At 37.5% G+C, this 287,793-nt stretch overlaps 3 protein-coding genes across 3 annotated transcripts in view; 1 reads left to right on the top strand and 2 right to left on the bottom strand.

The window, feature by feature from the left end:
- Positions 1-7,769: 7,769 nt before the first annotated feature.
- bmp3 (bone morphogenetic protein 3) lies at positions 7,770-34,530 on the bottom strand. The gene is made up of 3 exons (XM_002933998.5): positions 33,536-34,530; positions 15,192-16,090; positions 7,770-8,572 (listed from the first exon to the last, which is right to left on the bottom strand). The coding sequence occupies exons 1-3, from the start codon at positions 33,819-33,821 to the stop codon at positions 8,381-8,383; spliced, it is 1,377 nt and encodes a 458-aa protein (XP_002934044.1). The 5' UTR covers positions 33,822-34,530; the 3' UTR covers positions 7,770-8,380.
- A 63,901-nt stretch (positions 34,531-98,431) lies between these two features.
- Positions 98,432-285,518, bottom strand: cfap299 (cilia and flagella associated protein 299). The gene is made up of 7 exons (XM_002933999.5): positions 285,400-285,518; positions 283,211-283,338; positions 273,075-273,205; positions 223,160-223,250; positions 126,663-126,805; positions 104,080-104,209; positions 98,432-98,599 (listed from the first exon to the last, which is right to left on the bottom strand). Exons 2-7 carry the CDS (start codon positions 283,319-283,321, stop codon positions 98,504-98,506), a joined length of 702 nt encoding a protein of 233 aa, XP_002934045.1. The 5' UTR covers positions 283,322-283,338; positions 285,400-285,518; the 3' UTR covers positions 98,432-98,503.
- A 2,113-nt stretch (positions 285,519-287,631) lies between these two features.
- The window catches only part of LOC116412005, a 3,398-nt gene continuing 3,236 nt past the window's right edge, over positions 287,632-287,793 (top strand). Inside the window, exon 1 of the mRNA XM_031905023.1 lies at positions 287,632-287,793. This exon is cut by the window's right edge and continues 1,295 nt beyond it. Coding sequence (XP_031760883.1) covers positions 287,632-287,793 — 162 coding nt within the window.

Here is a 287,793-nt window from a genome sequence, read left to right as displayed (position 1 = left end):
TGGTTACACTTTCATCTGCACTATATTTTCGCCAGATTTGATCTGTCGAGTGCCATTGAGTCCTATGGAAGGCTTCCAAAGCCAGACATGAAATGCTTCAAGCCAGAACTGTTTTCATGGCGTTTACAAACTTTATGGTCCGAAAATAATGTCACTTTAGGAAAGCAATTGTGATATTTTCGTACGAACGATAAAAGCATTGTCGAGACATTTTAGAACTACAGAAATTATCGTGGTTACTTTGAAATTATACCATCTTGCATTTCAAGCCCAGAAAAAAAACGCATTTTAGTAAATGTGCCCCTAAGTGCCTTCTTTGGTGCACGCAAACTGAATTGCAGCTTCTGCCACACTGCATCACTTGACATTAGTGTGTGACTTAGTGGATGCAAATCAGGTTTGTATATGTGTGTATCTCTGAAATTACCACCAACAGCAAGAGTTAACTTCACAGTTCTCTTGCTTCCATTACACACTTTACTTTGCATTTATGGGCAGGCTGGTACCAGAGACGGCAATGGCAAATATTAATTTTTATACAAAATGATAACCAAGATTTTTGTCCTGTGATCATGTTTTTCTTTGCTATTTTGTTTTTTCCACTATTTCATTTTTTTCTATGATCAAGATGCTAATCAAGATTTTTCTTAAATATAAAATCACAGAAACAAAGTAATCAGGAAAAAACCTGGGATCACAGAAAACAACACAGTTTTTCCATGAAAACAAAAATATTTTTTTTTCCTGCAATCATACATTTTTGCAATCACATGTTTTTCTTTGAGAGCAATTAGATGTCACAAGAAGTAGAGATAATTTTGGTACTGATACCCAGTAAGTTAATATTTTTTCAAATGAATCAATATTTTCTTCAGTTTTTTATACATATACACAAATGTACATGTTTCTAAAAGAGAAACTGGCCAGTTGGATATATGTTATACTACTGATCCTAATCAACAAAACAAACAAACAAATACTGTACATGTTATTACATGTATAAATGTACAAAAAATAAATAAAATAAAGATGTGCAGTCACTGAAAGGGTGATTTTATTAAGGTCCAAAATCTTAAATAAATGGTTCAATGTACTGGGAGGAAACATTACAGGAGAAGTAAATAGTTTGAATGTGTCAAGTAAGTCATTAATACTAGCATTGTCATCCAGCAGCTACAGCAAAACAATATGAGTTCACTAAATGAATGAAATGATTTACGATAAATGAAAGTACAAATAAATTAAAAGCATTTTAATAGTTTCCATATACAAATATATTTTTGAAGCTCACTGTACAGGCGTATTGTTTCTAGCTAAAACATTTACATGAACATTTGTACAAACAGTATAAACCATGGGAAAAAAAACATGAACCTTATAGAATAAAAGCAGATTCATTTTGATTTAAATAATTTTTTTCCAGGGTATATCCTGCCCAGACAATCAGTGACTGAACAATGATTGCTTTCTTCCTCTTTTTAAACATTAAATTATTGAACATTATGAGTGTAAAAATCATTACAGAAATTCAGTCAGCAGGTAAGTAAATTACCTCAGCAGGTAAGTAAAATAAAACATATAAAATGAATGTTACATTTTTAGACTAACATATGGATTTTATTATATACAGATATTACACAACTAAATGCTTCAATATGAAATGACTACAAGAGTGTTTTATTTACAAGACTCTTCTCATCTCAAGGGAGTCATTACATTAAACATAATACTTACACTTAAATTGCAGATCATTTAACTTTTAGCCAGTACAGGCAGGCACCAGGCACACTGTTAACAAAGAAGTCTGTTGCGTGTAAATAGTCAGATAAATTGCAGGTACACAACCAATATTATGGCATTTAATTAAAGGAACAGATTTTGGTGCCAACGGGCATCCAAACCTCAGAAGCTAAGTTTGCAAATGTGTAAGACAAAGACTGTCTCCATTGATATATCAAAATGCAACTTATATATGCATAAAAACAGTATGTTAAAACATATGAGAATTCTTTTAATTCATGAAAACTGGCTGTATTCTACTAGGATTTTTATAACATAATCTAACAGTTTATAGGTTGTCACTTGATTTTTCCTTAAATTAAATGCTTATAATAGGAAATGTTTTGAAAAATTTATTTTGTCCACAACTTGCATTATTGTAAGGTTATCACCTACTTAAATACTTTCTAATACCATTAAGTGAGTGTAGTTTCACATGGCACATGAGATTTCCCAATAAACAAGGTCATTTTTCAATGAAGTACAAGCTAAGTGGTATATGTACATGGTTAGAACATTCAATTCCATCTTAATGTACATGGAACAGGGTTATTATCTTTGCTTTGTTGTAGTGTAGATTGGTCATGTTTCATAATATTCCCAGAGGACCCAACCTTTGGGCCACTTTATGTACTTCTCCTATAACCTTCATCTGTTAATGAACTCATATGGTAACTTTGCATACTAACCCTTATATATCAACCTTATATCAACCTACAGAAGGTGCACAGAGATATTTATTATTTTAATGTACTCTTCATTGACTGATTGTCTGAGTTTAACATACTAATTAGGTACACCTTGATAGAAATGTTGCGCCAAGCAGTTTTATTCGCTCAATTGAAATATTTGAAAGCACATGGTATTTTTTAGTTTTTAGTATTATAGCTATAGGATCTTGGGATAAGATCTCTCTTTTATTTAGTTCCTTAAATCTGCTAAAAATCATTTAACCATTAAATAAACCCAACTGGATTGTTTTGCCACCAATATGGATTCAGGAAGCTTACTAAGGATCAAGAATAGGGAACTGTTTTATTATTACAGAGAAAATGAAATTACTAAAAATTTGTATTATATGCTTAAAAAGGACTCTATGGAAGTTGGCCTTCCTTTAATTCTGAGCTGTTTAAATAACTGTTTTCTGGAAAAGCAATGCCATACCTATACTAGCCAATTTTAGATGTGCTGGATTTATACAAGAAAGAATCAAATAAAGTTTTAAGTTAAATAAAGATTTAAGTTAAATGTGAAAAACAGGACAAGAATAGTTTTGTACTGAGGGATCACAGAACTTCCAATTTGTATTAGGTTTGAAAAGATAAGTATAGTTGCATACAATTCATTAGTAATAAAACATGAAGCCTTTTTTATATGAACCATGTACAAAATTTCTATTGAGTAACATAAAATAAATTGAATACACACATATCAATATAGTTAATAGAAACAGTAAAAATATACATTAAAGGTATGAAAGCTTATGATAGATTACTGTGAATTACTTACATCTCTGTCTTGAGTTTTAAGCCAAGAGAAAATTAATTATGAATTTGCTCTAGAGCACAGAATAATTTCAGACTTTTTGGGTTCAGCCCCTTTTGTGGTCAAACCATGTTTTTAACTATCATTGTCCTATAATTTAATGGATATTAAGTATAACCTTCACTATCAAATTCCACCTTGAGTTCCACTGCTTTGGGCCCATCATGAGAGTGGCCATTTCTACACTGCTAAAAAAAAAACACTGCCCTAGAGGATAAACATTGCTTCTATCAGGGTTATAAGAGTTTGTATATAATTTGACCTAAAATCCCTAAATACTGCATTGATTTTGAAATTTGCCCTGATGAACTATCACATCTGAGAATTTTAATTCTGAGAAACTATAGAGTTATAAAACAGTACAAAATATACATATTACAAAGATAATTTTAATCCTTACTAAAAAGGAAGGTATCACACATAACCTGTCAGTGAAATGTAAATGTACTGTAAGGCCTGAACAAATGTTCTATAAATGAGTACAATATGGATTGTATATTTTTAAATATATTTGAAATGCAGGTATTAATTTGCCTGTTTAATGTCAGAACATGTTCAATTTTATTTGTATGCCTTATATTTCTGTATATACATATGGTTATACTATTCTATGGTGGATTTAGGAATAAAAATCATTTTCCACGCCAATACAAAACACATATAATACTTTGAGAGGATCCCAGGTCCAGCTGACATAACGAGTGAAAATCATTAAAAACAAATGTTAATGTGGTTTCTTTGCAATAGGGAACCTTCTAATGTAAAAATAGTCTAGAGAGGCATTCAATAAAATATTTTAGCCTTAATAAAAGCATTTATTAAAGGGTAATAACTGTATTTGGAAACTATATGGTTACTATTAAAAAGAGAGAAGCAGACTTTTTTGGCCTTTATCTATCTTTATCGGGACTTTCTAGCTTACTTTTAACCTAAATAAACAACTGTATGGAAAAACAATGGATCAAATCAAATCAGTCATTCTCAAAATGTATTTTATGGAAAACTCTTTCTTAGAGTCAGACATATAGCCTACACCTTACTGGGCCCTACTCACACAGAGCCTATTCATGTGTTTTTTTTAATACTGTTAGGAGACCTAAGGTGGGTCAGTGACCTGAGGAACCTTGCACTATTTCTAGAAAGGAGTCAGATCACAATTTATTTTAGAACTAAAGGTGGCCATACATGGGCAGATTTAAGCTGCCGATTGGGGTCCTTCAGACCTATTCAACAGCTTATCTGCCTGTGTATGGGGCCTGCTGACAGGCCTCCCCTACTGATATCTGGCCAAAAATTGGCCAGATGTTGATCGGACAGGCTTGATTTTTCTGTCGGATCAAGAACCACATCAGCTCATTGATGCAGCCCTCTCTACAACTTGTATCGCCTTGATTGCAATGCGATCTCTTGCTTTGAAAGGCGCATGTACAGATATGTATCCCTTTAACCGATAGTTGTTGTGCACTAAGGTCGTGACAATTGTAAGCTCTATGGGGCAGGGACCTCTGTGTGTCCTACTGTGTCTCATACCACATGGCACTTACTCCCTGGGTATTTATATATATATTTATTGTATTTATTTATTATAACACTTGTCCTCCCTGTGTGTAATTTTGTATTTTGTAAGATTGTACAGCGCTGCGTACCCTTGTGGCAATTTATAAATAAAGTTATACATACATACAATGTGTGTGGTGTCTGACATAACGTGTATATACGAGCATGATGTCCGGCACCGTGCGCATATGTGGGCAAAGTCCATCATGCCAATACGATCCTTTGCTTAAGTATATAAATGGATTATGTAACTTGAATATTTGTGCCCCTGATGAAGTCAGAATCAAGACGAAACACGTTGGGCTATCGGGCTATCTTGGACTGTATTATTTGAGATGCTGATTGTACTGCTGATATTTGTAAGGGCAATATATTTTAATTCATAAATATATATAATTGATTTTATACTATGGGAGTGCACCCCTCTTTTCTCTTTTGAATGCAATCTCTTGGTCCTAAACAAAGCAGACATGCTATAAACATATTGAATAGATGGATATTGAAAAAATAAGTGTACCAAGTGAACCTTTTTAATATTTTAAAGAAGAGTGACACCAAAAAAATGTTTTTAAGTGTTTAGAATATAATGCACTGTTGCCCTGCACTGGTACAATCTGTGAAAATGTACTATTACTATTGCTTTATTGCTATTACTTTGACACACTTTCATTTCTTTGGTGTTACTGTTCCTTTAGAATGAATACAGTCATCACATAATTTCCTTTTTTAATAATCCCATCCAATCTGTAGTTTCTTATCAAGCAACTTTCAAACTTCACCATAGTACCAAGGATTGTTTACAATACAAAGCAAATACACTTTCCACCTATATGTTGTTCAGTTAAGGCCTGTAAGTATTGTATGATTTAGAACTAAATCGATAGTCTTAGTGAAAGTAACACTAAATGGCTGCCTTTTAAAAGGGGAAATTAGATTTTATAAGCAAGTACAAAAAAACTAGATAAGCGTTGTTACATGTTAGTCAACTCCTTTTACAACCTTGTGATACCATTTCTTAAAATAGCTCAGTTTTTTAAGGCACATTACAAGGTTTAGTATTAGCAGTGTTAATTGTATGTGTATGAATTAAATGTATCAATAATTTCAGTGGGATACACATGTTTATATTTATCCTATTTGTATTTTCAGTCTGTAATAATTTCCATAAAAGTAAATATCTTTCAAAGAAACATACATATTAGGTGGACATAGCCATTTCATGCCAATTTGCACACTAACTCATAGGGGCACGTTCTATTCATTCCTATGGGATTTTTAGAAGCGTATTTATCAATAGGTGAAAGTTAGAACTCACCATTTGATAAATATGCTTCTAAAAATCCTATAGGAATGAATAGAATGTGGGTGTTTTTTTTATGTATTAAGCTCTAAACTCACATTTTAATTTATCTGTCCCTAAGTCTTGGACAACATTGCGAATAATAAAAAAAAAATCAATATTTTGGATCATAGTAGTGTGCACATGATATACAAATACCACACTTACCATGCCAGTATACTTACTTTTTAACAGGAATTCAATTAATAGATTTTGTCCTGAACATACTTTTTGCCTATTGTTTTAATCATGAAAAATTATGATTTTTGTAATCTATTAAGATAAAAAAGGGCAAACAGGGAGACAGGCGCTATCCCATGTTTTTTTTTATTCAAAGTAGATAATTAGATGACCAGTGCATAATGTAAAAACAAAAGGCAAGAAACACAAGAACTTAACTAACATATTTAAAAACTAAAGGTGTATTCATAGACACCCCCTAGTGATCAAAAGAGGGTAATACATGTACAAAATATAAACTCCTATACTTCTTAATATTAGTGCATAATGTACTCCTGTTAACAGTCATAACAGAGGTTTAAAAGGAAGGGGATTTGTATACTGTTAATTATCTACCTCGCATGGACAAAACATGGAGTATTTTCAATATATGTGCTTAACTCAAGAAATAACAAAATCCACCGATTTTCTTTTGTGATTAAAACAATAGGCAAAAAGTATTTTCAGCAGAAGCCCTATTTAATCAACTTATGTTGAACAAGGGGGTTTACTTTTCCTTTAAAAGCTCAAGTCAGTGGCAGTCCTGCATAAATTGTGCAATGTAAAGAAATATAGCTTCACTTTCAATCATTTATTAGTTAATTTTAAAGTACAGCACTTGATTTTAATTTAATCTACAAAGTGAGAATCCCATGGTGGGAAAACAGTGTATTGCTTTATAAACACTTCTATGAATAAATACATATACAACTTTATAGCCTACTTTTAACATAATTACAGATTTTGTCCAATTGAGTTAATTTACTTTGTGCTAAATATACAAAGGGGGGAGCAGTCCACATAAGGTGAATATCTCTTTGATATGTACACCTTTTGCAAAGTCTTGGTAGAGGTTTAAACCAAGCTCTTTTTCCCCAGTATGATGTTTTAACTGAAATGGCTCTTTTATAAGAAGATATTAATAATCAAAGTCTGGTCTTACCTCCCCAGGGAAAGCACAGATGCAGTGGAGAGTGAGAATCACACATAGGACAGAAAAATGTTACTGTGCATTTCCCAACTTTCTTCATTCATTAGCCCAAAGGGTAAGCACCTCATTTATTTTCTTAGGAAGGAGCAATTGTTAAAATATAATATTGGAAAAATGTTTTGCAACCTTTGCAAGAGGCAGACATCCCCCTTTAATGTATGTACTAGGTGAAACTAGTGTTTGATTCTAAACCAAAGATAATGATAACCATTTTATTGTCAATTATTTTCAGGAGTTCAGTAAGATAAAGACTGTATGACAATATGATATTGAAATAACCCATGTTTTTGAATTTATATTTCTGAAAACACTTACTGAAATACACAAGAGAAAAAAGTATTTAAAAAAAGCATTGACAATTCATCAGTTTATTTTACAGTTAATTTACACCTGAAATGTTGCATATTGTATTGATAAGAAACTTGTATATTTTCAGATTATATACATTTACTAAGATTTAAAAAAAATTCTTTGCATGCACAACTTGCAGTGTAAGCATGAAAATATTTATTTTCCTGTTCATTGTATAGAAACAGACATTGGTATTTGTGGAAAAAAAATACCAGCCGTTTAAATAAATGTTTGGCCATTTATATATGAAATTAGATTCACCAGCTAGAAACCAATAATTCTGAAGGCACAGAACAATAGCTACAGGTTAATTTTTCCTGGTACAAAAATAGGTGCATCTTTGGAGGTTTGAAAAATAAAAATCCAGTCATCTTGAAAAGAGAAATATCTGTTGTCTGTATGGCTTCTGGCATGTTTATATCACGGTTCCATATTTCCCTCCTTGTCTATAAGCAGAGGCCAAAAACCAGTGTTTTTTTTTTTGCTATATAATGTTTTGTCTGCCACTGACAATTCATTTTCATGTGATATACTAAAAGTGCAAAACTGAAGATTGCTTTTAACACCTTTTCCCTTTTTTCAGTAGGCATTTGAAGATATCATCTACAGGCACAAGACTCCACTGTCATGTTGGGATAAACTTTAAGGACAACATTTTTGTTTTCATCCAGGAACAGGATGCTTAATGAAGACATTTTTTCTGGCACACAGCACGGCTCAGGTATTCCAGGTACCACACCAACCGCTCTTACAATGCTCTGGATAGTAGCATGATTCGAAGGTTTTAAAGACTGGAAAAAAAGGTGAAAATTAATTGTATTTTAACGGTGGAATAGATATGTATGTGTACTTTACAATTCAATAATCTACAGCAGCTATCTTTATTCATGGGGCCTTGTCCCATCTTGTTAGTAAAAAATGCAACCTAATTATGACTATTTCAAGATTTGACTGCTCACACTATCAGTGTACATCATAGTCAAAGCACAAATCTCTCTACTTTTGGGCATTCGCAGTCATATCACCAGCGTGGTGGCTACTGCCAATGTCCAAGTGTAGTGCCTTTTTTATACACAGCGTGGAAAATAACCACTCAAAATTATTTCTGCACTATGTGGCAATATTTGTAATTACAATATATCATTACTTAATTTGTAGTATTGTCTAGCGTTATTTTTAATGTATTAATCATGTTCCATGTTAGAACAGGCCAGTCCAATTACCCATTAAGATTTTTTTAGAACAACAGTAGTCAGCTGCATTTGGGAACCATGAATAAAGATAATGAGATCTGAGATCAGACCCCAATGCTTACAAATAAATTTGATTTTCATGTTTTTCTCTAAACATCTTGAACTGAGATTAACCAAGTTACCTAGAATTGCCATCTCTAGCACAGCTGTGCTTTGGCTTTAAATTGTTAACTTGTTAGTAGGCCTTAGAGAATAAACTTGTTATACGTAGAAACAGGCCACCCTGCTGTTTTGGTTTAATTTTCTACCATGGGTCACTGATGCCAAGAACTTTGCCTGAAGATTTATAGACTAGAGTAAGAACAAATGTGGAAGCAAGTGTTACACCAACCCTACAGATTTAACTAGCAATGTAAGTGCAACACAGGACACAGCTGCTAATTGCCACACTGGTTGTAAATGTTTGCTGAAATTCAATATGGTCTAAAAAGGAAAGAGTAATCGGACTGTGTATGTAATATTATTGCAGGATTTAGAAATCTTGGCAAGGCCTAATTGTTTCCAGGTTTGTCAGTCCTTTGCAAATGTAGTTTCTCTGTATCATTTAAGGAAAGATCTTCAATAGAAAATAATTTCTTTTCGAAAAACATATGTATAGGATCATATTATTACCTATGGTGCGTGATCATTTCACATTTTTTAGCTCCCTGTTTGCTAATATATGCCATTTTTTCCAACTGCGAAATAAACTCTAGCAGCTTTAGTGCTAATTGATGCTTAATGTCTCAAAAGATCTTATGAAGCAAAGCCAAACACACCATTAGTCAAATATGGATGCTATCTAATGCATGAGTCAGACAGCTAAAAAAGTCACGTTTTAACAGACACAGTTTAATCAATATATAGGGAATTAAAAATTTTTAATACAAAGATTTAGAGCAGACTACAACACAATTGTAGTGTGTTTTTCTGTGTATGTATATATTTGAGATTCTGCCTTTTTCGACAGGATTCAGAACCGGCCGAATCCACGATCCTGGCCGAACCGAATCCTAAAAATCAAATGATTTTTTGTCACATATACATGGAAATTGGAAATTTTTCGCCGCGTGCCGACATTTAACCCTTTCATGACCTAATTAGCATATGCATATGCTAATTAGGATTTGGTTCAGTATTTGGACAAATCCTTTACAAAGGATTCGTACGAATCTGAAAAAGTGGATTCGGTGCATCCCTAGTTACTAGACTCGGAAAAAACTTTGCACCTGTTATTACAATACTCCAGTGATGTAATCTATCACTGACTGACAGCAAAAGTCAGCTGGCTGGACTGACCGCATAAGACATTTGGCAGCAAAATTAAGGAAGGGAATATTTTGTATATGAAGCATGATTCAGTTGGTTTTATAAGAGAAAAATGCTAAGCCGAGAGCCAAAATTAATAAAATAAATACTATTGGGCGAGATTTAGTTACATTATCACAAAATTACATGGTTAATTTTGTTTGAAAAAAAAAGCCACTTGGTAAGTTCAACCCTACTCTATGATCTGTCAGAAAATATATATACATGTATATATATATATATATATATATATATGCAAATACATAAACACAAATGCATAAATATAACAAATAAAGTTCTCTTTATGAATTTTACTGTGATGAGTTAATTTTACACACTGATAAATCTAATCTATAGTATTGTTATTTGAAATGTGATCCCTTATTACCCCCTCCAAATACCTTTCTACCACAGACATCAAACTAACAGGCCTGTCGGCTGAGAATGAGATTCCATTTTAAATACTGGTATCAAATCTATGCCAGACATCAAAGAATTCTGGAAGATTAAGTTAAGTGATGTGGCACCTACAGGACTACGCTTTTTATTACCCTGGGGTAAACACCATCAGGTACAAGACTTTTGCTACCTTCAACAGTTCCAGTATCTTTTGAACTTTCTCTACAAGTCACCTATACTTTAATTGAATTGGGTCTACTAAAAAAGGAGTCCTTCATTAAGTTTTTCCTTTGTCACCTGTAAATCTTTTTCTGTTTGTCATAACATAACACCTACTACATGCAGGTGCATTAGCCATGTGACAGATTTCCTTTTAACTATATGTAGAAATGTTAAATTCACCTTTAGCAGGAAGGTCTATCTTATAATTAGCACATAAATGATGAAGGCAATATATGACAATACAGCTGTTTTCATCCCTATCCTTTCTTTTCCATGGGCCAAAACAGCAAATTGAGGAAGAATGGAAACACCACTAAAAACATCCAGTTGTGTAAAAAAGACTGTAGACCTAACAAATCCCACAAAGAACTTACACCTATGGCTTTTCGATGAAGAGATGCTGAATGCAGGCAGTTCTGTGCAAAATGCAAAAATAATTTTTTGTACTTTGTTCCCTGCCCTGTGCTTTTTAAATAAGGCTCTGTTTCTTCACTGGTCTCCAAATATTTATCTTCTACAAGAGAACAAAATTCATATGAACTAGCCTATAAAGAAAATATTGCTTTACTGGAACTAATTAAAATAATATATAAAAAAAGAAAAGAATAAGACTAGCTCATCTAATATACTAAATGTTGTTTCTTGCTCCCCATGTTAACTGCCTTACCATTCCAAACTAAATGAGAAACTGATATGCTTTGGATGTGGACTGATCATAATTAACCTTTGGAAACAGAGCCCAATCTGCTAGAGGCCCAGGAATTTCAGGGTAGACAGGTGGACCAACTTGGTTGAGGTAATGGAAAATGAAACAATTGCATTCAGATTTTCCCTACTTGTAAATCTCGGAACTTGATATAGCTTTTTAAAAATATATGTGATATCCAATTCCATCCAACCCCATGTCACAAATGAGAGTGAACACCAGTTCATGCTTTCAATTCCACAGATAAAACAGGCATTTAACATGTAAAAACATTTAGACCATTAAAGCCCTCAACGTACTCCTAAATTATCAGGTAACAGTTAAAGTAATTTGCTCAGTTGAGAAAAAGGCAACTTAAAGTGAACATTTAGCCTTAAATTAAATTTTATTATGTTCTAGAGGTACCTATATTTCTCAGCAACTCTGCTTACAGCTACACCAGCAATATATCTTGGCTAATGTGGGCAACAAAATGCCTCTTGTTTCCTTCCCACTGGCTGTAAGTCAAAAGGGATTCTGGGAAAAAATTCCTTAAGGCTCTTAGAAAAATACCATTTACATGGGTTTATCCTATAGGCTTAAGCTTCTCACTGGCTAAAATGCAAATTGCCCATGGGAAAACATAAGTAGTGCAGCAATTTTCCAAAGTAGCCTGGATTCTCCTTGAGAGGCAACTTCTGGCTACTTTGCGAAGTAGTCACACTATGCATGTTTTCCCACAGGCATTTTGCATTGGGAAAGCATTTGATATAGATTAGTCACCTGTGGAAAAGGAGATTTATTGCAGGTGACATTGTTTGGAAGGACCTACTGGAGAATTAAGCATAGACAGTGTATCTATGTCCCTTTATGTAAATGTATTATCATTCCCTCTTAAGCTCCTCTTCTCTAGAATAAACAACACCAACTTTGCCAGTCTTTCTTCATAAATGAGACCTTCATTACCTTTTATCAGCCATTTATATGGCACCGTATCAAATGCTTTGCCAAAATTGAAACAGGTCACATCTACTGCCCTCTGTCACATAAGTTCATAGTTATTTTATATAAAAAGAAAGTACATTTGTTCAACCTATTTTCCTTAATAAAGCCATGCTGATTACTACTTATAATGCAGTTCTCTAAATTGGGGGTCCCCAACCTTTTTTACCGTGAACCACATTCCAATGTACTAAGAGTTGGCAGCAATACAAGCATGAAAAAAGTTCCTGGGGGTTCCCTAATAAGAGCTGTAATTGGATATTTGGTAGACCTATGCCGACTGGCAGACTTCCAAGCCAGAAATTAAAAAAAAAGCTTAAAGGCCAATAGGATCAACATCCAAAGGTTTCGTGAGCAATATGTTGCTCACAAGACACTGGTCAGGGATCACTGCTCTAAAACATAATCTTTAATGTAAACAACTGTTTAAATAACTTGCCTATTGCAGATATCATTACAACATTATATTAAAAAGTTATGAAGGTAAACTACCCATTTGACCTACCCATTAATCTGCAAGCTTAACTTTAAAGGAATATAATGCAGCTGGAATTAAAACGAAGTACAGTACACAGGAACATCTAAATGGTGATGGTGTGATTGTGGCAGATATGAATGAAAAGAAATGCAAATGTATAGTATGTGTATATAGCACAAACAATGCATGTTTGCCAGACTAATTTAGTTGCCTTTTATGAGGAGGTGAGCAGGAACTTTGATGCTGGAATGGCAGTTGATGTCATCTACTTAGATTTTGCTAAAGCATTCGATACTGTACCTCACAGAAGGTTAATGATCAAATTGAGGAATATTGGCCTAGAACATAATATTTGTAATTGGATAGAGAACTGGCTGAAGGATAGAGTACAAAGAGTGGTGGTAAATGGAACATTTTCTAATTGGGCCAGTGTGGTTAGTGGAGTACAGCAGGGGTCAGTCCTTGGTCCTTTGCTTTTTAACTTGTTTATTAATGACCTGGAGGTGGGCATAGAGAGTACTGTTTCTATTTTTGCTGATGACACTAAATTGTGCAAAACTATAAGTTCCATGCAGGATGCTGCCGCTTTGCAGAGCGATTTGACAAAATTGGAAAACTGGGCAGCAAACTGGAAAATGAGGTTCAATGTTGACAAGTGCAAAGTTGTGCACTTTGGTAGAAATAATATAAACTCGAACTATCTACTGAATGGTAGTGTGTTGGGGGCATCCTTAATGGAGAAGGATCTAGGGGTTTTTGTAGATAACAAGTTGTCTAATTCCAGGCAGTGTCATTCTGTGGCTACTACAGCAAATAAAGTGCTGTCTTGTATAAAAAAGGGCATTGACTCAAGGGATGAGAACATATTTTTGCCTCTTTATAGGTCCCTGGTAAGGCCTCACCTTGAGTATGCAGTGCAGTTTTGGGCTCCAGTCCTTAAGAAGGATATTAATGAGCTGGAGAGAGTGCAGAGACGTGCAACTAAACTGGTAAAGGGGATGGAAGATTTAAGCTATGAGGTTAGACTGTCGAGGTTGGGGTTGTTTTCTCTGGAAAAGAGGCGCTTGCGAGGGGACATGATTACTCTGTACAAGTACATTAGAGGGGATTATAGGCAGTTGGGGGATGTTCTTTTTTCCCATAAAAACAATCAGCGCACCAGAGGTCACCCCTATAGATTAGAGGAACAGAGCTTCCATTTGAAGCAGCGTAGGTGGTTTTTCATGGTGAGGGCAGTGAGGCTGTGGAATGCCCTTCCTAGTGATGTGGTAATGGCAGATTCTGTTAATGCCTTTAAGAGGGGCCTGGATGAGTTTTTGAACAAGCAGAATATCCAAGGCTATTGTGATACTAATATCTACAGTTAGTATTACTGGTTGTATATATAGTTTATGTATGTGAGTTTATAGATTGGTTAGTATAGGTTGTGTGCTGGGTTTACTCGGATGGGTTGAACTTGATGGACAATGGTCTTTTTTCAACCCTATGTAACTATGTAACTATGTACAATTTATTTAAAGTACTATTTCTGTAGCTGTGTATGTTAGCTATGTCAATTAAGCTTGATTTAATGGAATACTAAATTATAATGTACTCATTAAACACATTTGTCAGCTGTCCCTGTCCCCACTCCATCATAGTGGATGGTCACAGACGTTTTAAAATACCACCAAACTTTTTTTTATGCCATCAAAAACTGACTATTGTTATTAATGTGAATTTGTAAGCCCTTAGAAAAAAGACAAAAAAAAACAGAACATGAACTTCTAAAAGCGGACAAAAGTTCATGCAATCCTACCTTAAAAAAATATTAATGATTGGATGCAGTACAAGAAATTCCTGCACGTAAACCTCAGTTTTTAAATCTCACTATTTTAACAACTACACTTATAGAACAGACATAAAAATATTACTTATTTACGGCTTCAGAGGGCTCCCAAATAAAACAGCTGGAATATTTTATTGATTAAAAAAACCTGCACAGTTCATAAAAAGGAGATGGACTTTCCTGCCCAGCACTGCATGAAAATATATAGACACAGGTATAAAAGTCAGTGTAAAATACTATAAAAAATTTACAGTACCTTTGGCATTGGAAACTGGCATGCACCTGAGCAGTAATATGCATCAAAGGATTTGGGGGAAATAATCCATTCACTCCAGCCAATGTCTGCAAAGTCGACTTTTAGATAACGCCGTGCACAATTTCGTGGTTCGTTCCACTGCTTTCTTCTTGCTTTCTTCAAGGTCTGTTCATCGAACTGAAGTGTTTGGCTCTTCTGACGGTTGCTTTTCCTAAGCTTTTTCTTATTTTTATCCTTCTCATTCTGACGTCCCTGAAAAGTTTTGTAGGGTTTTCTTTCTTCCCAACCCTCTTCATCCACACTGTACTGGTATTCTGCACCAGGGAGCTCGTTGTTTTGTAAGGGTAAAAGAATGTCTGTAGATCGTTTTTTTCTTTGTTCAGCTTTTTCTATTTTCCGGTTTGGTTTGAGAGTTAGAGGAGTATGTGGCCCATGCAAACTGGAAACAACACTGTCAGGCTCTGAAATTGCAGAGTCATTAGCATAAACCAATATATAAGGTTTAAGTCCTAAAACCTCTACGCTTCTATGATTTGGAAGTTCTATTGTCAAATTGAATCCAAGGACAGCCTCACCATATTCTTTGGCCTTACGTACAGCTTGAGTTATATCCTTCCACTGCCAAAGTGGGAGGTCCCGATGAGATGCTGATACATTAATGAGAAAATGACCAATAATGTGAGCAGGATTTTGAAGAGCAGTGAAGCTCCACACTGTTAAAAATAATGTAAATTCAGTTTTTGCATGCCCATGTTGAGTGCAGAACTGGGAATGAGGACATCTGTGGCTGGAGTTTAGAAGATCCCCCAGATAATAATGCAATGTGGCTGAAAGAATGTTTTCAGAGGATGTTAGGGAAGTCAAGTTGAACATATGGTGGCATTTTTTATGTTCATCCCCTGGAAATTATTAAAAAAAAATAATTAGTATAAAATACATTATTTATGATATCAATAACATTGTAGTTGGTCTAAATTTACACCTTTAAAAAGCTGATATTAAAGTGGTTGCTCATCTTAAAATTAACTTTTATTTTTGATGTAAGCTGCATAAAAAAAGGCTTATAACAGGTCTATAACATACAAAATGTTAATGTTAAGTTTTTCTCCAGCATATTTAAAGGCTACTTCTGAGTCAAATACAATCATCAATGTTTTGTATAGCACCAAAATCAAGTCCCAGTCCCAGCTGCACAAACATGCTAGGGTCTATTTCCCAAGGACTCAATATTCTCAACAGTAAGTTCTAAACTGTAGGAGGAAACGTTTGAAGGACACAAAATCTTATGAACTCCATGCAGACAAGTGGTTCAGGTTTAATTAGACACTGGACCTCCCACTGCAATAAGTGAAAAGATAACCACTGTGCCACCATGCAAAACATGGTATTTTTTTCAGTAGTATACACAGAGAACATCTAAGTGATCTGACAGGATTTTGAAAGGGTTAGACTGCCCAAAACATTATCCTTCTGTTGCACTTTCTGTGGCCAAATAAAAACCGGGTAATACACCTTCTGTACAGCAAGGGGAGTCTAATTTGGTCAATAAAATTCCACTGCAAGTTTAAAGCACACAAAGTACCACACATTGTAAGAGTATGCAATATCAATACCATGTATTGCTGCCCTTACAAAACAAAGTATAAAAGCAGCTATAATTCCATATATAATACTACAAAGCAGGATTACTACTGTGCCAGTTTCATGTATAATGCCTAAGGGTGCCACCTGTTGACCCAAACAGTTCGGTTTTTCTAAGGTCTGTTCGGGTCTCAACTGTCTGTTCAGTTTTTAGCCTTGTGAAACCTGAACAATAATCTGGTAATAAATGAAATACAAATATTAAGATACTCACCTCAACAAGGCTTAGTTATCATCAAATACAGGTAATTTCTTATTACAAAAAAAAGCAAATCGATCAATTAGAATTTTTTTTAAATGTAGCATTGCTGTATTTCAAAGCTTTCTCAATAACTGATTTCTGTATAATAGATCCAATACTGTTAATTAAAGGATTGGATTTACTCATAAGGCAGAATATAGATACAGATACAGTTGCCATGTGGTTTTGTACTGGACATCCCAGTTTTTCAAATGGCTAAACTGGACAGAAATCCAGCCAATTGCATCAAATGATGCAATAACCCCACTTTGGCGTCATAATCCTGCTGACATCATTGTGCCTGCTTCTGATGTCAACATGCCCATGTCCAACATCACTGCCCACCCCCCTTTGTTCGGGTTTAGACTCCGGCAAAGGTGGCAACCCTAATAATGCCCCAAAACTATATGCAGTAAAAAGTTTAAATAGCATCCATAATGCCCCCATAACAAAAAAACTACCTGTCTCATGTATAATTACCAAAGAAAATCTGCCAAAATAAATTCTGAGCCAATTATATTGTACATGTGTGATGCAGAGGGAACACATGACAGGATAATAAAAGAACCAAATACATGTATATTGCCCCCAGAATATCGGCAAGATAAATGTAATGTCAATTACTTGCATTGGTCCCCCCCTAGGAGTGGAATAATGTAACCAATGGAATAATTTTCCATAAAGAGCAAAATATAAATGTGCATTAACTTGGCCATGCTACCTGCATGGGACTTAGACTCAAATGTGTCACACAAACATGCCCAGCATTAAACAGATAGGCATAAGCAGGCGACCCTCCACCCTCATGACACACAATCATCCAAATATCTCCCACACAATGAGATACATACCAATGGAGGTAGAGGAATGTGCAGGGGACTCTACTCTGCCATATAGAGCTTGCAGCTAGAAGGGTCAGGTGCCTGAGTATATCATTTATTAAAAAAAATATTAAGGGACCCTTTGCAGCCTTGATTTTAAACACTGCAAAGAACCATGGATACATTACCAATACAAGTAGAAAACATACTTTTTTATTGCATCTTGCTAAGCTCTCTTGATGAACTGTGACTGTGCCCACCCTGGCAAAACTGGCAGAAAAACAGACTGTCCCAATAGGAACCACTAGAGAGCTTTAAAGTTCAGCTGTGCAGTAAATTTTAATGAAGTACGGAATATGTACTATTACCTGGAAACAGACCAGAGAGTGCAAGAGCCAGGCTCTAAATGACCTTTTATAACCTTATGACATATATCAACAATTTGCCTCTCAATTACATAGTTTATTTTTCTTTTCAAATTACTTACATTTAAGTGCAAAGTTCTGGAAATTGCTATTCCTTATAACAATGCAAAATTAAAGAAAAGATATCCTAGCTGTAAGTGGATTTTATTTTTCATTTAAAAAGCTAATGTTTGGGTTTAAACTTCTTTGAAATGTACCTTTTTTTCATCCATAACTTTTTTTTTTATCTCATTAAACAAGCAGTAATGTGTAAATGAGTAAAATGAACACAGTACCTGTTTCACAGATTCACATATGATACAGAGTGAGTTTAATGTAAAACACAAAAACTGAAATAAGAAAAGATTCTTGTAGAAGATTCCATTACTCTAATGGATAATGTTAAATGTTAAATGAGACGTAAATGATAGTGACACCACTAGTTAATGAGAAAATAACTCTCAATTTCACCAAGAATTGCTCCTCATAAATATCAGTAGAGGCTGTCGGGGACTCTTATAAAACAAGGAACTTGTCTTAAAAGAAAAGGCAAACCTGATCATGAATGCTGGCCACAAGAAAGATGGATAAGTACTCTACAAACTCATACCAAGTATGTGCACTGTGCAGCCTTTCCCTGCAGCTCTAAACCAAACTGGTTGCTGTATAAGACTAGAAGGATGTCACTTTGTACTAAGTCATATAAAAATCAATGGACTTTTAATTAAGATTATATCCCATAAGACCTAAGGCTGATGCCACACGTGGCGTTTTTACGCTGCGTATTTTCTAATTCTCTCAGCGGCTGAAAAACGCACTATATCATCATCCATAGAAATAACTTGAAAAGACTCGAAGCAAACCACACAATGTGCAAATACGCTAGAAAACGCCTTACCACTGATTTTTCAAGCGTTCGCCGAAATACGCCAGTATTTGCACAGCAAGCTATTCCTATGTATACACAAAGGCAGCTGCCAGACATAGCGGAAATATGCTGCATTTTTTACTATTTCGCACTATTAGCACCATGGAAACAGGATTTGCTACGTCACCAGTACTAGGCTGAAAAACGCCATAGTCAGGGGCTGTGTGGCTTGTGCGGCGTTTTTAGGCTGAGAAAATATGCAGCGTAAAAACACCACGTGTGGCATCAGCCTAATGGGGAAATATAATAAAAGAAGCAAACTTTGCCCATGTGTAAGAGATCCATAGTAATCAATCAGCTGCTTATTTCAAACAGCCGACCAGTAAATGCTACCTTCTAAATTTGCCACCTTTTGGATGGCCCCTTATGACATGGGAGCAGGAACAGGACAGAGAAAGAGCAGCTCTATGATGCAAAGGGGGCAGGCCCATGGCATAAGTTGAGTGGGGCTGTAAAGTTGGCAGATGAAGCAGAGGGGGATTCTGGGAGGAGACAGGGTAAAAGAGGTAACTGCGGCATAAGGGGTAGCAGAGAGGCAGAATTGGTGTGGATTGGAGGCGGAAGGAGGCAGAAAATCTAGGGATTAGATTTAGAATACCAAAAAATGACTGTGATTGGCTGGTAGCCCCATGTGGACTGCTAACCTGCAGGAGGCTCTGTTTGGGGTAAAAGTGTGTCTCTATGCTTCTAAAACTTGCATCCAAGCCAGAGATTTAAAAATGGCCACCCACTTTGAGGCCACTGGGAGCAACATCAAAGGGGGTGGTGAGAAACATGTTGCTCAGGAGCCACTGGTTGGGGATCACTGATCTTGTTATAGAATACAATGAGAGAAGAACTACGCGTAAATCAGTTACTGACGGGAAAAACTGAAAGGCCAGACATTTTATGAGGAAGTATAAGAACAAAATCTGGTATGCATGATCCCTGTGTAACACTTTAAGTGATTATGCTAAATTTGATGGTGTGTGTAAAAAAAAAAAAGTATAAAAAACAAAAACAAGACAGCTCAGTAGATAGCTTTTACTTCTGATTGGTTGATCTGATGCTATGGGTTACCAGAGGTGGGCAAACTTAAGACCGTCTATTTTCTAAGTGCAAGAGGGTAGGAAATAAATTTCTAGCGCATTTCCTATTCTGCATGGCATCACAAGATTTACCCAATCTAGCCTTAGCTTAAAGTTTTGCTGTGTACATTGAACACTTATAGCAGCCATTACAGAAAATACAGGTAGTGCAGGGAGAGACCATACTTTTGTGGAGTAACTCTGTGGCCTTCCTCCCTAATTAGTGTTTGATACTAACAACATTTATCAATTAATTTAAAATAAATCATTTAAAATATACAGTCCTTTATCTTTACCTTCTACAGATATATAGAAATTGTATCAAAATCAAGTTTGTATCAAGAAAATCAAACTGTATACTAGAAACCAATACGAACAGGTGTAGTATCTTTCTTCTGCTAAGAAATCTAGTAAACGTTAAATAAACCCAACAGGATTGTTTGGCCACCAACATGGATTTATGCAGCTTAGTAAGGTACAAGGTACTGTCTTATTATTGCAGAGAAATGAAATGAAGGAAATCATTTTTAAAAACTAGAATTATTTACTTAAAACGGAATGGGTTTCTGTATAAAGGATCCTATACCTATAATTTTTAACATGCTTACATTATTTAAAGATAGGATACATGATTTATTTTTAACACAAATCTAATTAACTGAGCATTTGACCAAAGATTACGGCATAAATAAACATTTTTCTTTACTAAAAAAAAATAAATAGGATTCTAGGAATGACTGCTTTTGAAACAAATCAGCAATGCCAAACACATCAAGACGCTCTAGTAAAAAGAATACTGTCATTTTTCAAAACACATCAGTTAAGAGAGCTTCCCTAAAAGAATCATGCATTGAAATCCATTTTTCAAAAATGCAAACAGATTTTAATTTTGACATTTCTGCTAGCCATATTCTTCATTTCCCAGGGTGCTACAGCCATGTGACTTGTGCTCTGATAAACTTGTTGGAGTAATATCAATAACAATAGGTTATCAGTAGAGATGTAGCGAACTGTTCGCCGGCGAACTAATTCGCGCGAACAACGGGTGTTCGCAAGTTCGTGAACTCTTCTCGTATGTTCGCAATTTGGGTTCATGTGGCATTTTTCCGCTGCGTTTTTTCTCGGCCTAAAAATGCCGCACAAGCCACACATGGCGTTTTTCAGCAAATCCCGTTTCCATGGTGCTAATAGTGCGAAAAAAACGCCACGTATTTCCACTAGGTCTGCCAGCTGCCTTTGCGATTTTACGCAACGCTGTGTCAACAAAGTATTTTTCAGATAAATTTTTGCCCTTGATCCCCCTCCTGCATGCCACTGTCCAGGTCGTGGCACCCTTTAAACAACTTTAAAATCAGTTTTCTGGCCAGAAATGGCTTTTCTAGGTTTTAAGGTTCGCCTTCCCATTGAAGTCTATGGGGTTCGCAAAGTTCGCGAATATTCGCACTTTTTGGCGTAAGTTAGCGTTCGCGAACTTTTTTTTTTGAGGTTCGCTACATCCCTAGTTATCAGAAGACAGTTCTAATGTGTTTCGCTGGATCCTTCTGAAACTCAGGCACAATGCACTGAGATGGCTGCCCACACACCAATATAACAACTAAAATACATTTGTTGATTCAAGAATAAAATAATAAATGGTAGAGTGAATTGTTTGCTATGTAAACAGTGTAAATTAGAAATAAAAAGTACACCATAAAAACCATGACAGGATACCTTTAAAGTTTGTCTGGTAATTAATACATGCATACAATATTCCAACTCGAAAGGTGGCCTGCATATGACAGAAATATATGTAAATTATTTTATGACTCTGATTTAACATGTACAGTTTAGCTAAATTTATTTAAATCAGTTAAGGTATTCTTTTCTGACCACTTAGCAGTAAATAAATAAATTGGAGTAACTGAAATGATGCAACCCACCAGTAGGTGTCGCTGCATTATAAGTCACATTGTAGCTAATAAAACTTATGCAGCCTGTGAAGATACAGTATTAAATGTTTTTACCAAATTACAGTGTTTACAGACAGTAATATTACAGGTATAGGATTTATGCAGGGACTGGAGTTTTCCAGATAAGGGATAGGTTTATTGAAAGTGTTTTGCCACTATGGATTTATGCAATTTAGTTAAGCCACAGCTTTGTTCTTGATAATAACTACTTTTCGCCAGCCCCCCCCCCCCAAAAAAAAAAAATGTTAGATGTGTCTGGTGCAGAGTGGCAAACCCACTTGGACACATCCATGCTGGGTCTGCTTCCTTTATTAGTAAACCACTGGTACAAACTACTATTATTACTACTCCTTTATACTACTAAGAAAAAGGAAATCTTTACAAAATAAGAATTTATTGAAGTGTATGGTCTAGTATTTCATTTCACTACATGCAACTTTTGTTGCAGTTTTTGGGTGCAGCTTTGCAGGCACCTGTTGCTTGTCAGGCTGTTGGCTGGAAGAGTAAACTGTCACACTATGAAGTACATTTCAGGTGCATTTTACAGGCTTTTACACCCGGGTGTTCCAGCCCGTGTTCACAGGCAAGATGCACTGAGGCACAGTGTCCAACAAAGAATAACGTGGGCTGAAACTCCCATGAGTAAAAGCATTTAGTTTACTTAGAAAAAAACCCTGTTCAAAGAGCCCAATATTGTCCTGTGTGCTATTGCCTTGCAGGGGAAAAGAACACTTAGGCCAATGACAAACAAGGAAATTAGTCGTCCTGTGATTAAACTCTTCTAGTGGTGGCACCTAATATGCTCAAATGCTTTGTGTATCTTCGGCCTTCCAAAGTCAATCAGAGTTGCCTCATGAGGAAACTTTGAGGAATGCTCACCAGGAAAGTATTTGAGGACATTACTCACCACCACTAGAGGAGATTAATTGTGGGGAGACTAGTCTGTCATCTGCCTCATTTGCAACCCCAACTTTAGATTTTATTCGAGAACTATTAAAACCATTGGTGAGTATACAATTTACATCAGATCATCCATGCCAATTAATGGAATTCATTAAAAAATCATATTTTGCAGTAAACTATGCATAATGCTGTAATTGTATTTATGCTATGGGGAGATTTACTACTATGAACCAAGTTATATAACATTTATGAAACCAATTTAACCTTTCGCCTGGAAGTTATAAGGCCAGTATCAAACACTGCATGAGAAAATCTTATAGCTAAGACCACATATCATATTTTATTTAAACAAAATAACATGGCTGAAAATAAGTAATCTGAATTTCCCATGTACCCTTTCATGTAGGAAGGATCCTATTTTACCTATGCAACCTTCTGGATTTCAAGGGGCCTAAAAGTAGTTAGTGGGTATAGCCCGGGTAATTATAAGTACAGGTTAAAAAAATCTAAAATATATATGACCTTAGGCTAATGCCACATGGGTCTCAATATCAGCCAGTGGCAAAATGCAGCCCCTGTGCCTGTCAGCTTGTGTACAGGCACACAGAGTGTATTTTTGTTTCGAAAACGCACAAGTATGCATTCAGGGTTGGACTGGGCTTCTGGTGCTCCCTACACCCCTGATCACGTCAACAAAGCGAGGGGGGGTGGAGTTACTCTGCAGCCTGACGTGCGGAGAAGTGGAGGGTGTGGTGGGCACCAGACGTGGCAGTCCCAGATGGGACCTGCACACCTGACACTGTATGCACTAAAATCTGCTGCATGTGCCTGCACCCAGGCCATCAAAGTGGCAGAGAATGAGCCCCATCTGGTATTAGACTTAAAAGTGAAATGTGCTTATTTAAAGGGATACTGTCATGATTTTTATGGTATACTTCTTATTTCTAAATTACATAGTTTACATAGCAAACAATTCACTCTACCATTTAAAAATGTTTTTTTTTTTAACCAACAAATGTATTGATAAAATTGAGGAATATTGGCCTGGAATATAATATTTCTACTTGGATAGAAAACTGGCTGAAGGATAGATTACAAAAGGTGGTGGTAAATGGAGCATTTTCTAATTGGGCCAGTGTTGTTAGTGGAGTACCGCAGGGGCCTGTCCTTGGTCCTTTGCTTTATAACATGTTTATTATTGACAAAATTGGAAAACTATGCAGCAAAATGGAAAATTAGGTTGTTGAAATGTGCAAAGTTATGCACTTTGGTAGAAATAATATAAATATGAGTTACACACTAAATGGAAGTGTGTTGGGGGATCCTTAATTGAGAAGGATCTGTCTGAGTTGTCTAATTCCAGTCAATGTCATTAAGGGGCTACTAAAGCAAATAAAGAAATAAAGTGCTGTCTTGCATAAAAAAAAAGCATTGACTCAAGGGATGAAAACATCATTTTTGCCTCTTTATAGGTCTCTGGGGAGGCCTCACCTTGAGTATGCAGTGCAGTTTTAGCCTCCAGTCCTTAAAAAAGGATTTTAATGAGCTGGTAAAGAGAAAGGAAGATATAAACTAGGAGGTTAAACTGTCACGGTTGGCGTTGTTTTCTCTGGAAAAAAGGTGCACCAGAGGCCAACCCTTTAGGCTGATGGCAGCGGAAAAGCGCTTGCTGAAAATACCGCCCTACGCCTCCTACATGTGCCTGCACCTGAATGAATGAGACACGCTCGGGTGCAGGCACATGTAGCGAAATACACATAAAAATGCGAGACCATTCTCATGGTCATTCATTCGGGTGCAGGCACATGTAGGAGGCGTAGGGCGCTTTTCCGCTTGCCGAAAATATCCGCCCTATGCCTCGTCTGCCGGTACGGAACTTGCATTTGAAGCAGCTTTGGTGGTTTTTCACAGTGAAGGCTGTGAGGTTGTGGAATGCCCATCCTAGAGATTTTGTAATGGCAGATAAATGCCTTTAAGAGGGGCTTTGATGAGTTCTTAAACAGACATAATATCCAAGGCTATTGTGATACTAAAATCTATATATAGGCATTAAAGTTAAACTTGATGGATGTATGTCTTTTGTCAACCCAACTTACTATGTTACTATGTGAGTGTAAAGATAGATGCGTAATTATGAATTGTTGGGGGAAGATACTCATGATTTCAGCTGCCTATGGGCCAGATACAATTGAGTTGAGTTAAGTTTATATCCTATTTCAGTTCCATATTTTCCCAACGAGTTAGATTCAATTCACTGAGAAAAACTTAACTCACTGCTTATCACCTGAAAAGCCTATGGGAAAGAATGCATGCACAGAAATATGTAAAAATGCTTATGCGTAAGGAGTACACTAAGATCACTAAGATCTGAATGTTTTTTTTTTAAAAAGGATAGCTTGATTTTCAAGCTGGGCATTCAGAGAAATATCCACTCAGTTGTCCAGGTACAAGCAGACCTCTGCCCAATTTACCCCACCTTGAAATCTGGTCATATAATGGATCACATTAGGGGACTATGCAGACTATTCCCTGGGGTTCAGTTTATATGGTTTCTCCTGAGGCATCTGTCATTATGGGTAAATCTTGTCACTATGGCTAAATCTTCTTCCTCAGGCACCAAAAGATACCGTGCAAGAGCATATTTAATATCAAACACACATTTGAGGAGTTGGGGATGGATTGCTATTTCAGTAATCACCTAAGGCAATTTTGGAATATCTTGGGCCCACCTAAAACTAGTTAGCCATCAGAAGTCAAACACGGACATTTTTTTTCTAGATATCAGGCACAAGCTGTTATCATCGTATTGATACAGTGTATTGCTGAATTAAACCACAAGATGTACAGGGGACTAAGGCACCAAATAAAAATGTCCTCTATAATCTTATTACAGGGGAAGGGCCTGCTGCATTGTTTCCCTGGTATGCCAATCCTAGACTAATTCAGTGCTGTACAATAAATTATTATGAAAAATGGAAGAATAAATGCTTGGTTTTATCGAGCATAGTAACATATAACCAGTTTAGGTACATAGTAACATAAGCATGTCTTAATAATGCACATGCCTGTATGAAAAGTAAACTGGATTTGGATAACACTTTCATCAAATTGAAGTATTAGTCTCTACTTTGGAAATTAAAAAAAAGAAATTCACTAGCCATGTTTTCCCTTCAGTATTTTCGGTACAGGTATTTACATCACAGATGCCCAGTCTGCTGCCCTCTAGCTGTTACTGAACTGCAACTCCAGTAACCTCCCAAGAGCTACATTTCTGCCTGCTGTATTTTAAAAACAGCTGGAAGGCAGTAGGTTGGACTTTCCTGGTGTATGTAATTTCCCACCTCAGATGGGGGCCCAGTCCAATTCTCTAACTGAGACCCTGCAGATCAACTCTTCCTCATTTCATTGGATATTACAGATGAAGAACAAAATGTTTCTAAATACAACTTTTCTCCTAATTATAGGCTGGATGGCCTTTTTGCAGTTACTGTTAAGTACAGAATAATGACATCACTTTTTCTGTCAATCTGATCCCCACCATATGTTCAGAAGGTTTGTTAAAAAGGAACAGTTGAATTACATAAGGATGCAAGGATATAAAACAAGTTGGCAAAGTTTGCAACTTTAATTGCAGAGGCTGAGGGAACTAAACTAAAAACTTGTTACATCTATTTTTTCATCACTTTAGCTGATTGATATAATTAGGGTTTAAGAGTCCCTTGATAGCTGCACTAATTGCGCTTTTGAATCCAATAAAACGGCATGGGAGAAATAACGCAAAGTCAAATCTGAACACCTGCTGCCACCCACAGCCAAGAAGGAGCATGTAGAGTGAAAGTTATACGGAGAGGAACTTTCACTGAAGAAAATGAAGGACTGAGCTGGGGATAGAAATAACAAACAGTTTGCTTTGTCCCAGATATAAAATCTGGGTTGTGCTAAATCCCCCCTTTTGACAGCTTGGAATTTTTATATATTCATCCCTTACACTTCCAAGCATATGATGTAAAGCTGTAATGACAGCTTAAGGATTTTACTGTACTTTGTAAATTTTCTCCTTAAATATGATAAAAATAATGTTTCTTAGTTGCTAAGAGACCTAAACCTTGACCAATAGAAAATACCTAATGTTAAGAGATGCCAAAGTATAAGCAGAAAATGTTTTTCTGCAGTGCCAGAAAGTTAATAAATCCCTGAGTAAAATTTCTTTAAGCATACTTAACTGAACGGCATAGACTAATGCTTCAACTTCTTACACATCTCCCAGTAGGCAACCGGGTAAAAGTTGGAGTTAACCCTATGATAAATAAACCCTTGAAAAATCCTGTACTAGTGAATAGAGAACTTTTTCCTCTGGTGAACTGTGGTGAGCATTATTTTTACCCTTTAATAAATATGTCCCTTCTAGAGAATGAATGAACCTCTGCACTGAAGGAGCACCTGGCCCCTCCGTAGGTGGGTACTGATGCCTTATTGCTACATAACTGCGTTTACATACAACATTCCTTTGCAACTTTTCTATGTACATAGTTTATGAAAATGAAAAATTTAAGTAGCACCAGTATAGAAACTTCTTCTTTACCTGTAACTAGGAAAAACAATTAAGCAAACATTAAAAAGCCTTAATATAAAGAAGAACTTGCAGCAAAGCCAGTGTACACTGGCAGTAATTCTGTTTTATGTGTGTACTGTGGAACTTTCTAGGACTAAAGGTCAAATTAACAGATTTTTTTAAACTGATGTGCTTCTGTGCCAAGACATCTTGGCAAAAGCCAATTTAGATAATGCTTTGTTATCTTTGCAGCACATGTTCAAAATCCATACTAACCATTCAAAATATTTAAACAGGAATCAGTGTTTTAACACTGAAAATAAAATAAATTTGTATCAACTGGGTAAAAATATAGAGGGGGATGGTCAGGGCGGGAGATCAAAAAGTACTTTGGGGTCCATTAGCTTCTATTTTCATACCTGATATCTGACAATCTAGTATTTTCAAATAGTGAGAAATTTGTTGATAGTGAGATGTTAAATAATGAACAAGTTGCACAGGAAGCACTGTGGTGCAAGTTATACTAAACAGGCAGAATTGAGCTAACTACAAATGGATGATTTAAGAAAACTGTTAATTATACATTCAGTGAGTTCTGGTTTTGATTTATGGAGATCATTTTTATTATGGGTTCAACAGGCCATTAGATTTTGGACAGTATCCTTACTTTTGACTAAGGCATTGGCTTTTTACCGGTTTACAATAAGTCCTTAATAAAGCTTGGTCAGCAGCCAACAGGGTGTGAACTGGTAGTGCTTTTCCTTTGCCATATAAATATTAAACCCGGCACCCATGTATTCTGTGATAACCTCCATAGCTTTCACTTTGCATTGACCTCTACAAAATGGCATATGGTGTATTCACAAAAGACTGCAGACCTGTTTATCAAATTCAGCTGATCCTACTGTGCCCAACTGGACCCGCTCAGGACTCTACCACAAGGTACAGGGGTAGCCTCTATGTCTGCCTACAGCAGGGCTCCCTTGCTCCTGACAGGCTGTGCTCTGCTCCTGGTGTTACACTTGTACATTCTGCATAAATTGATCATAAAGGGCTCCATTTTGTTAGTCAAGCACTTGTGGGACTGTGAAATGCAGGAATGGTGGAAGATGGTTCTGTCAAGGAAGGAAGTTTTGGGTGTGGCATTTTGTGTGGACCACACTGAAGGCTTCTGAAAACTGGAACCAAGGGTAAACATTCTGGAGTGGAGAGGTCAGGGGATCTGACACCTGTGGGTAAATAAGTCCCGCTATGGTCAGTTTCATCAGGAGCCAGTAAACCTGCTTGTTTTTGGAGTGTGGAAGAAAACCTGAGTACTCACACAGACATGGAAACAAACTCTTTGCAGATAGTACCCAAGTGGGAATCTATCTTAGGACCCCAGAGCTGCAAGCCTGCAATTAGTGATTTCCACCATATTGTAGTACAGTGTCTACTAAGGATTTCAGAAAATATTGTTATAACACTTTTTAGCTCAAAGAGCATATGCTGGAAAAAATCCAGTTTTTCTCCAGGGTCAGAATAGCTTGGGAATTGTATTTCCAATAAAATACCTAAATAAACTTCTACCCCTCACACACACAGGTCCTGAGAGTGAAAGATCTGGAAAATGTATTTGGTATCAAGAGATAAGGGAGCTGAGATTCAAAGCAGGTGTTGCGTATGTAAAGGCTGAAATTTTATGTGCCTTAGCAAAGATTTGGAGACTAGTTTTAGGGAATGATGTTTGTAAAAAAAAAAAAAAAACAGCATATGCTTTTAATAATTAGACACCCAGAAGAAGGTTAAAAGGGTATATGTTAAACGTGGGGTAATGCACAAGATGCTCAGGAGATGGATGTGCTGTTCCATATGTTCTATTATCTAAAATAAAACATGCAGCATACACAATTGCCAGTGAAAATAAAATGTGTGTTTCTGCTATGTTTGAATATTAATAACAGCTCTATTCAGCTGGAATTTCTACATGCAGACATCGCCCTGTTTACTTTTCTGGAAATAGGTGTTTACTATGTGATACACTTTGTACACCTGCAATACTGACAATTAACTCTTGCAGCGTGATTCAGCATTTAGTACTGTTTCCCTACGTTAAAATGGTCAATGGTCCCTCAGACAAGAAGTGACTGGATTATATCACAGCGATAAGTATCTCTTTCAATTTCTTTCTCCTGAGCTTTTCAGTGGGTAAAACAGAACATTCTACAGAGTTCCTTGTTTTATTCCTTTGAGCCTGAGATTATAGGTATGAGATCTGGTATCCTGAAACCATCATCTAGAAAGCAAATATAGAAATACCATTTCCTAAACAATCATTTTTGCCTGATTGGCTTTTTCTCTGTAATAACAAGATAAGAAAGTGCCTTGTACCTGATGTTAACAAAGCTAGCATAGGTCGAAACACATCCTATTGGGCTTAACAAATGTTTTTAGTAGCCCTAAGGCAAATTGCTAAGTATTTTAGAAAGAAAAATATCCAATAGAACACAGGTCCAAACTATTCATGGATAACAGATTGCATACCTGTATTCTAAAGACAAAAAAGAAAAAAATACAAGCACAGTTACACTATGCACTTTGGTTACATATTGACTCTGAATAAGGAAAGGGAGTTTTAGGGTCTGCTTCCACTAGATTCAATGCCACCCCCAACCCAACAGCCCCCAATTGCACTCCCTCTGCTCTAGAAGAATTTGCCACTTTATGGAGTAATACAGCTTGTCTCTTAGCAGGCCCAATATGTTTTCCTTATTTTAATCATAATCAATGCCTTAATGCAATACAGGATTTGGCAGTAAGATGGGAATCAGGACTGTTTCTAATTCTAGGATGACACATTCCTATGACTGCAATGATTGTGCTTCTCATGTTAATTAAGTTCTATTATATAAAAACAATTGTACCAGCCTGCACTGCACTGATTAGGGTGCCATGTTTTGAAAACCGAACACCATTCATCACAAATATTTTTCTAATCTAACACTTTTCTTGACTTTCATTTAATAATCATTTTGTGTTTACAACACAATGCAACCATAGGTCACAGGACAAGAAACAGTAGTGTGTACACATTCTGTTCCTATAAAAGTAATGCAATCTTAGCCTTCAAATACAATGAAACTATAGAGAAACAACATTGTGGTGGTTTCCAATATTTGCTAGCTCCTATGCAATAGTATGTTTGCATCATCCCTGCAGTCCACATGGGGTTACTATAATGACAGCAATGTGCGTCAGCATTCAAATTCACTTTTATGTAAGCAAAGCTCTTCTGCTTTTCTAAGCAAGCACCACTCAAATACATACTGGTATGCACCTGCTCAGAGGGAAGTCCTTGAAACTGCATATGAAAAACCTATATTGCTAAATTTCCCAGTTGTTCAGGACTTAATTCAACACATCTACTTGACCTATTAGTGTTGCCTGTGGCATAGATACAGATCTTAAGAGGGTACACAGATTTTGCAAATCTTATATCATATTAACCAATAACCTTATTAGGTCACCCTTTCATTCTGCACACTAGCAGCATATGCTCTGTTGTCTCCAAAGGGCATCAAAATTGGGGTGGAAATATCAAGCTTGGTGTCAATCGAAAGTGTAAATTAAAAATATGGCATGTGTTCACATTATCATAAAAAACACATGCTGCCAAGCATTCCAATTATTCTGTGAATGTCAGCATAATAAGGGAAATAAACACACTTGTGACACTAAAACAACATACATTACTTTGACAGATTTAAAAGTAATGTAACCCTGTACAAACACTTACATCTGTAACCTCTTCACTGCTCCCTGAACCAATTAACTCTTTGGTGTTGTAACAGAACAGTGCAAGTCATTTATATCTGCAGAGACTTCCACCAAAGAGCAAAAACACACACACACCCCTACAAAACTTACTCGACCTACATTACAGGACTGAACCCGGAGTTAATTAGCAAGTTACTGACTTGACGTGACTACAGCAGCAGAGACTCTGTACAAAGGTGAAACTGACAAACCCAAGGGTTTTTTAATTCAGAAATTACTTTCCCTAATAAAACCCAAAGCTAATATCCAGCGACAATAGAATGCACGTTTTCAAGGAATCTAACAGTATCTAGGCAGTAGCCAAAAGGTTCTTGAGATGTATTATGCTAATTATATGACTCATGTTGTAAAGCAAGAGTCTAAAATAAATAAAGGATTATGGGAGAAACACGATACCAGGTATTACATTAGGAAACCATATGAAGTAAAAAACAATTTAAATATATTAAAATGTATTTCAAGATCTATCTTCCCCATTTGGAGGTGTCCTCTGTCCGTAGTGCAAATAAACCTGTCATAGTAACTCATTAAGTAACTGGTCTGGGTTTGAATGTATGTAAGTTTAAAGCCAAGTTCATGCTCCTATATAGCATAACTAAAATCTTGGCATGGTTCCAGACTCATGCTTAACCTATACTGCACTGGATTCATTTCCGTTAATAGATACTAATTAGGGATGCACTGAATCCACTATCTTCGGATTCGGCCGAACCCCAAGTCCTTCATGAAGGATTCGGCCGAATACTGAAACGAATCCTAATTTATATATGTAAATTAGGATATGGAAGGGTTAAAATGTTCAACCTCTGTGTTTAAGTAAAAAAAGTCACACAATATTAAGGATTCGGATTCAGTTCGGCCAGGAGCATGGATTCGGCCGAATCCGAATCCTGCTGAAAAGGCTGAATCTTGAACAGAATCCTGAATTTGATGCATCCCTAATACTAATTAAAAAGATTTTACAAAATCATTGATCTGAGGCTTCTCAAACCTCTTGTGATCCTATACTACACTGTATTACATATAACTAAAGCCACAAAGCATGACAGACTGTTGTTTTATGAAAAGGAAGTAGACACAGTAACATGGATACCAGGTAATACTGTTTACTATACAAGCAGAAAACAAGTGTATTTTTTAAGCTTAACTAATGTCACATTTTCCAACACCACTAAGCATTATGCATTGCTTGAGGTTAGATACTGTGCCCCTTTAATTTTGATGGCAGGGTCCCTTCATTAGCGTAGGCATACAGTACTTGTATCCACAGCATTTCAATAAATCAAGTGCAACTCCACATGGGAATTGGGTAATTGCTCTTGATTTTTTAATTTTGTAGCACTTGCTACAGGGAGATCCCTTAGCCCAGGGGTCCCCAACCTTTCTTACTCATGAGCCACAGTCAAATATAAAAAGACTTGGAGAGCAACACAAGCATCATAAAAGTTCATGGAGGTGCCAAATAAGGGCTAGGATTGGCTATTAGGTAGCCTCTATGCGCACTATCAGCTTACAGGAGGATTTATTTGGTAGCAAATCGTGTTTTTATTCAACCAAAACTTGCCACCAAGTTTTGGAATTCAAAAATAACTATCTGCTTTGGGGACAGTGAGAGCAACATTTGATGGGTTGGTGAGCAACATGTTGCTTATGAGCCACTGGTTGGGGATGACTGCCTTAGCCCATGATCACCCTGGTACAGGTGCATAAATATGCATTTTACAATATTATCACATAATATCACTATCACTTTTGGCGTTTGATGGCAAAGACTCTCTCAAAAATATATAAAGAGTGATTACTGTATAAAAAAGTGAACCTTTGCTACAGGTCTAATCACCTATAGCAACCAATCACCAAGTAGCATTTATTGAGCACCTGTAAAAATGACATATTCTATGGGTTAATAACCTTTAAAAGAAGGGACTTTTTGATTACATATAGGGGTAATTAGCGAGCAAATACGTAAATAGCAATTCAGCAAGTGTATAGTCAACGACTGACCCGCACACTGGCACTCACCATCCATTGCTCTGAAGCTCCTTACTGTATTGCCGTCCGGGAGAGGTTGCCGGTGCCTTAGTGACTCCCTAGCCCTAGCGCCGCCACTTCTGTATTTATCATATAGCCTCAGCATGTGCTCGGACACCGTATCCCTCAGGGGGAACGCAGCTTCTTCATGCCGGGCAGCATCACCTGTTCCCATGCCAACTCCAAGCAGCCCATCCTTCAGCAGTTCTCCGAGAGCCAGGCACAGGCAGCCGCAGCAGCCCACCCACAGCACAAGCCAGGGGCGACACTCTGCCATTCCGACACACCAAGTAGTTCGAAAAAAATATCTCCCTCAAACTGAGAGAAAGAAGTCACAGGTCCACTAAACAATACACCTTTTATGATAGGAAACTACAAAAGTCACTTCTGCATAGCAACTTACACGAAATCAATGAAAACGCTGTATTTATTTGTATAAATCTTTAGAGAAAAATCCAGAATGAAAAAAAATCTATTGGAACTGTATTCAGTAGGCAGAATAATAGTAATAAAAAAAGTCATAAAGCATTTAAGGTCAGGCTGGTGTTTTAATGGAATCCTCTCCGCACTGCACATATGTTGAATGAGGTTTCCCCAGCGCTTGGATGGTCAGTGCGGATCCTGCCCCTCCTCATCTGGGACTTGATCTTGTCTGGGAGTCGCGGCTCGGTCGTGGTTTTGTGCGAGTTCTCAGGGGTTCCGTCTGTTCAACAGGCAGCCAATGGCATTAGCCTGCTCTGACCAACCTGCCAAGCCCGAAGCCAACTGAAAGCCATGGCGTATCTGCAGCCGAATCGTGCCCCTGCCTGCTATTTGTGTGCGTGTGCTTGGAGCGGGTCCTCGGCATTCATTCTTCAACCACACCTCTCAACTCCACCCTTCGCTCAGAGGGTGTTTCCCTAATTCTCTTAGATCTTTTCACCTCTTGTCCCGAGCACCTCACTTGCCCAGTGCGTTACAAGACAGCTTGGAGTGCTTTCCATCTCTGTGGTGGTTACTCCCTAGATTAAGTGGGACTTCGTCTGAATTTCCTGTTTTAGAAAATGACACCCCTCCTATGGAAACTGACTACCCTGTAACCCTGTAAAACAACATACGACTACTGCATATAGTGCAATAGAATAAACAGCGAAGAGCAAGTTTAGAAAGCTAACTGGAAAAAAAAGACGTAAAATAAATGGTATATTTGTAAAGAGTGATTGCTGTCTGATCATGGAAACCATCCACTGTAATAAATCACTGCATTTATAGAAGTATTTATCTTTTTACTCAACATTCGTGCTGTAACCTAGCCTATTGCAGACACCATAATATGCCATGCATAGCCAACTGAAGCTAATGTGACAGGCAACTAATAACTTCTGGTGTAAACAGTTGTGTCACTCAACAACGTTTTATATTCAACAGTTTCTCAAGCTAACACTTCTTTTTGCACCACAAGTTTAGGCTCAGCTACACATATGTTTAAAGCAATTACACAGATAAATAGGTGGTATTTTCTACCTTGTAAAAGTGGTAAAGTTTGGTGCATATCAATGTATCACTTCTTTTCGCACAGCTTTGTAAATGTGAACTTAACAAGGGAAAACAACAAGAAGTTGGTTCATGAAACAGTGCTGAGTAATAGTAACAGGGATGAAAAAGGGTGTGTAATTATCTGCTTTAGTAAAAGTACAGACAGAATTCAGAGTCTAAAAACTAATAGACTTGATATCTTTTGTTTGAAAGTGTGGTGAATATATATACATTGTTTGATTTATTTTCTAAAATAAATAAATAAAAAAAAAAAAAAAAAAATATATATATATATATACACAATACAATATATCCACATCACGCCTCCCAGTTATCAGACTTTGGACCTTGCAGGTGGATATATTGTGAGATTTTGTGAATGGCTTTTGGCATTGCTTTTTTTGTTTCAGCTAATGATGGGGAGCAGCAAGTCCTCTAATTTTCCTGTCTGCTGACACCCCATTTACATTCTAAGAAGGCACAGTCACAGATGAACACTCCAGTTTGGACAAAGCAGTGGCAGTCCAACAGGATTTACAGGTAATATTTACAAAAATTCCTATATTCCGTATAATTCTAACTATGCAAAACATTTGAATCAGTTCAGGTTGTACTTTTATTGCAGTTAGATCTTGACAAATCCCAGAGGTGGGCAGCTAAGTGGCAGATGAAATCCAGTGTTAATAAATGTAAGGCAAATATTTGATGGAGAAGAACCTAGAAGTACAGATATTTGTGGGTAATAAACTAGTTGCAAGATATGCCAATCTGCATCAGGAAGGGCTAGTATAAGAACCTGATTACAAGAGCAAGTTCAGGAGTAACTGCGCTGAAATTATTTAGTATTAGGATGTTGTCATTTCTGGCACTCGACATCAAGGTGACCTGATTTTTTTAGTGTACTGCGTCTACTGATACAGGTCACTGTGGGAATCCTGGAGCCACAATCACAGGTGGCTGTAGCTCCAGGGTTTCGCTAGATCAATAGATGCACTTACACCCTATTATGCTTTGCCTACAGTGCAAAGTTGGCCAACCAAGCTTCACAACAGGTTTAGATGCCTCCCTTTGTTAAAGGTACAGTAACACCAAAAATATTTTAAAGTACTTAAAATATAATATTCTGTTGTCCTGCACTAGTAAAAGTTGTGGTTTTTGCTTCAGAAAGACCACTATAGATTATATAAACAAAGCTGCTGTACGGAGCTATGCAAGGAGAAAACACAGGTTACATAGCAGGTAACAGGTAAGTTTTGTAGAATACAATGGGAATCTATGTAGCTTATCTGTTATCTGCTTTGTAACCTGTACCCCCATGGCAGCAGCAGCTTTGTTTATATAAACTATAGTAGGGTTTCTGAAGCAAACACACAACTTTTACTAGTGCAGGGCAATAGTACATAACATATTAATAACACTGATGCACCCTATTTTTTTGTGTTACTGTTCCTTTAAGTACAGAGGACCTGCCTGCCTACAAGATTAGGATTGGCTGCTCATATTTCTTTCATAATAGGAAGTGCTGCCAGCACTCCTGCTTTATAGGAAAAAACAAGTTAGCGGAAGTAGAAATCAAGGTCGGTGCTGGTAAGAGTTTTGAGCAAATAAAATAGCAAATGAAGTGTAGATGTCATTTTTGTATGCACTTTAATCCTATATTAGGATGTGGAGATTGCAATAGTGCAAAGTTCTTTCTGACCCTATATGTCCCCTTTAATGCTACAGTTATATTTTTATTGTTAGTAATGTATCTATTACTTATTTTTATCTTCAGACCTTGTTCTATCCATCTTCTAGTTACGCAAACTACTGCCTGGCTGCTAAAGTAAGTAAGACCATAATAATTAGGTAGCAATTTACATTCTAAAGTGGATATTTGAAGAATAAAAAGTTGAATAATAAAAAATACAGCAAGAATAGACCTGTTGCCATTAGTCTTAGAACACCATTGGCTATATTACACTTTATATGTATCTACAACTCATTACTCTTTTTACATTTAAATGCTTCTCTGTTGCCTTGGCAGCCTGCTAAAAAGACTCTATAAAAATACCAAATATGTACAAATACATGTACAAATAATATGCATGCTACAATTTAGTTATCTAGCACATAACTAAAACATACTTTTGTTACAGTGTGTAAAGTGTTTTACCATGTTTGGGAAGCATACATTATGTATACATGTATCTATGACTGTTGCAGGCTCCTAAAATCTGTGGTGCAAAATCACAACCATAACACTACAATTACCTAACTCTTCCTGTTAGGCTCATGCACACTGGACTTTAGAACCTAACATCCGAGGTCCACCTTCACAAAAAAACAGGGCTAAATGTTCTAAGTTATGGGCCTACAGTAGAAACAAGGAAGGGATGATTACAATCATACTTGCAAACATGGCATGCTGTTGTCTGCCTCTAACACGATAAAGTTGGGTTCATTCAGAACAAATTTTTTGTTTGCATTGAAATTTATTGACTGTCGGATGTAGATGTATTAACAAAATGGACCAATTGACTTTATCTGATCTGACTTTTCATTACAGCCTATAGAGATCAGATTTTGAAGGATGCAGTTTAGCCCTTATGTGTTTCATGCACAAATGCACTAAATCATTATAATAATAAAGCATAGTTTTAATCCACAACGCCTGCTCATGGGATCTGTGAGCACATGATATTGCTTGGTTCAAATTGTCTCCTTAAAAGAACAGTAACACCAAAAAATAAAAGTGCATAAAAGTAACTAAAATATAATGCACTGTTGCCCTGCACTGGTAAAACTGGTGTGTTTGCTACAGTAACACTACTATAATTTATATAAATAAGCTGCTATGTAGCCGTGGAGGCAGCCATTCAAAGGAGAAAAGGCACAGGCACATAGCAGATAACAGATAAAACACTATTGTATTCTACAGAACTTATCTGTTATCTGCTATGTAACCTGTGCCTTTTCTCCTTTTTTTCCAGCTTGAATGGCTGCCCCCATGGCTACACAGCAGCTTATTATATAAATTATAGTAGTGTTACTGTAGCAAACACACCAGTTTTACCAGTGCAGGGCAACAGTGCATTATATTTTTATTACTTTAAAGCTCTTTCATTTTTTAGTGTTACTGTTCCTTTAAGCTGCAGGTCTGGGATATGTGCATCCAGACCCAGTGTTTCCACTGGTGAGCCTAAATACCCAGAATGATGATGATGAGCCACTTGTACTTTGGCACTGCAGTCTGATCCTGGTTGATTCTTTTGCCTTGTTCTTACCTCAGTGGCCTAAATGCTCTGTTATAAAGGTAGATTAAAACTGTTCCATAAGGCACAGCATAAATGCTGTTTTGTGACAGAGGAAGGAGAGTTAACTATTTTGTCCCTATGGTAGAAGAAAATTGAATATAACTTTTTCAAAGTTCAAATATTTTCCCAAAATGATTTAACTTTTGCTGTAGTTCTGTACTCTAAATCCATTGCAGCAACAGACATAAATTCATTCATTTCAGACATGCCAATTTATAATGATGCTAAAGCTGCACCTATCTCTGTCTGTGATCTGACAGCAGCAACAACAGGGTATGAAGTGAGCCTCTGGCTTCTCAAATTGCTGTCAGAATCCTCCCCCCCCCCCACCATCACCAATTAGCATCTGATACTTCCCAACCCCCCTCATTTTTTTGTGTTTATAGTATGCCATAAACTTTTAATATAGTGTTTGACTTATTATAACACATTGCATTGTGTACATATGTAGTGCTTACCTTATGGAATTTTCTGCCCTGATCCTTCCATAGAGAGTACAGGCCTGAAGAACAAGTAAAGCTGCAAAGCAGAACCTGAAGTGCCTGTAATCAACAACAGGTGGGCACCCTTGGGGCTTTTATCAAATTATAAAAATTGGCACAGCCATCTATATTTAGTGCAGAACTTTAATGTATGCTGGAAACATCACATATGTTACTCCATTTCTTTCTATAATTTACATGTTTGTGTTTGTAATGAATCACCAGCTTGATGCATACTAAAACCTATTAACTACCCAACACAACACACCATCAAATGGAATATGAAGCAATCCAATTCTATTTTTTAAAACACTCACTGCTCTACCAGCTTATTGTTTAAGTATCAAACTTAGTTTAGTTGTTTATTAAATCTGCAGCAATGTCTCAGGTCTGCAAAGTGTGAGTTGGATCTGTTGGTTTACATTTCAACTTGCATTTGAAAGGTAACAAGTTATTTTAGCGGAACCTTCCTGCATAAATCATGCTGACTTCTAAAAGTAATCTTGTCATCCGTGATGCTTATCTGCATTCATTATTATTCACGTAACTTCCCTTGTATTGATCATAAGCTTGCAGGTCTATTATGCCAGTCCTATTGTCTACTTTCAATTATTGGTGTCACAGATCCTTTCCACCCGTACGGTAGTAGAGAACCAGAGGAAATAAAATCTTTTGGGGATTTAAAATAATAGTTAGGTATTTACAGAACTAAGCTCAGTAAATCCCTTTGGTGTATAGGTTTAAAATATTGAGCTTTTGTCACTGCAAAGTTATCCGTGTCTAATATTAAGCAAAGGCAGGAGGTTGTAATTTTAGTTTGTAAACAAAAAAATACAATTTGCTTTATATCACAGCTTCTGACCTGCCCTACCAATCTTTATAAAATAAGAAAATATTTTATAAAATACATTTAGATAATATTTAATAAATGTATATAATATTTCTAATATATCTAGTTAAGTGATACAAAAATACAAAAAAATACTGAACTAGAGAACCATGCCACTGTAGGTATACAAGTTTAGTCTATTGCCATACGGGGCGTTTTCTCCAATCTGCTTTTAAGTGTGTCTGCACCCAAAGATTTACATGATTGCCGGTAGGAAAGCATTTTTGGGGGATTTGCTGCCTGCAGTAGCTCAGATTTATTGTGGGCGACAAATCCCCCCTAGTGCCTTAAGGGCAATGGTACATGTGAAGATTAGTTGGCCCGCAACAAATTTTCGGTGCCGTGGACGACTAATCTCCCTGCAATGCCATCCCACTGGCTAGAATGTAAATTGCCAGTGGGATGGCATATGCGTCGCCCGAAGTTTCCTCTCAAGGCAACTGCGGGACATCGCAGTGATGCGTATGCCATCCCACCGGCGATTTACATTCTAGCCTGTGGGATGGCATTTATCAATCAAAATTTTATTTTTGAACCAACAAATGTATTTTTAGTTGTAATGTTGGTGTGTAGGCAGCCATCTCAGTGCATTGTGTCTGATTCTGTGCTTTTAGAAGGAGCCAGTTCTACACATTAGAACTGCTTTCAGGTTCTCCTAATCCATGTAACTGGAGAAGTCCCAAGCCAGACTTGGATTTTTTACTAATGATGTTATTCTCATATCTACCACTTTTATCAATACAGGTGTCAGGTAGCTGCTGTCTTGCTACCTTCCCATTGTTCTGCTGATCAGCTGCTAGGGGGAAAAGGGAGGGGAGTGATATCACTCCAACTTGCAGCGCAGCACTAAAGTGTGACTGAAGTTTAGTCACATGGCTGTGGCACCCTGGGAAATAAAGAATATGACTAGCCCCATTTGATATTTCAAAATTTAAATATTAAAAATCTCTTTGCGCTTTAAAAAAAAAAAACATTTTAATGCAGGATTCTGCTGGAGAAGATCTATTAATGGATGAATTTTGAAAAAAACTAATTTTCCCATGACAGTATTTCTTTAAGTTATCTGGCATACAGGAGCAAGCACTGGCTGACTCTGGAAGAGAAGATGGATGTTTGCATGATTTCATGATACTAGTCGACATACCACACACTGCTACTAGGTTGAGGTCTTTTTAAATGGTACAGTTTCCGCTTCTGATCAAATTGGTTGGTTGGTATACCCATAGCCCTAAAGCTATTGCTACAATTATAGATAAGTTAGTTTTGTCAAGCATGTTGCATATAAAGATCAAGGGTAGTAAGTGTATATGTACTGAAAACTGATTGCATGTGAGCATGTACCTCCAGGAGTTATTCCATACAGGTTGTATAGGAAAGGGTCTTTTTAACACACTTTTTATTTTATTTAACCAGGGTATGGATTTAAAGTAGATTGCCTGCTATAAACCAATCACATCCTGCATATTAAGTTAGTCACATTACATTAGTATGTAAGTATACAGTGGCTAAATCTAATTGTGTCCTATCCATGTGAAACATTTAAATTCTAAGTGGTTTACAGGTTCAGTTAAGATTATCACAATTCCAGTAAAAACATTTAAAAGGGGGGTGGGATTGGGTGTTTGATCACTAGTCCAACAATCAGTCTGTGTTGTTAATAGATAAGAGAAGTCTAGACTACAAATGAAACAATGCAACTTTTTACTGTCTCTCGTTCAAGATTTCATCCCTCATGCTTCCAGTTTTCTATGTCTTTTCTGCAACATGAGTTTTAAAATACTTCAGTTAAATCTTTTGAAGGTTTGACTTGTGTGCCTAGCTATACTTTGTTATCAAAATCTTTTATTTTAACAGAAAGACTAAAGGGGCAGCTTTATCAAAGCTTGGAGAAAAATTCATTTAATTTCACATTTTATCACAAGTGAAGCTTTCAGAAAATGTGTCCATATTTGTTTTTCTTTCCTTGAATCTATTCCTGAGTGGAAGAAAAAAAAACATACTGAGTTGTAGGACCTACATTATGATAAATGCTTTGATAAATGAGTAAGCTTTACATTTGTTTCCATTCTGAAGAGTATTACATTTCAGAATGTTGTCATATACAGAAAAGTGTTGAGAATCTTGGGAAAATGTTTCATAAATGTGATATAAATTATATGTCATGACAAAATGAGAAAAAACAGTAACATTTAACAAGTTTTTTATTATTTTTTATTTTATTAAACAAGTATTTATTAATACAATACACAAAATTTACAACATGGATTTACCTTTTCTTACCATTTTTTTTACCATTTTTTTTTGTTGAAATTTAAAAGAAATATATCCTGTATTTTGTGGATAGACTATCCCTGGCCTATGCAGTTTCCTTATTGTTTCCCTCTACAGGGGAAAACTAGCGAATATATAATACAGTATGTGTAATGTTCTTTCTACCTGCAGCTTTACAAAATCAGAGACCAATTAATAAACAATCGCAGTCACAACAATTAGCAGTAAAAAAAAAATTGGACTAATTGCGATGACAACTTTTTCTGTGATTGCTGTTTTTATCCCCATGATTTCAGGTCATGGATAAAAAACTGAAAAACTCAAGTGGTTTAACTGCAATCATCTCAAGTTGAACGGTAAATCATGGGAACAATTACAAATTTAAATGTTCTGTTCCTTTTTAAGCAAGTAGATTGGTGCAAAATTACAAAAAAATAACCTGCAATTTTTAACTTGCCCGAATGCTGATACATTTCCCTGCCAACTCATCAAGTTTTAGGTGGCAAGCTGTTAATATTTTTAATTTCTTCCAGAATTACAATTATGTTAAGTTGTGATCATGATTTTTTGTCACTATTTTGCACAATTTGCAGCATGATCCCAACCATTGATATTAATAAATCACCCCCTTCAAATAAGGCTCAAAGAAAGAAGACAGGTATATCACAGGTACAGGTATATAGCAAATGTGAACATACCAACAAAGCGTTGTACATCATAAATTCTGAATAATGTTGAGTGCTAAAATTGAGTTTTAGCACAAAAAAATAAATTGTGAAAAAAATACTAATGTTAGTAATTGGCCCCAATAATGTAAAAATGAACACAAAGGGGCAGATTCATCAAAGTACGAGTTTGAATTCTGAAATGGGTAAAATTCGGATTAGATATGATTTCTGAATTTCTGAGGATCGAAAATGTCACGAAAATCCGCACGGTACGAAAACTTTTTTTTTGTTTTCGGATTTACTAGTACTTTAATGAATGTGCCGCCAAAAGTTCGAAAATAAATCAAAGAAATAAACAGTAATGCATCTGTTTCAATTACAGGTGTTTATGTGGCCAGTTCACATGAGTAAATGTAATGTTCTCAAAGGTGGCAGGTTGGATAGTTCTTGCCCTGGTGAAAATGTGATTAATTGCTTTCTGCTGCTTAATCTTCTCATCAGTTTAAAATACCATTGGTAAAAGGAAGTTGGGGGAGATTGTAACAAAAGTTGAAAAAGGAAAAAATTGCATTAATGTAACAAAAATGTGTATTTCACAATCTAATATTCTTTATTAGATACTAGACAGTTACTACATTGTGAATTTTAATGACACATAGTGCACTTTTAAGACCTGCTTAAAAGTACATACTCCTTTGGCCAAAAATAACAGTAAGAAGTTTTATTACATACACTGTGCACCAGTGCAACTATACATTTTTAGTCTTTCTTCCACTAGTGGATAAAGTTGCTAAATAGTATGTGGGTACGTAAATGAAAAATTCCTCATCATCATTTTAATATGACAGTCTTTGGAATTCACTCCTAAAAGGCAATGTTTGACCTTATAAAGGTACATCAGTGATGATTATTTCAAGCTAGGCTTGACAAAGATGGATTTTTTTAGGGCTGTTGATGGACTGATCCAAATAAATTAAATCAGGTGTATTTTCGTGATGCTCTTATACATCCTTATTCAGACTGCTCTGACAATTGACCTTAGACCATGCCAACCAACCCCAACTAAGTTCTACTTATTACAGGTATAAAGCATCTTAGCAAGGTTCTGGAGAATTATAAATGACCCTTTGAGTAATTTAATAGACATTCATAGTAACAGGCTTTCTGCTTGCCCTGCTGGAACGGATTATATTCCTAGCATATTACTGAAATGCAACCGCAAAATGCAAAAATTACTATATGAGAACATATGAACAACATATACAGGAATAAGAAGTATCTTAAGTTATCCGAAAATACTGCATTTCTATGTTCAAAGATGTTCACTAAACTGAGACATACTCCTGGGTATATGAAAGTTCAGATAATTAAAGCAGTTGGTCCTTATGTGAATGGTGGCGACAGGAATCCGCATTAAAATTGATTGGCCAAGATTTCCATACTAAAGAATCTAAAACCATGTAGAGACTGAATAACGACTTTGTTCAACATTTGTTCCTCTAAATATACAGATAAGTATCAGGTTGGTTTATGTAAAATATAACTTGGTTTCTGTATTTAGTTTTTTTTTTACTTTTTGCTTTTCTTTCCATTTTGATGTTTATGTTGGTTTTACAGCTTCCATCATTAAATGGTAAAATGTACCTTTGGCGTCTGTAGTTCACTGGATTCCCTTTGTGAGGGTTTCATATGCGTAGCCCCTTTTAAGTACTTCATAAGGATTCCTTTGTTTACTCGTTTCCATAGTAGCAGCGGAATCCCATTCTGTGTCATTAACATGGTGCCACACTGCAGAGTATGGATGTATTTACCTGGGTTTCCATAGTAATTTTAAAGGAGGATATAACTGTGAGCCTGTTTTTTCAGTGTTTGAAAAAGGACTTATATTTCTGAAACATCATACAAACCAGTGTTTTATGAAGTTTGAATATTTCCAAGTTATGTTGCTACAGTTGATAGGTTGTTCTGCAATATGTAGTGTGCGTGTAACACTATAGATACCCTCTCTGGCTCTATACTGCTCCTTCTGGCGCAACTGAGCACTGGTACTTACACCTATGGGTTGCACCACTGTACATATAATTAGATATTGTCTCCAAAATCTGCTTCAATTTACTTTTTTCAGCCTGCGCTTCTTAGAAACAGGCTTGGGTGTCATTAGCCTTACAATAAGCAAGCAAGTTACCCAAGATGATATCCAAATTAGTTGTAGAATCAGACTTACAGAATGGCTAGCACAGGGTTCCAAGTTAATAGGACTGGACAAGGGAAATACAACTGCAGGCCGGGTGCCTCTCTAGGAGCAATATTAACAAAGACACAGTAATGTAATAAAACTTTGTCTAGAATAAAAGATTTAACTCATACAGAACACAGTGGCTTTGTTTCTTTTGTGAAGCCTAACGTCAAATAATATTAAAGCAGTATCCAGACCATCACATACAATTTTTAAGCATCACAAGTAGAATAACATACATAGAATGTATAAATAGATCAAGTGAAGCAAAACACAATGGTCAGCTCTATACACAGTTAAAGAAAGTGCAAATTTAAATATAATTTAGGGCCTTTAGCTGCACCTTATTAGTGAGTATATAATATATATTATACTCAATAATGATTTAAGAATAGGTTTGTATTACCTTTTTTTAGAGGCATTGATGTATGTAAATGTACGTGGTTGGGGTTAGGTTTAAATCACAATTCTACCTGGAAATGCCTGGGAAAATAGCTAGTTTCTAAGTTCTATAAGTTTAAAGGAATACAGTCATAGGAGAATATGTTTTATTCCCAAAATGCATTAGTTAATAGAGCTTCTCCAGCAGAATCCTGCATTGAAATCCATTTTTCAAAAACACAAACAGATTTTTTTAAATTTAATTTTGAAATTTCACATGGGGCTAGCGATATTCTTCATTTCCCAGGGTGCTACAGCCATGTGACCTGTGTTCTGATAAACTTAATTCACACTTCACTGCTTTTCAGATTGTCCATTTGTGCCATTTACATATTAACAAAAAAGTGAAGCACTTTTATTTTCTCATTCCAACCTTTTGGAATTAAAGTTTTGCACTGATAAATCCCATATGCCTCTGTCTTGTTCAGCGTTTCCACCAAGATTCCTTTTATGACATATTTGTCAACACATTCAAGACCCATAATTTTGATTTTAATTGGATCACCACCATGATCCATAGAGAAATGTTTTAGGATACAATATTTACAGTACTTATTTAAAACTACTCTGTAGAGCTCTGCAAAGTGGTCTTTAAAGCTGAAGGCAGTACGGCCAATATATGTTATGCTACAGTCTATTGTTATATATATGACAAATTTTGCTTTACAGGTAAACACCTTCTGCCATTTAATATCAATATTGATAAATGTGAAAGTTAAAAGTATCAGTTTGTTAAAGAACACAAACTACTGGGAATGCCTCTGAATAAATATAAATATACAATGTTATTATCAGTGCTGCAATATTTGGTTGTAGATGACAAAACCGGAAGACCCATTCTGCTTATTTATCTTTACCTTTCTTTTTGTACTTCTTAGAAATAAATAAAAAATTACCGTCATCCTATTTTTTCTTTTTTTATGAACAACGAAGAGAGATTTTTACAAAATGTAAATAACATACTGGGAACGTAACTAGAATGTTGTAAATGTTGGAAATCAATTTTTCAGCTATAATCTTAATAAATGTGCTTAAAGGTGCACAGCAAGAATTCCTCTCTTGTTCTCTACCCACTTTTTAACAAAGTTTAAGACCTAGAGAAATTGTTACAGTGGATATGTCTACCTCCTAATACTCTTGCATTTCTACCATGCCATTTTTGTTTGTTCTGGTATAAATTTTGGATTACCTACATAACACTAATGTCATTAATGTGGTTTGCGCCCACATGTTACAAGTAAATCCTATTGTGTGTTGTAGGTATATGCGTTTCTTATTGTTTTATGACAACCCCACATTAAGGGTAAGGGTTGTAGCATTGAGCCATTAATAACAACCCATTTACTGGTTGAATTAGTCATGCTTCATTGTACAATCTGTCTTAAATCTGCTGCCTTTTTCCTACAACTGGAACAGTGAGACCTCATTGAGTTATTTTACGTAAAAGTATTTCTCTTGTTATTCTTAGTTTACTATGGGCTCATATGGTTTTATAGACTGAATACCATTCAATACTTTGTTTGTTTGAAATGCTCCCTATACCTGTACCTAATAAAGTAGATGTAGGAGAGCATTCATCTTTACTGTGTTTATCCTCCTAAACCATTTCAGTGGATATAGGTTCCATTAGGCTAAATCTGTTAAAATTGCCTTATCATAGCTAGGTAATTATGATCATATGCAAACTTATATGCTTTAGCCAAGCATATTTCTAGATATTAAATTGATTCCGTACACCAGTTATAGTGAAATATAGCTTAAGGGTTTTTAATGTGTGAAGGTACATGTAGCAGCAGTGCCTTTGTTTTGTGCTCCTAACTGTTATACCCTGACAAGTTTCTGTATTCTTGCAGAACCTCGTGTTGGTTTTGGAGTGATGCATATAGGTGTGCTGATTCCAAGTGCAAGTCAGCTTTTTTTATTCTCCATCTGACTTTATGAGAAATTGCATAATTTAAATGAGTACCCAAGGAACTAAAGTGTAAGGATGAAGGCAGTCTTGGAATTAAGTTTGTTGGGAATGTTCCTCCTACTTCAATAGAAAATTGAATTGAATTTCTTTAAGACTCATTGGATCAAGCCAATCTAGAACTACAGAAACATTGCTATATCCATTTTATTATTATTATTATTATTATTATTATTATTATTAACATTTATTTATAAAGCGCCAACATATTCAGCAGCGCTGTACAATAGGTGGATTACATACATCGGAGATTTAGAGTAACATATAAAGCAACCAATAACCGATGCAGGAGGTGAAGAGAGCCCTGCCCAAAAGAGCTTACAATCTACAAGGAGAAAGGGTTGAGACACAAGGTGTGGGAGTGGGCAAGACCACAGTTGTGAGAGGTGTGGCACAGGGTATTGCTAAACTAGATTAGGGTAAGCTTCTCTAAATAAATGTGTTTTTAGAGATCTCTTGAAGGCAAAGAGATTGGAAGAAAATGTGACAGTTTGTGGGAGCGAATTCCAGAGAAGGGGGGCAGCCCTTGCAAAGTCTTGAATATGAGCGTGTGAGGAGGGAATGAGAGAGGAGTTGAGGAGCAGGTCAGTAGAGGAGCGTAACAAGCAGGTCGGTTGGTATCTAGAGATAAGTTCAGAGATGTAGGGTGGGGCAGAATTATGAACTGCTTTGAATGTAAGAGTCATTAGTTTAAATTTTATCCTGGATTGTAGGGGAAGCCAGTGCAGAGATTGGCAGAGTAGCACAGCAGAGGAGGAGCGGTTGGAGAAGTGTATGAGCCTGGCAGCAGTATTCATTATGGATTGAAGAGGGGACAGTCTCTGAAGGGGAAAGCCAATTATCAGAGAGTTACAGTAGTCCAGGTGAGATATTATAAGAGAGTGAATAAGAATTTTGGCAGCATCTTGGGTGATAAATGATCGTATTTTGGAAATAATTCTTAAGTGAAAGTGACATGATTTGATAAGTGACTGGATATGAGGAGTGAAGGACAGGGCAGAATCAAGGATAACCCCAAGGCACTGGGCCTGGGAAGATGGGGTGATGGTAAAATTATTAACTGTTATAGATACCTCGGGAACAATGTGGGCGTTGGATGGGGGAAAGAGAACCAATTCAGTCTTAGAGAGGTTTAATTTAAGGTAACATTGGGGCATCCAAGTGGAGATAGCGGACAGGCAGGAAGAGACATAAATTAGAAACTCGGGGTTGAGATTAGGAGAGGAAAGATAGATCTGAGTATCATCATCATAGAGGTGTACTGAAAGTGAGTTGCCAAGTGAGGGTGTATAGAGGGAAAATTGTAAGGGGCCCAGGACAGAGCCTTGAGGAATCCCGACGGAAAAAGTCAGGGGAGAAGATGATGCTCCATTTCAGAGACACTGAAAGATCGATCTGAGAGATAAGACGAAAACCAGGATAAGGCAGTGTCACGAAAGCCAAGAGAGCGGAGAAACTGGAGGAGAAGAGGGTGATCCACAGTGTCAAAAGCAGCTGAGAGATCGAGAAGTATTAGTAGCGAGTAGTGGTTTTTGGATTTAGCCGATGAGAGGTCATTTGTTAGTCGGGTTAGAGCAGTTTCTGTAGAGTGCTGTTATCTAAAACCTGATTGTAGGGGATCCAGCAGGTTATTGTCAGAGAGGCATAGCGTCAGTCAGTTGTAAACTAGGTGCTCATGTAGTTTGGAGATGAATGGGAGCAGAGAGATAGGTTGGAGGTTACTAAGATTGGAGGGATCAAGGGAGGGTTTTTTCAGAATAGGGGTTACCAGTGCATGTTTCAGTTGGGAGGGAAAGATTCCAGTAGAGAGCTAGAGATTGAGGGGTTGGTATTGCATAGACGTTTGGAAGGAATGGGATCAAGTGGACAGGTAGTAAGGTGAGAGGAAGCCAAAAGTTTTGAAACTTCCTCTTCAGTCACTAAGGAGAAGGAACCAAGAAGAGAATGGGTAGCATGTAGGGAGGGAGGTGAATGGTTATGGGGATGAAGTTGTGCAATGTCACTTCTGATGGTGTCAATTTTATTTTTAAAGTGCTCTGCAATAACTTGAGCAGTGACTGAAGCACACGGAGGGGGAGGAGGAGGGGACAGCAGAGAGTTAAAGGTAGAGAAGGGTTGTACAGGTTTTTTAGAGAGGGAGTTAATGAGTGCAGTGAAGTAGGTTTGCTTAGCTTAGTGGTGCACGTGCAAGCTCATTGAGGGCAGTTGTGAGTGTGCTGTAGTAGACAGAGGTAGCCTGATTACGAAAAGAGACAATTAGGATGCTAGGAAGAAGGAAGAAGGGAAATGTGATGTGTTAAGGGATTGCAGGTCTCGGTATGTGCATGTTTGGGGGACAGAGGTGTGTAGAGGGAGTTAGCAAGATTTGAAATGTGAGCAGATTGTGATCAGGGAGGCAGAAAGGGAAGTTAGTAAAGTTTACAACATTTTGTAAATATAAGATCCAGGGAGTTTCCATTAGAGTGAAAGGGGGAATCATAGCACAGAGATAACACAAAGGAGGATGTTAGTGAAAGGAGTTTAGAGACAGCAGAGGAATTAGGATTGTTAACAGGTATGTTAAAGTCACCTAGTACAATGGATGGGGAATCAGAGGCAAGGAAATAAGAAAGCCAAGCAGAAAAGTTGTCAAAGAACTGTGAGGTCGGTCCAGGAGTCGGTATATGACAGCAATGCAAAGTGAACCAGGGGAGAAGAGCCAAATAGAGTGAACCTCAAATGAGGAAAATGAAAGAGAAGGAGGAGGTGGAAGGACTTTAAATGAACAAAGAGGGAGAGAAGGAGCCCTACCCCACCCCCTGCCCTGTTTCCAGGTCTGGGAGTGTGAGTAAGGTGTAGACCCCCAAAGGACAGAGCAGCAGGTGAGGCAGTGTCAGTAGAGGAAAGCCAGGTCTCAGTTATTACAAATAAATTAAGGTATTTAGCAATGAAAAGGTCATGGATGGAGGTAAGTTTTAGTCTAGTCTAATCTAGGGCTGACGAATATTTTTCAGTTTCAGTGTAAATAAAAAGTTAAAAATAAAAGTGCGAAAAGATGTCTTATGTTGGGATATACTTATGTAGGGAATGAGAGAACTGTTTCACTGTCTGTGACTTAATCCCGCCTGGCTACAGACTGGGGAGAAACCTGATTGGCTGGATGCCCCAGTGCACTGTTGGGAGAGAAAGGTGTGCCTAGGTTTGGAGCCAAAAATCAGGGGCGGGCCCAGCAGCTTATAAAGGGAGCCCCTGTTGTTTTGCCAGACTTGAGACAGAGACCATCCAGTAAGCAGTGACTGTGTGATGGCTGATTGGAATTCTGCTGAGTGCCAGCCAGTAAAGAGAGATCTGCGGTTACATGCTTTTACCCCTGTGGATCCCCGGTGAGTGATCCATCTGAGGAAAAGGTTTAGAGTCTCAGTGTGTGTCCCCTGTGTGAGGACAGGTGTTTTTCGCGGCCTGCTATGTGGGAGCAACTGCCTGTTCCAAAGGGAGAGGTACTTTGGGGGCAGGTAGCACTACTTGGGGAAACCAAAAGAGCACTGGGGAAGGGACTTTGCCAGGACTGAACTAGGGAAGGGTATTTCCTCCAGGAGTGGAGTGTGGAACTGTGTCCGGACTGAGCCAGTAGTGGCTAAAACCATCCAGGTTTCACAAAGCAGGGTTTATTACTGTTTGTATGTTATAATTATTTTACCTTTACACCCAGTTATATAAAGTTGATATTTGCTGCAAACTGTGTGTGATTATTTTCCTAGTGCAGACAGACTGACACAGGTTTTGCTCAAGAATATGCCTGTATTTAGCGCCATCCATCTTTTCCTTGACTCTGAGGAGTTTCCCAGTCTCTGCTGCTGAAAAACATCCCCACAGCATGATGCTGCCACCACCATGTTTCACTGTGGCAATGGTGTTCTTGGGGTGATGGGATGTGTTGGGTTTGCACCAGACATAGCATCTTCCTTGCTGGACAAAAAGTTAAATTTGAATCTCATCTGACCAGAGCACCTTCCTCCATAAATTTGGGGAGTCGCTGCCTTTTGGAAAACTCAAACTGCGCCTTCTTATTTTTAATGTTAAGTAATGACTTTTTTTCTGGCCACTCTTCCATAAAGCCCAGCTCTATGGAGTGTACGGCTTATTGTGGCCCTATGTACAGATACTCCAGTCTCTGCTGCGGAACTCTGCAACTCCTTCAGGGTTACCTTTGGTCTCCGTGCTGCCTCTCTGATTAATGCCCTCCTTGCCCGGTCTGTGAGTTTTGATGGGCGGCCCTCTCTTGGCAGGTTTGTTGTGGTACCATGTTCTTTCCATTTGAAGATGGTGGTGCTCTGGGGGATCCTCAAAGATTTGGATTTTTTTTATAGCCCAACCCTGACTTATAATTCTCAACAACTTTGGCCCTGACTTGGAGAGCTCCTTGGTCTTCATGGTGTAATGCCTTTTGCTTAGTGGTGTTGAAGCCTCTGGGACCTTTCAGAAAGGGTGTGTTTATACTGACAGATCATGTGACACTTACACACAGGTGGACTTCATTTCATTATGTGACTTTTGAAGGTAATTGGTTGCACCAGGACTTTTTAGGGGCTTCATCCATGGCAAAGGGGGCGAATACATATGTACATGCCAATTTCCAGTTTTTTTTTAAATTCTTTTTTAAATATATTTTTCTCATTTCACTTCACAACTTAGACTATTTTGTGCAGATACATCTCATTCCCTAAAGAGTAAATAAATGAATATTCATAGGGTAGATGTTGGCCACCTGGTGGCAGTAGAGAGGCTCTGGAAGCTATGAAAAATTGTGGCAAACGTTTGCAGGAGCTATTTCTAAAGTTCCAAGCTAGGGTGGACTTCTAACAACCAAACACAGGAATTACTATATCTTACTTAGTAATGGGTCAGTTTATGGGGCCTGATTTTGTGGTTCATTCTTCTTTATGCACTTATTTTTTTATACAGTGGCTTGCAAAAGTATTCGGCCCCCTTGAACTTTTTCACATTTTGTCACATTACAGCCACAAACATGAATCAATTTTATTGGAATTCCACGTGAAAGACCAATACAAAGTGGTGTACACGTGAGAAGTGTAAGGAAAATCATACCTGATTCTAAACATTTTTTACAAATAAATAACTGCAAAGTGGGGTGTGCATAATTATTCAGTCAATACTTTGTAGAACCACCTTTTGCTGCAATTACAGCTGCCAGTCTTTAAGGGTATGTCTCTACCAGCTTTGCACATCTAGAGACTGAAATCCTTGCCCATTCTTCTTTTCAAAACAGCTCCAGCTCAGTCAGATTAGATGGACAGCGTTTGTGAACAGCAGTTTTCAGATCTTGCCACAGATTCTCCATTGGATTTAGATCTGGACTTTGACTGGGCCATTCTAACACATGGATATGTTTTGTTTTAAACCATTCCATTGTTGCCCTGGCTTTATGTTTAGGGTCGTTGTCCTGCTGGAAGGTGAACCTCCGCCCCAGTCTCAAGTCTTTTGCAGACTCCAAGAGGTTTTCTTCCAAGATTGCCCTGTATTTGGCTCCATCCATCTTCCCATCAACTCTGACCAGCTTCCCTGTCCCTGCTGAAGAGAAGCACCCCCAGAGCATGATGCTGCCACCACCATATTTGACAGTGGGGATGGTGTGTTCAGAGTGATGTGCAGTGTTAGTTTTCCGCCACACATAGCGTTTTGCATTTTGGCCAAAAAGTTCCATTTTGGTCTCATCTGACCAGAGCACCTTCTTCCACATGTTTGCTGTGTCCCCCACACGGCTTGTGGGAAACTGCAAACGGAACTTCTTATGGTTTTCTGTTAACAATGGCTTTCTTCTTGTCACTCTTCCATAAAGGCCAACTTTGTGCAGTGCACAACTAATAGTTGTCCTATGGACAGATTCCCCCACCTGAGCTGTAGATCTCTGCAGCTCGTCCAGAGTCACCATGGGCCTCTTGGCTGCATTTCTGATCAGCGCTCCCCTTGTTCGGCCTGTGAGTTTAGGTGGACGGCCTTGTCTTGGTAGGTTTACAGTTGTGCCATACTCCTTTCATTTCTGAATGATCGCTTGAACAATGCTCCGTGGGATGTTCAAGGCTTTGGAAATCTTTTTGTAGCCTAAGCCTGCTTTAAATTTCTCAATAACTTTATCCCTGACCTGTCTGGTGTGTTCTTTGGACTTCATGGTGTTGTTGCTCCCAATATTCTCTTAGACAACCTCTGAGGCCGTCACAGAGCAGCTGTATTTGTACTGACATTAGATTACACACAGGTGCACTCTATTTAGTCATTAGCACTCATCAGGCAATGTCTATGGGCAACTGACTGCACTCAGACCAAAGGGGGCTGAATAATTACGCACACCCCACTTTGCAGTTATTTATTTGTAAAAAATGTTTGGAATCATGTATGATTTTTGTTCCACTTCTCACGTGTACACCACTTTGTATTGGTCTTTCATGTGGAATTCCAATAAAATTGATTCATGTTTGTGGCTGTAATGTGACAAAATGTGGAAAAGTTCAAGGGGGCCGAATACTTTTGCAAGCTACTGTATATAAATACCAGTACAACTGATGTCACAAGATTTAAATATGTACATCAGATCTTGAATCTGTTCATGAATCTGTCTTTCACAACTTACCTGTGTTCTAAAATGTAAAATAAAAAAATATTGTTGCCATCTTTTACTTAAAGATGATCCAATAGGAAATATTTAATGACATTTAGGGATTGGCTAAGCCTCCAGTCAATCAGGTAGTGGTTTGTCTGGTTTCAAAAGCCTGAGACCCCAGAAAGGCAGTTTTGAACTGAACAGTCCCTTTAAAAACCGAACTGGTGTAAGCCGTAACAGCCCTAATTCACTAAAAAAATGCACTGATTTTAAAATATAGGAAAACATGGATCACTGATAACTAGTACTGAATTTTACTACACTATATACTGTAGTTATTTGTTATTTGTGTTGTCCAGTACCCTTCTTAGTTAAAAAGTGCTTATTCATTTAACATTTTTTTGTATTTTGTTATATATACAGTATAACCCCGAATTTACGTCCCCAGATTATACGTTTTCCCGCCATTTCCGCCATTTTATTGTGGTCCCACCAATTTGTATTAATTCTTATGGGCTCTCTTCCCGGGATTTACGTTTATATTTCCCGCATTTTGCGCTTTTTTTCATGTTCCTCTTCCTAGCAAATCGCTCCTTTAATGGTTAAAAAGGGCACTTACTTTCTAAACTAAAGTTTCCCCAACGTTAGCAATCGCTGCCACCATCTTGGGAAGGTCAGCGTCATACACTTGCGGCTGGTAATGCTTACTGCGCATGCGCACCTATGGGAGCTTACAAAATCTCGCGAGAGTTACACACAAGCATAGGGGGAATTTATTAGAGCTTACAAGAAAGGTACAGATTTACCGATTCTCTTAAAAATGCAACAGATTTTTGTTTTAAAAGCAAGAAGGCAAAGCTTGTGTCAGTGGTGAACGCTCTTGGGGGGGAAGGGGTCCTCTGTGTCAGTGTCCTGTGGCAATGGGTTGGCACTGGTGAACGCTCTTGGGGTGGGGGGAAGGGGTCCTCGGTGGCAATGGGGTGTCAGTGGTGAACGCTCTTGGGAGGGAAGGGTTCCTCTGTGTCAGTGTCCTGTGGCAATGGGGTGTCAGTGGTGAACGCTCTTGGGGTGAGGGGGGGTAGGGTTCCTCTGTGTCAGTGTCCTGTGGCAATAGGGTGTCAGTGGTGAAGTACTTTGCAATACTGTACTACTATACAATGTACTGTATGTTTAAACTTGAAATAAATCAGTAAAGTAACTATGTTGCAAATAAAAAATGGTTCCTGTACTTATTTCCTTTAAAAAGCTTACATTTATGTGTCTTTAACACATTTCCCTGATTTTACATTTTCCCTGATTTTACATCTTTTTTCCATGGTCCCTTGAAAAACGTAAAATGGGGGTTCTACTGTATAGTCCAAACTTAAAAATAGGAGTTCCCTTCCTTGACATTAAGGGGCAGATTTATCAAAATGTGAGTTTAGAGCTTAATTAATAAAAACTCGCCCATTTTCTATTCATTCCTATGGGATTTTTAGAAGCTTATTTATCAAATGGTGAGTTCTAACTTTCAGCCATTAATAAATACGCTTCTAAAAATCCCATAGGAATAAACAGAAAATGGGTGAGTTTTTATTAATTAAGCTCTAAACTCACATTTTGATAAATCTGCCCATAAATGTTATAGTTTATAAAAAGATTCAGATTTCACTCTAGCCCTCCTCTCACTGTTATATGATGGAAAGTATTCTCCCTCTCTCCAGGAAACCATGTTAATAATTTACAATCTAAACTATTTAGTCTTTGCTAAAAATTTCCATTTGTATATTGTCCAGTTGACCTTTTCAAGTCATGTCAGCAATAATTTTACATTAAATTCCTTCAGCTGCTGTTAAATATTATTCAAGGTATATAAGCTATGTCTGTTTGTTATTCATGTTTGTTGCAGTACCTAATACTGCATTTTATGGGATACTGTTGTCAATAAAAATGGGCTATTTGTACCTGAAACAAATTTGTAATATTATGTAATTAGGTGTAGACAAAATATAAATAACTTGTATGGGGAAGTATTTTTCCTGGTAGTCACAAAACCGCTTTATTTTGTTTATATTTACGTTACTGCTTCATGGTAACTCTCATTCATCTATAAGAGTTTAACCCTTTCTTGGCACACTCACTTATCTTTGGGCTGTATACAGGAGATTTTTGTTCTCTTATAAAGATACTGGGAACTGGGATTTTAGCACAGTGCCTCCACCTAGTGGACACTGAGGAACACACCTCAAGGGGATTTCCACTAGGAATAATCACACACAGTTGCAGAAATATCAAACTTTATATAACTGTTGAAATAGAAGGTAAAACAGCTTTAGGGATAACTGAATTTCCTGCCCTGAGGAACTTGTGCAGTCTATCACTCCTGGCACAATCTCTGTAGGTGTCACAACCCTTAAATCAGTTTAGTCCCTTCCCCAAGAGCTCTTTAGTCCCCCCAGGTAGTGCTACTTGCCCCAGAGTACCTTCCCTTTTGGAAAGGTAGCAGGCAAACAAGCAATACCTGTTCTCACCAGGGGACACACACGGAGATTCCACAGAGGACTTTGTAATTACTGGCAGCCCAGCAGACCCTTCTTTTTTCAGACTGACCTCACAACAATTGGTACTGGCTGCTCACTCTGTATCTCTCTTCCAAAAGCTGGCAAACCAACAGGGGCTCCCTTTATCAACTGCTGGGCCCGTCCCTGGATTTTTGGCTCCAAACTTAAGCACACCTCCTCCCAGAAGTGCACTGGGACATCCAGCCAATTGGGTCCCTTCCCAGTCTGTAGCTAGGCTGGATGATGTCACAGACTGAGAAACAGGGGACAGGGTTCTCTGATCCCCTACAAGAGTGAAATAGGTAAATGTGTTAATTTACTAACACTAGGCAACACTGGCTGGATCAGTAAATTGCAGGAATAATAAATGTAACTGAATTACTGCTTGTTATGGGTTACTGCATTTGTGAAAATTCACCAGTGTATGTAAATGAGACCTAAGAATGGCTAGATTAGGCAGAGCAAAGCAAAACATTTTTAAGATACAGGTGTAGGACCTGTAATCCAGATTACAGAGTCTACTAAAATGTATCTAAACATAAAATAAACTTAATAGGATTGATTTGCCACTAACTTAGTTTGGATCAAGTACAAAGTACTGTGCTCCAATTCAGAAAAAAAGAAAATAATTTTTAAGAATTTGAATTATGTGTTGAAAATGGAGTCTATGGGAGATGGCTGTCCATAATCTGAAGCTTTCTGGATGACAGGTTTCCAGTTATGGTATTTCATACCATAACATACCATGGTATTTCATAACATTCTGTACATTATTTACTTTATTGTCTACTTTTGTCCATTTTGTCAGTAAATTGCATGAGCCACGTCCGTGAAGCCATTATTTTGACCCTGGTCAGATGGGTAGCCCACCTATAATTTTTGCAAATAAGATAAGTTACTGTTTAAAAAAATTGCCACTCCCCTGTCACCATCATTCACTCTGTTATCAGTGCTACTTGGTGTCCCCCAGCTGCAAACAGTAACACCAACAAAAAAGAGTGGATCCGCAACTTGGATCCCCCAATAAATATCAAAGATGTATTTGCTCTACATTAAAAAGTTACAAAACACCAAGGCCTAAGCCTCCAGTTACTGTTGCTTGTTCAATTGTGTTCCTTCAGTACACCTAAAGTACTTTTTGAACCCTAAAAATCTAACAAAGGGTAAATTGGAGATAAGCGATGAGCAAATTCTTTCGCCAGGCATGGATTCGCCTTGAATTTTCACATTTCGGCATTGGCAAATTGTTTTGCGAAACTTCTGTGAAAATTTGCAGTGGAAAAATTCGCTGCATGTCAAAAAAGGGCGCGGTCACGTCAAAATTGGGCAGGCAACAAAAAAGACGCAGGCGACAAAAAAAAAAATTCGCAACACATGCATTTCGTGAAGTGAATAAACTAACCTAAGGCTGAGGGCAACCAAGGGCATTGACATTTTCTTTGCAGGCTGAGAGAAGCGGATCCGCTCCATTTTACAAGTACAGCTTCCTCCTCTGCTCGGCTTCACTAAGCCTGAAAATGCTTCCTTTTATGTTTGCTAGGCCAAGGCAGATGCTGTACTTATCAGTGCAGTTTTACTGGTAATGTCCCACGACCATGGGTCTAAAAATCCTCTGCAAAAAATAAGACTAAGATATCAGTAGCCAATGTATATTTAATATATTACAGGACAAGAGTGCGCCTAAAGAATGATGATTTGTGTGTGTAGGTAAGGTCAGCAGACAGAGGGAGAGAACTATAAAATGTTATAAATCACTGATAAGATGAAACATAGGTGCTTTGCTAAAGTATTACTACTTTAAAACAAATCTTGTGTACAATGAATATATCATAAATGCATAAATCAGTCACCAGAGTCAGGCACGAATCAAAGTTACTTACAAAGTTTAACTGAAATAGTATAAATCAGCATTTTTTTTTACTTGGCCATTTGATATTTTTTTCTCTAAATTGGTGCTCTTATGTTCTAATACTACATGGAGAGATCAGTATGTGAGTTGGCAAGATATTATGGTACATTTTTTATTAGTAAGAAAGGTTGAAAAGACAATTTGTTGAATGCCTGGTATTTTATAGGTATTATGTTTATCTGAAAAAACATGAAGTATGCATTTTAGTACAACATGTTTGGTTCCTTAATATTTGTGACTAGGAAATCACAAGAAAATAACACAGGGTGATGGAGACCAACATTTTATAAGTAGAGGTATGGAAAAAATACATTGCAGATAAAGAGAAATGTCAACCTGGACACATAGCAGAGAAACAGTATAAAATACATGTATGGGATGTGTTATTCGGAAACCTGTTATCCAGAAGCTCAATTATAAAAAGGCCATCTTCCATTTTAATCAAATAATTCAAATTTTTAAAAATTATTTCCTTTTTCTCTTTTATAATAAAACAGTACCTTGTACCTGATCCCAGCTAAGATATAATAAATCCTTGCTGGTGGCAAATCATAACTATTGGGTTTATTTAATGTCTAATTTTTTAATAATGGAAAGACACCTCATCTTGATAGCCCTAAATCCTGAGATTTCTGGATAACAAGTCCCATACCTGTACTGCATTATTTATAGACTGGAAGTGCAATAATTTCCCTCTGTATTGCATTAATTAATATACCATGCAAGATTTTGTTGTTTGTTACATCTTATATAGGTAATGGCATCCACCACCCAATCATGCTTATGGTGAAGTTTAGTTGTAAACAACTGTCATTAACAATTGTTATAAATAGTTAATTAATAGTTATTTTTGTTAATTAAAAAGTTGTCTGTTTTATGCTATAAACAAATAAATGTAGTCAAATAAAAGCTTTTCTCCTGCAATGACTATGTCCCCTATAATGACTGTATTAGCAATTGTTGTTTACAAAATACAAAGGCCAGTAATGAACATCAAAGAAAGATATTTTTACCGCTAATTTTTTATTGGAGATTTATTCCCTTTATGCCAACTCTGTTAGCCTACAGCTGTTCAAATCACTCATTCCTTTATTTTTTCTAGACACCTTTGTTCTTAAGTTATCCAAAGTGTCTGTTTTCTTCTTTCTCATGTAACATCCATCCCTTTCCTCTTTATGCATTAAAACACCTGTGCTCCCTCCCTGTTAATTCTCTTTGAAGCTCCACTTAAAACAATTTTAGACATAAATATATTCATATACATGTAAAAAAAAAACCACAGAATGCATATAGCAAAATGAAACCATCAAACAAGTTTGTTTTTCTGTCTCATTTCAGTGCGATCTAAAAAAAAAATAGAAAAAAGCTCCACACGGTTAATGGGTGATTAAGAAATAAAAGTAAATATTTAGACTTGTGGCACATGGCCGTTTTGTCTTGAGTTTCCAAGAAAAAAATAGACAGAGAAAAAAATAACATGAATTGTTAGAGAAAAGTGCATAGCAATCACTGTAGTTATGGTAAACACAGAACTGTCCTTGGAGGGGGGGATAGGGGCAGCTGCCCGAGTACTGTGCTTTAAAAGGACAAAGGGGTCTGCTAAATTGATCATTGCTCAGACAGGCTTTGGTGAGTTTAGAGCTGTGGGCACATCTGCTGCTATTGTGATGTCCAAAATTCACTGTTCACTGTACAGAATGTACTGGAAACCTAGAGGAAAAGTGAATGAATAATAGGGCTCAGCAGAGGAAACAGTTGTGGCATAACAGTGGGGAAATTAACACGGATACATGGGCACTGCAGAAGAAAAATTATCAGTGGGCCACAGCAGAAGAGAGGTGATGCAGTGTGGTAACACAAATAGAGTTGGCACAGCAGAGGAACAGTGAACAGTCATGCACAATGGATGAAAAGTGAAACTGGGGGCACAACAGAGGAGCACTAGCTATGCCTGCGAGAATAGTTGGTATTATTTACAAATATGTGTAACCCTATCTTGGCCTTTGTCCAGCTAGGTTGAGATAGAGCATTGGTTACATTAGACCAGTGCTGTCCAACTTCTACGGTGCCGAGGGCCGGAATTTCTCTAGCATACATGGTTGAGGGCCGCTAATGGAAGCCAGTTTTGACCACTCCCCTTTTTGAAACCACACCCACTTCAAACCACACCTATTTTATCACAATGGTGGTAGCACAGCAAAATCCCAAATGCTTGGTCCTTACTGTGGGGATATCAACCATCATTCATATGTGAAAGAATTATGTCATATTAAGATATACCCTTAAATTCCATATGCCTCCTCCTCCCCTGTGGATAGCATAGCAACCCCCAGTACATAATTACACACCTTAGGGACCATTTAATGGCTATTTCCAACTGCTAACAAACTCCCACAACAAACCCCTGCCAGGTTCACCTCCCACAAGCAGCATAGGGCAACCAGAGTATGGCACACACAGGCAGCACTCTGCCTGTCCTATGCTGTCTGTGTGTGCCATACTCTGCCTTCTCTATGCTGCCTCTGTGTGCCATACTCTGCCTACCCTGCCTGTGTGAGCCATACTCTGCCTGCCCTACCCTGACTGTGTGTGCCATACTCTGCCTGCCCTACCCTTCCTGTGTGTGCCATACTCTGCCTGCCCTATGCTGCCTGTGTGTGCCATACTCTGCCTGCCCTACCCTTCCTGTGTGTGCCATACTCTGCCTGCCCTACCCTGCCTGTGTGTGCCATACCCTCCCTGACCTATGCTGCCTGTGTGTGCCATACTCTACCTGCCCTATGCTGGCTGTATGTGCCATACTCTGCCTACAGCCTATGTCTGAGGTGTGAAGAAGTGAACAATGGGAGTGATTACAGTCTGAGCCTGAGGTGTGAACACTGCAGGGGGTGAACAATGCAGGTATTAAAAGGTGTGAAAAGCACAGGGAATTACATTTTAAACAATACAGAGGGATTACAGCCTGAATCTGAGGTGAGAACCATGCAGGGGGGCAGTTAATCTCAGTACTGATACCATTTAATGCTTACTCAAAGGTAAGCCATCAAAGCAGCCAGACAGGTGGGGGGCCACACAGAGGGGGGTCGCGGGCCGCCAGTTGGACAGCTCTGCATTAGACCATACATGCCATATATGTCAAACACAAGGCCCGGGGGCCAAATCCGGCTCACCTGGCTGTTTTATGTGGCCCTTGGTGAGTGTGTCTGACAATCCAGCCTGATCAATTTCCATTTTCCTCACATAGCAACTAAGACTAAGGGGTATATTTATCACGCTGTGTAAAAAGTGGAGTGAAGCATTACCAGTAATGTTGCCCAAGGCATCCAATCAGTAATCAGATTTCAACAGTAGCATAGCATCTATTGGTTGCTATGAGCAACATCACCGGTAATGTCTTACTCAACTTTTTACACATTGTGATAAATATACCCCTTAGTATCTTACTAAGTATATTAATAAAAAATTTGGTCCGCGACTTAGCCTGTGTTTTAGATTTCGGCCCCCTTATGTGATTGAGTTTGACACCCCTGCATTAGACCCACACAAGGATGGCCCTTCACTATGTGGATGGATTGAAGGGGAGGTGTAATGCAACTACAGCTCACTTATGTGGTGCTCTAAAATAATAAATAAAGAACGCCAGAAGGTTCTTGCAGCAAACTCAAACATAACTGATTTGTTGTCCAAGACAATTCCAACAAGGATAGCATATACTTACAAATCCACAGAGGCAATATAGCAGCAGCAAAAGATGGTAAAATGTCAGTGAGATGGCACAGACATAATGTGACAACATGTGGAGAAGTTCATAGTTCACCTTCTAGGGTTTCAGTGCCTCACGTGGTCTGGATCTCATACAGCAGAAATGAATCAGAGAGAAGAATATGCCTGAATCCCTCGTCAGTACTGCAGTCCCTTCACGTAGACAAACAGAGCCAAGGGAAGAGATACTCCATGCTATCAATCCTTGTTGGAGCACAGGCTGTTTTTTCAAGCTAAATCTATGTGACTCACTTTCCTATAAAGTCCTATAACAATATTAACAATTAACAATATTGACTTTACTAAACGGGGTGACCCCCTTGGCAGAACACTTTCTAGGCCTTGTTGATCCCAGGCTCCCATAAAATGTGGCAGGAAATGGTCATAAGCCTAAGGGCCAATAATAGAAATATGGAAATAAGCAAAATGATAGATACATGGGCATCTACCCATCAACTAGAGAATAAGGAAGTGTAGAGATTTAAAGACATAGGGCTATTAACCCCTTGGTCCCTACATATGTCTGCAACATTAATGGGGATTATGTGTCAATGTGCCTTAAAATATACTAGGGATTTTGTACTTATGTACTTGCAGAAATATTGCAGATTATGTGTCAATAAATGCCTGCAGAGTTTTGGAATTATTTGTGTACTGTATATAAAAATGTCTTCAGCATTGCTGGGGATTATGTGCAAATGCAGTGCCTGTACACTGGGGATTATTGGATGGCTGGAGTGTCTGTATGATTGCAAAGCATTTTGTCTGTATTTGCTAGGAATCATGCTGGGGGTCACAATGTCGTTTGATACTGGTAAGCTTTGTGTTATGTGATGCTGGGAGTCACCATGCCATTTTTTGCATGTAGTCACTAGCTGAAAATTATAAAACAGCTACAAAAGTAAGCATGACCTAGGCAAAAATAGGATTGCACTTCAAAAGTATGTGTGACCTACTCAAAGTTTTGGAGGCACACTCAACACATTGCTAAGGTCAACTCATTGGGGCTCTGCACTAGATTATTTATCCTACCACTACTAATAACTTCCCTGGGTAAACATCTCCCTTAAGGTGGCCATACACGAGGCGATTTCGCTCGTTGTGCGATGAACGATTATATCGACAAACGATCGTATGGCGATCAAGTTCCCATACGATATGCCATCCACGGGCAACGAAAATTCGGGAAAGATTTCGTCGCATCATTATCGTAAAATACGTACGATCGTACATCTACGTACGATCGAATGTCTTTGTCTTCCGCTGCTGGCAATCGTGACATGCGCAGAGAACAATCGTTGAAAGACAAATGTCTGACACTCACACCAACTGGCAGATTTTATCGTTAAACGACCAAAATTTTTAAACCTGGCCGATCGATTTTGGGGACGATAATGTCGGCTCGTTTAGTGGGCCGACAATCGTTCGTACACCACCAACTATACGATAACTTAACGATTCCATCGGATCGTTCGGGAATCGGTCGTTTGTAGGTAAAAAATCGGTCCGTGTATGGCCACCTTTAGTCCCTCTAATTTTAGACATACAGGGTCAGATTTAGCAACATTTGAATTAGACTTTATAATTCAGTTTTTTATTTGAATTTCCAAAATGTTCATTTTTTGCTAAAAACTCAAAAACGAATATAAAAAATTGTCATATTAAAGCTGGCGAGTTCATGTATGAGTCAATTGAACTTGTATTAACGAAATCCAAGCTAATTTTTAATTAAGGTTTTAGAGATTAATTAAAAATTTGGTTCAAAAATTATGAGTAGAATGTTATTTTGCTGTGTTTGAGGTTTTTCCATGTTTTTCCAAGTTTTTATCAAGTTTAAAAGATTCAAGCTTTTTCGACTGAATAAAAATCTCGAACATGCAGAAATTCTATTTTTGACAAATTGACCTTTCCGCGTCTGCCTGTACTATAACCACAGTGATTCTCATATACTTTTATCAGCCAGTTCCTGTTTTTTGTTTTATTCTTGGGAAACAAGGGGGGAATTTACTATTGCCCAATTTTTTCAGTTTGGGTTTTTGTCTCAGAAAACCGATCTTGTCAGGAAAAGATTCTGTCACAATTTATTATGTAACAAAACAACAAAAATTCCAAATGAAAAAATACTCCAACCAGTGCCTGTCAAGATCATGGCAGATATCCCTGTTACAATTGCATCTTTCTTTGCTTTGTGGTTTTTGCAGTTTCTGGGTCTTTTTGGCACTGGCTTTTGTGCAACAAATCGCAAAAAATTTGGTTTTCATTCCTGCTTTTTCAATTTGAATTTTTTGATAAATAACTGACATTCATGGAAATGAGTTTAGTTGTGGTTTTAAAAGAATATCCAAATTTGAATAATTCCCCCTGCAAATGTCAAAATCCAGAAAATGCCCCATGTTCTATTAGCACGTGTTACCCAATTATTGGCTGCAACAACAAGCCAATATGGTGGATTGGTAACATCCTAATAGATCTTAAGCCATAACTTGCAGCCTTTTTTGGGCTTACCATATACAGGAAGTTATAATTCATTATAGTTTATAGTTCATTATAGTTTCATTAGTGAAACAAATATTAATTGAAGATTTAAAACCAGGGGGAACATTATTCAATTTTTTATACTCGCGCTGTAATGTAATTTTATACAACTTGATTTAACAGGGCTCTCTGATTAGCACCTGGTAATAATGAGTGCAGGCCTATGATACAATGTTGTTCTATAATTAAATAGGGTACACAGTGAGTGGTTCATTGTTTCTACATCAGTTGGTACAGCAAACTGGTACATTTTCTCAATTTTACTCTTAATTAACTGTATTTTCAACAATGTCTAAGTCTTTAACCACTTCTTTCACCCATATCAGATGCACTTTATTATCAGAACTACAAGTAATAGGACTTGTGTTCTGCAGAACCATAATAAGTGTACTACATATGTCTCTTCTGAAACCACAATTATGATGCAGTTTAAGAGCATGTGCCAGACTGTCAGTGTAAAACAGGAATCTATTGTACAGTGTGGGTTTATTTGTAAGGTGTAGTTGCGCAAATGTAAACAAGCTCAAACAGGAATCATTTGACATATTCCATTTAAAATGGCTGTTTACTGGTTAAGGAAAAATATCCACACCTTTGCCTCACACCTCTCGAATCTTTGGAAACAGCATTTAGAAGAAAAAATATCATGTATTTTCCCAAAGTGCTTACTTAAACAAATCTTCCCCCTGAAACGTGCTTGTTTTGTTTCCATGGGAATAACACTATGGAAACGGATGTTAGCTTGCAAGGAGTTGCAAAGCTTGGAAGAGAGAATTCCAGGAATGTGAGGACAGGTAGTTGAACTCTAAACCATGCCAAGCACAGTACTTGCCAATAACTTGGATCTTGTAGCTACAGCAGTAAAATTAGTTACTACTAAATGAAAATGAAAATATGTTTTACAACAAAATCTATTGTTATTAGAAAAGAACACAACCAAAAATCATTATGACCAATACGTTTAGCAGATATCCAGATCCAGATAAAGTTCTTAAAGACATTTTATGGCAAAGAAGGGGTTCTTTTGTATGTGATTAACAGAAAGTTATCTGCCACACATGTAAATGTTGTTTTAGTTGTAGAAATACTATATGGACATGGATAGAAAACTGAATGATCACGTGCTCAGAATAGTTTTAAATAGTTTATTCTCTAAATGGACTTGATTTATAATTCAGCAGAAAAGTAAGGTAAAGCATTAATTTGACATGATAAAGGAAATTTTAATATAATATACATTATTATGAAAACATAATGTCATAATGTGTTATTTTTTATATACTCAGTATGAAGGCCTTCAGCAATAGCATGTGTGTTTGTGGTAGCACAGCCACTAGTGATGATATCTATACACAACTAGCAGTAAATGTAGGATATATAATAAAACAACAGCGAATAAGCAACCATACTTATTAAATATTGACATATTATGAAGGCATCAGACCTAGGGGCACATTTACAAAGCAATTTTGAGAAAAAGTTGATTTTTTTTTACTTCTAGATAATTTATGAATGGGTTTTCACCAGTATTTGATTTTTATCATTTCTCAAAAAATTCTAGTCTTTTTTTAAAAATAACTCATAATTTGTAGTGTATTAACGTTTGTTAACTGTGTTTTGGCAAAAAAAATAAATTGTCAGGATTGACCTGTCGAGTACCATTGAGTCAATGGAGACTTAGTAGAGGAATAGTAGAGGAATAGGATAGTCAGTGACAGTCTGTCCTTGACACAATTTCAAGGTGAAGTTAACCACATTGTTTTCTATTTCACCCATTTTCAAGGGGAAAGTAATCCCATCATTGTCTTCATCCAGGTTCATGGAAAAGCCAATCTCATCACTGATCACAGCACTATCGTGACATTTTATAAATACAATGGTGATTGCGTTTAATTCAAATTCATACCATGTTGAGTTATACGACTTTGAAGGCCATAAAAAAATTAATTTTTGTAAATCAGCCCCCTAAAGTTGTTTGCAATTTTCATAATTATTTCATTTATGAACCCTTATAATGCATTGATTCTGATAATTAAAATATTGATAGTTTGTTTTGTGTTTTATTCAAGGTAAGTTCTTTAACATGTTCAACCCTCTGGCCAGAACTAAACTCTAAATCCACACACTCCCAGACAGCCTCCAGCTGTTATAGAATAACAGAAATATTATTTCGAAAACAGTTAGATCTTTCCGTGTGGGAATTCTGGTTTTAGATTTGGATATATTTTATCTGGGGATATCCTATCCCTTTTAATAAATGAGTGATGTCACTGTGAATTTGTCTTACAGAGGATACTGAAACTGAAGCCTAGAAGTAGCTAGAAGAATGTAGACTGGAAATTCCTGTCTTATATCCCAATATGTGTTTAGCTGAACATATATTATTCCTTGGAATATGGCAGTCGAGGCATAACTGTAACACAATATTGTTATAATCACTCTTCATTTAAAACAATATTGTTGTACAGTAAAACTAATGGGAAGAATATGAGTTTGAATTCTACAGAAAATATATGCAAAAGTAGCTGAACATTATGTTTTCTATTATTTTTTATTTTTCTAATTATTCCCAGATTTTGAACACAAAACCCACATATGGGCACATACAAGGGTTGTTCACCTTTAAATAAACGTTTAAGGCCACACCATGCGTATGGCGTATATTTTCGGCAAGCCAAAAAACGCTTGCCAAAAATATGCACCATACGTACCATATACTCCTACATGTGTCTGCACCCGAATGAATGGAATACGCTTGGGTGCAGGCACGTGTAGCCGAAATCGGCATAAAAACATGAGAGAATGTCTCATGTTCTTATGCGGATATCGGCTACATGTGCCTGCACCCGAGCGTATTCCATTCATTCGGGTGCAGAAACAGGTCGGAGCGTATGGCGCATATTTTCGTCAACTGTTTTTCAGCTTGCCGAAAACATACACCATACGCTAAGGGCTACATTCATGAAAACACGAGTTCAAATCCCGAATGGGATAAATTCGGATTGGATCCGATAATTTCTTAAGATAATAAATATCACGAATATGCTTACGAAAAAAAACTTATTAGTCATGATAATATCGTATTGGCGATCCGAAAGTCACAATATTTTTGTACTGAACAATCATAAAATGCAGGAAAACCTTTCTGACTTTGATCCTTCTGTGCATTATTTTGGAAGCCTCCCATAGGAATCAATGGCACTCTGCAGTTTCAACCTGGCCCAAGGAAAGTCACGATAACGAAGCTTGAATGAATCCGAAACTTTCGTACTCGGCGAAAAAGAGATTTTGTCGCAAAGTACAAAAAAGTTGTGCAAGCGACGAAAAAGTCGCCAAAAATACGCTTGGATCGTTCGAATAAACGCTCAGAGCGTTCATGGATTAGTAAATCTGCCCCCAAGTTTGGCATCAGGCTAAAGAGACAATCAGCATTTTTTCACTTAATCATTATTCATTATTATAGCTTTTAATTAGCAGCTTTCTAGTTGCTAGGGTCCAATTTGCCATAGCAACCAACCTGTGCTTTGACTGAAAGGTTGGAAGTTAAATAGGAGCAGACCTAAATAAAAAAAATAGAAAGATTGCCCCTCATGTTATTGTATGATACAATGGTTTACATGATCTCTTTTAATACATAGAAGGAGTCATTAATAACAGCAAGTGCAGTTGTGGTCCCACAAATTTCCCCACACTACGTTGTATGTAAAACCACCTTCATTAAAGGTACTTGCATCAAAATGTGCTCCTTGTTTTTTCTGTATAGTTGTCAGTGTCACTCAGTCCTTTCCGCCTTCTGATTTCCTGCTGCTCTTATTGATGCTGACCAGGCAATAGCTCCAGGGCTCCCTTCACACCCAGCTTCAATAGGTGCAGCACACTTGCACCTAAAATATCGGGTATAGACATCTTTTGTGGGCGAACACCAAAAATTATGCCAGACAGACTTTTGCAATAATGTATGATATGTGATAAGATGTGCTTGTAGTTTCATTAACTATTGTGACTCAGGTGCATTGCCCAACTGAGACTGCAATGACACTGGACTTTTGGGAAAAACCCCTGCATTGTGGGAAAAATGGTGGTGCTTGCACTCAAAATTGCATGTTGCTTTCTGCTCCAATGTCATCTACTATTCAGATACTCAAACATAAGGAAAAATAGGTCTTTCTGTACCACACACTAAACTTTAGTCAGTTAAGTACATGTATCATAACACAAATCCATCATCAACTAGAGTACAGAATTTGGGAGGGCTTTAAAAGAGAACAAAACCCAAGTTTTGAAAAGGCTTTTAAAACAATTGCCACGTGTCCCTCTGCACCATGCCGGAGTTATTTTCAGCCGCAGTGTTACTTTTGGCGGTGGCCATCTTTTTGTCAATCGCGTCACTTCCTTCTGGCTTCTAACATCAGCGCTGGCCTGGGGAAATCTTTAGAGCTATGTGAGCATGCGCTTGGCTTGGGGATTGAAAGTGCGTGTGCGTACGCCCTAATCTCACTTTCTTATGTGGCAAAAGGAAGCTGGAATCTTTTATAGAAGTAAACAGTATTTTTTACTTCGATTTATTATTGCTGGAATGGAAGAAGTGTAATCCAGGAAAGCTAATGGTAAGTAGCTCTTCACGTAAAGGGCAACAAGCTGAGCTTAATTTGTAAATAGGGTTTAGTTTTCCTTTAAGCACTATACACCCACAAATATTGGAATGTATGAACCTAACAAACTGTTTCCAATATATAGAGAAGTAAAGTATGAACAATACCACTGGCTTTGAAGTTCTTATGTATTTTAAAACTAAAACTATATTCTGTACTTTCTCTATTACAGGGCTGTCACCACTTACCTTTATGTCTCACCATTTTAAAATACAATCCTTAAATACTAAATGGTTTTGATGCAGTACATTTTTTTCCCGGCACTAAAAATTCTAGGCAGTCTTTTATTCTATTTGAAGACATGGCAGTGTTTCTATTTTGCCTACAGCGTGAATTAAAAACACAGGTGTGTATAACTTACACATTCATGTTTGCTTGCTCCTGTTCATTCAGCTGTGACAGACAAAGCCTTGAATGCCTGTGTATTTCCCACAGAATGGACAGGCTGGGAGTTTAGAAGCAAGCCAACAGTCCCAACCTCAGGGATAGCCAAATGTTAGTGCTTCTCTGACTTTAGATATCCTTTATTTAGTCATTTAGGTTTCTTACATCTGGCCCTTTCCCATAAGTATTGTGTTATTCAGGACCTTCATGTCTGATACCAATATTCAATTTAAAATCTTAACTGTATAGCTCATTTACTATGCCTATGAATGCAATAAAGAAGAAATTCTAAACCTATGCAACACAACCCAAAATTGGGTCCTCATGCTGTCTATTAATTTTCCCCATAAAATAGACATTAAAGTCACTACTAGGCTATTCAACTGGAAAATCTGTCCATTCACTTGGATGACCAAATTTTACTAATCAAACTAAGCAGCATGTGAATATGTAGGCTTTCTATTTCAAGGACAATGACTGACACTATACACACGGCAAGCAGGATCCCTGGTCAGAATGCTGTCTTATTTATTAAATGGTAAACTTGTTTGAATAAAAGAACTCAAATACACATTTGAGTAAAACTCAAAAACTTGAATTGAAAATATGGCTTGACTTTGCCTAGGACAACTCCCATTGACTTCTATAGAAACTCGCAAGATTTTAGATAGCAAAGTTTTACATTTGAGTTTTCAGGTGTTTTGCACTTAATAAATACCAGACATTCAAGTTTTTGAACCATAAAAGTACAACAAAAATTCGAATTCAAAGATAAAATCAAATCCAAGATGGATAAATCACCCCCCAAGATCTATAATAGTTCAGTCTGAATGCAAAATTGAAGACAATTGGTGTTCAGCCATCTTGAAATAGTGATTTTTCAAAAGCAACAAAAATGATCATGACCTACTGCAACTCACCTTTGAATAGTGATGCATCCATTACATCCCTAATGTAAAATGAATGTTTAATTTCAGCTGCAGAAAGGGATCTATTTTCTAAATTAAAATTGAATGAAAATGAAAGCTTATAGATATTAATATGCAATGTCCTCATTAGTTTGAATCAAATGCTAGCCAAATGCAAAGGATTAGGCTTTGTAGGAATGTTTATAGAATCACACATAACTATTTTACTGTGTCACTGGGATACTTTAAAGGAACAGTAACATCAAAAAATGATGTTTTTACTACAGAAAAGCTACTATATAAATAAGCTGCTGTGTAGCCATGGGGGCAGCCATTCAAGCTGGAAAAAAGGAGAAAAGGCACAGGTTAAATAGCAGATAACTAGTAGATAAGACCCATATAATGAGGGTTTGTCTGTTATCTGCTAAGTAACCTGTGCCTTTTCTCCTTTGAATGGCTGCCTCCATGGCTACACAGCAGCTTTGTTTATATAAACTATAGTAGTCTTTCTGAGGCAAACACACCAGTTGTAGTAATGCAGGGCAACAGTACATTATATTGTAATTACTTTTATACACTTTCATTTTTTGGTGTTACTGTTCCTTTAAGAGTCTGACTGAATTTGTATGTTATTGTAGAGAATGTCTAAAGCAATGTTTGAAGCAATATGGCAGCTCCCTTTCAATATGCAGAGAAGGTATGTTCTGTGACCTAAGGCAAACCTTTTAATACCCTAGTATTAGAGATCTGTTTAAGTGAAAATAAATGGACATTAAGTCTTAATTTATAGGAAACAATATCTTTCACCTATAGCTAGAAATATAATGCTGTGATATGCACTGAATGAGAGAACAGGGGTCTGAGAATGATATTAAAGGAATGTATCTAGTGTCTCTCTAAAAAAACATTTCTTATAAAACTGGAGGAAAAGACCACCATGGTAAAACAAACGGGACAAAAAGTTTCAGAGCAAAAGAGAGATCAACGAGCTGGGCCCTTTGCTTTTGCCAGCTGACAGCTTTTCATTTATCTGACTTTAAAGAGCTGAGGAAAACAGAGCCTGAAGATGTGTTTTTCTTTTTGTAAATACTGTATATGGTATAAAGAGCTGCACCTGCAGTGTTCAATAAATTCTGCACCTGTGCTTTTGTTTTCATTTCAGTGAGAACAGCTCCCTGGTCTGCATCACTTCTCCCCACCTCCCAGCTTCAGACACCCTGTAGACAGATACAACAATGAGCCTCATTCATCTTTTGCTGCTCCTCTGTATTCTTTAGGTTAGTGATTGCCCAAGATTCTCTTCCTGATACACTTTGTCTCACTATAAAACTGTCAAACAAAAGCACATCAGTAGTATTCTGGGGCAAACACACACATAAAAAAGTGTTTTTATAAAAGAGCCCACTCACAGTGAAGAAAACATGTTAAAAGCACGAAAATACTAAAACAAAACAAAGAAAATCGCACAACAGTATCCCAGTGTTAAATGAACGTAAAACGACACAATATGGGCTTAGACTGCTATCTGCCCTGGAGAGGAATTTGTAAGTGCTTATCGCTTCCAAAATTCTGTATTGCAGTTTTGAACAAAACATTTTCAGTTGTAGGACTCACAAAGCATTACAGCCAGATAAGACAGAAATATTTTTTGCTTCAATCCAAATTTGAAGATGTATAGAAAAAAACTCCATATAATAACTTATAATAAAATTATAATAATATTATTACAATAATAAGTTTTGTCACTATATTATTTGGGTAACCGGATTCATCTGGTTGGCAACCTCATTACAAAACACAAAATGTATAATGATATTGATGGGAAAAAATTATCATAATTTTGTTGCGCTCACAAAAGGCCAGACTGTGAGTAATCGAATGCATCTTCCCCTTAGTGTAGTGTATCAGAAAAGAAATTCAACATGCAATTGCACCTTGCACACAAGAACACATTTTGTGCCTGTAGAATGTTGTGCAAATAGTTTTGCCTTCATACTCATACTAACTAGTGGATATAATGGTTTACTACCATGGTTTACAGCACTTTCTGTCTACTACAGAGTGAGGGTGCATAGGCACGTGTAAATATGAGGGATGAGGAGGGTTTCAGCAGAATTGGCAGGCACTGTCAGAGGGCTACACTACTGAGTAGACCACTCCTTGCACACAGATGTAAACTAGCATGTTATGGTGCAACTTTTTCTTTGGGCTCTTACACAGGAGTTTTTTTATGCATTTAATGCAAGTTTAAAATGCAGGTTTAAGCGCAACTAAATGCATCAGCTAATTGATTCCATTATATTCTTCCTGGTTGTTTTCATGAGCATTCGGAATTGCATATCTTTACATTCACATTTTATTGCTATTTAGACACAGCTTGCTGCATTTTCTTGTACTTGACATGCATTCAAGATACTGTACAATAAAAGCTTGTATATGAAACTCACAAAAACGCACTTGCAAGTTGCGTTACAAAAATTGCATATAAACACTCACTACTAGTTCATGTAAAGGGACTGTAATTAAGACATGTCTTAATTGTACCTTAATAGAATTTAAGTTTTCATGGCAAAATGCTAGTGATGGTTTGCACACATACCCAACTCTCAATATCTTTTTTTCATGAGTCTTGTTTGTTTTACAGTCCTTTACAATGGGGCTTTCAAGATACAAAGTGGCTAGACACCTTTGGGCTTGTTCTTGTGGGGGAATCACTAAACTAGCTAGCATATGGAATACTGGACATCGGAATTCTATGACATTTGGGCTTGTTGCATGAATAGTTCTACAAGAAATGGTAGAGCTGTTCAATTTCCGGGAAATACCTTGCCCAGAAAAGTTTCTAATTTGTAGTGCCTTAAATGCATAAGGTCTGTGTTTCGGTAGCTGAAAAAGTTGTAGTGCAAGTATAAAAAATTGTCACATATCTCTGTCACTTATAGTATTTAGGATTTTGTTGTAGTACATATGCAAATGTTGCCTAAAATGAGATTTTCCACAGAAACAAGGGGTGTGGGAAAGAAAGTGCCTAATGCAGGTAAGTCCCACTTATCTGTAGTGCTTGAACTTTAAAGGAGACACTGGCTATCAAGGGTTAGTTGTGTGAGGATCCCACATTATATGTCAAATTTAGCTTTTGGAGCAACTAAAGGAGGGAGTAGTGTGACTTTATAAATCACCTGCAGGTGCAGGAAACACAATGGATATATGGCACCAAATCACCAAATATGTAGGACATAGAACTACTTTTTGAGTAGTACTCTGTCTATAAAAAACAAATACACTTTGTGATTCAAGTGATTCATTATCTGTGAATATATTCAAACAACTCATGAAACAATTTGTATATTAGTGATTATTTCTTTTTCAAAAAGAATCTAGCAATAGAACCAGTGTCTTTAAACAGATTAGATTGTTAACTTTGCCAATGACCTAAAACATATGTTCTTTCTTTAGAAATAATGCTCAGCAGGCTATAGTCATTTTTGTGTAGAATGGCTATTGACAAAGCTATTTAACTGCTTTTCTATGAAAGAACTAAGGCATTTAAAGACACTTGAAGAAACAAAGGTTTACATTTTAAGTGCCAAAGAAAGCAAATACCTAAGGTCACAAACTTTGTTTGTCTATTAAAGGATTAACAAAATATTGTGTAACAAAGGTGCAAATGTTTTCAGATTTAATCCAGCTTTAAACTGTCTGGGATCTGCTGGATGTTATATGATAAACTGACAGATTTTTCCATTTTTTTCACATAATAACCACATCTTTTGTTTAGTCAGGATCAAATAGTGACAGATTGCTCCCAGCAGTGGCTGTAATACCTTCTCATATAGTGCTAAAGTAGACGTAAAAACCCATTCTCATACAATAGGCATTACAGAGCTAACATCATAAGGAATGCTGAAAGAAATGGCAAATTGAATGTGTTAATTTTACCTGAGAAATAAAATGTTGAATTTCTTTACGTATTGTAGAAAACTCATTTTTCATAAAGTGGCTTTTATCAAGGTATAAAAAATTGTCTTTTTATTAATGTTTGATATGGAAAAACTAATATAGTTAAATAAAATAGTAAAAATAGATTAAAAAGCATACAAATCTAACACAAGTCATTAGGCAAAAGTCATTTTGTCCAGTGAGCTGGTAACTTGGAAAAAGTTTAAGGGTAGATATATTTCACTCCAATTTCTACTCCCTAATGTACTGTGGTCCTGAGAGGGTTAATTACCCTGGATGTACTCACCTGGGGGTTATTAGCAGCTAGCGATCTGCTAGGAGTCTGCTGAGTACAGAGAGAGTTTAGGCTAATGCCACACGTAGCGTATGGTGCATATTATCGGCAAGTCGAAAAATGCTTGCCGAAAATTCGGCATACACTATGGGGCACATTTACTAATCCACGAATGCTCCGAGCGTTTGATTGGCGTATTTTTCGTGACTTTTTTGTACTTTGCGACAAAATTTGTGCGACAAAATCGTATTGTCACGCCGAGTACGAAAGTCTTGTTATTCATTCAAGCTTCAGTATCGTGACTTTCCTTGGGCCAGGTTGGAGCTGCAGGATGCCATTGAGTGCCATGGGAGGCTTCCAAAATCATGCACAGAAGGATCAAAGTCGGAAAGGTTTTCCTGAATTTTACGATTGTTCGGAAACGAAAATTTTGTGACTTTTGGATCGCCAATACGATATTATCGTGACTAATGCGATTTTTTCGTAAGCATATTTGTGAGAATACCGTATCCAATCTGAATTTATCCCATTCTGGATTTGAACTCGCGTTTTCATGAATGTGCCCCAAAGTTTGGCATTAGCCTAACATCTGTGTGGAAAGAGAGCACCAGCTTAGAGTGCTGCTGGCTTCCAAAAGGACTCTGAAAAGGTACAGTGACTCTGTGAAATGTTGCTTTTGTGTGCAGCCGTAACTCCCTTTTAGGGACCTTTATTAGAGAAGGAAAATACTGTGTATTAGTTAAAGCCCAAGTGTGACAAGGGTTAGTTTTATTATGTCTATGCACCTGTTTGCTCACAGAGTCTGGAACTGTGTATAATAAATATTCTTGCAAGTGAACCTGGAAAGCCAGAGAATAAATAAAGTAATACATTAATGTTGTGCAATACAAATGTTGAAATGTAAAACCCTGCAGAGTGCTCTATCAAATTCTGCACAATTCACAATTATAAAGAAAGAAGTGGTACTCCTGCCATCAAGGAAAACATTATGGACATTTAACAGCTAAATAACAGCAAAATAACAAATACAAAGAGGGGTGTTCACATTTAAGGTACCAGAATACAAAGAATACATAAGAAATCTTAAAAAATGAGCACCAAGGTATCTTATATTGTTAAATGAGGGATAAACCAGAACAGCATTTACATACTAAAGAGACTTAAAAAATCAAATTATTATGGATAAAAGGAATACAGTGATAATAATGTTAACTCTGATATATATTATCAATTGCTTAGGCTATTAATCGCTTAAAGCCTCCTTTACCAATGATAGGCACAATTTGAAAGTACATAAGTACGGCCTCTTGAGAAAGCCATGTTGATGGTGAAACAATCGTTGAGGCTTTAATCAACGCCATAAGGAGAGGGGCCCCCCTCGACAAACCCCTATGGGTTTGAATCTTACAATTATCCAGATGATTTAGTCAGGTATAGGTGGGGACACTTGGAGGCGTGACAAGGCGGCCATTGGTCGTGCACAAGAAAACCTGGACAGGCAATTGCGCCCAATGGAGTCGGAGATAAGTATCAAGCACCTGCATATTTATTTATAACTTTATATTGGAATTGGAGATCCATATAACTTTTAACCTGTATTTCTATCCGGATATTCTTAAGACTATATTTACCATAGCACAACCTGGAGTTACAAAAAACAGCGTGACACGCTGTGATTCACAGGTTTAACTCTGCCGAAGTCGCATACATCTCAATATATAGAGAGATTAATATCCCAATATGCCTAATTATGGTTGTTCATCTGTATTGTACACATGCATAGGTTTGTGATAATCTTGCTTAAAGGAACAGTAACACCAAAAAATGAAAGTGTATTAAAGTAACTAAAATATAATGTGCTGCTGCCCTGCACTGGTAAAAGTTGTGTGTTTAATTCAGAAAGTCTACTATAATTTATATAAATGAGTTGCTATGTAGCTGTAGGGACCCATAGGGTTAAGCTCCCTATGGTGTTATCCCTTATTCTTATCTTACCTGTATTGTTATAGGGCAGAGCCCTCTGATATCAGGTTACTGTTATTAGGCTGCCCTCTATAGGTTTAGCCCAGGTTGACCACTCCCCTTGGCAGACTATATAATGTCTTGCACAAGGAAGTGGCTTCCTCTTTTGGCTGCATGCTGTGTTCTGGACAGATCCCAACTGAGCCTGGACCAGAACATAGGCCCAGAAGCCAATTGTACCCTAGGGGACCACCTACCCTAGTGCTAAGTCGGGGACAGGGCCCCGTGAACGAGGTAAAGCCAGCACAGACAGATTCATTTATAGCACCCTCTAGGAGAGATGATTGTAGTCAGATTATCTAGCAAGGGCAATAGCCCCAACCAGGAGTTGTAACAAAGGGTTTAGTCCACCCCGGCTCTGTAGTCGTTCTTTAGGGACCGGTTTTATTAGACGCCAGGTACCAGTGTTAGGAGCTCTCCCCTGGACCACAGTCGGCCGGAACACTCCCTTCTGAAAGGTCTATATCTCAGGTGTCAACTAATCCTCTGTGCATCCTCCAAGTGGGTTATTCTGTGCCTAAAGTGTCACATCTGCTGTACTATCTGTGTCTATCATCATACACTGCTGTGTCTGTGAGTATACCCTGCTGCACTATTAAGCTGTGCCTTTGTCCAATAAATTGTACTATAGTTCATGAGCAAGAACCTTTCTGGCGTCCATTATTCCATCTACACCACACACGCTCTACCTAGTTGTAGTTCAACTACACCCTCAGCTCCATCAATACCTCCCATATAGCGGAGGCCCACTCCTGTGCATTAAGGTCGCATGTAACACATGCTCTATATCTATCACTAGCCTGGGTTTTGCCATATCATAGCCAAACAAGTGTTACATTTGGCGCCCAACGTGCTTTTTGTATTGATATATTCAATTTATTTAACCCGGAGCCGTTGCCTTGAGGGACTGAGCTGCTGTGTGTGTGTCTTTAAAATTTTGCTGACAGGCACTGCTGATCGCTATAGACAAAGGCGCCTGCAGTCCTGATCGTAAACCCTGATATGTAATTGGCCGTGGGTTCGGGCTTGAAAGGTTCCCCCGAGTATTCCCATTGGCCAGCGCCCCTGTCAATCACCATTACTGGTTTTGGCGCTCTTTTACTCTGAAATCCCGCGTGAATCAAGTTGTTGACGAGATTTCACCGGGGAGGGGGCAGGAGCTGACGTCACGGCGGCCATCTTGTGACTCGCACTTGACTGAGTGAGACGCATGCCTCAGAGCTCCTGTACCTATTGCTGTGAAACGGTTAGCGGCTGCTACCGATTACACTTTCTGCTTATATAAAACATATTGTCTCATCGCTTACCCTACCTGGGGACCCAGAGGGAACGACCGAGCGACTGAGAGTGAGGCTCTGTGCATAATCATCCACGCGGCTGCGGGACGGACCAGCCAGAACCCTCACACTCTACCACTGCCCTACCTTGCTACCGTGCGGCTGCCGGAAGGTTGAGTGGCATACCGATTGACGCTAACAAAGTGTCGTTAGGACCAGCGGCTGCGGCCTAACTAACACTAAACAACAGTGAGTACCAACCGCGGCTGCGGACTACTCCTATAGTGACCGCTTACTTGAAACCCGAAGCGGGTAATTAGTACGGGACTTTAACTTACCAATTTCTCAGAGTCAGCGCATATTAATACCTAAGATGGCTGACGCAAGCGCTACCCCCCGCCAGCTTACTCTGGAAGCCCCAGAGAGTAATCCTGAGCTACAGCCCCCACACCGCTATGCGTGGTTGGGCACATTTGGGGAGAGGTATGAGGAAGATGGGTCAAAGTGGATAGAGGCATTCTGTGGCTGCTGCTACACTGAGATTTCCCAGGCCTGGAGAGACCTGGAGCCTAGATGCCCATTTTGCAAAACTAGATGCTGGGCTGAGCCACTAATCTGCCCACAGGGAGTGGCTGGGGAGCAGACAGGCAGTGCAACACCAAGCCAGTCGAGGCCCACCACCCCCATGCCAGAGAAGGCAGAGCAGGAGCCTATCCAACAGGGCCCTGCGGAATCATCAAGAGACTTACTGTTGTCTCCTTCAAAATCCTCCAGCAGTGAGGATCTGTGCACCGCTGCTGCTGCCATGACCATCCAACCGGTAGTGGCAGAAAAGATTGCTGATGTGGCCTCTACTGATGATGAAAATGTAGAGCTGCTGTTAAAAATGGCAAGAGGCAGAGGAAGGATCAAATCAGAGAGCCAAGGAGAGAAAAGCTCCACTTCATCCACAGGGAGTGGGATGCTACTAAAATCCGTTGCCCGGCGTAGGTACCCAAAACCTAACTGGGGCCTGATGGACCTGGGCCCTCTACCAAAATGCACGCTGCCTGAAGGGGAGCATCGATTTGAGCCGGTGGTACCTGTCACTCCACCTACAGACCCCACCTTCTGTTTCCCGCCAGAGTGGCCCTGCACTCCACCGCCACCACACGCGGTGAACAAGGACACTTTTTGCTGGGTGGCACCGGGGAGAGCTGACCCAGAGCGGTACCGTGCTGTATCTAGGGTTCAAAGGCTCATTAACACCCGGGTGTTTGAGAAATGGGGATTCTATATGCCCTATGCCCCTGAGTGGGTATTTGACGAGATTGCCAAACATGTGGATGAGTGGATCTACGGGGAACTTATCCGCAGAGAAAAGATAGGTACCGGAGGTGTCTTTAAGAAAGACCGGGAGAAGCGCCACAGAGATGTTGACTACCTGTACGATATTGCCCAAGAGTGGTGGTTCGGGAGGACCATCCTCAAGCACGGGGTGAAATCCTGTGGAAAACATCAGGAGGAGCGCACTTTTTCCCTCAGTTCAGACCTCCCCAGTGGAGGCCGGATTGATAAGCCTCACCCGGCCTATTATGTTTCGTATGAGGTGACCAAAGCCAAGTACGAGAGGAACATGCACTGAAAACCCCATGCCGGTTCAGGTAATCCCCTTTCACCAGATGGGATTTTCCCCCGGGTGGGAGGTGGGTAAGGTTATTCCCCTAAAAGTTAAGGGCAAAATACCCACCGTTTCATTGGGCACACTCCTAAGGACTGCCGGTACTGCTGCATATAGGGTGTGACCCCATTTTCAGTTTATCCACAGTGGTGGATTTGGTTATTTTAAGTTTGGAACTCTCCACATTCCTTCAGGAGAGACTGTAAAGTTTGTTAATAGTTGGGTGAACAAACAAAGACTGCTGCGCCCCATCCCACTACAACTTCTACTTCATTGCCTGATCCACACCACGAAGTGCATGTCGAGACATCCATGAACACTGGGTTGGGGGTGGAAGGCCTGGACTAAATAAAGTTTATGGGTGGGGATGTATTACAGTTTAAATTGTGCCCAATAACAATTTCTTTACAGCCAAGCATGTGCCTGGGGACCCCTGAGTGAAGGCAGGATCGTCCTCATGTGTAAGTGTATCTGTCATACCCCTGTGGCAGGTTACAGGTGGTATATCCAGGATACCTAAGTGTGTGCCTGAGCACCCCTGTTGGTAGTCAGGAAGGTGACTCAAGATTTATAAGTATTGGGCCTGTTATACCTCTGTTGCAGAGCCAGAAGGTATTTCATGGATCTTTATAAGTAAGTGCCTGAGTGATCCATAGTGACACTCATGTATTGTAAATGGTTTACAGAAACGTAACTAGTAACGAAACAGTTAAAATTTTCTGTGCCTTAAAATTTTCATTTTTACAGCTATCCAATGTACCAGATACTCCTCAGGAGAGGGTATCAGAAACGGATGTAAGGGTACTGTATTTTTGCACTAAATCAATGCACTACAGTTATTGCTTGAAATGTGTAATTAATGTTATTTACCATTGCCGGGTCGGAATGGATTTTTCCCCCGGGTGAATGTAGGGACCCATAGGGTTAAGCTCCCTATGGTGTTATCCCTTATTCTTATCTTACCTGTATTGTTATAGGGCAGAGCCCTCTGATATCAGGTTACTGTTATTAGGCTGCCCTCTATAGGTTTAGCCCAGGTTGACCACTCCCCTTGGCAGACTATATAATGTCTTGCACAAGGAAGTGGCTTCCTCTTTTGGCTGCATGCTGTGTTCTGGACAGATCCCAACTGAGCCTGGACCAGAACATAGGCCCAGAAGCCAATTGTACCCTAGGGGACCACCTACCCTAGTGCTAAGTCGGGGACAGGGCCCCGTGAACGAGGTAAAGCCAGCACAGACAGATTCATTTATAGCACCCTCTAGGAGAGGTGATTGTAGTCAGATTATCTAGCAAGGGCAGTCAATAGCCCCAACCAGGAGTTGTAACAAAGGGTTTAGTCCACCCCGGCTCTGTAGTCGTTCTTTAGGGACCGGTTTTATTAGACGCCAGGTACCAGTGTTAGGAGCTCTCCCCAGGACTACAGTCGGCCGGAACACTCCCTTCTGAAAGGTCTATATCTCAGGTGTCAACTAATCCTCTGTGCATCATCCAAGTGGGTTATTCTGTGCCTAAAGTGTCACATCTGCTGTACTATCTGTGACATCATACACTGCTGTGTCTGTGAGTATACCCTGCTGCACTATTAAGCTGTGCCTTTGTCCAATAAATTGTACTATAGTTCATGAGCAAGAACCTTTCTGGCGTCCATTATTCCATCTACACCACACACGCTCTACCCAGTTGTAGTTCAACTACACCCTCAGCTCCATCAATACCTCCCATATAGCGGAGGCCCACTCCTGTGCATTAAGGTCGCATGTAACACATGCTCTATACCTATCACTAGCCTGGGTTTTGCCATATCATAGCCAAACAAGTGTTACATAGCCATGGAGGCAGCCATTCAAAGGAGAAAAGGCACAGGCACATTGCAGATAACAGATAAACACTATTGTATTCTACAGAGCTTATCTGTTATCTGCTATGTAACCTGTGCCTTTTCTCCTTTTTTCCAGCTTGAATGGCTGCCCCCGTGGCTACACAGCAGCTTATTATATAAATGATAGTAGTGTTACTGTAGCAAACACACCAGTTTTACCAGTGCAGGGCAACAGTGCATTATATTTTTATTACTTTAAAGCGCTTTAATTTTTTAGTGTTACTGTTCCTTTAACTATAACTTAACCTGTGTGTGAATGGAGGGGCCCCTTTGCTGAATGGTAGTCGAGATTAATGCTTTTTATTATCACATGACTCCTATTTGTATAGGATTGTTTGTTTGTACAACTGGATCATACTGTACCTACAATGCCCGAAGCAAGGGTATTACAGCGAATGGAATATATTTAGTGCTTTGTGGACCCTATAATCATTTTATTTGTTGTAGCATTAGAAAATGAGATGAGTCCTTTTGAGATGAAAATGCTTCTGCTGTTTCTCACAGTGAGCTGTGTTTATGTCACAAACGGTGCATGGTTCATTCTCTGCTTGCCTTCATCTCTAGCATCTGAACAGTGCCAAATCCATCGCAGTTGGACTACGATTGCTTGACATTGGGGTGTCTCTTGCTATTGTTTTTAAATTTCTCTCCTGAAATGTAATCATTAAGGAAATTTATTTTCAAGTGTATTTTTAGAAATTCCCTTGCATGACTTTTTAATTCTGTTTACTATACTTCAACTGAAATGATGATACCAGAGGGCTTTGTTTATGTTTCAATGTTTGCGTGCCTGTCTTGACTTCTTCACTAGCTTTGCTGTGTGCCTATTTTAGAATGTTATCAGTCTGCAGCTCACCTTTGCACTGTATTTGCTAAGCACACTACAGTCAGTAACACCTTCATTATCAGTTAGAACTGGGACATTGCATTGGCAGTGACTGAGCGTGGTTGTATTACCCCCAATGTTCCCTGACAGAGAGGTCAGCGAAATATTTTATTGGAATGACTACAGGCTAGCTTGGGAAAGATAATGTAACTTGATATCAGTATTCCAAAGAAAGAAAAGCACAGAGGTCAGAGGAATCTCTTCAGTGAGAAAAGCTCTCTAATGCATTATATGCCTGTATTCTCTTTAAATAGTAAGATCTCTCTTGTAAGAGCCTTTTGTTGGAATTCCTTATCTCGAAACCTGTTATCCAGAAAGTTTAGAATTATGGGACAGCCATGACCCATAGACTCCATTTTACACAAATAATTTCCTTTTTCTGTAATGAAACAGTACCTTGTACTAGATGCTAACAAAGCTGCATGTTTCCACCCATATTGGTGGCAAAATAATCCTTTTGGTTTTATTAAATATAAAACCTATTGTTTAGCAGACTTATGGCAATCCAAATTACATAAAGACCCCTTATCCGGAAGCCCAAGTACCAAGCTAGAGGTATATTTTCACCCTTTTACATACTCTCAATTTGTTACTCAATTATTGTTTTGCTTCTGGCTTTAGGTTGCCAGAAAATGTCCATAAAAATATATTCATTTTATTTATTTATTTATTTATTTTTAGGCTAACTGTGGCATTTTCTTTTTAGCACTGAGAATTAGGAGCTTAATTATGTGTCACAGAGGCTAGACCCTTACCTGCTGCCAGCATTAAGGCAACATATTCATTTCCAGGTTCTTTATTTACAGGGCCAAGGGGACCCCACGTATTATTATTTTAAAAAGCCAAGAGAAGCAATTATGAGACCATTCCAATTATAATGAGGTAAAGGGAAGCAAAGTTACTGCAATTTTTAAACTGTTGCATGTTCCATTTGGATCACAGTCTTTCCATCAGACATATCACCTTTGACAAACTTTGCACTAGGATCAAATACTTCTTATTGACCAACCCCACATAATAGAGGAAAATATGCATAGAGAGAGAAAATATGCAATATAGCATTTCAAACGTATGGTAAAATAACTGTATTTTCTAGTTAATCATCAAGAAACACCATTCCAAGATCAAATTCATCATCCTCAAATCTTAGCTAAATTTTATTCTAGCACAGTATAAGTTCTCAAAGGTGCAGAAGCACTCTCACAATGGAGGCTTCTCAGCCTTCTGTTGCTGATAATTAAAGTTGTGGGCCTTTATTTTCATTTTGTGGGTACTAGGCTAGGTGCAAAAAATGTGTAAACGTATGCACATTAAAATGCAATACAGAAAGGCTTGCACCTGGTTCTTCTTACACCCATCATCAATACACTTCTTGTTTCTGTTAATTTGAATTAGACCTGAGGTAAAAGGGAAACCCTGTACTTTATACCTGCCATCGACCAGATGTTATGTCTAGGGTTTCCCACACCATGCCTTCATGCCTTATTTATCTGCACCAACTCAATCATTTGTAATTGGAGGGCTAGTCACAGAGTTCCCATGCCCATTTTGTGCGATGTTCATGGTGACATGGATGCAACCTGTGCAATTTTGATTTTCTGACTTTCTCAACAGCTGCACCAAGCATCGGGAACACATTTTTTATTGATTATTGCTCAACAATAGTTTTTGTTGTAACCTTCATTCATATTGCTATCTTTATATGTGAGTAAAGCCACAAGGTCTGGTACTCAATGCTTTTAGCTTTATATCAGTCAGTATATAAAATTTTGAAAAGTATCACCTATATAAAAATGGCAGGATAGGTGATATACAGCAAACATTAAGTGATTTTGACCAGTTATTTTATATTCCGTATGCTTACAAAATTACAGCAGAAATTAGGAATTCCCACCTGTACAAAAGTAAAGAGCAATTATGTTTTGCATTTTTCCTTCTTATCCCTCTTGACCTTGTCTTTCTCGTGTTTCACCTCCTCACTTTATTGAATCTTCATTCTCATTTCTTGTGTCCATCAATTGACTTTAGCTCTTTCTTTCCAGCAAATTGGGTGGCATTTAGCAGAACTAAACTTGTTATTGATGACATGACCAGACCTGCCTTTTGGATTTTGAAAGCAACTGTTGATGATTCTGCATTCTAACATGCAACTGAAAAAATTAGATTTCTAATGGGCGTTAACATGCAAATAATAATTTAATCAGTATTTTCTCTTTGCACTTTAATAAAAATGACAATATCTGCATCAATGCTATTATAAAGCAAACAATAGGATTAGTAGCATTATAATGGTGAATATTAATCAACAGTGAGCAAATATATATATATATATATAGCACCAGTTAAAATGTTGCCATAATTTGTCCCATTTTTTGAGCTTTACCGAATATAAAGTGGTATAAATAATTGTAGCATGTTAAGCATTAGATTGATGCTTGGAAACATTGACTGGCACATTTTTTGAGTGCACTTATGGGTCTATCAATGAGGAGTAATTCTGTGCATTTTGTTGGCCAACACTCTATGCAAATACATTTTTAAGCAATAAAATGCTTATTATCACACTGCTGTGCTAAAAATGTAGAAACAAGAACAAAATCACTATGTAGTGAAAGTTTATTTTAAATAGCACTTCCTGTTTAACTAAAAGTCCTTTGTACTAAATCTGCATAATTTGTAATTTTTTTTTTTTTTACAATGGGAACTGGCACGACCCAGTAGAGGCCCTTCCCAAAATGCATCAATGGATGTTTTTTCTTGCTTTTATTGTGGCAAATGCATTAATGCATTTTTCTTGCTTCTTTTGGGCCAAATGCTTAAAGTCAATGGCCATTTATTTCCTCAGGCCAAATGCACTGGAGTCCATGGATTTTTATTCTTTTCTAGGAAAACTAAATGCATGGGGAAATTCTAGCGTAGATTCGCAAGTATTTTTGGCACTTGTGAAATTGCAAATTATGCTGCAAATCTATATCAGTTCCTAATTAGGCTTATGCATTGCTTAGCAACACACAATTTCCAGAACTCAGAATCATAGAGTGATAGAGACAGCATCTAGAACTCTAGTTTCGGGGTGCCCACACCGTAGATTTTACCATACCTAGCAGTTATACAGTTAAAATATATATGACTATATTAGCAGACAACCCTATACTGTTCTTACCTTATTTCTGCATTGGCAATATTGCAGTTCCAGTTTCTGACTATACAACCGTTCAACCAGATTTTAGGAACAAGTGTGAGAAATTCTTATTTCTAAACAAAAGAAGATTGATGATTATGCATTTAAAGCCAAATCATTTGAGTACAATTGGGTAATGTTTGTGAAATGATGTAGTATTTTGGATAAAGCCCTGATATTTCATAAGGTTGGCATCTTAGTTTTAATAGGGTTACACATTTATGTGTGATGTTTGGTGCTTACAACCTGTGATATTTCATGTAACAAACAAATTTGGCTGCTAACTTTCCTTAAAATATCAATTCTATTGGGTTTCCAATACTTAGCAACAAACTGAATACTCATAATGACCCCAGAGAGATAGTTTGACTTGGCAAGAATTGTCAATCACAGAGAATGATTAGTTGGATAAGGTTTGCAGATCGTATTACACAAGAGTGGGGGAAAACAGCTTTCCTCATTGTTGCGTCCTCTGTGTTCTTCCTTGGTTGCTCTCCACTTCATGCGTTCCACCCAAAGATCATATAAAACCAAAGGGGATATTTATGACATAATAAAAAATAAAGTGAAAACAAGTATGTACAATTAATAATTCTGTTGTGGAAAATGAAGAGCCAAAATGTCTTTTGTGATCAGATTTTTTAATGTGTCTGTTTAAATTGTGTGGGAGGCTATTTAAAGGCATTAACATTAGTAAAATATCTTAAAAATGCCTCCTGCCTCTAGTGGTGAGATGGCACTACCCTTGACAGGGTGGCCCGCTCACCAACAGAAAATCAACCTGTTCAGTCAGATACTGGTCAGCTTGAATAAAATGTTGGTGCATTTGCCCATCTTTACTTTAAGGAGAGTCAGTTAGCTCTGTAAGCAAAAGGAATAACTAGAATTTTTTTTATACATGAATTCAACTGTGAGGGAGAATCTGATTAAATACGGTATATTTTCTTCCTCTCTGGCATGCCAAGGATGTGGCATTCAGTGCAAATTGAAATAGTTTTACTGTTGCACTTTTTTTGCTCTGTTTATTACAACAAAAAGCAAATACAAAACAAAAAAAATTTAAATATAACCCCAATATGTTATGCAGTAACCCATAACAACCAATATGATATTTTACAACATAGACAGGTGACTAGTAAATACAGACAGCTTATTAGTTGCTATAGGTGACTAGGTATGTACAATATGTATGTTTTAAGACTTTTTCTCTATGGATAGTTCATCATTAAAAAACTCAATACCTAAAGGGCTTGCATTCCCCTCCAAATGTTAATGTTAAGTCACGTCCTTCTTGAAACTTAAAAAAAGGACCCAAGCTAATTAATAATTAATTGCAGCATGTAAAGTGGGCTTTATACCCTCAAACTAAACACAAAGCAATGTATATAAAGATCTTGCAAAGCACTATAAAAAGAAAACACAGGCTCCTGTCCTTCTCTACTGATGCTGAGTAAGCATTTGATAGAGTAATGTGGCATTTTATGTTTAAATGTCTACAGTCTTTTGGTATTGGCACAACAGGATGCTGTCATTACCTTTAGGTGGGAAATGAGCAGTGCTGGATTTCAACCATAAATGGTATTTTGCACCAAAAAGTTAACTTTTGGTCTCATTACTCCAGAGAACTTTTTACCACCAGTGCTGTGCCAAACCGTAATTGTGCCCAAGGCAAGACACCAACCCCCTGCCACCTCTCCCTCCTGCTCCCCCCGCAAAATACATTTCCTAGATGTCCCCTGCTACCAACTGCACTGGAACCTGCAGTGGTGTAACACAGGGGCGGGCCAACTCCGACCACCTCCCCGCCCCCCCCCGAACGGTGCATGCGCGCCAAAGCACAGGAGGAGAGGCGGGGGGGCGGTGCGATTCGATCGGTCATTGCCTCCACCGCTAATGTTAAGCGGCGGAGGCAATGACAAAGTAGCACTAGGGGTAGGCAGGAGAGGCTCCTGCTTGGCGCCCCTCAATCGTTGCGCCCTAGGCAGCTGCCTCTTCTGCCTACCCCTAGTTCCGGCCCTGGTGTAACTAGATGTTACTGGGCCCACAGTAAATTCACAAATTTTCTTCTTGCCACTCATTCATAATGCCAGCTTTGTGAAACATCAATATGTCCCATGAACAGTTTCTTTAAGTTAAGTCATGCATCACTGTAGTTACTTTAGCCCTCCTCACCCTGTCACTGAGTTTTAGTAGAAGACCTTTTCTGGCAAAATTGCAGTAACTCCATGTTGGATGTATCAGTGCTCCAGTGGGGTGTTCAAGTTTTGGGATTACCTTTTTAACTACTTCTGTTTGGTGCTTCCGCAGAACTTTATCCTGGACTTGTTTTCACAGCTACTTACTCTTCATAATGCTGTTTGTTTAGATATGTTCTCTAACAAACTCTGGGGCTTTCTGGCCTTCCAGGTGTATTTATTTTTAGATCATATAACACAATAATTACACGGAGGTGGATTCCATTCTACTAATTATGTGACCTCTGAATGCAGTTGCTTGCAACAGAACATGTTAAAGGTTTTCGCAGGAAAACGGTAAAAATGTCATACAATCAAGACTTTACAAATGTTTATGGGCTATTTTGCTGAATTTTACCAATCGTTTTGTTTTGCAGAAAAAGGGAAAAAAATAAAAAAACACAGATGTAAGATCTGAATCCTCCCCAGCTTTGCCCATCTATTTAAGGAGCTGTCCAGGCAGTGTATTTGGAGGAAACTGGCAACACAGGAGCCATATTTTAGTATGTAGATCATTTGTAGCATAGTTGAAAAGGAGCTTCACAAGTTTGGGCAATATATATGCTATTGCAGAGCTAAAAACATTTCTCACCTTTCCATTAACTCTATTGCATTTGGTGAAAGTTCATTAAAATGTAACCACTTCTTACATTTCCAGCAGTTTTGCTTATCATATCCTTTAACAAATTGTTAAATTTACTGCATGACAAAAAAGTCAAGGGAAAACCGATGTGGGGTTTACTGATTTGTATGGTAACATCATAAAACCCCAGTTCCTTGGCTCATTGTACTGTGAATACATTTACAGAGAAAGAGTAAATCTGCTGAGGGTCAGTCATGTATAGGTGTAGCATTGAGTGATATCTATATAATGCAAGTTCAAATAACAATAAAAAAAAACAGTTACATTGGAACAGTAAGCATTAAATACAGCGGATGATATGACCACTGTATTTAGTGTTTTTCTGAAATTTAATAAATTGATCAAGCAATCAATCAATCAAAGGCAACTTCCCTCTCTGTTTAAACTGCAACCTCTGACACAAATGATAACTTAAAATAATGGAAGAGCAGCTGTGAATTTAATGGCCAAATCTGTGAAACACTGCTGATTACCTAGCCTTAGGCCTTAAAGCCTCTTAGTTTTGGTTGGCATTATATGTTTTGAGTTTAAGTTTTACTTTATATTACAGAAAAATGCAGTCTAATAGTTGTTTGAAATAATGCTTCTGGGTGTTAGTGATATGCACAGATGAATAGGTTATATGGAATGACACCCATTTTGTCAACACCTTTCTATTCTCTCTTAAGTGTTGGAAGTGTTGCATGCCCCACAGCAAAGGTTAAAGGGGTCAAGACTGCAGCCACTTGACCCATACTGTTTAAATAGGGTACCGAAGGATATGTTACCACCAGGAAAGATGATCTTGTAGTAACCCAATACAAGAGACATAATTGCTGCTGTAATACTGAAGCTATGGTCACTTTAGAGTCAAGCATCTGTCTGTCATTATAAGAAATATTGGTTTATTTACATATCTATTTGCACATGCTTATAAATGTATTGTTAGGCTAAAAATACTGAGCTTAGTATTTCTGGTAACAACTAGATTAAACTGTGGTCTATTAGTTTACTGGCCCCACCTCCATGTATGTTGCTTCTAAAAATATATCAGAATATATATCAGATTATGTTACTTCACTAACATACATACATACATAATAATACATACATACATGGATAATAATGTGTTTTAATGCCACAGGTTTCAAGTTATGTAAATCAAATGATTCCCAAATTATGATTTGGAATTTGCAGAGCACTAAGCTCTATGCGAAATTGTCCGAATTATTATAATTATAAAAATTATACAGAGAAATGCAGATTTTGTCAGAATGAAATCTGTTGCATTAAATATTTACTCAAGTTATTAAAAAAGCTTAAAAAAGTAATAAAACAAAATCAAATTAAAGTGATTTCTAGCAAAGACTGAGTGCCTGCTAGTAAATTTGTAAATAAAACTCAAAATAAGCTTCAGCCAGGTCTTGGGAAGTAAGGTTGGAACTTTGTAATGTAAACACAAAAATGAATTTGTGTAACAAATACAGTAACTATACTGAAAAAGTCAAGGCTATGTGCCATATGAGTGACACCCTCCTTACAATGAAGGATCTCATTGCTTTCTACAATAACGTCAGTGGGTGGGACACTCAATTTGAGTTTAAGTACACGTTGATTCTAATATTATTGGCTGCTTTGTTTCTTTTGGGAAAGAGATAGGGAAGATAAAAAGAAAGAAACTTCACACCAAAACACATTCTGAGAATAACTATACATAACATTCTGTATCCCCGGGTTCTATGAGCATTTGATAGCTAAATAATTATGAATAGTGCTTAGTGCTAGTCAGTTTATGGGGGTAGCAATAGATTACAGCAATGGGGTGAAAGTAAATATTCCCAGAATCAGAAAATTGTCCCAAAGAAAAAAAAAAACCCTTAAAGTAAATGAAAGTGCTGTTTGTGTTTTTCAATAATTTCATGCCTGCCATGCATGAACTGAAATGTTGTTATTAAAAACTGGACTGAAGAGTTATCTGAATCGTAAATTAAGAGTCCCTTATCTTGGATTCAGGCACATATTTTAGCTATTGCAAAGAAGGAAAACTTAAAGAACTGGTTACAGCAAGCCATAGTGTCATTTTTGACCTTATTGGTTCAATAGTTATCCCAATGCAACAATTTAATTGCATATGTTGGAACATCTGTGTTGCCGACAATTAAATAAGACCAGCATGCAAGTTCTCAAGTGATTTGCTTGTTCAGCCAACTTTTGTAGTAGTTTCTAAATATGGAAAAGTGTATACCAGATCTTATCTCTTTCTATATTATATATTACATATTCCTCACATCGTTCTTTTTATCACAAAAATTCACCAAAGTGAATTTCACAGGCTATATTTGCTCAGGGTGTGTTTTTATCCTTTAATTTCACAGGTTTCAACCTATGTAATGCTCGCAAATTGTTGAGCAGACAAAGTTTTTTAAGAACCCTGAAAAGACACTAACCGATTTAATGCATGGTTTCTAAAGGATATTTTGCCTGAACCAGATTGTTTATATATAAATGACTGAATTTAGAGTGTGAGTGAGACTTGTGTTTTTGTATTTAAGACCAATAAATAGATATAATGTTGTTTATTGAGCCCTAGTACTGGCTATATGTTTGGCTAATTAATAATAAAAGGGGAATATCAAGATCTAGCATGTAAGTTGTATACTAGTGTATCTTTTATGTCTGCGCAGAAGGGCTGGCAAAATTTGAAGGGAAGGGATACTTAATGATGCTTTTTACTAGAGATCAGCATATAGCTTTTCATCAGCAGTGTCATCTTTGTTGAGCAGCTTTGGAGGAGAACTTACTGGATTAGGCAACAATTCACAACAGGGCAAGACACTGATTGTTTATACAAAGGAGATACACAGGATGCACATGTGGCTCTGCGTCTTTAGAATTCAATGATAAATCCTAAACAGGAATGTTGAGTTAAAATTTAGGCACCAATCCATAAAAAATATATTTTTGAAGTGGAAACACTTTCACAGATAGGCAGCTAAACTAATAAAGAGAATAAAATATGCTAGTTATAAAAAAATAAAGTGCCAACGCAGAATTGTTTACATTGGAAGCAGAAAGGGGGGATATAATTACTTTATAAAAATATCTTAAAGGTCAATACAAAGAAAACACTTTTTGTGCAAAGGACTGCACAGAAGACACAAGAGCATTCATTTTGGTTTATGGAAAGAAGGACAGAAAAGCAAAGGAGAGGGTGTTTTTACTGTGCTGAGAATCTGTGGGTTTTGTTGGCTTCTAAGATCATTTGGGCAGATAGAGCATGTTTGTTCAGAAAGAAATGGGTATTGTGAGAAGAAAGGCATGCATTCTGTTAGTGGTGGTTCCAACACAGATGTACCCTCAGGTGGCTAATAAATGGATGGAATTCCTGATCTAAATTAAAGTGCAGTGGGTTTCCTATACATCCAGGGCTCAAGCAACTATTGGCATGTGTTTATATTTATAATGCCGTGTACAGTTTATATCATCACTTTTATTCCACTGCACACCTTACAACATGATGTCATTTTATAAGAGAGTGTTTAAAGAGATAGATGGTGTTTAAATATGGGTGTCACTTGTTACACAGCATTTTCTATTAGTTCTCACACCAAAAATTAATACTTTCCTTCTTTGAGTTTAAAAAAAGAAAATACACATATAAATATGCATTGTTTCTATGATTGTGATATATGGTATTCATTTAGGTGTAAAGCCTAGAGACAGTTTTAGATGCCATGTATTTTACACCAACTTTATTTTACATCTGTGAGTGAAAGCGTAGACTTCTTTGCATTCATTTAGGGGCATAGTAGTTCCTAGTGAGCAGGTGCATGATGCGCTACCTACATAATGTGGCAATATATGCAGTGAAAGAGTGTTTACCTATACTGAGAAAGTAGAGCACAAATTTGCTTTTAATACCCCAGTAATACTCTTAATGGTCAAACACAAGAATAAGGGCATGTTACATGGGAGTAAGCTCTACAGTAGATGTTATCATATCTAAAGCTTACCATTGGGTTTTAATTTGTCCTTCAGCAGAATACTCTACGTTATTGATCATTGATCTTAGCAGAAACATGCCCCCAAACCCAGACCAAAATCTTATTTAGTAGACTGGTGGTGGAGAAAAAGTGTAAAACATCAGTGCAATGGTCCGTGCTTTATTAACAGTGCACTGTTCTTACCTTGCATTAGACCATAACTGTGCTTGCCACAAAAATTGTTCACAATAGAATAAGCTCTGAGGCATCATCAGCTGGTTAAAGGAGAATAAAAACCCACCCTGCTATTCTCCAATGGCCCCTCTTCCTGTTCTCTTCCTGCACTACCTGTTAAATTTGTCCCATGTGTGTACCTGATATCAAAAATGCAGAGTTGTGCTGCTTCAGATGCACAGTTGATGGTGGATCGGCTTCAACTTCATGTGCTCCTGCAGGTTTCATGTCTGTGATCTGACTAGCTCCCAAAGTGGCGCAAAATGGCATCTGGAAAGTCCACTGCACATGTTTCAGCTGTTTGGGAGTGATGTTGCCACATTCAGCCAGTCAATTTGCTCCAGATTGTTGTGTGGATGATTATTGTGCAACTCAAATAGTGATCAACACAAATGAATAGAAATCAAGGCTTTGACTTAACTATTGTTGGACATGTATCTTTTTTTTCTTGAATAACTTCATTGGTAGTGATGAGCAAATTTTTTCGGCAGGCATGGATTCGCAGCGAATTTCCATGAAAATTTGCAGCAGAAAAATTTGTCGGACAGAATTCACTCATCACTATTCATTGGTACTTTAGCTTTGTAAGGAGGGGAGGGATAAATAAAAGAGTGTTTAAGGGTAGAGAGGTTGATTTTTTTATGTATGTCACTACTACTACACTTGATACAGGGTTATAAATCTATTTTATAAAAATAAACACAGCTCACTACTTACAGGCCTGTGGGCATAAAGATGTTACAGCACCTTACCTTCTCCTTTAAAACAAAGGTTTATATGGTTGTAATCTTTAGTCAAATAATTATTTATGAGCTGTGTGTGCCAAATAATATTGCCCCATTCTTAAAATTATTTAAAATCATGTTATTTATGAGTTACAGTAAAGAGCTGCTAAACTCCCCAAAGTTCAACAGCTCTGTTTCCATGAGGGGCAGATCATGGGTGGCACATAGGCAGTCTCTCTACTACACCAGAATTTCTCTAATTGTTCTAATGCTTTTGTCTGACCATTGGTAAATTAACCAGTATAGACTAGTGATGAGCGAATTTTTTCGCCAGGCATGGATTCGCAGCGAATTCCCGCATTTTGCCATTTGGCCATTTTTTTTGTCAAGCGTCAAATTGGGCACGGTCCCTGTGCCGATAAAAAATAGATGCAGGTGACAAAAAAATCTCGCAACAAATATGTTTTGCAAATTTTCTTGCCGTTTCGCGAATGTTATGGTGATGCAAAACAGATTCGCTCATCACTAGTGTAGATTTTTGGTAAATTTGAATCTGCTTGGCCAAAAAGTCTATTAACAAAAACATTTAATCCTACTTTGCTTTTCTCATCATTTGTGGCACTTGCATCTCTAAACTTTCCATTAGAACTCTCTACCAAGGCCTGTAGTGTCTTTTATGGCTGATTAAGTACAAGGCCCAAATGACAGGGCCAGTAATAATTTTCAGTCTCTCATACAGTGACAGGGGCTTAACACTCTTTATGTCCAATAATCTGGCAATATATTTATCTGTGTATCACTTAATAAAGAGATTTTTTGCTTCTTCTGACACCTAAAAATACATACATACATGTTTTCCTAAGCAATATGGCTAATTTAAGATGAATTTTATAGAATTCAGTTTCAATTGCTGCGTCAGTTTACATTTTTGCATGCACTACTTTTAAATATGGCTTCTTCCTTTGTCATGTACCTGCATGAACCCCATTTTGAGGGGAATGTCTACAGTTTTGTGTATCTTCTAAGCATTAGTTATATTTACTACACCTGTGCTTGTTTTCTGATAAATATTGGGGTCAATATCATCACCAGAATTATCACAAAAGGAATTTGCCTATTATTTGCATAGGAAAATCAATAATTCGTTTCAGTGCAAAGTCTCACTATGAAGTGTTACCTCATCAGCAAACAGGTAATGCAGCTGTTTAAAAATGTGTATAGGTATAAGATTATTATATATATTTTTAAAATGTTTTTACACAAATGATTAAATGGTAAATAAAAAGCAATAGGATGGATTCATTTTGATTTCTAATAATGTAATGTTGACTATCAAATGAATGAAAAGCAAGAAATCATTATACACACACATAATTCACACATAATTCTTATAAAGACAGTCAACCATCTATAAAGAAGCTGGAAACCAACCTCTCTCTCACTCTGATGCTGTCCTTTCTTAGATCAACTCACCAGCTTATAGCATAACACTTTTATTCTTTTATAAAATCCGCAGAACAATTCTCACATCAGTTAACTTTATTAAAGTTCTTCAGTCACTAGCTGCATATAGTATTCCTTCCTTACCAGTGTCAGAATGCTAAAATAATTTCTCAAAATGCTTGAACATGTTTAGTGGTACCTTTCCCAAATTAATATAGAAGTGATCCCATGCAGCCTTAGTGTATTTGCTGGCTTTCCCCTGGGTCTGCAGCCTCTTCTTTATTTCTTGACTCCTTTCTTTCTCCCCTTCAACTTCCAACATTTAGGGGCTGATTTACTAACCCACGAATCCGACCCGAATTGGAAAAGTTCCGACTTGAAAACGAACATTTTGCGACTTTTTCGTATGTTTTGCGATTTTTTCGGATTCTTTACGAATTTTTCGTTACCAATACGATTTTTGCGTAAAAACGCGAGTTTTTCGTATCCATTACGAAAGTTGCGTAAAATCTGGCGATTTTTTGTAGCGTTAAAACTTGCGCAAAAAGTTGCGCTTTTTACGCAACTTTCGTAATGGATACGAAAAACTCGCGTTTTTACGCAAAAATCGTATTGGTAACGAAAAATTCGTAAAGAATCCGAAAAAATCGCAAAAATACGAAAAAATCGCAAAATACCGATCATTACGAAAAAAACGCAATCGGACTCATTTCGACCCGTTCGTGGGTAAGTAAATCAGCCCCTTAGTATTTACTACTAGTATTTACTTACTAGTAGGTAACTTTCAGCTCTCTTCCCCTACCATCTAGTTACTGTAACCCATCTCTAAATCGATTCCTTATTAATTATATTAACACTGCTCCCCTGCTCATTATATTGAAACTTATTTAGCCTCATCCTTAATTCCTTTCTCAGCTCTTGCTCAGTTCTAACCCATTGCTCCTCACATCACTATTAATTACTAGTATACAACTACCCCCACTTCCCCCTATGTTGTGACTGTTTTGTTAGCAAGAGTTCATTATACAGGGGCTTTATCCATGTGCTGGTAATCTACCTTGCAAGCCCCAAATATGCAGTAGCTTTAGTTCCACTATTTGCCGTGTTTAACTTAAATTACAAAAAAACCTAAAACTATGTTGTGATCAGAACAACAGACAACACGTTTGTTCAGCAAAAGCCATATTTATTGAACTTTATGATCCTCTCAGTCCTAGAGGTCTACATGAGTTTAACTGAACTTTTTATTAATTGTGTTTGTTATGTTGTGCTTCTTAATGTAAGTAAAGGTATTTTTGCTAAATAAAGGTGTGATGCTTTGTAATGCAGACAGTGCAATGTCATTATTGTAAATATTACTTGCTTAGACATATACAACATTTTGTTTTTTGTTTTTTTATTCTGGCCCTTTCTTTGGACCCATAAGTTAACCCTGACCTGTTTATACTCCTTGTTACATAGTTACATAGGGTTGAAAAAAGACCAGAGTCCATCAAGTTCAACCCTTCCAAGTAAACCCAGTACACACAAACCTATACTTACCTATCTATACACTCACATACATAAATTATATATACAAACATTAATACTAACTGTAGATATTAGTATCACAGTAGCCTTGGATACTATGCTTGTTCAAGAACTCATCCAGGCCCCTCTTAAAGACATTAACAGAATCTGCCATTACAACATCACTAGGAAGGGCATTCCCCAACCTCACTGCCCTCACCATGAAAACCCACTTACGCTGCTGCAAATGAAAGTTCTGTTCCTCTAATCTAAAGGGGGGGCCTCTGATGCGCTGGTCATTTTTATGGGAAAAAGAACACCCCCTATCTGCCTATAATCCCCTCTAATGTATTTGTACAAAGTAATCATGTCCCCCCTTTTCCAAAGAATAAAACCCCAACCTTGACAGTCTAACCTCATAGCTTAAATCTTCGCTCTGCAAAGTGGCAGCACCCTTCATGGTACTTATAGTTTTGCACAGTTTAGAATCTTCAGAGTACCCCTGCAGTACTCCAATTAGAAAATGTTCCATTTACCACCACTCTTTGTAATTTATTGTACCTTATTAAAGTGTGCTGAAGCCCCTTTTATCAGTTGAGTAATACCAGACTTTTGTGCTTCATCTTTAGCTCTAGAACTAAAACAATTTCAAACAATTAGGTTACAGACTCTGAGCACACAAGCACTAAATTTGGCTAAAGGTTTTCAGTATCTCTTTACTACACTATGTGGAAATCGTTATATGGTAAGGTAAGTCAGTTTTGTTTGAATTAACTGTTTTCAGGCACAAAATGTGCATACCATATTGATCACATTATGTTTCTCATACTTATGTTTTTATTTGGTTAAGCACACTGCTCACAAAAAGATTAGGCCCAAACTGTGCATAAACTTGCATTCATATCCATAGCCCACCCTATCCATAGCACTTTGGCAATACTTTTGGCATACTTTTTACATGAAGCCTGACATACGAATCGATAGGGGCACATGACACCATGTTTTTTGGCTACTTATAAATGTGTTCCAGAAATGCCAGAAATGTGTTTTTTCCTTAAACTTTTACAAAAAAAAATTAATAATAATAATATACACTTCATCTTACTGAAAAGTGCACCAAATGATCATACGTCAGAAAAATGATCAGGCAGGTTTGAAAATTTTCGCCATTAACGATGGAATTTGCCCATTGTCCAATTGTTTGCAGAACCAAGCAGGTAGGTTTTTTAGCTTCAACTAGACATTTTCACTTGAAATGGCTGTTTTTGGTGATCGACAAATTGTATTTTTAAACAATTGTTTCAGGATAAGCTTGGTCCTACGATAATGAAAAGATCTTTTAAAAATAATTAACGTGTATGGCCAGTGCAGATATCTATTTGCCATGGGAAAGAATATGCAGGGTGCCACAAAAGAAACACCAAGTTAGAGGATATTTCCGTGGTAATGCTTGTCTGCAAGTTCATCATTTTTTTTATGTGCACAAAAGGTCTGATTATTACGTGACCTATCCATTAAAGCATTAGAACATGAAACAAATAAATACACTATTTTTATGGCATTAAAACATTCTGTACACCTGGGTTACAGTTCAAAACTACAAAAATTAGTAAATCTGCTCCCTAGTGTTTGTGATTCAGTGCGGACGCAGGGGGTGAAACTAGCCCAATCCAAGTTCAGAAAGAATAAGTAAGTTAGGTTTGAGAGACTAGACCATTTTTAAAATAGTGTTAAAGCTATATTGTCATGCCAAGTGGTACACAGACTCCTAATGAGAATCTTGTCAGAAAACAGACATGCCAGAAGACCCCAATGTTATAAAACAACCACCATATATATGAGTTTTCTATTATGCATACTTTCAGCATTGTCTTGGGCAGTTTGTGCCCACTTCAAAATCAGGACTTGCTTATGTGGTAAACAAGAAAACTATAAATGACAAAAGTTGTTGAAGTCCTTTATTCTGTTATTAATGTCTCAGGATTGCATAGCTGTTTATGTAGTTTGATTACAAGTTAGGCTTTACGCCTTGTTATGTGGTCGTAAATGACAGCTTGAATGTAAATATCTGTCTGTATAGGGGTCCGAGTCGAATTATCTCCTGGAGATGCCTACAAAAACATAAGATGTATGAAGTTAGTGGTCGGAACACAGAATAATACTACAAATTATAATAATCATTTTAATATTAATACCATAGTTTTTATAGCAAGCATGCAGAAAAGTAACTTGAAACTAAGAATATTTGTCCCAAAAGAAAATATATTTATAAGAAAATAATAATCAGGCTGATTAAAATGAAAAGTCTGCCATATTTAGGGGTTGATTTATTCTTATATCATTGCATATGAAAATGCTTGATGGCATCACAGCACTTAAGAGCTTTTCTAGGTAACTATTGCTGAAGGCAATCTGGCACAAGTGCTTGTCAGACACCTTCACTTACTGCACAGTAGGGGGCTGATTTACTAAGACACGAATTCGAATCCGAATTGGAAAAATTCCGATTGGAAAACGAACATTTTGCGACTTTTTCGTATTTTTTGCTATGTTTTCGGCGCCTTTACGACTTTTCGGAAATTCTCGCTATTTTTTCGTTACCAATACGCAAGTTTTTCGTAGCCATTACGATTCGCTCGTATCTTGTTGCGACTTTTTCGTATTGAGCGCTCGTAAGCTTTTCAGACTTAGCATGATTTTGGAAGCCTCCCATAGGACTCAATGGCACCCTGCAGCTCCAACCTGGCCCAAGAAAAGTCACCATACTGAAGCTTGAATGAATCCGAATGCTACGAAAAAATCGCAACATTTTGCTCAACTTTCGGAATGGCTACAAAAAAGGCGCGACTTTTCGCACAAGTTTTAACGCTACGAAAAAAATCGCCAGATTTTGCGCAACATCCGGAATGGCAACGAAAAAGTCGCGATAATTTTCCGAAAAATCGCCAAATACCGATCATTACGAAAAAACGCAATCGGACGCATTCGGCCCATTCGTGGGTAAGTAAATGTGCCCCTAAGTCTATGTGGGACATTTTAAAGTGATATGGTACTGTTGTTTTTTGCTATGCTCAAAGTGCCCCAACAGCCCAGTGCCCTTGTTATTATGAAAATAATTAGAGATATTTGCTTTTTTAAATTAAAAAAAGTCTAAGTTTCAAATGTTTTCAATACAAGGGATATTTGCTGGGTTTATGTTGCCATTTTAAGACCATAGGGCTGATGCACTAAAGGTCGATAAATTCTATTTCAAAGAATTGACAGTATTACCGCGTGCGTTAAGTCACACATCACATGCGTAACGCAACATGGTAATTAGTGTGTGAAAAGAATACTAGCGCATGATTCACAAAAGTACCTAAAGCGTAAAATGCGTTAATTAGTGCGCGAATGTGTGCGCATTTTAGCGCCTAATTGGGGGAGGCGTTGTGCAGAGCACATTTTTCATTTTTGAGTGTCCATAGGGGTCCATGAGAAGAAGCGGGCCATCCTCTGCAAGCTGAGGCGGAGAATGTGGATGAAATTCCGAGTAATCATGGACCTGCAAGATCTTCAGCAGCTGTGGTCGGATATAAAGCGCGGGAGGAGCGATTTAGTTGTGGAGATTGCGGAGGGTAATTATTGTACTTTATTAATGTTTTAAAGAATACGTTAATTAAAATAATTTGAAATTAATTTTACCTAAAAATGTAAGAAATGTATATTCTAGATATGTGTATATATGCATGTTTTTCAAAAACAACACAGAATAAATTTCACAATAAAGAGGTAATTTTAAATATGTTGTGCCAGTTTGAAAAAATAATACATATACACATATATATACATCTATTTCCCAAAACATATATACATACGTGTATATATACATATGCATAAATAAGTATATAAAGATCTATATGTATGTATATTTAGATGTATATATACGTATATGCATATGTGTATATATATATATATATATATATATATATATATATATATAGGAGACGCAGGGGTGGTGGAGGAAGCAGGAGGACGACGCGGGGAGGGGGGAACTGGAGGATGCTTGGGGGGCCCTGTGGCAAGCAAGAGTATGCAGGGGGGGGGGAGCGGGAGGAAGCAGTAAGGAAGCACCAGGGAGTGGCCCATAGTATGAGAACTTTGGGGAAGGACCACAAATGTTTTCGGGGGCCCTGGCTAACAATGTCTGTGTGTCCTTTGTATTGATGTGAGGGGTTACAGGGGGAGGGTGGCCCTCTGTATATGAATGTATATATATATATATATATATGTATAATATATTAAAACAACATCTTGCAATATTATCTCACAGAACTTAAACAGGATGATGCTCCAGAGGCCCCACAGCAGCCAGAGGCCCCAGACCAGCCAGAGGCCGACGACTGGGAGAACTGGATGGTGGATCCTCCTGAGGATACTGATGAGGGACCATCACATGAGACTGAAGATGTGGGGACCCAAACAACACCTGGGTGGACTGACCCCACACTTCGGTTGATGCAAGAGGATCTTGCCACCATAAAGGCCCAGTTGTCACAGCTGCAGCAGGACGTTGCTGCGATCAAGGCCAGCAAGGCCTAACTTGTTTATAGTTATTTTAGACATGTTTTTAGCTTTTATGGGCTAAATAAAAGTTTCTGTTTTTGTAGTTTTGAACTGGGTAATGTAAAATTACTTTCATGCCTGGTTTCATGTAGTTTCTCCTTCACTCTTACATTTATCAGTAACAGCATCAATATGCTATATGGGTTAAATTTTTGCAAATATTCTGCCAACAATTTTGTCTTTAGGCCATTTTGCTGAATAGTAAAGCTTGCGTTAATTATTACGTAGCATTTTTTCTGGCGAGTGTGATAACTGCCAATCAAATGTTTTGGCGCCAGAATAATTGCAATATTATATTCCCCGTTTACTAAACTGCCCATAACATATTTGGCGTTTATTCTGTGTATAAATTGTGCCACTAAATTTAACCCACTTTAGTAAATGGACCCCTAAGTATTTTTCAAAATATTTCTTAAATGCCCCCCCCCTATTTACTGCCCTAATTTGATGTTGTACTCCACAGCTTTGAGGACATCATTTGCGTACATAATAATAGGCGTGCCATACATACATTACATACAGATGAGGGGGGGGAAGCTCCTCGCTCTCCTCTTCGCTGGCTTCCTCTGGCCTATAATCCCTGTCTGTGCCCTCCACATCAGAATTATCAGGGCTAACCAGGCAGACAGGCCTCTCTGTATCACTGCCGGAGCTGGATGACACGGCAGCTGGAACACTCTTTTTGGCCACCTTTTTCCCTCCCACACTGATCTCCATAATTTGTTGGTGTTTCTCTCTCCCAGTGCAAATGCGCAAAATGGCACTAGTTTTATGTGCTACTGCGTGTGTATATTTGCGCGCGTGCGGTAATTAGCTTACTACACGTTGCATCTAATATCGCACAAATAGTCTTCGCGACTAAAATAATGCATGCAGCATCGCGCGTAAATTAACGCAAGTATGCTTTTAGTGAATCGTGCGTTGTCACGAAAATTTTGACGCGCTAAAAATTTTAACGCATGCTATAAATAGCGCACGTTTTAACGCACTTTAGTGAATCGGCCCTCATATTTAATACAGAAATGCAGAAGGAACTTTGCAGCAACTGTGTCCCCAGACTGACTGAGCCATGTGTTCATAAATATTTAAATATAGTCAGGAGGCCTTCTGCTGGAAAGTGAGAGCAAACATTCCTCCAGATGTATTGGAGATAATTAATGGGGTTGATCTTGTTAGCATTAGAAAAATCCTGTGCAATTATTTTAGCTTTACACAGGTCGTGCAGCTGGAAGAATTAGATAAACAAACCTGAAAGCCTTTTTTTATTTTACAGAACCTCTGTTGATTAAAAATGAAAAAGAAAATAAAACTTCACCCTCTTAATTAGATTTTAATGATAATTAAACAAAAAAGTATCCTTTTCTGTACTGTACATGGCAAAATGATGTTTAAATTTCATTCCCACAGCCAATCATGAATTTGATATCTTATAATAAGGAGAATCTTTAGCCTTCTTAAGCTTATAATGTTTGCACAAGTACAAAGCTTATACATGTAAATATTGACACTAGGTCTGTAAATACGACATTTAAATTTATCTCTCAGAAATGTTTAAATACATTTATGCATAGGAAGCAGCTGCAGTTGGGTAAACATTATTAATAACAAAAGTGGTGGAGCTTTGGGTTGTAAATGACTAAATTGTTCAGCTACAGCTACCACTAAAGCAATACTAAAATATAGCTGTATAATTAATAAAGAGATCATTTCATTAGTAAAATACATTGGACTGAACTTTATAAGAACTCTATTGTGCCTTTATTTTGAGATTGTGAGGTTGGAGGAATATTTAAAGAAATTCTGTTGTCCTCTTATAGGCGGGGTAAATCAATAGGACAGATGGTATCTTAAAAAGTATTGCAAAAGAAAAGGTGAAATGGTTTGTTGTCGCCATTAAAATTTCGCAAAATTGGATGTGGTGATTGCTCACATTGTAATGGTATAATCCAACCAGGGGTACTCCAGTTACAGTTAAAGGGGAAGGAAAGGCTAAGTCACTAGGGGGTGCCAAAATGTTAGGCACCCCCAAGTGACTTAGATCGCTTACCTTGTACCCTGGGCTGGTGCCCCTGTTAGGAGAAAAAAGCACCAGCCCAGGGTATCTGTAGGAAGCGCTTCCTCCTTCCTTTTTCTTCTGACGGCGAAATCCGTCGGCCGGCGCATGCGTGCGCAAGCGAAAAGGAAGGAGGAAGCGCTCGCTGCTACCCACGGGCTGGTGCTGTTCTCTCCGTACAGGGGCACCAGCCCGGGGTAGAAGGTAAGCGATCTAAGTCACTTGGGGGTGCCTAACATTTTGGCACCCCCAAGTGACTTAGCCTTTCCTTCTCCTTTAATGGACACTTTATGTAACAGTTCAGGGGTCATTTATCTAATATGATTTCATCATATTTCATCGTTATAGGATCTAAGCTAATGCAAAGCGTATGTTGCTATGTTCCTCATGCAAACTCAAAAGGCACTAGGAGCTTAGGGATCTTAATGCATGGCTAAAGCTTTGGTGTTAGAAAGAAGGTTTTGAGTTTCTAGGTGCAAAGGGTAGCAGGGATAGGTTGTAGTTGTGTTTGATTATTTTGAGCAATCACAGATAGGTATCTGCATTCATGAAATTACGTTAGGAAATAACATGGCTAATTTTGGCAAGTTTACAAAAATATGCTACAAGCCTTCCAGTAAAGGGCATGTGGCCAAGGTTCTACTACAAGTGGAAAAAGCTAAACAAACAGGTTGTTTTTATGCAATTACAGTAATGGGGCAACCAAATAAAAAAAGCTTGCAGTTGTGTAAAAATTCAATAATTTTACTCAAATAGTTCGGGATATGGGTACAAAAGATAATCATATTAATCTTATAAACACCAATAATTTGGAATTCATTTGGGTGAGCGTTTATGGACTAAAAAGTGAAAATCTAAATTAGCTACTTTTGGAATGAGCTAGACAATTTGAGAAGTAAATAAATATTGCTACATTGCTCAGAGAAAAATACTTACCTTAGGGTCCACATTTAGTATTTTTCTGTCTCTTTTATTTTTGAACAGTAATCCAGATGAAGATTCTGCAATCACTTGGTAATTTGGGCTTGAGTTTGATGTTGAGACATGGCTTTCCCAGTTATAAAAACTGAAAGTACAATAGCATACATAGACAGAATTAGAGACGTGTGTGTAAAAGACACAATATTTTATGTACTTATATTAGGTACATAGTGGTTTTATTGTGCCTTTTTTTGTCCCATAAATATGCAGTGAGAGAAAATGAGTGTCCTAGTTTATTATGAACAGAAAATTTTAGCTCAAAAGATGACAGAAGGCAATGGGCAAAATAAAGGAAACACATGATAACCCTTGCAGTGTCAAGTACATAGTATCTACATTCTTAACCAAAAGACTCTGTATGCCAAGTAACTTTACAAATGTGATATTTACAAAAAACTGAGTAGATAATGTGTTGCTTGTATTCAGGTATAATATTTCCTCATATGAAATAAAAGACACTGAGTTTGCCCAGGAGCAGTAACCCCAGCAACCAATTAACAGGTAGAATTTTCTGGTTGCCTGTTTAAAAGCCAACATCTTATTGGTTGCTATGGGTTGCTGTTCCATGGCAAACTTAATGCCCTTTATTACATAACCACCATTGTGAACTATATGAGGTTGTAGTAAAGGGAGATTGTTAATCTAAAAGGTGGATTAGTAAAATTGTTGGTGTTTATTCAGTTTTGCCCAGAAAAACATTTTTAGCCATTTTGAATTCTGCACACTACTTTACACATGTTCAGGTATGGGGTCTGTTATCTGGAAAACTGATATCCAGAAAGTTCTGAACGCTCTGACATCTGCCAAATGCAGGTAGCAATGTATTCATTAGGGTGGCTGCAGGGCTCTCCGCTTTAAAACAAAACCAATTAAAGCAGATATGGTGGATTGGCCATGTTTTGGTTATTTGCACACTGCCTTCCTGCTCATAAGTAACTCCACTGAACTTTGTATTCAAGATCTAGTAGGAGAAAAATGGTGTAAATTGCAACATTGGATTTTTAAAAAAGAAAAGAAAACATATGTTTGGCAGGTTCATGGTTTGCTAGTGTGTAGAAAGCCATATTTACCCATTTTGAATTCTGAATTACATCTTCACTAGGCAAAATGTAATTTTGGGTTTTTATCCCCTTTAAAAACATGCCATGCAATCTCCAGCAACAAATTAACAGTACAATGGTTTATAATTTTAACTCCATAATAAGATGTAGTCATCAGCAAATCTTTTAATCAGACTTCTAGAGTTCAACTGAAAGTGCTTAAAATAAGTAGCAGCAGCATCAGTAGCAGTTCATACAAAAAAACCATACAAACTCACAGACAGCTGACTGCCAGTTTCAAACTGTCCCTTGAAGTAACCACAGGACCCCAAAAAAACAAATAAATATACCATTTTAAAAAGGAAATAAAATAATGCATTTGATATATATATATGCTGTTATTATTTTAGGTCCAGCTGACCTAATTCTGTAGTGAGTGCAATCTAAATATAGTGGCCTCTTACAGATTTCCCATGTAAAATGGTACAATTTCAGTTTGTAGAATGCCCATGTTCAATGTTGTCTTATCAACAGGTCTCTGAGGTAACGTATAACAGTTTAACAACTGTCTCATATGATATTCATTTTGAATGAATTTAAAGATAGTATAGTTTTCAAGGGAATTTGAGTGTTATTTTAATGTGGAACATATGTACAAGTTGTAATATAATATGAAGGGATATTATGATAATTTAGTATGTTTGTCTATATGGCCCAAGTAATGTATTCCTAAGTATATTGCGTATAAGATATTGTTATGGCATTCCAAGTTCCACTATGGAACACATAAACATATTCTAGCATATGTAAGAGAATGTCAATTGCAGGAAGAAATACAGTTCTGTTTACCTAATAGTTTATGCTGTACTTATGATTATAAATAAAAGCTATCAACTTAGAGAATTTAAATTCAAAACAAATTAGCTACGCGTGGACTCCCTTTTTTTTTACATTTACATCTTAAAAAGCCTGATTAAGCAGCATTGATCTGTGAAATCCTGTATGTCTATGTAAAAAAAAGTTTATCTTGGTAGTTAAGTTATACACATTTTTTTAAAAGAACTCGACTGAATAAGCACTTCCCCTTAAGTGTGCAATGTACTCGGACAGGGTTCTGATTGCACACACTGGTTTACTGAAGCAAACTGCCCCACCTCTTCTCAGTATGCCTCAGTCACTGTGCATGCTCTGTACTTTTTTTTTGTATGTTTCTGTTAATACATACTTCTCTGAAAACATATCCCTTCCCCATTCCTGGGATTCATATTAGATATGGAAAAATATGGCACTAGGACTTTACCTTCAGGCTGTCCTCCATGATAAATACCCAACTGTGGATGTTCCATTGTAGCTTAACAGCTTAAAAACCAGCAGCAGTAGTCCCTGTATGTGCACTGGGATTTGTTTGGAGGGGTTGAACTTAATGGACTTTGGTCTTTTTGCAACCCAACTTAACTATGTAACTACTGTATATGCTGAACTACACTAGCACACCAGACATGACTAAAAAGATAAAAACAGGGTGCCCCAACAGCATAAATAAAAGCTTGTAAAAATGCTTTATCTATAATCAGTCACACTCACAAGACATAATATGAATCAGTGGCCAAATATGAAAGCTCCCACAGACCTACTGTAAATGCTTAGTATCTGCAAAGATTGGGGCATACTGAAAAGAGATGGGACAGATTGCTTAATTGAACCAGTATATGCATTTAAAAGCAAGCTGAAACTGCTTTTGTTATTTGCCCCCAGCCAAGAAAGTTTCTGGCCCCCCATATGGGACAGGCACCTCAGAAACCCTGCCCCCCCCCCCCCCCACACTACATGTGCATACCCTCAACTACTAGCACAGCAAAATCAAAGGGAATGTCAAGTCTAGAACATCCATTGCTCTGCTCTCACTGGCTGCAGACTAAGGCCCTTTTGATTGGTTGCCAATCAGAGCAAATGTAAATAAGGAAAGGTACATTAACATGTCAGTGCATAGGATTTTTCTGATAGATCACCACTGTGGATGCACAGGCTCAAAAATATAAATGGGTACCACATAACTTAGTCAATTTTCACTACCACATAAAAATGAATTTGATCTTTTTTTACAGTATGAGGTGTGGTCAGATATAAGCACATAAACTGATCAAAGAGAGGAAAAAAAAATTAAACCTAACATAAACCTGCAGTGTGAGGAATGAAACAAAGGAAATAGAAGGTTATGGGAAATGCCTCTGGATCGATGAACTGGTTGGGGAAAAAGAAAGAGCCAATTTAAACAAGTGTAATTGAAATCAAAGTGTTTAACTGGACTTTTTCCAAGGTTATTTCCACTGTGCTTATGGCGAGGGTGTCACAAAAAAAACATGAGGTCTGATTTTCACAATCTTATCTTTTATTACTGACCTTTCAAAATTATTACAAAAGATAAAAAGCAAAATATGCTTTTTGCATCTGACTGAGAAGATGTCATAATTTAGGTAAACTATAAAAGCAGTATTATTTACATTATAAGCTACTTTGTGCAAATGCATTGCAATGATAAAAGATATTTTGAAAGAAATGTAATGGCTTTTAACCTACCCATAGGGGCTGATTTACTAACCCACGAATCCGACCTGAATTGGAAAAGTTCCGACTTGAAAACGAATATTTTGCGACTTTTTCGTATGTTTTGCGATTTTTTCGGATTCTGTACGAATTTTTCGGATCCATTACGATTTTTGCGTAAAAACGCGAGTTTTTCGTATCCATTACGAAAGTTGCGTAAAAAGTTGCGCATTTTGCGTAGCGTTAAAACTTACGCGAAAAGTTGCGCATTTTTCGTAGCGTTAAGTTTTAACGCTACGAAAAATGCGCAACTTTTCGCGTAAGTTTTAACGCTACGCAAATTGCGCAACTTTTTACGCAACTTTCGTAATGGATAGGAAAACTCGCGTTTTTACGCAAAAATCGTATTGGATCCGAAAAATTCGTAAAGAATCCGAAAAAATCGCAAAACATACGAAAAAATCGCAAAGTACCGATCATTACGAAAAAAACGCAATCGGACTCCATTCGACCCGTTCGTGGGTAAGTAAATCAGCCCCATAGAGTGAGATAATATTTGATGCTAGTTATCCTTCCCTTCCTGAAAAAGCAATGTTTGGGGAAGTGTTTAAACCTGCCTTCATCAGGAGGGAAGCTATAATTATGGTGCTTCTAACAAGGAAATCCAGCACTAGTGTTATTTCAACTCTAGTGATGAGCGAAAAAAGCAAGTGATGTAAAAGTCGCGGTTGTCAAAAAAGCTGCAGTCACATAAAATGCCTAATTTGTCGTTGCTTAGAGAATTTTTCAGCAGTTCTGTGAATTTTACATTCATCGCATTCATTTAGTAAAACTAAAATTGTTAGTTTTGGCTAACAGTTTTTTTGGGGTTTTTTTTCTTCTTTCACATGCTTCCCATGAGGTCATTTTTTTCCTTCTATTCCATCTTGCTGCTTCTTCTTATAGCTTGTATTCATGGATTTAGTGCAAAGCAAAAGAAAGAAATTGAGTTCTTCTTCTTCTTCTGGTAAGTCCTGCTTTGGTCTGCTGCTGGGAGACCCCACTTCTGACAGGGGGTGTCTTCTGCCCTGGGAGTTTTGGTGTCCATGGAAGATAATGTGTAATTTTCTTCTTCAGGGGATGAGAGTTTTTTAGAAGGTCTGGTTTCTGATGTTTTTTCTGATGATGATGAGGAGGAAGACTCTGCAGCTTTCGACTTGTCTCTGGTTGACCCTTTAATTAAATCAGTGAAGTTAATTTTGGGGGTGCAAGAAACAACAGATTCTCAGAAAGCTAAAGTCTTCCTTCCTCTTCGAAGCCGAGGGAGTTTTTTCCTCTTTTCCCAGAAATCTCTGAGTTGATTTCAATGGAGTGGGGTACAGCAGCAAAGAAAATTTTGTTTACTTCTCTAGCAACAAGATTTTCTTAATTGTATCCATTTAAGGAGCAGGATAAAAAAAACTGGGATACACCTCCGGCAGTTGACTCTTCTTTTATTCATGTGATGATTCATCTGTGCTGAAGGATCCCATAGAAAGAAGGGTAGAGACAAAGTTACGTAAAGCCTACAAGGCAGTGGGAGCCTAATGTAGTTACATAAGGTTAAAAATAGACCAGAGTCCATCAAGTTCAACCCAGACCAGAGTCCATCAAGTTCAAGTTCAAGGCAGTGGTGAATTTCTACTCAGCTGGCATCTAGATCTATGGCAGTGTCGGTTCGGCCAGGAGAGCCCTTTGGCTTAGGGTGCAGACACAGCATCCATTAAGTCAATGTGCCTTGCTATAGTATGTAGGAGGAAGCCTTTTTTTGGCCCCAAGTTGGATGAGGTTATTGCTAAGGCCAAAGGGGGTAAAAGTACCTTTCTACCACTGGAGAGAAAAAAAAACAACAAAGGTACAGCCCTTTAAGAGAGCCAACTACAGACAGTCTTCTTGGAGAGGAAGTCAGTCCACAGCCCTCAGGGGAGGCAATATTAAATCACCCCCAACTTCTAAGAAGTCGTCCTGAAAATTAGTTCCCATGTCGGGGCCAGGCTTTCAAGATTTTACTTGGGAGAATTCTATTTCAAACCTATGGTTCCTTACAGTCTTGAGAAGGGGGTACAGCATAGAGTTTTCTTTAGTTCCCTCTCAAGATGTGTTTTTTTGTTTCCCCAATTCAGCGGAGAAGAAAGAAGCTTTCGAGAAATATGTTAATCATCGCTTGAATAAAGGGTTGCAATACAGAACATGAAAGTTCATGTGGAAGCACTACCTGCGATGATTGAGATTAGATGAGAAGAAGATCCGGTAGTAAAATGCTTCTTCTCAGCCATTTTTAAGATTTGCCCTCCTAGACGGCATTGTCTCCTGTCTGGGATCTCCCTCTGGTCCCAAAAATTCTGTGTGAGTCTCCCTTTAAGCCTTTGGAAGAGGCATCATTGTGGTTCGTTACCCTTAAAACATTGTTCTTGGTAGCAATTAGGATCAAGATCATCTTTTGGTCAGATAAGGTTATCCTAAAACCAGTTGATACATTTCTATCCAAGGTGGTTACTACCTTTCACCTTGCTCTGGAGATTGTTCTTCAGAGGATCCCTCTCGCTTAACTAAATTATTAGATAGGTTGGTAAGGTGGTTATGGGTCTTTTATGACCTTAGAGGGTAAGTTACAATGCTAAGCATGGTAGAGGGGTGGGGCGAATACTTATAGTATTGCTGACATGAAAAGTAGCCAGGTAAAAGAAAATTACAATAAGTATGATAGGAAATTTTCCTTTTTCTCTCCTCATATTAGAGAGGCTTTAGAAGTAGAGATGTAGCGAACTGTTTGCCGGCGAACTAATTCGCACGAAAATCGGGTGTTCGCAAGTTCGCAAGTTCGCGAACTTTTAGCGAAGTTCGCAATTTTGGGTTCGCCTTAGCTGGAGCCAAATTTTGACCTCTCACCCCAGAGCCAGCAGATACATGGCAGCCAATCAGGCAGCTCTCCCTCCTGGACCACCCCCGGACCACTCCCTTCCATATATAAACCGAAGCCCAGCAGCCATTTTACATTCTGCCTGTGTGTGTTTGATGAGTTAGCATAGGGAGAGAGCTGGGGAGGGGTTTGAGGGACAGTTTAGGTAGCTTTGCTGACTAGTAATCTACTTTCTACTGCTCTGTATGTAGCTGCTGGGGACAGCTGTCCTGCTGATCTCATCTGCTGCAACCCAATAGTCCTTGTAAGGACTGCTTTTATTTTCTGATTACTGTTACTCTTCTTTTCATTGTGTGCTGCAGCTCTGTCTGTGTGTTGGAGACAGGTGTGCTGCTCATAGTAGTGCACTAAGCACCAACCACACATTCACATCATTTTTTTTTTTATGTTTTTTTACTTTGCTACTGTAATTTATAGAGCCCAGTGCTATTAGTCTAGCTGTGTTGGGGACTGGTGTGCTGCTCCTAGTTCACCCCCAGCACCAACCAGAGATCACTTTTTTTTTTATTATTAATTTTTTTTTTTTTTAAATTTAAGTTACTTGTCTTTAACGTGTCCAGTGCTGTTTGCTGTTGTTCATAGTAGTGCACCATAGTACTATGTTACACATAGTAGTGACATTGCATTGCAATAAAATCCCCTGAGTGATGTTTTTCCACCAGCAATAATATATTTCGTATCCACTACTGCGGCGTTTTGTCTTTGCGTGTGAACCGGCTGTAACCTTTACACGACTTGATTGGCATGTAGACGCCGGACGTTTTAAAGCAGTTTATTACACAAGTTTAGAAATGTAGTGTGATTTCTGCCCTTTACAGCACAAAACGCAACGCTGTGTCAACAACGTATTTTTCAGAGAAATTTTTGCCCTTGATCGCCCTCCTGCATGCCACTGTCCAGGTCGTGGCACCCTTTAAACAACTTTAAAATCAGTTTTCTGGCCAGAAATGGCTTTTCTAGGTTTTAAAGTTCGCCTTCCCATTGAAGTCTATGGGGTTCGCAAAGTTCGCAAAAGTTTGCACTTTTTGGCGGAAGTTCGCAAACGGGTTTGCGAACTTTTTTTGTGAGGTTCGCTACATCTCTATTTAGAAGGTTTTTTTTTCGCCTTCCTCTGGATCCACAAGGAGTTAGGCAGGTTTCATATGATGTAAAATGCTGAATTCGATTTCTGCCTGTTGAGCTGCTGTCTTATACTTGTAGGATGAGTGCTGAAAAGCTTCTCTAAAATTTTGCTGGGAAATTATTTTAATTAGTTGGGGCTTAATGTGTAATTTCCTTAAAAATCGGTCTATTTGATCTGTGCTCTGTCTACCTTACTCATATTTCTTTACTGTAGTCACCTTTCTGGTTGATGTTGACCCCAAGCTCTCACTTGCTTAAGGTGTGTTCTGTGGAAATAAATGTTGTCCAGGAACCGCTAATGCCTCCAGTGTATCAAACAACTGCAGAAGTCCTACTTGTGATGATATAATGAGGATAATATTATCTGTATAGTGCAAGTTGTTCATGTTTCTACTGTTTATTTGGAATCAGGATAGTTTGGATCGATTCTGAAAGAGCATTCTTAATTATGATAGAGGATTGTTAGTTTACATAAATATGTCTAATGGCCTAAAATAGAGTTGATTAAGCCCATTTGACTTCTAACTTTCCAGACCTTATTTAAATTCACATGGTATGTCAAAGGCCAATATCAAAGGAAGGTTGAACATTTGATCTCTGGCCTCAATACCTGCGTGAAACCAATATGTTCTTCTGCCAGCTCCCAGCTGATTCACATAAATATCTTGCTGTCATGGCTGATCAGTGATATTTTTGATGTCTGATCATTCTGTTCCATTGTTTTTGGGATTGGTATGAAAACAGAACAAAGCCAATCTTTATGCCATTGTCCTGTTTGCAAGGTCTGATTGTAGATATTAATGGAAAAAATTTCTCTCCATCAGCCTTGATCAGCTCAGCTGCATTAGCATCTATACCTTTCTATTAGGAAACAGAAATACAGACTTCACTTTCTAGTATACTGAGTTCCACTTCATCTAAATAGTCAAAGGAGTCTTTATAATTATAATCAGTATTAAAGTCAAAATGTATTTTGATATCATCATTTGCACTTCTTGAGTTACTTCTGCACATTGTGGATCCAACCATGCTGCATCATCTCTCCTCACTTGTGTTTGCACAGCAGCGTCGACATCTCTTTGCACTCTCTGGTCACTGATATTTATCTACTTTCAATTTCTTTCTTCTCTCCATTATTTGTAAAGCCTTCCCCTTATGGTTTGTTGGTGCAAACTCTGCTCTTCCCAGCAATTTGGGTTACTCTTGAACTCTCTCTGATGTCCCATGACCCTTTTCTCCTTATCTTTCAAGAGCCTCTTTGCATAACACCCATTGTTTAACTGTCATTGCATTATCTAAAGCCAGACCTATCATATATGTTGTCAGCACCATTCAACCCTACTTTTAAATTAAAGTGTCCATTTATTATTAAAATATCTTGTGATGGTGTACCATTGATAACCATCTGAAGAATATACTTCCACCTGTATCTAATACTGCTTGTGTTGCCAATTTATATACTAATGGAAGAAGATATTTTAAATTGCACACTAATATATTTTAGAACCCACCCCCCTGTAAAGCTGGCCATACACGTGGCGATCTGACGATGTTTTGTGCGACCATCGGTCACACAAAACATCGTCAGATTCGCCACACACCATTCAGGGCTGAATCGGCAGGTAAGGAGGTAGAAACAATAGGATTTCTACCTCCTTCTGCCGATTCAGCGCTGAAGGGAGATTTTGGTCAGGCGCCTTCTATCAAAATTTTCAAACTGGTCCGATCGGCGAGTCGGCCGATATCAGCAGCTTCCTGCGATATCGACTCGCCGACATACCATACACGCACCGAATATCGTACGAAACGAGGTTTCGTACGATATTATCAGTGCGTGTATGGATTCCATTGTAACATTGCGCAACTATAATTGTTCAGCAATGAATGGACCCCTGCATAATGCAAGAATCAGCAGCCAATCCCTCATATTGCCCCCAAGCCCCAATCTGTACCTGTGTCAGCAGCCATCATATTGCCCCCAAGCCCACAATCTGAACCTGTGTCAGCAGCCATCATATTGCCCCCAAGCCCACAATCTGAACCTGTGTCAGCAGCCATCATATTGCCCCCAAGCCCCCAATCTGAACCTGTGCCAGAAGCGGACAATCCCTCTCATTGCCACCAAGTCCCCAATCTCTACCTGTGCCAGCAGCCAGCAACAAGGTTCACAACTTTTCACACTTTGCAACGCGCCAGCTCTCTCTGTTTGAATGACACTGTACGCGCTACCCCCTACTGTGCATGCGTGCCAGCACGATAATAGGGGAGCGCGTCAGGTTATTAAGGTACGTCCCGGCAAAGAGAGGATGGGGGTGCGCTCCTGGGTCCCAGTTAATGAGTACAGTGAACAACACACATGCCAGAGAGGGTTGGGGAGGGCAGTTTTGGAAGGCCAAGGCTACCAAGGAAACTAGTTTTAATAAATTAAAAAAATTCCTTTTAAAATGCGCCCCCCAGTGATTGCGCCCTAGGCAGGTGCCTACTCTGCCTACCCCTAGTTCCAGCCCTGCTTGATCTGACAGTCTGACACAATTAAGTGGCTTGAATTGAGGTCATTAAAACATTTCCAAAAAAGCCCTTTGCTGGTGAATTTTAGCAGCAGCTGTAGAGACAAAAAGATGGAAAGCCCTGATAAGTTGAACATTTCTTGAAGACAGGAAATCAGCTAAACTGGTATTTTTTTTATATTCTTTAAAAAAAAAAAAAAAAAAAAAAATACTGCAGAAATGTATACAGCATGTGCAGTAATGCTAGCTTTGAAAGGTCAAAGAAAGCAACTCTTCACTATAAATCCTACTTTAATGAAAAAAATTAAGGTTCTTTGAAGTGAATGATATTAATAACCTGTAACATAGTAGTATTGAAGTGCTCAAGTTTAAGCACTTCTTAAAAGCCATTACTAGTTGTTTTGATTAAATGCATTATCTTCTTGCCTTGGCAACTACTGTAGTTCCGAGTCATTGATCAAGGCTGATAATTCCAGGAATGATAAAACTTTTTTTCTAATTTGGAAATGTCTTTTATCTATTAAACGCCTTAGATTTTCAAGTTTATTAGAAAAAAAAAATTATAATTGCTCATATTTTCAAGGAAAAACAAACCCTAAAATAACAAGACAATTAAACAAAGGTCCTTATCAGTGGACAACCACAAATGACCAAATGACCCCCCACCGCAAAATAAAATTCCACACCGTTGTCAGGGCCGGATTTCTGTTTTGGGCGCCCCGAGGCCGCCCCTGTCGGTCGCCCCCTCCCCACCCATGCGCATGCGCGAAAGCGCCCCCAGTGCGCATGCGTTCCTTAAAACGCCCATACGGAGCAGTGGGGAGAGGTCCCGACTGCTCCATATGGGAGCCAAATTTAAATTTTTTTTTGCGGCGGGGCGGCATGCCGCCCCTAAACTTCTGCCGCCCTAGGCCCGGGCCTTTGTGGCCTCTCCACAAATCCGGGCCTGACCGTTGTGATATGGTTGCTATGGTTTACTGCCAAGGTGAAAATTTGCCCAGTGTTGACTAACTAGACCCAGTGTCTCTTTAATGGTATACTGCCACACCAAACAAATTCAGTGGTTGCTCTAAATTATATTTTATTTATATTTATAATGTTATCAATTGATATGTTTTGGTCAACCAAGATATTGCACACAGTTGCATGCAGTCTATGCAGTAAAATACTTTAAGCCAAATAAGCACCCTAGCAGATAAATAAATCATATCTGGGAATGAAATAAGCTGCATTTTTTACACATCATGTTTGTCACTAGGAACCATTTACTGACTGCAGGTGCATTGCCAAGACAAAGCAATGAAACCGTGCACTTTTGGCACACTGAAATTCCATCTTATTCTTTCATATCCAAAGCTTGTTACTAGATCAGACTGGAAAGTCATTTTAATTTTTTATTCACAAGAGTGTAAAGTTAGAATGTGAATTAAAGCCTTTGAGGACCAAAAACATTTAGAGAGAACTTGCTAATGCTGCTATATGAAAAAGTGCTATGAAGACATTCCAGAACTGAAGCACATTTGCATCAGGCCCAATTTTATTGTCTTTCTGGTGTTGATGGCAATATTATGCCATTTTACATTTTAAAAAAAAGGCAACCCTTCAAATCTCTTATTCCTGGAAAAAAGTCTGTGTGATTTGTTTCTATAGAATCATTCAAGTTTAGATTCCAATTTACTTGAAAAAAGTTACGTTAAAATGTATGACATATCTTTATACAATAACTGTGTTTTTTGTGTTGTGTTAATTTTTAACACAACATACAAGTACTTGCATTAACCATTTCCAACAAGATTCAGTTTAGTGAGAAAAAAGGTTTATCACGTGAAAACTCATGGACGAGATTCCACTTGAGATGCAAATTCAATTAAAAAAAACTTATCCCATGGTTTATAACATAAAAACTCTATTGAAGTCTGTGGCAAAAAACTGGAACTGAATTAAATCTCGTCCATGAGTTTTCACATGATAAACTGTGACTGAATTGAATCTGGTCCAATGTCAGAACTGCCAACACACTTTGACAAATAAAGCTTACCAATAGTATGTCACTTCAATTTGCTATTAATGTGAAAAAGTTGAAATATACAAATATGTTGCAGAAGGTCAAAGACAGAAAGGCATTGGAGCAAACAGAACATTACCAAAAAAGTACACTAACAAAGACCGGCAGCAGTCTCAAACACTGAACTGCTGATTCGATTCTAAAATCAGAGCACTAAAATCAGCTATATCTACTGTATCTCTGTCTCTGACTTACATAGAAACAAACTGATGAACTATGAAAAATCAAGGATTTGGTCCTGCAATAGAAAGTTCCATTAATTTAGGGCTGGGTACCTGAGGCAAACTGCCCCTTTTTGCACAAATTCACCCCCCCCCCCCCGGCGTGTGAGCATCTTACAATTCTGAAAGACCCTGAACAAGGGGTAGGTGGACAGTAGAGGTATGTGCCTTGTGACAATAACCCCCCGCTGTTGCTGTTGCTTTTTTTGCACTTTTCACACAGCATACTGAATCATAAGAAGAATATTCCACTGTACATTCACCATTTTGGAGTGCTGCTGGAGTATTCTTTTTATGAGTGTTCACTCTGTGCAGATGGGTTTACACCTTGGATCTGACCCGCCAAAGGGAACAAGCATGTAAATTTAGCACAGACACCTTTTATAATAAAATTGCCATCAAGTAAAATACTGCCATATAGGAACCCTAATTAGGTCCAATGGGGTCCACGGTGGCACCCACAGTGGCATACCTCCCAGCACCTGTTACCTTTCTCTGCAGTGCTCATGATGAGTCTATGAAGTTACTTCTCACATTATATAAATTGCAGCAACTTGGAGACAGTGGGTCTGAGTGACTGCTGATGATAGTCTGCACAGGGTTTAGTGGTCACTGTTTCTGTCATGAAATGCATGGAAGCCACACTGTACCATAAAATGCAAGGGGGCCATCAGAACAAAGGAGAGAGGCAAACAGGGTTATAACAGCTGTCAGGATGGAGGGGGAAAGAAAGGCTCCCTTTGCTCACTCAGCCAGTGTAAGTGTAAAGTGAACATTTGCTATAAAAATGATCATATATTTAAACAGATAGTTTGTAAAATAATGCTAATGTTTCCCTTTGACATGGCATCTTTTCTGCGTGTATGTAGATTTTCTGCATGTATATAGATTTACATGTAGATTTATAAAAGTACATATGGCAGAACTATCCCAAAAATTATGCAAACAATCTTTTATAAAGTATAAAAAGCCACTGAAGTGAATAGTATCAAAGCCACATAAATCCCTTGCAACACCTAAATTAGTGGTTAGTGCAGGGGGCTCAAACTCAATTTACCTGGGGGCCGCAGGAGGCAAAGTCAGGATGAGGCTGGGCCGCATAAGGGATTTCACAAAAAAAGTCCATGAAGGCTTGCATTATCGGATAATGCAAGGCACGGCGGGCGGGAGCTGCTGATTGCGGAAATTACGTTATGCCATCATAACAGTTATTATGGGAAGACGTTCTGTGTGCACAATTAGCTGCTAACTAGTTCCCCTGTAACATCTATTTACAGTCTTTAAATTCTCTTATAATCAAAAGGTATCCCTTTCTCAGCCTAAAAATGATAGGCTTGATAGTTTGACATTAGATTTATGAAAAGTTGTTGGAGGGTTAATAAGGGATAAGATACTGAAAAATATTTAAAATCACAATAGTTGTGTCGAAATGGTTGTCAAATGGTTGTGTTCAACACAGAATATTATTGATTAAATTTAGAAATAATGGCCTTAAAAACTAATGTGAAAACTTTTTCACCAGTTTTGGCCCAAAGTTTGAAGTTTCGCCCACGGCAAAAGATTTTGCAAATCCACACTATAAATTCAACAGAAAAAACAAAAACAAAAGAAAAACAACAGCAGACATAATTATTTGCCCCATGCCTTCCCACCAATGGGATCAGAGACCTTCCCAGCCCACCCCTTCTCTATCTAAGGTGCTGTCTTCATACCATGTTTGGAAGATACTGACAACACAGGTAGCTTTTTTTTAAATGAAGAACAGCTGATGTAATGCAATTTATATGCTATTGCAGAGCTAAAAATAGATTAACAGCAATGTAATTTCACCCAACTCGAGTGCCATGCATCAAAATTTTTCACAAAATTTTTAAGCAGAACATGTCATTTTTACTCATCGCTACCCTTGCACATAATGTTTATGCATGAAGGATAGATTACAGTGATTAAGTGGAACATTTTCTAAAACCAGTGTTATTAGTGGGTTACCATAGCTGTCTGTCCTTGGTCCTTTTAAAATTGTGCATAAATGATGGTTGGCAATGCAAGTATACTCTTTTTGCAGCTGACACTGTGCATATGATCCATGCAGAGAGATATTATTAAACTGGAGAACTGGGAAGAAAATTGGCAAATAAGGTTGCGTTGAAAAATTAGATTTTTGTGCTTGAGTAAAATAACAAATGCTAGTTGTAAACTAAGTAAAAATGAATTGAAGGCTGCCTCAATTTAGATTTGGGAGGTTTGTATGAGCATTGTAGCCCTGCTATGTAGTCTTTGTCTTGTATCCAGTTCTTTTGATACCTTTTCTGTTCTGTCTATTTTAGCATGTTATGTGGGGTTCCAGTTATGTTCTTTACCCACTATGGCTTGTTCCAGTCTGTCACTTACTCTAACCCTTAGGTTTAAAGATTCTTTTTCCTGTCCCCGAGGTCTTGCTTGACAGATCGTTGTCATTCAATCAATTTTGGTACAGACAATGTGTTCACTTAACTCCTCCTACACTAATCCAATCACAATGGCACATTGTAACTCTTCGGAGAGGTACATTGTAAAGGTGGCCATACACGGACCGATTTTTTACTTACAAACGACCGATTCCCGAACGATCCGATGCTATCGTTAAGTTATCGTATAGTTGGTGGTGTACGAACGATCGTCGGCCCACTAAACGAGCCGACATTATCGTCCCCAAAATCGATCGGCCAGGTTTAAAAATTTTGGTCGTTTAACGATAAAATCTGCCAGTTGGTGTGAGTGTCAGACATTTGTCTTTCAACGATTGTTCTCTGCGCATGTCACGATTGCCAGCAGCAGAAGTCAACGACATCGATCGTACGTAGATGTACGATCGTAGGTATTTTACGATAATGATGCGACAAAATCTTTCCCGAATTATCGTTGCCCGTGGATGGCATATCGTATGGGAACTCGATCGCCATACGATCGTTTGTCGATATAATCGTTCATCGCACAACGAGCGAAATCGCCTCGTGTATGGCCACCTTTACTCTCTGAAGAGTTACAATGTTCCATTGTGATTGGTTTAGTGGAGGAGTTTATATGCCAAGGACTTCCAATACCAGTAAGTTGAACTGAAAAAGCTGCTCGGATGAGTGAGGAAATGTCTTCGATGATTACGCAACCTGATTACCATGACCTGGACGAATGAAAATCTTCATAGTGTTCCAGTGGTTCCCATATTGGCATTGCAGTCTAAAGGTCAGATGATCATATTAAGGCTAAAGCAAATTTACTGCCTCAGATATCGTTGTATAGGAGTGCAACCACTGTGACCATGTTAAAAAAAACACACACACATTTACCAAATACGTAATTTTCGTATGAGTTAAAGTGGGGCTGGAACAAATGTTGAAACAAAAAAGAGCCAGAACCAGCAAAATTCCATATTTCTCTGACCTAATGTATAGGCACTGCCTGGTTCATCTGTTAATGACTTAGTGTGCAGGAGTCCAATTTTGATAACAAACTAAAATGTAAATTAAAAAAGAAGATGAAATTGAAAGAAGTAATATTTACAGCATCTAACAGAAGCCAGATGTGGAAGTAAATTTCTCCAAGCTAAACATTTACTGAGTTGGCAAGAGTGCTCTTCTTTCCTACTTCATCCAAATATGTGAAGTTTAAATGGACTGTAATTTCTCCTTATTCCGTTAACCTCCCTGGCAGCATTTTGTTGCCTTATTTACTGAGTAGTGGCTTTTCGAAACTCTTGCCCCTCCTCCTACTCTGCAGCTGCTCTGCAGCTTTGCATAACAAGCCATTTAAAATCTCAAGCGATATTTTTTGTTAAGCTGCTAGCATTTGTAGAATATGAAAGTTATCATCATTGTGTCAGGCTATATTTGTCATAATTTTGCTCGCAGTTTATGCTGGAATATTTAATTTTACCAGTTGCTTTCCAAAATTTTTGAGGTGTACTTGTAATAGCAAAAATGCTTTTTACGCAGCTTATCATCCTTTTCTTTAAAACATTATGAAGATTTATATATTCATAAAATATCGTTTCCTTGCTTTCACATTCAGAAATCCACCATTTAATGTTAAAAATTTATTTTCTGTGGCTTGGCTTTGTTTCTTTAAATATAAAAGTCTGTCTTGAATTCAATTACTTATACAAAGCATCTAATGAATTATGTCTCAAAAAGCTCCACTTTACCGCACTCATCACATCAGTGATTTTTGTTTGTTTTTATTTTGCTGTTCAATGGTTACCAGCCACAAAAATTCTAAAATCACATTTATTGATACAATATAAAAACTGTGCAACATTTTGTGTCCAGTATATTTTCCCAAGCAGACAAGAAGACAGTAGGAGTAAATTGTCAAGACTGGGCAAATTTGCCTGTGGGCAGTAACCAATGGCAACCAATTCAATTGTTACATTCATTGTTATGCTTGCAGCTGGCTAAAAAAAAAAAAACCAATCACTGATTGGTTGCTATATGTTACTGCCCACAGGCAAATTTGCCTAGTCTTGATAAATTAACCTGAGTGTGTCTAGGGGCAATGACAATAAACATCCTTTTGAAACTTGCCCCACTAGCTACTTATCTTTTTGATCTTGGACCTCTCCTTGGTGTGTGCAACATCTCTCATACTGTGTGCAGTCTGGCCTGCTGTACAGAAGTCGTACTTAGGGTGCAAATTAAAACATCATTCTTACAAGAAACTAAGAATATGTATTTCAAAGATGGTGAAAAGATGATTCATGATCAATACCAGTTTCTGTGTGGCATGCAATACACATCTGAACTACCGTATATACTCGAGTATAAGCCGATCCGAATATAAGCCGAGGTACCTAATTTTACCTAAGAAAACTGGAAAAACGTATTGACTCGAGTATAAGCCTAGGGTGGGAAATGCAGCAGCTACTGCTAAGTTTCAATAATCAAATAATTAATAAAGGACACTCAGCGTGACCCCCTGTGAACTCTTAATAAACATATAATGTTGGAAGCTGCAGATTAGGGAAAGGTGGATGGAGCCTAAAATAATTTTACTCACCCCCATCTGGAAGGCTGTGCCCAATGCCTAGAACTTCTGATAAGGAGCAAAGCACTGAATCTGCCACCAAGAGCAGTGTTCTCAACTGCTGCTTGTCAGAAGTTCTAGGTAAAGATCCTTTAGAGTAACAGGCTTCTGGATGGGGGTGAGAAAAGTTTGCCTCATAGTTTTCATTGTTTTAGCTTTTATTTTTTTTAACTGTCAGGCAAGTCAGGCAAACATTTATTTAATGTTTAGATTTGTTTTAGCAAATTATGAGTATAGTAATCAGAGGGGCTTGGCCAACTGGCGATGTGAACAGATGTGATTTGACCTAGCTTCACTGGATTACCACAATATTCTTTAAATCTTGACTTCTACAGCCTATTAACCTTTGCTAAACCAGACCTGTGTCCTGAGAAACTTTAATGGGCAAGAAAATATAAGCTGCAGATGAAACTTCAGATATTCTCACCTGTGTGGCAGACCCCCACAAAACTGAACTGCCTAAGGAGCAACCCATCAGACACCTGCATACTCACACCCCTCCTCAGAAAGACTCTATATATATATATATATATATATATATATATATATATATATATATATATATATATATATATATAAGAATCATATAAGCTACCCTCCTACAACTACATAAATAAAGATCCCACCTACAGAGCTGGAGTTATTAAAAAGATTGATAGAGCTGATGTCGTTATGCAGGCCATTCATGCAATGGGAACACTGTCCTACATGTGTCTGTGTGTTTGCCATTAATGCACAGATATGTAATATGTTTGTATTTGTATCAAATGCACACATGCACACACATGCGCACAGTCACGCAAGCCGCACAATCATCCCCCCCGTGTAGGCGGACGTTCGTGTGTGCACTCGCGGGCGCACACGGTCGCACACACGAACGGCCAACTACATGGGGGGGGGGGGGTTGTGCGGCTTGCGCGATGAATGCCAGCGCAGCGTATCACTTATACTCGAGTATAAGCTGAGCCTGAATTTTTAAGCACATTTTTTGTGCTGAAAAACTCGGCTTATACTCGAGTATATACGGTAATAATAACTTTACCTAGCTGTATGCAGATTTTATAAGATTTCAAATTAAACTAGCAGAATTATATTCACATATGCATGTAGAGGGACAGGCTCATTATTATATTCCCTCTCTTAACTCTAGGTTTAGAAAGGAACAACCCAAAGTGCCCCACAATGTGAGTTGAAATTTTGAGCAGAGAATAGACATGGACACCAAAATTCACCCTTTATACACCAGTCAAACTTCTGTAGCCTATATCATGCACCATAAATCCACAGAGCTCTGTACGTTTTCAGGCCAGTCATGTTTTCCAAGAACAGTGTCACTAAGTAAAAGCAAAATGTTTTTAAAATGATGCTAAAAGATGAAGTTAGCCAGGCCCAGTTTAACAATGTATGGTATCAGCTATCACCTTTCATATTTTTCCTTATTCTGTTTAAAAAGTGACTCATTGCTCCAAGAGTACAGATCCAGAACAAGTATTTACAGAACCACAATCAAAAGAATATTCTTCATGGAAATTACTTTTTTCCTGGTGACTTATTCAAATTCCAATAGAAATCTTGAAAAAGTGAACTTTTGCTTGGAAAAGTTATGCAAACTGTTGTTTAAAATAAACAGAACATGTGGAATTGTATATACATTTATATTTCTGACAAGTGATGTTGTATATTAAAACTACACTAATGTATTATGGCAATGCACCATTCCAAAAATATCTCTGAAGAATATTTTTTTCACCTGTTTCTCATTTCTCAGTTTTACATTTCAGCTTCTATTTTATTTAACATAAAATGGTTAAAGCAACTAACTAAATAATGAAACTTTTTTTTTTATATACGCTCTTAGACTTTTATGTCTATGAGACATTCAAAAGACAAAAGAATAAACTGTAGGTAGCCTACGCAGGATTGATGCATCCAAATGTACTTGTCCATTAAACCGTAAGTGTGATTATATATTGTTACTATAGTGATAAATGCATACTACATTATGAAAGGGCACCTCTTCTATGCCTATTTATTTTGCTTTTTTATTTATTAAATATTACCAGTCAATTACAGAAATGAAATTGGTTGCTACTTAGTCTCAAAGTTTAGAAAGAACCCCACTTCTCTCAAATATGTTTTTTATCAATTGGGCGGTTAAAGCAGTTAAGCCTGATTTCACCCTTTAGAAAGGTAGGTAATAGCCTAGGTCATAGTAGCAGGTGATATGGTTAGTCTGCTGATATGCACAAAGGGACAGGGAGCCACAGTCCTCTTTACCATGGTTCCCCAGGGGCCAGAAGTATTGTTTGGACTCCTTCTCCCTTGATTATTTATGGAAAAAAAGCAAATTAGGTACTTTAAACAATTGAAATGAAGACTTTTAAGACTTCTCTGTTAATGCTATTTCAGCTAAAGGGAGCCCTTTGTCTGATAAAGATCCTTGACTCCAAAGTTGTCCCAGATGACTCTAGTGGGAAGTGTATTTGAGTGTTCCAAGTAAGTACTTATTGTGGTTTAAAGGCTACTTAGCTTATGCAGTTCTCCCGGTGTTAAACAAAAAAGAAGGGGATGCTCTAAGCGTAAAATATAAAATAAAATAGTTTGTTTAAGTTTTATTTAAGCCAAACTCTATTGTCCATTTCAAAAATTTATAAAACAGCACACCATACTGTGGGTTACATAACTGAGGTTGAGAAGTTTTAGGCAATACTGTAATTGAATCCCTTTAACCAAAGCCACAATTAAAGACAACCTTCATTCTGGGCAGTGTTTGGTCATTACATATCTTGGCAGTGTAAATAAGTAAGAGTTTGTGAAACTACAAAGGATTCTGTCTGCAGCAGTATAGCATAAACAAAACTAGTCAGTGATGTAGATATGAAGCTTAAAATGTTCAAAACTAAAATAAGAGGATACTTTACCAAAAGTGAAAGCCTCTCAGAATTACAGAAACTGCCTCAACAAATGCAAATATAGCAAATGTCAAAAAATATCCCCATCACATATAAATAAATACACACACACATATGCAGGCCTTCCTACTTTTGCTGGTTGCTCGTCCTGTACAAGGTTGGATACTGCTTGCTTTTCTGTTTATTAGGGATGAGCACATTTTCACAGCGGAAACAGATCAGCTAGAGTTTCACCATGCACTTGCATGCAGGAAAATGTCCCTTCCATTCCCTCCAATGCATTTGGTGTGAGAAATAAATACAGTGAAAAAATGGCAATTGACTTTTTCTGTGGTTTTGCAAATTGTTCAGTGAAGCAAAACAGGGCAGCTTCACTAGAGATGTAGCGAACTGTTTGCCGGAGAACTAATTCGCACGAAAATCGGGTGTTCGCAAGTTCGCAAGTTCGCAAGTTCGCGAACTTTTAACGATGTTCCCAATTTTAGGTTCGCCTTAGCTGGAGCCAAATTTTGACCTCTCACCCCAGAGCCAGCAGATACATGGCAGCCAATCAGGCAGCTCTCCCTCCTGGACCACCCCTGGACCACTCCCTTCCATATATAAACCGAAGCCCAGCAGCCATTTTACATTCTGCCTGTGTGTGCTTGATGAGTTAGCATAGGGAGAGAGCTGTGCAGGGGTTTGAGGGACAGTTTAGGTAGCTTTGCTGACTAGTGATCTACTTTCTACTGCTCTGTATGTAGCTGCTGGGGACAGCTGTCCTTCTGATCATCTGCTGTAATCCAATAGTCCTTGTAAGGACTGCTTTTATTTTCTGATTACTGATTACAACAACGTATTTTTCAGAGAAATTTTTGCCCTTGATCCCCCTCCTGCATGTCCAGGTCGTGGCACCCTTTAAACCACTTTAAAATCAGTTTTCTGGCCATAAATGGCTTTTCTAGGTTTCAAAGTTCGCCTTCTCATTGAAGTCTATGGGGTTCGCAAAGTTCGCAAAAGTTCGCACTTTTTAGCAGAAGTTCGCAAACGGGTTCGCAAACTTTTTTGTGAGGTTCGCTACATCCCTAAGCTTCACTTATCACTACTCTTTATGGCATCTACATTAATATGACTTTTATGATGTTTACAGTTCTGCTTCTCTCTGTATCATATGGATATAGAATTTTCAGATTGTCCAACTGAGTATGGTAGATATTCAGTTGGTTTGGGGTTGTAAAATTGTTGTCCAAATTCTCTGTCAAATTGAGAATCGGCAATGCCTGTGGCTGAGCTGTGGACTTTCAAAGAAAACCACAGTAAACAGGAAATTTGCACAACTGGACACTTGGATGAAAACATAAATTCAGTTAAGATTCTGGAAACACCAAATTGGGCAGTTGCTTTTATTTTGATGGAAGCTTCTAATAATATTTACCTATTGTTGAGCTCTGCTTTTATTTTTATTTTCACATTCCAATAGGTCTATCCCCAGTCTGCTAGAATAGAATAGCACTGATTTTCTCAAAACTTACTGAATACGCTCATTTTATTCTATTAATAAAGTCTAAAATGTCTACAATTATATAGGTACTGCATTAATAGAAGATCAAAAAAGAACTGATTTTTGCCACCAGCACAGTAGAAAGTAAAATAATTATTAATGCAGATATTGAAAAAGTATTATGTTAGGAAGAGGCCACAATGCTGCATCTAACAAATACAACAAAAACTGGGACTTGGTAAAACAAGATGAAAGTCCTAAATCTTCAAATGTACTGATGTATTTATAAAGTACATTATTCAGACAATGGCATTTTTGAAGCATGGCATTCTGGATAAACCAAGTATGATAGTTAAAACGTAGAAATAAACTTGATTATAATAAGATAATAATGTTGATGTTTCCTCTCCTAAAAACTGAAGTTCTGGGTATATATAGCAGAATATTATAAAATATATAAATATACACACATACAAAAGTTACCACTGATGCTTTATATCCCCAGGTGGACATACCCTTTTAAGCCCTATAATGCATGTCCAAGAAGTCATCCAAGCCCCTTTTAAAGGAATTGATAGAATCTGCTATCAAAACATTGTTATAAATCAATATTGTTACAAAACAATAAACAGTTATAAAACAAACAAAAACCTTAAGTCTGTTGGCCTTGGGAGAAGTTTTTTCTTGGCACTGAAATAAACGTCAAAATCCTCAGTCTTCAACCGATGTGCAAAATCAATATATCCAGACACTTCCTGACCATGTGCGTTCTTATCCCGAATAAAGATGACAGACTATAAAGAAATAAATAATAAATTATTTCTTACTGGGTAATTGATTAATGCAGATAACAGACCAAAAACATGCAGAAGTCAATTAGTGACATAAGCTCATGTTCAATTAATAGACCCGAAATGTAAGTAGTGCTCTGTAAAGCCACTTTACAACATTGATCTGAGTTGGTAAAATGCTTCATATGGCAAGGACCCAAATATAGTGCAGAATCACTTCTGTGATATTAATGTGTTTATTCTTGGGAACTATATGGCATAGCTTCAAACAGAATAAATCAAGAAACCCTAATTAGGGTGATATGGGAAGTCTATATACAATCTAGAATCTAGATAGATAAATAAAAATACCAGACAAAAGAAAACTAACAAATCAAGTAAAATATATTTACACTTAAAAATATAAAATAATATTTACAAAATAGTTCTCAAGATGTAATGCATGAAGGTGCACAAGTACACTTTTTTTTGCTTTAACAGGTAAATATGACTGTATTATTTTTTTGTATAACTATTTAATTATCTTAACTAATCCTAGCTCATAGATTCCATTAAATAAAATCCTGTCAAGTTTCCTACTGGGATTCAGAATGTTTTCTCTTTGACAACATGCCATTTCTCTCTCCTGTTGAGGGCCAATTTAGGAGGTACTATTTATCTAGTCTCAGTAAAGCATTAGAACAAAAGAATGATCAACATTACTTAGCATTCCCTTTCTCTCTCTCCCACCTGTGATGGATGCCTGAAAGGATTCCAAAGTATTTTGCTCATCAGTTGAATTGAACTCTTAAAACAATACAGCACAACTGTGTTATTTTTTCCATAGCAGAAGTTGTTTATCCATGGTTATTTTAATATACTGCAATCTTGGAATAATTTTTGATAGAATTTAAAAACAAAACAAGGGAGTGCTTATGTGTGTCACTGAATATGTGTGTGTGGGCGTGGGTGTGCGGAGTTTAAATGTGGGAGTGTAGAAGCAGGAATGTGCCAGTCAGTAAAAGAGAATGAATGAGATAGAGTCAGATTCTAAGTTTGTTTCTAAAGGTGCACCCGCCTTACATACTAATATGGCAAATGCATGTTTCTGTGCCTTGACTGTTATGGAAGGTGGCAGCCCCCGCCTTCTGTATATAAAAAAAATGTTTTCCTGATTGTTTTCCAATCCATTGCAATATCTTATGCATAAACATCCTAGCAGCCCCTCTAGTACAACAAACAAATACATAGAAAGTCCAGAAAAAAAATGATTTGTGTATTATTTTCATAAAGGTTTTGTTTATACAGTATTTATATCATAAATAACTTTTAGTATGATGTAGAGAGTGATATCTAAGACAGTTTGCAATTAGTAGTCACATTTTATTATTATGGCAGTTCTCCAGAGTCTGGAATTCAAGCAGCTATTTGGTTGCTAGGGTCCAAATTACATTAGATGCAAGGCAATGGTTTGAATAAGAGACTGCAATTTAAATAGTAGAAGACCCACATAGAAAGATAAGTAATAAAAACTAACAATAAAATGGTAGCCTCGTTGAGCAATAGTTTTTTGGCTGATGGGGGTCAGTGACCACCCCATTTGAAAGCTATAAAGTAAGTAAAGTAAGTAAGTTACAAGAAGGCACCAAATAATTCCAAACCAACTGAAGAAGCTGCTCGGATGAGTAGTGAAGCGTCTTCAATGATTACTTAACAAGTCCAGTTGCTTTAGATATATTTATACTAGATATACCATGACCTGGATGAATGAAAATCTTCATAGTCAATTCCAAACCAATAGCAAAGCTGGATAGAATTGGCCATTGTATAACATACTTAGGGGCTGATTTATCAAAGTACCACAGGTCCGAAATACAAAAAAATTGTATTTTTTTGTACTGTGCGTCTTTTCTGCAACTTTTTTGTATATTTGCACGTCTTTTTCGTACTTTGCGACAAAATTTGTGCAACAAAATCGTATTGTTGCGCCGAGTACACTTCAGTATCGTGACTTTCCTTGGGCCAGGTTGGAGCTGCAGAGTGCTATTGAGTCCTATGGGAGGCTTCCAAAATCATGCACAGAAGGATCAAAGTCAGAAAGGTTTTCCAGCCATTTACAATCCTTTGGATACGAAAATTTTGTGACTTTTGTATCGCCAATACGATATTATCATGACTAATACTATTTTTTCGTAAGCATTTTCGTGATAGTTGCGATCATCAGAGATTATCGTATCTAATCCGAATTTTACCCATTTCGGGATTCAAACTCGTACTGTTTTCCAACCCACTGTAGCACCTCAGATATATATTCTAGCAACCCTAACCCCATATCCTCCCCCCCAAAAAACAATACATAGGGGCTCATTCGAATTGTTCTAAGTACGATTGGAAAAAATTCGTACTAACCACAATAATTTCTGATGTTCGAAATTTCCTTAGACAAACGAAAAATTGTGGTAGCAATCCGAAAGTAAAGAAATTTTTGTATCCAAATGATTGTAAGCGGCACGAAAACCTTTCTGACTTTGAAACTTCAATGAATGATTTTGGAAGCTTTCCATAGGACTCAATGGCACTCTGCTGCTCCAACCTGGCCAAAAGATAGTCTTAATACCAAAGCTTGAATGAATTCCGAGACTTTCATTATCGTTGTGCAAAGTATGAAAAGTACGACTTTATCGTGGAATAACTAATGTATCATGAAAAAGGTGTACTTTTTTTAACAATATTATCGTTAACAGTACGAACAGTTCTAAAGTTTAGAAAAAATTGAATTTTTTTGTAATCGTGCCCATCGTACTTTAATAAATGGGCCCCATAGTGTCTTTTTTTATATCCCATTTGTATTTTGTCATTATGAGGTGAAAAGATATATTCCTTTACACTATAATATAAGCTTTTTTTTAAAGCTTAGGGGATCAATGAAAGTACATCCTCCAACTGATAAGTGTAAACCTGGGGAATGGGCAGTAAAAATAAAAGCTGCCCTATCCCTTAAGCTAACCCCTCACCAACTATAAAAAAAATGTATGCACCATACTAATTTGTGTGGCTGTACACGGACCAACATTAGCTACCGATTGAAGTGGTCCATTTATAGGGCTAAGGCAACAACGATACATGTTTACCAAACCCAAATTTTTCAGCGTATGTTGTGAGGTGCAATTGCTTGTAAATTTTTAATCAGTTGTTTTACTGTATATTAGACATATGCCATGATTCAAGTTTATTTACGGGGCAGTGCCAGATGTAATCTCTGTTAATAATGATTTCTTTACATTTGATGGTGATTTATAGTACCAAGAATGCATGTTGTATAATAGTGTGTACCCAAATGTCTACATGAAGAGCCTCTATATACCAAAAAAACTTCTAGCCTGAGGCCTGATAAAGGGATTCCCAACGGTTGTGTCAAAATGGGTGTGGGTGCATCAAATTGGACGTGGTCTCGTCAAAATATTTTTCACTGTTTCACAAATTTTTCTGTAGTTTAAGTAAGCCCCAATAAACCAAGAAGGTTATTAATAAAGAAATGCACAGGCACCTAGAATAAGGAGCACTTTGGACCAAAAACAACAGACTGACATGAGCTCTTGATGCTAGAAAGCTTGAAACCATAAAGGCTTTATACAGTGTTATATTTAATGATATGTTGGACCATATCTTCTAGAGATAATCACTGTTACTCCATACCACTCCGCCATACACTGGAAGCCAATTACCAACTTTCTTCCAAAGTCTGTTGCAGACCACCCAGTTCAAATTTTTGCCACAATAATTCCTACTCAGTTTTTGGTTGCTTTGAATCTTTCTGTCTTTTAATTTTCTGGAAAGCCCTTGTTTAACAAATAATTTAGGATTTAAAGATTCAAAAACAAAAAGCAAAGTATTATTATTATTTTATTACAGTCGTCTAATAAAAGCTTTAATAATTTCTGTTTCTCTAGCCCTGGTGCATAAGTTGAATGTATGAATCTCTTTCTAGTATGTACATGTCCCTGTGAGTAAGAAACAGCTAAAAAAAGAAACACTAAAGCATGCCAAATTACAAAAGATTTATACAAAAACAAAAGCCAGGAAATTCAGCCAACTTGCTCCTCCAGAGGCTCTGAAAATGCTGACAATAAAACAAATGCTCCCTGTAGGTGCTTCTGTGGCTTTTTGTAGGGACAGGCTTAGACTATATAATAAAAAAAATATATAATGATGATAGTAAATTTTTATTTATATAGTGCTACTTGTATATAATTACTCTTGTTGAGTAAGTTTTACAAGCCATGTGGTTAATTTGTTATTTTAGCTTGTGATGCTGTTCTTTTTTTGTAAAACAACAACAACAGGCATCTCTGCATAAAGCGTGTTAAGCAAGTTTTATATTGATTTTAGGGGGCCTTGTTGTCTGGTATAAAAGTTGGGCATATAAAGCAGCCACCTAAAAAAAAAAATCTTTCTAGTATATTGTGGTCCCTGTTGCCTTTTTTTTTTAGCTATTTTTTATACTGCCTGTTTTCTTGCTTCCTGAACTTTTCAGATTTGAATGGTTTATTCTTTGTTTGAGGTGACAGAAATAATGCTGTAAACTTCTATTGGCATAAAGTGACATACACACCTTTATAAATTGCGGCCTGTCCTTTTTGTGATTTCCGGAATTTTAAGGGAACAATACATGGCTAATTATACCATTTATCTTACACTATTTTTCCAGCATACAACATTTTAAACAGATTGATAAGCAGGATAAAAAGTGTAAAAAATTTATCCTGTTCTTTCTGTAATTTGGATCACAATATCATAAGTCTGCTAAAAACATTAAATAACATTAAATAAACCCAGTAGAATTGTTTTGCCACCAATATGGGTTCATGCAGCTTAGTGCTAACAAGTACAAGGTACCGTTTTAAAAATTATAATAAATCCTTATTGGACGCAAAAAAATCCTATTGGGTTTATCCAAGTTGCTGATAGACCCCTTATCTGGAAAACCCCAGATTGTGAGCATTCTGGGTAATAGGTTCCATACCTGCACTTAGTAGTACAGCAAATTGTCATGGAAAATGTCAAAGAGCATTAGCTTTACAATGCAAATGCTTTCATTTCATTAATTATATTAATAACTTATGTTGTATTATTGATGCATATTAAGTCCCTATGATAACATTTTATTTTTTAAATTAATAGTTGCATTTGTTTCTAGATTCAAATTAAACCTTGATTTTAAAGATGTTAATTTGGCAAATATATTTTAAAAATATAAACCCTTGTATGAACATAACTGCCTTTTATAGTCAGAGCCACCATTCATTACAACATGTGTGATAACCACACAGACTGTTCATACTTCACCTTTCAAAATCAAGGCCCCACCTGCTCATATGGTGAGCACCTGCAGTTTGCTGGCACGAGATACAAGAAATGTACAAAGCACAAAGCCAAGTAACCCTCTAGTGACTCAGGAGACAATATATTTCAAGAGTTCATGTTCCATATTACATTCCATTATGGAAACACTATCACACCTCACAGGTGAAAGGGTGAGCTCCATGGCCACAGCATGCTGCTCAGATGTCTCAGGTATCAAAAACACCTGTACTCAGCCATTTGCTGCTAACCCACCATAAAAATAAAAATCCCCACATATTTTCATTGTAATGCCTCTGGGCAGACAGCCTAGTGATTAATCATAGCCTGCAGAATTAAAGCTATTCCCAGTAGATGTAATGGTTCACGGACTGAGCATATTTTGTAACAAACTCTGAAGAAGTTCACGTGTAGGTTTGACTTTAACATTTTGCATTTAAAAAGAAATGTTTGTAGCACAGAACAAAATAACAGAGCTGATACATTCAGAAATGCAAGATTGCCTTTCTGAGTATGGTTGTTTTAACAGCAAAATATTTCCATGCTATTATGATGCATACTGAATAACACTGCAAGAAATACCAGTATGTTTTTTTCTCTATAGTGGATTCACTGGCAAATCATGTTTAAATAAAAGGTTAAATATCATGGATCACTGACTGTTCTGTGTTCTAAGTACCTTCTGAATCTGCCGATGTCCCTCCGTGACTAAATGTGTGCCTGTATGGCGTAAGATTTTAGCTCTGCTGGCAGGCTATGGCCCTCACCTTTGAAGAATGGAGTGGTAAGATGTATGTGAAATTAATTAAAAGGGGTAAATGAGATACAATGTGTTTCTGATAGCCCACACAATTTGTAAAGGGCAATTAAAATGAAGCACAGTTAAATAGGGTCACAATTAAATGTAACTTACTTTTAGCTTTCTCTGTTAAAAGCCAAGTCTGGATTTTAGTGGATGATGTTAAAATGTATTCCCTTTAAAAATAACCATTAATGTTAGTTGATTCACAGCAGAGGTCAACATATATTCTTGATGTTATGTAAGTTCATGTAATAAACAATAATATGATCTTGTGCAGAGGTATTGCTTAAACTTAAAAATAGCTGTAACACATGTTGAAAAGCATTTCATGTTGTGCCTGTCTCTTCCCAGCTGGGCTGTGACCCCCAGCAGGGTCTAATTGGAAAGGGATTTAGAGGAACCTCTCTAAGCTAAAGTATGTTGCAGGTCAAAACACAGCTGACATGTTGCAGCAATAAAACAGGTCCAAAAAAACAAACAGCAAAATCAAATACATTTTGTTTTGGTAAAAGTTTTATATACATCCATGAGAGAAACTAAAGCTTTCCAGATGGGAAATCCTTGAATCCATGGGATGATCCAAAAAATGTAGACAACAGCAAGAAAAGAAGATCTCCCACGCTGTAACTGGGCTCAGTTGCTAACAAGTTACAGGTGCACCCAAAACCAGCAGATGAAGAACATTAAAATGCAATCACTAGAAAGTGATGACATGTGTGTCCATAATACCATCATCACAAAGTGCATTCAGACACCTGTTTAAGATATATATATGTAACCCATTTTTGGCTATAATACAGACAAGACCAGCTAGATAGGCTATAGAGCATGGGGTACACTGGACTGTAACACAGAGGTTGGACTTTTACCGCGTGTAAAGATCAAGAGGGAGGTAGTGTAACTAAAACTCACTTGGCTGTGTGCAAAGTAAATGAATAAATGGATGTCAGAAGGTTCAGCAAAACAGAACTGAACTTTGTCCAAAACAGTGATCCACAGTACAAATGTTATGGATTAGGCAGGTTCAAAGCAGAGCAAAGGATAAAGGTATAGCATACATCGGTTTATCCCAACTCAGTAGAGTATGGGCAGGGTCAAGATAAACAGCACAGCATCACTGTGGAGAGTTGTCTGGATAGTAATTCTTTTATCCTTAGGGTTTCTACCTTAAAGGGGACCTGTCACCCTAAGAAATAATTCCAAATTGTTTTCTATTGTGTTTGTCAAGCAAAATAACCTTCATCTAAACTGTAGAAATTATTTTAATCTTATTTTCTTCAGCATTGTAATTCACAATTGCAGCAAGCAGGCAGGTGCCATTTTGTGGACACTGTTATTAAGGCAAGTTTTGAATTCTGCCAAAATCTTGTTTCTGTGCTAATATGGGGGGACCCGATACCCCTGTCCATGCACTGGTTGCAAAATTAGATGGTGAGAAGGGAGGGGGAATGTGAGGGGCACAGCAACATCTAATAAGTTCTAAATTTAAAGTGAAAGTAACTGTCTGCCCCACCAGGCAGGCAATATATGATTGACAGCTGGGATTTTTAAATGCTTTTATAATGGGCATGGATGTGTTGATAAAAAATGGCTTTTGGTTTCATATTTAATTTGAAAAGCGCTTTTATTATACAGCTTTTTATGCCTGGGTGACAGGTCCACTTTAATGGTCCAGGTCCACTACAGCAGACATGGATCAGGGAGAAGATTATGCCTGATACCCTTGTCAGTACTGCGGTCCCTTCATGTAGGCAGCAGAGCGTGTAAAGGAGAATACTCCCAGCTAATCTTTCCTGGTTGGAGCCAGAAATCTGCTCTTTCTATCTAAAGCTGACTATCTCACTTTCCTAGAAAGCGCTTACTAATCCTCATTCACAGGGTACCTGCTCCCCAACTTCTTCAGAGATAAAGATCCCTCTGGGGTACATGGCTTTACTGAGACCCTGTTGATCCCAGGCTCAGTGGAACTTCCACCTGAGCCTGTCAGGTCAAAGAGGGAGATCCAGCCCTTTGCTAAACACTATATTAGAGTGTGAACGGGAGTGGTCTACCTATAAGCCAATAATATAGAACATGCTAATAGCAATATAGATACATGGATCTTTACCCAGTAACAAGAATTTATCTCAAAAACACTGGTCCCTATTGTAGGGATCTACCCCAAAAAAGTACTTTTGAATTTTCTAAAAAGTGTGTGACCTAACTGCTCTTTAGCTTTTCTGAAGTTAAAAGCAATATGGGGTTAATTTATCAAACTTCAATTGGGGGAACCAGCAGGTTTTTCCAAACATTCATAACATGATGAAATTGAGCCAGCTGGTTCAAATTGATTTGTATTATGTTTTGAACCTTCAGAATTAATTATCAAAAATCAGCCAGAAAATGACTGAAAAATGGATTCAACCAATATTGATACCAATCAAATGCAAAATAATCTAAAAGAATGAACATTTCCAAGGTGATCCATTAATTATAATCAATAACTGGGGTAATATATTCCAATGAGTCTTAGGAATTGATTAGAATCGATTATTACACAATAATTAATAGTAAATCTATCCCTTAATGTGATGCAAATTCAGTGCTGCACACACCTCTGAAAAACACCATATCTACAGTAAAGTATGGTGGTGGTAGCATCTTACTGTGGGGTTTCTGTTCATTAGCATGAACTGGGCATCCTAGGGCTCAATACTGCCCTAAGATGGCCAAGTTGATGCCACCCCCCCCCTCGCATCAAGGGTGGGGGGCATTTCTAATGAAGAGCGCTCTCTGATTTTAAAATTCCAGCTCTTTAAGTAACCAGGAGTGGCTTTTGCTACATCCAATAACTTGCAGGGCACTTAACTTGTATCATGACAGCAGTGCTCTTGAGGCACCCTAATAAAGTAGAACAATCTATGGATGGTGCAAAACACAGGGAAACACAGAAAATAACCTCTTTCAGTCTTCAAAAAAGTAAAGTTTGGACACATGTTAATCATCCAGTAGGACAATTGTCTTAAACACAAGTTTAAAGTCACATTCAAATGGGTCAACGAAGAAACACGCTGAATGTAGTACTTCCCAATCAAAGCTCATTCAGCCACCATTCAGTCCTCCTAAAAAGACTAAAAGCTATTATTGTTGCAAAATATGTCTATTAAATACAAAATTTCACCTGCATGTTGGTTAAATACTTTATCAATTATCACAGAAAATGATGTAGGATTTGTTAATTAAGAGAACTGGTCAAATGTTTCACATCATTGTGCAAAGCACTGTAGTGCTCAAAAGGTAATACCTTTGAGAAAAGGCCTATAAAAGTAAATTAGTGTAACAATGCTTTTTGAGAATTTTGTGCTGAATTGGTCTCATCTCCATAAATGGGCTATGAAAAAGTCCAGTGTGCTGTAACAATTTATTGAATTTAAATTGTGTTAAAAAGTATATAGACTTCTAAATGTTACAAATAACTAAGCTAGTCTTTTTTTAGAGTAAAAACAGCCCAGGTGGAATGTTTCTTGTGTAGCAAGACTATCAAAGAATACAGATGATGTTATCAGCCCTATACTGTGGCTCCAAGCAGAGGTACCTCCAATGCAATGTGTAGGGTTAATAAAAAACTGCAAGATTATTAATCCCACATAAACCCTAGAAGTCTAGTGCTTAGTGATTTAATTAATACATCCTGACTGTGCAAATACTTCATATCCTTTTTTTAAACATGGGCCTTGTGTTAGAAAATATTTGTTCAGACAGCGAATTAATCAATTTCTTTCCTGAATTCTGTCACTTTGTTTGCACACAGTAAAATTAATGTATCTCGGTAGCTAATCTTCATACATAATGGTGCATCTTTTTAGAACAATATTGTTCTTTGTATTTAACCAGTCTACAATTACCTAATTGATAGGCACTAAAAATATTATAGGCTGTCTAAATGTTAAAATGTTAAACTACAAATACTGGACCCCCTTGTTCCCCTTTTTAGTACCCATAGTATATTAATAGAGTTAGTATATTAAAGAGTTAGAGAGAGAATGAAAAGGTAACTGACTGCACACAGCATTATTTTTCTTATAATCTTTTCCCGCCCCTTATAATTTACTTGCTCCCCTATCTCTCTATACTAAAAGCAAATTACCACTTTAATTATTTATCCAGGAATAATGCCCCAAAATTAAAAGAATAAATAAAAATTGTGTGCAAAAAGACTTGTTAAGTCCATTAAATTAACTTTATGATTTTATTTATCAATTTTGAAAACTTCAAAATAAATGTTATTACTGTTTGGACAGCAGCATTCTAAAACAATTTGCAAAACATTTTTTTGTAGTTTTTGAATTATGTTTTTTACTCTCAAGTGCATACATAACCCCCACAATATACATGAGAATAAAGGGGTTTGATATAGTTTTATCTCCCTTTTTAATCAGTGAAGTCAGCCACGGCTTTATCAACTAAAACAACCTTAACACATTGTTGCTATACATTTTGGCTGTAGGTAAAATACATTTCCAAAAATAACCACTAGTGGCAGCCATAAGCAGGTGATAAGCATACAATGCACAAACACTCATACATTTAAACCCATGACAAGGACACAGCCTAGTGCCTAACAACTGTGATAATGCTCTTATACACCAACCATAAATGCAACCATTCCAATCCATTTAAATGTTAGACCCCAAACCACTTTGTATAGATTAGCATAAACAATCGCATTTAGAAGCATAATGGTTTCCTTGGAAGAAATAACATTAACCCATTATCTGTTAGTCATTGATCTTGACACTGAAGGCATAGAGCAAAGAGCTAACAGGAAATGTAAAATCAGCAGAGCTGGCAAAAAAGGTCTTTGAAAGTGAGTCCTGCAGATTTTATGAACTTTATTACAATTCAAACCACCATATGTAAAAAAGGCACTAAGTTTAACCAGTAGCAGTAACCCATAGCAATATGTGATCTGTAAATATATAGGCTTGTTAGTTTGAGTACTGCTCAGAAGGTAACTGATTAACCCAGAATCACTTGGTCTGAGTGCCAGACGTTTTTTTAACATTTTGTGCTCTCTTACTTTAGGGACATTTCCTGGGGGGATTTTTAGTATACCTAGTAAAACTTTACATAGTTTTTTTTTTCAGGAGAACCTGAGCTTTCTATATCTGCCTGAGTTTTTGTTTATTTCCACTTCACAAGATTTAGAGCTCTAAATACCAAAAAATGCTATATTTCATGGTATAGGGATTTATGCCAGAAAAATATTTTATTGTATGCACAAAACTTTAACTGTATGAATAAAATATATAGAAATGTATATATATAAAATGTATAGTTTTATTGAGATTTTTGGCTTTTATAGATTAAAAACTCCCAGCAGTAAATTATTGAATTTTCAAAGCACTAGAGTGGAATATGGCATACTTTAGATTCCAAAGCAAAAAATCCTGGAACATTAGTTTTACCCAAGGAAACAATACTATTTAAAGGAACAGTAACACCAAAAAATCAAAGAGTATAAAAGGAACTACAGTATAATGTACTGTTGCCCTGCACTGGTGCGACTGGTGTATTTGCTTTAGAAACATTACTATAGTTTAGTAAATTAAGCTGCTGTGTAGCCATGGGGGCAGCCATTTAAAAGAGAAAAGGCACAGGTTACATAGCAGATAACAGATAAGTTCTGTACAATACAATGGTGTTTTATCTGTTATCTGCTATGTAACCTGTGCCTTTTCTCCTTTTTCCAGCTTGAATGGCTGCCCCCATGACTACACAGCAGTTTTTTATATAAACTATAGAAGTGTTTCTAAAGCAAATGTGCAAATTTTACCAGTGCAGGGCAACAGTGCATTGTATTATGATTACTTAAATTTTAAATTTTTAAATTTTATTTTTTGGTATTACTGTGCCTTTAAGAAAAGTACATTCTGCCAAATCCAAAAAGGGTAACTATGTCTTTCTACTCCTAGGTACCAAACAGCAATGCTTTTCTGAACTTAGCATTTTTTTAAAAATATATCCTAAATATGAAAGCCAGGGGTCTACTGAACAGTTTAATGCATAGGATCACTAAAATATCTGGCATTTAGAGGCCGCAAAAGGAAGTTAGTGCATACAAATTGCCACAGAGATCACTTCTGCTACTGAAAATGTAACACGTCTACTGTATTGGAAAATATATGGTTTGCTAGGGTCTCAGTACTGTTAGGGGGTCTTATAGCACACAATACATATACTTGGTGCTTATATTGCAGCAGTCTAAGGGGCAGATTTATCAAAATGTGAGTTTGCAGCTTAGTACATAAACACTCACCCACATTCTATTCATTTCTATGGGACTTTTAGAAGAGTATTTATCAATGGGTGAAAGTTAGAACTTACCATTTGATAAATACGCCATAGGAATGAATAGAATGCATGTGTGTGCACATGCAAGTATGTGTGAGTGCTGTCAATGTGTAAAAGCACCCCCAAAAATGTATGTATGTGTAATAAGTTTGTGTGTGTTACACTAAGCAGGGCTAGCAGGCTGCAAGATCCGTCTTAAGGAGGAAAGGAGGAGAAAGGTCCCAAGGGCTCACTCTTTTCCCTCTTCTGCTCCTTGCTCAATATCTATAGTTGATTATAGGTTTGTGTATATATAGTTTATGTAGGTTTCCATATATAGTCTATATAGGTTTATATACTGCAGTATCCATAGGTCTCTGTAGATATGTCTATATATGCATTGGTGATCATCTGGTACAGTTGATTTGATGGATTGTCTTTTTTTTAACCCAAGTGTAACTATGTAACTATGTAATTAGAAATAAAAAAAATATTTTCATTATTGTTTTACTTCTAATTATTAATGCATGGAACCATTCACCTTACCCTTTTTAACTCACATATGTATTTATTTAAACTACAAATTAATTGTGCAATAGACAAATGTACTTCTTTCATCTAAAGCCAAGAACAGTAGATAATTGGCCTTGTGTCTGAACCTGTTGGTCTACTCACAGGTTCACATGCTTTTCATTTGGTAGATTTTATGCCATTTAACCATAATGCCCTCTACTGTATTTTTTCAAAAATTATCATGTCTCCTTGCAAGTGGTTTTTCTTCATAGTTCTATACTAAATTGGTCTATTTCTTTTATCAGGTTAGCTGTATGTATAATTTATGTCTCAGCACTTTTTCCAGTTTGCTAATAATGCACTGCATAAAGGAAATGATATTTAACAGGGAATCTCTATGCAAGCAACTGAACACTGAATGACTTAGGGGCTGATTCATTAAAGTGCCAATTACGAGTACGATTTGCGACAATTTGCATTAAATACGAAAATTTCTGATGTGCATTAATTTTGCGAAAAGTTGTGTTGTGCTTGTACTAAAATATCAAAAAGTTATGAAATTTTCGTATCCGAACGATTGTAAACGGAGTGAAAATTTCCTAACTTTTGGATCGTACCACAATATTTTCATACAATCATGACGCGACTTTTCACAAAAATAGCGCACACCAGAAATTTTCGTATTTAATGCGAATTGTCGCAAATTGTACTCATAATTCGCACTGAATCAGCCCCGTAGTGTTACAATTACAAAGCCTGTTATTCACAATATAATTAATTTTGTTTTTACCCTGCATTTATTAATGCTAAACTTAATTTGTCACTTTGCTACCCAGTTATTGAAATCACTTATTAAAGTCTAAACATATAGCATAGAATTTATTGTTTGTCACAATTTTGTATTATGAACAGAGAGAAAGCACTTGATACACTTTGTTAGAGGATTTTCATACTCATTCATTAGATTTTTGGACTTTTGTCTTCTTTTAAGATTTTGTGTAATGGAAAACAATATTGTTGTGTCTGGGTGTACAGATGTGCACAACAGCATATACTTTGCCCGCAATGCACTGCAGCTGCCAATCAATTTCACCATGTGTTATTTATATGTCTTCTTTTTAACAATTCCTACTAAGAAAACTTACAACTACCCTGTCTGAACTGAGCCAGGTACTCAAGTGGGTCCTTGGCACACCAACAAACCTGGCAAAGGACTCAGAGGATCATCATTGTTCCTGGCCCCCGTGGTGGAACTGAACAATGGCTATTATAGCAGTGGCTTGATTTTACATAATGCCCCTGTGAGAATCATCTCAACATCATCTTTACCATCTCAAATTATCTGTATATTACTAAATTAGAGGGACATATGTATCAGCGTACATGTGATTTGGTATACAAATGTTAGCAGTTAAAGTTAAGTTCTACTTCTCATCAACTCTCAAACCCCTAATCTGGCATTTATTTTACTGTACTTCTTCTATTTAAAGATTAGTATTTGCTATCTGTGTGATACACATACTGGAATTGCCCTCTAAATCTTACCTTGCCTATTGATATAGCTATAGCCATATTTCTGGATCATTACACACAATCCAGTCATTGAAAAATTCCATAAATTATATAGGGGTATAGAAATAACCATCATTATAAAACATGATTTAATTTTTCTCCTTAATAGTAAAACAGTAACTTGTACTTGATCCCAGTCAAGATATAATTAGTCCTTACTGGAGGCAATACAAATCTATTGGGTTTATTTAATGTTTAAATTTTTTTTTAGTAGACTTAAATGGTGATGTGATTCAAATTACAGAAAGATTCATGATCTAGAAAACCTAACAGTCTTCATAACAGATCCTATATATGTGCCTATTTTATACACTAATGTATATATTACTATTTATAACACTGATTTCAGTTCATTATTTCATGCTACATGGTCAGGTACTTTTTATTTAGATGCATCCTTTGGGTATTATATATGAAGTGCTGCTGTTGGTAGTTAGGTGATTTACATAATAGGGGTCAAACTGCATATGTCCAACTGCCTATAGCAATCAATAAGACCATTGCTTTTATTTTATGACTGGTAGCAGATTGGTCAAGAACAAATTGCTTATTGATCGCTATGGGCAACTCAATACCTATTGATAGTAAATGTGGCTTTCTCAAGCATTTTATATCAGGTACCACCTATGACTTGTCTTGCTATACTAAACAACTAAAAAAACATTTGCATGGGGTAGACTAATTTGAAATAAAATAATTTATAAAAATTATTGATAATTTATAACAAAAGAATTTATACAAGAGTTTGAAACATACAGTTGGAGGTGGCAAAGGAATAAAGTATAATAACGATTACTTATAAAGCCACTTGCATTGAGCAGGCAGCTGGAGATTTTTTTTAACAGTATCCTTATGTGTGTGCTTGTATCAAACCAGAGGGAGACTGCCCATCAAGTCTCATTTAAGCTGCTTCCTCCAAGATGAACAATCATGCACTTGTAAATTTTGCTGCAGGTGTCTAGGGGTGTCAGCTGGCCTCTGTTTATTATTGGTGTGCTGTGTACAGGGAGGCTGGCCAGGCCATCAGTAACAACTCTATGCAAACGGGTTAGGGAAATGAAAATAAAGCCTGCACTGGGGAAACTTTAGGGTCTGAGGTTTTTCTGGCAAGTTTTACAGTGGTTCCTCTTTAGGTGCTACTTAAAAATTGCTACTTGTTTGACTTGGAAGAGACTTCACATAACAAGGCCTATGTGAGATATGTGTAGCAAGGAAACCAGATGTGCGCAGGTGTGCTGCTTTTATATTTAAAGTTCTACCGGAGAAACACTTCCTTTGCATTTCAGAGGGGTTTCTCTTTTTCAGAAGTCTGTTTATACAATTTGTTTTTGAGGGGAAAATGTGCTGTAAAAATAGCCAATGCTTCATTTACATGATTTTGAACTTTATTTCAAATACTCATTTTAATTAAATGAAATAAATATGCAAGCACCTGTCTAAATTCTAAGGCAGTTTTTTTTTTACTATTTATTCCCAGCCTGAAGAAATCTGAACTTCTGGTTGAGATTAACCTTTCAAACTGAAACACCATTATTTATTAGAGAAAATAACATTGCACAACCCATGATACAACTGAACAGTACATTCACACAAAAAGATTGGTTATTTATGATTGTAAAAACCATGTTCAATACTTTCTGTCTTAAATTAAGTGGGAGACAGGAGATAGGCAGCCTTAGGAGTCAGCAGATAGGCCATCCTCAGGAATCAGTGCAGGAGTGTGGGGGGCAGGTGGAAGGGACAGGTGGTAAAGACTAGGGTTAATGATGGTAGCTGGGGGCTAGGTATAGCTATAGTACCAGAGCCAGTAATGAGAGGGGGCAGGTAGACAGAGTCAAGGTAGGATTGCTAATCCAGTACCACTTGTCGTCTGTCCCAAAAACAGATAATAAACCGGACAGTTAGCCCAAAGGCAACATCGGGAGGCTTATAAAAAACAAACCAACGCATATGTTTTCCCACTGGTGATTTACATTATTGCCAGTGGGAAAGCATTTTCAGGATATTAGTCGCCTGCAGTAGAGCAGATTTATCATGGGTGACTAATCTCCACATGTGCCATCACCTTTAGGATGCATGGTTTCTGGTCAGCTGGTACATTAGACACCCCTCTTGTTTGGTATTATTCTGGTTGTCTACCTATGGAACACAGCATTCCTACATTTCTATTATATTATTTAGTACTTATCATTCCCATGCCCCCCCTCCAACACACTAGGTATTTAAAGAAGGAAAGGCTAAGTCACTTGGGGGTGCCAAAATGTTAGGCACCCCAAATGACTTAAATCACTTTCCTCGTAAGCCGGGCTGGTGCCCCTGTTAGGAGAAAACAGCACCAGCCCGGGGTACCTGCAGCGAGCTCTTCCTCTTTCTTCTGCCGGTGAAATCCCTGGGCCAGCGCAGCAGAAGAGTAAAAAAAGCCGACTTTCTTGTTTAAGTTCGGCTTTTCACTCTAATGCACAAAACAGGAAGAAGGAAGCTCTCGCAGCTACCCTGGACTGGTGCTGTTCTCTCCTAACAGGGGCACCAGCCCAGGGTATAAGGTAAGTGATTTAAGTCACTTGGGGGTGTCTAACATTTTGGCACCCCCAAGTGACTTAGCCTTTCCTTCTCCTTTAAGAATGTTAAGACAAAAAACTGCAAGATGAAGTGCTAACCCTGTGTCTCTTATAGAAGACAGAATATCTGAGATAATGCATATCTTTTCATATTCAATCATTCAAAATAGAACTAAAACATTTTGTACATCTTAGTTTTACAATTCAGGGAGTTACCCTAATAAATAGAGTGAATTGGCCAGTATGAGAACAGTGCTGGCACAGTTGCAAATCTGCTGAATTCTCCTGACACAAGAAGAGCGATTTCATTGTCAAAAGTATTTAGAGTTATAGGCAGATTTTTGCTCTTGCTGTATTTCATAAATAAGATGACATCTAAAAAAAGTACATTGCACATTAGTTTGGGATTCAAACATTTAAAAACGTGTCATGTACATGCATTTGAAGCTACATATTTTCTTTATAACAGCCATAATAGATTCACTAGTCTCTACTGTATAATTCTACAGAGGCTTAAGTAATTTATTTAGTTATAAAGGATACAATATTTCAAACAAGAGGTTTGTTCCTATTATCTATATATGCTAATATAGGGGCAGATTTATCAAAGTACGATTGGCAAAAATTTGTATTAATAACGATAGTTTCTAATGTTCAAAAATGTTCCAAAAATTATTTTTGTGCTTGTATGAAAAATTGTGGCAGCGATCTGAAAGTTACGAAATTTTCCTATCCGACCGATCGTAAATGGCGCAAAAACCTTTCTGACTTCAATACATGATTTTGTAAGCTTTTCATAGGTCTCAATGGAAATCTGCAGCTCCAACCTGCCCAAACGATAGTCACGATACCCAAGCTTAAATAACTTCCGAAACTTTCATTATTGGTGCACAAAACAAAAAGTACAACTTTTTCATGGAATAACAAACGTATCATAAAAAAGTTGTACTTTTTTAACGATAATATCATTAACAGTACAAACTGTTCTAAAGTTTAGAAAAAATACAAATTTTTAGTAATCATGGTCTTCATGCTTTGATAAATCTGCCCCATAGTGTTGTAAAATATATACTAAGCACTGGACACACATAATTATCTGTCACGTTTCATGCACTAGAGAGCCTATAATCTAAGTTGTTTTGTATGAAATATATGGAGGGCTGAAGTTACATAGTTAATTTGGGTTGAAAAAAACCCCCAAAACTAATTTGCCAGTTAGCTGCCCAGTTCTGCAGATTAGTCAAATTTTGCGGTATTCCATGAACTACAATGGTCCAACTGGAAAATGTTCCACTTTTCACCATTCTTTGTAATCTATCCTTCAGCCAGTTCTCAGCGCAAGTCCAAATATTATGCTCCAGGCCAGTAGTTCTTAATTTAATCATTACCTTCTGTGCAGTAGTGTATCAAAAGCTAAGTAGATCACATCCACTGCCACCCAAATATCTAGGTTTTTGCTCACCTTCTCAGGGGAGAAATCTGCCTGCAAGATATACTGTATTAAGAGTAAAGCCAGGCTGGCACAAACTCATAGAATTGTGATATATAAATAAAGAAAGAAGGTAAAGGGTAAGTATAATTACATAAAGAGACAGGGGACATATAAACAACATAAAATGACTGTATTCAAATTTTAACAATATCATAGTATGACTAATACTTTAGATAGGATTCAGAGACAAATTTCAGTGATATGCATAAGTTTACTTAAAATTAAATATTCAAGATGTTCTTTATACATAGTTTGAATTTCTTTCTACATTTAACTATAGCATCGACTAGAGCCTAAATGATTTTAAATACATTTAGTCAGATATTAAGGTCTGTCCCACAATTTATAATTTTGACAAAAGCAAAATGACTGCTGTGAGATTTGCTCTCTACAAATTCAATTATAGAACCCTTATGGACAGTTTGATTTGTCACTTAAAAACAGATAGGCATTAAATGAATGTATAAGTACCTCCCATGCAAAACATTGTATCATGCTGCACTATCAACAAAAAATATGGGTTTACTCTTCAAGCTCTCCACCTATGTAGCAACACGTCTCTTAAAGGACAAGGAAAGGCAAAGTCACTTGGGGGTGCCAAAATGTTAGGCACTCTCAAGTGACTTTAATCGCTTACCTTGTACCCTGGGCTGGTGCCCCTGTTAGGAGAAAACAGCACCAGCCCAGGGTACATGTAGCGGAGCGCTTCCTTCTTCCGGCTTCCTTTTCTAAGGACTAAACGAGGCGCGCATGCGCAGTAGAGTGAAAAGCCGACTTCTCTGTTCGGCTTTTTCACTCTACTGCGCATGCGCGCGCACCCGAACCAGGAAGAAGGAAGCGCTGCAGTTACCCCGGGCTGGTGCTGTTCTCTCTGTACAGGGGCACCAGCCCGGGGTAAAAGGTAGGCGATTAAAGTCACTTGGGGGGTGCCTAACATTTTGGCACCCCCAAGTGACTTTGCATTTCCTTCTCCTTTAAGGCTCCCATACATGTTGAGATCCACTCGCTTGGCGAGATCGCCAAGCGAGCGGATCTTCACCTGATATCCCCACCTACGGGTGGCCAATATTGGGGAGCGTGTAGGTAAAAAAAAAATTATTCGATCGTTTGGCCCTGGGGCCAAACGATCAAATTATATTGGCGTCAATGGGGCAGTCGGTTTGGGGACCACATCAACGAGCCGATGCGGCCCCCGATCCGACTGAATTTTCTAACCTGGCCAATCGATATCTCGCCAATTTTAGGCCAGATATTGGTCGGGCAGGCCCCTCGTTTCTGCCCCTACACGGGCCGATAAGCTGCCGAATCGGTCCAAGGGACCGATATCGGCAGCTAATATCGGCCCATGTATGGGGACCTTTACTGTAATACCATTGCTTCTGAAATACAACTAGCATAACAATGCCAGCACAGCTTCAAAAAGCTGGTTCTGATTTGAATATGATTATGCTAATCAACCAGAGCAATTCTCCAGCAAAGAAATAGTCTTTCTAAAGCTACAAATCTGCATACAGTTGCTGCCTTCTGTTTAAAATTAACTGATTGGCAACTTGTCAGCTTTACAAATGAACATTGGTTTATACTTGTATGTCACTCATAATGAATGTTATGTACAGTATACTTGTATACCACTTAGGTTAGAAGAAAAAATGTAACATGCTAAATGTCTTGCTAGTGTTAGCAATAAGAAACACCTAACTTAAAGCCATGGCTGTGTCAACACAAAATAAACTGCAAACATTTGTAACACTATGAAAATGAAGATAACATGGCATGAGCTCATATGTTTTTTTATTTCTGTCAAGGAGCCAGAAATCTGAAATTAACAAATTCAAATGAAGTTCAATATTCTGGAAAAGTGCCATTAAAATTGCATCCTGAAAAGTGCTTAAGCTTAATAAATCAATTTATAAAAAAACAAAACCATTTAAAGACAAACAAAAAATTATGATGCAGACAATATGTCTAGGTCATGCGTAATGTTACACTAGTATTACAGTGCAAATAAATCTACTCTGTGTACATTTACTCCCAAAATAACAATCCAAGTACTGTGCTTACGCTGAACGAAGTGTAGCAGTGTGTTTGGGATAGAGGTTACGTTTTAGTAATTAAATTCTGATTTGCTTCGTGTTCAAATCTTAGAGAAAGCATTCACTGTATCAGCAATGAAAAAAAGGAAAAGGATAAACATCAACATATAGGAAATAAAAAAGTGGGGAAAATTCTAAATCTATGCTTTTTTTTTGAATATGGTAGAACATCATTACCTACAATGATCTACAAAACTCCAGAATGTATTTAGTGCCTACTGCAGCAACTGGGGGCGGCCTTGGGACTGTTTATGGCTTATTTATAATGCTGTGTAAAACAACAGTAAAAAAATACACTGCACATCACCAGGCATCATTGTGTAAAAAAAGTGTAATGATTTTTAGCAAATGCGTGCCTTTGTGTACAAATCTGTTACAAATAGAAACAGCAGTTTTGGAATGCTATGGGAAAATATGATAGTTATCCATCTTGTTTTTTACCACATTGTTTCACGTTTTTTTCCCACACAGCATTTACAAGCAGCTTAAACTTTTCCTTTGATTTTAATGAATTACACCAGATCTGCAGCGGTGTAAAATAATGGCATCAAATCTGCTGTTCGGACAATGTAAAAAGAGAACACACACCTTGATAAATTTGCGTTAGTTGTTTTACACAGTATGATAAATAGGACCCTAAATGTACTTGTGTCCAAAGAAGCTGCTTGCACTACCCCTATAGCTGTGCTCAGCAACAGCATGTCTATCCTGCCTACTGTTCTGAGTACCATGTAAGATACACATATTAATGAAAGGGGACCCTGGCACAACCACCACCGCCTAAAGCATCACATGTAATCTCAAGATTGTGACAAGTCTTAATGATCAAACTACACATACATAACTATGTGTATTTTAAAGCAAATGCGGCATAGCGATGAGTGAATCTGTTCCGTTTCAGGGAAAAAATTGTGAAACCGCTGAAAAATTCACAAAACGGCAAAAAAATTAGCAAAATGCGGCTTCCACATGACTTCTTCTTAACTCACATTTTTTTTATGCGACTGTGACTTATTTGGCGCAAGCACAAATTTTTCCATAGCAGCGAATTTTCATAACAGTTTTGATAAATGACTCACCAATGAAAAATGTGGAGTTTCGCAGAAAATATATGCCTGACATAAAAACTCGCTTATCACTAATGCTCCACTATTGATTGCATCAGATGAAACTCCCCTCGGAACTGCAATTGCACTGGGATTAGAAATCCCAGTTGGGTATAAAATACTATGAACCGATATTGCACTATTACTGACATAATTCTGATGATTTTATGTGCCACAATGGATGGGCTTTTTTGGCAGTTTTATTGCATGGTATTTCATCGAGGTGAAAAAACCCTGTGTGTCATTGTCCTTAGATCGTATGCTCTACTTAGCAGATCAGTCTTTACCTCTTGTAAAAATATTCAGTATCTGTATGTTATTTGTATATTATGTTTATACTGTAGTCCCTTCTGTTTTATAGCACTGTGGAATATGTTGATGCTTCCTAATTATGAATTAATAAAAATGGTAAAAATGTAAAAGCAAAAGTTATTTCACTGTAATAAAAAAGGTTCCTGTAAAATATAAAATTTTGTAGAAATTAATTAAAAAAGGTACATAATGTGTTAGCTATCTAAATGCATGCAACAATACAATATAAGTAATGGCGAGCAATGTAAACATTTGTACATAGGAGCAAATTGCCATGCCCTTGTCCAAGGTACTGAAATATAAAAATAAACTTGTAAGTCTTATATTTACTTTATTTTAATGGTACTAGACAGTTCAGAGTTAAAATAATTTTAACTTCTCAAGTGTCATACCCCATCATAAATATACATACACCATAAATCAATTGAACACACCTTCCCCCTTAAAAAACTGGCAACTTAGTATTAATGGTAGGGCTCCTCCCTTTGCATGACAAATACTGCAGATCAGTAATAGGAAACCATTTCCACTTACAGATCCTAACAAAAATAATTCCAATTTCAGATTATTAGTGGCAAAAACAAGAACTGTCCTGGGACAGGCATACAGTATATACACATATACATACATATCCTAAATGGTATCAGACTGTACAGCCCAAGCCACCATGCACTGATCAAAATGATGAGTCGGCATATCAAATTTTCAAGTCTACATGGCAAATGAATGGACCCATATCTATGGTAAATACTAAAAAATACTTCAGCCAGCATACATATCTCAAAAACTGTATGAAACAAAAGAATTGTATAATTTGGATGGCACAGTAGTCTAATTTAATGTACTCAAGTTAATAAATTAGCTGTGGAAGGCTTAAGAAAGTTAAAAGTCACTGGAAACCCAACACTTCAGATATAAGTAAAATGAAACCCAAAAAGTATCATATAGTGAGGTAGTGATATACAATCCCTGTTAATAGAAGTAGGACTTTAATATATAAACTTTACGGTTTGTTAGGGGTGAAAATTAGGTACAGGTATAGGACCTGTTACCCAGAATGCTCGGGACCAAGGGTATTCTGGATAAGGGGTCTTTCCGTAATTTGGATCTGCATACCTTAAGTCTACTAAAAAATCAATAAAACATTAATCAAACCCAATAGGATTGTTTTGCATCCAATAAGGATTAATTAAATCTTAGTTGGGATCAAGTACAAGGTACTGTTTTATTATTACAGAGAAAAAGGAAATCAGTTTTAAAATTCTGAATAATTTGATTAAAATGGAGTCTATGGGAGACAGGCTTTCCAAAATTCGTAGCTTTATGGATAACGGGTTTCTGGATAAGGGATCCCTTACCTGTACTAAAATGTATTTCTATTCGGTTATGATCCTTATTGCTAAAAGCATATTCCTACATTTACTACTGCAATATAACATAGTACTGTTAGTCGAACCATAATTTTACAGCAGTCAGTGCTAAAAAATAAACAAAAACACACAGATAATTATGAAATTACAATTTAGATACTCAAAAAATTAGAAATTAAATGCTATTATTTTATTCATGGGTGTTTAACAAGCAACAGAGTGAAACAGGTCTGCAGGAAGCAGTTAATGGCAGGAATGCCAAAACTAAAGATGAAGATAGGTCAAGAAACAGGTTGAATGTCAAAAGCAGGCAGTGTTCAGGCAGTCAACAAGTCAAACATAGGTCAGGTGTAGTGTAATGAACAATTTCATGTTTTCTGCTCTGATATAAAAAAAACTGCAAAGTAGGCTTTTCGCATGTTTAGGCCCAGACTGAATAAAAATATTCCACTATACCAATAGAACACAGTAGCTTACAGGTTCTACCAAGGTTTTAAAAAGATACTCCAATTTACCCTCTCTGACCCATAAATCAAGATGTTCTTCATCTTAACATATAATAGGAGTTGGAGGATAAGAGGAGCAGCCAGGGTATTTTGAACAAGTCTTTTCAGTAACCCTGCATAAAAAACAGGTTGGCAACTCAAAACAAATTGGACTACTGACTTTTTTAATCTTGAAAGGCACCCTAAATTTAGGAATAAACTTTTTACAAAAGTATACCAATACCAATATCAAGAACTGAAGGAAGTGAAGTTTTCAGATAATTTCCAGGAAACATTTGGGCATGAAATGTCTCCAGGAAATTCATCTGAAAGTCCTAAAGGGACACAAGAGAGCATGCATCACCCTCATCCCTCAGTCAGCGATGTATTCATGGGTGAAGAAGCAAGCCTCTACCTTCAAAAGGGAGTGCAGAGACAGGTAGTGTGCAAGGTGCAATAAAATGGTTGATTGCACAGTGAATTGTGTTATGCATATTATCCCTAACTTCTTCTGAAAAACCATGGAGCTCAACATTTTAATGTATACAAATGTCTGGAAAGTAGAAGTTGACTACAACAAAAATATATTATGTTTTTGTGATGAAATAAGTGCAACAGTAGCATCTATAGACACATCATTACAAGGCATTCCAGGTGGGAAAGAGATTGAAGAAGGCCCAGAGGTTTTACGTTAATGCCTGAGGATTTATACCTTGAATAGACCACCACCAAAAGAGGCATTAGATAAGATCCTGCATTTTCCAGATACCTTAAGATGAGAATAAACCAGTTCCAAAGGCTCAATTACAAGACATTTAGAAACTACAATTTTGTTTGTAAAAAGAGGATCCAGTTTCTAAATTCAACTGTAAATAATTCCATGATTTTTTGGAGTCACAGGGTCCCTTTTGAGATACTCTTAAAAGGCAGTTTGAGGGAGCAAGGCCTTTGCTGGCTGTAATATAATGCCTTCCATTTTATTACTCCTCAATAAATAATCATAAGAATGCTAAGGTCCAAAAAATACAGATTCCCAAGGCACAGGCCAAGGCAAGCAGCAGATAATCAAATACAGTACAGCAATCCCATCACTTTACACCTACTGCCTTCAATAAATAAAGGCCTAAAGATCACCTTATTTAGGAGATGCCTAGATAGCCAAAGGTGTGACATCTGGAGTTCACTGGAAGATGAAAAAACTGGTGGCATACTGTTGTGTATGCTTCTACACTATGGGGCAGATTTACAAATCTCTAATATTTCTCATTTTTTTATTTTTAGAAATTAGAATTTCCACAAATGTCTGACATTTACTTAAAAGTCTGAACTGAAAAATCGGTGTGGGAAAAGATTGCAGAAAATTTGCGAAAATCCACATTTTTTGAATTTTTCAAACTGTCACATAAAAAACAGCATAAAAAATACGCGACCTCTAAAGTTTTGAAGCAAAAGAAGGATCCTTTTTTCCAAATCAGAAAAGAAATCCAAATGTTTGTAAATGGCCCCTTAATGATGTCACTTTTATTAAAATCCTGAAAGAATAAATCATAGAAACCTATGTATATATAAGATATAAACAGTCAAATTTGTTTTAATTCGGATTTTTTAGAGCTAAAAGTCGCAGACAAAAGCCACACATTTTTCGAGATTTACTTAAAAATCCAAATTCACCAGCTAACACCTGGCAAGATTATGTAGAAGTCAATGGAATGTCCCTTCTCTGGGGATCCTTCTTTTGCTTCAAAACTTTACAGGTTTTGGATTTTTGACACCGGTATTTTGTGCAATAATTCAAAAAAGTAGAGGTTTTGGTGCGACAACTTGAAAAATTCAACATTTTGTGACTTTTCTGCAACTTTTTCCTGCACAGGCTTTTCAGTTCAGACATTTGTCAGACATTTGTGGAAATAAGTTTATTATAATTTTTAAAAATAAAAAATGAGTAATGTTAGTGTTTTAGTAAATGTGCCCCATAGTGTATCTAAAGTATGAGGATTTAACCATATGCTTTACATGGTTAAAGATCTCTTCTAACATACTGACACTGTAATTTGCAATAAAGGGGTTCATTGTTCCACATATAATTACTTAGCTTTACAATGCAAAGAATTCAGCTATAAATAGGAGTCAGTCTGTGTTCCCACAGATAGTTTGATCACTAAAGCATGAAGGAGCAGAGGTGCATTATACCAACCAAAAAGAACTCAGTTGACCAGGAGTTCTTTTCTGTATTTTTTGTATACAAATTGATAATACAGCATCCAATGAGTAATTGCAGTAGAGAGCAGACTTTATGTAAGATGCACCTAGAAAATGGATACATGATAACCAAATACAGCTAATAAAATTACAAATGTATTAAAGCCATCTCCATTGCACTGTACACATAGATCAACAACATACATTTATATAAGCTTACTTAAGATCAAATACAAGACTTTTTATTGGATAAAGAGCAAATGTGTCAAAAATAGAGCAGCATTGTTGTATTTTGATTCCTGGATATCAGGTTTCTAGGTAACAGATCCTATACCTTTATATATGTGTTTAGTTTTTTTAACTTTTAAAAGTTATGAGAATTATCTTTTATTTTTTTAATCTATTTGAACTAATGAAATATGACATAAATGAGTTTCATATATCAAAAGGATAGAGTGTGAAAAAGACTAGTACTGAAATTACAGTACAGGTATGGGATCCAGAAAGTTCCGATTTATGGAAAGGCCGTCTCCCATAGACTCCATTATAAGCAAATAATTCTAATTTTTGAAAATGATTTCCTTTTTCTCTGTAATTACAAAACAGTACATTGTACTTGATCCCAACTATGATATAATCAATCCTTATTTGTGGCAAATCCATCCTATTGGGTTTATTCAATATTTAAATGATTTTTAATAGACTTAAGGTATGGAGATCCAAATTACAGAAAGATCCCTTATCTGGAAAACCCTAAAGGTGGCCATACACGGACCGATTTTTTACTTACAAACGACCGATTCCCGAACGATCCGATGCTATCGTTAAGTTATCGTATAGTTGGTGGTGTACGAACGATCGTCGGCCCACTAAACGAGCCGACATTATTGTCCCCAAAATCGATCGGCCAGGTTTAAAAATTTTGGTCGTTTAACGATAAAATCTGCCAGTTGGTGTGAGTGTCAGACATTTGTCTTTCAACGATTGTTCTCTGCGCATGTCACGATTGCCAGCAGCGGAAGTCAACGACATCGATCGTACGTAGATGTACGATCGTAGGTATTTTACGATAATGATGCGACAAAATCTTTCCCGAATTATCGTTGCCCGTGGATGGCATATCGTATGGGAACTCGATCGCCATACGATCGTTTGTCGATATAATCGTTCATCGCACAACGAGCGAAATCGCCTCGTGTATGGCCACCTTAAGTCCCAAGCATTCTTGATAATAGGTCCCATACCAGTACTGAAATTACTGGCAAGTCAATTTAAACAAATATTGTTTTCATTTTGTTTTTGTGTAACTGGTCCTTTAATTTGGGGTAATATACTAATCAAACATTGCACCCAACTATAAAGAATTATGCAATTTTTGATTGACTTATTTCACGCAATATTTAAAAGCCTCCCTTTTGTAACCTGCAGCTTTAACTTCTGTGTTTGTGTCTTATGGATAAGGCAAAGGCTAGAAAATGCAGACCACACTTTCTATAAACACCCCCAGGGGCTGCCTCCCACCTTGTAGTAGAATTGACTGTGGAGCCTGGATCTGCCAAGAAACTTAGCTGCATTCTAGACGAAAAATTGTGCTTTGATCTAAAAACTGGTTTCCAGTACTCTGTGGCCCCTGTGGTATGGTAGGGCATTAAGATTCATTTTTTAAAAAGTTTTGGTTACAGAAGATTTGGATTTATAAATGTATATGTATACTGAAACTTAGGCCAACAGCAACACAGAAACCGCAAACAACTAATTTTTCATACAAAAGCATGATAGGTTCATAAATTCTAAAACAATGTTTTTCTGATTGGCTTCCAGGAAAAGCATCTGTCTAAATATATAATAAAAAATAGACATTGCCTCTGTCATTACATCGTTTTACCTTTTGTAATTTTGGTTTTTAAAATTTCATATTGGAAACCATTTTGATATGATCTGTAGTTAAGGTTTGGATCTCCTACATATACTTAACAGTAGCTTTTTTTATTTTCAGAGCGAGTGAACAAAATGGTAACCTGTGGCATGTAATTTCCTCAATTAAATTCTCTGCAAAAATGTATGCACAATATTAACCCTGTAAGTGCCAGTGTTGTAGAACATATTTTAGTTTACAAAAGGTAATTTTTACTGCCTTTGGTGATTCTGAAAGGTTAATATTAATATGCATATTTATATTCCGGCCCTCTCCTGATCATCTTTCTGTCTATCATTAAAATCTTTGTCTGCTTGGTAGAGTAAATTGAACCCTAGTAAATAGCTGTTACAAATGTTTTCACAATACCACTACATATATCATTTGAAGGTGAACTTTTAATACTTTAACTGCCAGAAATGTCCAGCCAGCAATAACTTTTTTTATTTACTTATTGTTCAAAAAATGTGTAAAAAGGCAGATTATTTTTTCTGTTTACATCTGATGTAATCTGTCAGAAATTGGGCAAAAGAGCAGTATAGCTTTACAAAATCTACCATACCAAATTTTTTTTTTACCATATATACTCGAGTATAAGCTGATTTGAATATAAGCCGAGGTACCTAATTTTACCTAAGAAAACTGTTAAAACTTATTGACTCAAGTATAAGCCTAGGCATCCATTTCTTTTAACACACCTGCACAAAACCCTATCATCATGGAAGATAGAGAAAACATTGCAGATGAAAAAATAATAATATATTAATAAGGTATGCAACAAAATATGCTAAGTTTACTAAGTTAAACGCTATCTTCTGATTGGTAAGTATGTGTTTGCAGACCCGGTGCAACCACTTTCCTCCCTGAACACACACAAGGAAAGCCCAGTGGACAGCTAAAGTAAGGGCGCGCACCGGGCATCCGGTGCTAAACACTGCAAAATATGTTTACTTTATATGATGCTAAACGTAAAAGAAACCGGTTGATCCTGAAGTTGCATTGAGCTGACCACACACTGACCAATCAGTTCATAGTAGATAAATTGGGCATTTTCTCCACCTGTGTATTTCGGCCAGCTGAGAAGCATCCAGAACCACCCTTGAGTTTGGCAAAATAACATACTGTATATCCAGTCTCTCAAAATGACCGGCCATAAGAAAACTGGCTTGTGTTAAGCCACCTTAGTTTGTGCAACATTATTGTATTTAATTAGCCCTGGTAATGCAAAGACTTTAGAGCAGCTGCTTTTTAGGTATATCAGGGAAGAAAATGTTCAGTGTCTGTTTTTAGCACTTGAAAAAGGGGGCAGCGCCGTATTACCTCTCTCTCTGATCCTGTGTATTATTCCACAAAGCATAACCTATTTAGTTGCTTTATCCTTTGTTGCTAAATAAACCATCCTGGTGTTAATGAGCTCCATTTCCCAACTGTTTAATGCCTTCATAGATGAAAAAAAAAATCATACACATGGTATTGCCTGATTGTTTTTGGAGTCAAAATCGCTAAAATTCTATTATTAAAGGATAATTGCATTAAGAAAATTACCATGAAACTTATTCTGTTCTGTGCTGGGGAGAATAGATTCAGATTATTCTCCCATTAATTCATATTATATATACAAACAGCAACAGGCACAGTACATTTAACTTTTTTACTACCAGATGATAAGTGTATGAGAGATGCATATTGCACCTATAAAACAGTTAATATATATATATATATATATATATATAACAGACGACAATGAACATATAATAATAGATTGTTTTTCATTTGTATTTTGCTAGATGAATTGCATTTCTATATTTTTAATTTATTTTGATTACAAGTTACAGCAGTGAGACCAAGTCACACCACTGGGATACTTTCTGCCTGGGTCTGCTTGCTCAACCAAGAGAGACCCCCCCCAGGCACTCAGGAAGCAACCTTCCGCCGTATTACCTCTCCAGCCATCGGGCGCGCACCGGGCATCCATCGCGCATGCACGTCACGTCGCATGCAACCCCCCGTGCGTGCGCAACAGATGTCTGGTGGCTGGAGAGGTAATACGGCGCTGCCTTTGCTACTTGCCTGGAGTATAAGCCGAGGGTTCCTTTGTTAGCACATTTTAAGTGCTGGAAAACTTGGCTTATAATTGAGTATATACGGTAATTTATTTTTTACTTTATCACTTGTATTTTTTTCAATGCATATTTAAAGATTCAAGATTAGCCAATATTTTACTGGCTAAGTTTTAAAAAATGAAACTTGATGCCAATGTTATTAATAGGGCAGAACGATACAATTTTATGAAGGCTGGTATTTCCTACCAGAAGAGGTGGCAACCCTAGCTGTGCCTTCTTTTTAAAACAGACTTGGCCTTCATTTGAGAAAATCCAAAAGACAAGAAGAAAATATCTATAGGATAAGATAACACACATGTATAAAATAATGTTTTGGGGATTATACCCACAACAAATGGGACAGGTCCCTCCCTGAACATCCGTCAAACCTGCTGGAGGAGGTGCAGTACTCAACCTTGCCTCATATTTTTTGCCCAGTCTAGTATTCCACTGGCATTCCTTCTATGGATGTTGCAATTTTATTTATGTGTTATAACTGCCTATTCTGCTGAACTAGAAATGACAAGTAATATTTTATTTGGATTAAAAAAGATTTCCACCCCCCAAATTTTTTTTTGCATTAATTGTAATTGTAATTCTAAGCAACTTAGAATATACATTAATTAAAAATAGTGGCTTAAAAATCATGTGTAAATGTAATAGCAATTGAAAGCAGTATTTATTCTTTTCTGTTCTTTGGCTCTGACTCTTGTGGCTGAAGTCAGTTGTTCTGCATGTTTTATTAGTAATTTATTCTGTGCAAGTGCATAAATCTTCAATAACGTTTTTTTTTTTGTAACAAGTCTATGATCATAAAATTGCCAAGCCACCAAACAAATCATTCATTTTGAATACGTTTAAGTGGTAGTGCTAAAATTCCTCATTCACCAGATGCTTTTTAATGTCTGTGGGCTAAAAGCATGAACATGATGAGAGCAACGTAGTACAGTGAAAATGAGAGAAGTCAGAGTGAATCCATTTAAAGTTACAAAAGCTGGCAAGCAACCTGAATGAAAACAGAAATTGTGCCTCTGTGGCTATCACTATGATAAAACCCACTACCTTCTCAGTTTATTCAAGGCTTGATTCTAATCTGACTGTCACTATGCTAAATTGGTCAGCCATCGAGGAACAAACTTGGGGAGGGAAGCGGGAGGATTGGGTGAATTACGAGCAAACAAACTTTTCGGAGGGGGGTGTGGAAGAACTGGTTGGAAGTCACCACCACTGAATACTGCTGCACTGGCTGCAACCTCTACCCACACCAACCCCCTCCCCAGCACAATATAAGTTTGTTTCTTTTCCTCCCACTCCACCAGGCAAGTTACTTAGCTCATTTTCTACCAAGATACATACAGTCTGTGTTGGTTATTCCAACCGCAAAATTCTTTGATTTTATTTTACTTTTCAAATCCTCAGCTTCAATGAAAAATACAGTACTAAGAATCATTTGCCACTAATTACACTAAAAAACAAAAGTAATATATAAAACAATACAAAATCCCGGTGCTCTAGTGTTCAGAGGAAAGTGGCCCAGAGACATATAGTAGGCAGCCCAGCAGCTGGGCCACCTGGTGTTACCTTTAACTTACTAAAAGGCTGTTTGTGAACTCTTGCTTACAAGTTGACTAATAAGAGATTAATCACTTTATTTGGTAATCTCTCAGTTATGCTCATACCCCATAAGTAAATTAAAAGAGTGTTACTGGGAAGTTACAAATAGGTAAACAGCAAATATCATGACTGAACTTGTTCTTGTTGCCTTTGCCCACTGATGTCTCTTGTTCACATTTTTAAAGAATTGCTTCATATTTAAATTGCAGCATGGAGTTTATCCTGATCAGCATTATACATCTTACCCCATACAATAATTTCAAATTACTGAGAAAATGCTATTCTATATGTGGAGTGGAATGCAGTCTCACATAAATATCATGAGAGATGACAATTGGTCATGAGGATCAAAGGAAATTGAAGTGAACAAATGACTTCCTGTTTTGTTTGGAAAGGTTTAATGGTTATGGTTGGTGGGTTGTTTGTGTGAGAGATGAATCAAAAATAATGTAGACTTAATGAATCTTCTAATGTTTTCTTTTCTTTGTCTTTCTTTGAGAGAGACATTTGAAGTAGTAGTCTCCTCCTTTTATAGCTGGCAGATTTGTCATACTGTACATTACCATGACAATTATTTGCTTTCAAGAAGTTTTGCTTTTGCATGAATACAGGATTCCTTTAAAAGAGAAGGAAAGGCTAAGCTACTGGGGGTGCCAAAGTGTTAGGCACCCCCCAGTGACTTTAATCGTTTACCTTTTACCCCAAGCTGGTGCTCCTGTGAGCACCAGGCCGGGGTAGCTGCAGCGAGCGTCTCCTCTTCCTGCTTCTGTCTTCTCGCGCTTGCACATGCGCAGTAGAGTGAAAAGCCGAACTTTAACAAAAAATCAGCTTTTTCTTTCTACTGCGCATGCGCTGGCCCCAAGATTCAGAAGACAGAAGGAAGAGGAAACACTTACTGCAGGTACCCCGGGCTGGTGAGGTTTTCTCCTAACAGTAGCACCAGCCTGGGGTAAAAGGTAAGCGATTACAATCACTGAATGGTGCCTAAAATTTGGCACCCCCCAGTGAATTTTACATTTCCTTCTCCTATAAAACAAGAAAAACTGCACAACAGCAGGGGAAAAATATTTTTCTTTGCCACTGCCATCATTGCAGACAAAAGTGTGAGTACATAATACAATGACATTCTTGATAATTCAGTGTTTCCTACTTGTGACAACAGGTTGGGGAACACTATTTCCTGTTTCAGTGGGATATTAACCCACTGTACAGTGTAAGGTCCATACAGAATAGGTTTGCTCAGATGGGAGTGGAACAACTTGACAGGCCTGTACAGCTTTATGACCTTAAACCAAATGAAAACCCGTGGAATGAATTGAAACAGCAGCTGTATGCCAAGCCTGATCACCTTACATCAATGCCCATTCTTACGAATGCTCTAATAGTTGAATGGTAAAGTAAATCCCACCAACAATATTTCAAAATCTAGTGGAAATTATTCCCAGAACAGGAGAAACCAAGAGGGCAAACATGATATTAATATCCTTGGTCTGGAAGTAAGATGTTGGAAAGGCAGATGTTTGCGTACCTTTGGGGATGTAGTGTATATTTATTGCTCATATGGACAAAAGGACAGTAAAGAAATGCATTCCTCTTTCTATCCGATTTGCATTTCTTGCTTTTTCCAATTATTTTAACTCATTAATAACAACAAACATATGTGCATACAAAAGTTATTCACCATTTGTTAAGTTATTTACAAATATGTCTGGCTTCTTGCAAGACCTATAAACCTATAAGCAGAATATCCCTGTCCAAATTGGTGTTACATAAAGCGGTCAGATAAGCATGTCATAAAATCTGGCACATGCCACATTTATTAATCAATGTGTAAATAACAGAAAAAAACTGAGAATAGTATTTTAAATATGTGTGATTTTATGATTAGTGGAAAAAAAGATAGGAAACATGATCAGTGGCTACATTCCCAGCATTAACATTGTTTTGCTAAGAGTTAGGAAAGGACATGCTGATCATGTGCAAATCCTCCTGGCTGAAAGTTCAGTGGCAAAATAGAATCAACAGACAAAGAGGAACATGATAACGGATAAAATTGTTGGATGATATTTAGTGACATTACAAATCAGATTTTCTGCAGATTCCTGATTATCAGTAAACACTGATCTTTTTGCTTTAGAAGAACCAAGCATTTTATGCAGCTTAATTTATTCTTTCCCAGAGGCATAGGTTTTGCTTTTGAATTTTTGCATCTTTTCTGGTATACCGTGGTGTGTTTTAATAAATGTTTTCAAATAGCAACTATTCTGTTATAAAAACGGATATAGCTTTTTTTTATAGTTTATAGTTTATTTTTACATTTTAAAACCACAGGCTACCTCCCCTTAAATTTCATATCAGATCACATGCATAGTTCTTCTAGAGATTGATTTATCAATCAATTTTACATCAAGGATTATACAATGCAATGTATAATGAAAGAAATAATGTGCTAAATAAAATATTGTGTCATGTCAATTCATCTGAATAATTTTCACTGTATGGGTTTGCTCTTCTAAATGCATCAGTCTGACTTCCTGTATTACCAAAAAATAAATCTAGAGCCCCCTATCCAAAGAAAATTGGGAAAATTCCTGTTTCTTTGTATTATTGATACTGTTCTGGAGATATGCATTAAGAACAAAAAGCACATGTGATATTAGGCTAAATAAAATTAATACTTTACAATATTCTTTTATCTGATCCATTCTCTACAGCATTTTATAAGGCCAAGGGCATATAAAGAATAATTTGTGGCTATGACTGTTGCAAAGTTCTCCACTGATAATCAAGCTACACGGATTTACAAAAACTCTAACATTTCTCTTTTATTTAAAAAAAACCAAACAAACTTGTTTCTACAAATGTCTTTGCTGTGTGGGAAAAGTCGCAGAAAAGTCACAAATATTCTGAATTTTTCGACTTGTCACATAAAAGCTGAGACTTTTTTTGAATTGTCTCAAAAATAAAACCCAGCATCAAAAATCCAAAACCTCTAACATTTTGAAGCAAAAGAAGGACCCTCCAGGGAAGAGAAAGGACATCTACATCTTTGGTAAGTAAATGGCCCACTGTAAGTGATAGAATCTCCTAGTTAAGTATGATTGTGGGGGTATAGGTTAACTTTAATAGACATTGCTCAGGTGTAGTGGAATCTTTAGTAGCTTGCCCACACGCACCTATGCATTTAATTTGCATTCTACTTTTAAGAATGCATAGAGCATTTAAAAATGCTCACACAAACAAATAAACCTACAAACCCAGTACAGTTGTACTAACAGTTATCATCAAGAAAAATGTATTATCTTATTATAACAGGGAGAAAAAAAGGTTAAAATTGAATACATGGGAATGAGTTTGCCAGTTTTCTTAGAACTTAGAATAACAGGTTTCTGGATAAAAATTTGTATTTAAAACCACTAAAACTAGGCATTTGCATCCTTGTGATCTTCTCTAACATACAGTACTCATTTAAAGAAGAAGCTTCAGAAGTATAAATAACCCATTGTTAAGGAAAAGAACAGTTGCTAGATCCAACTTGTTTTTTTTCCATAGCTGGTATCATACACAAATCACACACAAACTAGACCACAGTGCTTAAAAACACTACGCAGCAGTAAATAAGAAAAAAGCAGCATGCATTTAATTTTATGGCAGACTCAACTGCGGTTTTCATGAATGAATCTAATTACATTACAAAGAAGTTATGCATTTTTGAAAGACATAACAATTCTTTCCAAGCATGCCACTAACACCATTTGAAAGTCACAATAATATACTAAGGGTATGACTAAAAGTTAAAAATATATAAGCTACTGCAATGTTACTACAAATAAACTTGCAAATGTGAAGGGTGACTTTTAGGGACTGCCACTTGGAATATGTGATTTTTGAAGCGACCCTGACTTTGACGCAACTGCAACTTTTTCCTCACTTGCCGAATATTTGTTGCAGCGAATTTCTGCTGCAGTTTTGCAAAACGATTCGCCAATGGCAAAATGCGGAATTTCCCAGCAAATCCATGCCTGGCAAAAAATTCACTAGGTGCAACCCCAATTAAACAAAAACATTTCTTACATTTACCATTAGACCATCAACTATTGGCTATACAGCTTCTACCCACAGCCCGAAGCACTATACCTTAAGCTAAGTTAAAGCTCCCCATTTCAGACAAAATGACCTACTATATTCCTATTGCACAGCCTTTTTCCTCCTATCCTTTTACAGCAAACCACATACACAGTGTATAGATGCTAATGCACTATAAGTCCCCTTAGACCCAGGTGTAGTTCTGCTTTGTTTGAGCACTGCAGGTAAAGCTGAGTTTAGGAGAAAAAAATTGAAGCAGACAGCTAGAGCTGAGTTTCTGTGGGAACCAGCAATGCCATCTCTTTACTGGCTGCTAGACTGGGGGGCGTGTTTAGTAATCTGAGCTTAGAACAACTAAGCATGTCTGGCAAGCCAGGATTCAAAGCAAATCCCCGAGGGAGGGGGCTGAGTGGGTTACAGGAGGAGGGAATCTAAGTGATTAAGGAGATGTTGCAGCCTTACTATTACCCTCTAGATGACCAGTGTGGCAGGTATTGAAAGATTTCAGAGGCTTCAAGAGGATTTGAGAGGCTGTTCACTGATTAAATTTTTGTGTGTGGGGTTAACATGTCCTTTAAAAAGCCAGTTATGTTATGGCAGTCAGCTTACTGTTTTTCATATACAGGTATAGACCAGTTATCCTGAAACCCGTTTTCCAGAAAGCTCAGAGATAGAGCAAGTCCATCTCCTATAGACTCCATTATAATCAATTCAAATTTTTAAAAACGTTCAAATGATTTTTTAGTAGACTTAAGGTTAAGGTATGGTGAAGTAAATTACAGAAAATTCAATTTTAAAAAATAACTTCCTTGAACTTGATCTTAACAAAGATACAGTATATAATTCATTCTTATTTGAAGCAGAACAATCCTATTGGGGTTATTTAATGTTCAAATGATTCTTTAGTAATATCAACCCAACTAAACTTTTAATGAGGGGCATCTGATCAGAAACTCGTCCACGATAGCAGAGATCTGTCGCAGGCGAGTAACTCACTTCGTGGGTTTTTACCCTATAACTGTACCAATTTATTGCACTCTTACTGCATGTGGCTATAGTAAAATGGGCAACAGTGGGAGACAAAGCCATTTTAAAGAGATACAAAAAACTTAATCAAAGGGAACTTAAATAGCAACATTAGTCACCAAATTTAATTGAATAATTAAAGGGCCCCATGGGGTGTAAAATACAGATATAGGAATTATTTATCCTATTTTTAAGTTATGTAAAAGTGATGAATGCTGGAAAAAGTATTTATTAAGCAGAATAAAAAAAATGCCTTAATTAGCTGTATATTAAAAAAACCTTGAGGTGGTATTGATAAAGGAGCGTAATTTATGACATTATTTTACACCTCCTCAGATATAACCATTAGTGTGGAAGTGAGGAAGTTTAAAATACTTCATAAGAAGTGGTGATGCAGATGCTTTTTTTTTTTTAAATAGCATTTTCAGTGCCACTATAGCATTTAGGGGGTACGACACAATGAAATGGTTACTTAGGCTGAAAACAGACATGTTTAACCTTTTATGTACAGTATATATAAAACCTACCTAACTCCTTGTTGATCCAGAGAAAGTCAACTGATGCCCCTCTAATTTGTTGTATTCCCCAATCGCATTCACAGGGGAAGAGGCCCCATATTTTTTTTTCTGGGAGATTTCTACATTAAAAAATGCTAATAAATAAAACCTATGGCAATATTTTTTTATATTTACATATATGTTAACCTAGGAAAACTGCCATAAGATCCGCTTAGAAGAAGAACTGATGAACTGTGTAAGCCTCATCATATAAATGCAGACAAACATATCAGTGGTAATGGCATCAGCATTACTGCAAATGCGGCAACTCAGAAGGTGCTATTATTGCGGTAACCTTATATTTTTTGAATGTTATCATATAGGGTAAGGGGTGCCTAATTAAATAAATTGAGTTTAATTAAGATAAAAATATCAGTAAGCATTGCACTCCCTCATAAAGATATAAATGCTACATTATCTCTTGTTAACTTTAGTTTGAGAATTATAGCCATGTCTTTTTGGTCGGCATAAGTTCTGCCAAGCTAGCAACCGTGTTCCAGCTCCTAACAAGAAAGATTCCAATTCAGTCAAGCAGTCATCTATTCTGTGACACACATTTTCTTTCATTGCATGCCAATACCCTCAAATGGTAGAAATTGCTAACTTTATTTTGTTGACTCAGTAGGTTTCTTACTTCTTGCTTTTTAAATCACTTACTGGAATATCTAAGTAGAAATTAATGTAGGTTGAGAAGACTCGTGCAGTGTGTGAACTAAATTTTGTTGCAATATCAGAAAAAAGCAGCCTTTGCTTAAGAATTAGACTATTAAAGCATATAGTTGCTAACTGTTTAATAAATATAAACATTAAGTTGAATATTAGTATTAAGATTTAATGCTGACATTAAAATTGACTGGCCAGCCTACCTTAATCAATAAAATCTAAAACCACAATTCATAAAATTATGTATAAACACAATTCATCCCTCTAGTTGTCCCACCATAGCATAACCCCTGTCTAGCAGAGTTTGTGGCAGATGAAGGTAGACTAATGGGTAGGGTGATTGTTACTGGTCCTTTAAGTGTAACATCTAGTTTAAGGCATGCTATGTTCCCAGGACTAGTAATATCAGTGCTGATTTTGATTTTATCTTGTTTGCAGTGGGAGCTGATATGTTAGATAGCACTAGGGGCAGAAGAAGTGGCAACCCATGTACTGGTCATCTTTGCATGTTGGCTATACAGTACTAAAACATGTAGTACAAAGTGTTGCTTTGGCCCCAGGATTGTAGGAGGCATATATGAATATCTGGAAGGAATGGCATAGGTTGTTTCATGGATGCCAGTTGCATTTGGTTATACAAGTAGAAGCTAGAGGGTGTTTTTCTTCCATTCTGTAACATAACTGCCTCATAAGTGGCAGATTAATCTTAGCTTTAGGGCTCTGGCACACGGTGAGATTAGTCGCCCATGACAAATCTCCCTGTTCTCAGGCGACTAATCTACCCATGTGCCAGAGCCCTTAGAGAAAGTGGTAGCATATCATTTGTGTTTAATTATAAGAGGAAGCTATTTAATTCTGAGAGAGGCATTGTGTGATAAAAGGGTCCCTGATAAAACACTTCCCCAATCCTTTTTAAATGTCGCCTCTGTTTTATTATAATATTCTTCCAAATATCTCCACTGTACATAGAACAACATGTAAAAAGGTGATATTGCAGTAAGACCACTAATGAATACCAATGTAAGTTATATATTATATTAAGGGCATCAAAGAACTTGGGTATAATGGCAGTGACTTTGATACACAGAATTGGTGTCGATCCCCAGGGCTTGGCCTGGGAGAGAAGGTTGTCAAACATGTTGGCATATGAAAAATCTGCTTGCATGTGTAGGTAAATTTTACAAGGGCTACTTCATACAGTAGTTAGAGTTGCAGGTGATTATGAGCATCATACAGAATATCTTTTCTGGTTTATTTATGTCTACTTTGTTGCTTACTTTGTATTTGGACAGAAGGAACCTGAATTGGAGAGTTTACATGAGGATATTTTTACAATGTTACTTACATATATTGTTGCAGGTACCAGGGAGGAGGCTGGACTTTCTTAATAAGTACCCTTGCCTCTGAAAATTACACCATTGCCTCTCTTTGTGAAGATACTAAAAGACAAGTAGTCTAATGGTACTTATGATGTAAAGCCCTTGGCATAAAAATGTAATTTTATGGCACAGACTAGCTACTAGTGAGATTAGAAATGTTGGTCTCAGCTCTAATATGACCTAGACATTGCTGCCGAGAGGTAGTAGGGTTTCAGTCTGGAAAATAAAATACCAAATCATTAGCATGAGTCGTTAGTGCTAATTTATTAAATATCATCACTTGACACAGCCCAATATTCACTCACCTTACATAACTAACCTAAAAATAAAATATGTTGTCATATTTTGCATGATAAAGCCACAGCTTATATTGGTTAATACAGAACTTATATAATCTAACAAATTGGCATAAATTACAAAGTACATTACAAAAATTGTGAGCCTCTCTATCAGTCTGGCCTTCCAGATACCAGAAATAATCGCTAATCGCTCGCACTTTGCTCAGCAGATATGCATGAAATGGCCCTTTATTAACTACTGATTTTAAGCAGTTAATTTACAATGGACCAAGCCTGTGGAAAAGCCCTTGTCCCAACTACAAATGATCACAATGTTTTCACACCATATGGGTTACCATATAAGGAATATAATGTTATATAGATTGGTGCATTTGGTCCGTATTAGTATTTATCATACTATAGGATATCAAAAGTCAATATTTGACAGTATTTACATTACATTACATTAACATTTATTTATAAAGCGCCAACATATTCCGCAGCACTGTACAATAAGTGGGTTACATACATTGGACATACCATATACCAAATGAAAGATAACATCAAGTTTGCTGCAATAAAACATGAAGAAAACACAAACAAACACTTCTCAAGGCTTTGGAAAAGCAGTAATATCCTATTTTATGCAGTGTGTCTGCACAGCAATTTTTACACATGAAAGCCACGAGAATAGCTGCCAATGGAAGATTTTTTAAAAAAAAAAAAGTAATTTGGTTGGTTTTACTCTTTCCGAATAGCCACGCTTGTTATATTTACTCTAAAGAACAGCTAAATAAGTAATTCATTTTGTGAACACAAGGGTCCTGGCAGTTAATTTTCTACAGTACTTTAAAAACTTATGTATGTACGGGTGGCATTTAGCCTCACATAGGAATCACCACTGCTGCTTAGTTTAACTGACTTGGCTTTGTTCCATCACTGGATGGAGAACATTCACCAGCTGTGTAAAGCTTCACATTTCTAGTTTCCATTCCTGCTGAAGAGCTGGCAAGTTCTGACTTGTCTTTTCTGGTCTGCAAGCCTGTACCAGACAAATTTCAGTGTTTTCTGTATTAGCACTCAAACCCACTAAACTAAGTTTAGTTGTTGCATTAGTAATAAATATGATTAAAAATGTTTATTTTTTATCCTAATATAAATCTGTGTCTCATTAGAACATGCCTTTGTTTGTCACTTGTCATTAGTGTTTTTGAGCACCAGTCGACTGGTCAATCATTTGTAGATAGTACATGGCGCAAAAAAAGGAAAATGAAAAAATGTTTAATTAACAATGTAAGAAATGTCTGCATTAAAAGAACTATACATGTCATTGCAAGAAAATAAAAGTTTTTAAGAGGGGGAGTGAGTTCTTAGCATTCTTGAGGGGGAGCAGGAGAGGGGAGAGAGCAGAGAGCTGTGTGTCTCTGGCAGAGGAAAACAGACACAACAAATCTTTTGACAGGGAACTCAATGCAGCATTTCTGTGAGTGCTTATGGCTGTATAGCTTACTTAGTTTTTACCTTTTTCTCTCCTTTAAAAATGTAAAGTTCAGGATAGGTAATCTGCAAATTCTACTTACATTTTAGGTTGTCACTCTGGCATTGTACACATGCTGAAAGCATTGTACTGAGACTACCTGCACTATCCTCTCATTAGACCTTGTCAGCAGAGGATAATCAACAGGAAACTCAGAAGTGGGAAATCATCAGAGAAAATTTGTGTTTAAGTCAGGGATCACCAACTGTAACTATACCTGGTGGTCTAGGGGGCCGGCGGGATGCCCGCCGTTCTGCTACACGAGTGTCCATTGCCTTTTGGACATGTGCGCGCGTCTGCTCATGCACCTTCTCAATTGTGCTGCACGCGCATGCGCACTTGCCTTCTTTTGTGTTGGCTGTGTATGACGGCACTGTGCCGCGAAATTTGAATATTTAAAGCCGATCTTACAGCATAATCATTGCCTAACGTAGGTCTACCTCCTGTTAGTTCCTGGGTGCTTTCTTTGTATGATTCTGATCTGTTTTGACCCTTGCCTGTTCTTGACCTATCCTGTACTGCTGCCTGAACTGACCTTTGCCTGTTATTGACTACTCTTCTGGATTCTGTTTGATACCGCACTGTCTGATCGTTGTTGACCCCGGCCTGACCTATGACTACTCTTTTGGATTCTGTTTTGGTACCGCGCTGTCCGAACGTTGTTGACCCCGGCCTGAACTCTGACTACGCTGACTCGTTCCCCTTCTTCCTGCCACACGGTTCTGGTTCCCTTGCCTGCTCAGAACTCTCTTCTTGGGTCTCTCACTATAAGACCTGGCGGCATCCCAGTAGCGAAAGGCTCCTCCCGACGTGAAAGGCAGAAGCATGAGCCGTGACTGGACCCTTGGCGCCTGTTCTGAGTTTTGGGATACCAGCTGTGACACCAACCTTCCTAACTCATGAGCCAAAGTCAAATGTAAAAAGACTTTGAGAGCAACACAAGCATCATAAAAGTTCATGGAGGTGCCAATAAGTGCTAAGATTAGCTATTAGGTTAGCCTCTATGCTCACTATCAGCTTACAGGAGGCTTTATTTGGTAGTAAATCTTGTTTTTATTCAACCAAAAATAACTACCTGGTTTGGGGGCACTGAGAGCAACATCCAAAGGGTTGGTGAGCAACATGTTGCTCACGAACCACTGGTTGGGGATCACTGGTTTAAGTGAAGCAAGCACATGGATGAGAAGTTAGCCAGGTTTTTTAGCTGCAAGGCGTTACAGAAGGATGAGTAGAGATATTGCTGTTTAATGGTGATTGAACCAGATTGAACTATTAGACAGAATTTTTCAAGAGGTTGTTGTTTTATACGCCAGTCTTCACAGTAACACAAAATCTTCTCAGCACCTTATAGCTAAGCTGAATTTGATAAGGCAATGCTTGGTGTCTAGATGGCACAAGTTTAGCTTAATAAATAAGGAAACGTAATATAGTTCACTAAAAACACTGAACCATCCAACTGTACAACAATACTGGGCATGTTTAAATGAGAGTTTCTGACATGTGAGTGAAGTAAACAAGAAGCAGACTAGAAGGGATGACAAGCTGAACTTTCTAGCCTCTACCCTCTTGGTAGAGAAAGTTTGTTCTGAAACTGGAATAGGCTGCCATAAATATTATTTGTTAAATGGGAGTCTGTGAGCATGCAATTTCCATCAAGATGGATACGCTCCTAAGACTGGTAGCCTTCATTAAGCAAACAAAGGTAGCAGCAGCATAACTACTCTGCACCAAGCCCACCTGCTAAAAAATATTCGGAGGTGCTCGGCCATATGGTCTTTTGAACAACTATTTGTAGGCATATTATTAAAGTGGTAGTTCACCTTAAAAAGTAACTTTTAGTATGATGCACATATCAAAATTCTAAAATAATTTTGTAAGTAGTATTGTAACATTTTTTGTTCTGCGCCTCTTCGGCTTATCATGTCAACTACTGTCTGGTTGATAGGACTGGACCTAAAAACTAGGCAGCAGTTTAGAAGTCAGAATGAAAAAGTAACTGGAAAAAAACAGAAAAAAAGATATATAATTAAAATTATAATAAATGGAACTCATACTGCATTTCTTTTTGGTTGCAGGGGTCACTTGATAAAAGGCAGAATAGGAACTAAGGCATAGTACATCGATAACATATTAAAATTTAATATACTGTAAAGGTGAACATCCCCTTAAAATATTCTGCAATGTGTACAAGCAGAACATGACATTTTCCCCCATGGAGTATTGCACAGAGAATTTTAGAGCAGACCAGATTAATCAGCAGGCTGGCCACCCAGGAATCAAATGCTATGCTCCATGAGTATAGAAGACTACTGCCTAGAAGAATATTAAATTGCACACATGTTCTTGTTTATTATTTTCCAATAAGTGAAATATATTTTGTTCCTTTTTAAATGGATGCTGATGTCACTCTCAACTTTCAATACATCTGGGCACAGAAATATATTAAAAATGAAATACAGAAATCAGATGACAAATAACTGGAGGAAATGAGTAGTCTGTTTTGAACAAGCATTGCTTGTGACCACACCAAGGAGGATTTTGTCTGATTCCATGTAACATATTTACCCTCATCTTGTTATAATTAATCACTTGCTCCATGTGCCACTGGTACTGTAGAGCAATAATATTTACCAGGAAGCATGTATATTTTAACCTGATATATTTTGAAAAAGCAAAAGCTATACCTAGCCACTAAACTAGAATAATGAAGTCTTAAGTACACTGCTGTTATAGATTACAGTAAATTATGAATAAAAATAATAAACGTTCCCACCCTAAAAAGCTTTATCAATATATATCCTTTACCCACCATGACAATTAATGGTGCTGGCACTTAATATTGTACTTAGTGGGAAGCCACCCATGTAGGATAATTGATCTTTTGATAACCCCTATGAATTCAGCATTCCAGAGCCTTACACTTCCTGTAACAAATGGATTTGTAGGAGATTATTATGGGATTAATATGGGAGATTGAATTGGAGGTACTAAACATGTAGCAGATAAATAAGGTCCAGACAGTTTTACAGCTGAGGGAATATTTTCTAGTTTTAGTTCATGTTTGCCCCGTGTGACATTGCCTTTGTAGGGGTGGCACAGCTGAATCTTGAGAAAGCTTTATGTGCCAGACTGAAATATGCATTAATGGAAAGAGAAGCAGGTTTACTAAAGCTATGTAGCCATAAAGTGTTTTAGAGAGCTTCCTGCGCTGTTTAGCATAGATGGAACCGGAACTGGAAAAAATAGAGATGCCACAAAAGGAAGGCTCCAGGGAAATGTGGAGCAGATAAACAGTTGTGTTAAGACTGATCTTTTGTTTAAAAACAGTTGCCATTTTTTCCAGTTTTATTACTTATCCTCCACAAGTGCACGGCTTTAAAGTTGGAAAATATGGTTGTGAGAATGCCCTTCACAAATATCTACATACAACTGCAATACAAGTTTGGGGGCCCACCACTGAATTCTTACTAGCGACTGGTGGTAATCACCCAGATGTTTCCTTTATTGTTTTACCTGCAGCTAGCTGCTATGATAGCAGCCAATCAGCTATGATACTGATTGGCTGCTATGTGTTCCTGCCCAAGTGCTTATTTGCCCTGTGTTTATAAATGAGCCCCCTGTACAAGGATTGGGCAGAGCACTATGAATATGCAGCATCTATAAATATTTGACATTGTATAAAGCATACCCCAAGGATATGGTAAAGATGGACCTGCACATTTAATTGGTGCCATGTTATTCACCCTACTACAGTATTGGGGTGTCAGACTACCATGGGGCCCATGTGAAAACTTTTATGAGAGCTTAGACTTTTCAATATTAAAGTAGAAATTATTTTGCTGCCTGCTATTGCACATTTCTATAATTCACTGTATATGGGTATGCGATGTGTCAGATTTAATAAAGGTTTGAGAAACATCTTGGGGCACATTTATCAAAGTACGAATGAGAAAAATTCATATTTTTTCTAACTTTTAGAACTTCACGTTCAGAAAGGTTGTTGAGGCGTTTACGATCGTTCGGATATGAAAATTTCGTAACTTCGAAACGTTATTTTAATCTGAATTTTTGCCAATCGTACTTAAACATAAACATCCAAAATTCGGACTTTGATAAATCTGCCCCTTTGTGTATTTATAGTCCAAGTGCTGTTTTGATAATGTATCTTTTTTTCTTTATTTTAAATGCTAGTTTTATGTTAACCACAGATCATCTTCAACCTCAGTGGAACTGCATTTGTTCAGATAATTGTGAAAGTGACTTCAATAAACACAAACACAATCTACTTCTACTATTTACAAAAAAGGGCATTGACTAGAGGGATAGAAGCATAATTTCAGTCAAGCAAAAAAAAAAAAAACAGTACAGATTTGTGCATATAACTGATAAAGGTAATTGGACAATTGAAATGTTTTGCTTATTGACACCAGTAATTAGTAAAGGGAATGCTATAATTAAAATGTTGAACTTAATGACACCAACTAATTACTAACTAATTTCTTGGTGGATTTACTGGAAGATTCATTGTCATCAGGGTCGGACTGGGGGGTACAGGGCCCACCAGGGCTCCCGCCCCAGGGGCCCTGCAGGTGCCCCAGCCGCGTCCCCTACCCCCCCCAGGGGCCCCCCCTAACCCCCCCGCAGGGCCAACGCCTGACGTCCTCCCCGAGCGCGTATAAATTGAACGCGTCAGGGGAGGAACAGTCAGTAGGGGGAGCGCCGGCAAAGGTCGGACTGGCCCGTTGGGGCCCACTAGGGCCGAGGCCCACCGGGATTTTTCTCGGTGTCCCGGCGGCCCAGTCCGACCCTGATTGTCATGTTACAAGGTCTATTTTTGGTTGAGCTTCAGTCTTTAGACAGACACTTTTACACTCTACTCAAGCACCCTCTGTTACATTTATAGTTGAGTGAAACTGCCCCATTTTACTTATCAGAAAAAATCAAGAAACCATGGGAAAATCTGTGATTGGTTTGGAGTCAATAGCTTGAGTTTCTAACTTTTCTAACGCTACGTGTATTGCATTTTTTTCTCTCACCAAATGCATTGGTATCAATGGGTGTTTTTTCTCAGAGTAAGTAATTGGTGATGCATATACATGTAAATAAATGTGGTGTTCACTGCAGGGGTCCCAAGATCCCCAAATAGTTTCAGAATATTGTAAGTGCATTAATGACAGGCATGAGTGACAGTGGTATAGTAGTAACAGAGGCATGTGACATCACTTCTGCCTACTCGTACTGAGGAACGCACGTCTGGGATTTCTACAGTTGAACCACATCACAGGTATTTACATTTTAAATGATGTACGTGTACTTGCCTGCCTTTTTTCTGTGTCCCTGAGAAAGACTTCCCAGTTCAGTGTGGTCAAAACACTTTGGGTTTCTTTATGTAAATAAAATTTTTTTGTAAAATATTGTGTCCTGCTGTTCTAACATTATTACGTTTTTTTCTCACTTCAAATGCATTAAAATAAATTAGCTTTTTTCTAGTGCACAAAAAATGTTGCCAGTCATGAAAACACAAATTTCGGTGCTAATCTATACCAGCCAAAAATGCCATGTGCCTGATGCAGCAAAACACTGCTACCATGATTTACAGTTTACATATCAAGTCTCTTCTAATAAAATTCTGTCTTTGGTTACTATAGCTAAATATATTTAGATTTGCCTTGTCTGTCCGAAACATTTTTTTCAGAAGAACTGGTCACTTTGCACACCTACTGGTTAGATCTAATATGAGCAGTCTCTTTCTAATGATAGGTGCCTTTTTTGTTAATAGTGGGGAGAACTACCTGCAGTTCCTGTGATGAAATCGTAGTTATTTGAGATGTCTTTCATAATCTTGGGCTGAATTTGCTGGGACAGCAGCCTGGCGGGGTAAGCTGGCAGTTGTTTGAAATCTTATCTACTTGTAGATCATCTTTTGGACAGTGGAATGATTGATGTTCAAGTGTTTGTTGATCTTTTTAAACCCCTTCCAAGACCTATAGGCATCTGTAACCCTCTTTCTAAAGGCCTCAGAGAGCATTTTTTAATAATGGCATGGTGATACCACACAGTTCAAAAATAAAGAGTAAAATCTAAACTAAACTGTCTGAGGTTTAAATAAGACAGGTTTCTTACAGATACTCACAAATAGAAATGGTGCAGGATGTTTGTTATATCGCATTTATCTACCAATATTTTTTAATTGATGGTCAAATATCTGTATTCTGAAAAAGTTAAAAATTGCAATGGGATGCACTTCATTTTTAACACACCTCTACTTACAAATCAAACATCCAAAATCTGATCATGACTTATATAGATCAACATTAAAAACACAAACTCTATCAAATGCAAAGCTGGAACAAATCAGATGTCATATATGGGACCTGTTATCCATAATGCTGGGGACCTGATTCAGGGAGAGAATTCCACAACTTCAAAGCCTTTCCAAATATTTGTATCTGCTGGAAGAATCCATTGATAAATAGGCATTAGAAAGATTAGGGATCTTTCCATTATTTGGATCACCATTTAATAATCTTTCTAATACTTTTTCCCCTCTGCGGCAAATTAGAGAGGCTTCAGATGGGGTTTTTTGCCTTCCTCTGGATGAACAAGCAGTTAGGCAGGTTATATATAGGTATTAAGGTTGAACTTGATGGACGTATGTCTTTTTTCAATTTACTATGTTACTATGATATAATGAACAGTGGAATTGGATTAATTCTTCAAAATTAAACGTTAAACTATTTACTCCATAATCTGCAAAACCATATTTCCCAACAATTAAACAAAACCCCTTATTTGTAGATATAAAGCATGGAAGAATGTGAAACACATTTGACTTTTCCCCAAATATTTCCTTCTATTTACCATGGATATGATGTGACAGAATCTTCCCAAGGGGTGTGAGTACCCCTATATTATGCACTGGAGGAACCAGGGTCTACACAATATGAGACTTTAAAGCAGTACATCAAAAAAGTCACATAACAAAGTGACAGCAATTCCCCTAAATTTACTTCTAAAGATCCCTTAGGAATGAATAGAACGTGCTTAAGTTTTTATGTATTCTCACATTTTGATAAATCTGCACCTGTATGCAAATATTTTCTTTCTGGAGCTGAAATTGCAAGCAGAAACCATCAAGCTCGGTACTGTTAAAAAAAAAAAAAACAGATGCAAAAAAAAAAATGACTGCACTTCTCTTCCCTGCTAAATAATGAATACATGGTCAATATCTATGGCACATTGCTTGCTCTAACCCAATAATCTGACCCAACAACACAGAAGAAAAACTACTATCTATTAATGTGTAAAAAATAGCTCAATGCTTGGCTTTAATAAACAAAAGTTTTTGAAAATGCCAATTCATTGGCATAAAGTCCCTTTAAAGTTAAAAGTTTATATCTTGTTGAAATAAAATATAATTCATGGGTAAAAAAATATTACTACAATGTCTTTATGCTAACAGTAAATAATGCTTGATTTCTATTTCAAAAGATTATTACAAGAAATGTGCTCAGCAGCTGCTTATCTTTCTTTTCTCTAGAGCAGAGGCTTCCAAACTGTTAAGCTGCCCTTCTCTGCCAAGCAATATAAAGTACTGGATGGGGGGCTTAAATTTGGGTGGACTGTTTATTTTCTGTAGCAGATACTCCTGGAACCATGAAAGGGTGACTGTTAATGACAGTGTTTTCTATAACAGTGTTTTTATAAAAATCCATTTTGTTTTTAATTTATCAATAGACATCCCAGAGGGGGTGATATATCACATCTACTGATGTAGAAAGAAACTAAATGGAATTTTTGATCCATGGATAGGACCCGCCAGGGGTATGAATTCACAAACTGACGCAATGTGTTTCTATTGATCAATCATTTACTAAACATTTATTTAATGGACTGACTAATATGTCTTAATAATTAAATAGATCTATTCCAATATCTGTATGTTTATATGCTAGATTTTCCATGAACAGACAAATTAATAATATTAATTCACAAAGTATTCACCCATATTTATCCCTTTGTTGCTTTATGCAGATGCATCTGTAATTTAGATTTGAATTTGCAACTTGTTTTAGTTTCCCTCTGCTTTTTTCACTGACTGAAAGAAGTCACTGTTGTGTTTCTATAAAGTTTTTTTTTGTGTTCCTGTTGGTTGTTGTGCCTTTAAATTTTAATTCTTTTCATTGTTTCTGAAGCCTATGATTAAAGTAGCCTATAATTAGCTTACATATGAGTAAAGTTTTTTAAGGACATGTAAACTAAATCAACATACTTTGCCTTTTAAAATGATGGCCTGCTATTTTGGAATTCTTTGGAGTGCACTTTGTTATATCTCTGCAAAAGATGCTTAAATTCAAATAATCTGAAATCCTCTGTTCAGATTACATTTCTATTGCATCCACCAGTAATTGGGTGGTGGTGTGAAAATTCTGTACAGAAACAACTACGTTAGATATTTATCACATTATAAACCATGTGTTATAGAATTGTATTCATATATCATGGACCAAAGAAATAACTTTGTAATCTTCCTAATAGCAGTTCAAGTTGCAGAAGCATTCCCCAGTAATCACTTACATAATACCCCAGGCTGATGTTGCTCTTAGCTAAAAACGACACTGGCCTGGAGTACTTTTCAGCAAGCACTTCTGAGTGATTTTCCTCCTACTTTCACACAGGTGCACATGTGCGGTAGGACAAAAAGTCATCTTTTTAACTCTATTACACATATGTTGGATAGCAGGAACTGAAGAAACAAGAAGCAGCAGCAGAAGAAGAGGACCACTTTGTGGTGCTCACTGAAAAGTATCCCAAGCCAATGCAGCTTTCTGCTATCAAGAGCAATGGCCTAGGCTAGGATAACAGGTAAGTGATTACAATCACTAGGGGGTACCTAACATTTGGCACCCAACAGTGATTAAGACTGTCCATCTCTTTAAATCATAAACATATACTGAGAATACTGTTAATTTAAACCAATAGGAAAATGTCATAAAAGTGTACAGTATGTAAAATGCATATATGCTAATGCCAGCAAAGAAGTGCATCATTTACACATTCCAATGTAAAGTTCTATAAGAAGTTAGCAAAAATGAGTCACTTCCTCACTATTTCCTCACTATGTCAGCAAACAGCAATATTTCATTTGGCATAGTGGGAAATTAATAGTTAACATAGAATATTAATAATGGAAAGATGAGATGGAATTTACATAAGACTTTTAAGCCTAGACAATTTACATTTATTGGTTTAGAAGTGTAAAAATATTTGGTGGTAAAATTAACCCAGCGGATGTTTTTGCTGGCACTAGCTTGCTAATGGCAACTGTACTGCTTATTGTGAAAGGATAACAGCTGAGCATTTGAGTGTTTGACTTTATTTAACAGTGACAAAGAGCCTGCCAGTACACTGCGCTTAATTGGATTATGTTGGCTTTCCACTTCCCACCCAGATCAATTGGCACTTTAGTTATTCACTTATCACCCTAGAGGGTAACAGGATGTCAGTAGCATGTTAATAATAATAACAGTAAAAAAAAAATCTATGGACTGTATTTTTCTTTTATCCTTTGACTTTTTCTCCCTTCCTGCATGTAGTGCCATTGAGTGTGCCTTAATTCGCTTCAGTTTTAGCATTAGAAACAAGTGGTTCACAGGGCCCTGTCTGTTAAGGTTAATCATCTATGAATCCTACACTGACATGGAAAATTAGATGTGTTGTTTGGAAAAGGAAGAGCTATTTTCTTGAACAAAGTGTGAATAGTTTCCATAAATGAGGTCCAATTAAATTCTAAAAATACCATGGTCTACTGATACACTGCAATATCCTCTTCATGTGGTAAATCTAAATTCCTCCTGGATTAGTGCTAAAATTTCAGTATTTTACATAGTTGCATTGGGTTGAAAAAAGACCAGAGTCCATTAAGTTCAACCCTTCCAAGTGAACCCAGCACACACAAACCTATACTGTCGAATCTATACACTCAAATACATAAACCACATATACCAATATCAATACTATCGATTTTATTTTAATAGCCTTGAATATTATACTTGTTCAGGAAATCATCCAAGTCCCTCTTGAGGGATTTTATGGTGTACTTTTAAATTACACTGTTTACATAGCAAATAATTCACTCATCATTTCAAATTTTATTCTTGAACCAGCAAATTTATTTTTTTTTTAGTTATAATATTGGTGGGTAGGCAGCTATCAGGCATTTTGCCTGAGTCTGAGCTTTTAGAAAGACACATTACACACATTAGAACTGCTTTCAGATAACCTATTGTTTCTCCTACTCCCATGTAACTGGAGTCGCAAGCTGGACTTGGATTTCTTATTATTGAGTGCTATTCTTACTGGGAGCTGCTATCTTGCTACCTTCCCATTGTTCTGCTGATTGGCTGCTGGGAGGGGGGTGATATCACTCCAACTGAAGTGACTGAAGTTTATGAGAGCACAGGTCACATGGCTGTGGCACCCTGGGAAATGAAGAATTTGGCTAGCCCCATGTGAAATTTCAAAATTAAATATAAGAAAATCTGTTTGTGTTTTTGAAAAACGAATTTCAATGCAGGATTTTGCTGGAGAAGTTCTATTAACTGATCTGTTTTGAAAAAAAACGTGTTTTCCTATAAAATTTATATTATTTCTACCAAAGCGCATTATGTTGCACTTTTAAACATTGAACCTCATTTTCCATTTTTCTGCCTAGTTTTCCAATTTTATCAAAACAGTACTTTCTACGGCCAAATCCAGTTAATTAATAAACAAGTAAAAAAGCAAAGGACAAAGGACTGACCCCTGCGGTATTCAACTAACAAAACTGGCCAAATAGAAAACGTTCCATTTACCACCACTCTTTGTAATCTATCCTTCAGCCAGTTCTCTATCCAAGTACTAATATTATGTTTCAGGCCAATATTCCTCAAATTTGTCATTAACTTTTTGTTAGGTACTGTATGAAATGTTTTTGCAAGGTCCAATTAGATGACATCCACTGTCATTCCATTTTGCAATGTATAGCTCTCTGTGAGTAATCCTTGGCTCTTGGACAACTCTTCTGATTATTGGTTTGATTCCTCTGTCAGAAATCTTGTGAGGAGCACCTCATCATGGCTGGTATAGGGTGAAATTATGTTCTTTCCACTTCCAGATTATGGCCACAATGGTGCTTACTGGAACATTCAGAAGCTTAGAAATATGTCTGTAACCAATGCCATCATTATGTTTTACAACAATAATGTTGCAAAGGTCTTGAGAGAGCTTTTTGCTTTTACCCATAATGAGATGCTCCTTGTGTAATACTTTGGTAATGAGAAATCTTTTTATAGGCCATCAGTTAGGACTAAGCCAGCTGATATTAATTTGCAGTGATAGGGGGCAGGATTGCTTTCTAAATACTGATAGATTTCAGCAGGTTTCTTGGCTTTCCATGCGTTTTTGCACCTCCTTTTCTTTATGTGTACAATAATTATTCCCCATGTCATTCCACTTTATTAAACAACTTAATTTAAAGACTTGTTTGTTTCGATTTCATTGTATGTGTTGATTACTTGGGTTGGCACTGACATCTGGTGTAAATTTTATGTCAATAGCCCCATTAGAAATATATTTACAGAGAAAAACATTGATGTGTTCAATACTTATTTTCCCTGCTGTAGATCCAAATTAGCCTGGCTTACTTAGAATACAAGCCAGGGCTAATAACTTTATTTGGAGGAACAAACACCCCTGGATAATCAATGAATTGTATAACGCAGATGGGGTACTGTCAGCACCAAACATTACAAAATACTACAGGGTAGCTAGGATAGCTCAAATAGCACTAATTTATGCAGGACCCCATGCTCTATTTTGCGCACAGATAGAAAATGATGAGCTATACCCATACACAACTCAATAACTACACTGGCTGACCAAGATACCCTTTGTGTCATTAGAGAACGCTTCCACCATCACACTAGAGATGTCTTTTGGTCATTACTGCAAAATAAATATCAATTTATCTCATCTCCATCACCCCTTAGCCCCTTACTATACAATCCGGACTTCCCCCCCAGGATTCTCCAAATGTTACATAGTTACATAGGGTTGAAAAAAGACCAGTGTCCATCAAGTTCAACCCATCCAAGTAAACCCAGCACACTTAACCCACACCTACCAATCTATACACTCACATACATAAACTATAAATACAACCACTAGTACTAACTGTAGATATTAGTATCACAATAGCCTTGGATATTCTGATTGATCAAGAACTCATCCAGGCCCCTCTTAAAGGCATTAACAGAATCTGCCATTACCACATCACTAGGAAGGGCATTCCATAACCTCACTGCCCTCACCGTGAAGAACCACCTACGCTGCTTCAAATGGAAGCTCCTTTCCTCTAATCTAAAGGGGTGACCTCTGGTGCGTTGATTGTTTTTATGGGAAAAAAGAACATCCCCCATCTGCCTATAATCCCCTCTAATGTACTTGTACAGAGTAATCATGTCCCCTCGCAAGCGCCTCTTTTCCAGAGAAAACAACCCCAACCTCGACAGTCTAACCTCATAGTTTAAATCTTCCATCCCCTTAACCAGTTTAGTTGCACGTCTCTGCACTTTCTCCAGCTCATTAATATCCTTCTTAAGGACTGGAGCCCAAAACTGCACTGCATACTCAAGGTGAGGCCTTACCAGGGACCTATAAAGGGGCAAAATTATGTTCTCATCCCTTGAGTCAACGCCCTTTTTTATACAAGACAGCACTTTATTTGCTTTAGTAGCCACAGAATGACACTGCCTGGAATTAGACAACTTGTTATCAACAAAAACCCCTAGATCCTTCTCCATTAAGGATACCCCCAACACACTACCATTCAGTAGATAGTTTGCGTTTATATTATTTCTACCAAAGTGCATAACTTTGCACTTATCAACATTGAACCTCATTTTCCAGTTTGCTGCCCAGTTATCTAATTTTGTCAAATCGCTCTGCAAAGCGGCAGCATCCTGCATGGAACTTATAGTTTTGCACAATTTTGTGTCATCAGCAAAAATAGAAACAGTACTGTCTATGCCCACCTCCAGGTCATTAATAAACAAGTTAAAAAGCAAAGGCCCAAGGACTGACCCCTGCGGTACTCCACTAACCACACTGGTCCAATTAGAAAATGTTCCATTTACAACCACTCTTTGTACTCTATCCTTCAGCCAGTTCTCTATCCAATTACAAATATTATGTTCTAGGCCAATATTCCTTAATTTGATCATTAACCTTCTGTGAGGTACTGTATCAAACGCTTTAGCAAAGTCCAAGTAGATGACATCAACTGCCATTCCAGCATCAAGGTTCCTGCTCACCTCCTCATAAAAGGCGACTAAATTAGTCTGGCAAGATCTGTTACGCATAAAACCATGCTGGCACAAACTAATAGTATTGTGAACTGCAATGTATTCAAGTACCCTATCCCTTATTACCCCTTCCAAAAGTTTTCCTACTACTGATGTCAGACTAACAGGCCTATAGTTTTCAGGCTGAGAACGGGATCCCTTTTTAAATAACGGCACCACATTAGCAATCCGCCAGTCTCTTGGCACCATGCCAGACCTCAATGAATCCTGAAAAATTAAGTGAAGAGGTTTGGCAATCACAGCGCTCAGCTCATTTAATACCCTGGGATGAATCCCATCCGGCCCTGGACCTTTGTTTACCTTTACATGTTCAAGTCTCTTTTGAATTTCCTCCCGAGTGACCCATGCGCCAGTAGCTAAATTACTAGAACTGGGCATATTACAAGGGAAGCCTTCATTATCTGGCTCCTCAGATGTATAGACAGATGAAAAATAAGAGTTCAAAATTTCAGCTTTTTCCCCGTTCACATCAACCAACTTACCCCCCCGTGATAATAAAGTTCCCACCCTTTCTTGGTTCATTTTTTTACTATTCACATAATTAAAAAATAATTTAGGATTCTTTTTACTCCTAGCAGCAATATCCCTTTCCATTTCTATTTTAGCTTGCTTGATAGCTTTTTTGCATGCTTTATTTGCTTCCTTGTACCTGATGAAAGTTTCTGCTGTCCCAGCTAACTTGAATGCCCTAAAAGCACGTTTTTTCTTACCAACCTCGACAATAACAATAAAGGTTTTGCTTTGCGATGCCTCTCCTTGCTTACAAGGGGGATATACTGTTGTATATACCTACAAAGCAATGTTTTAAAGATGTTCCATTTTCCTTCTGTGTCTAACCCCATGAAAAGCCTTTCCCAGTTGACACATTGCAGAGATGCCCTTATACTGGCAAAGTCTGCACGTCTAAAATTGAGCATTTTAGTTACTCCCTTATAGCGCTGTCTCTGCAGCATTATCTCAAAGGAGACCATGTTGTGATCACTGTTCCCCAAATGCTCACCCACACAAATGTTAGAGATGAGTTCATTATTATTAGAAATCACCAGGTCCAAAATAGCGTCATTCCTAGTGGGTTCTTGAACTGCCTGAAATAAAAAGTTGTCATTTAGCATATTTACAAACCTACTAGCTTTTTCTGACTTAGCCACCCCATTACTCCAGTCAATGTCCGGATAATTAAAGTCCCCCATAACAACAACTTGACCCAGTTTTGAAGCCTCCTCCATTTGCAACAATAGCTGTGCCTCATCCCCCTCATCTATACGGGGTGGTTTATAGCATACACCAATGATCATTTTCTTTGTGACCTTCAGCCCTACTGAAATTTCTACCCAAAGAGATTCGACGTTTTCATTGGTAATGTCTTTATTACATGGCTTTAAGTCTGACTTTACGTAAAGACAAACCCCTTCACCCTTTTTAATCTCTCTGTCCCTCCTAAAAAGTGTATAACCATTTAAATTCGCAGCCCAGTCGCATTTATCATCCCACCAGGTCTCAGTGATACCTATTAAATCATAATTTTCAATACATGCAATAGCTTGCAGCTCCCCTAATTTACCCGACAAGCTACGCGCATTAGCCAGCATGCAGCGGAGATGATTACTTCTCCCTCTGATGTTTACATTAGCTAAGGGAGAATTAGAGCTAAGGCAATTATGAGACTGCTTTCCTTGTAACGGAAGCTCCTTATCTGATAAACTATATGCCCCCCTCACTCCTCCCCCACAACCCTTTGCTAGTCCCCCTACCCCGTCTACACTAATTTTCCCATGGAATTCTAGCTCACCCACCCCCCCCTTGTCTAGTTTAAACACTCCTCCAACCTCTTAACCATTCTCTCCCCTAGCACAGCAGACCCCCTTCCATTGAGGTGCAATCCGTCAGGGCTGTATAGATTGTACCCCAAGGAAAAGTCAGCCCAGTGCTCTAGGAACCCAAACCCTTCCTTCCTACACCAAGACTTTAGCCACGCATTTAGCTCCCTAAGCTCCCGCTGTCTCCCTAAACTTGCACGCGGCACCGGCAAAATTTCCGAAAAAATGACATTGGAGGACCTTTGCCTAATCTTAGAGCCTAGATCCCTGAACTCACTCTTTAAAGTCCCCCACCTACCGTTCATTTTGTCATTAGTACCGATATGTACCAAGACAGCCGGGTCATGCCCAGCCCCTCCCAATAATGTGTCAACCTGATCAACCACATGCCGAACCCTGGCACCAGGAAGACAGCAAACTGTCCGGTTGAAGCGATCCGCTTGACAGATTACCCTGTCCACTTTCCTAATGATCGAATCCCCTATAACCACCATCTGTTTAGGCCTAGCTCTGCTCTCCTCCCCACCACTACTAGTGAAACTGGTCTCCCGGCTGTTAGAGAGATCAGCCTCACCTAGAACCGCCAATCCAGAGTTCACACTCCCATCTTCTTCACACAATCTGGCAAATCTGTTGGGATGCGCAAACCCTGGAGCAGCCTCCCTTTTCCTTTTCCCCACACTAGATTTTCTAACTGTCACCCAGCTTACTGCCCTATCATCCTTTTGCTGCTCCCCTCCCCCCATACTATCTGGCCCCACTAGTTCTTGTTCAGTTAACAAGAGACCCCTCTCAAGATTGTTGATTGAACGCAGTGTTGCAACGTGTTCCTCTAGGACTCTAACGCGAGCCTCTAAAGTGGCAATTCGCTCACATCCACAACAGAGGTATGCACTTTGGAACTGTTGTTCCACAACTGCATACATGCGGCAGGCTGTGCACTGTGTCAGACCTTCAATGTTGCTACAACTCATACTCCCAGTTACAAGAACAGTTAAACAAAAAAGGTGTAAGGACTTGTAGTAAATACCTTGTTTTACCTTGTTTATAACTCCCTTAGTGTTTAATTCCCTGAGTTTATAACTCCACTTACAGAGCCCCCACTTCAAGAGCAATCACTTACAGAGCACCTACCACCAGAGCAAGCTCCACTGGAGTGCCTGTGGTTCTATTTATGCAGTCTGTAAAGGTGAACTAATCAAACCCCACCCTCCTCAAGCTGAGGGTAATTACAAGGGAATGTAACCTGCTGTAAGCCTATGGATCCCACAAACTTTGTAAATTAGCTCCAAAAACAACAATTACTTATGAAAAAAATAAATAAAACCCAACAGTTAAAAAAACACAATGGTTTTGATAAAGTTAGTAAAGAATACTTATCCCTTTTTAGTTGAAATGAAAGCAAGTTGATTCAACCAGCCACCAGCCTGTTAGTAAGTTCAATCAAACCTTTACATAGAACTTACTTAGATCCAGACAGATTACACAAAATATACCCAAAATGGAACCTAAAGTTTTTCAGGGGCTGTGCAGAGGATTGGACTATACTATATGTGTGGTGGAATGCAGAGTTGTAGTTACCTTTCGGGATGTACCTCCTATATAAAATACTACATAAAAGCTTCCCCTTCATGCCTAGCACACAGATTAAGCCAACATATATTAATGGCAGCCAGATTACTCATAGCCAGCAACTGAAAAAAACTCACAGCTGAAGACTAAAATAATTAAAATAGCCACCAATGAAAAGCTCACTTATCTACAACGAAATGACATAGAAGCATATGATAAGATAAGGTTACAATGAAAAGCATACAAAAAAGACCCCCAACTTTTCCTAGCACTACATGTGTAATGTCAGCATGGCAGTACCGAAACACAAATTCCCCTCCTGTCAGATGATCTGAACTGTTAAGCCAATACCATATCCCAGTCACTGCATCCTAGTTTATATATATATATATATATATATATATATACATACAGTATATATACAGTACCTCAATAGAAGTAATAGAAGGAACTTTTTCTATTATGAAGTAATGTTTTGGCTTTGTCCGCAGCCTTTCTAAAAGTTAAGAAAGGGCGTGGACACAGCCAATAACATTAATTTCACTTCATAATTAAAAGTTGAGAAAGGCTGCAGTAACAGCCGAAACATTAATTTCACTTCATGATAAAAAAGTTCCTTCACTAAGTCCTGTGAGAGTGGTACGTCTATTGTGGATTATACCACTTTTCCATACTGCATCCAGGTCGATCTATCACCATTATAGACGTGAGTGCCTGGTTCTGTTTACACACATATATATTTATAATACATATACATACATACATAATATATATTTACCTTGTTAAATTACTATACTTTGTTTTCAGTTGTAATGTTCAGTCACCCACTAATCATTTTACTTTAGCACTCAGATACAGTACAATTGAAAAATACAATAAAACTTTAGTTTAAAAAAAAAAGGAACGTTTACTTTTGCAAGCAATAGCTCCGGGCTCATGCTAGCCATAGCCAGGCCATGTAACTGAAGTCAGCTGCACTGTCTTTGTTACTTCAGAGTCCCCAATTTAAAGCCTAAGGTGGTTAATTAATGTTTACTAGCTTTCTCTATCTCTGAACAGGTGCGACACTATAACTACAGATAAATTCCAAAGCACAAAGCCACAGGTAGAAGTTAATGAATCCAAGGTTTATAGACCTCAGTGAAGAGTCAGTGTGTAGATTATCTGAACATTGACAAGGCTAGTAATTATTTGGGGGTGGTTATTGCCTTAAGTAAAATGCATTGAAGGCACAACTTAAAAATGAAAAGCTATTTTGTTGTTTCACTCTTCTCTTTATTTAATTTTCTCCTGCAGGGCCTCTTCCCCTACTTCTTCCTGTCTCGTATTACAAGATCTCATTCATAGCTCCCAGCATTTTTGTTTTCTTTTCCACATGTAAACTAAGTTTGTTAGTGGAAGGTGCTGATCCCGTCTTGACTCAAAAGCCGTCCTCTGCTTACCACCTGACTTCAGTGGAATTATGGCTTGAAACAGCACTTTCTTAAAACTGTCTTATCATCAACAAAGGTACACTATTACCTGTACAAGGTAAATATACTGTTTCTTGCTATCTCAACACCAGATTTATAGCATGGTGCTTCTGATCCAAAAGCAACACTCAAATTAATTTATTTTCCCTGTAGCTAAAAACATTTTGAATGTTGAACTGATTCCTTATCCTTTATTACATTTAAAAAATTACATCAATAATATTATTGTATAAAATACGATCAATGAGTAATGTAAAAAAAAGACACAGTGCAATCAAACCCCACAATACTTAAAATAAATTTATACTGCTTTCTAGTCTTTAGGGGGCATTTACTAACATTGATAATTTTCCCCTGTGATTTGTGTTTTTTTTTTTTTGTTCACCTTTCATTATGCGTCAAAACCCCAAAAAACGCAAAATTCGGCACCTAAAAGTCGCCTACTTTGTCAATGGAAGTTGTCCTAGGCAAATAGTAACAATCTTTATTTGATTTATGGTTTTAGGTTTTAAGGGTTTTTTACATTATAATATTTTTTTTCCTCCTCCAAACATTTTTTAAGCAATTGGTAACAAATGGTGTGCATTACTTTTTAATGGTTGCTTGGCTGTTTGAGCACCAGTTAAGTCTAAATTATGACTCCGTAGCATGTATAGGAGTAACCCATATCATATCTATCATATTCTGTCTGAATTATATGATTTGGGGTGTGTACAATAAAGCTCACAGCACAAAGAGGTCAATGGAAATCGTTTACAGCCCTAATCCCAGGCTTCTATGTGCACGTGCAGCTGCACTGTACATTTTAGACAGGCACATTAAGCAGTCTAAGAACACACCTCTGTAAGTACATTTAAATGTTTTTCCCCCTCCACTGTTTCCCAAAGTATGAAAATTCACATACCAAAATCACCTTTTGCATATAGAAATGCTAGGAGAGTAAACAGGGTAGTGGTGTTATACAGTATTTGCTGCAGTAACTTTTCAACCCTAACTTTTTTGAGTACATCTGCACTTGTGCATAAACTCTATGAATTTCTGAATTTCCCTTCCAAAATTAGGTGCAATATTGCAAAGCAGCATCTCATCATCATCATCAATACAGAAGATATTTATATATAAACCACTTCCTGGTTTACTCTCAGATATAGTGATGATAAAAATTTTCAGCAGTTATGGATTCGCAGCGAATGTATGCATTTCGCCATTGGCGACTTGTTATGCAAAACTAAAAAAGTGCTGCAAATTTTACTGTTGTTTCACGAAAATCCAGGATAATATTAGATGTTAAATGTGTGTGCCAACCAGTTTGATCTGCAGAGAAAAGATAAGCTATTGCACATGTGCAGGTGCGCTAAATGCCGAAAATGTTGTGCTTTCTCCCATCTGTCAATCTCTGCATCTTTGCTGATCTTAACTTGGTAAGCGATGTATTTTAATTCTTTAAAAACAACTTTCTTTAATTCACTGTAATGGGTAAAGTTCTTCTTTTGCAAAGTCCTACCACTGTGGTAGGACTTTGCAAAAGGTGAGCAACCTTTTTAAATGATTAGTTTCAGATCCAGGGTGGAAGCTTTCTGGATAATAGACCCTATACCTGTCCGTATAGTCTTGCAGCAGGTCGGATACCTGCTGGTTACCTGCAAAACTAGGAGGTACCCTGCAGATCGCGTGTAGGATTTTTGGGTGTGGGTATGCATGTGGGTCTGTACGTCATAAGTCTTTATTATCTATATTTCCTATCTTTAGATTACCTATACTTTACTCCTTTAAACATTTTTAAATGTTATTCCTACCCACGCCAACTCCTGATGATGTCACTTCTGGTTTGCAGCAACAACACTTCCTGTTTAAAGCTGGTTAGTGGGTCGCGAATTGGGTTGTGGATAAGGCAGTTGCAGGTCAGGTAGTGGGGTCCAAGCAGATTAAAATGCGAGCTGTGGGTCTGGGTTGGGTCCAGGTTTCAAAAATTTGTTCCCCACAGGACTCTTTAGGACCCTATCTTGCTGTAAAATAATCTCCAGTAGAGAAATTTTTCAGAAAATGTTTTATTTTTAAACATATATGTGGAAACATTGAATTAAACACCTTTTTTTTTTTTGCTTCATACAAGTCCTGTGATTGCGTTTGTTTGTGCTTACTGATTATGTTATGTTTACCATGCACCCAGGCAGGAACTGGAGTTCTCTGTGTACACCATTCCTGGACTTATTAAAAAAAAAAAAATATATATATATATATATTTTTTTTTTTTTAATTTAACTAATATGTATATATATATATATATATATATATTTATTTAACTAATATATATGAAAACTAACATTTCCAATTAGGACTGACAACCAGCAAAGTAAGTTGTTAACAGGATTTCATAAAGCAATAAAGCTACCATAAATTAGTTTAGTAAATTGTGAAATGTAAAGCAAAACTACATTCCCATTAGACCATAGAAAAACTATAGAAAAAGTAGGATAGAGGAAACTGTGCAATCACCACAGCTGCAGTGTTGAAAGCAACCTCTGTATGCATGGATAACTTTATTTATAAACCTCTCTGTAGCTTTAATTTGCCAGTGTGTTTTGTAACTTTTCAGAGCGCATGAGACTTTAGATCTGAAGTATTCAGAAGTCATTAGAAGTTCAAGTGAAACAGAAGGTAAGAAAGCATGTCTTTAAAAACACTCTAACTCCCCAGAAATGATAGACTGCCGGTCCAGAGAAGTGACGTAACTGCTGTAGGGCAGGGGGTGCAACTGAACCCATAGGGCCTGCAGGAGATACAATCTTTTAGGTAAGTCAGCCAAAATGAAAACTCTTGAAAAATGAAAACCCTTGTTCTCTCATGCCTTTAATTAAAATAAGGGCATCCAGGAACCCACAACTAATGGAGCTACAGTCTGGTTTAGTGATTCAGTTAGCTGGAAAGTTGGCAGTCTGTAATAGGCAGTTCAATTATCTATCCCAAGCCAATTTAAATTTTTCTACAGTTTTTCAATTTGTTGATACTTTTCAAAAATGTAGCTTTCAAACATAAACTGCAGTGCATTTAATGTAAGAACTGTTTAGCATGGGATAACCCAAACCACATGGCAATGGCAAGATTTCTCATTCAATATGTGTCATTGAAGTAACTGAACACAGACTGGTCGAGATTTTCATTATTTTCACCACTCAATGAAAATAAGAGTTCATTAACACACACTAATATTCTATTTCACATTTCAGGCAATATACAAAATGCCAACTAATATATTCTGATATAGTCTGATTACAATCTAATCATAAGCTGACAGCAATTTTAAAACAAACAACAAAGGAACATTAAAACAATTCTTAATTGAATCTAATAAATGGATTCACACACCCAATTTTTGTTCCTTCAAACTATGTGAACAAGAGCTCCAACCAAAGGGCTTAGCATTTATTAGTTAAGCTATTAATACTTCAAATAAGAAAGAAACCAACTAATGTGTAATACAAAAATGTGATAATGCTGACACTTAATAATGGTTAATGGTCATGGTGGAATTTCAAGGTCTTATATGGTGTTATTTTTGTTAATGACCTTAGACATTAGTCTTCAAAACTAATTATCCAGTACAAGGCAGCAAAGTTTTTTCTTCACATGTTTAAAGATTATCACTTGTGACCTCAGATTTATCACTATAATGGATGCCTTTGTTTTAAATGAAAAAAAAAAACAGCTTTATCACAACAGTCATAAATTAATAAGACAAGGTATAAGACACACAGAGTTATCAACGGCAGTACATTATAAGAGACAAGAACATTATCACAAAGGCTAAATTATACTGTTCCTTCCTGACTTTGAAAAAAAACTAGTACCAATAGTTTAATCTGTAATTGTAAATTAAACAGAACGACAAAAACATAAAACTCTGAAATTATCATAGTCTGAATTTTAGTTAAAGGTATAGGATCCGTTATCCAGAAATCATTATCCAGAAAGCTCTGAATTATGAAAGCCCATTTCCCATAGACTCCATTATAATCAAATAATTGGAATTTTGAAATATGATTTCCTTTTTCTCTTTAATAATAAAACAGAAACTTGTACTAAGCCAGCTAATATATAATTAATCCTTATTGGGTGCAAACCCATCATATTCAGTTTATTTAATGTTACAATGATTTTTAGTAGCATTATAGTATAGAGATGCAAATTACGAGCATTCTGGATAACCGGTCCATATACCTGTACAGGTATGGGATCCCTTATCCGGAAACCCATTATCCAGAAAGCTGCGAATTAGGGAAAGCCTGTCTCCAATAGACTTCATTTTAATAAAATACATATATAAAAACTAATGTTGCCAGCTTTTCCACCACATACATGCCCTCTTCACATTTGCCCTCTCCTGGCCAAACAGAAGATTAAAATTTGGAAGGATGGACTTGTAGCTTGTAGTCTGTCCCCTTCAGACTTAACTTGCAGCTTGTAGTTCAGTCTTCCAAAATGTTGCTTAACAAGGTTGCTGGGTATTATGTCTTCATTTCCTGTTGTAAATGTGATGGCTGTGTCACTATGCACCCCCTCACTATTTGCCTTCTATCAAATTACCCCATTATGCCCTTTCATAATAACAAGTAAGCTCCTCCCTGTACCTGCAACTATGCTGTTATTACCCTCTGTGCTTATAGGGAGGCAGGAACCCAAGAAAAGGCAGGAACCCAAGGGCTGCAGTCTCAAACTTTACCTTACCTAAAATTAATTGTAGAGCTAGATAATGTATAAAACTGCAAACTCGAAGACCCTGAAAAGTAAGTAAATAAAAGAGTTAAAAATCACATAAAAAACAACAGTGATTTAGTTTCTGCCTTTGCAAGGTTTCCTCTATCTACAGTAATCTATAAAGATATGTGACATTAAGCACTATAAGCAGAGGTCCAGCTGATCCATCATTTATATTCATATTTTCCATCCCTTTGTTCATTTGTGTTAGTAAGTACTGCAGCCTAAAAGGACAATGCAGATGTAAGTGTTGTTGCGTACCAAATCCTTAAATGATTACATTTCTCTCTGCCTCAGAGTTTAAACTGAGGTTTGATAGCATGTGGCAACAAAATGTTTTAGACTTTGCTTTTACTGATTATCCTCCCTGCAAATATATCCGGCCAAGTATCAGGGATTTCTTTTTATTATAGCAATGTTTGAAATGCATATTTCTTAATGCTTTTTGATCAGCAGATCTTCAAAACATCTGCAAAAATTGGTGAGTTGCCCAGGATTTATACACATATATATATTTATATACATGAATGTTTTCATCTTCTACATTGGAATTTAGAACGTCAGGTTAATACTTGAGAAATAACAGAGAGACAAGGATTTGGCTATTTTGTTACTTCTCGCCTTACATATCACATTTTAGGACGCAAACAATATTTGCTGATTTACAAAGATGATGACCTCATGAAGATTACATAATACAGCATGTAATAAATGTTATATGGAAAGTTCAAAATTACAAAAATGTATTTGTAATAACGCTATGCTTACTTTTTTTACACAAATTCCTGTGTAAAGGTAGTAAAACTAAGTAAGAATTTGAGTATTTTATGTACTACTAGTTGCCAGGTTTCTTCACACTGTACTAGACTTGTGGTAATTACTACTATTTATGTTTTGTTTTATTATGTTAATTTCTTGTGACAAAAACTGCCACCACACTTAAAAAATCAATTTAAACGGCATAGCTGCAAACATATTTGTCAGTCTTGTTGTAGGTTACTAAGCCCAGCCTTTCAGGAAATCTATACTAATGTTAATAATTTCAGTTAAAAAAAGATAAGGATTTTTAAGTGCATTCTTGTAAAGGAAGACCACAATAAATGAAACAAAATATAATTCTAGCTTCAAATGAAAGTTTACATTTTTTAATTCATTTTTAAATATATTGTAGTACGCAGATTGCTCAATAACAATGTTTCGTTAAAGAGAGATTTAAACTGGCATATTCAGTACTGGTATGCAATCTATTATCTTGAATGCTTGTGAGCTGAGGTCTTTTTGAGGGTCTTCCAAAACCTAAGAACGCTTGATAAAGGGAAACTTTGTACCGCAATATCCTGGTCAGCTTACATCCATTTCTAAGTAGTAATTCAGAACATCATTCATGCCTTAAGGATACTAAAAAAATAGAATATCACAGCTCCATACCGGTAGTATTTTGCACAAACTGTCTTTTTGTAGTGTAGTTTTTAGTAATGGTCAGTGTAGAGGATACTGTTGTCATGGTTGCAAAAGTTCATTAATCAATTGCAAAATGTATAGTTAGTGTTATTTAATATTTAACAGTACATATGCCATGAAGATTGATAAGTGGATTTTACTTACTTAAATATACTTATATAAATATTATGGGAAGGCCATCTCCTATAGAGTCCATTTTAAGCAAATAATTTTAATTGATTTCCTTTTCCTCTGAAATAATAATAAGAGTTCCCTGTACTTGATGGTAACTTTTAGGTTTATTTAATGTGTACATGTTTTTTTAGGAGACTATGGGGCCCATTTATCAAAGTACGATTGGGTATGATTACAAAAAAATCATTTTTTTCATATTTTTTCAAAGTTTTAGAACTGTGCGTATTTTCTATGATATTTTCGTTAATTTGTGCGACTTTTTCCTACTTTGCGCTACAACTTGTGTGACAAAATCGTATTTGTCGCAACGAGTATGAAAGTTCCGGAATTCATTCAAGCTTCATTATCGTGACTTTCTGCCATTTACGATCGATGTGATATGATTTGCCATTTGCAAACGATCGTTTCAATACAAAAAGTACAAAATTTTCGTATTCAACGAAAAGGAGTTTTCGTGACATTTGTGATCATCAGAAATGATCAGATTTTGTGATTCAGATTCATACATTAGTGAATCGGCCCCTTAAAGTATGGAGTTCTAAATTATGGAAAGATCACTTATCTGCAGGTCTCAAGCATTTCTTTATTAAGCACACAGCACAAAAAAATCAGACATTTTGGTCCTTATTTAGACCTTTCTCAAGGATGAGAACCCTATTACAGAACCCTTTGTGACAGTTTTTTTGATTGGTAACAGCCTAGTTATGGGCAACTTAAGGAAATGGTTAGACATGTTATTTTAAAAATTGCCTATGTCTATACAAATGAAACAATAACTCATACAGCTGAGTAAGGCATCAGAGGTAGAACCTTGACTTCTTTAAAGGGAAACTATAACCATTTTTATAAAAAATAAACTATTCTAGTAGATTGGGTAATCCTAAATTTAAAAAAAGGCCATTTTAAGTACTACGGGCAACCCCCTAGGGTCATACAATTCACGGTGCACACAAAAAAAACCCCAGGCCCCACATACGTGTTAGGTCACATGGTCTTTTACTCATACGCTACTTTCTGTTACAGTTAGAGCTGCATTACTTCTCATAAGGTGATCTCTGAGGAGGGAGTGCATAGTTAATAGTTGCTTGAGCTAAAGATGTAAAGGGCAATATTTACTAATACATACCTATTTTCTTTACATATTAATAAGGTTTCTAACATTTTATCAACTTAAGCCCTTTATAAATGCTGAACTAAAACTAAAATAAGACACAGGCTCCTCTTTTTCTGCACTAAAGTATCAACTGAAGAAGACCTAGATCCAGCTCCCTGCTTATAAGTGCAATTAGATGACCATGGCATTTCCACTCTTTAGGACTGCATTTCTATTTAATGTCAGTCAGTCTCTGGGGTGGTGTTCCACAATGAAACCCTAAATAAAAATGTGTTTTTAAGTGTATAAGAGCTACAAGTAAAGTACCTTTCCTGTCAGTGTCGGACTGGCCCTTCTGCTCACCCAACCATTTGCCTTGTATGCCCATTAATCAATTCTATATGAGAAGAAACAGAAGAAATGGAGGAAAGTATAGATAATAGTATGTAAAAAGAAGTAATTAAGAGACTAAAGAAAGTGATTGAACAGAGAAGGGGAGAGTGGGCCTAAGGTTTTCTGGTGGGCCCCTGGCACCCCAGTCTGACACTGTTTTCTGTAGTTAAAACCTGTATCAACTTAAGAGCAACCCATTCACTTAGGGGCAGTGTGTCAGTGATGCATGGATATAAAAATGTTCCAAATCTCCAGTACAGTATGCATTTAACAGTTTTTAGAGTACCAAGTGCTATCAGATAGGATTTTATGAAGTCTACCTAATTATGTAACTTACGCAAGCAGAGAAATGAATAGACGATGAAAAGAAAAAGCAGTTGTTAATTTTATAGTCTATCTATCAATCTATCGATCTATCTGTCTGTCTATTAATAGTTCATTGGTACCACACTCTAAAATGACATACTCCTCTCAAAATGACATGTTTATTTAACATGTCAATGTGTCAATGTCTGGGTTGTAGAACGTTGATTTTGCAAATCAACATTTTGGTCCTAGATCCAGACTAGCGCTTGCGCTTTACTATGAATATGTATATATATAAAAGTTGATTTCCTTTTCCTCTGAAATAATAATAAGAGTTCCCTGTACTTGATGGTAACTTTTAGGTTTATTTAATGTGTACATGTTTTTTTAGGAGACTATGGGGCCCATTTATCAAAGTACGATTGGGTATGATTACAAAAAAATCATTTTTTTCATATTTTTTCAAAGTTTTAGAACTGTGCGTATTTTCTATGATATTTTCGTTAATTTGTGCGACTTTTTCCTACTTTGCGCTACAACTTGTGTGACAAAATCGTATTTGTCGCAACGAGTATGAAAGTTCCGGAATTCATTCAAGCTTCATTATCGTGACTTTCTGCCATTTACGATCGATGTGATATGATTTGCCATTTGCAAACGATCGTTTCAATACAAAAAGTACAAAATTTTCGTATTCAACGAAAAGGAGTTTTCGTGACATTTGTGATCATCAGAAATGATCAGATTTTGTGATTCAGATTCATACATTAGTGAATCGGCCCCTTAAAGTATGGAGTTCTAAATTATGGAAAGATCACTTATCTGCAGGTCTCAAGCATTTCTTTATTAAGCACACAGCACAAAAAAATCAGACATTTTGGTCCTTATTTAGACCTTTCTCAAGGATGAGAACCCTATTACAGAACCCTTTGTGACAGTTTTTTTGATTGGTAACAGCCTAGTTATGGGCAACTTAAGGAAATGGTTAGACATGTTATTTTAAAAATTGCCTATGTCTATACAAATGAAACAATAACTCATACAGCTGAGTAAGGCATCAGAGGTAGAACCTTGACTTCTTTAAAGGGAAACTATAACCATTTTTATAAAAAATAAACTATTCTAGTAGATTGGGTAATCCTAAATTTAAAAAAAGGCCATTTTAAGTACTACGGGCAACCCCCTAGGGTCATACAATTCACGGTGCACACAAAAAAAACCCCAGGCCCCACATACGTGTTAGGTCACATGGTCTTTTACTCATACGCTACTTTCTGTTACAGTTAGAGCTGCATTACTTCTCATAAGGTGATCTCTGAGGAGGGAGTGCATAGTTAATAGTTGCTTGAGCTAAAGATGTAAAGGGCAATATTTACTAATACATACCTATTTTCTTTACATATTAATAAGGTTTCTAACATTTTATCAACTTAAGCCCTTTATAAATGCTGAACTAAAACTAAAATAAGACACAGGCTCCTCTTTTTCTGCACTAAAGTATCAACTGAAGAAGACCTAGATCCAGCTCCCTGCTTATAAGTGCAATTAGATGACCATGGCATTTCCACTCTTTAGGACTGCATTTCTATTTAATGTCAGTCAGTCTCTGGGGTGGTGTTCCACAATGAAACCCTAAATAAAAATGTGTTTTTAAGTGTATAAGAGCTACAAGTAAAGTACCTTTCCTGTCAGTGTCGGACTGGCCCTTCTGCTCACCCAACCATTTGCCTTGTATGCCCATTAATCAATTCTATATGAGAAGAAACAGAAGAAATGGAGGAAAGTATAGATAATAGTATGTAAAAAGAAGTAATTAAGAGACTAAAGAAAGTGATTGAACAGAGAAGGGGAGAGTGGGCCTAAGGTTTTCTGGTGGGCCCCTGGCACCCCAGTCTGACACTGTTTTCTGTAGTTAAAACCTGTATCAACTTAAGAGCAACCCATTCACTTAGGGGCAGTGTGTCAGTGATGCATGGATATAAAAATGTTCCAAATCTCCAGTACAGTATGCATTTAACAGTTTTTAGAGTACCAAGTGCTATCAGATAGGATTTTATGAAGTCTACCTAATTATGTAACTTACGCAAGCAGAGAAATGAATAGACGATGAAAAGAAAAAGCAGTTGTTAATTTTATAGTCTATCTATCAATCTATCGATCTATCTGTCTGTCTATTAATAGTTCATTGGTACCACACTCTAAAATGACATACTCCTCTCAAAATGACATGTTTATTTAACATGTCAATGTGTCAATGTCTGGGTTGTAGAACGTTGATTTTGCAAATCAACATTTTGGTCCTAGATCCAGACTAGCGCTTGCGCTTTACTATGAATATGTATATATAAGTAAAATATTACATATTAGGTCAAACATCATATTTCAAGTACATGGCAAGGGTGGCCTTTTTTATTTGTGGTGGGTTTGTGTTAAGCATAAATTATACACAGTGTACAAACGCTTGTAAAGAAAAAAACATATCTAAGTCAAATGGACCTTATAGAGTAAGAATAATTTCAAACACGATAATTGTCAACGCAACTTACGAATGTATTCTTTTAACTTATAGGTTTGCTTTCTGTTTTAGTAAATAATGATTCATATTAAATTGAGTCTTGAAAACCTGGCAATAGTACTGTACACCTGCTATTCTGCATTACAATGAAATTAAAATATGTCAAGAATTTGGCACATCTACCCTTTTAAACTATGCTGGTAGCTGTAGCTGTGACCTGGAAGACTGTGATTCCTGTTTGCAACAAAAATATTGATGTATCTGAAACTAGTACAACAGCTGGGCCTTAAAGATAAATATGAAAAACATTCACTAAGTGATATGTGTGTAGATAGCAGTAGAGCAGATTGTCTTATTTAAAATGCTAAAGAAACTCATTATTTTCCCCCACTTTCTAAACATATAGCATGACCTCAGCAGAAACACTATTTATTCAGGTGGAGTAATACGATTATGGTATGTTTTTTAAAGATAACACATATACCATTCCAAATAAAAGGCTTTATCAACTACCCATCTTTCAGGGAATGCAAATAATATTTTATTTCACTATTGTTTCATTATTCAAATTAGTAAAATTAAGTTTATTAGTGGTATCGGAAATGAAAGTCTGTGGGATATGGGGAGCATTTTTCTCTGGTGTTTTGCAGAATATAGCCACTTCTCCACTGGCTGAAAAAAAACAGTGGAGAAAATGCCCTCTGTATCATAGGCCTAAGACAGTGTGGTAGCAACTATAATTGATAACATCAAGTTCTATATATAGCATGACTATCAGCTGACTTAAAGGACTTATTTAGTGGGGGGGTGGCTTCCAAAATTTTACGCACCTCTAGTAAATTCAAGTTTTCTTTCCTGGGTCGGTGTTCCTTTTAAAAAAATAGGCTCTAGTCTGGGGATCTTTCTAGAAGTGCCGCACAGTAGTGATGTGAGGGCCAGCCTGATACCTGTGGGTTCGGGTTGACCTTTGCACAACATTTTCGCTGGCGGGTACCGGTCAAGCTCTTCTGCATGCTCTCCCCGCCCGTGACCTTACACTTCCAGCTCTTTTATTTATAGGCACGTGCCTGCCCCGCCCCTTTTGTGACGCCATCGGTGGGCAGGTCATGCACAGGTCTATAAATAGAGGTGACTAGCCGGAACAGGTAGGGTTTGGGCTGGGAGCTGGTGGGTTAGGGTTGGGTGCAGTTCAAGATTTACTGCATATCACTACCGTACAGCTTGCATGTCCCTTCTGTCTTCTATGTTTCTTTTCATGCGCAATAAAGTAGAATTCTCCAATGTTACATTTGGTGCATTTTTTTTCTAAAAAGATGGGGAAAGAAATTTAGCAATTTAATTCTCATTCCCCCCCCCAGTGAATTAGCCTTTTCTTGTCCTTTAATGGTTTTCTACTTGTATTTAAAAACTATTTATAAATCTGTTTTGTCCTTGTAAAAATCTGTAAATCTGTTTTGTCCTTATAAAAAGTTTTGTCCTTGTGGATGAATTAATATCATGAATCATGAAATAATCTTTTACATAATAATAATAATAATAATGTTTATTTCTAAATTTTTTGAGCCAGACTTACACGAAACATTATACCACTATTTTTTACCACCTCAAACCTGGTGTAACTCATCAGGGCAAGTACAGAAATGCTGTAAGAAGTAAAAAAATTTTACACCCAGCTTTAAAACTACACATGATTTGACATGGCGCACTCGAAAAATTGATAAATTAAATAGCTATTTGTTTTTACATTTTCTTTTATGCCCAACTGCCTTATTAATGATATTATTTTACACATTTTTATAGTCTAACCAGTGGCTCACAAGCAATATTGTGTTGTTATTGATAGTTTCTTTACATTGTCACAGCTGTGGGTGGGTATTTTTGAATTTGGTCCTTTCCCTTTCATATATGTTATAATAGATTGTACTTTACATGCCCACCGTGGTTGTGCTGGCATCTGGGCGCATCCTATCTTGGTTATAATGGGTCAAGGATGTTGGTTAACATCATTCAATAAAGCTGTGGCCAACCTCCACCCACTTAAAGGAAACTGAGTCTCAGAGTTTTCATTTAATCTATTTAGTTTGTTCACTTATATAAGCGACTACCTCCCCACAATCCCAACTCTTTTTACATTTGAGTTCAGGTTAAAAACGGTTGGTGATCCCTGTGCTAACCCATTCAAGTGGTGATATTCACTGTTTAAAAAACAATATTAAAAGTGATGGCTAGTCACCATTTTTTGCAAAGCATTTTCAAGCGGTCACTGCTTTTTTATGCCAGAATGTATGCATACTAATTTTACATTAAAAATGAAAACACAGGTTGCGGAATATCAACCAGTACTGTGACCACACAAAGATACAATGCCACAATAAGGTTAATTATTTTTTTAATAAAACACAAGTGTCTGAATCACCTTAAGACTACGAAGTGTGGGTGCATTGTATCGCCTTGTCCGCCCCCCTTATTCTTCTACAATTGATCCAAGTCTAGCAGAACAACATAGGGGTAGTACTTCTGTCACATCCAATACAGCAGCCCACTCCTTCAGCTGTTAGTTTTGTTTTGATGATGAATATTTATTTCAAAAAATGATAACTATTGTTCTTTAAGCTGTTATTTCTTATTGTTGCAGTTTTTGTTGTTGTTGCGTAAAATGTTTGGACATCATTGCCATTATTTTCTATGACTATTTAAGTAATAAAAATTCAATAGCAAGGGTTGTATTTTATTGTCAACAATAAAGCTGTGGCCGACTCTCACCCAAGCAAGAATATTGCCTGTGTTTTATTGGTGGAGTTTAGTTATAGTAGTCCCAGCAAGAAGGGGTGGGGAGAATTTGATCTCTACAGTCTTACTGGAACAAAACATGAGGTAATTCCAGCACTTAGAATATATAATATTTTTAACCCTACTTCCTCCCTTTCTTTGCAGGTTTTGTCAGGTGTCATATAATTGGCATGGCAATTGCACTTTCAGACCTGTCCTCCCACTGGAAGTATAGAAAATCATTAAACTTGGCATAAGATCATATTTTAGTGACTTTTACCATTAAAATGACTTACAGAATTAAAGAAAGTCAATGTTGTTTTTTTAACTCCATGTGGGTGCTTTTACCTCTGGTTTCTATTTCCCTACAATGTGTATTATCTTTTAAAGACCTTGGGGACAGCACACAATGAAGTTGTATATTAACTTGCAAGTTAATAATTCTGTAAGGCTACAAACAGGCCACACAGTCTTACTGTAGCTTTTTTATACTTTAAATAAATATGTCACATTCAGGATCAATTGTCATGCTGGTCATAAGTTGGTGAAAAAACTATTAGGCCAAACGATCATGAAACTATGAGATATATAAATATATTATTTATATTTATACACACATTGCATTGCCTATACTGTGGATTATAGGGCTATTTAAAAATGAATGTTAAAGCGTATGTGTAAAGTGACCTTCATAGATTTTTTTTATTATGGGTGTGTTTTAAAGTTTAATGTTTTGCAAAACGTAATAATTATGGATGACACCACTGGGGCATTAGACTTTTCGGTAATATCAAATCATAACCAACACTGAATTCTCTGGCTGTATCCCATAAATGTTTCTTATTTGAATGCTACATAATATTTATAATATAAGTTAAAAAAGACTGACTAGTACCAGTGAAAATGGCTGCTGCAGGCAGATCTGTATCTGTATCTGCATGAGGTCAGGGTGGTGAGTAATCTACTTCACACTGTTATAATGGGACATGGCTTTTTTAAATTCTGGTAACTGTAGCAAAATCTGGGGATGAAAACCACTGACCTGAGGGGGATGTTATTTTATATGTTTTAATTGATGTGCACAGTGATGAGGAAAATGATATAATGTATGACTTTCAAACTGATAGCTTGTCACAGACTTAAGTTCTGAATCAAAAATGTGTTGCTATTGAGGATCCCAGTTTAAAGGCCCAGATTTCCTCTGGGGGGTGGAGGATTTCTCCCTATTACAAGTCATAACTTGGGAGGATAATAAGGAAGCTTTATCCCACTTTGCCAGAAAGCAGGATCTTGTAATAATTGGTGTTTCTCATAAACCTGATAAATAGTGGCCTCCCTCTGCAGTCAATGATCAGCAAGGTCCGTGAGGAGGACATTGAACAACTGTTGGTTCCCTGGTCATACAGGTGGGTGGTACTTAGTGATAAGCAAATCTGTCCTGTTTCACTGAAAAATCTGCAAAACTGACAAAAACTTGTGAAACATATTGAAGTCAATAGGTGACAAATTTTACGCTCGCCAATTTGTTTTTACTCCAAATGCATTCAAATCAATGGCCGTTTTTCAAATCAGCAACATTTCTGTCTTGGCAACTTTTTTTGTCTCGCCAACATTTTTGTCTCAGCGACAATTTTGCAAAAATAATCTCAGATGAATTTCACATTCTGAATTTTACTGTGAATCCATGCCTGTCAAAAAAATTTGCTTATCACTAGTATTGCTCAATCCGGCCCATAATGATGCTGTTGGTGGACACCTAAGGGCAGAGATTTTAGGACTGGAAACTGATTTTTATCCATTTTAAGCAAATAATTGTAATTTTTAAAAATTATTTCCAGTTTCTATGTAATAAAACAGTACCTTGTATCTGCATAAATCCATATTAGTGACAAGACAATCCTATTGGTTTAATTGAAAGTTAAAATGTTTTTAGTAGGCTTAAGGTATGTCCCAAGCTCTTTGGATAATAAACCCACACAAGTAATAGCCAACATAAATGAATGACTTAAAGTGTCATAACCACAACTGCTGTGTGTAAAGTTGCATTTAACATTTCCAGGGCAAAGGAGGCATCACGTTGTTTGTTATACTGGTTGTGAGGAGCCAATGTGATACAAACTGCATTGAGCAAAAGGTATAACAATGAAAAATTGAACCACAGGGACCTTAGCAGAAAATGCATATAATAAACTGGCAGGAAACAAGTCCAGTTTCAGGCACAGGGTCAGCGCAGGCAACATGTAAACAGAGTTCATGAAGTATCACAAGGTCAGGCAGCCGATAGCCAAATCAGGGAAGTCAGAAAGGGTAGGAAAGGGTTTGGCAATCACAGAGCTAAGGTTGTTGAGTACCCTGAGATGAATACCATCCAATCCTGGACCTTGCTTTACCTTTACATATTCTAGTCTCTTTAAATTTATTTGAGTCACACGTGTATCAATAGTTATATTATTAGAATTGCACTGAAATTACATATTTAAAAAATAATTTTGGATTAATTTCTCTCCTTACTGTAATACCCTTTTTCATCTCTGTTTTAGCGTGTGTAACATGCTTTATGAGCCTCCTTGTACCTGATAAAAGTTTTGGCTGTCCCAGCTAACTTTAATGCCTTTAAAGCACTTCTACACTTCTATCAAACCATGAAAGTTTTGCTTTGTTAGGACGTTCCTTGCTTACAGGGGAGTATATTGAAATATATATTTATTAAGCAGGATTTTAAAGATATTCCATTTCTTCTGTGTTTAACCCTGTGAAAAGCATTTCCAGTTAATATGTTGCAGAGATGTCCATATACTGCCAAAGTTTGCATGTCTTATATTTAGTGTTTTAGTTACCAAAATGCCAAAGCATTTGATACCGTTCCCCACAAATGACTGCTTTCTAAACTAAGTTCTTTTGGTCTTAGTGAAATCATTTGCACATGCATAGAAAAGTGGCTACAGGATCGGGTACAGAGGGTGGTTGTTAATGGTACATTCTCTACTTGGAATAAGGTTCTCAGTGGGGTCCCTCAGGGTTCTGTATTGGGTCCAATTTAACTTGTTCCTGACTCCTTCCTATACAGATAGAAGGCTAGGTTTGATCAACTGATCGTCGCATAGTGGATGCTGCTCCTTCCTTCGCCGTATTGCCGTAGTTCAATTGACAGGAAGCCAAGTTTTAGCAGGTATTTTTTATTAAAGCATTTAAAATACTAAGTGGTTTGCAGGATAGGGCAGTTATTGGTGCAGGGTAGAATAGCTTTTTTACTTAAAAAATGTTAGTGTTACTTTTCCTTTAATGTGGAAAAATGTAAGGTCAAGGACCTTGGAGTCCTTGTAGATAACAAACTTGGCTATAGCAAGCAATGCCAGGCAGCAGCTGCAAGGGCAAACAAGGTTCTGAGCTGTATTAAAATGGAAGGAGGGGGTTATTCTTCCCCTTTACAGAGCGCTGGTAAGGCCCCATCTAGAATATGCTGTTCAGTTCTGGTCTCCAGTGCTCAAACGGGACATTAGAGAGGGACCAGACATGGGCAACTAAGCTGGTAAAGGGTATGGAAAGTCTCAGTTAGGAAGAAAGACTGGACAAGTTGGGTCTGTTTACACTGAAGAAGAGGCGCTTAAGAGGTGACATGATAACTATGCATAAATCTATAAATATATAATAACCTCTCTAATGCTTTATTTACCAGTAGGTCCTTCCAGCTGACACGAGGGCACCCACTCCATCTTGGAGTCAGGAAGGAATTTTTTCCCCCTCTGAGGCAAATTAGAGAGGCTTCAGATGGAGTCAACTAGCAGTTAGGCAGGTTATATATAGGCATTATGGTTGAATTTGATGGACGTATGTCTTTTTTTCAACTTAACTTACTGTGTTACTATGTTATGTTACTATTAAGTACCCTTGGGACACAAAACATGTAGGGCAAATAAAAAGGCTGACAATTTTAATGTAACTTCCAATAGAGTTTTTTTACTTTTGTGGCCCTAGTAGATTCATTGAGTGCCTAGACAGCCCATTTTGCTGTTGGTTTGTAGCACACCAATTATAATTTTCTTTGTAAACCTTACCCCAGACAAAATCCATGCCGAAAGAGATTCAACACCCACCCCAGTGCTATGCATGGTAATCTCTTTTGTGACCCCTTTTTAATCCCTTTTTACACCCTAAAAGGGTGTAACCATCTAAATTCACAGGACGTAGGAAATGTGTCCATAATAAATAGCACCCATTTGGATGTGCAAGTCCATGTTTTAATGCAATTACCTTACTGAACTACATTAATTATGGTTGTAAGTGCACTCATAAATTACCCCTTTTGCCTTTTTTCATAGAAAATGTGCTTAGAAAACTACCTAATAAAACAGAAAGCAGCAAACCTATAAAGAAAATACAGATGCTTTCTAAGTTACATGTACATTCTGGATAACAGATCCTATATCTTTAATACACATTTCATGGAAATTTTAAGGAAATTCCAGCTAGTATGTTTTATTCATGCACAATAGCAACACAAACATTATTTAACTGGTTCATTTGCACTATCTACACAGTAGAATCAATTAACTGATCTGAACTGTACATTAAAATAATATTTCATATATACTCATTGTCAGTAATTGGATGCATGTGGTCAGAACTACTTTTTTTCACATGCAAGACATGATGGGAGCATCTCGGTTGCCTAAAAAACACATCTGCATAAGGCATGTATGGCCCTATTCATTTTTTTCCTCATTTTGTATTTATAACAAATATTGCATGAGATGATGGAATGTCAAGATTGAATGTGCCAATACAGATGTAGAACATATGCATTTATATTAGCTAAAGGCAAAATTACAGCCCCTGGAAATCATTGTGCTGGTATGGCAACCTTGTTCTTCAATTTCAATTAAGTCTGAGGCCAAAAAACATATTAGAACACTTTTATCGCATGCTGGGGAAAAGTAGATATTTCGCATTGTTAAATTATTGAAAATGGTATAATACTATCTGTCTACCGCCATAACATAATAAAAATGACAAGATATACTGTAGATCTAGGGCCCTTATTTACAAATTGTGGGCAAAGTGGTAATTGTAAAATATATAGAATTTGAATTATTACCCATAATTTAGTCTGTCCTGTTCCTAAACCTTATGTTTGTGCCATGTATGTTATGTTATTCTGACTGCTATCAGAAGACACATTAGCTTCCTGTTAACCTTCTTTCTTGCCTACCCCAGTCAAAAGTTTTGTTGTCCTCTTCCTGTTCTTGTTAGGTACTATTCCCTTTCCAAGTCTTCTTTCTTGCTTGTCATATTTTTCTTTGTTTCCATTCCAGTACTGTGCACAACTTCTGTTTCAGTAGTCTTTCAGTTAGGCATCCAATACATTGCATTTCAAAGCTTTGTGAGACATTTGCATCAAAGTTATTTAACTGAGTGGCACTGTCAAAGGGTTGCTCTTGTTGAAAAGTATGTCAGTTACAGTCTTCAACATATTTCCAAATTCTGTGTTTTAGTCACTAGCAAACAAGTTAATGGGAACTCATTGTTTTTATAATATTGCTTTTTTTCTACAATTACATAAGTGGTACACAGATTAAAAGGATGCATACACCTTTCGAAAAAGAGATACAGTACTTGAAATCAGCCAACACACAAAATACATTATTACAACAGAAATGATGTGTTCATATGGACAAAATGTAAAATCTAACTTTTGACAAAACAAAAAACTGCAACACATTTTGTCTTATTAAAAGAAGAACAAACCCCTTACATGAAAGGTAGTGTCCCTGTAGCCTCCATCCCAAACCACACTAGCCTGCCCTGCCAATAATGCCCCATCCACCTTACATGTTAAGAAGGAGAATAGTGCAGTAAGGTTGACAAGTGACATCTTGCACTAGTAAATCTGCTGTGACTGACACTTTAACTGACACTGAGCATTCACAGCTGAAACAGATCCAGACCTGACTTCAATTGTGCAAGCTCAGTTTCTGCAACCACTTGTAAACTGTTCTGTTTCGCAAGGTATCAAAGTGGGACAGTTGGGTATGCTTTATTATATTCTCTAGAAACTATCTATATCTTATATAAATTTGGTGCACAGTGTAGCACACACTAAATTTTGAATATACTATTCTATATAATATAAGAAGAATAAAAGTATAACACCCCATCATATTCACCCCATACATTTTCCTTAAGCAGGACTCATTTTGCTTAACAGGACTCAGGAGGGCTGTGCATATAGTATATATCATCTTGTTTTGTGCATTATTGCCCCTTTAATATTACTTAATTAAAGATCATATCATTAACAGTATATTCTTTGCAAGTTTTAGCTGTGGTACGCAATGTAATTTTAACAATTTTAAAAATAAAATTGTTTTAATTATATTTAAAATAAAATACAGTTTTATAAATATCATAACCAGCTCTTCACGGAACATCTCTTTTATCACTGAGGGCTGTGAGCTCCTCCTGCAGGCAACCAAAAACACACATAAACTATGTGCCAGAATGTGGGCTATAAGCAAGACAAAATGGAATTTAGCTATAAAACTTTAAGTTTAATATTAAAAAGTTATAATTTATTGTTCATAAATAATCAGGTTGTTGTTTTTTCTTTTGTTATTATAGGAAATAAAATAATTCTGGTTTTGTCAGCCTTAATTTACTGAAGTTCTGTATGTCAGAGAGAGAGAGAATTTTAGCCTAATCAAAGAAATGTGGTCAGGTTATGGTAGGAATAATGATTTCTTGACCAAATCTGGGCATGCGAGACATTAACAAAAGCTGAACTAATTATCTTTCCACCTAAGCCTGGTACTTACTCAGCTCATTAACCCTGTCAACTCAGCACTTTGCCCGGAGGAAATCTTTGACTCCTCTCTCTCCTTATTTTACTATATTAACACCACTGTCAAAAATTGTCACTTTTTCTTACTCAATATTGCTAAAATCCATCCCTTTCTTTCACCCTTGCCTTTCTTTGAGGTCTGGCATGGTGCCAAGAAACGGGCAACTTGCTAATGTGGTGCCAGTATTTAAAAAGGGATGCCATTCTAAGCCTAAAAACAATAGGACTGTTAGTCTGACATCAGTGGTAGGAAAGCTTTTGGAAGGGATAAGAATACATTGCAAATCACAATACAATTTGTGCTAGCATAGTTTTATGTGTAACAGCTCTTTTTCAGACAAATTTAATTGCCTTTTATGAGGAGGTGAGCAGGAACCTCAGTGCTGGAATGGCAGTGGATGTCATCTACTTAGACTATGCTAAAACATTTAATACAGTAACGCACACAAAAATAATTATAACACTGAGAAATATTGGCCTAGAACATATTTGTAATTGGATAGAAAACTGGCTCAAGGATAGATTACAAAGAGTGGTGGTAAATTGAATATTGTCTAATTGGGCCAGTGTTGTTAGTGGAGTACCGCAAGGGTCAGTCCTTAGTCCTTTGCTTTTTAACTTCTTTATTAATGACCTGGAGGTGGGCATACAAAGTAGGGATGTAGCGAACCTCAAAAAAAAAGTTTGCGACCAGTTCGCGAACTTACGCTAAAAAGTGCGAATATTCGCGAACTTTGCGAACCCCATAGACTTCAATGGGAAGGCGAAATTTAAAACCTAGAAAAGCCATTTCTGGCCAGAAAACTGATTTTAAAGTTGTTTAAAGGGTGCCACGACCTGGACAGTGGCATGCAGGAGGGGGATCAAGGGCAAAAATTTATCTGAAAAATACTTTGTTGACACAGCGTTGCGTAAAACCGCAAAGGCAGCTGGCAGACCTAGCGGAAATACGCAGCGTTTTTTGCTATCTCGCAGTATTAGCACCATGGAAACGGGATTTGCTGAAAAACGCCATGTGTTGCTTGTGCTGCGTTTTTAGGCCGAGAAAAAACACAGCGGAAAAACGCCACGCGAACCCGAATTTCGAACATACGCGAAAAGTTCGCGAATTTGCGAACACCCAATGTTCGCGCGAATTAGTTCGCCGGCGAACAGTTCGCTACATCTCTAATACAAAGTACGGTTTCTATTTTTTGCTGACAATACTAAATTGTGCAAAACTATAGGTTCGATGCAAGGTGCTGCCACTTTGCAGAGCAAAAACTGGGCAGCAAAATGGAAAATGAGGTTCAATTTTGAAAAGTGCAAGGTTTTGCACTTTGATAGAAATAATATAAACACGAGTTATATGATAAATGGTAGTGGGTCGGGGGATATTCTTAATTTAGGAGGATCTGGGGATTTTTGTTCATAAAAAGTTGTCTAATTCCCGGCAATGTTATTCAGTGGGTACTAAAGCAAATAAAGTGTTGTCTTGCATAAAAAAGGGCATTTACTGAAAACATAATATTGCCTCTTTATAGGTCTCTGGTAAGGACTCACCTTGAGTATGCAGTGCAGTTTTGGGCTCCAATCCTTAAGAAGGATATTAATGAGCTGGAAAGTGCAGAGACATGCAGGGATGGAAGATTTAAACGTTAGACTATAAAGGTTGGAGTTGTTTTCTCTGGAAAAATGGTGCTTGCAACTGGACATTATTACTCTGTTCAAGTACATTAGAGGGGAAAATAGGCAGATAGGGGGTGGTCTTTATTCCCATAAAAATGAGCAGTGTACCAGAGGCCATCCCTTTAGATTAGAGAACTGTCATTTGAAGCAACCTAGGTGTTTTTTGTTGTGCTGGGTTCACTTGGAAGGGTTGAACTTGATGAACTCTGGTCTTTTTGTCAACCCTATGTAACTATGTAACCAGCAAGAGCTAAAATGCTCTCATGTATGCTCTCATCCTATCTCGACGAGACTACTGCAACCTGCTACAAACTGGGCTCCCTTACTCCCATCTCTCCCCCACCTACAGTATGTATTAAATACTGGTGCCAGATTTCATCCACGAGTGTACAGATCAATTCTCTGCTGAAATCCTTATTACGGTTTTTCATAAAAGAAAGAAACACTTACAAACTCCTTCTTATAACCTTATAACCTTCTTTATTACTCACCTGAACTGGGATCTGTACTCTGTGAATCAGCCATAGGCCCTTTAAAATGGGGGACACAATACACTATTTTTCAAAATTTGCAGCTTGACATATAGGAGTTTTATCCATCTCCCACAGGTGCAAAGCTTTGCATTTACAAAATGGAGGGGTTGCTGCTGTTAATGTATGCATGCTTTCAGCCCCTGCCAGTACTACATACTACAGGAGCAGCACAAGGGGAACATTGTAGGAAGCATTACGGAGAAGCCTCCTCTATGCAATTCTTCACAAAGTCCAATAATATACATATTGATGAAAGAGGAAAGTGCAAGGCATGCAGCCACAACATATTAAAAACATTCTATTGTATGTTATATTTAGAAATGTGTGAAAAACAAGAACCTCCAGTGAAAGCAACATTTTCAGAAAATAATTATTTGTTAACATGTTCTAACACAGGGGTCCCCAACCGCCGGGCCGCGGACCAGTTCCGGGCCGCGGACGGCATGGCAGTGGGCCGCAGCACCCCCTCCCCCCCCAGAGCGTTGCATGTATTACGCGCCGCACCCCGCCCCCCTCGGTCCGTGTAAAAGATTTTGTGCCTCCTACCGGGCCGCGGGGCTAAAGAGGTTGGAAACCCCTGTTCTAACATATTGCCTATAGCCCAGAAATTAACCCAAACCGCTGTTCAGAGTTTCAGACTGTGATGTCCACTGTAAGGAATTCATTGGTTGTCCTAATAAGTAAGTTGTCACTGAACTAAACTGCTAAACTAAATTGTTGGCCCCACAGAAATTAGTGGGGCCAATGGTCGCACGAAAGATCGCAAATTGCCAAGTGTGTGGCCACCTTAATCCCTGTGCAGTGGTGCCAGTGCTGGATACTATAGGAATAGCACATGGGAACATTGTGGGAGGCCTCCTTTGTGCATTTGCCAGATTTTTGTTCAAGACCATGGGGGCTATTCAGGGGTTTTTTTGGGACTTGTGTTTTTTTTAGCTAAAACTCGATTTCTTAGTGTTAAAAAATGTAGAATTTATATATTAGAAAAACACAAATGTAAAAATATGCAATCTGAAAGCTATTGAAGTCCTGTAGAAGTCAATTTAATTGTGGTCCACAAAATTTTTTATGTAATCATAAAACCCTCTAAAATTTGAGCTTTTCATGTTATTTTTGTTTCATTCTGCATTTAAATTCTTTTGTGCTTTTTCAATTAGGATAAATAAATGACTAGACGTTCATGGTTTTAGTGGAAATGAGTTTATTTGTGGTTTCAAAAACCTCTAAAACCACGAAATTTAGAATGTCCTTGAGAACAGCTTTCGCCGTGCACCATGTTGACAAATTACATGCATGCTCATTAAAGAGGAAAGTGCAAGACATGCAGATAAAACATATGAAAAACACTCTATTGTATTATAGTATGTTATACTGAGATTTAGCTTTTCACCTCCAGTGAAAGCTAAACCTGTATCCTGCAAAAAGGTTCAGACAAGTTTGAAGCAGAGAATAAACAGAAGCGAGGCATAATTCAATTCCATGGACCCAGCACAAAACAGGTAGGAGGAAAAGCAAGCACAGACTGATAGCAGGAGCACAAGGACCATGGAGCTAGGGACAACAAACAGAAATGGAACTAGAAACCTAGAACATGAACCTGGAATAAGGTAGGGCAAGGGAAAAACTATACTAGCACAAGACCTCCTGTCCAAGGTTGCACTTGCCTTGCCAGAACAGTTTGTTTTTTTCTACCAAAAATGACCCATACATACAGTAGGGGGCCTATTCATTAGTCCAAATGAGTATGAATCTGGGTTTTTTTCAAGTTTTTGTAATACTTTGCGACAAATTGTGCGATAACATCATATTTGTTGCAATGAGTATGAAAGTTATGTTATTCATTCAAGCTTTGGTATAGTGACTTTCCTTTGGCCAAGTTGGAGCTGCAGAGTGCCATTGAGACCTATGGGAGGCTTCCAAAAACATGCACTGAAGGTTCAAAGTCAGAAAGCTTTTTGCGCCGTTTACGATTGTTTGGATACGAAAATTCCAGAACTTTTGGATCGTACCACGATATTTTTGCGCAATTAACACACATCAGAAATTTTCATATTAATTACGAATTTTTGCCAATCGTACTATTAAAAGTCCGAAATTCGGACTTTGATAAATCAGCCCCTAGGTGTCATGTGCCTTTAGGCAAGTGGGAGGTAAAAGGGAGACACAGAGTCAAGTAAACGTGATTTACATAGTTAATTACTTCAAGTTAACTGTTTTTCCTTTAACCATACCCTGTGTTTTTTAGTAATCACTATGGAATACAACTGAGTGTCTGGCATGAGTCCTTAATCTAATAACTGAAACAGCTGCCTAGCTTTTACAACATTGGCTTCTCACACCAGTCTAAGATCCTTCTTTTGGCTTCCCATCAAACAGTCTACTATAATATGCTCAGTTCTACTGTCTAATTGTAAAATTCATTAGTGGTTCTGAAGCTCCTTTCATTGCAAATAGTGACAGTATTTCTAGATCCCAAGCTACAGACTTTATTTGTAGTCTGCATAAAAAACTTTATATAACTTTTAAAAACAGTACATTGTTGCACTTTCTATTTCATCACTAATTATTTGGAAATTGTCCTTTTCATATGCAAAACATAAAAAAGAAAATATTATTTGTTTTGCTTATGAATTATTTACAAATCACAGTTAAGAAATAATACATTTGTTATATTCAGTGTAACCCTAATAAAAAGTGACCTAGATAACACATTCTGTCCTTGTTGTTTCTTTTAACTCCCTCTATTACTCTACCTAATTATTTTTTATAAGTCAGCTTTGTCTTCCCTTTTAAGGTGCCTGTAACAAAGATAAACCAGTGGACAGTAAATGTCTTTACATAAAGTGAAATGCAATAGTGCTGGGAATTCTTCTTTAATTTTAACTTTAAACTTGATCTTTGGCTGCATGACTGACCAGCTTATTACCTGTTCTGAACATGGTTCTATCAATACTGAACGTCCCAGGTCCACAGACCAAAAACAAACCCTGCTATTGTATAGAACAGTGCCCCATGTCAAGTTAATATAGAGAGATTTGACAGCCATTATTCTCTAGTGTAAGGTATTACACTAGAAATATAATAATTATAAATTAATATTTCAACTATGTTTCACCATACTTACTCAATTGGTGAATTAATATTTGATGAAATGTCCTGCCAAAGCTAATTAAACTGAATGCAGTATTTGTAGAGCCAGTAATAACTACAGTTATCTCTTCAATGGATCTTCTGATACAGAAAAAAAATGAGCGATAGTGTAGGGCATGAACTACAGCAGCAAGCCATCAGTCCAAGTCCTTTATCTAACTCTATCTACAAACATGAAAAATGATATCATGTTCTACAGTAGCAGCAGGATTCTGTTCTGTGTCCAGTTCCAAACAAGTGATCTGTAGAGCAGTAGATCAGAATGTTAGACCTTTTGGAATGCATTCTGCTTCCACTGCAGGGATATAGAAACAAAAGAACAAAAGGGGCTTATTGTTTATCATGTCAGATCCTGCTGATACAAAGTAGTTTCTGTTACAGGACTGAAATATGTAATGAAATAATGCATTCATATCATGTTTAATATCTTCATTGTTGTGCAAAGAGTGTGTATTTACTGGTGATAGCATTTGGGATTCAGGCCCTATTTACATTCTGTCTACCTCTTTTATTAAACTAATGGCAAACACTAGACTACAGAAAAAAAGAAAGGGTATAGCACAGTCCAAATAAATCTTAATGTGTGCACTGACTCGTGTCTAATGCACAGAAGGTTCACTATCCCCCAAACTCGCATCTCCTAGTGAAAATATATACTTCTCCAGTTTCCTACTGTTCTAGTTTTTGATGAATGCACTAGATTACATGAACCCATGTTTGATCTAATCAGCTTGCCTAGTTTTAAATGCCAAAGATTTTTGAAATATAAACTAATATCAAATGAATGTTCTCATGTTCATGCAGGTGCACTACAGTTGCTATCAATCTTTGGCATAGGTGTATCAAGCTGTGAGAAAATTCTTGGGTCAGATAATGTTTTCCACTTTCACTGATATCTATGCAATCTAGAGGTTCTTCTAGCTGAAAGGCAAGTAACACATTCTGACATGGTGTTGGTTAAGTCCATGTGCACTTGGCATAGCATGATAGAAAATTCAGACAACGTAGGCAGCATGGTTTCAGCAGAATAAACCCTATCCAATGGTTAGCATTTTGTATTGTAAGTAGAATCTTATATCCGCATTAAGCAACCATGCCCAAGGCTTCACAGAAAACCATTGTCAATCAAACTATGTGTTATCTTTCTTTGTAAGATTCCTTACTAAAGATATGAGTTTAGCAAAGCTTTTATTTTTGTTGGAATATAATGAATAATTTTAGAATAAGACTCAGAGCAAGACTCAGAACTGGATAATTTATTCTTTATGTGAATGAATAAGTATTGCAGTAAGGCTTTATTGTAAGTAAAACAATAATGCTATAATAATCATCTTTTCCCATTGCCACAAGAATAGTACAAGTACAGGACCACTTATCCAGAAACCCATTATCCAGAAAACTCTGCATTACAGGAATGCCATCTCTCATAGACCTGATTATAATCAAATGATTCAAATTTTCAAAAATTACTTCCCTTTTCTCTGTAAAAATAAAACAGTACCTCGTACTTGATCCCAACTAAGGTGCAATTACTCCTTATTGGAGCCAAAACTATCCTATTGGGTTTATTTAAATTTGAAATTATTTTTTAGGAAAATTATGGTGATATAAACTACAGAAAACCCCCTTATCCAGAAAACCCCAGGTCCCCAGCATTCTGGATAACAGGTCCCACACCTGTGCTTGAATTTTAAATTAGCATTCCTACATAAATGGCATTTCAGATGACTTATAACATTAAGATTTACTAACAGCTGGATGTTTTTTCTTTTTGATTCAGATTTTTTAGAGCTAAAAGTTGCAGAAAAAAAGTTTATTTTTTCTGAGATTTACAGTTCAACAGTGGCCCATGTTAAACTTGTCTAAGTCAAGTAGAAGTCAATAGCTGATGGCTTTCCCTTAAGGATCCTTTTTTTCTTTGATAGTTTAGATGTTTTTGACGCTGTTTTTTTGTGAGACAATTTTAAAACGTTAGAGGTATCAATGCAACAATTCAAAAAAGTTGCATTTTCACAATTTTTCTGCAACTTTTCCCACAGGTACTTTTCCAGTTCAGATTTTTTAGTAAATTTCAGACATTCATGGAAATAATTTTATTTGAATCTTAAAAAATAAAAAAATGACAAAAGTTAGAGTTTTAGTAAATCTGCCCTATGTGGCAAATATATAAAAATGTGAGATTAGAGCTCACTACAGAAATCACTTTCTATTGATTCCTATGGGATTTTTAGAACGTGTTTATCAACTAGTGAACTCTAACTTTCACCCACTGATAAACAGGCTTTTAAAAATCCCATAGGAATAAATAGAAAGTGGGTGAAGTTTTCACTCACAATAAATAGTCAGCTGCCTGGGTGCAAAAAAAACAAGATAATATATCAAAAAATATAGCACACAACTTTGTAAAAAAAACATATTTAACAAATTCAATATATTTCCTCAAAGCTGCATTTTGCTGTAAGAATTATTTCATGTTGAAATGGCAAACAGCAAATTTGTATCTATAAAAATATATAGTAAACAAAAAAAAGCAGTAAATTGTATAACTGATGATCTTATGAAACATATATGAATGTAAGTACAAAGAGAACATTTGATTCATATAGACTTATATATAACTGAAAAACATTCTGATAAAATCAGTAAAAGCCATGTTAAGATTGAAGCATTACCTCAGCACTGAGTAGATCTTGGCAGCAAATGGACAGTTATAGGGAAAGCACCGTGTGCAGAATCTGTTTGTAATCAGATTATGAATAATGTTTTGCAATTTGAGATTTGAATGATTGCATTTACACCTTTCTGTTCACTGATGCATTAGTCATTTTGTCCAACCAAGAAAGGAAACGATGCTATATTTTTGTAATAACTAGAAGCGTAAGATATCTTACCATCTGTGGGGCACCAGATTATACAGATCGATTAAAACCCAACAAGAGGAAATTAACATTTGTAAATGAACATTTTTTTGTTGTGCAAGAGACAATGCAGGTACCAAAAAATATCTTAAACATTAATCTTGTACAAGTATAAGGGCTCTGGTACACGGGGAGATTTGTCGCCCGCGGCAAAACTCCCTGCTCGCGGGCGACTAATCTCCCCGAGTTGCCTTCCCCCTGCCATCCCACCGGCGAACATGTAAGTCGCCGGCGGGATGGCAGACGCGGCGGCGCGATTTCGCGCAAATCGACGAAAAAGACTCGCAAGGCTTTTTCTGCGATTTCCTGAAATCGCCCCGCCGCGTCTGCCATCATTCCACATTCAAGGTTGTAGAGTTTTTCGGGGGATTTTTTTTCACTTGTAATCGCACAAATATTCTTAAATAAATTAAGATTGTGAGGTATTTGTTTAATTGTAATATTCATTCCACGAATTTTTTAATTCATGTTTATTATAATTAATATATATAGTCATAAAAACACAGTAACTCCACAAATGCAGATTGTAATAAATCAGCTCCCCCCCCCTTTAATATAAATATTATGAGAAAAACTAATGTGAAAGCTGGTTTGGGAATGCTTATTCCTTGACTTAACATTTTACCAGCTGTTGATTATGGGCCTTGTTTGCAAGGCCCACCTCCAAAGGGGCGCAGGTGACCAGTGGGCAAATAGTAAGTATTATGATGCCCTATGATTACTGATGGTGGCTCTTACTAATGTTCTCCAGATTCCACTTTATATAGAACAGAAAATTATATGGCAAATACACTGTTAAAGGAGTAGTGTAGAGCCTAGTGTTCTGAAGAGACATGCAGCATAGCAGGTTTAACAGGTGATGTAGTCAAGCTTTCAGCACCATTTTTAGTTGGCTAGATAAAGTATAAGAGAGAAAGAGGGACCTAGTATTTTAATATTTTCATGTGTGGGAAAGGACACATTTTTTTAATAGTTTAAATAAAGTTTAGTTTAATTACATATCACTTTATAGGCCTATAACCTATGTTCTATTGAAAAAAAATGACTAAATTACATGATATGATATATTTTCTGTGATTTTATACAAAGCTTTATCAAGGCAGCAATCAGTATCACAATGATCAAAGAAATCACAGTCTTTTATCTGTTATTTTCTGTCAATAATATGGTAAAGGTAAAGGACCCATTATCCAGAATGCTCGGGACCAAGGGTATTCCGGATAAGGGATTTTCCATAATTTGTTTCTTCATACCTTAAGTCTACTAAAAAATCAATAAAACATTAATTAAACCCAATAGGATTGTTTTGCATCCAATAAGGATTAATTATATCTTAGTTGGGATCAATTACAAGGTACTGTTTTATTACTACAGAGAAAAAGGAAATCAGTTTTAAAATTCTGAATTATTTGATTTGGAGCTTTCTGGATAACGGGTTTCCGGATAAGGGATCCCATACCTAGTCCTTAGTATAGCAAATTTTTAATAAAGAGACCTATAACTTATATTAACTAATTGTCTGATTTTTTTTTTCCAATTCAGATTTTTAGCACTAAAATTTGCAGAAAATGAGTTGCGACTTTTCCGAAATTTAATATGCGTCAAAACAGCTAAAAAGCTGAACCTGTCAATTCACCAGCTAATACTTGTTGAGATCATGTAGAAGTCAATGGCAGATGTCCCTTCCCCTGGAGAATGCTTATTTTTCTTTAAAACTTTAGAGGCTTTGGGTTTTTTACGCTGTTTTTTTTTTATTTTTAAAAAAGTTGCAGCTTTCATTCAACAAAATTCAGAATTTCCGCAACTCTTCTGCGACTTTTCCCATGCTGACTCTTTCAGTTCAGACTTTTAAGCAAATGTAAGACATTAATGGAAATTAGCTTATTTGAATTTTAAAATAAAACAGTTAAATGTCATCCACAAATGAAAGTTAATAATCATACAAGGTATGTTAGGACAGTCACAGGGTTTCTTAGATAATGTATATCCATACTGAAAATTTAATTTCATACTGTTCCAATTTTTTAGTATGTACTATATCAATTCATGGCTTCATTATTTCATTTTGACTACATATATATTCATGTTATATTCCCTAAATGAATTCATGTTAGGCTTGATAACTTGAACATGATTACCTTTTATAAACATTCTTTACCTATAAAATATTGTGATTTAAAAAAAGCTTTTTCTACAAAAAGTGCACAGACGTCATGGGGTTTTATATGCCCACAGTAAATCTATATGCTGAGCGGCACTAGTTTCAAGGAAGTAACATTTGTGGTGGGCTAAATTTTCCAGTGTAGGCTGAAAGGTAATTGCTTTCAAAGGATCTTTTATACAAAATTGTGTTACGTTTCACCTTTAAGATGTTCTCATTCAAAATTATGAAAGGTCATTTTCATGTTCTAAAAATCCATTAACTCTCTGCTTAGATCAGATTCCATCTAAAATTGCCTATACATACGTAATGGATAAACTAGGCATTATCTCAACATATGTCTACTGTAATTTGTAGAAATAAAATAATTGTGATGTTGGTTTACACTGTGACACAGTAGCATAACACCTCAAGTTAACATAAAACCAAATCCTTTATGTTTAACTATAAACCTGTCCAATAAATATGAATTCATATGAAGAGAAAGTAAATATATAAGGCAAGATAATTATATCCGACATTCAACAATTACACTAAGCACTTAATTCTAACATTTATTTAATTGTTACTTAATTAGTGACTTAATTATTGTCGCAGAGTATTGTTTTTTGATGTGTGTTAAGGAAAATCTATACAGTATGTAATATATGTGTGCGGATATACTTTTCTTTTGTTATGCAAAGCCATGGGTTTTACTCTGGTTAGGACCAGCTTTGTGTAAATCTTTAAACAAATATTTATCCTATGACATCTGGTTATCGCGATAATCTGGCATGGATAATCTGATATAAATATACCAGCTCGTCTATCATTGTGGACATTAGTGATGAGCGAATCTGTCCTGTTTTGCTTCGCCATAAAATTTACGAAATGGCAAGAAAATTCGTGAAACAGCAAAAAATGATTTTCTGACGCAACCACGGCATTTGACACAATGAATTTTTTCGCTGCAAATTTTTACAGCAGTTTCACGAAACACTTCGCCAGTGGCGAAATGCGGAAATTTGCTGTGAATACATGCCTGGCGAAAAAAATACTCATCACTAATGGTCATTCCTCAAGAGAATTCCCATTCTCCCCCATGTACAGTATGTGTGCTGGAGAATGTGTATTTAATGGGGTTGTACACTTAGGGGCTGATTTACTTACCCACGAACGGGTCGAATGGAGTCCGATTGCGTTTTTTTCGTAATGATCGGTATTTTGCGATTTTTTCGTATGTTTTGCGATTTTTTCGGATTCTTTACGAATTTTTCGTTACCATTACGATTTTTGCATAAAAACGCAAGTTTTCCTATCCATTACGAAAGTTGCGTAAAAAGTTGCGCATTTTTCGTAGCGTTAAAACTTACGCGAAAAGTTGCGCATTTTTCGCGTAAGTTTTAACGCTACGAAAAATGCGCAACTTTTTACGCAACTTTCGTAATGGATACGAAAAACTCGCGTTTTTACGCAAAAATCGTATTGGTAACGAAAAATTCGTACAGAATCCGAAAAAATCGCAAAACATACGAAAAAGTCGCAAAATGTTCGTTTTCAAGACGGAACTTTTCCAATTCGGGTCGGATTCGTGGGTTAGTAAATCAGCCCCTTAGTTACCACAACATTAATGTTAGCCTTGGCCATTATATTTATTTTACAAGAATTTTGACTTATTTTACAGTGAATTCAAGACTTCAAGAAGATTTAGTAGGCTATATGTTCAAAACCAAACAAATGCATTGGGATGTTATTTTGCATTTTAGTTTTATTTAATATTATAGCATTGCATGTTTGCAAGTTTTAACATGGATATTCTAGAAGCCAACAGCTGTGGCAGTGAACCTTTAAGCATACACCCTTACATGGGCTGGTGTCACATTGTCTTGAGGGCTAATTAGTCACTTGAATTGTAAGTTTAATAGTATACATACTTTTAGAGCATTTACCATATTATGGGAAGGAGCCCTCTCCTCTATCTTTTTCTAACAATAACACAGTAGATCATGCAACAGAATAGGGAACATGCATCACTTACACCAGAAATGCCACCATAACAACACTGGAAAAATGATGCATTATATAAAAACAAACATTGATTGCACTGAAAATGAGCCATAGTATCTTAAACATAATGCTATCAACAATAGCTAATGGCAAATCATTCCTATTTATTTTTTGTAAAGTTTTAAATGTTTCATAAGCCATATGCCACATTGTATTTTAGGGGGTATTGAATAAACATTAAGGTGTGCGACTTTCTGCTCTTGTGCACTTGCATTTGCATCTGGGGTATTAGTAAATTAACTTTATTTTACTGTTTTTGAACAGAAAATGAGACTGCAATTTCTATGCGCAACATGAGCCTTCTATGAAAAAATATATATAATAATATTTGTGTGTTATGATGTTAAGGGCACAACGACCCTTTTTTTAAGGGCACTTCCATACCTCCCAACTGTCCCAATATTCGCAAGACAGCCCGCAGTCCTATATTCTTTCTCAAAAGTCCCTTTGATCTCCTGCATGGAACCTGCACTGAATGCTAAAAAAAGATACAATGTTTCTCAAACTTAATTAAACAAGTAGGTTTTGGCAGAGAACCCAGAAATTTAACAAGCTACACCTGCACTGAGATACAATTGTAACTAATAAGCTAAACAGATCTCTTGGGGGAACTGAGACTTGCAGCTTAAAGGGCGATTTCCCCTTTTTTAGCAAAACTGCTATAACACATAAAACAAGACCCCAAAGCCCCCAGAAATGAGCTCAAACTTTAAATAACCTGCCAAATTTTGTAAAATGAGAGTGGTATTTAGGGAGTGTGGTCACTAAAATGGGTGTGGTCACAACATTTTCCCCATGCTACCCTTGCCATTTCTTTTTGTCCCTCCTTACATTTTTTATATGTTGGGTAGTATGCACTTCCCTATAAAATTTAACTAACACCTGTAGAGTGGTGGTAAGAGAGTTTGTCAGGCATCTGCAATGTTAGTTGATAGGGGATGTTATGGTGGTACTATAATACTGCTGTTTGTGCTACTGAAACATTAAGCACAGTAATGATTTTAGAACTTTAAAGTCTAAACAGAAAAGTAGCACACTTCCCCCCTGCTGCAATACACCCTTCTTCAGATTATAATGAGATTAAAGAAGAGAAGGCCCTTTTTGGCCCTGTGGCTTTTATCATCTATTGTTAAAGGTGAACTACAGCTTAATTTAAAAAAGAAAGCTAGAAATTATGTACATTATGTTTTGGGCTTCTGTACCAGCCACAAGGCAACCACAAGATCTGTGCCTCCAAAGTAGCTCCCCATTTTCTTATCTAATGATTCACTGCACATGTTTTGTGCTGCTGTCAGTTACCTGAGTTTAGGGACTGTCTCACAATATACTGTTGTTAGAATTCAAGGCTAATTAGTAATTAATTACATGGTAGCTTCGAAACAAGCACAATTAACATCAGAACTTAATAAAAAGCCCTTTAGAATTAGCTTATATAACAGGCCAACCTCAGAAATGCTTAATAATTTGCAACAATCCCTAAGCTTAGCTTCTCAATATTTGCTCAGAGCACACTGAGCTTGTGAGTGTCACTGGCACTTCTAACAAAATCCAAGATGGGGAGCTTCTGTGACAACTGTAAAGACCTAGATCATTAATACTACAGAGATGATGAAACCCAAGTAATGTTGCCACCTTTCCCATCTCCTTAAGCCGGGCAGGGGACAGGCGGTGACATTATTGGGGGTGGGAGGAGGGAACGGGCCAGGGAAATCACGGGGGGCAGATTGGCTAATTGCTGCATCAATCTCAGCAAGTCCTGTCCTATTTTGCTAATTTGGAAAACCGGCCAGGCAGTGTTTATCCAGACAGCTGTCCAGAAATGCATTAAGAAATGCTAAAAATAGAACATTTCTGTAAATTGCAAAAGTGTTTAGAGAAGCACCCTGAGTAATTTGGATTTAGATCCCCTTTAACAATGTTAAAAACAGAGAAAATGTAGAATGAGTGCATTGGTTTTTGGCTTTCCAGCTGACTTGTTATTAATTATCTGACTGAAGAACTGTTGAAATGAAAGGGCACTTCTATAACAGTTCACAGCTTCCTTTTTGCACAACAGTTGCCAGTATGCAAATTATTTCTGCTTTACCTCCTGTCTGCAAACAGTTTTTTGGTAAACTAGGATTGTATAAAACACATTACATGCAGCGATGTCTGAAAATGGAAAAAATGCAGGAGGAATCTTTGAGTGATTTTCTGCATGCAATGTGTTTTACATCCGGCAAGATACAGTCGGGCACTTCATCACTTGCGGGAGGGGAGATTTCCCGCTGGGTTATGAAGCGCCCCATCTGACATCGCCCAAAAGAATGACAGAAGTGCAGTTTGTGAGAGAACGACAGAAAGCAATTTGATTACACTTCATTATGCAAGCACAAAAGAGACTAAAACATTCAGAAGTTACATAAACCATTTTCAGATCCTTTTAGCCCAATAATAAAATGTTATTATCTGTAGTACAACATGAGGCTAAATGTGTATCTCTCATACTCAGTAGAACTCTAGTTTTACATTTCCCAGAGGGCCGATCAAAACAGTGTAAATTCCAGGAAAATGTAAAATCCAGGAACTTAAATTCCGAGTACTTAAATCAGGGTTCCACTATATATATATATATATATATATATATATATATATATATATATATATATATATATATATAATTCATGCATTTTCAGCACACCACACCTGCAACACAACTGACCTGGGTGCTACCTATTTGTGCCAAATTATCCAAAGTCCAAAGGTAAGCAGGTGCACGACAGGATCTTTTAAAGATAAAAAAATATTTTTATTTAATCATGCCATTAAAAAATCAGGCCTGTTTTTTTAATGACAAGATTAAATTAAAAAAAATTATCTTGAAAGGATCCTGGTGTGCACCTGCTTACTTTTGGACTTATATATATATAAATACATATTTTTTATTTTGCACCTCATAAGAAGCATATGATTGAGTGCTGGCACATTGGGACTACAATTATATATATTATATATATATTATATATAATTATATGTGTGTGTGTGCATGTATAATATACAAATATGATGTCAGTGTGAGCTGTTGCCAGGAAAAGACGGCAACACCCAGTATGACCTTAAGGAGGCAATTTCAATTGTTTGTTTTACAGCAGAGCACCTATTTTAACACAAAACATACACAATAAAAAAGTTATGTTTTTTGTTCTAAAACCAGAACAATCGCAGCCTGAATATAGCTGCTTATTCAGTTATTGGAATAAATTATAAAGTTTATGCAGCGCATATTTTATTCGTATATGGTTGTTTTGCGCATGTTTTCCCCTAAATGGTTACATTTTGCACTCTTTTGCTGCCTTCCCTTTTTTTGAGAATCTCTGTGAAATGTGCATTGTGCATAAAAATTGGCAAATGCCTCGCTAATGAGATTGAGGTTTGAGTGAGCATGACCACTGTGTGTTTGTTGCGCACAAATAAAGTGTAAATTTTCACTTTGCAAATATAAATTTGCAATTTGCAAAATCAGTTTAGGAAATATTTTTACGCCACCAAAGTTGTGCCATAATTTGGCTGCAGAGGGTGCACATACATTTTTGCAAATTGTGATTATCCCATATATAAGAAACACTTAAGGACAATCACACAGTGAATAAAAATGTGCAATTATGTTTGCACATGTAATGTACCAATCTTGTCCAGCTTTATAAATATAAACACAGGCAGAATGAATAATTCTGCACTGCGCGGTTATAATCAATGAGCCCCAGTATTTTTGCTTTTTTTCCTAACCTCTCCCAGCTGTACCAGCTTGCCTTATTTACTGGCTAAAGAGCTGTACCTAACTCCACCTCTTTATAATGGTGATGACCCATTCATTTCAGCAAATGGGCATAATTTTCAGTCTGATGAACACATTACCCATTTTAGATTGTAATAATAAATATAAAAAACATATTTTATACAACATTTTATAAGCAATTTAAAAATTCAGAGTAAGGTAGTGCAAAAATGAATTATGTCACTTACAGTCATCTTCCCATTACGATTTGCTTCTTCCCTCATAGCTAAAGCTTTCAAAAAATTATCTTTGGGATCTTTTCCAGCACTTGACAAAATCCTGTAAAAAAATGTTTTTTCATTAGAATGTCTTATTTAAAGGGATACTGTCATGATATTTATGGTTACATAATGTACTTTTTATTTCTAAATTGCACTGTTTGCATAGCAAATAATTCACTCTACCATTTAAAATGCTATTCTTGAACCAACAAATTTATTTATTTTAGTTGTAGTATTGGTGTTTAGGCAGCCATCTCATTGCATTGTGCCTGAGTCTGAGCTTTTAGAAAGAGCCAGCACTACACATTAGAACTGCTTTCAAGTAACCTATTGTTTCTCCTACTCCCATGTAACTGGAGGAGTTTCTTACTATTGAGTGTTATTCCGATATGTTCTGGTAGCTGCTGTCTTGCTACCTTCCCATTGTTCTGCTGATCAACTGCTGGGGGGGGGGGGGGGGGAGGAAGAGGGGTGATATCACTCCAACTTGCAGTTTATCAGTAAAGTGTGACTGAAGTTTATCAGAGCACAGGTCATATGTCAGTGGCACCCTGGCAAATGAGAATATGGCAAGCCCCTACGTGCAATTTTAAAATTAAATATTAAAAAATGGATTCAATGCAGGATTCTGCTGGAGAAGCTCTGTTTACTTATGAATTTTGAAAAAAAACATGTTTTCCCATGATTCCTTTAAGAAAAAAAAGCCTCATAATATTCATGCCCATGTTTCTGAGCCAAGGTGAAAACAGTCTTAAAAAAGAGTCTCAAAAGCAGTTTGTGCTTGTGTAGGACAAAATAAATTCTTGCTTGGAAATGTAGGAGACATTATGGGAAGAACAATGTGAGAAAAATCTTTCATTTTCTATAGAGGTTGGCAAAACCAATAAAATGTTGTATCTCTTTCTTAGAGGCAGGAACAGGCCACTCTAAAACAGCCGAGATTTTTCTGTGATTAGCGATGAACAAAATTTTTTGGCAGGTATGGATTCTCTGCGAAATTCTGCATTTCGCATTTCCGCATGTGAGTCTATGAATATGCATAATGAGTTACTCAGAAAGGGGAAAAGACTGGTAGTCTCTGGAAGGAGACATGTAAACATGTATACCCCTAATGGCGTATGGCCTACATGAAGAAGGTAGGCCTCACACTAGCTGGAGGCTTACTTGAGGATGGATACGGAAAACACAGCAATGGAGAATAGCTGTGAAGCCAAAATGAAGTACAAGAAAGTCAAATGAGAGTTAGGTCAACAGGCCGGGGTCAGGGCAGGCAGCAGAGTCGAAGATCAGGTCAAAGGTCAAATCAGGAAATGCATAGCATCACATACACAATATCAATATGATATAATCTTTTAGAATTGTAAGATTGTAAGTATTTTCCTTAAATATCCTATAGGCTTAATGTCACCTGTTACAATTGAAAGTACACCCAGGACAGTTGCTGGCCACATCTGGAGACCCTCACTAGAAATGCTTTTCATGTTCATGTTATTTATTAGAGTTTCCTATTAGAGCTAATCCAAATGTCCTGCCATGATATTTTACAGGTTGATGCATTCTTTCCTTTGTATACTGTACTGTGTACTCCTTGCATCTGGAAGCATATTTGATATAATCCTTCAATGATGAATCTAAAATATGTAATTACCTCCCATCTGCTTAACACATGCTGTAAACTGATTACAGTACCCAGATGTTATTTGTGTATAATGATCATCCCACAGCATTGCCACATATTGTCCTGAAATGTTAAAGTTATGAGAAGGGATTTTTCCATACATTCTTAACATGTGCCATGATTCTATCCAAATGTATATGTAATCAATTATACATCTAGTTCAAAAGTGTAGATTGAATTTAGCTCTATTTTTTACATGTGAATAGTATCTAAAAACAAGATTCACTGAAAGTAATAGCCTAACAATTAGATTATGTCTATTATTCATTGTCAGTCTTTATTTAAGAATACCATTTTCTTAACATCCTACAGGCAGCACACAATAACAACCAATCAGCAATACCATATTAGACCCCCCCCCCTCTTGCTCCCCCCCAGCAGTGTTTTTTCTGTCCTATCTAGGTAGGAAGTGCGGGGACCCTTAGGGGTCCGAAGAACCGTATCGCATGGGCAATCACCTGAGGCTGGATTGTTCAGGGGATAGTAACATCCCTTAGGCTTACCTGACAGTGTGGTGTGGTGCGGCGGCGGAAGGCTGGCAGCTCCATTGCAGAGGGAACTCTCTGTCAGGCCTCTGCGCTTCCGGGGCTATGTGCTGGCTGAGGGAGTGAGCGATGACGTCATCGGGGAGCGCCGCGTCTTGTGCGCTTTGGAGGATTTTCTTACCTTATTTAAGGAAATGTTTCACAGCTTTGGTGCGGGAGCCCCTAATCCTCAAGGATCCTCTGATTCTGATGTAGGTTCAGATGTTCCCAATGATTCATCATCCGCATCATCTGATGAAGTAAAAAAGCAGAAAGAGGATTTCTTTCTCTTTCCAGTGGAAAACATTTCAAAGTTAGTCAAAGAAGTAAATAAAGTGATGGGACAGACGACAGTGCCCCCTGTTGCATCTGACAAACAACAGCTGCCATTTTTTTCTAAGAAGAAGTCTATGACATTCCCTGTCCATCCTTCTGTATCAAAAATTATTGAGCAGGAAAGGAAAGATCCGGGGAGAAAGCCAGAAGCTTCTAAACGGTTCAAACTGATGTTTCCCTTTGATTCAAAGGATGTAGGTGGGTGGGAAGACCCCCCAAAAGTGGACATTCCAGTTGCGACATTCCTGTCGAGGAATCTGCGATCAAAGATCACATGGACCGCCGGGCAGAGTGTTCTCTGAGAAGGTCTTATATGGCAGGTTCCAATTCTTGCAAACTGGCGCTGGCTGCGGTAGCAGTTTCTAGAGCACTTAAGTTTTGGCTTAACTCCTTGGAGGAAGAGATAGATGCAGGGACATCTAGGGATGTCATTCTGGATATGATGGGCTCAGTTAAGTTGGCCTCAGATTTTCTGTGTGATGTGTCCATTGAGAGTCTAAAACTGGGGGCGAGAACTATGGCACTATCAACAGCAAGGCGAGCTCTCTGGCTTAAGGCTTGGTCAGCTGATCTAGCTTCAAAGAACAGCTTAATATCTATTCCTTATGAGCCAGGAAAATTGTTTGGTAGCCCGCTGGTAAGCTGCTGGAGAGTTTAGTTACGGGTAAAGGTAAAACTTTACCACAAGATAAGCAGAAGTTCTCGGAAAGGAGGTCCTTTCGTTCATCTTCAAGAAGGTTTTCACCACAAGCTAGCTCTTCCAGAAGATCAGATAGGGATTTCAACAGATCTAGAGGATTCAAATCCAGACCAAACTATTTCAGACCGAGATGGGCGGATAAGGAGTCCAAGCAAAAGAAAGAGGCCAACCAGGGAAAGACTGGGTCATTCTGACGCCAGGAGACAGGGGGAAGCAGGCGGCAGACTGTCTTTCTTCCTCCAGACTTGGGAGGAGATGACTTCGGATGCCTGGGTCCTCAGTATAATAAAGGAAGGATACTTCATAAATTTCCAGTCTCCTCCAGAACACAGATTCTTTATCAACAATATCAAACCGAACCACAAAAGCTATAACAGAGTTCATTCAGATGAGGGTGTTAGAACCTGTTCCTCCGTCCGAAAGAAAAAGAGGAATTTACTCTCGAGTGTTTCTGGTGCCAAAGCAAGGGGGCCATTTCAGATTGGTGATAGACTTGAAGTATCTAAACCAATTTATAAAAAAAGAAAAATTTCGCATGGAAACAGTCAAGTCAGCATTAGGCATTCTTCGAGAAGGAGACTTAATGGTCACAATCGACTTAAAAGATGCCTGCTTGCATATTCCAGCAGGAGATTTCTACGGATAGCAGTAGTTTTAGGCTCCTCTCTTCACCATCTCCAGTTCAAGGCATTGCCCTTCAGGATCACTTCAGCCCCGAGGGTCTTTACAAAAGTAATAGTGGTCCTAGCAGCAGCTCTTCGGAAACAGGGAGTCTATGTAGTGCCATATCTAGACGACTGGCTCATAAAAGCTCCTTCTTATTCCCAGTTGCTTTGTCAGAAAGATTTGACAGTGGCGATGCTGGAGAGTCATCATGGATCATCAACAAGGCAAAATCAAACCTCGATCCAGTGACATCCATCAGATTCTTGGGATTCCAGATAGACACAATCGGTATGAAGGTTTTTCTTCCACAAGACAAAATCTCGGCTCTCCAGTCCGCAGTGAAAGCTCTGAGTCGCTCCGATCTAGTATCCCTGAGATCTGCCATGAGATTCTTAGGGTTGATGACAGCCTTGGAAGCGGTTCTTTGGGCAAGAGCTCATATCCATCCACTACAACGTCGGATTTTGCAAGTGTGGGATCGTTCTCTTATGTTTCTAGACAGGAAATTCCATGTCAGCCAGTCTCAGGAGAGATCTGAGTTGGTGGTGCAAGACTCAGCATCTGATTCAGGGCAAGTCCTTCAAAGTGCCAAGTTTTCTTCCCTTAACGACAGACACCTCTGCCTTTGGTTGGGGAGCCCATCTTGGAGAGCATATAGCCCAAGACAGGTGGTCATTATGGGAGAAGACTCAATCCTCGAATTTCAGAGAGCAGTCAGGCAGGCCTTATTGAAGTTCAGGAGGCTGGTGAAGAATCATCAAATCCTGATTCATTCCGACATTGTAACAGTATCTTACCTGAACAAACAAGGGGGGACCAGGATCCCTCTACTGAGGAAAGAGTGCCAGAGGATCATGTTCTGGGCAGAGAGGAATCTCCAGTCAATCAGAGCGGTTCACATAAGAGATGTGGACAATTCGATAGCCGATGCCTTGAGCCGAACAATTCTGAGACAAGGGGAGTGGGAGCTCAATCCCCAGGTGTTTCATCAGTTAGTTCAGAGATGGGGTTCTCCAGAGATAGATTTAATGGCGTCACAGCAGAACAAGAAGTTGCACCGATTTTGTTCTCTGAGGAAAGAGGACAATCCTACCTTTGTAGATGCAATGTCGATCCCATGGGCATTCAGGTTGGCGTACATCTTTCCCCCCTTGCCAATGATTCAGAGAGTTCTCCAGAAGGTCAGGCAAGATCGTGCGTCAGTAATTCTGATTGGCCCCTATTGGCCCAGTAGGACATGGTTCTCCGATCTGATGGTGATGTCACAAGGGGATTTCTGGACCCTTCCACTCAAAGAGGATCTTCTCTTTCAGAGACACCTGAAGCACCCGAATCCAGCCAGATGGAGCCTAGCAGCCTGGAGGCTGAGAGGGAGTTATTAGCTCTTCAAGGCCTTTCTCGTGATGTGGTAGGCACCCTGTTGCTTGCCAGGAAGCAATCGACATCCGCAGTCTATGCTAGAGTGTGGAAGATTTTCAATTCCTGGTGTGAAGCTAAGAGTATTTCTCCTGTTGCTTGTCCATTGTCAGAGATCCTTCAGTTTTTACAGGATGGGTTTTCAAAAGGTCTAAAAGCAAACACTCTGAAAGTCCACATTTCGACTCTTTCTGTCTTCCTTTCCAAAAATTTGGCTAGGGAACCTCTTATTAAGAGATTTATGAAAGCGGTGTCAAGAATCAGGCCTACTCTTCATTCCATTGTTCCTCCTTGGGATTTAAATACTGTTCTGTCGCCTTTGTGTGCTTTCCCCTTTGAGCCTTTGCAAGAGATCAGCCTTAAGCATCTTTCATGGAAAACAGCCTTTTTGGTGGCAATTACTTCTGTGAGAAGAGTAGGAGAACTGCAGGCTTTAGCAGCGATACCTCCTTATATTCTGTTCTTTCCGGATAAGGTGATATTGAGGACCTTGCCTTACTTCATGCCTAAAGTGCCGACAAAGTCTAATATCAACTCTCAAATTATTCTGCCTGCCTTTTGTCAACAGCCTTCTAACTCAGTAGAGGAGAAATTGCAATTGTTAGATCTTCATAGATGCCTCTCTGTCTATATTGAAAGATCAAAGGATTTTAGATCCTCAGAATGTTTGTTTGTCCTCTTCGCAGGCAAGAGGAAAGGAAAGAAGGCTTAAAAAGCTTCTATTGCTGCATGGATGAAGAATGCAATAATTCAGTCCTATGCTGGCTTGGATTTAGAACCACCCTTTCCACTAAAAGTGCATTCGACAAGGGTGGTCGCTACCTCCTGGGCAGAGAGATCAGCGGTTGAAGTTACTGAAATATGTAGAGCAGCATCTTGGAGTAATGTTTACACCTTCGCAAAGCATTACAAGTTGGATTTAGCAGCCTCTCAGGATGCAGTCTTTGGCAGCAGAATTCTTTAAGCAGCCCTGCTTTCGGCTTAAGTCTGATTCCCTCCCCTGTTAGCTTGCTAAGTCCCATTGTGTGCTGCCTGTAGGACGTCAATAAAACTGAAAATTTAGTCTTACCTGAAATTTTCCTTTTCTTTAGTCCGTAAGGCAGCACCAAATTATTTCCCGCCCAATAAATGTTCAGCATTAACTTCTGTGTGGCTCGTCCTTTAGCTTGTCAACTAACACTGCTGGGGGGGAGCAAGGGGGGGGTCTAATATAGTATTGCTGATTGGTTGTTATTCTGTCCTACCAGAGATGGGTCCAGACCATAACCCATTGTGTGCTGCCTTACGGACTAAAGAAAAGGAAAATTTCAGGTAAGACTAAATTTTCAGTTTACGTGGTTACTTTTGCACTTTGTAAGTAATGCCACATTATGCAATATTTACATTATAAGCTCGCTTGCCATAGGCATCCTGACTGGTCTGAATTATATCTATATTACACCCACCACTAGTGATGAATTTATTCACCAGGCATGGATTCGCAATAAATTTCCAATTTTGCCATTGGCAAACTGCTTTGCAAAACTTCAGAAAAAACTTGTTGCGTGTTTTATCTAGCATTTTCCGAAAGATTTCCTTTATAGTGACAGATATGTGACATCATTGATGTTTTTAAACTTTGGTCACTGACACTGGAGCGACAAAGATTTTGTGAGTGAGGAAAACCTTGCATCAAAAAAAGCTGTGTTGCATCGAATAAGCCACAGCTGTCTCATAAAAAAGTCACAAGTGCGTCAAAAAAAGTCACAAGTGTCAAAAAAGTCATATGGTAGTCGCATTTTGTGAAGTTTTCAATGTTTCACAAATTTTTCAGCAGTTTCACAAATTTTTAGCAAAGCGATTCGGTTATCACTATCTAGGACTATATTCCAAAATTCAGCTTGGTTTGTCTGCCAGGTTGTGTTTGTCTAACAAATAATGTTATAGTAAACATTACTTTAATACAAAAATACAATTTTAAATATAAACAACCAAGGGGCAACCTATGTGTATTAGCTAACTATACACAGTTTACTAGTAGTAAGAAATTAATCATAATTAGAAGTCATCGGCTTTACATTTTTTTTTCTACCACATCACATCATAGTCCTAATATATGTACATGTTAAATTCTGTTTCAGCTCAAAACTTCAAGGTTCAGAATTATATGTTGTAATGTCTTTGTTCATACACAAAACCCCTAAATAACCATTGATTATAACCTAAATCTTGGGTAGCAACTACATCTTGTACAAAATATATGTGGCATCCAATTTAAATTGCGCATGCTGATAGCAGCAGTAATTTACTGTGCAGAAAACATAATCTCATTGCTTTTAGATGTTAACTGACCCCAAGCATTTCATTTTACAGGGTGAGACGTGAGATAATGAGACGTGGCTAATTAAGCAAATGTATGATCTCATTCAATGATTTTTCCAAAGGACAAACATTCTCTGATAACCTTTTTATGAAGCAGACCTTGACTTAAAACATATTTATCATGCTGTACATATTAGTTATATATTATTGCAATTGTTAATGAGGTTTTGATTTGTTTGAGCAGTAAAGTAAAACTGATGATAATGTAGATTATAACATATTTCTTTGTGTCATTTTTGATTGTGATGGAATAAATTGCCATAATTAAAATAAATAAATAAATTCATGCGGCTATTAAGTCTATTACTTAGTTTAAATAAATGTGATTTATTTTGATGACTTAAATAAAACAACTGTCATATAGAAGTCCCCCTAAACTATAGTAAGTTCTTTACAAATGTTGCACTGGGCAATCTGTTTTGTCTTTATAGTGTTTATTATGAAATATAAAAGAAACCATCATTTTTTTTCTACAAAGAATACTATGTATAGGGGGTCTGCATAATTTTTTTTATTTTAGGTTTTCATTTAGTGCTGCTTTACTGTATGGGTGATAGTACAAAATATTTTCTTTTGCAGAAATGGAGAAGCAGCATTTCTTACTTCGGAAGTAATGGAAATGGAGAAGCAGCATTTCTTACTTCAGAAGTAAGCTACTGAATGATCAATGTCAAACTGTTATAGAGGCAAAAAATACTGCATAAAGTATGGGATCAATCATCAGTAAACCCATTATCCAATTATCAGCAAATAATTACAGGTTTTTTTTCCCTGCACACATTAGTGGCAAAACTTCATATTGTATTTATTAAGTGTTTAATTTCCAAATGATAGAAAAATCCAAGCATTCTGGATAAAAGATACTATAATGTAGATTACATTTATGGAACAAAATAGAGTAATTTGTTCTGTAGTGTATATGTTTCATATAAAACAATAACAAGGACATCTGTAACTTCAACTCTTATTCATAAGTATCTGTTCGTACCTTTCTTGCAAACTCAAAACAATGGTGCAAAAGCATTTGACTTTCACGGTTTATAAGAATCTCCTTGCCTCATGGCAGGAGGAGCACTGTTTTTATTGAACAATAAAACAATACAAAATGGAAATATTTATTCTTGAAAATTCGTTTTTAATCCTGGTTAAAACTTTTTTAAGATTCCCACAATATATGTAGTTGATGGGGGTCCCAGGCCGCAAGCAACAAGTAAGCAGATTAAGCCTATAATTAGGTTTATATTTTTACTGTTATTTTGGAACTAAATGTTGCTGTTTTAGCATATGGTATATTTCTCAAAATTAGTGATTTTCTTACACCTTGAGAAAGACCATGCCGTGGTCTCAGAGCACTTGCACCCACAGGATTTCTGGTCGATGCAATGAGCAACCAATTAAAAATCATGAAGCACTCTGGAAGTGTTGATTAATAAAATTGATAGTAATTAATCCAATGGACACTATTTAGAAATTGAAAAATAATCTTGGAGACTTACTGCAGGTTACTATCTATCAGGTTCTATCTAGATATCTATTCAGGGTTTCGCCTGTTTAACTTACAGTATCAGTCAAACCACTGCTTAAATTCCAGTCTAGAGACCTGAAGATCAAATAGGTTAAAAAGACCATAAAATAAAGACCAATGGCAAATTGTTTTAGAATATCGCTATCCACATATCTAGTTAATTTTTAGGCATTTATTTATTTATAATGATCAATTCCTGGTGCCCATGTTAATGTTTATATTGCTTAAATACATAGATTTAAAAACAAAATGGCTAGACTCAAATAGTGCACCAGTTGGATGCCAGGCAAATTACATAAGTAAAATTACGTTGATCACAAATTACAGTCAATACACTGGTAATATCATATTATTGTTTTTATTTCATGTAACTGTTCTGTTCATCAAACTTTACACTGATGAAAGAATCCTCCACTTGCAAGAATTACTGTTTTGCAGACCTTTGGCATTCGAGGTTCCAGTTTTAAAAGATATTTTGGGAAATTCCAACACACAGTTTAATTATCTCTAACTAGCAGTGTTGGCTTGTAGGTTATTTTTCTTCCATCATCGGAGACAGTAATCTCTAATTTCCCCAGATAGGTTTGTATAAGTTAGAAGAATACTTTAGGCCTTTCTAGACACCAATCAGGAATATAAAGATGTAGGCTTAAAAGTTCTGCCTCACTTTGATATAGTGCTGGGAAAGGAGTGGCATTTTCTTTTTGGTTTCCACACAAGGAATATAGGGTGGATGTTGCTGTGAGCCTGTGCCAGTGTAGATAGTTAGGGTTGAGCTTGAAAGAGCTGTTTTGGAGGTATCTCTCCCAGGCCATATTGCCTGTAGTTTAGGGATCCCAGTGTATTGGGAATCAGGATATAGAATTCCCTGAGGTCATCCAGGCCACTACGGGGTGTTGCAAAGGTGAAGTGAGAGTCCTGCCAAGTCTGTCCTCAGGGCAGTGTCAGCCTGTATTACACTCTACATGTGATGTTGCTTGTTCCACTTGCCTCTGATAAACTGTGCTGTAAGTAAACCCTGTGGATGTTCAATAAACGCTTTCTGTTTTGTTGTCTGCAAGAACCTCTACTATTTTACTGTATAGCAACAAGATAGGTGTAGTTGCCCTCAACACCCTTACTTTCCTCTTTCACAAAGAGAAGGCCCATTCTAGTTGAGAGAATCCAATGTAACCCATGTTCTACTGGTACTGATAACCCGAAACATGGGGATTGTAGATTAAATTTAAAAATGACGTATTTTTGCTTGTGTAAGACCTGTTAAATTCTGTACTTCGTGGGCCTATATATTTTTTTTTTATTCATGAATTGCATACATTTACCACAAGTTGCTCAGAGGCTGCCCTTGTGCACTGTGAATTAAAGTTAAGCACTGCACCAGAAACTGTGCTAAAAATATATTAAGGTTTTGTATATATATTTTTATGAATTTTTACATTAAAAAACAAATATTTTTTACACCACATATATTATCATTGTACACTGTAGCATTAAGGTTTCCCTTAGAAGGCCTAGCCCACCCCATACCATTTCTTATTCCCTTACCACCAAACTTTAGAGTTGCTACCATACAGGCAGGTAGTGTTTTCCTGGCATTCAAACCCAGATCCATCTGATAGACACCAAATTAATACTGCAGCATAACAATGACCCTAACACACGCAGTCAAAATAATAAATAACTATCTGTTGCAAAAAAGAAGAACATGTAACAGAATTACATCCAGACACAGAAGCAAGTAAGATAGGCTAAATCTGATAACGGGTTTCCAGATAAGGTATCCCATACCTGTACTAGACTTATGAAGATGTGTTGACAGAAAAGGGCCAATTCACTAAAGGGTGCAAAAACGAGGCATGTGTTAAAAATATTATCACTTCTTATATTTGGAGAATTAATGATCGATTCACAAAAAAGACACTTGTCTGAGTTAAGAAGCTATGTAATTGTGGTTATTTATGTTGCGATGACATATATTTAAGCATTATTTTAAACCATGCAATATATTCATGAGTTATTTCGTAGCACACGATATTAGCGCACGCTATTACGCATGTAACTGTTACTTTCTGAAAACTATCATTCTGAAAATTACCATTTTCCTGAAAACTGGAGGATGCATCACTCTAGGGCGATCACATACTTGAAAAAATCTGACTGCAAACTCCATCTTGTCACCACAGACAATCACCAGCTGCAATGTTGTATAGTAACGCCTACTCCTGGGAGGCATTAAGTTTCACAGTAATTATCACCACATTTTATGCTTTTAAAGCTTAAAATATGTCTGTGAATTATGCATTAGTATTATTTCTATTAGATAATTATCGCAATGCGATAATTGTGGTTTTTGCGCATGCGATATGAGTTCTAACACATGCAAAATTACTTTGATAAATCGGTACTTAAGGCTGATGCCACACCAGGCGTAGAGCTGATTTTTTCGGCAAGCGGAAAAACGCTTGCCGAAAATTCAGCCCTACGCCTGCTACTTGTGCCTGCACCCGAATGAATGGGATACGCTCGGGTGCAGGCACATGTAGCCGCTATATGCATGAAAACGCGAGAGAATGCAAAGTCTCGCGTTTTCTTGCGTATATCAGCTACATGTGCCTGCACCCGAGCGTATCCCATTCATTCGGGTGCAGGCACAAGTAGCAGGCGTAGGGCTGAATTTTCGGCAAGCGTTTTTCCGCTTGCCGAAAAAATCAGCCCTACGCCTGGTGTGGCATCAGCCTAATTATCGAACACTTTTTAACGCATAAAACTATGCACTAAGGGGCTGATTTACTAAGACACGATTTCGAATCCGAATTGGAAAAATTCCGATTGGAAACGAACATTTTGCGACTTTTTCGTATTTTTTGCGATTTTTTCGGCGCCTTTACGACTTTTCGGAAATTATCGCGAATTTTTCGTTACCAATACGATTTGCGCGAAAAAACGCGAATTTTTCGTAGCCATTCCGAAAGTAGCGCAAAATCTGGCAATTTTTTCGTATCGTTAAAACTTGCGCGAAAAGTTGCGCCTTTTTCGTAGCGTTAAAACTTAAAGGGCCTGATTCACTAAAGTAAAGTGCGATAAAAATTATCGCACTTTACTTTAGTAAAAAACGCAAAATAATTTGCGCGCGATTCACCATAGAATTATCGCGTGCGAAAAATCGCCATTTTCGCATGGTTATTTCTCGCACAAGTTTTAGCGCATGCGTTAATTTCCGCACTGAAAATACGATCGCATGATTCACTATATCTTTTGCGCGCTAAATATCGCATTCAGCTATGCGAAAATTAACACCTACTACAGGCAGGCGAAAAATTATAGAAAAGTACAGTAAATGATTTTTTTGCAATAAAATATGGACTTACAGTGTTATTTATTCAAGTATGTGTCTTTTTACTCAATTTTACTAAAGTCTTGGCATGTATGGAATTTCGCTACTAATATACAGTACTATAGCGGTGAATATGTTGTCGCCAAAATATACTGTACTGTAGCGGCGAATATTTTTTTCGCGCAAAATACATTACTATGTATATTTTGGCGATATTTTTTTTCCGCGATTTTGTAATCTCGCGAATTGCGGACATTTTGTGGCGATTTTGTAATCTCGTGACATGTGCGACTTGGGGCCATTTTGTGTCATTCAGCCAAACTGAGAGGATCATGCCTGGGGTTTCTGACTTGCTACCAGGGGAGAGGCGCTATATAATCAGCGTGCTCCTGCGTGCTGGATATGACCACCCACCTCCGGGGGACTTAGGGGTCCACGAGAGGAAGAGGGCAATCCTGGCCGAGCTAAGAGAGGGTTTGCTCAGCAGGTTTGCCCTTGATGTGGGCCCCCACCATCTCCGGCGGCTGTGGTCCGACCTTAAACGCAGGAGCCCAGAACTGGTCGCTGAAATTGCGGAAGGTAATTATTGTACTTTATTATGCTTTTACAGTATACGTTCAGTAAAAGATTTAGCAAGTAATTTGAACTAAAGGTACAAATGTAAGAAATGTCAGGGATGATGAAAGTAACATAGTAACATAGTAAGTTGGGTTGAAAAAAGACATACGTCCATCACGTCCAACCATAATGCCAGTGAGAAACTGAAACGTTGCTCACAATAAACCTCTGAATATTATTTCACATCTTTGTGACTCCTTGTCAAAATCCTGTGTGTGCTGTCACCCCATGCCTGTCTAGATTTTGTTTTGCCACAGGCACCCAGGTGTTATTGTTCCTTATGGTGTGCAGCTTCCCAGCACTTCCTATTGTATATATATATATACACATCTATTTTCAAATACATATGCATAAATAAGTTTAAAGCAGGGGGGAAGCAGCAGGGAGCGGCCCATAGTGTGAGTCATTTGGGGGAAGGGCCACAAATGTTTTAGGGGGCCCTGGCTAACAATGTCTGTGTGTCCTTTGTATTGATGTGAGGGTTCACAGGGGGAGGGGCCATTGGGGGCGTGGGAGGAGGGGGGCCCAAAAAATGTTGTTGTGAGGGGCCCCGTTATTTATGATGGTGTATGAATGTATATATATATAATATATTACACAAAATAACATCTTGCAATATTATTTTACAGAACTTCAGCTGGCGCCTCCTCCCCAGGCCCAACCCCAGGCCCTCCAGCCTCTACCGGCCCCCGAGGCCCGACCTGCGGCCCCCGAGGCCCGACAAATGGCCCCCGAGGCCCAACCTGCAGCCCTCGAGGCCCGACCTGAGGCCCCCGAGGCCCGACAAATGGCCCCCGAGGCCCGACCTGCGGCCCCCGAGGCCCGACCTGAGGCCCCCGAGGCCCGACCTGAGGCCCCCGAGGCCCGACCTGAGGCCCCCGAGGCCCGACCTGCGGCCTCCGAGGCCCGACCTGCGGCCCCCGAGGCCCGACCTGCGGCCCCCGAGGCCCGACCTGCGGCCCCCGAGGCCCCCGAGGCCCGACCTGAGGCCCCCGAGGCCCGACCTGCGGCCCCCGAGGCCCGACCTGCGGCCCCCGAGGCCCGACCTGCAGCCCCCGAGGCCCCAGGGTCCCCCGAGGACCCAGCAGACTGGCAGGCCCCCGAGGCCCCAGGGTCCCCCGAGGCCCCAGACACTCCCCCCCTTGATTTCTCCCCCACTTTCCCCCCCCGCCCTTGAGTTCTCCCCCCAGGCCCAACACTCTCCCCAGGCCAAGCGCTGGGCACCAGGTTCTCCTGCTGATGAGGGTACATCACGCCAGACCGAAGATGTGGGGACCCAAACAACACCTGGGAGGACTGACCCCACACTTCGGTCAATGCAGGAGGGCCTGGAAACTCTGAAGGCCCAGGTGGCCGAGCTGCAGCAGGACATGAGGGAACTCAAGGGCAGCAAGCCCTAAGTTTCCCCCCCCCCCCTTTTTTTTATTTTAAATAAAAGTTTTTAGTTTTATACATTTGAACTGAGTAATGTGTCATTATTTATCCTTCCTTGATATGGTATTCTATACTTTCATGTAGTTTCCCCTACACTCTTACATTTATCAGTAACAGCATCAATATGCTATATGGGTTAAATGTTTGCAAATATTCTGGCATCAATTTTGCCTTTAGCCCATTTTGCTGAATAGTAAAACTTGCGCTAATTAGTACGTAGCGTATTTTCTGGCGAGTGGGATAACTGCCAATCCAATTTTTTGTTGCCAGAATAATTGCAATTTAATAAAGTGCCCATAACATATTTGCCATTTATTCTGTGTGTAAAATCTCCCACTTCATTTAAGCCACTTTAGCAAACAGACCCCTAAGTATTTGGCTAAATATTCTTAAATGCCCCCCCCCCCATTTTATTATCTCTAGCACTTTTTTTTTTTCTTACTTAGATTTTTATAATTTTTGGGGGGGGTTTTTGCAAATAAACTTTTATACAGCACCTCTCTAGCACTCTGTGCTCTCCCAGGGCAAAATATCGCAACTTTCTTGCACAAGTTTTAACGCTACGAAAAATCGCAACTTTTTGCACAAGTTTTAACGCTACGAAAAATCGCAACTTTTTGCGCAAGTTTTAACGCTACGAAAAAATCGCAACTTTTTGCGCAAGTTTTAACGCTACGAAAAAATCGCCAGATTTTGCGCAACTTTCGGAGTGGCTACGAAAAACTCTTGTTTTTTCGCAAAAATCGTATTAGTAACGAAAAAGTCGCGTCAATTTTCCGAAAAAATCGCAAAATACCGATCATTACGAAAAAAACGCAATCGGACGCATTCGGCCCGTTCGTGAGTAAGTAAATGGGCCCCTAAGTGTTAACGACCTTTATTGAATCAGCCCCACAATCTCTTATATGGTTTTCTAATTAAAATATATTTATCAAGAGGCAAGTGTATATGGAAAAACTCTCAATTTTGAGATTGACAGTATAGGAACATTGATAGTAAACTATGAAAAGCAATAAATTAAAAAAAAAAAAAAATTCTGTCCTCAAGTCTATGGGAAAGTCCTGCAACTCCTGCAATGTTTGCATCTCTAACAATTCAATTTTGTTCACTAAACACTTAAGTTTAAACTTCAAAGTTGAAAATTCTTCCAGATCAGGATAGCAAGTATAGGCCTATTTATTGATTTTCACAGGTCACAAAACACACTAGACTTTTTTAACACAATTGTTTCTTTAATTAAGCACTACCTTATTTTTAGAGAAAAAAAACCTAGCTAACTAGTATTTCTGGCAACTTTTGTTTGTTTTTTTCTTCAATTAATCTTGACTATTCCAGGTTTCAGAAAATACTCTGTCTCTTGTTTGTGTTTTTTCTTTAATCGAGACACACCAACTGGATTTTTGATAAATAACCCCATATTTTTGTGCTAAAAATCTAATTTATTTGTGAAAAATATGCAAACATTTTTCCATTTATTATGCAACAAAGCCACAAAAAACTTGAATGTAAAAATATGCCATATAAAAGTTGTCAGGGTCACGTAGAAGTCAATGGGATTGTCATAGGTAAATTGTTACAATCTTTATTTAATTTGTGGTTTTAGAGGTTTGTGTTTTTTCATGCACAGAAATACTTAAAAACACCAAAAATTTTGTTGAGTTTTTTAATAATTGAGTAAACATTCGTGGCTTTTTAAAAAGTGAATTTAGTCGTAATATAAAAAAAAATTAAATTTACACAAATATGAATTTTAATCAATCTGGCCCTAAGTGTTAACATTAAATATTTAGGCTGAAAACATCTTATTTGCTATATTTCAACAAGATAAAGGTATAGGACCTATTATCCAGGTTCTCAGGACCTGGGTCTTTCCAGATAAGGGATCTATCCATAATTTGGATCATCATCAGCCTTAAGTCTGGATCAGCCTTAAGTCTGCTTAAAATCATTTAAAACATTAGATAAACCAAGTACAATTATTTTGCCACCACTAAATATTAATGAAATCAAAGTTAAAATCAAGTACAGAGAAAAAGAAAATAATTAAAAAAAAATAGAATTATTTGTCTATGGTAGATGGTTTTGCTGTTATTTGAAGCTTTCTGGATTTCCAGATATGAGATCTGCACTACAAAGTGCTATGATTTTTAATAAGATGGGTAAATATGATTTCAGTTGTGCCACTATGAAAAGTGAATAATATGTAAAAGCAGCCATCTTGTCATGACCTCTCTTGACCTTAATATCCATGTTCCTCATTCCATTTAATATATATTTAAAACATATATATATATATATTTTAAAAATGCTCTGAGGAAGTGCCATTATAGGGCGTGAAATATGTCAGTATTGAACAAACAGTACTGTGCCATTAAGCTAACAGTCTTACATTTATGTAGAATGAAATATAAAACATAGAGATAATGTGCGGTAGGTCTGTATAAAAGAAGTCGTTAAAGCTTACTTAGTTTTTACCTTTCCTTCTCCTTTAAAGCTTACACAAGGCAAACAGTCACAGCAACCAGACTTTAATGTGGGGGCTGCACAAGGAAGACCCGTGGGACGCCCGTTAGACAGCACTGCTAGAGTAGCGTACAAGGATATAATATTATAAATATGAATGTTCTATTAAAATTTAGTTGCAATTTGGAATAGTTTTTAAACACTCAAGAGAACACTCTGGCCTCAAATGCTTCATGTTTACATTATTACAAACAGCTGGAAAACATATTTTAATATAATAAATGTTTTTTTCTAGTGACAGTAATGCTTAGTAGACATATAATTTTAATAACCAATGGGTTAAGACTCAGAGAGCGGCTGTGCTGGGTATCACCATGAGTAAGAATTATATGATTGGTAAATAAAAGGAAGAATGCAACCAGAAGTTAATTTAATAAATCAGGATGAAGGATAGATAAATAACTGATCCAAATAAACAGGAGGCTGACAACCAGATACCAGGTTAAAGGCCAGTAAAGACTATGGGCTGATAAGGAAGTCCATATCCCAATTTTGAGTCAGGGCAGGATGCAAGCTTCAGGTAGGTCTGTATATCAGAACAGAATTTTGAAAAGGACTGCACTTACATTATGTAGGAAGCCTCAGGATTACCACCCTGCCTTCTTTTGGTTATGCACTCTCTAGAGCTGTACACTGTGTATCAGGACAGTGCTGAGGGCAGCAACTGGTAAAGTTCGAACAGACCAGAAATATAGGACACAGACAGGGACCAGAACAAAAACACTCGCAGAAACGGAGTATTGCAAGAGGCAATCACAAACTGCGCACATGACATTTAGCCCCTTGCTAGTGTCCTTTTTGACATTTGGGTATGCATTTGTCGTGACACATGTAATGCGTGTGTGTTTTCATGCGTATTTACAAAGTGTTTAAATAGATGCCCAAACTTGCTAAGTGATCATAGCTTCCCAGAAGGCATTTCTGTTGTTCCTGCTTGTTTCTGATACGGTCTGTTTCTTGGATTTTGGCGGACTGTTGTTTACTGGTTTGACCTCGGCTTGTGCCTTGACTTTGTTCCCGTGCTGACTTTAGCCTGTGACCCGACACAGCTTCTGTGCTGCCTGCCCCTGACTTAGGCTTGTGAACAGTTTCGGCTTTGCTGTTTCCTCTGATTCTGACCTATTCCGATTCTGAACCTTCGGACCCTGTTATCCGAAAGTGTTCCTGCTATAGCACTTCTGACACTCCTCCACGTGGCCAGTCCTGTCTCAACCCTCATATGATGTTCCATTGTGGAAGGTGCAGGAGAGGCGTAACTTCATTGTGACTCTGCAACCTGTGAGTACCTTGACAGTATCACTTAGCTACAAAAGAAAAATGGAGACGTTGGGGGATTCTTCTCCTATTGATATACTCACACAACAAAATTGCTTTAACAGAGGCTTTCCCAGTGTAAAACAAATTAATATTATTACCTACAAACTTAAGTTGCGGGCCTCTATCCAGGTGTATCCTGTGTTTCACACATCCCTCCTTAAATCTGTTGGACTCAATACATTGCCTGGTGGTTCCTCCCACCTCCTCTGCCCCTTCTTCGAACCCTGTTCTCTGGAAGTGTTCCTACTGACACTCCTGTCTCAACCCTCAGGTGCTGTTCCATTGTGGGAGATGTAGGAGAGGGGTAACCTCATTGTGACCTCAACAACCTGTGAGTACCTTGACAAGAAATTTGCGACCAGAAGGCTAGATGACAAAGAATGTCTGACCACACATAACCTCAAATATTTTGAATATTAAAACCAGGACATACCTGCCCCCCCAATCTGCCCCATCTCACCCCAAGCTCTCAAATCTAACCATTTATCCATACATTTCAACTGAAACGCACCACCTTTAAGGCCTAAAATATGAACTGTCCTGTTAAAAAACTGGACAATTTGGAGGTATGGTAATAGGAAGAAGCAGGTTTAGTGACCCAATTAAATTTGGCTAAACCTGTCATCCACACATGAAAAACTATGTAATAAAAATCCGTTTGAAATAAACCAGTAAACCTATTCTTTTTGTTTTAATTAAAACATCCATATATGTGAAAAAGGTATTTAAAAATCTCAGCTGTCACTCATATTTTGCCTTTCCAACCTCTATGCCTCAGGCATAGAGGAGGGGAAGGCAGTTACTTTTAATTTCCACTTCAGAATTCCTTAGTACGTTATGTATGTATGTTATGTAAATAAACAGTTGCGTTTACAGCATAGTTCCTTTTTTTTTACCTATATATGGGAATTGCCCAACAACCAAGGTTAGAAGGTATGTGATTTACAGTAGGCATAATTAGGGTATAATAGTATGGATGCACCATATCCTTAATTTTTTAATTTGTCAAAATACTGTCACTTTTACAAAAGCTTTCTCTGAATTCCAAACAAAAATTAAAACTTGAGAAAAAATTGAAAATGTAATAATTAAAAACAAATAGGCTGCTGTTGTCCACAGCTGAAAAGTGACATGACTTTTAAGGCCTGATTAAAGTGATACTGACAAGAAAAAACAACTTTTTAAAACATGAATCTACATAAAAAGTTACCTATAGGTCATGTTGACCATTTGTTGCTGATAGACCTGCTTCTGTAAGTAATTGTTACTTGAAGTTCCTAAACCTGACTGTTTTGCCAACCTGACTGTCCCTTCTCAACCTGTCAGTTATAGCTTCTAAAGCTAACAGGCTACCGCTGCACAAATATGGCAGCCCCCTCATAGAGGAACATGGGGGATTAAATAGGGAATGTCAAAGCATCTGACAAATTTTTTCTGACAAAAAAATTATAAATAGCATGCAGAGACAGTGTTATGATGTAAAAAAGGGTTCATTTCTGGTGTCAGTATCCCTTTAATGATTTATTCAGCAGCTTTTAGCAAACTCAAGCAGGGTTTCCTTTAGGAGTCCAAAAGCGTGAGCAATCATAAGATTTGGGGCAGACCTCAAAATAAGACTTCTGGAAAAGCAAAGAAGAATAAACTTTTTTATAGTACACTTAGGGGCAGATTTATGATTACTCTGGCCCATTGGCTTTATGTAAGAAAGCCCACTCTGGAAAAAAATACCTCAACTAGCAAGGTTTTTTCTCTGTAAAGAGAAAGGCAATCATAAATCTGCCCCTTAAAGGAATACTGTCATGGGAACATTTTTTTTCATAATACATCAGTTAATAGAGATTTTCCAGCAGAATCCTGCACTGAAATCAGTTTTTAAAAAATAGATTTTTTAATATTTAATTTTTAAATGTCACATGGGGCTAACCATAGTCTTCTTTTCCCAAAGTGCCACAGCCATGTTACCTGTGCTCTGATAAACTTCAGTCACACTTTACTGCTGAGCTGCACGTGGGAGTGATATCACCCCCCTCCCAGCAGCCGATCAACAGAACAATGAGAAGGTAGATATGAGAATACCACTCAATAGTAAGCAATCCAAGTCCTGCTTGGGACTCCTTTATGGGAGTAGAAGAAACAATAGGTTACCTGAAAGTTCAAATGTGTAGCGCTGTCTCATTCTGAAAGCTCAGACTCAGGCACAATGCACTGAGATGGTGTCTACACACCAATATTACATCTAAAAAACTACATTTGTGGGTTCAAGAATAAAATTTTAAATGGTAGAGTGAATTATTTGCTATGTAAACAATGTAATTAAGAAATGAAAAGTATACCTTAATAAAATCATGACAGTATGCCTTTAAAATTCTTTAATTCAAATTGCTGATGAGAAGGAATTCTCATTTAAGCTATAAAATGTATCTGTAACTAAACAAATACAAAATATCAGCATGGACAGAAAGAAAGAGAGACAAGTACACTACAGACTATGTGGGCTGTAAGATTCCTTTTATTTCTAAAGCACGTGTTCTGCAAACACATGTGCTTAAATTTTCCATAGAAATATTCCTGATGATAAAAAAGCTATTTAGTTCAGATTTGAAACAAGTCTATAAGATCACAGATGCTTATACACTAATAAAACACAGGTCTGGAATGAATCTGGCTAACACACCTGTCTTTGTAAATGATAAATCATAACTATGAATCTACTTACCAAAGCTGCAATAGTACATTGTCGTAGTAATTATAGATTTATTTAGCTTAAGTGAGCAAATGCAGTTTGTCTCCATTTGGCTAGTTTTAGTATGAGTTATTCTTGCCTGCATATTACTATGACTATGCTAACAATAAACTTATTATTTACAATAACAAGCAAAGCCTTAGAGTGAGAGGCCCAGGGATCAGATCCAGCCCTCAATAAATTCTTGAGGCCCCAGCATCCCCAGGTACACTACTAATTACTGTGTATACAAGAAAAATTTCAGACCATGATTGTGCAGTGTCAATCTGGCAGCCAGTATGCCACCTTTAAGATTAACTCCTTTTACATACATTCACCCCCTTATTCCTTTATCCCCACCCATGAAACAATACAAATAGGACAGGCCATAGCATTTATTTACAAAAAATAACCCATATATATATATATATACATATATATATATATATATATATATATATCAATCTAAATGGTGTCCGCACTCCAAGGCTCAATATTCTGCGGGGTGCTAGCCAAAATTATGTCTGTATAGAAAATAATCATCTGTGGCCAGCACACCCTTCAATGTTTCATCAAAAAAATTTTTATTGTAGATATATTGTTAAAACCAACGTTTCGGTCCTTATTAGGACCTTTCTCAAGGATGATTGACTTTATACAATGTGAATGGTATTTTTATTCATAATTTTATTGTTTGCACTGATTGTATACGTCATGCTTGCACGTCACTATCAAGTTTCCCACCACACTGGGTAAGTCCTGTTATTTTGTTTACGGGCAACTTTGAGAAAGGCTACTGTTGTGGCCGAAACGTCAGTTCCTGCATTTTACACCTAATAAATCACTGAATATTCTTCATAAGTCCTGAGTGATGCGATCCATTTTTTGTCTACTATATATATATATGTACATATTTAACATTTAAACATAACATAAATAATACATCCAACCTTTATGAATGCTTGCAAGACAAAGATAGGCTATTTGGCATGCAACAGGTAGCTCCATCCTGGGAAATTTGCCCAAGGAGACCATTCAGTACCATTACCACTGTTACATGACAATCTGGCCCACAGACATCATATAAGATAATGGAGGACATCTGACAAGACAGGGCTTTGCTGCAAATTAGTGTTTATTCATGTGTTCCATTAGTGTTTATTAGTGTGTTCCATTAGTGTGAACACACTAATAAACACTAATTTGCAGCAAAGCCCTGCCTTGTCAGGTGTGTGTCCTCCATTATCTTATATGATGTCTACATGCAATTAGTGCTACAACAGGAGCACAGGAGTGATAGCCTGCCTGAATGAGGTAGCTGAACTGGAATACTGGATTTGGAAAGATTTTGGTTTAATCTGGGCCATAGGACCCCCCCCCCCAAGTTAAATGGTGGGTGGTATCCTGTTCACTGTGCTGAACGGAAAAAGAGAAAGGCCCCCTTTCTCCCGCATTTATTAGTACCCCCTGCAAGCCTCGGCTTCCTGACCTTACTCTGCACACCAACCCCTCTACCTGTTTAAAAGTCTGCCCAGGAAGCACTTGCTTCATTAACCCCCTCCCTTGTCTGCTTCTGTTCTGATTCATTTTGTTATCAAAATGCAAGAAAAGCTCTCTGCGCAAGTACACACCACATTATAGATTTTTACGGCTCAAGCAACAATTCCTTTTTCACATATAAGAATTTCCTATAAGAAGAGGAGAGGGACTGGCATGAGTACAGAACATGTCACCTGTTACAAATTATAAATTCCTTTTGCGGGAAAGAACACGTTGTAATATCCACATTATGTAAAATGGTGTACCCTTTTCATCTCTGACAAACAGGTGCCAGGAATTAGTGTGGTTTCCATGAACATGTCTAAACATCACATATGTTAAACTATACAATGCTTATATGTTAATCTTGAAAAACAAATGAAAACCATACACTTAGCATCAGTCCTGGACCAGGCCAGGCCTCAACCTGGCAAGGTCACCTTGTCCCCAAGCTGCTCCCTCCCACGCATACGTGCATGCAAATGGAATGAGGGCTGGCATGCAGACTGGTGATGCAACTGGCAGGAGGTGTAAAATGATCAGCATGCAGTGGGGGACACGAGCCCACCATTGCCCCTACACACATGCCTCTTCTGCCTTCCCCTAGTTCCGGTCCTACTATCATGAGCAGGATATGTGTAATTTTACCAACATTCACACCAGCTACTTTTTCCTAATGTGCTCTCTGCAATAGCAGAGCCAAATTTATATTTTAAAAAATTAAAATTTGTCTTTTTGCTGCCCCTGGTAACTGGCTGCTCATGTGCAATGTTGCCCAGTGTTTATAAATGAACCCCAGAGTGTGTCTACTAAGTTCCTAAAAAAAATCACACAACCACTGATAACATCATAGCCTCACAAAATTACCAAGACAGGGGAGATTGATCAAAATTTTAAATTTCAAAATGCCTGCAAGAACCTGACAGCAGGTTTCAGTCTATCTGCGGTTGGCTCTAGCACCATATTAAAGTCCTTGGCCCACAGAATTGGGACTTATCCAAATTGAGCAATTTTTTGTAGAATATCATTTAACATTAATAAATGAGCAGGGGAGAAGATATACATTAATCATTAAGTATGAAGGGCCATCCATTTTAAGCTTTTAAGATAATGTAACTACTGTAATGGTCAGTAATAAGCTTCTCAAAATGGAAATTCCCCTCTGGAATAGGTATTCAGGTATTCAGTGTAATAAAAAGCATATATCTAGCATCTTTTAAGTGCCCTAATTCTTTGGCCAACTAATTGGGTTTCCTGAAGCAACATTAGTTCAGATCCTAATTTTTTAAGCTGATCCATAATTACTGTTTAATTCCGTCATTGAGGCCTCTAACATTCCAAGAAATTAGTGAAAAACCATGCACGTTACCCATAACCTAATATTGTACAGACTGATATAAAGTAGAGAACCCAGTACTTTCCCATTGTATCACTCGGGCAATAGAAAGTAGATCTCGCAGGGGGGAATCCAGTTGAATGCTCAATGCCAGCAGTACACAGTACAAATGTGTTATTATGCCTGGGCTTGTCAAGCAAAAAAAAAAAAAGGAAGAAGGAAGGAAGAGGAAAAACAATACAAAACAATTCACACAAATAATAACCCCAGACAAAGATACCCCCCCTCCTGCTATCGCCCTCCCCAACATGGAGATACAGCTTCCCTTAATGAAGAACTAAACTTCTGTGGGGGCATGGCTAATTGTAATGCCAATTCACCCTATACCTTAAATTATGCATAAGAAACCTGCAGGATAATATTGAGCCCTTACTAAGGGAAAAAAGGAACTGTGCTGGTTGTCAATTTTGTTGTTGGCCAGGGCGGTGTAAATGGAATTGAGGTAAGGTCAAAGTGATCCGTCTATCTATACCATCTAGTCTAGTATTGAGATTTCAGGACTGCCAACAACTGGCCAAATGGTCAAAAATAGTAATGAAGTTGGCATATCTCTGGTTCGATACTCCACCCCACTAAGCCGTTTCTCCCAGTGCTCGGTAATCTCACGCAGGTTTTGTAGATCCTGCTTAATCAGTGTTAAGTCCACTTTAAGTTCATCAACTTTAGCAGTAAAGGTAGCAGTTCATCAACTTTAGCAGTAAAGTTAGCAGTAAGGCTGAATTGACATTGTAAAATCCCATTCTGCAGCTGTAGGAGCAGGAGCAAAGGGAGTACTGCTGGGTTCCACACTGGGCACTGATGCCAGTGGGGGGGATGGGCATGTTGAACTTGTCATTCGCCTATTTCCCAGTACATTTAGTTTGGGGCAGCTGTAAATTTACAGCTTGGTGCAAAAGACCTGTTTGCTCTGTGACCTCTCTAATGTACCAATCTACTGGCACACAAAATGAAGGGTGCCAAGTGAAGTTGTAGGTACTACTCTTTGCACAGTACTGTGTGGGGTTATGTTAGCTACGCTAGTGTGTCCCAGGAGGAGAAGCAGGCAGATGTATGCTATGGGCACATCTGAATCAGCCTTCTGAGTCTTGTCCCTTAGCTGCTACAACTCGTGCACTAGGGAATGTAGTAAGCAGGAATGCTGAAGTCTGCCACATGGAGCTAGATGTGCAGTTCTCTTAGGGGTGCCCACGTGGTCCCTGAGTCCTCTCACCCTTGCAGTGTCTCCCACCATACCTCTGTATGATTTGGCGCGCTTATATTACAGCGCCGAGTAGAACCACATCTTTGGTTGGTCCTCTGACAGAAGACATGATCACGCAAGTCTCTGGCTTCCGTCTTGCTGCTAGGCTGAAAGTGGATTAGAGTCGCAAGCGGGTGAAGTTTCTTCACCTCAAAATGAATCTCGTTCACGTGATAAACCATAGAATAACGTTTTCTCATGGAATTGAATGGGATCCAATGTTTAAGGAAAAAAACAATTTGTAGCATTTATCTTAATCTTAAAACCTGGTTTAAAATACTCTCTTGATTTCTCATTAAGGCAAAGCCTGAATCACATTCTAAAAATAACAAATACAGCTCAGTCAATTAATTCATCAAAATCCATGCCTTTAATGTGATCCTTGCATTTAATTTGCTGACTATGAAAAAGTAATTTGCTTAATGTGATTTCCTTGAGTGAATTATTTGCACATTCTACATAGGTCAAAAGTTAGTGTTTCTCTGCTATAGTGGGGGCCAGGTCTTAAACAATGAAACGCTTCTTAGAACATTATCTTAGCTGTTTAAAATGTTATCTGTTTACTCCAGAGCAATATGTAACACAAAGTACTAAACTGGCCCTCTTAAACAACAAATGTCAGACTTAAGCTAATAAACTTTGCACCACAGCAAAATCAACAGTTTCACTTTTTCCTGTCTTAAGAGGATGCGGCAATATAGAATATAGTTAATAACTGACAGAACGCACAACTGGCTGTGTCCACAGAACATTTCTGAGTACCTGCTCCTTAATTGCTGACCATATGCTTGGATTTCGCATCTGGAAATAGTGTTTTTGGAAGCTGACCAAGTGTGAAACTTGAACTGCTCACCACACTTTGCTGATGCATCATATAAGAATAAAAGCCAAAGATACACATGAATTGCTAAGCCCTCTGCAGCCATGAAAACACACTATATCAGCTTATATAGCTGTGAGTAATCTTCTGTGGCTTGCTATGGAATCAGATATTTAAAATTTGTGAAGCTAATTAACGAGGTTGCCAAAGAACTGAATTTATGGAAAAAATATCACTTTTCTAAAGCTAGCAACAACTATACATAATACAAAAAAGGCTGTCTCACCAAGATGCAACTATTCTTCCAAGCAAACCACAGTTGCTTTAATAATGGTAAAAAAACCAAATCAATTTGAAAAAAAGTACTGGTACAGTACAATTAAGAATGTTTGAAAATGTGATTGGAATGGCATTTCAGCTGAAAGCCTTTTTTATGGTCCTGGGAAAGAGACATACAGTACATGCTCCTCATGTAACAAACTTAATTAATTGGCACTGAATAGGGCAAGGAGTTGCTGAGCCAAAATAATTATTTTGGCACACTGCATATAATTTATTGGGGTAACTGAAGCTTTCTTCTATCATAGTTTGTGTTAGACTGGCTGCTGGGTTATCTGGCATGCACAGCCAAATGATGCAAAGCTGGGGGAGTTTGTCTATTTCCAAGTTTTTGAATGTTTTTAGGTTTGTGGGTTATTCTTAACTGAGCAAATGAACACATAAGGCCTCATATGCCAACCTAAATGCATTGTGCAAAGTTCAAAAAAGAGCAGCAATTGGCTGTAATCTGTTGCATAGTGCAGAGATCTGCAGAATGTGCTTTGAATAAAACATTACCTGCGTTAGGCAGCACTCCACTGAATAGAGGCGGATGGGGGAGGCACATAAGCATTCTCCCCTTCTACCTCCTACCCACCCTGTAACCTTGTGCAGGGATCAGCCGTGCGTTCTGGTGATGCTCTCTGCACTGAGCACCAAATTTTTCATCGGCGCTCAGTGTAGAGCGCAATGTGCATGAAGGCACAAGTGCTTAGGAAATTACTTAAGTACTAAGGGCCGTGCTCTTTGGTCCCTTAGTCCACTTGCACTTGCGCCTCCCTATGATCTGATCCAGTTGCAGTCAGGATAAACTGACCTACTATTAGGCTCAAGGGCATTTTATCTTTTAGCACACTAACAATGTATCTGTCCTTGATTTTAACATAGAAAAACACAGCACATTACACAGCACTGTAAACTACTAGAACTAGAACAGCAAAAAAAATGGGCAATACATATTTCCAAATAAATACACCCTTGTCCATACCTGCAAATTGTACACTGCTATATGTATTATTTGTTTTAGTGAACTGCTTAGTTAAAGGGCTAAACCATGCAAAATATAGCTTCCAGACAATAGGTGTCACTTTAAAGTACACTATTAACCAGTCACAAAGGTCAATGTTTAGCCAGTGAGTGCAATTTCAGAAAAACGTGTTTGTGGTTTTCCTTATAATACTTTAAACCACTGCACTAACATGACAATGTAATGACAATATAAATATAAATATACTTTGTGCACAGGAAAACTTTTTAACAATATTCCAAATCTGAAGGGGTTAACATGAAGTACTAAAAATATAAAAATAAATATTCTGGCTTAGGCCATAGCCCATTTGGTAAAGCAGAGTGTTACAATAAGAAAAACAGAACTGTTTCATAATAGTGTGGTTCCAGCTGTTTTAAAAATGAGCTTGTATGCACTAGGGTCGATAGCAGGTTTATATAACCTTTCTCTAATACTTGCTTCATGCAGCATCATAGTGTAAGCCAAACCCTTTATCATAAATGTTAACGAAAGACACCAGGGATTTCAGGTGCACAATACAGCAGATTTAGAATTTTTATGAGAATCAGATACATTAGAACACAAAATGTTTTAGGTGTTAAATGTATACATTTGTGATTGGTGTTATGCAATATTAGAAAACTTTTTACAGTACAGATGGTGAGTAAGATATCATGGGTAAACAGGGTGCAACTTTGCTTGCAAGATTGAATGTCACAGGGTTGCCAAGCTAGCCCTTTCATGCTGAACTCAGCACACACTATAACAACAGTGTTTCCAAACCTTTTTCAGAAGGGACCCAGCCTTGTGATCCTACATCTGGTTTCAAATATATTAATAAATGAACTGTATTGTTATTGGACCATATCTCATCGTATTAAAGGGGAACATGGTAAGCCAACTGCAGGTGCATGTTGACCCATTTGTGGATCCAGACCAACAAGTTAAAGGAGATGTTCATCTTAAAATTAACCTTATGCACACTGTAAATAAAGACAATTGTGCTGTTGTTTATTTAAATGCATTTTGTTCTGCAACTTTAACTTGAATATTTATTTAGGCATTAATTGAGCCAAACTGAGACATCAACTTCCCTTGGTCTTAAAGAGGGTGATGCTTTGGTCCCAATCTGTTCTGCCCATAGTCAACCAAGACTAGAAATACAGCTGACTCACCTGATAATCTGGTAGGGTTGAAAGGTCTGGTATTAGTCTTAAGGTCCCCATACACGGGCCAATTCTAGCTGTCGATATCTAGACCGATTCGACAGCTAATCGACGGGCCTGCCCAACCGTTATCTGGCCTAAAATTGGGGAGATCTCAATCGGGCAGGGTTAAAAATCTAGTCGAACTTTGCCTATACCCGTCGGCCCAAACGATCAAATTAGCCTGGATTCTCACCCGTAGGTGGCGACATCGCCAAGCGAGTGGATCTGAAGGTGTATGGGCACCTTAAATAACGAACTAAAAGATAAATAGTACAGGCTCTAAACAAGATAAGATAATAGCAAAATACATGCTAAATTTAATGTCAGTCAAAGACAAAAATGAAAGGTGCATAAAAATACCACAAAAATACAAAAAGAAAAATTTCAGCTCAACATTGCCTTAGAATACAAAAGTCTACGTCATACCAATATATAATTATATAATAAACAGTGTTGCATGTTTTATCTGTTGTCATCCATCTTAATTGTACTCCTGTATATATATATATATATATATATAGTCCAAAATATATATATATTGTGAACCGGTAACAGGAAAACAGGTTGAAGGGAGATATATTTCTCCTAGGTTCATCTCCTACTCCCTCATGTATAGCGGTGCTGAGTGGGTTAATTCCCCAAGGGAGTCTCACCCAGGGAATAATTAGCAGACTAGATATGCCTGCAGTCAGAGAGAGTGTGGGGCTGGGGTTGAGACTGAGGACTGAACTTCCTGTGTGAGGGTCTGTGCCTGCCTGAAGCAGCTTGGAGCATTTTCTCCCAAACAGAAGGACTCTCTCAAGGTGCCGTGACTCTGGGGCGTTGTATATTTTTAGTTTAGCTGGCAATCCCAGTAGGGGACCGGTAATAGAGAGGGTAAGCACCCTATGTATTAGTTAGAGCCCAAGTGGACTGTCTGTATGTCTGATCTTGCTTACAATATATATATATATATATATATATATATATATATTTTTTTTTTTTTTTAGATTTTTTTGGTGCCACTCTGCACCTTTTAAAGTGTTTGTACACACACTGTTCTGTTCTCCCTGAGGAAAGTTCCTGTTGGGAACTGAAATGTCAGATAAATAAAAACCATGTAAGAAATTTTTTTGTTAAACCTTTATTTTGCCTTGGATGTTGTTTCTTAAAAGTCTATTGCATTTGTATATATAAATATATATATATTGTTTTAATATATATATATATATATATATATATATATATATATATATATATATATATATATATATAGGACTGAATAAACCTCTATTTATTTTCATTTAATGACCTTGTGTGGAAATTCCTGTGTGTGCCGTCAATCTCCATTATTATGTGTTACAATTATGCACTGGCACCCAGGTATCATCCTATGCTGATGGTGTGAGCTTACTGGCTTTTTGTATGTGTATATATATAATATACAGTATATAGCGAACCCAGGGTGGCACTCTGCTTCAGCTCTTACCTCGGGTGCAAGGTAAATGATTTAAATATCCAAAAAAAGACCAGCAACACCGAGTTATATTCCAAAAAGATCAATCGTGTATTAAAATGCATGAACAGCCAACGTTACGTAACGTAATATAATATATAAAAATTATGAACAGGTATGTTCTCATAACTACCAACTATATACCACATCCAGGGTATACTCTGGTATTTACATATGTAGGTAAGTTGACGTGGCCACCTAACACTGGGCAGATTTATGTTGTGCAACTATAACTCTTCTGGTAGGACAGAGTCCTCCAGGTTATGACTGTGGAAGTGGTGTGCACCATTTAATATAGTGGGACAAACAAACGTCTGGGCACAAATGTCACACATAGAAAAGAATGTGGCACAACACAGGACTTAGCAAGAAAAAAGTTTAATCACAATTTGTGCATAAGAACCAACATTTCGTCCCCACTTGTGAGCCTTTATCAGAACAGGTTCAAGTTCTTTAATGCATTAATTGTAAATTAATGTTTTGCATTTTTGCACCCTGGTAGATGTGTGCGCAGCTACTTGCAAACTCTGTCTCTCTGTCTCTCTATCTATATATATATATACAGTGGCTTGCAAAAGTATTCGCCCCCCTTGAACTTTTCCACATTTTGTCACATTACAGCCACAAACATGAATCAATTTTATTGGAATTCCATGTGAAAGACCAATACAAAGTGGTGTACACGTGAGAAGTAGAACGAAAATCATACATGATTCCAAACATTTTTTACAAATAAATAACTGCAAAGGGGGTGTGCGTAATTATTCAGCCCCCTTTGGTCTGAGTGCAGTCAGTTGCCCGTAGACATTGCCTGATGAGTGCTAATGACTAAATAGAGTGCACCTGTGTGTAATCTAATGTCAGTACAAATACAGCTGCTCTGTGACGGCCTCAGAGGTTGTCTAAGAGAATATTGGGAGCAACAACACCATGAAGTCCAAAGAACACACCAGACAGGTCAGGGATAAAGTTATTGAGAAATTTAAAGCAGGCTTAGGCTACAAAAAGATTTCCAAAGCCTTGAACATCCCACGGAGCACTGTTCAAGCGATCATTCAGAAATGGAAGGAGTATGGCACAACTGTAAACCTACCAAGACAAGGCCGTCCACCTAAACTCACAGACCGAACAAGGAGAGCGCTGATCAGAAATGCAGCCAAGAGGCCCATGGTGACTCTGGACGAGCTGCAGAGATCTACAGCTCAGGTGGGGGAATCTATCCATAGGACAACTATTAGTCGTGCACTGCACAAAGTTGGCCTTTATGGAAGAGTGGCAAGAAGAAAGCCATTGTTAACAGAAAACCATAAGAAGTCCCATTTGCAGTTTGCCACAAGCCATGTGGGGGACACAGCAAACATGTGGAAGAAGGTGCTCTGGTCAGATGAGACCAAAATGGAACTTTTTGGCCAAAATGCAAAACGCTATGTGTGGCGGAAAACTAACACTGCACATCACTCTGAACACACCATCCCCACTGTCAAATATGGAGGTGGCAGCATCATGCTCTGGGGGTGCTTCTCTTCAGCAGGGACAGGGAAGCTGGTCAGAGTTGATGGAAAGATGGATGGAGCCAAATACAGGGCAATCTTGAAAGAAAACCTCTTGGAGTCTGCAAAAGACTTGGGATGGAGGTTCACCTTCCAGCAGGACAACGACCCTAAACATAAAGCCAGGGCAACAATGGAATGGTTTAAAACAAAACATATCCATGTGTTAGAATGGCCCAGTCACAGTCCAGATCTAAATCCAATCGAGAATCTGTGGCAAGATCTGAAAACTGCTGTTCACAAACGCTGTCCATCTAATCTGACTGAGCTGGAGCTGTTTTGCAAAGAAGAATGGGCAAGGATTTCAGTCTCTAGATGTGCAAAGCTGGTAGAGACATACCCTAAAAGACTGGCAGCTGTAATTGCAGCAAAAGGTGGTTCTACAAAGTATTGACTCAGGGGGCTGAATAATTACACACACCCCACTTTGCAGTTATTTATTTGTAAAAAATGTTTGGAATCATGTATGATTTTCGTTCCACTTCTCACGTGTACACCACTTTGTATTGGTCTTTCACGTGGAATTCCAATAAAATTGATTCATGTTTGCGGCTGTAATGTGACAAAATGTGGAAAAGTTCAAGGGGGCCGAATACTTTTGCAAGCCACTGTATATATATATATATACATAAAATCAAGAATAGCTGCACAAAATATAAGAAACCATATAATTGTAAATATTAACGGTTCACACATCACTTTTCCAATGAGTACTTCTCGGTAAAAAACATATATCTAACAATTTGTGTTCTTCACTGGATCAGTTCATTAACTGATTATGAAATGGTTGAATCTGAACTATTTTCCTATCAAGCTGTAACCAGTACTACCGGTATGGGATATTTTATTAAGAAACCTGTTCTGAATCCTAAGTCAGTCTCCTATACAACCCATTATGAGCACAAAAGTTTTATTTTAAAAAATGATTTCCTTTTTCATTGTAATAATAAAACAGTACATTGTACTTGACCCTAACTAAGCTGCATGAATTCATATTGGCAGCAAAACAATCCTATTGGTTTTGTTTAATGTATAAATTATTTTTAGCAGACTTAAGGCATTGTTATCCAAGTGGAAAGCTGTCAATTACTGAAAACCCACAGGTCGCCACCATTCTGGATAATAGATCCTATACCTGTACTTGCTAAAATAACTATAACATCTATTATATATCATAGATATGCTATGAAACCTTAAGACAATGGGGCTCATATATCAACACTGGGCAAAATTGTTACATTCATTGTTCTACCTGCAGCTGGCTGAAAAAAGCCAATCACTGATTTGTTGCTAAGGGTTACTGCCCATTTGCAAATTTGCCCAGTGTTGATAAATGAGCCCCACTCTAAAAACCCAAGTGATTCAGTGGATTGTCTGACATGTGATTATAAAAGTGAGTTTGAGGCCCACTGGCCAACCACTTCCCACACTGTGAAGGATTAAGGGACATGTAAAGCCTACATTTGCCTGCAATGTATATCAAGTGGGCATGTCTGCCCCCCACAAAATGGCATAATTTATACTGCATATATCCCCTCCGTTTGCCAGCACCATCACATCACATTTCCTAAAGCAAATAGCAGCTTTCACCCGGTGGTCATTTTTCTTCTGATACATAATCTTATACCTTTAAATCTGCAAACAGCATACACACACAAAGACCCTTATTCAGCATATATTTCATCAAGAATGCATGCTCACACAACTAGAACTGTCTTTGATAAAAATTTCTGCTTTGTTTGAGCTGAGCTCAGGAGAGGAGGTTAGGAGAAAAAAATTGAAGCAGACAGCTAGAGATGAGTTTCTATGCGAACCAGCAATGCCGTCTCTTCACTTGCTGCTAGACTGGAGGGCGTGTTAAGTAATCTGAGCTTAGAACAACTGAGCATGCCCACAAGCCAGAAGTCAAAGCAAATTGCTGAGGGAGGGGGCCAAGTGGGTTAGAGAAGGAGAAGGAAATCTAAGTGATAGAGGGACGCTGCAGCCTTACTATTAAAGGAGAAGGAAAGGCTAATAAAGAGTTAATCTCAAGCTGCAGGCATACCTTCAGTTCTCTTAATAGTGCCCTTAAGTCTCCGCATATTTCACCTGTTCAGATGATCAGAAGCCAAACAGGAAGAACAGACGCCGGGCTCTGTAAAGAAAGTTCCCATAATGCCTCACTCCTGCACCGAGACCCAGACCAAGTGTACATGCTCAGTTAGTTAGACTACGAGTAAGTTTCCTGCTGATTGGCTCAGATTCACATTCCTAAGGGGGGGAGTGAGTTTGTAGCACTCTTGAGGGAGGGGGGAGCAGGAGAGGGAGACAGCAGAGAGCTGCGTGTCCCTGGCAGAAAAAAACAAACAGACAAGAAATCCTGTGTTTCTTTTGAAAGAGAACTCAGTGCAGTGTTTCTGTGAGTGCTTATGGCTGTATCTAAATAGACCTTTCGAATAAAGCTTACTTAGTTTTTACCTTTCTTTCTCCTTTAACCTCTGGACAACCAGCGTGGCAGGTATTGTTCACCATAAAAATATAATTTTTTAGTATGTGCTATTGGGTAATCCTAAATAGAAAATTGCCATTTTAATGGCCACCCCCTGGGATCATATGATTCATGATGCACAAAAACAAACCAAGAGCACACATATGTTAGGTCACAGTGGTCAGGTAATGGACAAATTTCTGTCATTTACTCCCACACTTCTTTCTGTTACAGTTAGAGCTGAATTATTTCCTGTCAGGTGATCTCTGAGGGAGCACACAGCCCATCACAAAATGGTGGCTCAAGGGAAAAGATGTACAAAGTCAATATGTATTGATATATATAATATATCAGTCCTTGTAGTGTCTGCACTCTAATGCAAAAAATTTGTATAAGCGGGGTGCACAGTCAAATATAGCATACACAAAAATATATTGTTACACTGGAACATCCTGTAAAAGCAATCATAACTTTATTGTGAACACATTGCACAGAATAATCTTGGAATGTGTTCACAATAAAGTTGTGTTTGCTTTTACAGGGTGTGCCAGTCTTACAATATATTTTTGTATGTACTTAAATTCTTTAATAGGCAACTTAATATGATATACTATCTGGTCCACTTAATATGATAAACTATCTGTTGGTTAAGTATTTATTCTGGGGGTATAGTTTTCCTTTAATCAGCCAACAATACATTCAGTTTCAAGATACTGATCTAAGGCCTATCTAATTGGATGGAAGAAAAGTTCATTCAGTGCTGTAATTGTGGTATAAGACAAATGATTGCAGCTCCACCCATATCAAATCCACTCTGCTGAAACCAAAAACCAAGAAAAGTATCTGTGGGGAAGCACAAACACCAGATCCTATAACTTCTATATAACTTGTCCACACATTGAAAAACACAAAATAAAGTACAAGTGCTACTGCCGACTTTGTTTGTGCAAAAATACAAAATTAATTAAGGTGCCAAACAGCAGGTGACTGTATCCTTTCAATAGCAGGATCTTCTACTAACAAGATGCCCAAAGAATCATAGCCAAACGTAATGCGCATGACAATCGATCTTTTGCATGTGTTCAGAATATATTTGCTGTAGAGAGACACGCCAAATAGTGTAGTATAATTTTAATATTTTAAGAAATACTCACAAAACAAGTCTGATTGGATGTTTACAGTTTAGGCATCTAGTGTGGAAGATCCCATTTGGTTAAAACAGATGTAATAAGCAGTCATCATCCACAGCCAGGAGCAGACCAGCTTCTGTACTCTAGATTCTGATTACTACTGTTCCCAGTACAAGCCCCATGTGACCTAAACACTCATGACATCAAATTAGGTTTCTTGCTAGAACATTTTATTCTTTGCTTACTTTTTAAAACCATAATTGTTACCATTCAAGCAAAAAGTCAGACTGAGGAACAACAGTGATCAAGCGGTGTGGTTGCTGAAATATTGCTTGTAACCCTGCCTTGCTATCTGCTGCATGAAGAAATTACATAAAATAAAATCTTGAATTATGCTTATCATCAAAGACTTATTTTGGTCTTTTGAAGGCAACTTGACTTGGTGCTGTCATCTGCTGCAGATGGTAGGAATATTAGACAATAAACAAATAAGTGGTATTGCATACAAAACATTTATTGGTTACAATAATTTAATTCAATCAAGAATATCAAAATTTTGCATACCATACCAAATAACATACAGGTGAATCCTAGTGTTACATGGTCCCCAGACTCTGCCCTCCTAATGTGTTTTGTGCTATTGGTGCTTCATCAGAGGAGGTAAACTATTCCCCCAACTAGAATGGTTATTTATAATGGTACTCTTCAGCAGATCTCTCTGTCTCTGATGCTTGAATCCTGTGCTGGTGGATGGCACCGATTGGTACTAACCCTTTTGGCCTTCTCATTGGAGCCTGAGGCTGCTCTATTAACTAGCCTCAGCCTGCTCCTAGAATGAGCTATTACAAAATCTTCTGTGACACTAGCTATCTAGGCCTCCTAGATTAGGCTCTCCAGCACCAACTACCCACTACAGCAAGTGGGGTCCAAAGAGACAGATCCACATGGTGACTCCCCTTTTAAAGACTAGGGACACCTGGCTCTCCTATCCAATTACAAAACTGCCAGGAAAACTTAAACCTGGAAAGAGAAAATGTTTCCCACTTCCATTTCTAAAAGGTCCAGCTCTTGGCTGGATTAACTCTATGAGAAATTATTAAAATAAAGGGTGGGCAAAAACTTCCTACATAAAAAACATTGTGTTTGGGGTGGTCATTCATCTTCCTAGTAACAAAGCCTCCACTTTAATTACATAAAGGTGATTTATTATTAGATCTTTGTCCAGCAGTGAGTTAAATGTGTTACCATCTTGTACCAATCTTTCTAACCTAATGGTCCAAAAGTACTTGGGCTGTAGAAATAAAGAATCAAAATCTATCTTGTTTCTAAATTTTACATGTTCCTAGTGCAGCAAGTTAACAGACAGACCGATTTTATCTAATGAGAAAAATTTATCATTCATTTTCTAAAAGATTTCTCAGGGTTTCCTTTGGGGAAATCTGGAACTGGCTCAGTATTTAATAAGAGGGGAGTTGTGACATTAAGTCATGTAAGATACAGTAGTATCACAAGGCCACCAAGTTCAACCTTTTTTCCAACTGAATCCAGTCCAAGGGTAAAAAAAAATATTTGAAGCCATTTCCATTACGGAAAAGTTCCTTTCAAACTTCAAAAGGTCTCTAGATCAATATTGATCAAACACTCAAGGTGCAACCTCCTTTGCTCCAGTCTCAATGTATTGTATTCATCTGTAGATCTGACCAGGGGACACAGAGTCAGAAATATAATATAGTTCCCTTGTATATTAATACATTGTGAACTGTAGTTTAAACAATACAGCCATTCTTTATACCTACTGCTTAGATGCTCTTCTTTAGATTTTCTCTATGGCTATTTTGAGTAATAGAAACCTAAACTGTACTGCATATAGTAGTTTGAACCATTAGCTTTGGACTGATTCATCATACATAAAGCACAAGCAGTTATGATTTTTTAGCTCTACCAAACTGATTTATGAATCAAATAATTTGAGGATGCATTGCTTGGTAGAAGTGTAGTTGATTTGTTAATTCACTTCCACTAACCTTTGTTCCACTGATTCTTTGCCACCCACCCCCCAATGGCCCCTGCTGCAGCATTTCAACCCCCCCCACAGGCCCCACCCAGCCGTTTGACCCCCCTCCCCGAGTGTGCCTAAATTAAACTTACGGTCAGCGAACTGGGGTGGGTGGGAGGGAGACCTGCGGCTTGGTATATTGCCCTGCGGGGATCCGGTCTAGGTCCAGTCTGACCCTGCATGTGTGACATACGCCCAACAAACAATTCAAGTAGCCGGTTTTAAGAGAAAGTAAGATAAAAGGTATGAAGAATATCTCTGTTATGAAGAAATGCTGGAAAAGTTGGGATTGTTTACATGGACAAATTGTTTATTTTTGGTTAAAAAAAAGACAATAGTCTGTCAAGTTCAACTTCTTCAAATGAATCCCTGACACATATATATCCTAAAACCTGTGCTTAAGGGGAATGTGAATTTTACTTTATAAATAAGTTAAAAGGATCATGTAATCATCTCTTGATATGCCAATGTTCCAGTAGATCTTTCAAGAACAGAAAATGGCCTTGAAGTAAAAGAAAAGAGGTTGTATTTATGGTTAGTGCTGGGCGGTATACCGGTAAAAACCGAACACCGTTTTTTTAAAAAAAAACTATATACATTTTTTACATACCCCCATACCGGTGTGCGCGCTTCCTGGCAATTTTTCCAAATACTTCCGGGTGCGTGCGTGACGTCAGCGCGCACGCGACGTCAGCACGCACGTGACGTCAGCACGCACGTGACGTCAGCGCCATCGCTTGGACGCATCATTCAGAGTCGGATACCAATGTGAGCTGTCGGGGGTGCCTGCCGCTGCCTGGCCAGTAATTATATTTTATGTGAAGGGGATGGGGGGGTGTTTGGGGTGGGGTGGGGGGTTATATTTATGTGAAGGGGATGGGGGGGTGTTTGGGGTGGGGTGGGGGGTTATATTTATGTGAAGGGGATGGGGGGGTGTTTGGGGTGGGGTGGGGTGGGGGGGGTGCGTGCGGATGGGGGGGTGTTTGGGGGAGTGGCGGGGTTGTGTTTGGGGTGGTCACCTAATCATGCATGGGGAAAAAAAAATACCGTCAAATACCGTGATACCGATATAATTTTGAAAAATACCGTGATATAAATTTTTGGTCATACCGCCCAGCTCTATTTATGGTAAAGAAAAGGATTTTTTTTATCAGTGAGAGTTGCAACACTGTTAATACAACATCCTAAATTCATTGTCCTGGCTGCTATATTATTCAAGATAGGACTAGCTGACTTTTTAGCAATAAAGAAATACAATGTCAATTGAGGGACTAACCTGATTGCCCTTTTACATTTATAAAGGATTTTTTTTACCCTCAAAGGCAAATAGTAGTTAAAGGAACAGTAACACTAAAAAATGAAAGAGCTTTAAAGTAATAAATATATAATGCACTGTTGCCCTGCACTGGTAAAACTGGTGTGTTTGCTACAGTAACACTACTATAATTTATATAATAAGCTGCTGTGTAGCCACGGGGGCAGCCATTCAAGCTGGAAAAAAGGAGAAAAGGCACAGGTTACCTAGCAGATAACAGATAAGCTCTGTAGAACACAATAGTGTTTTATCTGTTATCTGCTATGTGCCTGTGCCTTTTCTCCTTTGAATGGCTGCCCCCATGGCTACATAGCAGCTTATTTATATAAATTATAGTAGACTTTCTGAAGTAAACACACAACTTTTACCAGTGCAGGGCAGCAGCACATTATATGTTAGTTACTTTTATACACTTTCATTTTTTGGTGTTACTGTTCCTTTAAGATTAAATTGGATTTTTGTCGCTGGATTATCTACAAGTCAAGTACTTTTTAACTATATATGTAACTATAAAAAATAGGTGTCATTGTTTGCAATAATAAAACCTATTTGAGATAGCCCCATGTGGTACCTAGGAATTTCCCCAAGTGAAAATAGCTGTAAAAAATAGAAATGGAGGACCAAGAATATGTACGGGATTATGACACTTCAAACAAGTCTTTGGTTTTGGGAAGAAGGGAGTTTCAGGTACCTGTGATTGCCAATAAACTTGATTTTAGAGATTCTGTGAAGCCCACCAAATATTGTTAAATTACAATCTCCTTGGGAATGCGACCAGCAAGGAACTATGTTCCACATATGGTGGTCCTGCCCTAAGGTCCAGAGGTTCTGGATAAGAGTATATACCATGGTACACTCCATTTTTGGGGGCATAGTCCCTATACATCCATTCTCAGCCTTTTTATATAAGAAACCTGAGGCCTTCACCGTAAAACAATTCCAACTTTTTACAACTATTATGACAGCAGCCAAGACCACTGTAGCGAAGGCATGGAAAATGAAACAGATCCAGTTTGATACTCTTAAAAATAAAGTTGATGGAATCATGGCTATGGAAAAGATGTCCAGTGTCTTAACAGACTCCCATAAGCAGTTTCTCAAAATTTTGGAGCCATGGCTTATATATAGATATGTGGCAGACTACCCTATTTCCCTTCTCTCAATGTAACATTGACCACAACATAAGGACCACTGAGGGCATCCAACCTAGAGCAGCAACAAAGGTTAAAATCCTGCGACTTTTCTTTAATGTAAATTAAGACACATGACCGTTGTTTATAGTTTTATAAACTGTTTATTGTTTAATGGTTTATGGTTCCTTATCCATCTCATCATCTCACAGCAATTAAGGCTCTATGAGCCTGCACGATATACTGTATATATAACTAAATAATGGGTTCTGGAGTGCCCCCTTTAAGGAGAATCTCCAGTCCCCTAATGTATGTATACAGACTATATACTACGCTTTTGGTCGCTAACATTGTTATTTACCAGAATGTTATGCTATGCCAAGGGAACTCTATTTTGTACACACCATGGCAATTGTATGGTAGCCTGTACCTTTTTCTATCTATTTTGAATCAATAAAAATCTATTGAAATAAAAAATTACATTCTCCTTATTGAAAACTAAATTAATAATATGTGTAATAAGAATGTGCAATCACTTATTATCAATATAAATAGTTTGTTTCTGACAGATTTACAAATGTACAACTTGCCAGTACTGAATTAAATTATGTATAAAATAATTGTAAAGAGAAAGAATTTTCCCTCTTTACTCCAATCATGATGTTAAAAAAGAAAGTACAAAATATGAAGCTTAAGTCATTAAAATTCACGTTTGTAACACTGGAACAAATTATGTGGTTTGGGTTTCATGTTATTTTTTTCGGAGTATGGATACCTAAGAAACTGAACCGCAAATCCTGGGCATTTAATAACTGTCAAGTTATTATTTTAGTCAAACTGACTTGCTATATAGGACACAGCACTAATTTATGTCAGCTGAACAAATGCAGAAGGAAGTTCAGAGGTTTTAGTAAGCTATAACACTTCTTTTTTTATGAGGCAGATTGGCACACGTGCCCCACTTACACTCAGGCAGCTCAGAGTTCATATTATGTACCATGGAGACATAATATAACAATTACAGAAGTTAAGAATATTTCTAGCATATTTTCTTATAAAAATATGTAATTTAATTTCCTTTTTAAATAACCGTTATTCGGTAGTAAAACAGAAACTTATTTAGATGTTTGTGGTGACATTATTTTTTAAATGTTAAGATGGTGAATTCTATAGCAACCTCTGTCCAAACTACAGTGTAATATATGGAACCTGTTATCCAGAATTCTTGGGACCTGGGGTTTTCCGTATAAAGGATCTTTCTGTAATTTGGATCTCCATACCTTAAGTCTACTAAAAAATCTTTACATTTTAAATAAAAGCAATAAAATTGTTTGCCTCCAATAAAGATTAATTATATTTTAGTTAGGATCAAGTATAAGATACTGATTGATTATTATAGAGAAAAATAATATAACTTTTTATAATTTCCTTAAAATTGAGTCTTTGGGAGATGGCTTTCCCGTAATTCAGAGCTTTTTGGATAATGGGTTTCCGAATGCATGTACTATGTGTAGCCAAGTAAAAACGTTCCCTCGTAAATAGAGCACAGCTGATCGCAGGCAGTGTTCTATTCATAGGGAAAATGCATGTCTCATTTCTGTTTTGGACCTATGGCAACTGTTCAACTCTATATAACCCCTGTAATTTTGAAATGGACTATGAAAAAATATGTTATTAACTTCAGTGTTATTTGTTAGTTTAGTTTACAGTAAGGAATGCAGCTTATCATGTGAATAAATCCTGTTTTGAATGCACCCAGTTAGACGTTACTGAAAATGCCCGAGAAGTGTTTTAGTGTTCCACTGATTGAGCAAAGAATGGAACACTGCAGCATTTCCTGAATTTGTTTAAAAGTTTTGGGCAGTTTAAGGTTTACAGACTTTCTACTTATGAACTCAACAAAATGGTTAAATTCTTCTTATACTATTTTCATTGGGGAACTGAGAAATTCAAAAGCATATTTGGGACATAACAGACTATATCTAACTTGATATAATACACAGCCCTTGAGAGAACATTAAGTAATATGAGATGCATCTTGAATGACAAAGTGTGGTCAGCTTCACTTAAGGAGTCTGTTTTATATTTCCATAACACTGTTAATGTTCTCCCCTGGCTCGGCTCTAAGAAAAAAAATGTAACCAGAGTGGTGTAAATAAATTTAAAATAATGGCAATGCTTTAAAAAGCATATAACAAAATAACATACTCAAAAATGATCTTTCACTTAAAGACCTTTATCATATAATAAAGCATTTTGTTTAGATACACTACATCATATACATATACATGAAAATAGTAAAAATTGTTGATTTTTATCATGCATGAATAGTGTTATTTAGGCAAACTATAATTGTGTGCATTAAAAACAGATCCAGATTCAAAACAAATGAATATCTTCTATTACTCATATACTGTATATTAGATGCTGAACATTATGTTGAAGACATTTACAAGGTCAGCTCCAGAGCAGCAAAAGACAATAACATGTTAATGATTGTAATGATTTCCCTTGAGACAAGAAAATGTGCAAAGCCGGTAGAGCAAATAGCTTTTAAATAACTACTTTACATAGGCTTGTTTATTCTAGTTACTTTCAGATTAAAAAGCATATAAACAGAGTTGGTGGGTGGGTGCTAGAACTTTAGGCAAATACCTCTTCTGCCTACTGTAACTCCAACCCTGCGCATAAGATGGCGGGTGAACAGCAAGTAATGAGGTTGGGGGGGGGGATTGTTGGTGGCACGAATTGCTAAACGTGAGGGGAGATACCAAGGCAGTGGTAGTTACGTGACGAGTAGGAGCGTTACACAGGGTACTTGCTTGAATGCCCTCACCTTTTGACCTGGCTCTGGTATTTGCCATTTCTAAACCAGCTTTTTTTCAAACAACCAAAAAAAATGCAGATTTACAAATTACACCTTTAAATTGAGGGTAGTGGTAATACCTTTTAATGCCTTTGACTTTGACAGACAATTGCTGAGATCTATAGCCATAATATAAACTCGGTAAAGTCTGCAGCAATTCAACACGTCTAAATTAGTTGTTTTGTATATTCTGAATTGCTTATGTTTTATCATATTCTAAAAAATATGGTATTTTCAGCCTAATAACAATATATGAGTAGGGTCCAATACAGTTGTTACTGGTATAGTTGAGACCCAGAATAAAGACTACCTCAGCTGCAAATTTGGTAAATCAGAAGACTAAAGTCCTGATATTCACTAGCATCCTGAGAGTAAGGCACTTTTGTCCTTAAGCACATCTTTTAATGTAGCAACACATATGGTATTTTGTTTCAAGTATATCATTTCTTACCCTATTATCTAGCTGTCTGTCCTTCTGTTTAATCTATTCACCCATCTATCTTTAATAATACTGTACATAGGTGGCATATCAATATTGATGACTTATCACATCCCCAAAAAAAACAATAATTACAATTTAACTTAATGAAAATGCAGTTTTGTTTATTCAGCCGATTTTAAGACTTCTAGCGATACAAATTGCCTACCATCTTTCCAAAAAAATTATACAATAACACTTTCCTCATTTCTAAATTTTTCACAAAATAATGACAGCTTTCTTACACTTTACAAACATATTTCAAGCCAGCAAACTGTCTAAGACACCACACACCTGCTGTGTGTCTGAAAACCTCACTTTGGGAGTTGACATGATATAGTCTGTTCCATAGACAAGCTATTGCTTCGGCTTCAGGTCATGGACTTTAAATTCCTCTTAATCCCTGGTCAACAATCTAACACACTCAAGAGGAATTTACAACCAAAATAGTAAGACGTTCCAGGTCCAATCCTGCCAAAATAAATAAATCATTTTTAGATGTCCACTCCTAGCTTGCTGTTTACAAAGCAAAGTCATCATTGTTTGATTTGTCTGTTTTCTATAACAAATATTTGATATATGTTTTCCTTTTAAATGTAATGTTTGGCTTTCATTTCAATAGTAATTTATAATAAAACAATTGAAAATGTAATGGTATATGTAATTTATAAGGTACACCAATTTTAAAGTGACTATAACTATGATACTGAAATTATGTATAAATACAATAGACAAAAAAATTAACTACTGCACAACAATGTACTAAAACATAGCTGCATTAAACCAAATTGGTGATTTTATATTAATCCCTGAAATAAATCCTTGCTATGTAATGGAAAACCAGTTGTGGATGATTTCTGAAAATAGATTACATTTTCTTGATGAGGTTCTGTTGTATTTGCTACAGTACATTTCCCTTCAAATGAAAGTTTCTCCTGCTTTTATAGCACAGACGTTCTGTACTTTTCCCACACACCGCAAGTCTAAATTCAGTGGTTCTGATTCACTGTCTATTTACAAACACCATTACCCAGCTGGGTTGCTTGTACAGTACAACAGACTGCTCCACTGACACGTCTATCTGTTATCTGCTATCTGTTGTCCAGAGTCCATCATGTTCAACCCTTCCAAGTAAACCCAGCCCCACAAACCTATACTGACCAATCTATACACTCACATACATAAACTTTATATACCAACAACAATATTAACTGTAGATATTAGTATCACAATAGCCTTGAATACTATGCTTGTTCAAGAACCCATCCAGGCCCTTCTTGAAGGCATTAACAGAATCTGCCATTACAACATTACTAGGAAGGGCATTCCACAACCTGCAAAAACCCCCAGATCCTTCTCCATTAAGGATACCCCCAACACACTACCATTTAGTAGATAGCTTGCATTTATATTATACCAAAGTGCATAACTTTGCTCTTGTCCACACTAAACCTAATTTTCCAATTTGCTGCCCAGTTTTCCAATTTTGTCATATTGATCTGCAAAGTGGCTGCATCCTGTATGGAACTTTTAGTATCATCAGCAAAAATAGAAACAGTACTTTCAATGCCCACCTCAAGGTCATTAATAAGTTAAAAAGCAAAGGACCAAGGACTGACCCCTGCAGTACTCAACTAACAACACTGGTCCAATTATGAAATTTAAAATTAAAAATGTTCCATTTACCACCACTCTTTGTACTCTATCCTTCAGCCAGTTCTCTATTCAATTACAAGTATTATGGTCTAGGCCAATATTCCTCAATTTTGTCATTAACTTTCTGTGAGGTACTGTATCAAACGATTTAGCAAAGTCGAGGTTCCTGCTCACCTCCTCATAAACATAAATTAAACCCAATATGACTGTTTTGGCTCCAAGGAGGCTAATTATATCTTAGTTGAGATCAAGTACAAGGTATTGTTACTATTACAGAAAAAAAGGAAATTAATTTTACATTTTTTTTAAATATCTGCTTATATTGAAGTCAATGAGAGATGGGCTACCTGTAATTTGGAATTTTCTGGATAATGGGTTTCCGGATAACAGATTCCATACTTGTACCAATTATATATCAGTTAATGTTCCCCAAGAGTTATTCAAGAGTTCTTTAGCAACTTTTGTTATTTTTATGCTTTATCATTTCATTCATTTGTTTAAACTGCAATGATCCCAGGTGTGAAAACATTGTTCATACAGCATAAAATGAATATGGGCTGGCAATAAGCTACCTAAACACACCTGCAGTTTTTCAGACCTGAGGTAACCACAAAATACTTAATATACCGGTAATATAGTTTACATCGAATTCCACAAAGCAACAATTACTATAGCTGAGCATATAATGCAGCAAAATATTAATATTCCTGAATTTACTTTTGTTTGCTATTAAAACTAGATCTCTGATAAAAATACTATTTAAATTTCATGTTAACTTGTTATACACATATACAGTGAAATAACATAATCAGGAAATAAACAGGAAATGTTGTTGTGCATTCATATAAGTGGTTCTGTATTAGATGTTTAAAAAATATATAATATATGCAAAGACAAAGTCTCACTGACAGCTTAGAAATTGTAAGATATCCTTCCTGGCTCCTATATAAGTGTTTGCATTTAAATTAAACCAACAGCTGTGTAAGCAAATTTCAAGACACACTGCAGCCCCAAGATACTCTTTGTTTTGAGGGTTGTCCCATTTATTTACATTACCCTGTAAAAGCTAATCTTACTTCATAACTACAGCAATCAGAAGCAAGATATGTGTGAATCAGACTTTCCATGTGGTTTTAAACATTCGCTTGCTATGACAATAGCAAATGGTAATTTTTCAGTGCACTATTTTTATGGGGAAAAGGTTGCTAGAAATGTAAACATCTTTTTTGTAAAAGTTTACAGGTTAGTATTCAGACATGATTTGCCAGGGTAGACTTAGGGGCACATTCATGAAAACGTGAGTTTGAATCCCGAATTGGATACATTGGATACATTGGATACCATAATTTCTTAAGATTGCAAATATCACGAATATGCTTACAAAAAAATCGTATGAGTCACGATAATATTGTATTGGCGATTCGAAAGTCACAAAATTTTCGTATCCGAACGATCGTAAAATGCAGGAAAACCTTTCCGACTTTGATCCTTCTGTGCATGATTTTGGAAGCCTCTTATAGGAATCAATGGCACTGTGTAGCTTCAACCTGGTCCAAGGAAAGTCCCTATACCGAAGCTTGAATGAATCCGAAACTTTCGTACTCAGCGCAACAATACGATTTTGTTGCACAAATTTTGTCGCAAGGTACGAAAAAAATACGAAAAAGTCACGCAAGGTACGAAAAAGCCGCCGAAAATACGCCGAACGAACGCTCGGAGCATTTGTGGATTAATAAATCTCCCCCTTAGTGAAAAGAAGAATCCTTTGGAACCCAGTTTTGAGAGCCTTGTACAACTGCAGCTAGCTGAGATTTTATTCTGAATGCATAACCAACACAAAGTTTCCTCCAGTATTACAAACTAGGGCCCCTTTTAAGAGAAGAAGTCTTGTGCAACCCATGATTTAGTTGACTAGTAGACATCTGCTTAAAGCCCTCATATGTGAAAACATTGGGAGGTACTGCAGGTGGCTAAACTAGGTTGCCAGGTTCAGAGTAGCCCTTGATGAAGAGAAATTGGAAGGGCCATCTATGGTCTCCAGAAGGCAGTGAACTTCGAGTTTGTAAACTTAAAAAATTCGAGGTATTCAAGGTTTTTCGAACGAGTTTCCCTTATTAATAAAAAAGTGAGCATTCGATATGCAAGTTTATTCGATTTAGAAAAACAAACTTAAATTCACAAACTCGAAAGTGTCCATTATAAGTAGCATATGGCTCACTTACAAATGCAGTCACAAGTATGCTCTAACACGGACACAAATATTGACACTAGGGGGCTGATTTACTAACCCACGAATCCGACCCGAATTGGAAAAGTTCCGACTTGAAAACGAACATTTTGCGACTTTTTCGTATGTTTTGCGATTTTTTCGGATTCTGTACGAATTTTTCGTTACCAATACGATTTTTGCGTAAAAACGCGAGTTTTTCGTATCCATTACGAAAGTTGCGTAAAAAGTTGCGCATTTTTCGTAGCGTTAAAACTTACGCGAAAAGTTGCGCATTTTTCGTAGCGTTAAAACTTAACGCTACGAAAAATGCACAACTTTTCGCGTAAGTTTTAACGCTACGCAAAATGCGCAACTTTTTACGCAACTTTCGTAATGGATAGGAAAACTCGCGTTTTTACGCAAAAATCGTATTGGATCCGAAAAATTCGTAAAGAATCCGAAAAAATCGCAAAACATACGAAAAAATCGCAAAGTACCGATCATTACGAAAAAAACGCAATCGGACTCCATTCGACCCGTTCGTGGGTAAGTAAATCAGCCCCTAGTCTTTTAAAGGAACAGTAACACCAAAAAATAAAATAGCTTTAAAGTAATAAAAATATAATGCACTGTTGCCCTGCACTGGTAAAACTGGTGTGTTTGCTACAGTAACACTACTATAATTTATATAATAAGCTGCTGTGTAGCCACGGGGGCAGCCATTCAAGCTGGAAAAAAGGAAAAAAGGCACAGGTTTGCTTAGCACAGTGCTGTCCAACTTCTACAGTGCCGAGGGCCGGAATTTCTCTAGCATACATGGTGGAGGGCCGCTAATGGAAGCCAGTTTTGACCACTCCCCTTTTTGAAACCACACCCACTTCAAACCACACCTATTTTATCACAATGGTGGTAGCACAGCAAAATCCCAAATGCTTGGTCCTTACTGTGGGGATATCAACCATCATTCATATGTGAAAGAATTATGTCATATTAAGATATACCCTTAAATTCCATATGCCTCCTCCTCCCCTGTGGATAGCAGAGCAACCCCCAGTACATAATTACACACCTTAGGGACCATTTAATGGCTATTTCCAACTGCTAACAAACTCCCACAACAAACCCCTGCCAGGTTCACCTCCCACAAGCAGCATAGGGCAAGCAGAGTATGGCACACACAGGCAGCACTCTGCCTGTCCTATGCTGTCTGTGTGTGCTATACTCTGCCTGTCCTACCCTGCCTGTGTGTGCCATACTCTGCCTTCCCTATGCTGCCTCTGTGTGTCATACTCTGCCTTCCCTACCCTGCCTGTGTGTTCCATACTCTGCCTTCCTATGCTGCCTCTGTGTGCCATACTCTGCCTGCCCTACCCTGCCTGTATGTGCCATACTCTGCCTGCCCTACCCTGACTGTGTGTGCCATACCCTCCCTGACCTATGCTGGCTGTATGTGCCATACTCTGCCTACAGTACCTATGTCTGAGGTGTGAAGTGAACAATGGGAGTGATTACAGGCTGAGCCTGAGGTGTGAACACTGCAGGGGGTGAACAATGCAGGTATTAAAAGGTGTGAAAAACACAGGGGATTACATTTTTAAAACAATACAGAGGGATTACAGCCTGAATCTGAGGTGAGAACCATGCAGGGGGCCAGTTAATCTCAGTACTGATACCATTTAATGCTTACTCAAAGGTAAGCCATCAAAGCAGCCAGACAGGTGGGGGGCCACACAGAGGGGGGCCGCCAGTTGGACAGCACTGGCTTAGCAGATAACAGACAAGTTCTGTAGAATACAATAGTGTTTTATCCGTTATCTGCCATGTGCCTGTGCCTTTTCTCTTTCGAATGGCTGCCCCCATACTACACAGCAGCTTATTTATATAAATTATAGTAGACTTTCTGAAGTAAACACACAACTTTTACCAGTGCAGGGCAGCAGCACATTATATTTTAGTTACTTTTATACACTTTCATTTTTTGGTGTTACTGTTCCTTTAAGGTACTTGTGGCAAAACACCATAAATCTGCACCAACCGACCCACCCACTCTGTCTCATCAGTTGAGCAGGTATGTACACTATTGTGGGTAAACCCAATGTAGTATTATGCTACTAAACTGAAATAATCAGCAGCCACATTGAGTATACAAAGGGAAGATTTTGTTTATACTTTTAACTTTATTATTATTGCTTCTTTCAAAAGAATGAGAAAATGAAATAAAAATGTTTGGCCAGAAGTTATTTCTGCTTATTAAAAATGCTCTAAGCAAACAATATTTGGCATTTATTATTTCTTTATTTCTGCCTGTTATAGGCTTCCTGAGGCATGGAATGAGCTGAATGATCCTCCTGGAAAGGAAGGAACATGCTACCACATGAGACTAAATAATGAGTATGTTGTTGCTGTCATAAATGGTACTTGAATTTTTCAATGATCAAACAAAACAGAGGAAACTACTTCACTAACCCCAATTTTATTGTCACTAACAGAACATAAGGGACATTTTGGGCAGTCATTATTCTTGATCTATTCCAGTACTTGCCTTCTTTCAACAACATTTTTAGAAAGCACTGTCCATATGCTTTCATCATGCTCTATTGCTCGAGCAAAGATTTTTTTTGGTTGTTTGTTCTCATTTCATAAATTAGTAGCTTCCAGTCAAATGTGGTTGGATGGTAGATACCTTCCAGCTTGCTTACCCTAACTGATCTGTACAGCACATGTTCCTTGGTACAATGTCAGGCCTATAGTTAGTAGCCTTTTTGGATGCTTACAGAGAACAGAATGCCAACAGAACTGTTTCTAATCATAAAGAGGAGATGTAAAGAAACACAGCTGTGACTTACTTTTGCTGAATTCTTTGAGAGAGTCTGGAAGCCTCTGCAGCAACCTTCTTTGCTTCAAACTCATCTCTTTTTAGGACTTCGCCGCTCCCTCTGTAGCCTAGCTCCACCAGCTGGCGGGCTAACTCTTCATCCTGACAAATATGACAAACAGTGTAAGAAGCTTACTCAGGGTCTATAAAAAAACAATTATACATAAAATAAACCCATAGGATAATTTTACCACCACTTTAGATTAATGCTAGCTTATTTACAATGAAGTAAAAGGTACACGTTATGACAAAGGGAAAAACTAAATTATTTAATTCAAATCGAATAATTCAGATATATATATATATATATATATATATATAGCTGTTTGGCCATTTTCCTATGTTTATCCTTATAAATGGCACTGATGTCACAACTCTAATTTATTGAGACAGGCAGGTACAGTAACTACTGCCATTGCTTGCACTTCCTTTCCCCAATCCGCAATCTACTCCACTGCTCACCCCGCATGATCACACGCTTGCCACCGATATTGAACCAAAATTCCAATTATAAGTTACCAAGAAGTTTCATGACCTTATAAAGGCACAAGGTCAAATATGTTTTTATTCAGGCCATTGAACTCCTTGGTAACTTCTAATATCCCTACATTTTACAACAGAGGTTAAATTTTTTTTATAATACAATCATTTTTATAAGTTTTAGTCATGTGATAAAAATGATATCACTCAGCACTGATTATAACTGATGACATCACTAAGAACCATTCAAAAGCATGGGAAATCCTAAACTATTTGCAAGTTTAGAGGAACCTGTGCCTTTTTGTTTGTTTGTTTCTTTTTAAGGTCATTATATTTTAGAAATTCTGTTAATGGACAACATTCCTAAATTGAAACTGATGACAAACTTAGAGCTTAGAGACAACCAACATCATATCTTGGTGCCAATAAAAAGTAAGAGTACAAGGAAATTTCTTATCTGTTAAGTTATTTTTCACTGTTTCTAGCTGACTGTGATTTAGAGCTGACGCTTTGTTTACTTTTAAATATTTAACATGACCTTAAAATGGTAGTAAGTAAATAGCTGGTTAGGCAATAGCCTGGGTGGAGTAAATGTTTGTCCAAGATTAGAATTAATCCAGCTAAGCTTTAGCTCATAAACTCCACACCTATAATAGCTTGTAATAGCATTTACTTTCAAAATAGCATTTCCAATATGATTGCCTCATATCTGTGACTGGTTTCAGGGGCTCTTGATAACAGCATTATTGTTTTCTTAATTATTACGCTTGAAATGCTAAAGCTCCAACACCACTGGAATACTTAAAAAAGCTGATTGCTTAGATTTAATATACTGTTTATATGGCAGTGCTGTGATAAATATACTTCACTGCTAGATCAAGGCAAGTAAAAGCCTATGGGATATGCATCAGAAAACTATGGTAGAGCAGGATTAAAATATTTGGTATATGGCACATGGCACATGAGACTGCAGTTTTTGACTCTCACAGAAAAGAAAAGAGACAAATAATAGAGACACCAGTTAATACCTACGATTTACGAGCTGTTGCAGTACCCTATACGATGGGAAAACTGAACCTGCAAAATTTTAGGCCAGATCTGCCCAAACAGATAAGTACTAAATCAGTCTGAAGGACCCGAATCTGCAACTGAAATCTGCCTGTGAATGGCACCACTATGCAGGAATCCCCATTGAATGAGTTGCTAAGCTTTACACAAACTTAAAGTTGGTGTTCCTGTTAGAAATAAAATGCATCAGCCCAGTAATTTTCTGACATCCTGCATTACAAGCGCACATGGACAGTTGAGTAAGATTTTTGCATTTTATATCCTGGGCAAACCAATATTCTCATAGAAAACACTGTAGTTTCTGCAGTACAGCCACCTACTGTGAACATATATTACATTTTCACCAAAGAAAGCTTGTGTGCTTTTTTGAGCCAAATTGTGTGAAATGTGTGAAGTAAAAATGCAATGTTTTCAATTAGCATACGGAAAACTTAGCCTCCTTCTTAGAAAGGAGCAAGCAGCTACAATTCCACAAGTTGAAGCAAGCAGCAACCTGACTTTCGGCGCTATTAAAACCAATAAGAAAAAAAGTAACCCAGGAAATCAGATCTTATCATTTGCAAAAGGGCTAATTTATATCAGCAAGTGCATTGAGCAAAGTGCAATTTAAAGCGCAATCCCCATGTTTTGTCCCACAATGCATCTTCCAGAATTCTGATGATGTTGTGGACCCAAATTGGCAATTCTCTTGATGAAAAATGGACACCAAATATTTTCAAAGCCTTCTTGGCATCATTTCTGGTGTTTGGCGTGCAAGTGACTTGTTCACTGCATTGATACCATGTTGTTGGGCTACTAAAATATTTGGCACTGAAAGTGCCTGAAGCAGACTCATTACTTTACAACGCCAAGCAAGTAAATGATGTTGGGATGCAGTGTATGTCAAGTCAGGTGAAAATAGGGCAGGGAAATTAAAAGGAAGATCATTAAGTGCTTTAAATGGACTTGAGGGCATGAGTATTATAAATTCATTAGTGACATTAGTTGGACATTTTGGTTGAAATAATCATTCATATATCTAAAACTAGTCATATTATTGCTAAATAAACACTTGATGGTAATGTGCAAATGGCATTGCCTCTGGCTCTGTAAGAATCCTTAAAATCTGTCTTATACAGTACTTGTTTAAAAATAAATAAATCTTTGGAATAATTAACTTAGCTGACTTAATGCAATCGTTAATTAGGCTGTTTCTTTGTATTTTATTATCTATGCTGAGGGAGGTGAATGATCAAGTGGGAGATAGGAAAGAAAGACAACTTATATATACAACTATTATGAAATCTGTCATCAGAATTTGATTCCATTATATGCTAAAAGGTTTTTATAGATGTATGATATGAGCTCTATATGGTTTCATCTTGTAAAATGTAGTCACGGGCAACTGACCATGGTTAATTTATATGGAAAGAGTCTCTTTCCACATCACAAATACCTTTATATGTATTTGCTTGTGATAGATTGTCAGTGATAGATTGTCATGAAGGTCACTAAGCAAAGGTTATGGAACTAATTTGCAGAAGACAAAAATTGCAGTTCCCTTTTTTTTTTCTCCAAGATTAGTTTCTAGAGTACTTCACTGGTGGTCTGCATTTATTTGGGTGCTATCCAATAAGTACATAAGAATTATGCCGAATGCAGCAGAAATCATTATTTTGTTTAAGGCTCAATCTGTGGAAAACATTTTTATAAAAGATCCATCCAATATAATAATTCATATTTGCAATGGAATCAAAACCAGTTCTGGTAAAAAAAAAAAGTCAACTTTAAGGGAGTGAATAATGGAATCCAAACTATATGCAGGTATTCCTACGTCACGTGTTTAAAATTGAAAGCAAACCTGCAGTATGAATGTAATCATTTAAGAACATGAAATATCATGCTATATAGAAACAAATGTTAATCAATGAAGTATAACTTTTACTTTTATAATTGGGGAAGTGCAGCCTTTATGAATCCACTGCATTCATACCAAGAAAATCTAAGGCATGCCAAATGTATGACTGAAATACCCCAAAAATGAATGTATAGTTTAGTATTTTGATAGACTTATTGCAGGAAGCACATCACACAAAAGTAGAAGTCTAGATTATATTACAAAAGTGAACTACATGACTTGTAGTGTATACACTGTATTCAATTGATAACATTCTCACCTTATTTATTTATTTGGATAACTCTAGCCATTTTCCCCTTGTTTCTTATTAGATCCTCTAGTTTTATATATTAAGCTTTCTAATGTACATAGATGATTAACCTGAATTTTTTTTTGCATATTTATGATGCTTGACCTCTTGCGATAACAGGAGTCTGGACTTCCAAAACATCGTGTGACATCTGGGGTGTTCTGATAATATGGGGTGATGGTAAATGATTCAGCATGTTCTTAAAGTATTTGCAAATTAAAGACAAACGAGCATTACTTATCTGTAAACAACTTATATTAAATGATCTAAATGGTTTCTCCAAACTTTAGTCAGTTCAGGCCTAGAATATATCGGAAGGCCTTTAGTTATTCTTGCTTATTTTTAAACCTGTCATCACATTTAGGAGGTATAGGGCCTGATTCACTAAAGTGCGATAAAATGTGCTCTATTTTTAGCGTGCGCTATAAATTTTACCGCGTCTTAATTTTGGCGATTTTTCGCACGATTCACTATAAGCATACTTGCGCTTTTTTACGCGCGATATTGCATGCGTTATTTAACTCGCGAAGACTATTTCAATGCGGTATTTGCTGGTACATGCGCTAAATTACGCACGCGAATATTCGCCGCATATGAATGGTAGCATAGAAATAGTGTATAAAAATTGTCGCCACATATAAATGGTGTATATAAATATTAGCCACATATAAATGGTAGCATATAAATGGTATCATATAAATAGTAGATGCTTATAAATAGTAGCCACTAGTGATGAGCAAATGTGTTCTGGTTATCTTTAGTGAAAAATTAGCAAATCTTTCGAAAGATCCACGAAACGGCAAAAATGTTGTGCGGGCAAAAAAATTGTTGTCCGTGACTATTATTTTTTGACGCTTGTATAAATTTTTGGATGTGCGTTGAATTTTTGCGTGGCGAATTTTTCATGCGTTTTGCCATTGGCGGATTGTTTTGCAAAACGCATGAAAAAATCCGCCGCAAAAAAATTCAACGCATATCCAAAAATTCGCTGCAAATCCATGCCTGGCGAAACATTTCATCACTTGTAGCCAAATATAAATAGTCGCGCAAATGAATGCACGCCATGTTAGCCATACACGCCAATACTTGCGGAAAATTACTGTATTAAAAATGAACATTTCGCTGCAAACTGGCGGCTGCGTCACTCTAGGGGAAACACAGACTACAATAAATAACACTGCAAAGTCCATATTTTATTGCAAAAAACTAATTTACTGTACTTTTCTATAATTATCGCCTGCCTGTAGTAGGAGTTAATTTTCGCATAGCCGAATGCAATATTTAGCGCGCAAAAGTTATAGTGAATCATGCGATCGTATTCTTTTCAGCGCGGAAAATAACGCATGCGGTAAAACTAGCACAAGAAATACCGCATGCGAAAATGGCGATTTATCGCACGCGATAATACTATGGTGAATCGCGCGCAAATTATCGCGTCTTTTTTACCGCAAAAAAGCGTGCGATAATTTTTATCGCACTTTAGTGAATCAGGCCCATTGTGTCTTTCCATTTTCTTGTTATCAATTTTTTGGCTAAAAATAAACATTCACTGACAAATGAGCTTTGGTGTGGCGTGAGCAATTCTTTAAGATATATACGAGGGGTTCTCGGGATTTCTACCTCTAGGACAGAGTATAACTTATTTAGGACCGTAGTCCAATATGTGGTTAAAACTGGACACTCCCATACCATACTGTATGTATTAATGTGGTGTTTTCAGCATGGCATCTAGGGACATTCCGAGGAGGTCCCTGGGAACATTTGATGCAACTTGGCTGGAGTATAGTATGCTCTGTGTACAAAATATAGGTGTATCATTCTGTCTCCGTACTTAAGTGATGTCATAAGAGAAGAATCTATTATTTCTTCCCAATCATCATCATCTAGCAGGCTCAAATCAGTTTTCTATTTTTCTCTTAATTTCTTCAAGGGTTTATTAAACATTTTGTCATGTAGACTAGCATAGATTAAAGATACATGTCCCTTAGATGATCCACACATCACTTGTTCTATTGTTAGATTTTGAGATATCTAGATACTTTCTTTGTATTTTGTATTACTGGGCTTTTTTGAACTTGCAAATATTGCAACCACTGAGTAGAAGGAAGCTGAAAGGTCTGTTTAAGGATATTGAATGTAACCATTGCCCGATTTTGCCACACATCCCCAATATTTAGAATTCCACAGTTTATCCATATTGGTTTATCCCCTAATTTAGCACATTTGGAAACCAGTAGTTATGTAATAACGGAGTTTGCAGAAAAAAACCAGTGAACTCCTTATCCCATTTGCAGGGACGGAACTGGGGGTAGGCAGAAGAGGCCTATATTAATGTGGAATGTTGTAATACAGGTATGGGACCTGTTATCCAGAATGCTTGGGACCTGGAGTTTTCAAGATAAGGGGTCTTTCCGTGATTCAGATCTCCTACCTTAAATCTGCTAATAAAATTATTTAAACAGTAATTAATCCCAATAGGAATTTTTTAGCTCCAATAAGGAATAATTATATCTTAGTTGGGATCAAGTACAAGTGATTGTTTTACTATTAGAGAGAAAAAGGAAATCATTTTTAAAAATACCTCTACTACATTCTGGTATGTTATGTTTGACGATTTTTTGATAAGCGGCCATTGAAAACCCATGAAGCAAAGTGGCTAATCTGTGCTGCCAAGTAGTACAGGTAAATATTAGGAAGAGCTACTCAACTTGGGTTTGAATCTAGCCCATTCTTTCTGTCAGAATATATATTCTAGTTTAGTAAAAAAGCTCTTTGCTACCAGGAGGGGGGCTTGCTGTAGAACATAATATAACTTGGGTAAGAGAATCATTTTTATCAGTTGGATTCAACCCATTGGGCCCATTGTAAGAGAGTTCCATGCCTTAACTTTAGTTAATTTTTTCTCTATCAGAGGATGTACTTATACTATAGTATTCCTTTAGGGACAATTTCACATCTACTCCTAAGTATTTAAATTGGTTTGTTACTGGAAATAGTAGAACCAATGTGGCATGTGAGTCTGGGGGTGTGTCTACTAAGAAAATTATTGATTTGGTAGGACTGGTGGCCAGTCTGCATATTTGTGCAAATATAGTAGTTAAATTGGAAAGATATTTATTAGGCCAGTCCCCTAAGTATATTAAGGTATCATCCGCATACAATTGTATGCATTCCTCTGTCCCCATTGCAGTGTTTTAAGGAGGTAGGAGTATCTCTTTAAAACTTTTATAAATTTCAATAGAAAGGCCATCAGGGTCTGGTGCTTTGCGAATTGAAAATTAGTCTATTGCATCATATAATTACCAATTGAAAATACCCATTGAATCAACCAATTCTATTATTACTGGGGGAGAGGAGAGTTGTTTCGCCAGGTAAGCTTGCTTTGGAAAAAAGTAATTTCCTTTTTGTCTTTAGTTGTAAATAATTAGTATAGTTTTGTTGGGCAATTTGTAGGGCAAGAATGTGTTGGGGTAGGGGATTTTGTGAGACCTTAATTTCATTAAGTTGTACTTGGCATGCTAGTTTCTCTTGCTCCTTTACTTAGTTACATTTTACCATGTTGAGAACTCCCTGAATGTATGATTTAAATGTGTCCCAGACCACTAAGGGACTTGCTGTGTCTGTATTGTCCTCAAAAAATTCACCAATAGTGACCGTCTATATCAAGAATATCTAGCCATACTGGATTAAGAGAACATCTCCTGTGTACATTAGGTTTAACATTATCCCATTTAGTTAGCAGTGGGGCATGGTCCAAGATTCCTCTCAGTAAATATTCAGATTTACTTAGTTCTGCCAAAAGACCTAGAGTAGACACAAATATTAGATCAATACATGAGAGGGAGACATGAGAAGTGGAGAAATATGAATATTGTAACTCACTGGGGTGAAGGTGCCTCCATCTTTCTACTAAACCCATTTCAGTTGTTAAAGCTAGCAAACTGGAGGAAGGAAGAACTGCAGACAGTGAATTTTTGTGAGGCCTAACCATTTGTGGATGAGTTAAAGTCTACTGCACATATAACTTGAGCATGGGAATAAGATGTTATAAAAGCAATCAGTTTTTGAATGCACTCATCTGAGTATGGTGGGGGAATATATATATTTGCCAAAATAACAGCTGTAGCATTCAGTATAGAGTGGGAAAACACAAATCTACCTTGTGGGTCACATTTTATTGTAGGGTGCTGGAAAACAGCCAACCAGTAAATGTAGAGAAGGTGGAGTGATAACTCCGTTCGACCCACAGTTTCTGAAGTGTGGTTAGCTTGCTCCCAGTTAAATGTGTTTCTTGCAGAAAGATTTTGCTTTTTAATATATTTTGGACCAGTCTCCTTTTGATTGGGTCATTTAGCCCCTGTACGTTCCAACATGAAAGTGGAGACTTCATAATTACAGTGACATTGGGCAATGTATATAACACTGCAGAATATGATAACTCTAGCCTGACAGTTTTCTAAATTAACACACTTTCGCTTAGCTCCAGAGTTCAGGCCCCATTTGCAGGGCCGGAACTAGAGTAAGGTGAAAGAAGAGGTACCTGCCTGGTGCCCCCCCCCCCCCCCCCCCCCACCGTTGCACCCAAGACAGGCGCCTCTTCTGCCTACCCCTAGTTCCGGCCCTGCAAATGGGGCCCGAACTCTGGAGCTAAGCGAAAGTGTGTCCTCTTACATTGAGCTGACAGCCACAAATTTGATATTCCAGAAATATCTATGTGGGGAATACTAGGTTTGCATTTTGGAAATGTTTTCTTGGCTGTTTCAAGTGTTTTGTCACATACACAAAAAAACAGCCAACTAGTCTGTATGCAATCATTTTACATAAGAAATGTGCGCCTTCAAACTGTAATTACATTTACGTATCAAATACACTGAACACACACTGACATCTAGTGTAAAATAAAGGAATAACACTGCTAGCAAGTTATAATCCGAATTCCCCCCAGTGATTCTACCTCTTTAAGGATAATGGTTGAGAAACGATGGAAATCTATCCAAACATCAATAAAAAAAATCACTATCATGAGTGCTGTGAGTTCAGTAATCTTAAAAACATTTACTGCTTATCTGAGGAAAATTATGGTATGATATAATGGTAATAATTACAATATTTGAACTAGTACAAGAAACCCAATAAAGGAGCTCCACTCTAGGGAAGACTGTAAGCAGCATCAATTGAGGACAATGTGGACACATCTGTGGTATTACGATTTACCACATCCGGACCTCCAAGAATTTAGCCAACATAGCTTGTGGGTGAACTTAGAAAAAAACCCAGATAACTGTGTACTGTGATGTCACATTACTATTCATATGAATACTCACTACAGTGGCAGCTAAAATATTCTAATTTTATATATAAGTTATATATATATATATAAGTAGCCTTATTGTCTATACTGTTTATTGATTGATGCACTGTTGGCCACTATGGTCACTTTTAACTGATTATGTTATTTCCTGCGTATCTCTTTAAATGTAACTTATTTGGTAAGTTGAATTTGTGAGGGCTTGATAAAAGGCATATACTGTGCCCACAATGTTGCATATGTGATGTGTTTGTTTTAATACACTTCTTGCATTAATTTGATAATCTGTGTGCTGCTTCTACTTTGAATATATTTACAACAACCCAGCATGGGGATTAACCCATTCTTCCTGCTTTAAAGAAAAGTTCTAAGTTCAGCAGCAAAAGAAGGTAAATGGAAAGAACCAAACTGAAAGGCAAATAATGAGCCAAGCATTTTAGGAAATGAGCTTGCAGTGAGTATTTAACATTGTGATAAAACTAAAGAATGTAGACAAGAACCACAACCAATACCTTTTAATTGGCACCCAATTGTCAGCTAGTCACAGCAGTGAATATGCCCAGTACATACGGGTAAGTATTAAATAGGTATGTACCTATAGGTATGTATACCCCAAGGAGCACACACTCCACATACTATGGTAAATTGGGACAACAATTTTGCTTTTATGCCAAATGTGGGATCATATAGGCAGACAAACAAAAACATTAGTTTGGGTTTTTTGTTCTCCATTTAATACAAACCTTTCTATTTTTGCACTTACATTTTGCTCACAATTCTTCTATGAGTGCTGTGTTTGTTCCAGTATATATATATTTATATAAATCCAGTCCACAGAGAGCACTCACGGCATAAATATCCATAGACAAAATCCTTTATTCAGGCATAATATCACTTGGACTAGTGAGTGCCGATATTGGGAAAGTTATATATATATATATATATATATATATATATATATACGCCAATTTGGCAATATTCATTAATAGGTAATTTATTATATAAATTATCTGTTGATTAAGAATTAATGCTAAAGGTACAGTTTTCCCTTAATAGTAAAGTTACCTCCAGATAGAGAAGATCTAGAGCAGTGATCTGAGAGTCCAAGAAGTCCTCATATGTGTTGAACTGGGTGATTATGCTGTCTGTAGCAGATTCTGCCTCTGCTGGTTCCATCTTTAACTGAAGAATATCTAAAAATGAGTGCACACATATGTTAAGAGATTACTAAAATTGAAGTAACTATTGTGTCCTTTACAGATGCTGTCATCTGTTCCATAGTGAAGATTGTGAAATCAAAATTCAACAAAGATGGTATCTGTAGAGAACACCACTGCTAGATTTATGAACATAAGGACATCCTTCGAATGTTATATACTGAACGCTCATCATGATTCTCCCAGTTACGACTTTTCTATTTGCCCTGAAGGATTCTCTCGGTTATATCTTTCCTTTCTGTCTTTACTTTTCTCCCTTTCACCTCCTGATTTTATACAGTCAACCTTTTTGTTGCAACTAATTTGAAGTGTTTTACATTCTGCTATTTAAATGCTTAAGAGGAGAAGGCATTTTCATATGTTTTGTTAACAAATTTTGTGTCATTGCCATAAAACTTGCATTGTCAAAAAACTATTAAAAAAATTGTAAAATAGCAACTGAAAAAAAACCACATTAAAACATTATTTTCTGCAACAACATTTAAAAATGCACTTTTAAAGGACAACTAAAAGAACCAGACTAGAAATGTTGTACATTATGTTTTGAGCTTCTGTACCAGCCCAAGGCACCCACAGCCCTTTAACAGGGAAGATCTGTGCCTTCAAAGATTCCCCCAGTAGCTCCCCATCTTCTTTTCAGTTGATTCACTGTGCATGCTCTGTGTTGCTGTGAATTACCTGAGCTAAGGGACTGATGCACAATATACTATATATAGAATATAAATGTACAATATAAGGCTGATTAGTATGGCAACTCTGAAACCAGTGCAACTAGCATCAGAAATTAATAATCAGCCCTTTAGCATCACCCTCTATGACAGACAAACCTCATTTTCTGCTTGACAATTTGCGACAACCCCTAAACTTTAGCTTCTCAAAAGCTGCCCAGAGTGTTGCAAACACTTCTAACAGATTCCAGTATGGTGACCCCCTGTGACAACTTTGAAGTACTGGATCATTACTACCAAAGACATGATGAACCTTTAGGCTGGTTCAATATGTTCAGCATATAAAATATGCCATTTGTAGCCATATTTATTTTTAGTGTTTAGTTCTCCTTTAACAAATTACATATTCTTAGAGACTTTTACAGCCCATAAAATGCAGATGTGTTTTGTTTGCAGGGTTAAGTATATGCCTGTGTGTTAATATAGTTTCCATTTTTTATGGGTAGGGCACTAATTGAAGTGCCAAGGCATCCTTTCCCAGACTGGCCAAATGTGCCCATGTTTATCAGGCTTTGGTTTCTGTCATTTCTCTGTCCAATATCTTCCTGATATGTGCATTCTGGTGATTTGTTTCTTTCTGTCTAATAACCTCCCAACATATTAAGAGCTCCTTAAATTGTGCTAAAGCATGCTTGCCCATACTAGTCAAGTACTCTCTATATATCTCACATATGAGAACACTTTCTGCATCATATTACACAATCACATTTGTGAAGCAAATAATATTGTGAATGCTGTACTAACCAGTAGGACAAAAATTGACTATATGCCCTACTAAGGTTGTGCTGGCAAGTTGTCAATTATAGCATGTGATTTTTTTATTGGTATATTATTGGATATTATTATTATTAACAAATATACAAACACACAAACATATCCTGTAGTGTATACACAAAACAACCAATAACTAAAAGAGTTCACAATCTAAAAGAAAATGGGGCTAAGATATAAGGTGTGGGGAGGGGCAACATTTTAGTTATATTTCCATTGTGCCCAGCCATTCCAATACAAGGTTTTGTGCCCATCCCCTTTTGTAATGTCATTGCTTGCTGCTCCTTGCTCTTTGGTTTTCTCCACAATATTACATGCAGGACCCTGTCTAATAATTCACAGTGGTTATATATTACTGAGACCTTTTTTCTGTGCATTTATGTAATTTTATATTACACCCCCCCCCCTACCCCCAGCAGTTTGGCCCATTCGTCCTTCCAGTGGTTCATTTTAATATTGTTTTCCGTACACTGTTCCATTGTTATTCAATGTAAAGTTTATTCAATAATTAATGCTGGTTTACACTGGCAGAACTTACTTTGATAAAAATTCCTGTTCGGATTTAGCACTGCAATAGTTAAACTGTCCGCTCGAGTTGGCTTTCTGAAGTCAGGAGAAAGAATATGTTCTATGAGCAAGAAAGCAGCTACTGTTTACACAGCAGAGTTTCTATAGTAACCGGCAATGCCATTTGATCATTGGCTGCGAGAATGGAGCGGGCGTGTTTAGAAAGGTCGCTGTGACCACCTGATCAATTGTGTCATTAATGACCTTTCTAAACACGCCCACTTCATCCTAGCAGCCAATGATCAAATGGCATTGCCGGTTACTATAGAAATACTTCTCTTGTAGTCAGTAAGAGCCCGCTCCCTCTCTGCTAAAACATGTTTTTTTCTAACGACTTCAAAAAGCGACACGAGCTGACAGGTAACTATTGCAGTGCTAAATCCAAACAGAACATGTATTCATAGTATTAAACACTAGATTCCTTTTATATTTAAATATTTTTTTATATTTAAATGATTATTTTATGCCTTTACAATTTACGCATGTCTGTGCCTGGGAATTCATAGTGAGAGTTAATATATTAGAGAAAAAAATTTACTAAAACATTTTCTTCACTTGTATAGAGAGCGCTGAAATAAATAATGAAAGCACAGAGGGACTGTGGAGCCAGCTGTGGCCCAGTTCCCTCCGTGCTTGTAAGGGGTTAACTCACCAGCTAGTGCTGTCAGGAAAGGGCAGCCCCCCCTTGCTCGCTCCTCCTCCCTCCTCTGTGCCTGCATTCCACTCTGCTGCTGCCACTCTGCTTCCAGATTCCACCAAGCAGCATCCTAGCTGCTCCAACTGCTGCTGCTGCCTGCGTCCATCAGCCCCCACCAGCCCCCAGCATGAGTGAGGAACTACTGGAGCAGGTGCGGGCAAAAATTGCTTCTGATGGAGCCGACTGGCTACAACAGCTACTCGGCCCCATCAGCACTGAACAGAGACAGGGGGGACAGGCAGCCGGCAGTGCTGGGAAGCGGCCGGCTTGCCGCTCCCGCCCTCCCTCTCGCCTGAGCCCCAGTCCCCCACGCGCATCCAGGCGGACGTCCTCTGCCGCTGCCTCCCAACCCCTGACTGTAGTCTCGAGGAGGCAGCGCGCAGAGGTCAGGACTGCGGCCCAGGCGTCTATGGTGGTCACAGCCACTACCACCAATGCTTCTCAAAGACAAAAGCCCCCAGCCAGTGATAAGGCTAGGTGGGCCACACACAGGCCCCCACAGCGGAAGTCTGCACCCCCACTGCATTCCGTTGCCCCTACACCAGTTGCAGTCCCTTCCCCCACCATACCCCCTAGCCCGGGACCCCTTTTTGCCACTGCCACATCCCACATCAACGCTGGGCCCTCATCTGGCTTACTGCAGAGGGACCACAGCGTGATAGAATTTGAAGAAGGGGAGCTTCCCCTGGAGGAGCTAGAGGACCCACTCACCCACTCACCCTGCCTATCCCCAGACCACATCTTCTCCACACAACTGGCCCTTTCCCCCTCCCCCCCATTCCCTGCCTGACTCTGCCATCTCTGAGTTCTGCTGCCACCACACCTACTCACAACCCCTGGCGCAGGCACGCACCAGTCACTCCCGGCAACTCGTGGGAACAACCACACCCCGGTTTCCCAAGGGTAATGGGACACGCAAGCGCCACTATTCAACCGGCGAACGTAGTGGGGTGTCGGACAGCCACCCACCACCCAGAATAGAAGTACGGCCCTCCGGAGGGCTGCCTCCACACGGTCCACCTCACCAGTAGCACCTTTTCATCGTGGCAGTCCCAGCCCCGCTGACACTGGCCACCACCAAGGCAGACCTACACTGCGAGATACATCTGGGCACAACCCGAGATCTCATCTGGCAGCAGCACCTGCAATCTCTGTTCCAACTAGCCACAATCCATCCGGGCAGGACTGGACTTCAGTGGGTAAGTTTTCCTGTGTCAGGGCATGGGGCCAACAGACCAATGACAACACAGAAATTCTGGCAGCCTTGCATGCCATAGTGGAAAAGTTAGGCCCCCAACAAGTGCAAATATCTCCTCCCCCTGTCCACTTAAGGATACCTATTTCTGTTAAGTAAGGTTGGTGAATTGCTGGACTGGGAGACTAGAGTTTGATTGGAAGGGGGAGGCCGCGTTAATTAGGGACGGCTTTACCTACGGCTTCTTCATCCCATTTACACCAAATCCCCAACCAATGTTTGCAAAAAACCTAAAATCAGTCCCAGAAAACATGGAGGTAGTGGCAGCCAAGCTGCAGAATGAAATATCGATGGCCGGCCCGTTTGCATCCCTGCCTTTCCCAAACCTACGGGTTTCCCCATTGGGTGTGGTTCCAAAAAAAGAACCCGGAAAATTCCGGTTAATCCACCACCTTTCCCACCCAAAGGGCAAA

This window comes from Xenopus tropicalis, chromosome 1 (genome assembly GCF_000004195.4).
Source record: "Xenopus tropicalis strain Nigerian chromosome 1, UCB_Xtro_10.0, whole genome shotgun sequence".
Lineage (NCBI taxonomy): Eukaryota > Metazoa > Chordata > Amphibia > Anura > Pipidae > Xenopus > Xenopus tropicalis.
This window is presented reverse-complemented; position numbering and strand designations above follow the sequence as displayed.

What these genes read in the sequence shown, in the direction of transcription:
- bmp3 (XM_002933998.5), bottom strand. Translation starts at nt 33,821, where the DNA reads ATGGCAGAGTGTCGCCCCTGGCTTGTGCTGTGGGTGGGCTGCTGCGGC. An exon ending in GAGCTTCAGAGCAATGGATG is followed by an intron (nt 16,091 to 33,535) that starts GTGAGTGCCAGT and finishes AATAATTTCCAG; the next exon opens with GGGATGAACATAAAAAATGC. An exon ending in GCCAGTTTCCAATGCCAAAG is followed by an intron (nt 8,573 to 15,191) that starts GTACTGTAAATT and finishes CTTTTTTTCCAG; the next exon opens with TCTTTAAAACCTTCGAATCA.
- cfap299 (XM_002933999.5), bottom strand. Translation starts at nt 283,321, where the DNA reads ATGGAACCAGCAGAGGCAGAATCTGCTACAGACAGCATAATCACCCAG. An exon ending in TCTCAAAGAATTCAGCAAAA is followed by an intron (nt 223,251 to 273,074) that starts GTAAGTCACAGC and finishes ATTTTTTTACAG; the next exon opens with GATTTTGTCAAGTGCTGGAA. An exon ending in TACTAAATGTGGACCCTAAG is followed by an intron (nt 98,600 to 104,079) that starts GTAAGTATTTTT and finishes ATGTTTTTGTAG; the next exon opens with GCATCTCCAGGAGATAATTC.